Source organism: Misgurnus anguillicaudatus, chromosome 4 (assembly GCF_027580225.2).
Source record: "Misgurnus anguillicaudatus chromosome 4, ASM2758022v2, whole genome shotgun sequence".
NCBI classification, from domain to species: Eukaryota; Metazoa; Chordata; class Actinopteri; order Cypriniformes; family Cobitidae; genus Misgurnus; species Misgurnus anguillicaudatus.
In genome coordinates this window covers 11678856-11967213 of record NC_073340.2, presented here as the reverse complement: position 1 = coordinate 11967213, position 288358 = coordinate 11678856, and the positions used below count along the sequence as shown (strand labels likewise).

General features: G+C 37.1%; 5 protein-coding genes across 7 annotated transcripts; 4 read left to right on the top strand and 1 right to left on the bottom strand.

Moving 5' to 3' along the window:
- The first annotated feature begins 14999 nt into the window (after window positions 1-14999).
- rhobtb1 (Rho related BTB domain containing 1) lies at window positions 15000-48601 on the top strand. 2 transcript variants are annotated; one of them, XM_055176484.2, is made up of 10 exons: window positions 15000-15332; window positions 20664-20859; window positions 20993-21096; window positions 28122-28307; window positions 28471-29429; window positions 32190-32308; window positions 45809-45959; window positions 46533-46621; window positions 47685-47790; window positions 47871-48601. In XM_055176484.2, the coding sequence occupies exons 2-10, from the start codon at window positions 20680-20682 to the stop codon at window positions 48038-48040; spliced, it is 2064 nt and encodes a 687-aa protein (XP_055032459.1). In that variant the 5' UTR covers window positions 15000-15332; window positions 20664-20679; the 3' UTR covers window positions 48041-48601. The 2 variants fall into 2 exon arrangements, with proteins under 2 accessions (XP_055032459.1, XP_055032460.1); XM_055176485.2 differs by lacking the exon at window positions 15000-15332 and adding an exon at window positions 27476-27527 and having other exon boundaries at window positions 20843-20859.
- On the top strand, window positions 41006-43467 carry LOC141363634 (E3 SUMO-protein ligase ZBED1-like). Its single transcript, XM_073866487.1, has 2 exons — window positions 41006-42047; window positions 42575-43467. The coding sequence occupies exons 1-2, from the start codon at window positions 41064-41066 to the stop codon at window positions 42719-42721; spliced, it is 1131 nt and encodes a 376-aa protein (XP_073722588.1). The 5' UTR covers window positions 41006-41063; the 3' UTR covers window positions 42722-43467.
- Window positions 48602-60912: 12311 nt separating the features above from the next.
- On the bottom strand, window positions 60913-67395 carry tmem26b (transmembrane protein 26b). The gene is made up of 7 exons (XM_073866693.1): window positions 67054-67395; window positions 66792-66888; window positions 66403-66486; window positions 65655-65863; window position 64235; window positions 63974-64052; window positions 60913-63818 (listed from the first exon to the last, which is right to left on the bottom strand). The coding sequence occupies exons 1-7, from the start codon at window positions 67239-67241 to the stop codon at window positions 63574-63576; spliced, it is 903 nt and encodes a 300-aa protein (XP_073722794.1). The 5' UTR covers window positions 67242-67395; the 3' UTR covers window positions 60913-63573.
- A 7141-nt stretch (window positions 67396-74536) lies between these two features.
- cabcoco1 (ciliary associated calcium binding coiled-coil 1) lies at window positions 74537-89549 on the top strand. Of its 2 annotated transcripts, none has more exons than XM_055177052.2 (8): window positions 74537-74697; window positions 75147-75235; window positions 75565-75734; window positions 75860-76013; window positions 77470-77539; window positions 82416-82529; window positions 83415-83552; window positions 88987-89549. In XM_055177052.2, the coding sequence occupies exons 1-8, from the start codon at window positions 74626-74628 to the stop codon at window positions 89140-89142; spliced, it is 963 nt and encodes a 320-aa protein (XP_055033027.2). In that variant the 5' UTR covers window positions 74537-74625; the 3' UTR covers window positions 89143-89549. The 2 variants fall into 2 exon arrangements, with proteins under 2 accessions (XP_055033027.2, XP_055033028.2); XM_055177053.2 differs by having other exon boundaries at window positions 74558-74697; window positions 75171-75235.
- A 16990-nt stretch (window positions 89550-106539) lies between these two features.
- Window positions 106540-249735, top strand: arid5b (AT-rich interaction domain 5B). The gene is made up of 10 exons (XM_055175639.2): window positions 106540-106673; window positions 106944-107198; window positions 126990-127224; window positions 155656-155886; window positions 204233-204354; window positions 209140-209350; window positions 214327-214379; window positions 215870-215967; window positions 239074-239269; window positions 245488-249735. The coding sequence occupies exons 1-10, from the start codon at window positions 106653-106655 to the stop codon at window positions 247537-247539; spliced, it is 3474 nt and encodes a 1157-aa protein (XP_055031614.2). The 5' UTR covers window positions 106540-106652; the 3' UTR covers window positions 247540-249735.
- Window positions 249736-288358: the final 38623 nt, after the last annotated feature.

Genomic DNA, 288358 nt, shown 5'->3' with positions numbered 1-288358 from the left:
ATGATATTTTTCTTTGAACACTTTTTAGATATAAACCCAAAAGTCGCTGGTTCAGGTCTCACGGCCGCCAGGTTGCGACTGTGATGCCCTTGACCAAGGCTCACTGGGATGGGTTAAATGTAGGGATGTGCATCTATGCATCAGATACACATGAAGAAGCTACTGATGCAATTCACCACATTACCATGCAGTGCTGTCCGATTTTGATTCGTTTCAACGCGGTCATTCAATGTATTATGATGCAATGAAAAAATATGATGCTATGCAATTTAATATGGTAAAGTGTCCACACACTGTATTCGTACATGAGCGTCAGAACCATTATAAGACCACTTTTTACGACCTTTAAATGATAATAATATGGATATTGTACTTTTCTTTTTTTCTTTAATTTAGCGCATATGTCTGTTCACTTGTTAGAGCGCCATCAGTCAAATCCATTCCACTAGGAATGTTCTAATAAATTAACTCTTTCACCGCCAGCGTTTTAAAAAAAAAATTGCCAGCCAGCGCCTTTCATGATTTTCACAAAAGTTTAATGCCTTCCAGAAAATGTTCTTCTTCAAATATATAAACATACAATATATCAAATGAAAGAACAGACCCTCTGCTTTCAAACAAAAAAATCCTACCTTCAGTAGTTCTTTTGCAATCAGCTTTTGAATATGGGTAGGTTTGAATATGGGAGATTTGCATTTTTGATTAAAGATTATGAGCGCACACGAATTTTTAAAAAAATAATGAAGCTCACAGATAAGTCATTTGTTAATAATACCACAATATTAATATATCGTCGCTGTCCGATGAAACTCACGTATGTTCATTTTGCCGATTTTGAGATTTTTCGACAGATTGAATGTCCAGGTTCATTTCCATATACAGTATGCGTCACATACCTAAATAGCCAATGAAAAGTTGTGAAATCATGTCATCTGATTTTCACGTACCCGTTTGGTGTCAAAGCTGTCAATCACGCCGCATATCTTCCGCCTGTGAAGCATCTCGCCGGTCTCGTAAAGTTTCATCGAAGCTCAGCACTGGATATAGCCGAATAAACATGACAATGACTTTCCTTCGAGGTTAACGTTTCCCCCGGACGCCAGACTAACATCTAGGAGTTACTTAATTACGGTAGGACTGTGCAAACAAAGTATCTGTCTAGCATTGGTGATATTTACGCTGGGGATGTCCCCACCACTTTTTGAAAGCATTTGGTTAAAATGTTCTGAAAAATCAAGCGATGCTTAAGACTGGTTTTGTGGTCCAGGGTCACATATGTTGCGTTGTATGCTTATGATGTGTTTCCTTGTACATATGTAATGAAATTCATTGTAATCATTTATTAAACGCGCTACTGTTTTTTACGGTATGGTGCTTTGGCATTGTTCGGTTGAGCTGGTGTTGCAGGGACTGTTACATGTGTGATGTGTGCATTCGACATTGTTGAGGGTTTATAAATTTATGCTGAGTATTTTCTTGTTGTTGACTGGCCTATGCTATGCCCATTTTTGATGCGCGTTATTCAATATTTTTCCCGTCCTGCAGTATGTTTTTATCTGATCTTTTGTCCCCACCACTTTTCAACACAAACTGACGCCCCTGTTGTGTAGCATTACCATGTCAGTGTATTGATTCATTGTCCCTTAATGGTTTGCAAGAGACATTTAATACACTTATAATTAATATTAAATAAAGTAAGCGTATTTAACCAAGACGTAGGCTATTTAATAAACTGAGCGTATTCATCTGTCAATACGAAACGCGACTTGGCCATTCTAATTAATGATCGGAAGAACGCGTATCGATCAAAGTTACTGTAAAATATGCACGCATGTCCATTTAAACTCAATTTTGGTCAAATGTGGATTATATCATGACACTGGCAAGAATATGGTTACATGTAAATATGCCGTACCAAGTATGACAACGCTACATTCAACTGCTTTTGATATACGGTGTTTTTTTCACTTTCTGAAAAGTTAACGTTTTGGACATACGTGAGTTTCATCAGGCAGCGACGATATATATATATATATATAGTTTTTCATTTCAATTTCATTGCGACTTTAATCTTTGTACATCGCGTTGTGAATGTGTTAGCATTTAGCCTAGCACCATTCATTCCTTAGGATCCAAACAGGCATGAATTTAAAAGCCACCAAACACTTCCATGTTTTCCCTATTTAAACATAAGTAGTTAGATAAGTAGTTACACGAGTATGGTGGCAAAAAGTTAAACGTGGGCTAAATGCTAACACATTCATGACACGATGTACAAAGATTAAGTGCACACATTGAAAAAAGATATGAATCTATTAATTAATCTAAGTTGAGGTAAGAACATAGTAAAATATTGAAAACTGGTGGTGTTTTCATTTAAAATATTGGTCACTTTTAAATAATACAAGTATAGCGCATCTACTAATAATTATACATAAATAAATCTATTTTAACTGATGCAAAATATGTTCGAAACGATGTATCGCAATGCAAATGCTAATTTGGATTTAAACCGATACATCGCATTGTTAAGTTTTTATGCCGATGCACCGAGTGACATGGGGAATCTTTCCATCCCTAAATTTAGCCGTCATATTTCGTGTGTGGATTACATACTTGGCATGTCTCACTTTCACTAAATGATGACAGCATTGTCATTTTTGCATGAAATACTCCGTAGCCTCTTATGGAACAGCTGAAATTCCACAAGGAGGCGTATTTGTTTGCACAATAAACGTGACATCCGAATATATTCATTATAAATTGTGAATGAAATGTGAGATTCGAATTAATTCCCGTTAGTGAACTAATTGTATACACTATTTATATCGTAATTTGTTCAGAAACATGATCGTATATTTTGAAAATGTAATGCTTCAAAGTAACAATGACGTAATGCAGCCTCACGTGCAAGGGAGGGGATGGTGTACCGTGTACGGCACAGTGTTCTTTATCAGGTTAAAGATCTTGTGTATGTAAACATTTACATTAATACATTTCTTCATGCTCTCAGAGATCACAAGTGTTTTACAGTACAGTTACAGAAAGCAACATGGCTGCATAGCTATTGTGCAAACATCCACAGCCACTTACTGTAATAGCAGGAAGCATAAACAAACACACAGCAAACAGGATACAGAACAGACAGCTCACAATTCGGAAAGAAAGAAGTGATGAACATCAGCGCTTAAAGAATTTTAGGGCCAAACATCACTCAGACGGGCTGCCTTTTCTCTTTTACAATTTATAGCTGCTGCTGCTGCTTTTGGCTCATGTCATCTATGGCACAAAAGACATTTTTTAGCACTTCAAATGGTTGCATAGCAAAAGTCAAAGGAGCCGTAGTACTTTCTCTTTTCTCTTCTCTAAAAGCTCCAGGCGTTTATTTTTACTGACTTATATATCTTCCTCCCCAGAAATGTTGCCAGATCATTAAGCAATTTGTCGGTAAAATACTTGATTGTGCACAAACCTTCAGAATAGACTGACTGTCGAAATAAGCATTTATTAGACAATGAACATTAAGGGTTTAAATCCAAACAACTGTTCACTAAGTTAAGATATTCCTTCACATAATTGAAATCAAGATGAGTCGAAACTTGTCTAGTGGTTTCTACGTTGGCGATTATTGTGGCATCATTCACACTTTTAAATACTGACAACAGTAACTGAAAGTTAATGAAAGCGAAGGCAAGATGACAATATTACAGTAAGACATTATCATTGTGTCTTTCCAAAATATATTTTTACATTATTACTTGGCTCTCTAGCATACATGATTCTGATTCTTTGTCATCATAGGGCTCCTGAATGCGGCCACAATTGGAGACCATTTTTACACATTGCGAGCATTTTTATAACCCATTGCTCATGTGCGACCTGCAAATTTGGATTTCTCTCTCTGCCTTAACAGAGATATGTGTATTTTCTATGAGGATGCGGCCCATTTCAATAGCTTTGTGTGTGTACACAGATCTTATGTTTGAGGCTGTATCAGACGAAGACACAGAATTTGAGAAATAATCAATTATTCAGAGATTGTTAATGGATGTTTCTGAGTGGTAAGTTTGTGTTTTTTCAGTATAAATCTGCAAAACATAACTGTAACGTCAATAGTAGAACTTCAGCCTAAACGTTAGCATAGCATTAACTAGCTTATAGCGCTTACTCAACAGTCACAACTTTGTTTTTAGCATTGTAACAACATTGTACTTAATTTAATGTGTCATTTAATGTTGGTAGCGTACATTATGACTGTAACATCATAGTTGGTGTTATGTTGACATTTTTTTTTTGGATGCACATAAGAAGGAGGAAACAATCATGTTAAGGCTCATATGTCATTACCATGTACAGAACTCTTATAATTCATCTATGCCTGGGTAAATACAGGTTAAAAATTGTATAACTGAAATTAGCTTGTACTTACATATCTTAAAATATATCAGTGCCATTTTGTTTCAAGATGCACAACAGTATTGTTTTTGTAAGGTATGTTTGTAAAAACTACGTACATGTCCTTAAAATAACTAAGGCCTAGTCCTATATAAACCCTGTGTGGGAAACCGACCCTTGAGGTTTATTTCATCATCTTGTCACTTTAAGAATATTCCTTTGAAGATCTTCCTGAAAGAACCGAGGCTCCATAAACTTTAATGGATATTAGCAAAATGACGCAAGTTGGTGGACACAATAGATTACCTGAGTCCAAAGATTAACCTGTGTTGTAAAGTGACTTCTGCGCACTGGGGTGTTGTTTATACGTACATCATGTGGACGTATGCAAATGTAGTTTCACCCTAGGCTGTACTGTCTCATATTTCACAGGTATATAGTTTACCTTTCTTCATTCATTAGAACATAGAGCATTACCTGTTTGTAAAACACATGGTACGTACAGTATAACTACCATATACTGACATGCGTTGTGATTTAATATATCCCTTCTTAAGTGCATGAGGAAGTGACCAGGAGGTTGTTCATCTTGACAGATGAAGGTTTTAGAATATACTACCTAAAATACTCAGGGTTCCCACACCTTAGTTAACTTCAAATTTAAGGACTTTTCAAGGACTTTCCAGGTCCAATACCCTTAAATTCAAAGACTAAATGTGGGGATACATTTCAAGTGAGACCAAGGTTACATTGTGTTACCTTTAAAGATACAATGTTTCAGTTCCTTTTCGAGGGAACTTGCGCTGTGTCACTGCGGTGACACTTTGGGGACACCTGCAGTGGTAAGTGCGTCTGAATGTGTATATCAAACTCAACCAATGGTGAGGCTTAACGACAAAGACAGGGTGATGCGGGAGCCAGGAAGTATATCGCTATTTGAAATATTGCCAAAGACGGCGTTAAAGGGACACAGGAAGTATGGCAAGGGAGACGCAGCGTCTCGTTCCCTTCTCAGGGAACAACAGTTACATACGTAACCAGAGACTTTTTCATTTGTCAAACATAAAATAGATTCAAGCACTTTCAATGACCTGCATCTATGTATGTATATTTTTAAAAACTTCCCAGGGCCTTGAATTTTTCCCCCCAGATTCACAAACTTTCAAGGATTTCAAGGGCCCGTGCGAACCCTGTAATACTGCATCATCCCTTTAGTACAGTATGTATTAGTGTATTCTAAGTAAAAAAACTAAGAACTAAGTGTTTATTCTGTCCTCTCTGTTAAATTACCAGAGCTGTGTTGTATGGTATAGATACACAGGCTATTGCTAAAACTAATTGTGATATAGGATATGCCATACAATCAATGTTTTAAGTTTTTTAAATTATAATAAAATATATTTTAAAATTGAAAATGATATAACCAACATACCTGTTTCACATTCTTTATGGGAAAAGACAGAATCACTCTCTGTCTTGCCACTTTCTCTGCTGCATCCACCGAATTTTTACTACACAACTTTTTGAAGTAATAAAATTGTTCAGTTATTGCAAACCATTAAATATGTATATTACCTGTTATAGAATTTTTGTCTCATCCTATAGACGGTTTCATCGGACGCACATGACACACGTCTGGATCCGAACTTTACTTCCGGTTTCGTTTTTTTAATGGTCTGACTAGTTGCTAAACTGATCTCTTGAACAAATGCCTTGTCGAAAATAACAAATGTTTTGGTTTCCTAGATAATTCCTAGTTTTTTTGCTTGTTATATAAATAAACTATGTTTAAAGAACTTTGTTGTTATTTATTCTTAGCGGAGTTTACCGGAAGTTACGTGTGGACCGCGACAGCTGCTTGTCTATGTTGTTACTGCTGAAACGGTCTATATCCTGATGGGAAAATTACAGACATATTACTAAAACTTGATATCCCGCCCAGACCTAATTTAGCTTTCTTTGTGGTAGTGAAAAATCAGATCGGCCTATCAGAAAAGATAGGTATCGTTGGGCTCAATGCAATGATTAGGGCCCTATAAAATATGTTTTATTTTTTTCCCAAATTCCGTTTAATTAACTGTTAAATTCCGTGTTTTTCCGTTTTATTTTTCTCAAATTTCGTGTTTTTCATTTTATTATTCTCCAATTTCTCAAAAAATGATCCTCTAAGTTTGGATCCAGACAGTTAGCCAGTCATTTGACCAAGTTGCTAGAAGATCTCATAACCATATTCTGTGTTTTCCGTTTTGTTTTTCTCATATTCTGTGTTTTCCGTTTTATTTTTCTTAAATTCCGTGTTTTCCATTTTATTATTCTCAAATTCTGATGAATTTCTCAAAAAATGATCCTCTAAGTTTGGATCGAGACAGTTAGCCAGTCATTTGACCAAGTTGCTAGAAGATCTCATAACCAAATTCCGTGTTTTCCGTTTTATTTTTCTTAAATAAAACGGTTAGCCAGTCATTTGACCAAGTTGCTAGATCTCATAACCAAATTCCGTGTTTTCCATTTTATTATTCTCAAATTCCAATGAATTTCTCAAAATAATATCCTCTAAGTTTGGATCCAGACAGTTGGCCATTAATTTGACCAAGTTGCTAGAAGATCTTATAACCAAATTCTGTGTTTTGGGTTTTATTTTTCTCATATTCCGTGTTTTCCGGTTTATTTTTCTCAAATTCTGTGTTTTCCGTTTTATTATTCTCAAATTCTGTGTTTTCCGTTTTAATTTGTCTGGATTCTGGTTTTAATGGTTCAATTGAATTTCAGTAATAAAAAAGCATATCTTATCAACTGAAAACATTAAACGAATACAATTTAAAGCAACACTATGTAGATTTTTTACCTTTAATTAATGTTTCTAAAATTATTTCAGGGATAGAACAACTTTTAACTGGACAAATTGTACTGTTGCTGCAACCTGAGCAGCCTCCTAGCTGCTACAAGCACACTCTGAAAGTGGCGGTGGGGGGTAGGAAACACAGCCCCGCGCCTCCCCCTGCCTGCAGAAGAGTGTCTGATACCAGGCACTGTTGCACTTTTCAACCACATGGGGGAGCTGTAAGCCATTTTTACATGGAAACTACATAGTGTTGCTTTAACAACAATTTATAGAAAGTTGTAATTAAAAGTACATATAAGCCAAAGTACTTTGCTTTAATGAAACCTGATTGCGCTCTGATAAGGCAACGCTTGTCATTGTTTGTACTGCTTAACGAGAAACAGACGTACCTTTTTAATGTCCAACAGTACACAAAAGGAAAGTGCTCCTTAGTTTTTTTTGTAATTTGCTGATTAATGAAAAAAAGCATTTGAAAATGTGTTATAATGGGTTTTAAAAAATGACAATGCAGTCCGCGCTGTATAGAAAATTTCAATTTTTATGCTTGGATTCTGTGATTCCGTCCGCATTTTCATTTTTCCCTAAATGATCTGCTAAGTTTGGATCCAGACAGTTTGCCAGTCATTTGACTAAGTTGCTCGAAGATCTCATAACCAACTGCATGATGCAAATGCTAATGACTGCACAACTGGAGTTATCCGTACCTAAGACAAAGCAGTACATGTGGTCTTTTCAACCCTGTCGCTGGAGGTCACTGCTAATAGAGTCTCTCATTCAGCATCTCTGTGTCACTGCCAGCTCATAGTCATAGAGCCAGTGGACGCCTGTGTGTCATGGACCAACATATCTAACGTTTGCATCATCCACGCATCACTGGCTCATTTGTTTAACTTCTCCAGAAGAGGTCTAAGTGTAGACAACTTGAATGGCCATCATTCAGATTATCCACTGGAGCTCCGCTGAGGATCTCATAATAACCGCACATGCTGTGTCGCAAGAAATGTGAACAAGTACCATTTGTTCTCATAAAAGAGAAATGCATCCAAACTGATCATATTAAGAAACCCCTCAGAGAAGTACGGGACTGTGGAAAGCCAGACTCTTGACCAAGTAAAAGACACGCTCTCTTTCCTTTTCAGTTTACACAGATGAGATAATCTCCATACATGGGATGGAAACACAGCCGAACCTCTGTGTTAGTCGATGCATGTTGCTCAAGGACACAAGAAACAAACCCCTGTCAAACTTTACGGGCACAATTTCTTTGCACAACCAGCACTGGACATCTGAATCTCCATTTAGGCTACTTACAGTACGTTCTGCACAAACTGCACTTAAACAAACCAAGCATTTTAAACTACAGTACCAATAGAAACTGATATTTTATCTGCACAAACATCCAATGTCAACACATTAAGATGACTTCAATAAACTGCAGGTGAATTTAGATTTGGCTACATTAAATAACATAGAATAACGTAGCTTAATTTGGCACATGAGAAATTTGACTTGGTCAATTATAACAAATACAAACCTTTATATTAACTTTTACTAAATGCATTAAAGACATTTAAAAAATCTGGTAAACACTTTTCAATGTGCATTCATATACTTTGTTATTCTAGAAAGTGCGCAAACTGCTGATCTGTCAAACATTCCGCTGTCACTTACCGTAATAACGCATTCATGAACGTGAATAGAGTCAATACCATCAGGTGGACTGTATGACTAGCCTATATAAGATGTACAGTTTGCATTGCATATGTTGTGGTGATGTCATCTAAAAAAATCGTAACACTGCAGCTCTATTTTTAACACAATGCACATTCAAATTCAATTACACACCGAAATGCAAATCCGTCAGCGAAAGTATGCAGAAGCGCGCGAACATTAACGAGTTCCAGCAAAAGTCGCGATTGAAACTTTATAAATAAAAAATGCTTTGATCATTTATTCATCTCAACCAAACTTTACACGTCTATAAACCCATTTAAGAACATAAGTATAAACAAAAATACAATATGGAAGGTCAACCGTCGTTTCACAGTCTGTCGTGCAGTCTAACATATGTACTTATATAACATGTGCTATAATAAAATTCCTGTTTGAATGACAGTAAATGTCCAGGTGTGATGTCTCCTTACCTGTGCTGAATCGCTTTCACCTGTGTTCGCGGTGGCCATGTTGAAGTAAATCCCAAAGCAACTGTACACATTGCAATATCTGCCTCAAACTTCCTGTTCTGTGCGCGCTCACTCTGTTGCTCTGTGCCAGCATGCAACACCTTTAGTACGCATTCTTGTTTTCTGTTATAAGTAGTGTGTGTGTGCTTTCTTTTGACAGAAACAAAAAGAAAGTGTCTGGAATGAATAAAAACTATTTTTGTTGTGTTATGCTTGTGTTATACATGAAATGACCAGCTGGTTTATAAAGAGTGGTAGCTGAAGAGCTAAATATTTGAGAAAGCCAAGTACTTTAATGTTTACTGTACTATTATTCTCATTTAAGTATTTTAGTTTATAAAAAAAACAAAAAAATGTGATTGCATATAAAGATACATGCTTCCAGTATTTCCATAACGTTTATGATAGTCTGTTTCACCTTGCTCATGGAAATTGAAAGGATTGTGGTCTTACTGTATTACTTAGTTGCAGTGTTATAGTATTTCTTTAACAAAGCTTATAAAACTGATATTTTAACCTGTGCGTCTTGATTAAAGTTACATGATTTGAGTTAATATGTTTCTTTAACACTAGATGGCGCTATTGAATGTATTTTCATTAAGCTCTGTATAACATCTCTCATCTCCTCCAGACTACAATTTAAGGAGGAGATCAGATGAGAGATTAATTGTGTCATCATGTCTTTGTAATAACTCTTGTTTAAAGACATATAAAAACATATTGGTATTAAAAAGTGTCACATTTCACCCCAATCCAGCTTTATAAGTTGATAAACAGCTTAGCAGGTCTCATTGTTCTGACTTGTAATACTCTGCAAAAAAAAGCCATGTAAATGTTCAAAATCATTGTTGAAGCAAAGACTTTTATAAATATATAGCTATAACTGTCTTTATACAAATGAAAATGCTCTGGAAAAAGTCTGATAGCCTCATATCGCCTTTAAACAAGTTAAAGTGTAAATGTATGGCTTTCTGTTTATATAATATAATGGAGTGCTGTCAAAGAACTGTCAGCAGAGTAATACTACTTAAACTTACAGTAAATAAACAGATAAAGATAACATTGTTTGGCATGTGCTATGTAAATACTGAAACTTCTAAAACACTAAAAATGATCGAGTGCTATATGTGAATTGTCTGTAGGTCTGAGACATGTCTGAACAGTGCTAGACATTCCTGTCAACTATCTGTTTGCAAGGTGTTGAATTACATCACATTAATAACAATGAGCCCTTGTGTTCTGTGATGGTATTAACTTTGGTGTCTTATCAAAGTATAAAACAACGCAGGTACTGAAGAGAAACCGAAGATGTCATGGCTTATTCACTTTCGTGTGTTCCAAGTCAGTATTTCCTTTCTTCTGTGCCAAAGGTTAATTTTAAAGTAATTTTAAAGGGGCCATGTCACAGGACTTTTTTAAGATGTCAAATAAATCTTTGGTGTCCCCAGAGCACATATGTGAAGCTCAAAATACCATATAAATAATTTATTAAAGCATGTTAAAATTGCCACTTTGTATGTGTGTGCAAAATGTGGCGTTTTGGGTGTGTCCTTTAAAATGCAAATGAGCTGATGAAATGCAAACACTGATCACAATGATGGTGGTTTGTTGAAATTCAAACTCAATTGTTCTGTGAATTATTTTCTCTCTGCACTAAAAGGCAGTGCTGTGGTTGGATTAAGGGGTGATATTATTATAATAAGAGCTCCTTGTGACATCATAAGGAGAGCCAAATTTCAACGACCTATTTTTTCATGTGCTTGTAGAGAATGGTTTACCAAAACTAAGCTACTGGGTTGATCTTTTTCAAATTTTCTAGGTTGATAGCAGCACAAGGGACCCAATCATAGCACTTAAACATGGAAAAAGTCAGATTTTCATGCCATGGCCCCTTTAAATTACTAAATTACTAAAATGATCAAATTCTTTAAAGAAACCAGAAATCAATATACTGGCCCTTGGACAAGCATCAATACATCTATTTAGGAGTCTGTGATGTTCTGGTTGCAAGGGCATGTGGTTGATAAAGTTTACTGAGTGGATTTGTATGCATTTTTAGGGTGGTGGGTTCTAGGTGGCTGCTGGCTGGCTGACAGGAATTAGATTAATCCAGGGCTAAACCTAAATTACATTAGGAAATTTAAAGGCAGGGTATCTCATTTGAACCAGATTTTTTTTTAGTTATGCTGGTTAAAAGTCTCCTCACATTTTGATAGCAATCACTATGTTAAGTTGTTTAAAAGTATTTGTAGAAATGTATGTCATCTGTGAAGGGCATAGGACCAAAAAATGTTCAACCAATTATTGATCTCGGTCCGAACAGACGTTGCCTTTTTTGTCCCTCATCCGTAAGCGTAATTTAACAGTCCATTTCTCTATTGCAGGGATGATTGGATGGGCCGGAGTGGAGACCGATGCAGAAGAGTAAGGTGTCTCGCTGGTGGCAAGGAAAGGCCTCTGCGTCTAGGCATGTGCTGAGTAGAAGAAATTGGCCTTCCCTCCAAGATCTTGGTTCAACGGGGGAAACAGAAATGGAGGATTTGCTCCCAGAGCCGGCAGTTTGAGAAAGTGGTTCTGCAGAGATTAGAAATTCATTGTCAGATAGACAGAGATTTACTTCAGACATGGCTGCACTTTGGCCAGGCCCGTTGCTGCAAAAACTGTCAGGGGACAGAGGTGAGGGACAGCTATATAGACAGACCTTTTCGCACAGATGGGTTGGATTACATGACCATGTCCCTCCTGAACTCAGCTAAATAAACTTCATAGATAGATAGATACTGCTCCTCACTCTCTTACGAAATGAGACAGTGAGTGCTTTTGGTTGAAATAGATGTGATTCTTGTGAATACAGTCTGAGACAATACTATCTCACATTTGAAATATGGCAGACACTGGCTGTTTCTCAATATGCGTTCTTCAGCGATCTTACATCCTCGTGTTCTCCCTCTACATTATCATTATCCGTCGAAGTTCAATTCCTATTCTCAAGAACGCAAGTACAGAGAACGCATGAAAATACCCAGATGTGTTCTTGACATCGAGTATGCATCGAGTGCAGACTTGGGCCCTGTCCAAAATGGCACACTCCGGACTTGTGGTCCTCCTCAGAGTCCACACTTTGATGACATTATGTAGTGCAGACTTTAGGGACCCTTGATGCGAGTCCACGTGGGTGCACTGGAGTCATATTTTGGGACAAACTCGAGCGTCACGCCGAAAATAGGTAGAGTAGTTGCCCGTCAGTGTGAACTCCTTCCTTTCGTCGTCTGATTGCTTTTTCGCAAGGACTTCTGGGTTGGCAAAGTCTTTAATCTAATTTAAGGGCATGAGACCGAAAGTCCACATAAAGTGCGGCATTTGGGACAGGGCCTTGCGCGCTTTACGCCCTAGAAGTCAAAACAATGGCGGGGGGTCAGGTGACCAACCGGAACATCGCACACATCTCAATTCTCACAAGTGCACTCTGTGTTCTCACGACCTTCTGAGTTCGTTCTTTCAATTGAGAAACAGCCACTAAGTTTTGACACTGAGGGCGGAAACTATGGTAATGCAGGACTGTCAGTCAGTGGCCATGGGCGGGGCTTTATTAGCGTGACGTCACATTAACAAGAAAATCAAAACGTCATGTCTAAGACTGCTTTGGCTTAATGGGGATTTAAAAATAAGAAGAGGCTGTTTTTTTCATTGTAGGGTGGTTGTGTTAACACACTGCCAACACACATTTATATCCAAACACCTTGTAAAAAGGAAATTTTGCATAATTGGTCGTACACACCAAACGCGAAATCAACGATTTGTGCAAGTAGATTGTATACAAAGTCAATGCAAAGACGCAAATAGATGCAAACTCGTGTGGGGCAATGCGAATGACACGAATTGGATGGCGTAATTGCCATGAAAACACATACTATTCGCCTTAAATGCGTCTTCGGGCAAGTTGAAAATATTCAACTCCATCAAAAAATTTGCATGACATGAAGTTAAATCCCATGAGTAATCTAAAGCGAGGAACGCAATGTGTTGCGTTTGGTGTGTACGCATGATAATAGGTTCATCAATATTCATTTTATTGAATATTTGGTGCTGCTAGTTATATCCCTGCTGAAAAAACACAATAGACCAGCATAATTCCCATGCAGGTTCAGTGCTGGTTTGGTGCAGCATACCAGCACCAAAACACAATATATGCTGGTCTTGCTGGTAGGCTGTTTTTTTTCAGCAGGGATATCACAATTTCTGTGTATGCAGTCATAATGAGAGGCTCAGTTTCTAAAGAAATGTAAATTGCATTACAATAATCTTTTCACTGTTTCATAAGAACATAATGAATATTTTTCAATGAAAACTTTTTGTGTGAATAAAATATATATTTAGTGAATTAAAGGTATGCTCTGAATTCACAGTAAATGTGCATATATTTAGAATTAATTATTCCTCGCTGTTATGTCATAAGGCAGCATGTGATGCATTTGAGGGCTAGAGGACAAATAATCCTGTTTACAGGATGTGTCTTAACTTCATTCAGTAATTGCCTCCAGCAAACAAGGAAAAGTGGATCCTGCAGCCTTCCAGCAGTTTTAAATAGCCTATACCAACATCTCACACACCCTTCATGGATGATTTACAAACATCCTTAGGGATCATAAGCAAGAAAAGCACATCTCTTGATGTGGATCAGGCTCTGCTTTCCTGGCTTCTCTTTTCTATTGACAAACAAGTGAAGAGGGATAAAATAGCCAATGTTGGGACAGTCTGTCCATTTTCTAAATTCAAAGGTTTTTTGACACACTGACTATGCTGTTATGAAATAATCGGCAAGCCATTGGGGTTTTTCTGATCCAATATATGTACAAGATAATATCGGAAATGATGGGATGGTAATCTTCTTATATGGATTAAAATGATGTACTGTAGACCACATAGATGTGAGTCATTTAGCCTTTAATAATAAAGTGTAAATGCTGTGTATGTTTGTCTGTCTTTACAAAAAAACCAACTAAATCTGCATTACTAATAAGTGGTAAGTAACTATAATATAATGACATTATTACAATGCAGGCTGCGTCTTTAAAAATACACTCATGGAAGTGTAAGACTGAGTAATTGATACTTATAAATCAGCGTATAATGAATTATGAGCATGCACATTGAAAAAAAAAACAAATGCATCACTTATAAGCAATAATAAAAATATTATAAATGTAACTATAACTGTTCTTATAATGGTGTATAGGTGTTGTGGTGTCTTTATAAATAAATTTATAGAATGGAAATAATTACCTATAAACAATTATAAAGGGAGCTATAATTCATTATACAAATGGGCTTCAGAAAGTGTTATCGATATCTTCATATACAGTCACGTGAAGTGAGAAGACAGATTAAGATACTGTACTTGCTGCTTACAGTGCTTTACTCGTGTGTACATTTGCCATGCTTTTCCAAAATGACTTCTGTGTATTCGAATCCTCAACCTTTGCTCCGCTATCGCACTTCTCTACCCGCTGAGCCACAAGACCGAGGAGTTGAATGGGTTTTTGGGGAAAAGGGCGGCTGGCTGACTGCTCTGATCTGACGAGGCTTGTTTTCCTGAATGAAACCGTACGCGCGCGCTATAAATAGCAGCGGCTCACTGACGTCACAATGGAAGCTGACTCGCGACGGACGAATGATGATTCTCTCGCGATCAGCACACACACGCCGCACATCATCGATATATGCGCTCGGAGATCAATAGAAAAGAAGTTTCTGTCACAGCCGTGGACGTTATACGGATCAAGAGATGCTTTTGCAGCGCTATCCCAGCTAGCGACGAGCAATATTTACCATTAATAACATCGGCAGGCTGCAGTAACTCAACTGACTGATTTCTGCAACATAAACATACGCGCGCGCATCCTATAGGCACGGTAGGTGTGCTATGCATGTATACCAAACACCTTACATGACAGCTGTAGGCTACTTATTAAAAGCAGACAATGATGTTGTTGGTTTTCAGTCATGTTTGAATGTCATTGGTTATAAAACAATGTCTAGAATTACACAGCTGTATTAAATGCATTACATTTGGGGTAAAATGCGTCTTGCTGTTTGCATGTTTTGCACAACAATGTTTTGTCAGATATGCTAAAGCCTTATTTTATATAAATTAGCTACACGGTATCTCTCAGTGAGTATGAGTGTAGTTTTTTGTCCTCCTCATTCAGTGCTCATGTGCATTGTCATGTCTCTGTCTCTTGGGAGCTGTAGTTAGTTGCCTTTGCAAGTTCAGACTTGAGTGCTATAGACACTTCACTGGATTTGACGTCAGACTTTATGCTCTTTATGTATTTTCTGATAGGTTCCTATACACAGCTTAAGATCTGATTCCAGAAAACCCTATTGATTTTGATTGCAATGTATTAAACTTAAATTGTAAATCTATTATTCTATATAAAGAGATTACACTATTGCACGATGGATATAATTTTGTTGTACAAAGAGCATGTGCTTTTTAAAGATACAGCTGTGGTGTGTGAATGGAGGTACATGAATAAATGAATGAAGTGGTGTCATTATGTAGAAAGCGTGTGATTTACACCGGTATTTCATTCACACAAAGGATTTAAATGTTAGGAAACTGTCAGTATAAAAAGTCTTAATGTGTATAAAAAATTTTTACTGCAGTAAATGCTCTTTTTACACCCCACCTTGAAAATGATTTATTTTTAACTTTGAAAGAAAATAGTGTTTTAAAATATTGCATATTATTAAAATAAGAAATTATTTAAGCTTTTTCCTTCTTTTCTACAGACGCTTTATAAGGGTTTATGATGAAATAGATGATCGCATTTGCTAGATACTCACTTAATCTCATCAGTAGTGTTAAGTAAGTGTCTTGTGAGCGTCTCTTTTATCATTAACCCTTTCGACACGTATGCAGCAGGCACGTATTTTGTAATGACACGCAATGCACATTCCCATGACACCCCGAACACATATTTTCTTTGGCCGCCACTGTGTTTGATGGCTTATTTTAGTTTTATTCAAAGATAAAGACTTGTTAATGTTTAATGTTCATTTAACTTTGAACAAACTTTTGCCAGTAAATATCATAAATTTAAATTTACAGTAAGTTACTGGCAAAGAGCTGGCCAAAGTAAACGATGACGCGAGTTATTGTCTCCAACGCAAATCTCTTTTATTGGACTTCATCAAACACACGGATTGTAGGCAACAGTGTACTTCCTGGGCCTGTTGACGTGGACATGACCGACATTATCATAATTCCTCCCGCTTTGGTCTCACAGCCTGTAATTTAACTCCTGTTAGTATTGCATTGTGAGCGAATCTTTCAAACATGGTAAGGAGCGTCTCATTTCCTGCTGACGTCAGAGGTATTCAGGCCAATCACAACGTACAGATTAGTTGGTGTATCAGGGACACAGCGCTTTTCAAATCGATGAGTTTTGTACAAAATCCGTGCGTTTCAGGAAGGCATGATATCTGAAGCTACAAAAATGTACGGTTTGTGAATTTTTTTTTTTTTTTAATCAAAAACCACGCAAATACATTGTTTTATACTATATACACAAAATAACATTGTTTTTTAGCAATGAAATAGGTGCACTTTAACAATGAGATTGATTTTGAAAACTAAATCTAAATAAATAACCAGTAAATTACCTTAGTTTAAATCACGGCTAAAGCATATTAACCATTATACTTAGCTAATGTTACTGTGTAAAATGAATGTACAGTATACAACAGTGGCGGCTTGTGACTGCTCATCTGAGGGGCGCAAATTCAAAATAAGTGTTCGGAGTGTCATGTGTGTTGCTCGTGTTTTTAAAATATGTGTTTGTTGCGTCATGTGAGCCATGTTCATCACGTGTTTTGTCAAAATAAGTGCCTGCTGCACACGCGTCAAAACCGTTTATGATAAAGAGACGCTCACGTTCAACAAATACACGCAAGACACTCCCTTAACAGTAAACTCTGATTACGCATGAGATTATGTGAGTATCTGGCAAACGCGAGCGTCTCTTTTATCATAAACCCATACATGCATCTGCATCAGGCACTTATTTTGACAAAACACTTGATGCACATGGTTCACATGACGCAACAAACACATATTTTAATAACACGAGCAACACACATGACACTCCGAACACATATTTTGAAATGACGAATCACACACATGATGGGCTACATACATGTTGTGACGAACTTCGCATCGAGCGCCCTCGGAAAAAGAAGTCACCGGCCGCCGCTGGTATACAATGTTATCTACATATCCTTAAAATCTTGCCTGGCTGCCAACTCCACACACCGGTGATCCATTCTCTCTGTCATCCCACGTCTTGGTGAATGGAAGCCAAAACATTGTTCTTTTGCACAAGTATCTTGATCTATTCTTTTTACCCTACTGAAAAATCCAGCGAAGACCAGCATAAGCTGGTGAGCTGGTTTTTGCTGGTCTCCCAGCTTGGTTTTAGCTGGTAATGCTGGTGTAGCAAGCTGGTCTAGCTGTGTTTTGGTCACTTTTTAAGCTGGTCTAGCTGGACTTAGCTGGTCGGACTGAAAGACCAGCTTGACCAGCTTTGCCAGGCTGGGAGGATCAGCTAAGACCAGCTACTGCCACCTTAAACCATCTAAAACCAGCTACCAGCTTATGCTGGTCTTTGCTGGATTTTTCAGTAGGGTAGAGTAGTTTATTTCTAATAACAAGCTAAATAAATGACAAGTAAATTACCTTTGTTTAGATATCATACAGTATGTAATGCGTATCAACTACTAAACTGAGCAAATGACGTTGCTGTGTAAAATGAATGTATACAATGTTAGCTACAGATCCTTTAAGTTTTGCCTGGCTGCCAAACCTTTCTTCACAGCGGTGATCTATGCTCATCATCTCCACTCGTCTTTAGGAAACATAAACATTTTTTATTTTCGACAAGGTATTTGATTCACTTAGCCACTAGCCACACTGATTAACATGAGTTAACTTCGGGCCAGCCGCATAACGGCTGCAACGCACCTGCGTCCAATGAAATTGTTTATAGTGCAGAACCGATTTTGAATCTCGCCTCGAGGTCCTTTGCCGAATCCGTATCCCTTTCTCCATCTTGTACTTTCCTGTCCTCTCATTACATTCTCATTACATTAGTTACTAGTGTTGTAGTTCTCGAAACCACTTTTTAAAGGTCTTGGTCTCGTCTTGGAATCTACCGCATTTTTACTCGGTCTCGTCTCGGTCTCAGACAAAGAGGACTTGGAATTGTATTTCAAGACCGGTCAAGACAACAACTGATGGCACACATCACAAATTAATTTTTTATCATACATTTTATGCAGTTTATTTAGGTTTGGCATATGATGTTGGCATTGTTTAAGCATTGTTTAAGTTTTTCCAATGACAATTTTTGAATTTTATTACTAAAAACACCTGCATTGTGTTAAGTGGATGGCAAGCCATGGAAAGACAGTTCAGAATAAATGGATAAGTTTATTTCAGCTCTTTAGTGTTTGTTCACTTTTATTTGCTTATAGACAAAGATAAATTCCCACATATCTGCAGTGCCTTTGATTATCTTATCAACTTCTCTGATGGCGCACACACACACACACACACACACACACACACACACACACACACACACACACACACACACACACACACACACACACACACACACACACACACACACACAGATAAGAAGTGCCTAATCATATGCATATTCCCCATTTTATCATAAGTGTATTAATGCAGTGACTTGCACTGGTCTTGGTCTTGACTTGTTCTCGGTCTGTCTTGGTCTTGACTCGGTCTTGACCCTTTAAAGTCTTGGTCTTGTCTTGGTCTCGGCCTGTCTTGGTCTTGATCATGACTTGGTCTCGGTTTAGATGGTCTTGACTACAACACTATGGGCTCTATTTTAACGATCTAAGCGCATTGTCTAAAGCGCACAGCGCAACGTCTACAAGGGCGTGTCCGAATCCACTTTTGCAAAAAAAAAAATGAAAGACTAGCCACAGATGCCAGGTACAGTTTTCCTGTGGCTCACTTGGCAGAGCATTGTGTTAGCGGATGCAAAGGTCATGGGTTAATGGTGCAAAGGTCATTATTTTCTTAGGTCACTTTGCTCATCAAGAAAATACATCTTGATTTAAAGGGGCCATGGCACAAGATTTCAAATAAATCTGGGGACCCAATCATAGCACTTAAACATGGAAAATGTCAGAGTTTCATGCCATGGCCCCTTTAAGAATTTTTAGATATTTCTACTGAAAACAAGACAAAAATACTAAGTAAGAAAGTCATTATTTGCAGTGTAAGTGCTCTTACGCCATACAATATAGTTCTCATTTTTTATCTGCTTAAAAATATACAATGATTAAGTGCAGGCATTGAAAAAAGATTTCCTTTAATGTAAGCTTTCCATTGTTAAAAGTGTTTTATAATTCTTGTATTAAAAGTGTTTTGAACTTTTGTATCCGTTGCTGGTTTGGAAATGCTACAGTCGAACAAAAGTTTGCTGAGAAAAATCATACTAGATGCTTTAGTAAGGCTATGAAAGTTACATTTGATTATATGCACCCATTGCATGATGAGTATAAGATTTTTCTTTAGGTCAAAGATTTAGGATGCCAATGTTTCTTAAAGATAGGGCGGAAATCTAAGCAGTGAAATGCATACATGAGGTGTTTTTCTTCATTTTTTTTACTATTGCATTGTTTTATATGTGAAACGCATGTTGAAACACACTGAAACAAAATTTCCTCAAGGGGATAATAAAAAGTATTACTGCTACTTAGAACAGACTTTGAAATAGTATTCATATACTGTTTGTTCCACCACAGATTGTTATCCACTATGTTAGCGGCTATCTTGTAATATTTGATGTGCAAATAGACGAAAAGTCAAGCATACAGTAATATTAAGCAGAAGAACATGTCTTTACGTTTATGCAGGATCAGAAATGAAACTCATATGGGTTTGGTTTTGTCTAGCTCAGCAGGACCAGGATGCAGCTATAATATAGAGCAACTATTTAAGGAATGTGAAAAAAATGAATCGTCCTGTATTATATTGAGCTTTCACTGACCGATAGCAAGGTCACTTCTCTCTGTAGCTTCTGATTGAATAGACCTGTAATGAAACACCTCCTTTAGTCAGTGTGTCTGTGTGCTGCTTTATGAAAATCCTTTACAGTATACAGTAACCATTTTATCCTGACCAGACTTCTCTTGTGTAGGGTGCTCAAGTTTAGTATGGACTACGAAAGACCCAACGTAGAGACCATCAAGTGTGTTGTCGTTGGGGATAACGCTGTAGGAAAGACTCGTCTTATATGTGCCCGGGCCTGCAATACCACCCTTACCCAATACCAGCTGCTGGCCACTCATGTACCTACAGTTTGGGCAATCGACCAGTACAGAGTCTGTCAAGAGGTAAATCTTCTTTTTGTCAGGTTTATCTGACATTACTTCTGGCCAGATCCATTAAAATTTTAGCTAGCGGAGGAAATAGAGATAATAGACTCGTGTCACTTTAAAACAGAATAAATGCTTTGATTTCTCACAGGTTTTAGAACGTTCCAGAGATGTTGTGGATGAGGTAAGCGTGTCCCTACGGCTATGGGACACCTTTGGAGACCATCACAAAGACAGACGCTTCGCCTACGGGAGGTACGAATAGAAACTGTTTCATTTCCACTTCTTGTGTTGTAGTGAGGTAGGACTTAAAGGGACAGTTCTCCCAAAATTATGTAATACTCTGCCATGTCAAATGTAACCTGGAAGACTTTCATTATTCTCAAATGGAGAAGTTTAACATTTTCTCTAAGCTGCTGTTTTTAGACCGTGAAAGTAAATAGTGGTCAGATCCACATAAAATAAAGATAAATCTTGTATAGATAAAAAATAAGGTAATTTTTTTTCAATATTGCAAGTTTTGTAAAGCCATGTGGAGCTCGTAAAGGAATAGACTAATTATGAATATTTATTTGGAAAAAAATTCTCTCTACCATAGATTTCAAATCTTAAATTCACAGTTTTTAATGTGGTGCATAAAGACACCAGTCTGACATTAATAATGCCAAATCCATTAATTTCTGTGTGTGAACACATCATATTGGTATATGTGCATGACCAAAAAGATAAAGGACAAGAAAGTGCAATGTTAACATTCTGTATCTTGTATCTCAACAAAAAAATGTAAAAATAGTTTGGAACAATGCAGAGACTATATATGTATTTTATGTACACACTAAAAATGCTGAGGTCTTTTCAACTAAGCGTTGGGCCAAAAGTGAAAAACCCAACTCATTGGATTGTAATTTAACCCAGTGGTTCTCAAACGTTTTCGGCGTTTGCCCCCCCCCCCCCCCCTTGTGTAAGGTGCATCCCTTCATGGCCCCCTTAAAGAAAATTTGTGACATAATGCATTCCAAAACTTTAATAAATTAAACTTTGAAAAAAACAAAACATATTACATTTTACAATGTAGTGTTGTTGGTAAGTACTGTTATTTTTTAGGTTTAATGGCACAAACTTAAACTGGGGCCCCCTGGCACCATCTTAGGGGCCCCCAGTGAGAACCACTAAGCTATGCTAGGTTGTTTCTACCCAAAATGCTGGGTTTGTTGGGTTAAATCTGATTTTTTTTTGTGTTTGTCCCTTTTTGACCCAATACTGTGTTGAAAACAACCCAGCAGCCCCGGCTGGGTCAGGTGGCCTTTCTGTGTGGAGTTTGCATGTTCTCCCTTTGTCAGCGTGGGTCTCCTTCACCAGGCCAAAAACATGCAAGTTGAGATGCCAAATTGTCCCTCCCCCAACCTGTGTCTGGATTAACTTGTATAAATAAACTTGTGTATGGATTAACCAGTTCTCGCCATGAATATAGCCATAGATGCTGGAATGGCGTAAGGAATAAAGAAAGAAAGAAAGAAAACAACCCAGCTTTTTATAGTGTATTTACATAAAGTATGTACAGTATTTTGGGGGGAATATTTTCATTTTTTGGAAGATCTATCCCTTTAACTGTCATCATTTCCTCTGACATCAGACACTAAATGATTTGCATTTGAATGCTTGTAAACATGACGTCGAAGTGCTGTCATGTTAACTTATAGCCATTTTGTGTTAATGAGATCTTTATTTGCTTTCATCACACGATCACAGCTCGTTCTGTTCATCCTTATCCTTTTCTTTCTGTCATTTTCAAATTAGAAAAACAGCTTGTGAAGGATATTATAGCAATAACATAACTAAGATCAGTTATCATTTGTGTTTACAGTATTTACAGCTGGTTTGAATATGAATCTTAAGCCCGGAGTATTTTCTGCTTTTACGTGTATGCAAATGTCTGACGTTCAACGCATGCGTATTGCCGCAAAAATGCAATGCATCTCCTGGGCTACATACTACATTCTCCTGCAGGCGCGACTTACGCGTACATTACTCTTCTGATGACAAAAATTGCTTCATGCGAACTGTACGCATAAAAAAATGGACCACACTTCGGCCTTTAGCGCATTTTCCCTTAACTGTTAATAAATCTAAGAAATATAGGTCTTATTACTGGTTAGTGCAGTGGTTGCTAAAATGGCGGGCGGGCCCAGTTTTATGGCATTTTATGAACTACGTTAATTTATTATGAATTCTGTGTAATCATACATCAAATCAACAGCACTACATTTTGAGATTGCTTTTTGTCATGAGTTTTCTTTGGGGGGCGGGGCCATGCCACAAGTTCAAGAAACCACTGGGTTAGTGGTTGCAAAATAATCAATGTTTACTTTTTAATGCGCCTTCCTGGTATTATTGTACAAATGGAATTAGTTTTAGAGGCGGAGCTAGTGTAATGATTAAAGTAGCCCCACACCCATTTCCATGTGATATCTTATTTTGATAATATTTAATATTTAACATGTCGCCCGGCCCTATGTTGTAAAAAAGGGTTAATGTTTGTAAGTCACATAAACAACGTAAAACAGGTCTCATCACGTTCAAATATTAGTGAAAATGGTAAGGGGAGTATGAACTGATGCCTCTTTTTAAAATTTCTTTACATAAAAAAATTAAAATAAAAAACTTTTAAAGCTAGTGTTTTAAATGGCATGTGTCTGACCTGATTCCTGCCACCGAGAAACATCAAGAATAATTTTAAGATGTCTGCATATAAAGAGTTTGGTTCCAAAACGAGATAACTTGGTTTGTTTTGATTTAAGCCTTCACAACTAAACAAAATACAGTTAAGTAGCACAATAAAACACAATAAAAACATGATAACATAATAATGAACATGTTTTGAGAGACATTTTAAAAATGGAGTTATCTCCTTTTGGAACCAAACTCTTCATATGTAGATTAGAGAAGATTGAGTGATTGATTTGCGCTCCATCCAAACTCGGTAGACTGTTCCAATACGAGACACCTGACTTGTTATTGTGTCCTTAAAATAAATCAAAGGCACTGAGACCTGCAGCATAAAGCTCCTATAGTAACCTCTGAGTGTCTGCTGTTCTCTTTAAACCAGATCATTCGACAGTAATGCATTCTGATTCAGGTTCAATGGATTACGTGTGTCTGAAAGCTTTACAGGTTTATGTTCTGTTGATAAAAGATGTATCTTATACTATAAAAATAATTTTTAGCCTAGCATTGGGTCAAAAGTGACGAACTCTCAACCCAGCATGGTAGGTTGTAATTTTACCTATGCTTGTTTCAACCAATTGTTTGATCAAATAAACATTTAACCGGTTGTTTAAAAACATGGCAGATGATGCTCAAAACACTCTAAAAAATGCTGGTTTATTTTCAACCCAGCATTGCTTCAAAAAGTGTCGACCCCAGCCCATTGGGTTGTAATTTAACCCATGCTGGGTAGTTTTAATCCAAAATGCTGGGTTGTTTTAACCTATTGTTGGGTTAAATTTAAACATTCTCTGAGTTAATTTCAACCCAGCTGCTGGGCTTGTCCCTTTTTGACTCAAATGAAATTTTGTGATATAGTCACTTAAAGGAATAGTCTACTCATTTTCAATATTAAAATATGTTATTACCTTAACTAAGAACTGTTGATACATCCCTCTATCATCTGTGTGCGTGCACGTAAGCGCTGGAGCGCGCTGCGACGCTTCGATAGCATTTAGCTTAGCCCCATTCATTCAATAAAACGTAGCGCTTTTCTAAGCGGATTTAAAAGAGGAACTATATTTTATGGCGTAATAGCACTTTTGGGAGTACTTCGACTCGCCTGAAAAGTCCGCTCCCCTTCTCACTCTCATAATGGGAGAGGGAGGGTGTTACTGCGCCGAGTCGAAGTACTCCCAAAAGTGCTATTACGCCATAAAATATAGTTCCTCTTTTAAATCCGCTTAGAAAAGCGCTACGTTTTATTTTGTACCACCAAACTTGCTCGTATAACTACTCGTCTTAAATAGGAAAAACGTTGATGTGTTTGGTCACTTCTAACTTTATCTCTAAATGGTACCATTGAATGAATGGGGCTAAGCTAAATGCTATCGAAGCGTCGCAGCGCGCTCCAGCGCTTACGTGCACGCACACAGATGATAGAGGGATGTATCAACAATTCTTAGTTAAGGTAATAACATATTTTAATATTGAAAATGAGTAGACTATTCCTTTAACTTTTTTTATTCTTTTTTCATGATATTGTCACAAATTTCCGCGTTTTTTTGTGATCGTATCACGAATTTCTGTTTGGGTGGCATTTGTCACGTATTGGTTACTTAACTGTTTCGCCGCCATTGACGAGATATCTCGTCAATTAAGAGAAAACGCTTCCCCGCCAATGACGAGATTTTCCGTCTTTCCGCAATACCGCTATTATCACTTCCGCAACTTATACAACCCGGAAGTAGCACCTCACGTGAAAGAGAAAGAACTCTGTGTATGTTTTAAAGATTGCTCTGCATCTGATCTCTATCAAAAGTCTTTCGCAAAAATTGAATTATCTCAGCTTTTTGCTCAAAATTGGGTGTTTTTGAAGAAACCTACCCATGTCTGAGAGGTGATTACAAGAGAACTAATAAAGGTAGGATGAAACAGGTTTTTTGTTTGAAAGCAGAGGGTCTGTTCTTTCATCTGATATATTGTTTGTTTATATATTTAAAGAAGAACATTTTCTGGAAGGCATTAAACTTTTGTGAAAATCATGAAAAATGCTGGCGCTGGCTGGCAAATTTTTTTTAAAACGCTGGCGGGGAAAGAGTTAACTGCTTTTTCCTATTTTCAAACTATTGTCATTTTGGTTTAGGGTTAGATTTGGTGTTTGCGTTAGGATGTCACTTTAAGTATTGGTTTATACAATTTTTTCTGTTTTTTTATTTTTTCTGATTTTTAAACCATTGTCGCCTGCCGTTAGGGGTAGAGTTGGGTTTTGGTAAGGATTAGTGATGCGCGGGTAGTCTCGTTGGGTTGGGGCGGGTAAAGAAATTGTAACTTTAATGCGGGGCGGGTTGGGGCGGGTCATTAAAACAAAATAAAAAACAGGCATGTTGCGTCTAATTCCTTGTAGCATATTTGGGAATATATATTTTTATATTTTATTAGGTTCTTTGATAAGGGTAAATTACGTAGGCCTGCGTGGCAACGTAACTTGCGCAACGTAACTTGATATCCCCAAACCTTTGGCGTCACGTCAAGGAAGCGCCAAGTAGCTCCCACTGCCAGGCACAACAACAAAACAAACAGAGAAATAAAAGATGAAAGACGATCTGCAGAGAAATTAAGATAGGGAATTTGTGAATAGATAAAACAAACGCTGCTTTGTAAATGTTGAAAATATTTATCATTATCCTATCTCTGTTTTAATATGACCATGCTGGTTTCTATGGTTCATTTGCGTATGTTGTTGCCAGTTTACAGGGCGATGTAATCTAATGGCTGTTTCCAAGCATTTTTAGGGTGAAATAAAGCCTCTTTTTATTTACATTACAAATGCCTAGTATGTCTATTTTAATGGTCAAGGGTGCGGGGCGGTGCAGGTTGTAAAATTAGAGACAGTATTGCGGGGCATGTTTCATAAAAGCGGGACCCGCGGGTTGGAAAAAACGCTGACCCGTGCATCACTAGTAAGGATGTCATTTTATGTAAATCTAACCCTAAACCGAAGCAACAACGGTAAGAAAATAGGACAAAACAGTTGAGTAACCAATATATGACAATGACACGTAAACAGAAATTCGTGATACGATCACGAAAAAAGCGGAAATTTGTGACAATATCACGAAAAAAAAATAATCAAAAAGTTACGTGACCATATCACGAAATTTCGTGAGACTGGGCTGAAATAACCCAGCATTTTGTAGATAATTTCACCACCCAGCTTGAGCTGACAGTTATCGTCTCATTAAGTGATAAACAAAGAGAAACAATGTTGTGAAGCAGCAAGTCATAAATCTGCGTGACTACCTGACATTGTGAGAAAATACAACCTGCAATGAGAACATTGAAATGAACCTGTGTGATTTTTCTGAAGAAGGATGAAGAACCTTTGCATGCATGTAGCAGCTTTACCAATAACTGCTGTTAGTCTGTTAATTAATGACACGCTGAAGGTTTTAATCCCAGGTTAATAAAGTCAATTGCTGTTATAATATCGCACTTTGCTCTCATATCCAGGATCGGTTAATCACAGTTGTCAAGTTATCGGGAGGGTGAATTATTTCTGTGTTGCCCCCGAGACATTCTTAACCCAAAGTAAATACTGAATGTTTTACCAGAAGTGCATTGATTCTGGCTTTGGATCAAACAGGCTTGTGTATAGAGCTCAGGATTTGAATAATCTGCCAAAAGCCCCATTTTGACCAGAGATGTTTGGTTTCAGACATCGTCGTTCCATATCAAAGTGTTAAGATATCCTTGACCTCACATCCCACAAAAGCAGCGTGATATCAGACCTCTGTATTAGACTTATGTTTTCATTGTTAGAAGAGATATTGGTTGTAATGTTGTTCCCAAGACTGTTCCCAAGATGTTATTCTGACTAAAAAGGCAAATTATTATGTAGCTTTCTTTTTTTGCCTCTTTTTGTTTGTAGGGCGCCTACTGTATGATCTTTATGCAAGCCTGTCAATCATAAGAGAGACGCTGTAAGTTTTCAAGCATCTCCATTATTATCTGCACTGGTTGGTGTGGTAGCTGTGACCTTTGCTTGCCTGGTCAGCAAGTAATGCACGATTCCTTTTGTGGACGATGGCAAACGAGTGATGGTACATTATTAACTTTTCTTGTGTGGTGACGGGTGTTGACCCCTTCCCCTCCTCAGGACAGACTTTGTACTTACCAGGAAGGTATGCCAGAATGTCTGCATGCCATCTACTTCATGCTTTTGTTTTTTTTGTTTTGTTGATCATGTATGTTCTGGTTCTCAGAGAAGAAGCCAAAAAAAGCATTGCCAATGAAATGTTGGTAATAAGTCTGTCTAAGAGGGGCCTGTATGTAAACCGAAGGCAATCTGTTTGAGTGCTGTTAACTGGTCAATGTCAGGACGGCATTGAGATTGCAGGTTCTTCTTTTGCATGTCCCGCAACCAACCAATAAAGGTGTTGCTATGGATACCGCTTAGCACTGTACGACACTCTTGGCTTTGAATTCTGTTAGCATGGGTGTTACGTGGTGTCTTGTGTTGTGTTGGCCTTATTCGGTCCGTTATTTGATATACTTCTTACTTTTTACACCAGAAGGTCCGATGTTGTGGTCCTCTGCTTTTCCATCGCCAATCCAAACTCTCTACATCACGTTAAAACCATGTGGTACATGGAAATCAAGCACTTTTGTCCACGTACGCCTGTCATCTTGGTCGGTTGCCAGCTGGACTTGCGCTACGCTGACCTGGAGGCAGTCAATCGAGCCAGGCGACCATTATCAAGGTACTGATTTGAAACTCAAGGTACACATACTGATAAAAAGTCACTTTGGATTAAAGCGGATGTCAGATGCATGCCTCTACTAATATCTGTCCCATCGTCTTCAGATGCTGTGTTTGTACTAACCATGTTAGGGTACATTTTTAATTGATCTTTTTTCTTACAGGCCCATAAAACCTGGAGATATTTTGCCTCCGGAGAGTGGAAGAGAGGTAGCCAAAGAGCTTGGAATCCCGTATTACGAGACAAGCGTGTTTGATCAGTTTGGCATCAAGGATATCTTTGATAACGCCATCCGAGCAGCCCTCATCTCCCGACGTCACCTGCAATTTTGGAAGTCTCACCTGAGGAAGGTCCAGAAGCCACTGCTGCAGGCGCCGTTTCTGCCCCCCAAAGCCCCTCCACCGCTCATTAAGATCCCAGAGTGCTCAGCCAAAAACCGTGATGGCCCGAGACAGCTGCTGGAGACTCCTCTGTGTGCCGATGTTATGTTCGTCATTCAGGAACACATCCACTTATTTGCTCATAGGATCTACCTGTCAACCTCTTCTTCCAAATTCTTCGACCTATTTCAAATGGACTTCTCAGATGAGTCCCAGCGCTTGGTGGTAACTGAGTGTCACAGACGGGATCAGCTGATGCGCACCCTCAGTCTGGACACGGAAGAGGACGTGGCAGTTCTGCCCAACCTTTCGCCGTGCTCGCTCAGGACATCGAAAAGTGACGGTACCCTCAAGATGAGGAGTTTTAGTGGGATGCACCGATGCACCAGGGTGTCCTTGGCCTCCTGGTGCAAGGCTTTCTACAGCATCCACAAAGAGAGCGTGATCAATCCAGTCACGGGTTCACCGGCGCTTATGACCGTGGTGAAGATGGATCATTCTATCCAGCATGGACCCTTCAGTGCTGTCCTGCGCTTCCTCTACACCGGTGAGCTGGATGAGAAGGAGAAAGACCTGATGAAGATTGCCCAAATTGCAGAGATGCTGGAGGTCTTTGACCTTAGGATGATGGTGGAGAACATCATGAACAACGAAGGCTTCATGAATCAGGAGATCACAAAGGCGTTCCATGTGAGAAAGGCCAACCGAATCAAAGAGTGTCTCGCCAAGAATAATTTTACAGGTACTGGGCAAACCCCATTTTTTTCCTATATTAAATATATAAAATTATCCTTACATCTGCTAGCTTTTAGAAATGTGTTTGTGCTAGTTCATAGTGTTGACAGCTACTCATAGGCTGTGTCCCAAACGAAGGCTGCGACCTATGAGGCTGCAAGACCGATTGTATAACAGCAATGCAGCTGAAGGTCAAATGGTGCATTTACACCAGACGTGGAAGAGGCGGCAAGTGCGAGTGATTTACATGTTAAGTCAATGCAAAGATGCGAATAGGCATCATGAGGCGCAGTAAGTACGAATGGCGCGGAAGGCACGGCGCGTTACAGGCGAATTGAGTGTTGTCACGGGAAACGTGCAAGTTGAAAAATCTGAACTATGGCGGATATTCGCGCTGTGTTAACCAATCAGGAGCTTGGTCTAGTAGTGACATGATTACAGGAAGCTAGCAGAGTCGCAGGAGCCCCTCCTATGATGCAAATTTCTGTGTGAATGTCTCGAATGACTAGAATTTCACGCATGGCTTTCACGCGCAAATGAAGTGAGTAATCTCAACATGTTCAAGTGTCCAACTACGTGCGAATAGCACGTTTTTGCCGCTTCTACCACGTCTGGTGTGAACACACAGTTAGGCCGTCCCAATTCGAAGGCTGCTTACAATGCGACCTCAGAATGCGTCCTTCTTTCTCCGGGCTGCAGAGGATAGAACGAATGGCAGCCTAGGCTATTCCGAGATTCATTATGGGCCAGTAACGGCCGAATATAGCAGGTTGATATTTTAAAATAAACATTTAAAACCTTTACTAAATAAAAGTATGTTTTTAGCAGAAAAAGTTTTGTAAATGTTTTGTATTAATATTATTCTGTGTATGTTGCGTATGTTTCTAACAAGGCCCTGAACCAGAATTTTTTCCCAATTGGTTCGTTCCGAACAGAAACAGTATTTTAACGTTTCGGTTAAAACGGTTATAACGGTTTTCGGTTCAACCCTAAAATTTACGTTCATGAACCGGTTAGAACAAAAAATAAAGTTCCTGAACCGGTAAATAACGTTCCATGTCAGCTGTGGGACATACAAATAAGAAGGCTGATCATTAAGACATTAAACTTAAATTATTAGTCTACATCATTTTACTTAAGTCTCTGTCTTGTCATCAAACATTAAAAAGGCTACATTATGTAAGCGGCATAACTGTAATTCTGACATGCCTACATTTGTTGAGTGCACGTAAATACGTGCACACACATAGACGGAGGACGAATGCCAACCGGCGCTTCGGGAAGAAGATACAGCATAAACAGTCACTCCACATAAAGTGAAAATTACATTGTTTTTCAGTGCTTTATTCACCAAATCTATTTTAATGGACTACAGTAAGAGACACCGTAGCGCAACTCTCTCTCAAGTTTATACATCAAGAGTTCTGATATTTGAAGAGCGCAGTTGGACCAGACACATTCAACCGCATGTGCGTACAGAAAATTGCTGACTTTAGCATCTTTTAGCAGTTAAATTGTTTAAAATCACTTAAGTGTTAACATTTGCAAGCCTTTGAAACACGCAAATGATCAACTTTCACCCTATTTAAATTTGCTTATTAATCTGCGAATCGCATGCAAGCCGAACCGTGGGTTGTGATCTGTATGGATCACGGATCAACTGTGATCCGTTACACCACTAATTAGTAAAAAACAAACATCTGGAGATACTTAATATTAACCTCTTATGATTAAGCATTAGAGACATGGGCTTGAGTAGGTTACTTGCTGGTGGCAAGCTTCTCATTTCTCCCATGAGTCAACGACGACCGGAAGTGAACTTCGAGTATTGCACAGAAATCTTGTCAAAGAACGAAAAAAAAACACGGTATGAACCGGTTACCATTATTTTAAATAAACGTTTCTGTTCCAGAACATATATATTTTTTAAGTTTCTGGTTTCGTTTCTGTTTCTTGCAAAACATCAAAAGTTTCTGGTTTTCGTTCCGTGAACCGGTTCAAAGCCTTGGCTTCTAAGGTTGATTAGTTTGATATACTGTTGGTTAGTTTAATCTACATCAATGTGTCATATTTTCTAAAATAAAAATTATATTTTTCTTGTTCCATATTTATTCTAATAAGTCAAAAACGTCTCCGCTGTGTCCTGCTGACAGGCGCGTTAGGAGTGTACAGTAGTTTACGCAAATTATAGGACTAGACCGTCTCATTTCACTTCTCTTTGTGGACTGTGGAGGTTGTGACCTCCAAAGACTGAGTGCTTGCCTTCTGAGGTTGCGTCTTAAGAAGGTCACAGCCTTTGAATTGGGACACACCTATAGTTTAAAGTAATTCAAGTGGGGTTGAATAATGGATAGTTCACAATTTTTTTTTAATTCTGTCATCATTTGCTCACCCTTGTGTTGTTCTAAACCTGTATGAGTTTCTTTATTCTGTTGAACACAATTTGATAAATGATGGTAAGCACACAGTTGATGGAAAACATTGACTTGCATAGTATTTGTTTATTCTACTATGGAAGTCAATGGATTTCCTTATTCATTCCCATTCATTTCTTAGGATCCAAACAGGGATGAATTTAGAAGCCACCAAATACTTCCATGTTTTCCCTATTTAAAGACTGTTACATGAGTAGTTACACGAATAACTTAGATTTGGATCCTAAGGGAATGAATGGGGCTAGGCTAAATGCTAACACATTCACTACTCGCTGTACAAAGATGATGATGTTTGAGTCTGATACAAAGGTGATGTTTGACTATGTGTGCAGATGTGGTGTTCAGGTTAGATGATGGGACTATTAATGCCCATAAGCCTCTGCTCATCTGCAGCTGTGATTGGATGGCTGCGTTATTTGGAGGATCTTTCATGGAGAGCGCAAACAACGAGGTGAGCTCCAGTTAAATCTATGACAAGTTAACAGAGGATTTTTATTTTATCCTTAAGCATCAGTGCATAAAGTCAAACAGATGGCTCAAGGTCACTTTACACAGACATTGACATTCAGTTCAGTGTGCTTGAATACACTTTACAAACACACTCACTTTTCAACAAATTACATCAAGTTCTTGAAATGAAATTAATTGCTGTTGTTTCTACATGACATAAGGAAAATCCATTTCTGAATGAATGATCTATTTAAAGGAGTCATATTTTGGCTTTAAAAACAAACATTATTTGGGTGTAATAAAATGTGTTTGAAAAAAAAAATTTCACACACCGTACATTATTGTAGCTCCTTCCTGCTTTGTCTTTCTAAATGTGTCAAAGCTCATTGTTCTGAAAAGTGCATTGTGCTCTGATTGGCCAGATGACCCAGTGCATGTTGATTGGACGAATACCTCATACATGTGGTGAAAATGCAACGTCCCTTACCATAATCTGCTACCTCTAGTAATACCAATATTTTGCCATATATATCTATACATTAAATTTGGGCTGCATAACAATTAATCGTAACTAATCATTTGTAGAATAAAAGTTTTTGTTTACATCATATATGTGTGCATAATAAATATATATATATATATATATATATATATATATATATATATATATATATATATATATATATATATATATATATATATATATACATACATGCATGTGTGTTTATTTATAAGAAATATTTGCATGTGTACAGTATATACATTTTTATGTTTTTATATAATTTATATTATATATAAATATTAATAATACTTAAAATTATACATGCATGTGTGTGTCATAAATATTAATAAATAATTACTTATATATACACATCATTATTACACACAAATATATGATGTAAACAAAAACTTTTATTCTACAAACAATTAATTGCGATTTAATTATATGCACCCCTACATTAAATATAACATACTATATCCTTAAACAACAATTCGGCTAATGAGATTTAAGATGCACTTGACAAACAGGGAAGAGTTACAGGGTCTTTCTGCTGTGTTTATCGTACACAGTTAATCTTGTTTTCACTGTCTATATCTGAGTGTTTTATTGGTCTAATAGGTTCTTTCATCTTAAGATGTTTGGTTCATTAATTTCCTCACTAAAAGGTGGTAAAAGCAGACTGAGTTTCCTCCCCTAGGAGGAAAAGTGGACGTCATTCAGAGACACAGATCTGTTTATCTCTGCGGCTGATCTTTACACAAGAGACTCAAAGCATGATGGCCACTCTTTTTTCATTTGCCCATTTCATGCCCATGTAACTTTATTTTAGGAAAGATGACGTCCTACTTTCTGACTTGAGTACATATTTCTTTTCATATTTTCCATATTTCCAAGCAAGCTTCTTTTCTTTCATTGTTAGAAACCTCAGCGACACACATCTCCTGAAGTCGCCCTTAAAGAGCATTATGTAATGGGTTACGTAGCAGCGTGCACCTGTGTCTCCTGCCCAAATGTGCTTAGTAATGCTGGTCAGTGAGTGAGAGATTAACGATAGAAAGTCCCGCCTCCAGAGATCAGCTGTCCACATACTGTCAACAGACATTTACTAATGCTCTGAAAATGTGTCTTTTGTTTTTTAAAAAATGTGTTTTTTAGGGGCCTTTTACATTGGACTAAAACACAACACTTTTTATTTGTTTCATTTATATGATAACAACGTTTTGGGGGCCTGAAAATGAAATGGGGGGAAAGCAGGAGCTTCTATCAACCTAGAAAATATGAAAAGACCATTCTCTGTAAGCATGTGAAAAATATCGGTAATTAAAATTTGGCTCCCCTTGTGATGTCAGAAGGGGATAATATCACCCGTTAATCTTCACTATCCAACCAGGCATTGCCATTTAATGCAGAAATCAAATCATTTGCATTTTAAAGGACATACCCACATTTTTGCTCACACCTACAAAGTGGCAATTCTAACATGTTATACTAAATTTTCTGTGGGGTATTTTGAGCTAGAAATTCACATATGTACTCTGGACACCAAATATTTATAATATTTATATTAAAACATAAAAAACCCTCTACCGTGATACGTATCGTCATCATGATATAAAATGAATCCTATCGAAGTTTTTGGTCATATCGCCCACCCCTAATGCAACAGTATTAGCAGTGCGACAAAAGTAATAATGTTACTTTCATCCCGACAGGAACTCCTGACATTTAAACCCGATTTACTTTTATTTTGAAAAACACAGAGAACTCAAACTTCAGGATGTGTTAGAGCACTAAATATCCTGTAGATTGATCGGTATTGTAACACATGAAACCAGAAACACAACGCGTTACAAGAAAAAAAATGACCACTTTAGGAATTTACTTACCATGGTCGAAAACAGCTTTCTGGACCTACACGCGGGAAATGATAAGGAAATAACATAATATTTGTCAGCTCTGTCAAGGGTTGCGTGCTAATGATGCTGTCATAGTTTGGAATGCAATGGTAGTTCTCTGAGAAAATCATTTTGTTACTTTCATCCCGCGCTACCTTCGCCCCAGTTCTCCCCTACTTTTGAAAAAGGGTTTTGAGGTGCAAGTGATTGTTCGAAAAAAGATACCGTTATCGTCTCTGGGTAAACTACAGAAACTAGAATTTTTATAAACGGCGACATCATGCACATGTCTATTACGTGTTGTTGTCTATTAAACCTGTTTGAGTCGCGACTCACTCGGATCTTTAACCCGGATCTTTAAATTAACTCATGAGTCGCGAGTCTCTAGTGTCATTTACCCGGATCAGTTGAGTCCTACTACAATTCAATGTAAACCCATAAACAGCGCCACCACACACACAAACCTCTTTCAACATTATTGATGAGACTTCGCTCACACTACAGATCCACTCGTAACCGGCTGATCTGCGCGAGAACTGACCCAAGATTCTCACTCAGAGCCGGAAACATTGCAAACTCGAGAGACCTGCGGATCCACGCAAGCCGCGAACTGACCCGAGATTCTCACTCAGAGCCGGAAACATTGCAAACTCGAGAGACCTGCGGATCCGCGCGAGCCGCGAACTGACCCGAGATTCTCACTCAGAGCCGGAAACATTGCAAACTCGAGAGATCTGCTCTGACTCGAGAATCTTTCAACTCGTAACCGGCTGATCCGTAACCGGCTGATCAGCGCGAACTGTTTCTCCGCCTCTGGGGGCTGCATAAGCAGGACACAGTTTTTTCTATATTATTATGCTATTATTAGGCCTATTTTTTTTAAATGGTCGACCATACACACATTAAACCTAAAACCTATAAGCATGTTATCTCAGAAGTGAAAGGCTTTTGTTGTGGATTTGCTTTTGAGGAGACTTCAGTCGCTCTATAGATCCACTAACCGGCTCCGGCTGATCCACGCGAATCTGCCGGTTAGTGTGAATCTGTAGAGCGAGTCCCATGGTCTGCGAATCTGCAATGTTTCCAGCTCTGAGAATCTCGAGTCGCGTGGATCAGCCGGTTACAAGTGCGTCTGTACTGAGTTTCCTTGGCGATTTAGCAATACTGAGTCAAGTGATTCAAGTGACTCACACAAACCCGGATCACTTTAGTGAGTGACTCACAATAACCCAGATCCTTAAAAGGAGTCGAGTTTGCCAGGCCTATTGTCTATGCACAAGAACACAAAAAAAACTTTATTTTATTATTACATCGTCTTGTAACAATTAGAGCCCGACCGATATGTTTTTTTTTTGGGGGGGGGTGCAGATATTAGGGAGTTAAAAAAGGCAGATAACACTACATATAGGCCGATATTCTTCATGTGTATATTATAGTACAGTACACATACAGTGGCAAGAAAAAGTATGTGAACCCCTAGGAATAAACTGGTTCCCTTTCAGTCGGTCACTACGACGTCACGTCGTGACCGACGAATTGGGAACTCGCTTAGAGAGACCAATCTGCTTCGAGTACTACTAAAACGCCAATGAACTTGGCATTGAGATATTTGCATAATGCTGGCGCCGCCCCGCCAGGTGCCTATATAGCAGCCGGTGCAAATATGGAAATTAGCTTTTTCGCTTTGAAAGCCGGCAGTATCTGCTACTGAGAAGCTACTCTACTCTGTTGGGATCGATTGCTGAAGTTGGTTGGACTAGCAGTACCACAGCGGACGCTTCGCAGTATTCCATGACTCTGCATCTTTTTTGTTTTGAGTTTAGTGTGTGCGTTGCCTTTCCCTGTGCGCATCATCAACTGAGCATCTGAGTGAATTTCCCTAAAAGAGTGATACGGAGAGCTTTGTGCCTTGTTAAAGGCAGCCACTCTCTTGTATATCCGGAGATCAGCATCCTTTTCAAGATGGCTTTTCATCCGTGCGATCTTGGGTGCGGAAAGTATATGGTCCGAAGGACGGTCACGAGCGTTGTCTCTCGTGCTTGGGCATCGAGCACGCGGAGGCAGCGTTTGCTGAGGGTAAGTGTTCTCACTGCGAGAACATGTCCCTTGTGGATTTGCGGAGACGGTTGTCTTTCCTCCGAGAAAAACGCAACCCACGTCCTGCGAGTGCTGAGCATCGCCACGGTGCGGCTGTAAAGCTCTCTAAGGATGACCTCCGCATCACTGTGCTGAACCGATCGGGGGATTCGTCCTCCAGCTCTCAGCCTCCTCGTCCACAGCCGGTAGAAGTGCCAATGGAGACTTCAGCGTCGTGTTCTACGATGTCTGTAAAATCTGTTGTGCCTCCCTCCGGGTCCACGGAAACCGCAGCATCCGAGGGTGGGCCCCCTCCCTCTGAAGTGGATCCCGACGCCCTTCCTCCCTCTGGTCGGGTTGTGACGCCGAAGTTTGACCCGGAGACGGTGGCCGTGCTCGCTCGAGCGGCGGAGACAGTAGTGTTAGAGTGGGTTAACCCCCCTCAGCCCGAACCATCCCCCCTGGATGATTGGTTCTTTGGAGCCGCCCGGGTTTCACAACCCTCTCCGCCAGTGCCATTCTTCCCCAAGGTGCATGAGGAGCTGACTAGAACCTGGAAGTCACCGTTTTCAACCAGATTGCGGCCGTTTCAGCCCTCCCCCCTCACCTCCCTCACCAGCGGAGCCGCTAAGCGTTATACGGGGATCCCTCCCGTGAAGCGGGGGGTCGCGATGCAGCTGTGTCCGGCCACCGCTCCCTCCTGGAAGGCACCCACAAAACTGGCCGGCACCCACAAAACCACAAAGAGTGCATTCCTATTCCTTCTCCAGGTCTCCAGAGGATCGAGAGAGACGTGAGCGAGCATTCACATGCTCATCCTCCCTCTCCTCTATCGCCAGCGGGTGTCCTGAGGAGTCTGAGCTCTCCGCTGAGGAGACCGGACCACCAGCACCCTCATTGGAGTCTGCGCTCTCCGCTGAGGAGACCAGACGACCGTCACCCTCAGCGGGCTCAGGTCAGTGTCACACACACACATACTGTAGATGTTTATGCTGTCACAGCAGACGCACCGGCAGTCCCACCTGTCTCGCTTCGCTGCCCCACCGCGGGTACACCGGTAGTGCCGTTAATTTCTTTCGTGCGGTCTCTGGGGGCTATTTCTGCTCATCACTCACTTATCAACGGCAGATCAGTTATCCAGCATGATTTATTAGATTTCTAAGAGGCACTCGTAGGCTAAACCCCTCGCGCCCTCCTTCTATTCCTCCCTGGGACCTGTCCATGGTGCTGAAAGCCCTACAGGGACCCCTGTTCGAGCCTTTGCAGTCTGCGAGTTTGAAGTTTTTGTCAATGAAAACTCTGACCCTGCTAGCATTGGCCTCCGTGAAGAGAGTAGGGGATTTACATGCATTCTCTGTTGACAATTCGTGCCTTCAGTTTGGTCCTGCTGTCTCGAGCGTAACACTGAGACCCAGACCAGGCTACGTGCCCAAAGTTCCCACCACTCCCTTCAGAGATCAGGTGGTGAGCTTGCAAGCGCTGCCCCCGGAGGAGGCAGACCCAACCATGGCTTTGTTGTGCCCCGTACACGCACTGCGACTCTACGTGGATCGCACGCAAAGCCTCAGGATCTCAAACCAGCTCTTTGTTTGTTATGGTGGTCAGCAGAAAGGGAAAGCTGTCACTAAGCAGAGGATGTCTCATTGGATAGTTGATACTATCGCCCTGGCTTATAATCTGCAGGGTATTCCCTGCCCCTTTAATTTGAGAGCACACTCCACATGGAGTGTTGCCTCATCTTGGGCTCTTGCTCGTGGTTCCTCGCTAACAGACATCTGTAGAGCTGCTGGTTGGGCGACACCTTATACGTTCATTAGATTTTACAGTGTTTGTATCGAGCCTGTATCCTCTCGTGTTCTTTCCTCACCAGGGAGGGCACCGAGAGCAGACTCGCAAGTCGGCTTGCAGCCTCTGAACTGATGCTCCATAGCAGTGTCAGTATGGAAGGCCTTCAGAACAAAAATGCGTAATGGTTTGAATTGTTCTTCCTCCGCTGCCTTGGCAGCCTATGTTGCGGAGCATTGGCTGTCAGCCTTTCACTAGCTGTATCCTCGCGAAACTACGTGTTTGGCTCGGGCTCCACATTGTGTCCCACCGGGTTCCTTTGTGAGTATTTTTCCGTGGGGTTAATCCTACCAGCCCACGTTTCCCTTAGCAGAGCACTGCTTTGCTTACACAGCCACGGCTGTCCTTTATTACTATATTTTCGCCCACCATTATCCCTTAAGAGGGGCGGTGGCTTCCGCAGCATTCCTATCCTGCTCAGGTAGGGCGCTTCCCAGTCACTGGCACTTCTGTGGGGTTAAAGAAACATCTAGTGCCCGGCCTTCTGCCTTATCCTATTCTCCATTCCTTAAGTGGATTTGGAGGGCTTTTTGCAGACACTGGAATAGGTCAGCCCCTAGTGGAATTTTGGTAGGGATTCCCAATTCGTCGGTCACGATGTGACGTCGTAGTGACCGACTGAAAGGGAACGTCTCGGTAAGGATGTAACCCTCGTTCCCTGAAGGAGGGAACGGAGACGTCACGTCCCGTCGCCACAGGTGCTGCTCCCTGCTGTCGGCCGGTCACATTCTCCCGGCTTTCTCAGCCAAAAGAAGCTAATTTCCATATTTGCACCTGCTGCTTATATAGGCACCTGGCGGGGCCGCGCCAGCATTATGCAAATATCTCAATGCCAAGTTCATTGGCGTTTTAGTAGTACTCGAGGCAGATTGGTCTCTCTAAGCGAGTTCCCAATTCGTTGGTCACGACGTGACGTCTCTGTTCCCTCCTTCAGACGTTTTCTACTGTGATTTGCCATAAAATGTGATTTGATCCTCATCTAGGTCACAACAATAGACAAACACAATGTGCATAAGGTGACAACACACAAATAATTCTAGTTTCTTGTGTCTTTTTTTGGGAACCCCCATTGAACATTCATAGTGCTGGAGGAAAATGTAAGTGAACCCTTGGATTTAACAGCTTGTTGAGCCTCATTTGGCAGCAAATACTTCAAGCAAGCGCTTTCAGTAGTTCTGAATCAGACCTGCGCATCGTTCAGAAGCAATTTTTGCTCATTCCCCTTTACAAAACCGCTTTAACTCAGACACATTTGTAGGATGTCTGGTGTGAACCTCTCTCTTGAGGTCATTCCACAGGTTAAGGGCTGGGCTTTGACTAGGCCACTCCAAATGGTGCATTTTGTTTTTCTTAAGCCAGTCTGTAGTGGATTTACTACAATGCTTAAGGTCATTGTCCTGTTGCGTCAACTAAATTTTACTGAGCTTCTACTGGTGAACAACAGCCACCCTGACATTATCCTGTAGGATTTTTTTAACGTAATAATGCAATTTACCCTCGATGATGGCAAGTGGTCCATGCTATGAGGCAGCAAAGCAAGCCCAAATCATGATGTTCCCTTCACCATACTTCACTGTTGGGATGATGTTTTGATGTTGGTAAGCTGTGCCCATTTTGTGCCATAACATTTTTCCCAAAAAAATTCAACTTTTGTTTCATCAATCTATAAAATATTTTCCCAGTAGCACTGGGGTTTGCCAAGGTGCTCTTTTGCAAACTTCAGGCTCACAGCATCTTTTTCGGGAGAGCAGCGGCTTCCTCCGTGGTGCACTGTCATAGACACCATGCCTGTCCAAAGACTTGTGTATGGTAGACTCAGGAACAGAGCTGTGTGCCCATTCCAATGATGTCTTAAAGCCTTTAGCTGTTACTCGTGGGTTCTTCTTTACTTCATTGAGTATTCTGCATGGTGTCTTAGGAGTCATCTTGACTGTGCGCCCACTTCTAGAAAGGGTAGCTACAGTATTTAACTGTCTCCATTTATAGACAATTTGTCTAAGTGTAGACTGATGGATGTCTAAACATTTTGAGATTGTTTTGTATCCCTTTTCAGCCTTATGGAGTGCAACATCTCTTGATCAGATATCTTTATAAGAGCATGGTTCAGAAGAGCTGATGCTTCTTAAGGACAGCAATCTTAAAATGTGTGAGTGTCTTAATTAGGGTTGGGCGATGTCGACCAATTTGGCATCGTACGATGTTTAATGTGAAACATCGCGATGGATGATGGCATCGTCGTCGGTGGGCAGGGCGTAAATAATTAATTTATAACGAATTAATTAATTGTATCGTTTCCACTACCTGACCCGCATGATCTTTGTTTTAACCAAACCCATAACCATAAATAAAGATAAGTTACACACAAATTAAAACCTGTCAATCACTTTTCCGCGGGACTCTGGCATGAAGTAGGCAGCACAGTGATCTGCGTCGTTATAATGGCGTCGCCGTCGACAAACTTGGTCGTTAAAAAAGGTACAAATTCACCTATCTGGCAGTACTTTGGCTTTAGACCTAATGAAAGAGGACAGCCACGAGACACGTCTGAAGTGGTGTGCAGGATTTGCGGTCAAGTTATCCGCGCAAAAGATGCGCAGACGACAAATTTACATGACCATTTGCGTGTGCACCATCCCGCAGAATACAGTTCATTGCCAGTGTCATCATCACGCACAACTGAACTTCGCAGGAACCAACCAACCCTATCTGAGGCTTTCGCTAAAGTTACTAAGTACAAGCGTGACAGCGAAAGATGGAAGCAGTGTACTGATGCTGTGACCCGCTACCTAGCAAAAGAAATGGTTTCTTTTAATACGGTAGAGAAGAGCGCGTTTAAGGCCATGCTGCAAATATTTGACAAGCAGTATGAGCTGCCAGGTCGGAGATTCTTCTCGAAGACCGCAGTCCCAAAGTTGTACAACGACATCAGAGCAAATATTTTAGCAGAGCTGGATGATGTGGAATATTTGGCACTGACAACTGACATGTGGTCCAGCTGCAACATGATGCCTTACATGTCAGTGACCGCACATTATGTCAGCAAAGAGTGGACACTAAAATCGAAATGCCTACAAACAAGCTTCATGCCAGAAAGCCATACAGCCGACAACCTGGAAGAGGCATTGCAGGAAAGTGTACACGAATGGAAAATAGAAGAAAATAAAATTTCCTGCATAACTACTGATAATGGGGCAAACGTTGTTGCTGCCATCAGACAGTTAAAATGGCCTTGGTTAAGTTGCTTTGGCCACAATCTGAACATTGCTATAAACAACTCACTCAAGAAGCAGCAAGCCAGCACTGATCGGGCTTTCGGGGTTTGCCGGGCAGTCAACACTGCTTTTTCCCACAGCTGGTGGAGGAGACGAGAGCTAAGCAAAGCACAAGAGGAGCTAAAACTCCCTCATCACTCCTTGATCACGGTAATCTTTAAAAATCTTTAATAAGTTTTCAATTAAACCATAAATGTGCATACAAAAATGCAAGCATGCGATCAGACAGACGCACAATCCACGTATCATTCGTTCAATTAATGTATAATTAATAATTATCATAATTTCGTTACAAAACTAAAACAAAAAACAACGATTTGACATTGGTATTTTCGATTCTATGCATAAATTATTATCATATCAATATATTAGGACTACCAATATCAAACTCATTCCGTAACCATTATTCTTATTACCATTTTTAATTTGTGCATAGAAATGAAATTATGAATATCAAGTCGTTGTTTGTTTTTCGTTTGGGTTTCGTAAACAAGTTTCTTAATTGAAAATTAAGAAAACGAATGATGCACGGATTTTACATAGCCTATAACTTATATTTTAAGCTGATTTGATGTTGTGTGCTCACCACATTGAAGGCGATGTACCTTTTTTGTCAGCCTGGTTAGCAAAACGATCTTAAAAGCTGGACGAATAGCATATATATTTTTTTCGGACAGGACTGTGCAACACGATGGGGCTCCAAACAGCGAATGGTGGAGAGAATTCTGGAGCAGGTTCAAGCCATCAAACGAGTGTTTGCTCAGGATAAAAGCCGCCGCCCGCTCCCGCAACTTACATGGCAGGACATAAGTGTTCTGGAATAGTTAATAGTGGATTGAAGCCAGTGGCAGAGTTTACAGATATTCTTTCTGGAGAAAACTATGTCACGGTTTCCTCACTTTTGCCGATGTTGGCACACCTGGAAAGTGTGCTGGAGAGCTCGGAGCAAGATGCGAAACTTACAGCCGACCTGAAGCGTGTCATCTTGGAGCAGATGGAAGGCAAATATAGCAATGATGCCACCCTGAGTATGATGCGCAAAGCTGCCTTGCTTGACCCCAGATACAGAGGGGATCACATGAAACCACCTGAGCTAAGTGCCACAAAAACTGAACTGGTTGCAGAAATGGCGGCAGCAGCAGCAACACGCGCAAGCCCATCATCCGGCCCCGCACGAGAAAGAGAAGAGGCAGAGGAATCAGGTGCTGGCACCGCGCCTAAGAAGAAAAAGGGACTGGGCAGCCTTCTTGGTAAAAGAGCAGCTACAGCAGTGCTCACCGCTGATCAAAAGAGTGAAGCTGAGATGTCACTGTATCTACAGGAAATGGTTATTGACGGAGAAGAAGACCCACTAACTTGGTGGAAAGCTAACCAAGGACGGTGTCCTCTTATGGCCAACATCGCGCGTAAATATTTGTGCATATGTGCTACCAGTGCTCCATCTGAACGTGTGTTCAGCACAGCGGGTAATGTTGTTACTCCACTTCGCAGCTTATTAAAGCCAGAAAAGGTGAACATGTTAGTATTTCTGGCCAGAAACCTTGATATTTAAAGTTGTTGTTTTTTTTGTCCCAACCTCTGTTCGTCATGGTAAAACCATGAAAAAGCAGATTTTTTTTCGTTTGGCGTTTACTGTATAAAGTGTGTACTCTTTTGAATATAAGTTGACTGTGAACAACTTACTTGTTATTTCCTCATAAGTATACAAAAATAAAGATGTGGAAATTGAAAGCATGCATTAAGTGTGTGTTTTCGCGAGCGGGATGCTGCGAGAGGCTGCAGTGTTTTTATTTTGGGGGGGTGGGCGGGGTATCGCGATGCCGACTCTGCATCGTCATGTCTATCGGCCATCGGCGATGGACGATGCCATCGTCTATCGGCCCAACCCTAGTCTTAATATCAATCAAAGTTGCACTAAACCACACATTTAAACTCATTTTATTAATTGGACTCCAGTTTGCCAGCTTCTAACAAAAAAGCTTTAAATAAAGTAATTAGTCCAAGGGCTCACTTACATTTTCCTCCAGCACTGTGAATGTTTAATGGGTGTTTCCAAAAAAGACACAAGAACCTGGAATTATTTATATCTTGTGAGCTTATGCACATCATGTTTGTTTATTGTCGTGACCTAGATGAGGATCAGATAACATTTTATGGCAAATCACTGTAGAAAACCAGTTCATTCCTAGAGGTTCACATACTTTTTCTTGCCACTGTATACTACAGTATATTATACAAGAGTAATGTATTCTTTGTACAGTACATCTTCCTACGCGCATGGGAAGTGTGTCCAAACGTTTAAATGATACCAAAGAACTTATATTGACAAGAAATGAAAGTCAAAAGAACGTTCCATTGCAACAGCAGCAGCCCTACGAATCCGCCATTTTGTAATGAGAGCGACTCGGGAGTCAACTAGAAGTGATGGCAATATCAGCTACTTTGTACATTAAAAGATCAAATTCAAACTGAATGATGATAACACAGAATAACATACAATCAGACCAGTGATCATTAATCCTTTTTACAGCTTATTTTCAGATATTTAGACAGGTCTTCCACTTTTATATAGGCTACTGTAACTTTACATACATACATACCGACATAAACTCATCCACACATAATATTTTGGCTCCATATACATACACATATACACACATACACATCAGAATTGCTCAAAATGGATTAAGAAAAAAAACTGTCCAAAAAGTGGCAATTATACATAACAGACAGAGCAATGCATCATGTTCTATAAGATTATCATGTTTGTAGCGGGATCCAGGGGATTAATATGTACAAAATATATTTCATACCAAGTGGAGTTGGTAACTAATAATAATAGTAAATGTGTTAGGTAGCATAACATAGAATTACATAATAAAGCAAGAAAAAACTACCTCAAATGTGTATCTATTTAATGATTGGATTCCACAACTGACAACAACAACACATACATACAAGACAATACAGCGTTTCGTGTAGGTGTAGCAAGTGAACAAAATTTTAATTTAAGAAACGTACGATTGCGCTTCTGATCTGGCTGTGAAATTTACAGAGAATGAATTGGCTGTAAGAATTTTCATTCCAAAATGGCGGCCGCGCTACTGAAGCGCCACCTAGTGACTGTTGCCAAAAACGAATCAGAGTTTCCCCTCTTGTTCTTCTATACTCTTTGCTGATACTATATGTAGAATACAGTATGCATAAGCCATACATAAGTCACAACATACTGATCTAATGTGTAATGAACTGCACAGCGTTTTTATATCAGTCCTGACTTATAATGCAAACTCACAGTGTCTGTCTGGACGTTAGACTTTCAAAAAACCAAAGTGTCTGCTCTCGACCTCTTTCATTTTGTGAGTTTGTGAAAGTTGCACGAGTTTATTTTATCATTTGCTTTCCAAACTGTAGTTAAAGCCACAACATGTACGATAAATATCCTCAAAAAAAAAAACTAGCACAGTAATATATTTCATGCACTTGTGTAATAATGTTATCCTGAATGTTCCCAAGAATATGTCAATCCAAAGAAATTCCCTTTTTTTAAATAATGGCGTTAGGGTTAGGGCATGCTATCATTGGTAGTGGACAAATGCAGAAGTGGCTGTACACCATAGTATGCAGCTAATGACATAAAATAATGTCACAAAGAAAAATCAATAACTCCCAATGATTCACACTCCTTCATTACCTCATTAAGTTTCGCCTTTGTTATTGTTTTGCAAATGCGGCATCTATGGGTGAAATACTACATATTGGGCCTTTAAGCCAATGTCTTTTTAATCTGATAGATGCCTCTGCACATAAAAAATAAGAAACGTCGCACATCCCCTTTAAAAAACATCACAGTTTTCTCACATATATTTAATCTCTTCTGTTCTGTGTGCGTGTGTGTGTGTTGTTGCCAGGTCTCATTCCCCAACACCAGCAGGGTGTGTATGCAGGCTGTGTTGGAGTATCTCTACACCAATCAGCTGTCACCCATGTCAGACCTGGACCCAATGGAGCTAATCGCCCTGGCCAACAGACTGTGCCTTCCTTGCCTCATCGCCCTGACAGGTGAGGGGCACGCAAGCAAACGACACGGGGCAGAGTCGCGTGGCTGCTCCATTCAAAGAGCCTTTTGCCCTTCACTTCTGTGTTGCCTAGCAACCAGTGATGTCAAGTCTACAAATAAAAGCGACCGTCTCCGCAGAGCTCTCTGTGGCACGCGCTCCAATCTGTCCGAGGAACGTCATCAAATGACGTGCTGGTGACAGGCTGAAATTCATCTGCGACCTCACAGTTTGCATAGTCTCTGCCATGCTGGATATAACAACACATTCCTATTGTGTGTGTGTGTGTGTGTGCGTATTTGCAGTGTTTAATGAAATGTTATTAGGTTGTCAATCAATTAATCATTATAATCAAATTAATTTAACAAATTGGTGATTAATGAATTGATCAAAATTAATTGATATCAATATTTGCTCAGATGAAGATAATTCACAACAGATCCTGATATTTGTATTTGACTCAATACTACACATTGCATTGATAAAATAACGTGCAAAAAATGCAAAATATTTTATTAAACAGAGAATTATTGTGGAAAAATCTGAGTTAAATATCCATGGATGTTTCTCTCCTCAGAGCAATACGCCGTGAGCGACTTTATCAAAGCATCTAAAGAAGGACAAGATATTGATGGAGAGGTACTCACGTATCTGGAGCTCGCTCAGGTAAACTTAGCCTTCTTTTAAATTATATTTAAAAAAAAATACAATGCAAATAAAAATATTTACATGTATGCATTTGGCATTTTGACATTGTTGCATTCAGCTTAATGGGACTTGATTTACATTAATTTACTCTGCTCTTGTTTCGTGGCCTGATGATACATCAGTTAAATGATTAGTCCATTTTCTTAAACAAAAAAATCCAGATAATTTAATCATCACCATGTTGTCCAAAATGTTGATGTCTCTCTTTGTTCAGTCGAGAAGAAATTATGTTTTTTGTGGAAAACATTCCAGGATTTTTCTTATTTTAATGGACTGTAATGGACCCCAACAAGTAACAGTTTTAATGCAGTTTAAAAGGACTAAAAGGACGATCCCAAATGAGGCATAAGGGTCTTATCTAGTGAAACGATTGTCATTTTTGGCAAAAATATGCACTTTTAAAACCACAACTTCTCATCTTCCTCCGGTCCTGTGACGCGCCAGGGCGACCTCACGCAGTACGTCAAGAGGTCACGGATGACGATGCGAAGCTACGCCCCAGTGTTTACAAGTGTGGAGAAAGAGGACCGTTCCGACGTTGTTGTATGCTAAATGTTACTAATTAATGTCTTTGTGTCAGTTTATTGTTTAAAATGGTCCGCAAATGTGCATTTCATATATGTAACACGTGACCTTTCCACAGCATTACGCAATTACGTGAAGTCGCACAGGACCGGAGATAGATGAGAAGTTGTGGTTTAAAAGTGCATATTTTTTATTTTCTTGTCAAAAATGACAATCGTTTTGCTAGATAAGACCCTTATGCCCCTTTTGGGATTGTTAAAGTCCTTTGAAACTGCTATTTTAAACTGCATTAAAACTGTTACGTGTTGGGTTTCATTAAAGTCCATTAAAATGAGAAAAATCCTGGAATGTTTCCCTCAAAAAACATAATTTCTTCTCGACTAAACATAGAAAGACATCGACATTTTGGATGACATGGGGGTGAGTAAATTATCTGCATATTTTTTTAAGAAAATAGACTAATCCTTTAATTTCTTGTTGTCTGTTCTGAGAACAGTTTCATAACGCTAATCAGCTGGCAGCATGGTGCTTGCATCACATCTGCACCCATTACAACCGGATCTGTGCCAATTACCGCAAGGAGATCAAGTCCAAGTCATCCGGTAAACACATCAGTCCAAATGTTGAAATGAACGATCTGCATGAATCTGAAAGTCTGAGTGTGCCTTTGATCTCTGTGCAGAGAACCAGCTGTATTTCGAGAAGTGCCGCTGGCCTCCGGTCTGGTACCTGAAAGAGGAGGATCACTATCAGAGGGTGAAGAAAGAGAGAGAGAGAGAGGACGTGATGTTGAATAAACATCATTCACGACGTCACTGGTGCTTCTGGAGCTCATCTCCCGCTGTGGCTTGAATCCTTTATGAAGCTGGTCTGTCTGGTTGTCGGTTTGTTCGTCTGTCTTTCCTGTTAATATGAAATTGGCAGCACCAAATGAGCAACACTGAATCATTTTTAAGCACAATCTCAGTGTTCATTCAGTACTGACCAATAAATCACAGCTGTCCACTGAACATCTGGAGCTGATGGAATAAATCCTGTTATTAGTTTAATATTTAGTATTATTTTTGAGTGACACAGCAATTCTCAATCCGTTTCTATCCAGCCGTCAATTATAAAAAAAAATCTTAAACAAATGATCAAATCAATATTGTCCATAAAAATGTGACAGTTTCTGTCTAGCTGTGACGAGAAACTTGACTGCTTGTTGGGTAACAATTTTAAAAGGGACACTCCACTTTTTTTGAAAATATGCTAATTTTCCAGCTCCCGTAGGGTTGAACATTTGATTTTTGCTGTTTTGGAGTCCATTCGGCTGGTCTCGGGGTCTGGCGCTGGCACTTTTGGCATGGCTTGGCATGATCTGTTGAATCTGATTGGACCATTGGCATCGTGCTAAGAAATGACCAAAGAGTTTCAATATTTTTCCTATTTAAAACTTGACCCTTCTGTAGTTACATCGTGTATTAAGACCGACAGAAAATTAAAAGTTGTGATTTTCTAGGCAGATATGACTAGGAACTGGCGTACATTCTGGTGTAATAATCAAGGACTTTGCTGCTGTGGCATGGCTGCGGGGGGCGCAGTGATGTTGCGCAGCAGTCGAAAATAGTCCCCTAAGTACTAGTAAGTACTAAGTAGTAAGTTTCAATAGCAGAGGACTATTTTCGGGGAGTGTGTAATATCACTGCGCCTACTGCAGCCATGTTGCAGCAGCAGGGTTCTTGATTATTACGCCAGAATGAGAGTATAGTCCTGGCCATGTCGGCCTGGAGAATCGCAACTTTTGGTTTTCTGTCGGTCTTAGTACACGATGTAACTGCAGAAGGGTCAAGTTTTAAATAGGAAAAATATTGAAACTCTTTGGTTGTTTTTGGGGCGATGCTGATGGTCTGGTCGGGTTCGGTGGATTGTGCTGAGCTATGCTGAAGGTGCTGGCGCCGGACCCAGAAATCAGCTCTGGATGTATTGCAAAACTGTAGAAATCAAATTTTAACCCTACGGGAGCTGGAAAATGTGTGTCCCTTTAACCGCCGTAGTGATCAGAAGTGGTGGCCGGTGACCTCCGAGGGGCGGAAATTCAAAATATGTTCTGTGGGTCATGTGAACCTATCATGCGTCATGTCAAAATAAGTACCTGCTGCACACACACCAAAAGGGTTTAATATTAAAGAGACGCATTCACAAAATACTCACAAGACACTAACTTAGATAACACATGATTAAGCAAGTATCTGGCAAACGTGAGCATCTTTTTTTATCATACACGTCTACAGCAGACATGTATTTTGACATGACACGTGATGCACATAAGTTTACATGACGCACCGAACACATATTTTGACATGACGAGCCACGCACACGATTGGCTAAATACATGTTTTGACGAGCTTCGCATCGTGCTGCATCGAGAAAAGAAGTCACAGGCCGCCTGTCTTACTGGTGATCAGTAAGACACTAAAAGTAAAAATGTAGGCTTCTCGTCTATTTTTCACTTAGGTGCTATGTTTAAATACTTGTGTTAAAATGAATTTTAAACCGTTAAATTATCTAGGTGGACAACGATTATAATGGCACTAATTCTGATGCATTAAATTTGCATTGATTTACTGAAATCATTCAACTACAGTTCTGCATTCAGGCGAGTTTTGGAAACCGTGTTTGTAGAACTGACCAAAAACCAACAATACTCGAGGTTTGGGTTCAATGTAAATTGTAATTTAATGGATGTGGTTTGATTGTTGTGTTTGTAAGAGCCTATATAACTGTGTAAACATCAGGGACAGGTACACATCTGGGTCATTCGTGTTCTGCAGTAAAGTATTTCTACACCAGAATATAATCTGAGCAAATTCAGGGACTTACAATAAACTATTAATTTGATAATAATTAAATGGAATATTTAAGATTGAGACAAACCAACTAATACAAAAAATATCACACGTCCCACCAAAATAGATTCCTCACTCTTAATATACATATTCTACTTTTATAAAAACAATTCTGATCATTTACTCAGCCCCATGTCATCCGGGATGTTTATGTCTTTCTTTGTGCAGTCGGGAAGAAATATATATATATTTTTTGAAGAAAACATTCCAGGATTTTTGGACCTCAACAGTTTACAGTTTCAATGACGCTTCAAAGGGTTCTAAACGTGTTGGTGTCCATTAAAGTCCATTGAATTGAGAAAAATTCTGGAAGGTTTTCCTCAAAAATCATAATTTCTTCTCGACTGAACAGGGACAGGCATCAACATTTTGGATGACATGGTGGTGAGTAAATTATCTGGATTTTTTTTAAGAAAATGGACTAATATCTGAAACTGCTATTTTAAACTGCATTGAACATAAACATCTTGGATGAAATGACTTATAAGTGGAGTAATCTTTTAAAAAATAAGGTGCTTTATGAAGCCATAGAAAAAAACGTTTAACAACTGAAGCACCTTTCTGTTTCACTAAAATTCACTTAAAAATTGCAAGATTATAGTAAGAAAGAAATGGTTCTCCAAAGAACATTTCACAAGAGTTCAATAGTTCCTCTATTGCATCACTGTGAAAAACCTTTTAAGGACCTTTATTTTAAGGACTTTGCTTTGATTAGTTAGAGGAGACTTTTTTAATATGTAAAATAAATCTTTGGTGTCCCCAGAGTACATATGTAAAGTTCTAGCTCAAAATAGCATAAAGATAATTTATTATAACATGTTAAAATTGCCACTTTGTAGATGTGAGCAAAATTTTTGGGTGTGTCCTTTAAAACGCAAACAGGCTGATCTCTGCACTAAATAGCAGTGCCGTGGTTGGATCATGCATATTAAGGAGCGGTATTATCCCCTTCTGACATCACAAGGGGAGCCAAATTTACGAAGACCTATTTTTTCACATGTTACTGGGATGATCTTTTACACATTTTCTAGATTGATAGAAGCACTGGGGACCCAATCATAGCACTTAAACATGAAAAAAGTCAGATTTTCATGATATGTCCCCTTTAAAGGGATGTCACAAGAAAGAGTGATGGAAATGTTAATGACGTATTATTTAACAATTTAAATCTAACAAGTAAAAACAATCACAGTATCTGAAACCAAAGCAGGGAAATTATTTCAGATTTACCAAATTGTGATTTATGCGAAGGACAATAAAAAGGTGTTCCCCTTTACAAATCCTGAGCTTAATATTGTATTCAATATCTTTCAACATACAAGCAAGATGAAAATGTACTGCATAGCACGAATCACTCATTTCTGTTTAAATGGATTAAAGATCCAAGAGATTTCACAGGAACGAATAAACGATGACATCACGTTCCTCTCACTAGAGTCATCTACTGTACAAGCTCCACTTTATGTTTCTATAGACTCTATTGTGTGTTGTAGCGTTGTGTTAACCGTTACAAACATACAACACATTGACTATATTAGAAGGGCTTAACACCACGGCTTCATTAGTTCAGGGCAAACCTTAATAAAAAAAAGATATAAATATAAGCACTTTTCACGTAGATCATATAGTACATATAATACATTAGCTCCACCATTGTTGTGCTAGATGATACATATGTACTGTAGTGGATTGTAACTTTATTTACACATCAAAGATTGTCGTAAAAGAAGCGATGATTTCATCAGCTGTGTCCTAATGAAAACGTATATAGATGTTTTTAAGGTAGGATGAAGAATGTACTGCAGTCTCTGTGAATGTGAGGATGATGGAAAGTAATGCTGGGTTGGTGTCAATCAATGTATCGTATATGAGACCAGATGAACGGTTAACTGCCTATTAAAGGATAAATATACATACTTGAAGAAAAACAATAATGTTAAGTCATCAGTATAGCGTAGATTCTCTTTAGTTGACCAAAGCAATATGTAGATGATGGCACTCGTAAGATCTCACGATTGTTCTTCTTTAAGTGGTTTGGCGAAATTGTTGTTAACTATCGTGAGCTGCTAAAAACCAAATGGCTGGTTCATTTGGTTCCTGCTGTCTAAATGCCTTTGATCTTGCTGGTCATTATCTTTAATGTTGTCTGTTTGTTTATTTATGTAAGTCATTAATTTATTTTTTAAAAATGGAAGATTGTTGAATAAATTATTGATTGTATACTTTGCAGTGTGTTGTTGACTTTTATACTGCACCACATCCTCAAACATATAGGGGCGGTTTCCCCGGACAGGGTTTAGATTAAATCCAGGACAAGGATATTTTTAGGACATTTTTCCAAACAAATCTTACAAAAAATACTGGTGTGCAAAACAATGACATTAAAATATATCTTAAGATATGTCAGAGCAAGGTGTTTTGAAATTAAAGCAGCTCAAACATGCATTTTAGTCGGGACTAGAATAAGTCCTTTAGAGTATATTTGGGGAACGCGATGTTAAATGCGTTGCTCAATCACATGTAATAAAAATATTTTATTACATAAAGCTTCAATTATTCCTTATACAAAAATGTGACATCCTTGCGTCTGCGTGGCTCTTTGATCTCAACCTAATCCTTCAACAACACAGGCATCCGTCACAGCGAGATCTCTCCAGAGCTTCAGCTCAAATCTGATTATATAACTTGACTTGTACGCAAATGGCATGTGTGAAAGCTTTGTGTGTCAGTTTAGGATCCAGCTAATGCTGTTGCCTGACAGACGCGGGATTCGCTGGGTCACAGAGGACTGCTGCTGAGCGATTACAAACACATTAGAGATGTTTACTGGCTAAACACACACAAAACAAAAAAACATGTCGTTTTACTGTTTTTAATATAGACACACTGTAAAAAATTTGCTGAAGTTATGCAGCTGTTTGTCAGTAACTTACTGTAGATTTAAACTAGGTGAAAAATAATTATATTAAAAATATAATTTAAAAAAGTGTAAAAAATGAAAAAAAAAATTGTCACTGAAAAAAATGACTCATTCAATTTACTCATTTAAGGTAAGTGGTTGCAATCAATTTATTTAAGCTACATTTAAACAAAAGTTTTTTATTATATTTTTTGTTTAAATGTAGCATAAATAAATTGATTGCAACCACTTACCTTAAAAAAATTTAGTAAATTGAATGAGCCATTTTTTTCAGGGTATATTTTCTACATGTTGTACTATTTTCGTCAAATCCAAGTGTATTCAATTATGTATTAACTTCAATTATCTATTTGACTACACTTCAATTGTAAATGATATACTAAAATGGAACAACTATTTTTAAACTTTAAGTGCACTAAAATACTAAGATTCAAATCTAGAAATCTAGATTCATGAGCAATTAAGCACCTTTACAGTACAATTGCATTGTATTATAGTTGTCTTAAAGCAGTGGTTCTCAAACTGGGGTCCAGATTTATGACATTTTATAAAATACATTCATTTATCATGAATTCTGTGAAATTAAACCTAAAAAAATAAGGCTAATAATCAACAGCACTACTTTATATAATTTAATGTTTTGTTTAATTAAAATGTGAAGTTTTAGAACAGTTTTTGTCATACATTTCCTTGGGGGGGCGCAAAGGAATGCACCGTACACAAGGGGGGGCCGCACGCTGAAAAAGTTTGAGAACCACTGTGTTACAGTACATTTTGTGCATACACTTAAAATATACTTTTAAAAAGTACATATTAAATACTCTTTAAATAAAGCACAAGTAAAAGCTTACTTGTTTTATACTTCATGTACTTCAATCATATTTCTAATACACTACAGTATACTACTTTTTTACCTAGGAAATTGAATATGTTTACTGGCAACAGTTTGTTTAAAGTCAAATGAACATTAAACATTAACATGGTTAATAAAATATCAGGGGAAATAATTCACAATAATGATTTATTTTATCTTAATTGTGCAAAAAATCTATATTCATTGATGCATAATACATGGATGGTTAGGGGAAGGATCATGAATGGATAAATGTGTGGATATATATCTATTATAGGCAGATATATAAACAATATTCACCTTTAGTATAGAGATGGAATTTAATTGAATTATTTGTGTTTAAACAACATTTTCTAGAAGGTGTTACAACAAACCCTCTGTTTGTTACAATGAACCCCATCTATGGGGAAAGTTGTACACTGAAAAAATGATTCATTGAATTTACTCAATTTTTTAAGGTAAGTGGTTGCAATCAATTTATTTTAGCCTCATTTAAACAAAAAAGATTACTAAAGTAAAATAAAATATAAAACTTTTGTTTAAATATAGCTTAAATAAATTGATTGCAACCACTTACCTTAAAAAAATTGATTCAATTCAATAAATAATTTTTTTCAGTGTACCGTTTGCCCTCCTGTCACTTTTGGTGTAATTGTACGATACCGGTAGGTCCCACAAACAAACTTTAAGTGTTCATTTGTAGCAGAGATGTGTGTAAAAAAATATTCATCTAACTTAAATATTTTATGAATGATAGAACCAAAGGCAAAAAGTGTTACTGGGTATTTCTCGAATTAAGGGCCAAATTGGGTTGCTGCAATTTTGAAAATAAAAATTCCAAATTTTCTAATTGGTATACAATCAAATTATCAGTCTTTAAGTCAGAAGCGACGTTATGAGCTTGGTTGAGACCATAAGATAAGGGAATATATGATTTTTTTGCCATTTTCTTAACTATGTCAAGCAAATGTGTCTTTAGCATCACATCATCGAATATATGTAAAAAATAAAACTTAAATGAGAAATTAGTGCTTTTAAAACATTTTGTGGTTTCACATATCTAATTTATCTTGAACTTAATGAGATTTTTACATGCAAGATGAATTATAGTCATTTACATATCTACATTTCTGATTCATCAATCTACCCTGACTTGGAATATAAGCTTATTTTAAGTGAATGCCATATATCAAAACTTTTTAATACAGTGATCATTTAGACTGTCAACATTGTCAGAAATGTATAATTGTAAGTTGCTTTTGTAATTTGCACATAATTTATTGGCAAAAATATATGGTGCTACTGGTAATGACTGTGCTGGTAATGACAATTTCGTCAAAAAACTAGCCCTTCTAGCTAAGATGATGACTAAGCAAGTGTAGTTAGCTTTCTACATGTAATGTACACCATTTTAACTATTAAAGTGATAAAAATATTTCAAAAATATTACAGAAATACAACACATAGACGCATAATAAGTGTACATGCCCAACACAAAGAAGAAAGAGTATTTACTTACTTTTCTGGACATCAAGGCATCAGTCTTGCAGCTTGAAATCCATGTGCTCCGCTATGTCATTAGGTTTTCCAAAAAACAGTGGAAAAGTCCTTTTATGCAGAATGTGTTGGTAATGACAGCTAAACCATATGGGACAGGTAGAAATTAAGCAAAATAAAGTACAAAATGCATATATGCTTAATCTGTGCATGTAGTTTATTAGTTCAAGTAACATTTAATTCATATGCATATATTTGTGATAATATATCATATCATATGATATCATATATGCATATATTTGTGATAATTTGTGATAATGTTTGAGATATGGCACGACATGTGAAAACTCTGGTGAAGGACAACACCAAAACACAGATTTTGCACCACAAAACACCAATAAAATGTGATAAAATTATTAGATAGAGGAGCCATAAAAAAGTCTAGGCTTGTTTATGTTTATACTAATTAATGGTGATAAAATGTATTCGATTTTATTAGTTTTTAATAGAATTACACCCTGTGGACATAAATAGGCCCACTTCTGGGAATATGTGCCCCACTCTTCCCCATTTATTTTTATTTGAATTTATATTCATTGCATGTTTCATGGGAAACTCAAAAAAATGCTGGGATCTTGCAGAATGCTGCGGTGACAATAGAAAGAGATTTACAGAAGTCAGATTCTATTTATGCGAGCTGTGAGGATATTGTTATCCTGGAATATTTAGTTACTGTCACCCCATGCAGGACAATCAATAGATACTTACTGCTGCTATTCATAGACAAGCACAATGTCATATAAAAAACACTCACACATCTATTTTTAACTTTGCATTCGGTAGTGGATAGCTAAATAGTGCATAATATATCTGTGTTTAAAAAAATTAAGATCACAGATCATTTGTCTGTGTCTTTTATTTAAATCCAAATCAAGCAGCTATGCACTCTAAAAATGTCTGGGTTATTTTTGACCCATAATGGGTAAATGGACAGAACACACCGCTGGGTTAAAATTGACCTAATGCTGGGTTGTTTTAACCCAAGTTCTGGGTTATTATACCCCATGGTTACATAACATCATTGGGTCATTTTTTTAACCCAGTACGGGGTCATTTTTAACCCAGCATGTGTTCTGTCCAATAACCCAGTCATTTTAAAGGTGCAGTGTGTAAATTATAGCGGCATCTAGTGGTGAGTTTGCGAATTGCTACCAACGGCTCAGTCCACTGCTCACCTCTTGTTTTTGAAACACATGGAAGCCACGGTAGCCGCTACCGGACAAACATGTCATCGATGGAGACAACTTAATAAAAAAGTTTGTCCGTTAAGGGCTTCTGTAGAAACATGCCTGCACAAAATGGTGGCTTCCATGTAAGGGGACCCTCAGTGTATGTAGATAAAACGTCTCATTCTAAGGCAATACACACATAACGGTTCATTATGAAAGGTCTTTATACACCCCTGATAATTTAGTTATGTATAATATTTAGCATTTTTGTCAAAAGAGATCCTTCTAAAAACTACACACTGCACCTTTAAGTGTGTGCCATAGTGCAATCCTAAATCAATGCATTATTTCATATTTGCCTTATTATTTAAAAATGTGTTATTGTTCATTTTCCTACCAGATAATATAGGGCATGTTTTGTTTCTTTTTGATGAAAAATATTAGAAACACAAGAAAATCGTAATGAAAACTTTTTTTTACACTATCATGAATAAGCTAATTAAAAACTGCCAGGAGAAGTTGGAAAGCAGAAATTAAAATGTACGGTTATGCATTTGTCAGACGCTTTTATTCATAGCAATATACAGTAAACTGCAAATAATATTTTATTCTGTATGTGCTTTTCTTTGTGTTTTTAAACCCTTGACCCTTTGCACTGCTAACGCAAAGCTCTATCACTGCGTTTTACACATCCCACAGAAAAAGTAATTTTTTAAATATTTATTTCCCATGTCTTTAATCTTTTAATGTGTTTGAATAATAATTAGTTAGTTATTTATTAAGTAAATTCTTCTCTTTATTTCTTCTACTCTGGTCACCTGATGCCCTCTAGTGGAGATGTCATGTTTCCAAAACATTGTAGTTATTTACACTGTCAGCAAAATATACAACAGCTGTCACTGGAAAAGTACCCTTTAAAAAGTCCTTATATGTACTAGTGAGGTACAAATATGAATACATTTGATTTTGGAACTAATACTGTAGCATCCCTTTGAGGTACTAATGTGCACTTTTGGGTACAAAAGTGTACTTTTTTAAATGGGTACCACCCCCATGATAGCTTTTGTACAATTAGGCAACTAATATAGGCTACACAAAGCTACTTGTACAACATATATAAATATATATTTATATGTGTACACATATAAAAAAATGAATCTAATATAATCTAACATTCAAAGTAACGCTACATTGCATATATTAGTGAACTTATACATACATTTTATTATATATACCGTAGTAAGCTTGTGTGTTAGGTCAAAATAAAATACACATTTTGTGTAACATTTCCCTTTTATCTGATTAGATTCTTTCTCTGGCTGAAGTAGTTTCAGATAAGCATTAGGTTAAAGAGGAAGACAATAATTTCCAGCATCCGTTCATTTAAATTTACAGCCTTTAGTTCAGATGGGCTCAATATAAGTCCTCAATCTCTGTCCAACAGGCAAAGGAAACTTCTTTCATACACTATTAAGTTCTTTCATATTTGATAAACACTTTGCCTGTATAAACATGCTCTTCCCTTAAAGAGCACGAGTGCCAGTAAAGATATTTTGAAAGTGTGTTTCCCAACATTCCCAAGCAATCTTTGATTTTGTGTAACTGATTGTCAGGCGGTAGGGAACAGTGGGAATGAACACAGTAGAGAGTTATGCATATATGCATATATATATATATATATATATATATATATATATATATATATATATATATATATATATATATATATATATATATATATATATATATATATATATATATATACACACAGTGCACAGCATAAATGATACACCCCCTTTGAAAAATAAGATTTTTCTCCATTTGTTAGTAAATATGAGACAATTTCCTTTCTTTTTTACAAAATAGTTTTATTTAAAAAAAAATTCATTAACAAAAGGGTGAAACTCACTGACCATCTTTAGGATACAAAAAATAACTAATTTAAATCAAATGAGGTGATGCAAAAATGAGTACACCCCAATAAATATGTGAGCAAAAAAATTAAATAAAGTGTAAATAACAGGAATTCACTACGAAATGATGAATATAATGAATCATCACACAGGTGGCCACAGGATAGCTGGCAATTGAGAGTGGTATTTAAGAGAAAAAAATCCACTTTCATGTAACGGTGACAGAATAGCACCACATGGTAAAGAAATGTCTCAAGACATGAGAAATAAAGATAATTTCTTTGCACAAAATGGTCAAAGTTTCAAGATACTGTAATTAGTTAAGCATTGCTAATAAGTTTGAATACTGTCACGAAAAAGATACAAAAAGAATGGACTGGTGAAAAGCTCTCTGTGATGTCCAGGACATCCACTGAAGTTAACGCCTCGTCTAGAGCATTTTGTGATGAGAGATGTTGAAAAAAATCATCATGCAAGTTCAGCACAGTTGGCTGAATCATTAGAAAGTCAATCTGAGGTGTTTCCTGTGGCACCAAACAACGGACATACAGGGCAAAGGAGAGGCATGCATGGCTGTCATTCACAGAGAAATCCACTGGTAAAGCCAATGCACAAAAAGCCTTTTGCTAGAGCTCATATTGAGAAAGGTAAAGACTATTGGGTCTCTAGCTCTCTAGAGTAATGAGACAGAGATTAATCTTTGTGATTCTGAGGTGTTTCAAACTTTATGATGTGGCAAGGGTAAGGAATACAATAAAAATGCATTGTACCAAAAGTAAAACATGGTGGTGGCAGTGCTCTTCTGTGGGTTTGCATGAGTGCTGCAGGTGTCGGAGAGTTGAATTTACGGCATCATGAATACACAGATGTACTGTGAAATACTTTAAGAGAAGATGCTACCCAGTCTCCTGAGGATGCATGAATAGCACGAAGTGTAAAACTCGTGCAATACATACGCCAAATTCCACTTTGGCGTGCATATGATACGCAAGTCCTTCCCATTAACTTCAACGGGGCATCTTTTTTGTCATTTTATTTATTGGTTTCTCAATTTTTTTCCGTTTTTTAAACCATTTTCGCTTGGGTTTAGAGTTAGATTTTAGATTTGCTTAATAAAGTTATTTAATATACAGGTTTCTCCATGTTTTTGTCCATATTTAAGCCATGGTCGCTTGGAGTTGGGGTTAGAGTTGGGGTTTGGGTTACGATGTCATTTTTATATAACAAAAAGTTGTTCTAACCCTAAACCCAAGCGAAAATGGTAAAAAAATAGCAAAAAAATTGAGAAACCAATAAATAAAACGACAAAAAAAGATGCACCGTTTAAGTGAATGGGAAGGACTTGCGTAACGCGTATCATATGCACGCCAAAGTGGAATTTGCGTATGTATTGCACGAGTTTTACACTTCGTGCTATTTATACGCATCTCCAGGAGAGTGGGCTCGAAGATGCTACCATCACTCTGTGCCCTTGATCTTTTAACATGATTCTGACCCAAAACACACATCTAAGGTCACTAATTCATTTTAGAAGAAGCACAGGGTAAATGTTATTCAGACCTCAATCCAGGTTGAGGTATGGGGAGTTCTGAAGAGACAAGCAGAACGTCATTTTCCATCCAGCATCTGAAAGAGGTCATTGTTCAAGAATGGAGAATTAACTTCTTACACTCTGCGGCTATTTTGGGGTTTTCTGCCTGGATTTGGCCTATACCCAATTTCAAAAGCTTCCCATACCCACATGCAGAGGTGTACATACAAAAGTTTGGTATCATTTTACAGGAAAGCCTTTGAAATTTTTATAAAACATTGTTTAAAGTGTTAAACATGGTTGTATGTGTTGTCAGTCCTCTAATAAACACAAAAATAAATAGGCGCTTTTTGATTTTTTTTTTTCTAAAGTATGTATTTAAAAGTGTATAACTCTGGCCCTGAATGGTAATGAAACCTGCAAACACTTTTGTTTGATTCCAGCAATTGTCAGCTTACAGAGGAAAAAGGATTTTTCTCTATCATAATCTATGCAAAAGTTATTTTACTCCAACTGATGGGAGGAATAATACCCTTTTTGTATTTAATTTCCGCCTAAAAATATTTAAAGTGCTCCCATAACCACATACAGTGGAATAAATGCAATATCTTTATATCATTTTGCAGAAAACCCTTTGAAGTTACATAAAAAGCTGCTGTTTGTGACAAGTATTGTTATTTATGTTGCTTTTCATATGATGAAACACCAAATTTTATTTTTTTATGTTGTAAATACTGTCTTTGATAGTGTATAACTCTGGTTCTGGGTGCTCTAGCAGACTGCAGACAGTTCTGGTTGTTACCAGCAGCCGACAGTAAACACCCAAAAAAAGAATTAACTCTTTAGCATGTTGCATTCAAAAAGTTATTCTTATTTTACTGAAGGGTGTGAAAATAAATTTTTCATATAAATATTAATTTTTTGTTTTGCACATATAATAAATAGCAAGTGATTATTCATGTACACAACCAAAGAAAATCCTGTGAATGGACTCATTTTTTAGAGTAGGATCTAAGATAAAAGATGGTGTAGCATTTGTGGCTATCTGAGGCAGTTCACGCTCAAGTTTCCCATATGTTTACAAAAGACAATTTTTTACCTCATTATTCATTCGACGATTGTTAGATAGGTGATGATAATAGGACACAAAATAACACTGTAGCCTTATTTCTGAGAGTGAGAGCTTTCATTTGATATAAGACTTGCCCATGTTTGTCATACCTGAAAAATATGAAATATGTGAATATTAAATGATATTAAAAAATATGGGGGGGGGGTGATAGTGCAAAGTGATGCATATCTGCAGAAAGTAGAGAGTCTAAGCTTTCAAACAGTATCTCATATGTGGTACTGGGTCCATGACAGACCATTATAAATTAAAGTCAGAATAAGATAATTCTGGACCCGGTACAGAGTTAAAGAAGTTAAAGATGTAACTGTATGTTGTCAACTTGTTTATTCAATGTCTAGAAGAATTAGTGTTGTTTTAAAAAAAAAGAATGGAGGCCATACCAAAATTTTAGATTGCTTTTTTTAAGAATCTTCGTAGGGTGTACTCATTTTTGCATCACCTCATTTGATTTAAATGTGTTATTTTTCGTATCCTTAAGATGGTAAGTGACTTTTGCTCTTATGTTAAGAAACATAAATGTTTAATAAAACTGGTGTGTAAAAATATAGCAAATTGGTCTCTCATTTACTGACAAATGGAGAAAAATCTTAATTTTCAAAGGGGGTGTACTCATTTAAGCTGTGCACTGTATAGATAATAAGAGCTCTGTACATGGTATATCGTGAGCCTCAAACGCGTTTGTTTCCTCATTTTTATGTAAACTTTGTGCATGCAAAAGACCATATTTTCTTCATGAGCAAAATGACATGATAATGAAAATAAGTCTAGTTTTAAGACCAAAAATATAAAATTTAAGTACATTTGTGCTTAAAACAAGCAAGGAAAATTCAAGAAAAATGTTTTTATGTATAAAAACTAGACTTATTTTCTTAGGTCTTCTTGCTCATCAAGAAAATATATAAAGAGTTTGGTTCCAAAACGCAATAAATCCATTTTGACAAATTTCGGTAAAAACGTGTTTTCTATACCAAGAAAGTGACAAGATGAAAACAACTATTTTCTGTTACAAACTTTCACATAGCATCTTTAGGTTATAAAAACATAAAAAATTCAAATCCATAACTTGATTTTCAAAGATTTATTATAAAAACAAATTATTTTTTCCACAAAATGCAATAAATCCATGACAGTTTTTTATTTCAAAATGCTATAAATCTATTAAATCAATGTATAAATGTGCATTCATCTTTACCATTTTATATTTATTTAGTTGACTAGTGGTATACAATGATTAAAAAATAAACATTAATGTCATTAATCAAAACACTTACTTTGTTATATTAAGAACACTGTCATGCTGCGGTTATACTTGACGTCGTCTCTTTACATTTTCACAGCGATCAGCTGTAAAATGTTTTGGTCCCACTCGATTTTCGTTGACTTTGAGTAAAATAATGTAAAGTTTTTCATAAGATCCTCTGTGGTCAATGTTTTAGCATGAGAAGCTTGATGCTGTCGGGAGAACAAGGAACCGAGTGCCTCTCGCGGAAATTATTAGATGTTGATGGCTTACGTTTCTTTCCCGTCACAGAAAACCATCACAGGTTTATCAATGCCATTAAAGTATTATTTTGTTTTGTTTGTTGATCACAAAGTACAAAGTAGATGAGGAAAACTAGGACTCCGTGTACTCAGCGCGCCGCCATTGTTTGTTTACATTGCGTGACTGGTGGGCTGTAATATCAGGAATGGATTTATTGCGTTCTGTAAAAAAGGAGCAGTGGCGTTTGTCGCATTTTGGGAAAAAAGGGAGAAAAGATGACAGAATATCACGGCGGGTATTAAGAATTTACTTTTAACTACTGACCTGATATAATACTGATTTTGGCAGTAACTCATTTTTTTCAAAAATGGCATTTATCGCGTTTTGGAACCAAACTCTTCATATCTTGATTTAAGAATTTTTTTAGATATTTCTATTTTAAGAACCAGTACGATGCCAATTTTAAGCGTCCTATCACTGTTTATAAGTCCTGGATAACAGGTTTAAATGCATTCGAGGTAAAAAAAACTGTAATTTTTTATACATTTATAACTACCCCATTTCTCAGAGATCCCCAAATGATTTGTGTGAAGCCGTTCAACGACTCAGTCTGCCTAAACCCAATAACATACATTTAAATCTACAGTACGTTACTGGCAAACAACCGCATAACTACAGCAATTTTTTTACAGTGTACAGTAACCATGTTTCTTTTTTAACTGTAATAAAACCATGGTTAATTTTCCTAAGAGGGGATCCCTCCAAATTCTAACAATTGTATAATCTACAAATCCTGAAACTTCACAATGAGACCAAAGGTAAAAATTTGGCATATTACAGGATTGAGACAGGTACAGTTATTCTCACAATAACATCAATGACACAAACACTCACTGCATTGGCTGTTCCGCAAGGGACTCTGTTTTGACACGTCACACGTCAAGATCTGTAATCTATGCAAATGACCCACAGTCTGTAAATGTTAAGCATCACCACTAAAAAGTTCTTAATGGCAAAGAAAACCAGCATTTGATGAAAGACAGAAAAATGTATCATGACCGTCAGTCGAACAAAAAGGAAAGGGCCGTCTTGAAGAAAAAGACTCTCCACAATGTTCCATATATCTGTCCTGTGTTTGGAGAAGAGAGAGTCTCCAGAGAAGTCCTCTGTCCCACTGTTCACCACTGAAACATCCATACAGAGACAACATGACTGTTAAATACACACATCATCATAGATCATATCATTAATCTGTGACAGATTGACCGGAAATTGTCGTGCGTACAGTACTTGTGGAGTTTATTGTTGAGCATAAAACACACAAACAACAGATACGAACCTGAGATATGAAGAGGAAACTGAAGCATGCTCCATGTCCACACTGCGAGAATAACATACACAAACTGTGGGCTGTTCTCCTTGACAAAATATTACAGATTAAAATTAAACAATATACAATAGTAGGAGTATCTGGTCATGTTTGATTGTTTTTTAAGGGGTTGTAATTCATCAATTTCAATGTCTGTTGGTCACAAGAGTCGTTTATCCTTAATTTTTTCTGTTTATGACTTACATACTGTATGTAGAGATGCAAATATACACTCACCTAAAGGATTATTAGGAACACCATACTTATACTGTGTTTGACCCCCTTTTGCCTTCAGAACTGCCTTAATTCTACGTGGCATTGATTCAACAAGGTGCTGAAAGCATTCTTTAGAAATGTTGGTCCATATTGATAGGATAGCATCTTGCAGTTGATGGAGATTTGTGGGATGCACATCCAGGGCACGAAGCTCCCGTTCCACCACATCCCAAAGATGCTCTATTGGGTTGAGATCTGGTGACTGTGGGGGCCATTTTAGTACAGTGAACTCATTGTCATGTTCAAGAAACCAAATTGAAATGATTCAAACTTTGTGACATGGTGCATTATCCTGCTGGAAGTAGCCATCAGAGGATGTGTACATGGTGGTCATAAAGGGATGGACATGGTCAGAAACAATGCTCAGGTAGGCCTTGGCATTTAAACGATGCCCAATTGGCACTAAGGGGCCTTAAGTGTGCCAAGAAAACATCCCCCACACCATAATACCACCACCACCAGCCTGCACAGTGGTAACAAGGCATGATGGATCCATGTTCTCATTCTGTTTACGCCAAATTCTGACTCTGCCATCTGAATGTCTCAACAGAAATCGAGACTCATCCGACCAGGCAACATTTTTCTAGTCTTTAACTGTCCAATTTCCATGAGCTTGTGCAAATAGTAGCCTCTTTTTCCTATTTGTAGTGGAGATGAGTGGTACCCGGTGGGGTCTTCTGCTGTTGTAGCCCATCCGCCTTAAGGTTGTGCGTGTTGTGGCTTCACAAATGCTTTGCTGCATACCTCGAGTGGTTATTTCAGCCAAAGTTGCCCTTCTATCAGCTTGAATCAGTCGGCCCATTCTCCTCTGACCTCTAGCATCAACACCCTAGCATCTAGCCCACAGGACTGACGCATAGTGGATGTTTTTCCCTTTTCACACCATTCTTTGTAATCCCTAAAAATGTTGTGTGTGAAAATCCCAGTAACAACCATGCCCCAAATTGCTTAAATCACCTATCTGTCCCATTCTGACATTCAATTTGGAGTTCAGGAGATGATGTTGACCAGGACCACACCCCTAAATGCATTAAAGCAACTGCCATGTGATTGGTTGATAAGATAATTGCATTAATGAGAAATTGAACAGGTGTTCCTTATAATCCTTTAGGTGAGTGTATAAAACCACCTCTACTTTGCTGGTGTCTGAGTGATTGTTGGGGTGTTTGATAACCAGTCCCTTACCAGTCCCCTTATTTTCGTAAGGGGTGTTTTGTAGCATAATGGTTTGCAGCTAATCTTTTAAAATATAGTTTAAAATATAGTTGTCAATACACAAGCACATTGCAAACATGGGCTAATCGAACCCTTTTCCTTCCTTAAGAGACCACGGACAGGTTATACAACTTCAAATTAAAATACAAACATTACTCACTTGACATCAGACAGCGTCTCACTGATGAACTCGAGAATATCAGCAGCTATGCCCACAAAGATGAGCAATAACTGAGACATTTCATCTCTGGTGACTCCTCCAGCGATTGGCAGCAGCCACTTGCCCACTATCAGAAGGATCAGGAGGATCTGATGGAGCGCCAGGATCCAGTCATTGGCACAGACTGATGACAACAATTTTAGTGGATCCTAAAATGGCACGGAAAATGAGTTTTTGAATATGGGGGTCTGCTCATTGGAAGAGCTGAAGTACTGTCAACTGTTTTGAAACACTTACTACTAAACACTTTTTAACCAGATTTTAACATTTTTGTTTGTCTAATAATAATATAATTATTTCATGAATTTATACCTTCAAATTAAAAGATTTTAAAAATCATGAGAAAAAATTTAGTCAAGTGTTTCTAAACGTTTGAATGGTACTGTACATAAAGGGTGTCCTGTAAACTGCTTACAGTCTATGAAGGTGTGGTAGTTTATAAATAAATAAATAACGGTACAGTAGTTCTTTCAGAAAGTCTATAAGAACTGTGTGAGACCCAGAGAACACTGTTTGACTGTTTGTGTTAAGGGCTTGAGTTGCGTTTGTGTTTACACTTCAAGAGAGCCAGAAGTTGTTACTAAAGAGCAAACTCTGAAAGGATTGTAAGGGTCTTTCAGTATTTTCATTTAGACTTTCATGGAAAATGTCTGTAATGTCAAAGATGACGACAGTGTGATGGCAGAACCTGTGGTTTCATTGTTCCATTGGTCAGATTTCTCCATTCATCAAGAAACACTTGAATGCTGTCAGATGAATCCAGTTTGTTACACTGCAATATGATAAAAGACATTGATCATGACATACAGTAATGTGTCTGACATTACACAGATTATAAAATCATTATTCAGTCTATATTAAAGATATCAAGGTTATATTTTAACAGAATGTTTTTACATTATGTAGGATGAATTTATGTAGAAAATTATAAATCACAAAAAAATGACAAGCAGGGTCACAAATGTTTCTTACTAGACACAATGTAAAAAGCATTTTTGTAAAGCAAACTAAGACAGAAAAAGTGCTATACAGTAAAATATCTGCTCTTTTCTTTCCCCTTTCTTCTTGACATATTACCTTTGTATCATGTGAACTGTTTTGCTGATGGTGCAACTCAAGGATCCATATGGTCGGTATAATACTCATGAGGAAAAACAGAATTGCTGGAGAAAACCTATAAAATAAAAGAGTTACTCAATACATCACGGCGTCAAGTTCAAATAAGTGTTTAAACCAAAATCTACTGGTGATATTTCAGGATGTTGCCTCTTCATGAACCCAAAAATCCATATTTGGCTGTAGAAATTGTTATGCGTGCAAAAATTCTCATTGTACTTACCATTTGTAGTCCTTCCCTTTTCTCCTTTTCAGGGTTAAAATCATTTCAGCCACGAGGGGCAGATAAAGAATAGTCAGGAACCAGTACAAAGTGTTATTTTTCACCCAAGTCACCCTCCATACTCCGATAAGAGACACTAAAATGAATAATATCCTGGTGACTACAGCGCAGGTAAATTTGACAAGCATGATTTCTTTTAAGCTATTGTTTTTGAATGGTAGGTCATAATCTGATGAACGTAGCTCTCGCTCTGAACTGCTCTCTGTCTGAATCAATGAAACCCATTTAATGCTCTTTTTTCATTTCTAACACGAGTAAGGCGGGACTTTTTCTACTGTACAACAAAACTGCCCACTGACTGTGTTTTTTCAGGGGTAGGATATATGTAAAAGGGTAAAAAACAACATGAAAAGAAGATTTTTTTCTCCCCACAAGGTTTATAATAAAAAAAAAAGAATTTTGTTTATTTTCACACAAATATTTACAGTTATTTTACCAAATATTGATAAAAAAAATATTTTTTGCAAAACGAAAAATAGTAAAGGTTTTTAAAACGATTATTACAAATATTGTCAATTAACCGTTTACTGTACTCTATAAATTGGGGGTCAGTTCCTGATATGATTTTCGTCCAAGTCCAGATATTTGGTGATATACTGTAGGGGCAGTTTCCCGGACAGGACTTAAAGGGATAGTTCACCCAAAAATGAATTCTGTCATCATTTACTTACAAACATGTATAAATGTTTTTGTTTTAATGAACACAAAGGAAAGGAAAAAGAAATGTTTGTATATATACCAATCAAAGGCCCCACTGACTTTCATAGTAGGAAAAAATAATACTATGGAAGTCAATGGGGCCTCTGATCAGTTTGGTTACAAACTTTTCTCAAAATATCTTTCTTTGTGTTCATCAGAACAAAGAAATGTATACAAGTGGGTAACAACATGAGAGTGAGTACATGAAGACAGAATTTAAATTTTTGTGTGAACTATCGCTTTAATTGTAGTCTCATACTAAAATGCATGTCTGGGCAGTCTTAACTGAAAACAACTTGCGCTGGCATATCTTAAATCATATCACTGACATTGTTTTGTCTGAAGATGCACACCTGTGACTACGTGTGACACAAAACTACTTAAAGGAATATTCCATTTTCTTAAAAGAAAATCCAGATAATTTACTCACCACCATGTCATCCAAAATGTTGATGTCTTTCTTAGTTCAGTCGAGAAGAAATTATGTTTTTTGAGGAAAACATTGCAGGATTTTTCTAATTTTAATGGACTTTAATAGAGCCCAACATTTAATACTTAACTCAACACTTAACATTTTTTTTCAACAGAGTTTCAAATGACCACAAACGATCCCAAACGAGGCACAAGGGTCCCATCCAGCAAAACGACCGACACCCCCGACAAGAAAATTAAAAACTATCCACTTCCAAACCACAACTTCTCGTCTAGATCCAGTCGTGATGCGCCAGCGTGACCACACGCAATACTTCATGACGTCAAGAGGTCACAGAGGACAAACGCAAAAACTCCGCCCCAGTGTTTACAAATGTGTTGAAAGAGGACCGTTCCTACGTTGTTGTATGTCAACTGATACTAATTAAAGGGGACAGAGAATGAAAAACCATTTTTACATTGTCTTTGTTGAATAATGGTAGTCTACCCACATTCACAAACATACAAAAAGTGCTAAACATCTCAGTCTCATAGAAATTCCTCTTTTAGAAATGTCAGCCAGAAAACAGCCCAATCTGAAAAACTGATGCTTATGACATCACAGGCATCTTACTGCCCCTCCACTTTAAAATAATTGGCTACATTTTTTGAGTGGCAGCAAAGTCAGCCAATCAGTAATGAGATTGCAAGTTAAGCCAGTAGGGGGAGCCAAATAGGTGCAAAATCACTTGTTTGAAATCCCCCACCCTAATAGAGCTATCTAAGAGAGGTTTTTAGGAAGCTTCTAAGGCATTACAGACCCAAACAAAAAAAATGTTGTCTACATGTCACATCACAGAACAAGAATAAATACTCCGTTCAACCATTCTATGTCACCTTTAATGTCTTTGTGTCAGTTTATTGTTTACAATGGTCCGCAAATTTGCGTTTTATATATGTAACAAATGACCTCCCTACGTCACTACGCATTTATGTTAGGTTGCGCTGGACCGGACCTAGACGAAAAGTTGTGGTTTAAAAGAGCATATTTTTAATTTTTCTTGTCAAAAATGACGATCGTTTCGCTAGATGAGACCCTAATGCCTCGTTTGGGATCGTTTGTGGACCTTTGTGGCTCCGCTGAAAAAAACTGTTAAGTGTTGAGTTAGGTATTAAATGTTAGGCTCGATTAAAGTCCATTAAAATGAGAAAAATCCTGCAATGTTTTCCTCAAAAAACATAATTTCCTCTCGACTGAACAAAGAAAGACACCGACACCCTGGATGACGTGGTGGTGAGTAAATTATCTGGATTTTTCTTTTAAGAAAATGGAATAATGAAACAATGAGGTTACTCACATAACCCTGGTTGCCTAAGATAATGGGAATGAGCACTGGGTCAATAGCTGAGGCTATGGGGGAAACTTTTGTTTACATTGAAGCCTTTTGGTTAACGTCTGTGAAAATCACAGAGGCATTTGAGCCCGGCTGAATGAACGGGGACTAATACGTCCGCGTTGAACTTCACACAGTACCTTTTTTGACTGAAGCGCACAGGCAAAACATTCGCTGGGTGATGTTAAAGCACGGCCAGCTAAGCAATGCCTGTTCCTGTTATCTCAGGGAATGAGGATTATGTGAGAAGATGTATCGTTCCCTTTCAATACGGTTTACTTCTCACTGTGTCAGTAGCTGACGCTATGGGGAACATATCCCATCAAGCCGTGCTTATAATGGACTTTAAGTGGCTTTGCTGCAGAATAGCCCCAATTAAACCAGTCTGAGAAACCGAATCCGGAGCTCAGAAATGTAAAAGCACAAGACATATGGTTAAAGTTTAGATTGGTTGGCCAATGTGAATGCAGCCATTCTGTTATTATGCTAAAACGACCTGCGTTTGTAAGGCAAGAACATCCTGCTTGCCGTTAGCCGAAGGGAGAGCGAGCAGAGAAACCACTTGGACCCTGAATGGCGTCGAGAGGACTTTGGGGACGTACTCTGCCTAAGGACTGCTTTGCTGTCGTTAGGGCTGAATTCCAAACAGGAAGGGTCTATAGAGAAAGCATTGCAGTGCTTTCAGAACCGTGGACCGATCCCAAAACGGATCCGTGCGCGGCAGCGGAGGGTTCAGTTTCCTAGCACCTCTGAGAAATCTAATGACAAAGTTGAGTTTCCTAATAGACTGGCCAGCGACAGGAGCATGATTGACTGCTATAGCCACCACATAAACCTTAAGTATGGAGAACATGTGGCCATTCCACAGATCCAGCAGAAAGAAGAAGATGTGCGCCACTCCACAGCCTACGGGATCTAAGCTCTTCGCTGCACACCAGTTAGAGAAGTTGACCACTTTTGTGCATAAAGGCGCTTTGCGGAAGGGGCCCTAGCCTCAGTTATAGTGTAGAGTAGCTGTCCTACCAATAGGGGAAAATACATGCAGGCTTCACAGTTCCGGGATCGCCTAATAGAGAGCAGATCTTTCCTTAGCGGTATCTACCACGGCGCTGACTTCAGCTTCTGCGTTACACCTGGGAACCACAACTGGTTCTGCCATAGGGGAGTGATCTGCAGCACTGTGCATTTGTCCTCCCTGATCCTGCCGAGGATGTGTGGCAGCAGAGCTACAGGGGGAAAAGCACACAGAGGACGTGCTGGCCATGTCTGTGACAGGCGTTACATTGCTTCAAAAAATACCTTGGACCGCCTGAGGGTGCAGTCTCCACTATCCCGGTGGCGGGCCTTTGTAAGAGAGCATGTCCACGCCCATGTTGGCAATGCCCAGAATGTGCATCGCCCTGATACAGCATACGTACCGCTGAGCCAATAAAAGGAGGCATCTCAACAGTCTGTAAAGGGGACGAGATCGTAACCCTCCTTGGTAATTTATAAATGAAACAACCGTCATGCTCTCCGACCGAACCAGAACATAACGTGCAGGATTTCTGGCTGATCGGACAGATGCATGTCATTTTAAGCATTTGCCATTATCACGTCTGACCAGTGCATGCTCCGGCGTCAGCCAGGTTTGAGCCCGGTTGGAGTCGAGCGTTATGCCTAAAAACGCAATCCGCTGTGTCTGGGTAAGCAAGTTCTTTAAATTCTCTCCTAAATTCTCCAGGTACTGGTGCAGAATGGATCTGTGTGCACAAATTTTCTGCTCTAATTGAGCTAGAACAAGCCAATTGTTGAAGTAATTCAATATGCATTTGCACATTTGATAAACGTACGTGGGGCTAGAGATAATCCGAAGTGCAGGACCGTGTATTGGTATACTGTTCTGTCAACACGAATCTCAAGAGTGGTCTGTGTTGAGTGGCTATCAAGATAAACCGTAAAAGTAAGCGTCCACTGATATAAATTAATGTCATAATTTGCCTCCCTGTGAGCATTTTGAATGGCCATTTCAAGAGAGCACTGTTCCAACCTCATAGGTCCACGATCAGCCTGAGGCTGCCGTCTTTTTTTGGAATGAGAAAATAGCGACTGTAAAAATCGGACTTTCTTTGCGCTGTGGGGACCGTCTCTATTGTGTCCTTTTTTAACAGGGAGCACTTCGGTTCTGAGTGTGATCATCTGAAACCGAAGTGTGATGAGTGCCCTTGAACCAAGGGGTCTGCGAGCTGTAGTGAGTAACCATTTTAAATTCTATCTAGGATCCAACCCAGTATGCTGGGGATGGATCGCCAGATGTGAAGTTTGACGGCGAGAATCAACAATATCGTGGACAGCGGGCCGTGTGTGTAATGAGGAAGAAATTTGCTCTTTTTGTGAAGAGTTAAAAAGTGTTTGTTTCGCTATAACAGCGAGTTTGTGTCCAGCGCACTTGGGGGCGGAAACACACTGGATTTTCGAGAGCGGTCTGGCAGAAGTGAGCCCTTAGCCTCGTTTCTTCCTCGAACTATCTTCACGTAGGTCCCGGCGGTCCAGTGTTATCCTAGAACAGGGGACCCTGGCATCTTGCCGGGCTGGGATGTCTAGACATTTAACATCCAGCATAGCTCGGGGTTGTTGCTGAGGCTGCGCAGATGGTGCAGACTTCAAGCACGGCGGCGGTTTAGGACAGCCGACATCGGAAGCAAAGGCTGGTCTTTTAGGTAGGAAGTAGTGCATAATTTCTGTGCCTCAGTTAAGTGCCGAGTAAACCCCTCCACAGCGACGGCGAACAGACCGAATGAGAGATCAGGTCTCGAGGAGAGCCACGCAATTAGCATTCTTGATTTCTGTCAAATTAAGCCACAAGTGCTGTTTTCAGCCATGGCATGGGCAATGCCAAGGTGGCGATTTTGGTAGCGGACAGAGCCAGGTCTGTTGTGCTGTGAAGATTCTTAAAGGATGCATGATCAAGGCCCGCCTCCTCCATATCAGGGAGGAGCTTAGTCTGGTACACTTGCTGCACTGCCATAGTGTGTAGGTGAACCCATAGACTAATTACTTTGATGAAAGTTATTTGTGTCAGAAATAAAATGATGCATCAGCTCTTATGAACCACACCTCGCAAGAAGGAGCTCTCTAAAGATATCTGATCAAGAGTTGTTGCATGCCATAAGGCTGAAAAGAGATACAAAACAATCCCAAAATGTTTAGACATCCAGCAGTAGACAATTAGGCAAATTGAGTTATAAATGGAGACAGTTTAATACTGTAGCTACCTTTCCTAGAAGTGGGTGCACAGCCACGATGACTCCTAAGGCACAATGCAGAATACTCAATGAAGTAAAGAAGAAGCCACGAGTATCAGCTAAAGGCTTGAAGACATCATTTGAACTGGGAGACATGAGTCTACCATACATAAGTCTTTGAACAGGCACAGTGTCTATGGCAGAACGTTACATAGGAAGCCGCTGCTTTCTCCCCGTAAAACATTGCTGTGAGCCCGAAATTTGCAAATGAAAATCTTGGCAAACCCCAGTGGGAAAATATTTTATGGACTTATGAAATAAAAGTTTAATTGTTCATGAAGATTAATATGACAGCTCAAGCGAACAGCTTACCAACATCAAAACATCATCCCAATAGTGAAGTATGGTGGAGGGAACATCATGATTTGGGCATGCTTTGCTGCCTCAGGGCCTGGACCACTTGTCATCATCGAGGGGAAAATGAATTCCCAAGTTTAACTAAATATCCTACAAGATAATGTCGGGGTGGCTGTCCACCAGTTAAAGCTCAGTAGAAGTTGGTTGATGCAACAGGACAATGACCTTAAGCATTAAAGTAAATCCACTACAGACTGGCTTAAGTAAAACAAAATGCACCATTTTGAGTGGCCTAGTCAAACCCCAGACCTTAACCTGTTGAATGATCTCAAGAGAGCGGTTCACACCACACCAGACATCCTACAAATCTATCTGAGGTGAACTGGTTTTGTAAAGGGAATGGGTAAAATTTCCTTATTCAGAACTACTGAAAGAGCTTGCTTAAAGTATAATTGCTGCCAAATGAGGTTCAACAAGCTATAAAATCCAAGGGTTCACTTACATTTTTCTCCAGCACTTTGGGTGTTTTCAAAAAAGACACAAGAAACTAGAATTATTGGTATGTTAGGCCTATCAGCTTGTGCTAACAAGCTGTACACATTTTGTTTCTCTGCTGAAAAAAACAGCATCAAACCAGTATGATGCTGGTCTATGCTCGTTTAGCTGGTAGTCACCAGCATACCAGCACCAAAACACGTATGCTGGTCTTGCTGGTTTGGTTCTGGTTTAGCTGGTGCTAATGCTGGTTTGGTGGGGCTGGTTTAGCTGGTGTTTACTAGCAAACCAGCACCAAAACACAATATATTGGTCTTGCTGGTATGCTGTTTTTTTCAGCAGGGTTGTCTGTTGTTGTGACCAAAAGATCAGATCACATTTTATGGCAAACTAGGGGTTCACATACTTTTTCTTGCCACTGTACCTGGGAAATAAAGGGCCAGACGTTCTTTGTAGTCCTTGAAACATGAATTTTGTTAAAAAAAACATTGCTTGGCATTGAACTTTGAGCATTATAATTTTGAAGGTATATGTATGCTTTAACAGCAACATTAAACACTAAAGTTTGAAAAAATGGGATCATGAAACGGCATCTTTAAAACATTAATCACTTTTGCCATCCTATATATGACATAATTTGTGTATTTTTTACTGAATCCACTTCACATAGTTTCAAACAAATCTACTTGCTTTGCTTATTTTCACTTATAAGACAGGTAGAGGTAAACCCTGGTTAAACCACTAAATAAAACTACTTTACAACTGTTAATATTCTGAAATAAGACGTATGCAGCCTGCAAATGCGCCCTCCGGAGGCTGCAGCCTTATTTTGAATGAATCGTTCAGACAGACATGCGCAGTTGTGTCACACGACCACGCGCGAATGAACACATGCTCCACCTGCTGTTACCTGGGCAACAGCGTTAGACGACATGTCTGAGGGAGAGAAAGCACGAACGGAAAACTCAAAAAATAAGGACGATGAAGAAAATATGCAGCTCAATGTATGTAAACACGCAATTAGTCATTAACACATTGTTTGGATAAACCGGGGGTTGTTGTCACGCGGGCAATATCATGTGTTAAGCAGTTCAATTCGCGTTATTTTGTAAATTCTGTCTTCAAACGAAAATATTTTTGTATTAGCTGTCATCCTTCTGATTATTATAATATAGTTTATAGTACAGTATTTGCTCAGTTTCGTGTATTGTTTTGTACTTCGTAATTATTTGGTGGTGACGTCATATCCCAGTAACAGGACCTAAGTTAAAAAAGAAATAAGATAATTATTGTGTGCAGTAACGGTGTGACAACTTGCACCGGCTTTCACTTTACATACACTTTACACAGACGTGTTTGACATTACATATTGAATGTTATTATTATTATAAGTAAAACTGAGCTTAAATGACATTGCATCAGGTTGTGATAAATGTGTCGTGTCATATTTAAGAAAATGAAGATACCATTTCCTCAGTGGAAACTTCTAGACCACAACCAAATTAAGAAGTTGCTTGATCTACCTGTGGAAGAAGTGCAGTTGTAAGTTTATAACAATCATCACTTTCTTTTTTTTTGTCAAATGACTAAATCATGCATGTATAATTTTAAGAAAAATATGTCTATATATTATATAAATATAAAAATGTATATACATGTAAATATTTCTTAAATATATTCATGCATGTGTGTGTATTTATATACACATAATTATTTTACACAACACACACACACACACACATAGAAAAACTTTTATTCTGCAAACGATTAGTTGTGATTAGTGGTATGCAGCCCTATGTCATATATTCACATACAAATCTGTATATAATTTCCACAAATGTATTATACATTGCACTATCCATCTATTTCAGACAGTTTAAGGGTATACTCGATTTGAAAAACCACCAGACGTGTATGAAAGATGCTGCTCTGTTAGATTATTTTGTCAATGGATTTTGGTGGGCCAAGGAGATGAACTTCACCTATCCACAAATCTTATTTATCATGGCACTTTTACAGCAGTTACTGGACAACATATCAAGTGAGCTGAGCTTTGATTTATTTGCAGTTGCTTAAATTTTCCCCATGGTGACTGTTTTTATGTTTACCATATTGCTGACTATCCAGTGTGCTTGAGAAGACCGAGTCTGTTTCACTTTGTTTCAGATAAACAGACATCATTTGCTGATAATGTCAAGGTATTTACTCAGACAATGAATGTCACCGGACACCAGTCATCATCATCAGCAGCAGAGACTGATGCCAGTGTTTTATTTGATGCTGTCCAGATCAGATCCATCACAGATTACTTCAGGACTAGGTTTATCTCACATCTTTCCTCATGAATACACAGCAGTTGTGCATGTTTGTATGTTGAATATTGATTAGGTCATTCTCTGTCCTTGATACGTTATAAATAGATGCGAGACGCTTTGCTTTTGCCATTAGGAACAAGCAACAAGCTCGATCTCTTTTTATGGCCTTCATAATTAATGTTATGTATAATTCATAAAGCAGTGGATTGTGAAGCACACAGACTACAGTACACTGGTGCATAACAAGCTGTATGGAAATCATCTATCTTTTAGAAAGCAAAAGGAGAAAACACAGATGAAGACTGTAATCTGTTAAAATGACACATTGTGTGTTTATTGTAGTGTTCACTAGAGCTGAATTCAGGCCACTCATTATTGCTCAACTTTTATTTGTATTTACACACAATCCTTTCTCATTCAATTTCTAATAGTGTTGATAAATCATAAAAAATCACATATATATTTTTACCATTTTCCTTTTAAAAGAACATCATTTAAATTTTAATGAAGACTGCTTACAGATTTTTCTATTAGTTTTAAAGAAATACTCCACTTTCCTTAAAAAAGTCAGATAATTCACCAGAAGTTTATGTTTTTCTTTGTTCAGTCGAGGAGAAATTAACTTTTTTGAGAAAAACATTCCTGGATTTTTCTCCATATGGTGGTCTTTAGTGGACTTCAACAGTTTACAGTTTCAGTCAGTGCAGCTTCAGAGAGCTCTAAACAATCCAAACTGAGGCATAAGGGTCTTATCTAGCGAAACGATCATCATTTTTGCTAAAAAAATAAAAAATATGTACTTTCATACATACCACAACTTCTTGTCTTGCGGGACCTTACGTATTATGTAATCAAGTCGTAAGGTTACTCATGACGTATATGAAAAACTACCGCTCCAGTGTTTACAAGTGTGGAGAAAAAGGACCGTTCAGACATTGTTGTATGTGGAATGATACTAATTAATGTTGTGCCATTTAATTTTTTAAAATGGTCTGCAAGTGTGCGTTTCACATATGTAACGCGTGACCTTTTCGACGTGATTACGTAATACATAAGGTCGCGCTGACGCACCACACGGCTAGTGCAAGATACTGTAAGAAGTTGTGGTTTAAAAGTACTTATTTTGAATTTTTTTTGGTGAAAATAATGATCGTTTCACTAGACAAAACCCTTATGCCTTGGTTGGGATCATTTAGAGCCCTGCATTAAACTGCATTAAAACTGTAAACTGACTAAAGTCCACTATATGGAGAAAAATCTTGGAATGTTTTCCTAAAAAAAAATTAATTTGTTATTTACAAATTATAGGTGTTGGGATTACTGCCAGATACTTAAAGCATCGATCAATACTTCAACACTACAAACTGCATGCACAGGCACATGAAGTCTGTTTGAATATTATCAACAGTTGTGACAGATCTTCTCATTCATTTGTTCTGTATGTCTGTATCATATACACAGTGTTTTCCAGCATTACAGATTATATGAATCACTGTTTACTCAACGAAAACAGCAACTCGTGAGCATAGAGGTAAGATTTGGATTTAACATGATCACATGACTAGATTTCTGTAACTGACAGGATGCTATACGTCTGTGCATTACATGTTAATTATTTTGTATGTAAAAATGCAAAAAGGAATGCAGCCCGTGAAAACCTTTATTGTTTCTTTCATTTGATATGATGACTAGCTGTATCATGACAGAAGTTGTTATCAGAAGGCATCAATAAAGTAATTTCAAATAAACTTTCTGTAGCTCAATAGCATAGAGCAGGTTTCCCAAAGGTAGGTTGTTTGTGAGTTGATGAAAAACAGCTAATTATTTACAATGAAATCGTAAAATGTAAATAAATAATTTTAAACTAAAGAATCTAAATAAAACACGTACACAAAATTAATTTACACAACACTCATGCAAAATGGATAGATTTATGTACCAATAAAAGAAAAATACCAGATGAAGGTCCAGTAATAAAAACCATGTAACACACTGAAAAAAATGATTCATTGAATTTAATCAATTTTTTTAAGGTAAGTGGTTGCAATCAATTTATTTAAGCTACATTTAAACAAAAAAGATTATTAAAGTAAAATAAAATAAAAAACTTTTGTTTAAATGTAGCTTAAATAAATTGATTGCAACCACTTACCTTAAAAACATTTATTAAATTCAATGAATCATTTTTTTCGGTGCATATTATTGTAAAGAACTTTTAAATGTATGAAAAATAAATGTCTTAAAAATTAAACATGCAAATGTGCTGTTAAATTATTGAAATATTAACTTACTTACACAAGGAAATACACAAGGTTAAGGGAGTTCGACTGACAAAAAGTCTGAAAACCTCTGGCATAGAGCATTGCGTTAGGAGTGCACACATATTAATAAATATAATTATATATAACTTGAATGCACATTAAGTCGCTTTGAATTAAAGTGTCTGCCAAATGCATAAATGTTAGTTAACGTAATATGTGCAAATAATCTCGGCTGAATCAAACAGGTGATTCATTTTGTCAACGTTTTTGAGTGTTTAGTCTGAAACACAAAGCAGTCATTTTAATCAAAGCTTTGTACATAGTTTTCACATTCCACATTTAGTCACATTCAGTGAACTGTACATTGACTCACTGATCACAGATAATAGCTGCTCCGGGTTTCTCAATGGATTCCATTACCTCAGAAGTAAAGTACATAACCCACGGGTGTAGAATAATAATAACTGTAGCCACAGATTGACATTCATGTTACACTGGACCCCAAATGACGCCCCTCACTTTTTCCTCATCTGGGGTATTAAGTTCAAAGTTAAGAATTTTTTGTATTAAAAAAACATATAAAAACACCTCAGTTATCATAATTCTCAAAATGAATGATTTTTTTTCTAAGTGAATTTAATTGTTTTAAATCCAATCATGCAAATTGAGCTCTCCGAAAAACACTCTTCGCGTCCATATCTGTCGTGTGGATGCATGTGTGCCGGAGCCGTGCCCTAAGAGTGAAGTATAAACGGGCCCTGCTCGATTCGTATGACGGACCGATTGGGAGATTAGGGAATGAGGTTACTCACTGCCTTCAAACACTAGCTGGCCTCTTACAAGAGCGAATAACATATTCTATAGGCTTAAAGGAAAACACCACCGTTTTTCAATATTATACTATGTTCTTCCCTCAATCCTAATGAATGAATTGTGCTAGGCTTAAAGGGACATTATTTTTTTTAAATATGCTCATTTTCCAGCTCCCCTATAGTTAAACATTTGATTCTTACAGTTTTGGAATCCATTCAGCAGATCACCTGGTCCGCGCCAGCAACCTTAGAATAGCTTAGCATAATCCATTGAATCTGATTAGACCATTAGCATTACGCTAAAAAATAACCAGAGAGTTGGAATATTTTTCCTATTTAAAATCTGACTCTTCTGAAAATTAAAAGTTTTGATTTTTTATAGGCAGATATGGTTAGGACTATACTCTCAAACTGGCGTAATAATCAGTGACTTTGCTGATGTAACATGGCTGCAGCAGGCGTAGTGATATTACGCACTGCCCCAAAATAGTCCCCTTGGTTACTTTCAATAGCAGGGGACTATTTTCGATTAAGTGCGCGCATTGAGAAAAGAGAGGTGTATATATTAATTTGTCTATGTTGAGGGAAGAACATAGTAAAATATTGAAAAACGGTTGTGTTTTCCTTTAACGCATTACTCGTTTGTAGTATATATCGCGTTAATGATCGCAAGGTGGTAAAAAGATTGATGAATGCGTAATTGTATAGTTACCTCATTTAAAGTCGAATGAATTGAATGTAAACTTTAATTTGTTTTGTAATATTGTGGTATTTTTACAGATGACTTATCTATGAGCTTCATTAAAAAAAAAAACTTCATGTGCCTTCATAATCTTTAATCAAAACCGCAAATCTCCTCCTCCTCGAAATGATCTCTCTTCACTTCCGGTCATATGGTACGGTAGGTGGGCGGGGTCCGTGAAAAGATCGTAGCAATTAGCAATTATCAACATGATCTAGTTTGTTCTTGATGGATGAATTCAAGTTCAGCCGTACATTTTTCTTTTCATTTTAAAAGCCGTTTTACTCGGATATACATCAACACTGGGAAAGTAAGACAATCGCTACTTCCATTTCATGGAGCCTAAGAAATGTTGCACTTAGGAACATTCTTACGAACTTCTTATAATTTATCGTAAAGGTCTGGTTCTTTCTGTGTTTTTGAAGCTTTAATTGTGTTTACAGTGCGCAATATAACGTGTTCATGTTTCACGTGTTAAAAACCCGCTAATTTTCACACAATTTACTTATCTGTATAGCGCTGTTTTCACTGTCCTCAAAATGGTCTAATGGCTTCCTTGTTCTATGAAGTCCTTACTTTAGAAATACGTATCGAGTTCTGATTGTGTAGCTTGTTAAGTGTGTTGTGATTCGATAGCAGCTTAGCTTGCCATTAGCTTAGCTGGCGACTGACGTATTTCTGTGGGTGGAGTTACAGTAAGTAAAAAAAAAATGGCCTGGCTGTGAGCTTTATCATTTTACAGGTATTATTTATGCTATTATAGCAACATTACACACTAACTAGGGTTTAACAAATGGGATCAGAAAGAACGTGACCTTTAAGAACATTCTTATTTCTTGTCTTAAGAAAGTTTTCGTAAATACGGACCCTTTTTAGTTACTAAAGCATTCGGACCAGAACATCAGTTTTGTATAGAATGTAGATTTTGAGTAATGGGTTTAAATAAGATACATAAATTAGTATAACTGCTAACTGCCAGAAGCATAAATTAAAATTAGATAAAACATGCAATAAATTTAGACGTAGAGATGCTTTATGAAAGAGTATAGTGTTAAAAGGCTTAGTTTAATTCAGTAAACACATTGTTAAGACATTATTTTGTGATCTGGATAAAACAATTAATCCAAAAAAGATGAATGATTTGTTTATGAATCCACCATGCTAATCGTGTCCCTACACGTCTCTTACACCCTCTTACTGTAAATCCTTCATCGCTCTGATAAGAAAACAGTCATGCCGGTTGTCATTTTCTCTCTATTTCAGATCAAGCAGATTGAAATCTGCCTTCCAGCCGATGTGCTCATCTATAATTAACACGTAATGATCATACTGCAGAGAAGACTGAATATCAAACCAGAAGAATAAACCAATATTTCCATTCCAATTACATCCTCATTTCTGTAGGGCATATTTGCATATCTACATTTTCTCAAATGGGAAAAAGGTAATCAAATATCAAAAGGCAGGTTAGTTTAGGATTTAAATGATGCTTTATGCAGTAGTGTGACAGCTACTGTGGAGTCTTACTGTATCTGAATGATCAGAAACACAATCTAGGTCACAGATACAATGAGTAGCGCACATAATACATCAGAAGGGTTTTTATTGGTTTGAAAGGGACTTCAAAGCACCCTTCGAATATTAATGTACTTGTTTTTCCCCCAGCTATTGGAACCATTTTAGTGAATCAAGATGTTTTTACAAATAATTCAAAAACAAAGCAAAGGACAATGAATTGGCTTTCTATTTTTACTCTTATTAAAATGATACTGTTGGCATTAATTTGTTTATTGCTGGAGATGGAAAACACATGAATCATGTCGGTGGGAATAATGAGGAACAATGCAGTAATGAAAGAGAATTGTTCTTCTTGTCTGCCTCAATTTGGCTTTGTAATTACATTCGGTATATAAAGCAAAGAGCTTTTGTTTTGTTGTGCGCTCTTTTTGGATTGTGGTTGAAGGGTTTCCTGCCAAACAAATAGTAACATGTTCCAGTCAGATGAAGCGAAAAGTCAGCTGTTAATGCCAACCGTAATCTTTTCAGACACACCTAAGTGTTTTCAGACAAAATAATACGTAAGGGGACATTTCACAAGACTTTTTTTAGATAACAAATATGTGGTGTCCTCAGAGTACATATGTAAAGTTCCAGCTCAAAATACCATATACATGTTAAATGTTAAAATTGTTAAAACATGTTAAAATTGCCACTTTGTAGGTGTGAGCAACAATGTGCCGTTTTTGGGTGTGTCCTTTAAAATGCAAATGAACTGATAAAATGCAAACACTGATCGCCATAATGGTGGTTTGTTGAATTTTAATCTCAATTGTGCTGTCAATTATTCTCTCTCTCTTTAGTAAGGGGATTTCTAAGTGTGCTAATGACACAAAAATCCCACAAGATGTAGCCATCAAGCCAAATATTGAATTCGTACAAAGAAATCAGAACATTTAAGTATACAAGTTGAGTCATAATAAATAAAGTGAAATGACGATTAAGATTCCCTGATAAAATTCTCCCAGCAAACACATTCCTGACATATAAAGCATCATTATATTTGATTTAAGAATGTGAGCTGTTTTATTTCAGAAATGCATTGAAGTGGTCACTCCGGTTGATTTTGTCCCGCCGCTGGAGGAGGGCATGCCTGCTGATCTCTACTTCCAATACGTGGCTCCACCTCGCGTCCAAACGCCCGAGCAGGTAAAGCGTTCCCGATTTCTTCTGTATTAATCCAAAGTTATCTAGCAGTGTTTGGTTTGTATGAAACAGTCCCATTATTTGTGTGGTGCAAAGTTTTTGCTTGGAATTACCCTTTTAGCATGATGCGTTTCACATGTTATTCATTTCCAAAGGAAACACGAATCTGCTTCCAAGTATGAGTAACGCTTTTCCTGACACTGACACTTCTCTGTTTGAGCTACACAGACACAGACTGTACTAAACGGGGGAGATTACATCACATCTCTCAGCCCATTATATCTTACACAGAGGAAGACAATTTATTTATTAAGTACAGAAAAAATTACATTTTACGACGCATAAAAGTTTCCTCTCATACAAACGAGTCCCCAAAGCCACGCAAAACCTTGAAATATTAGTACATTTTTAAATTGTGATTTCAGTGCCTGGAAAACTTTTTTTTTAAGGATCATGGCAAAGTCATTAAAAATTCTGTTTGGTATAAATTGTCTGATTATGCCGAGCTTTGAACTCAACATAAACTTAAAACTGTACACACACAACTGTACTTTGTTTTTGAGATTGGTGCTATTCACAAAAAGGCCACATGTAGGCGCTGTGCAACAACTAATCCTTCCCACAAAGTTTTCATTCTACTTGAATGCTCTCTGCATTTTCTTATTATTCCTGCAGTGGTACATTAAATATTACCATAGATAAATCAATCACCGCACAGTTGGCATATATAACTAAAATTTGTTTCATCCTATAAAAATAAACTTGAAACCTAGTGATTTTTATTCTACTCATTAATTTTCTCCTGTAATAGTCAGCGTTTATTTGCAGATGTAACACCTGACAGCATTGCAAAACATCTGAAGAACATTTATCAAACTGTTCATGCAGGAATCTCTCGAGCAGAATGGAGACGATCCTGGAAAAGCTGAGCTGGAAGAAAACGATGAGGATCAGACAGACTTTAATATAGGAGACGTACGAGATGTGCTAGAGGAAATTACACAAGAGATGTTAGCACAACTACAGGTACAGTACTGTATATAGCTGTAAGCAAACAACAACCTCAGCGATACCCGAAAAATGCTTTTCATTCGCTTGAGCCAGTTTTGTTTGCACAGTAATATAATTCATGACCTGAGGGAAGGAGTATTGCAGAAAATATCAAAGGAATACTTCACCTAAAAAATGATTTTTTTTGTAGAACGATGGTTCATATTGATCAAATCTGTCAGTCTGTGCAATTCATAATTAAACATCACAAAATATCATAAAGGTAGTCAAAACAAACCATATACTGTAGTGCAGTGGTCTCCAACATGGTGCACATTCTATTAATAGCCTCAATTTTAATATTTATTCATTATATATATATTTTTATATAATAGCTTGTTGTATGTATGTACATTTTAAACAATGATAAAACGTTAAAAAAATATTTTTAGTCGACTATATATTAAAAAAGTATCCCTCCAGATTATTTTATTCATTTTGGTAGCCAAAAAGGTTGGAGACCCCTGCTGTAGTCTATTATTCAGAGACTTCTGAAGCCATACGATAACTTGTGTGAGGAAATGATCAAACTCTAAATCATTATTTAATCATCTTGACCTCCCCAGAAAGACGTAGGCAAGAACGTGTGAATCAGAGACTCCCCACACATAGCTATCATGTATACACACACATATTACTGTACATTGGGTGTTTTGGTCACTACGAACTGTTGTTGTGCGGCAAGAGTTGCGTAACAATCTTTAGTTTTGTGTTTAACAGAAAAAATAACAACTTGCAGGTTTGGAACGACATGAGCGCGAGTAAATAATGACAGAATTATTCCTTTAATAAAAATGACTAACAGGCTTTGCTTTGGAAAACGAATTCTGAGAATATCAATGTTTAGCTGATTCTCCCACAAGCCTCCACCCACAGCGTGTGATTATGCCAGGAAATATTAAACCTGGATAACGCTCCCCGTTTCATTTCATCTGTATTCTCGATGTAATGCAAAGTACATTAGACAGCTGCTGGCAGATATTCTGGCAGAATTTGACGCCAGACTTAAGGTGGAATCGAATTATTGTGACTGCCAGAAAACAATTTGCTTTTCGAATTGCTAAATTGTGTCATCTCTATTGCACGTTTTTACACGCCACGTGTTTCAAAGGTTTCGGGCGGCAAAGGTTGCCGTGCGACGAGACCTGAAGAGAAAGGGCTAGGAAGACATGAGTAATTTTTCACTTTGATGGGATTAATGATTATGGGGTTCATACAATTCATCTGCCATGTTCCATGAAGACCTTTGTCGTTTCTTTTACAAGCCTTTCTTTCAAATAGCAGCTCGGCTGTAATTTGAGAGCCCATTTGTAGTGGCTTGTGTGTGTGCATCTCACATCCGAGCGATACGCTGTTGAGCCGATGCTATTTCCATCAGTTCTCCTGGGCTTTTCCTCTCCGTTTAATGTCGAAGGAAGGTCAATTACATATATCACTTTGCTAAATATAACCTAGTGAAAAACGATTAGTGGAAAGCTTAAATCGGTTGTATCAAGATGTTTTTCTCTATGCTAATTGTAACCAATATGACTCTGGGGAATGGATAAAATCACGTTCAGTCTGAAGTGTTTGCTTTATCCATATTTATTTCCCTCTATTTCTCCCTTGAATATTATTTTAGTTTAAAAAGTTCCCAGGAATGTCAGGCTCTGTAGATCTCATCATACCTAATATGGTACAAAGACTGAAAATTACTGATGCTGGAATGAAACTTCCTTACCAATGTTGTTACCATTCCAGATGTGCAGAGGAGCCATACGATACGCCTGTGTAATGTAAGGAGCGTGTACTGCACACAACAGTTGTGTATTGTTGATTTAAAGCTATAACATTGTGTAAACGTATTCGCAAGTGTACAGTACATTGATCATGCTTAGTTCACTCACTGTCAAAGACTGTACTGTACATGTCCAGGTCACATTTCAACCCAAAGTTCAAAATGATATTTTGCATAAAGAAAATTAAACCTATTTTAGGACCACATGCAGTCATGTCACTTTGTTTAAATTAAAAATCCCACCCAATTAAAATACAGATTAATGAGCTGCTTATAGATTGGTTTCTATAAAATTTACTGTTTTGTACGAGCATTCACACCAGCCTGACTCAGCACTGACCCAACCAATAGTATAGGTTTGGGGCAGGACTCTGTTTGTCCAACCAATGAGTAGTGTGTTCAGAAAACAATTTGTTTTTCAGCTCATCATATTTCCCCAAAAAGTTTTTATGCTCGTTTAAGGTCGTTTTCGACTTGTGCGAAAAAAGTAAATGCGAACAATGGGAAATGAAAAGGCATTTGTAGAATAAATTCTGATATCTCGAACATTAAACCCACTGGGCTGACCGTGTAGCTGTTTGTAGTGATGGTCGTTTTCGAAGCACTGCTTCATGAGGCTTCGAAACATTTACGAATCTTTTGTTTCGAATCAGTGGCTCGGAGCTTGTTTCAAACTGGCCCAAGTCACGTGATTTTAGCAAACGAGGCTTCATTACGTCATAACTGTTTCGAAACGTTTCGAAAATCCGATGGTTCACCACTAGGGGGAGTTGATCACATGTCTAATATCTTTAGGTGAACTCGGGTCAGTTTTATTATGAAAGTTCATAAAACATTTATCCTTTTGACTAAAAACACTACCATTTTGTCTACTTTTTGTTTATAGACAGATTTGAAAAGGTGCATAATTAAAAGGGTAGTTAGTTTTAATGATTTGCTTGCCCTAAATAAAACTAAAAACACATACTAGACTTTTAACTATGTCTTAATTAAGTTAAATCATTTTTTAAACATATTTTAATACAAATCTTGCTATTATTTTGTTTAAAAAAGTGTAAAATGTTTGGACATATCTGCTTTTACACTATTTTGACCAGCAGGGGTCGCCAGCTTGTGTGGTGTTTCGAACTGCTTCGAAAAACTGAATCAATTTTCGAAGCAATTGGTTCAATTGATTCGAAGCTTCGAAAAGCTTCATTTCTCCCATCACTAGCTGTTTCCGCTTTCGTTGTATGTATATATGTTATATGGGGCTCGACATTGTACGTTATACGTTATATGGGGCTTGACATCGTCTTCATGCCCTTGCTGCTAGTGCCTGCATCAAAAATTCGGATTCCTTCTTTTGTGCACAGCATTTAGTTTGGCCATTACAAGCTGCACTGCTAATAAATTTATAACTATGTCTCCATTTTCTAAGTGTGCCTTGTCTTATTTACTGTTGGCTACTAGGTTACCAATACCACCGTCGTTCACTCAATCACTCAAACAACTTAATGCAAACGCACTTAATTGACATTTGTTTGTTTAGTGATTATGCAACTGTTTGCTATGTCTTCTTCAAAAAATGTGATTTTTTTTTTAGAAGTGGTCTTGCATGCACTTACTGTGGGTTCACACCAGATGCGAGTTCAACGAGATGCGCAAGTAGATTACATACAAAGTCAATGCATAGACGCGTCCTCGCGTGGGGCGATGCGAATGACGCGATATGGACGGTGCGATTGCCGCGAAAACACGCGCTATTCGCCGCAAAAGCGTCTTCGCCCAAGTTGAAAATATTCAACTCGAGCAAAAAATTTGCATGACATGAAGTTAAATCCCGCGAGTAATCTAGAGCGAGTAACACGATGCCCCAGGTTTGGTGTGTACGTAGCATTAAGAGGGATTTGCAGGAAAAGACTAAATATCAATGAAATGAAGTGACATTTGACTGACTAATAATCTTTTTATTGCTGTTAAAGTGAAACTACTAAAACTAAACATAAAAGCCTGATAAAAAAGCTCATTTACAAGAAAACATGTCAGACGTAACTTAACTACTGTACAATGATATTTTAATCAGCATCAATTAAATGCAGTACGCAATACGTCTTATTCAGCCTGCCGCCATGTTGATTCCAGAACGAGGCTGTGAAGGATGGACATCCAGAGCGTGCACTTTAAACCTATTGTTTTGTATCAGGATGCTGGTCATTCAGCCATCAAAACACAGAATGCATAATTTTACAAATTTTCACAGGACAAAGAACCTCAGAAATCATGGATTGTTAAAATGAGAAGGGACATATAACCTAATTTTAAGATAAGAGCAGCGCAATGTGTACATAAAATCAGATTTGTATTAGCCTGTTGGCTAATCATTCATTTCTAATGTTGTAAGCATGCTTACTTTTCTTTAAAACACTAATATAGTCCTATGATTATGTACATATTTCCAATTTGTACAAATTACAAAAAAGGCATGAATACATTAAAAACTTTTCTCCAGTAAGTTTTTTAAGCACATTGACCAGAATCAACAGAGATTAATTTCTACCTAAATAACATTTGTACACAACTTTGGGGGCTCATGTGGGGTTTTACCTTTAACAATACTTGCACAACGAACTAGCTTGGTATCATGTCAATCACACATTAAGTTCATGTTCATGTCTTAGAAAACATAATGGAAAAATACATGGGCATTATGATCTATACTAACTGGAGATGTATACTTAGTTGTTGTCATAAAATATTGTATTGTTGCACTATATTGTCATTTTAAAGGGGACATAGTATGAACATTTTAGTTTTTTCATGTTTAAGTGCTATAATTGAGTCCCTAGTGCTTCTATCAACCTAAAAAAATTAAAAAAGAACAACCCAGTAACCTAGTTTTGGTAAACCATTCTCTGCAAGCATGTGGAAAAATAGGATTATTTAAATTTGGTTCCCCTTGTGATGTCAGAAGGGGATAATACCGCCCCTTAATCTGCACTATCCAACCAAGGCACTGCCATTTAGTGCAGATATCAGGCCATTTGCATTTTAAAGGACACCCAAAACAGCACATTTTTGTTCATCCCTACAAAGTGGCAATTTAAACATGTTATAAAAAATTATCTGTAGGTATTTTGAGCTAAAACTTCACATATGTACTCTGGCGACACCAAAGGTTTATATTACATCTTTAAAAAGTCAGAAAAGTCCCCTTTAAAGAAAAATAAACAGGCTTACATCATGAGAAATAGTGATTAGCCAACAGGCTAATATCCAAAACAGATATTATGTATATAATGCGCTATTCTTATCTCAAATTAAGTCATATGTCCCATTTTAACAACCCACGTTTCCTGAGGTTCTTTGTTCTGTGGAAATTTGTAAAATTATGTATTTTCTGTGTTTTGATGGCTAAATGACCAGCAACCTAATACAAAACAATAGGTTTAAAGCGCACGCTCAGGACGTCCATCCCTCACAGCCTTGGTTTAACATCAACATGGACTGAATAATGTGTATACACCATTATGTTTAAAAATGGGGGCGATGGTTAATGTGAATTTCAAAAGGAGTTCAATGAAAAACAACTGTATCATCCAATATCTTTTACAGAATATATAATGGATAAACAAATTCTTGTGTGTTCAACAGGCGGATTTCACAGAGAAGATGCGAGCTCATGAGGAGATCTACACCTCGAGGTTAGAGCGACTTCAAGAAGTCCTGCTGAGAGGACCGGACAATTTCCCACCAGTACCCACTCATTCAGTCAGAGGAAAGGAAGTAAATCCAGTACAAGAGCATTGAATCACACAGTCAAAAACTTCCCCTAAGATTTGATTAAGGTCTATATCAAGGGAAATAGCTCAAACAGTTTCTGCAACAATGATAATAAACGAGTGTTAGGGCGACGCTCTCGATTTATTCAGCGAGATAAAATGATGAATACGAAATGCAGGTTAGTCATGGCAGTCAAGGAGAAAAGTGAATGTGTAATTAAGTTGTTTGTGAAATGTTTTTGTGCACCGTTCCCACAAGTCATTCGCTGTTTAAACGCAGCCCAGCACTATGGCAACACTGTGTAACTCAGACTAAAGAGCTGAGTTGCCATAAAAAGTGATGTATTATTAAAGCTGAATAGTTACTTTTCCAGCGCATTTGAGAAAGCCCACATAAAACTATAAATACACCCTGCAATATATACTATAAAAGAGTGCTGATCGTTTTTTTTTCCCCATTTCAAAGCACCATTACTTGCACAATGTTGAGTCTGCATATACGTTGCCAGAGATTATTAGTGTTATATCAAATCAGCTTCTTAGGAAAACTCACATAACACTTTTGATCTTTATGCTCAAACAGGTTATGATTAATGGTGAAAAACAGGTCCAATTGAATCAGCATAATATTAAATTACAGCAATTTTCCTTCATGTGCCTCTTGTTTTTACGCCCTGTTGATTTAGCTCTTCATTAGCTTGCCGCCCCCATGTTGACTTGTTGCGGTAAAGTTAGCAGCTCAGTCTGCGTGCCTTGAGAAACATGTTTAAACACTTTAAGTGCTCTTTATGTTCCCAAACTGATTGATAGAGTCAATTCTGTGCCAGGAGTCAGATGACCTTTGGTACACAAACAATAAACAGTGTGGTGCATTACAGATGACATTTATCTTCCTCAAACTAATCACAACTTTTTTTTACACATTTTTAGGAAATGTTGAGTTTCACTTTTATTAATGAAGCATTTCAGAACTTGCATAACTGCATTGATTCGTCCTTTAAAGGTTGCGTAATTTCTGTGCTAGCGTCAGCAAACCAAATAGGGAAAATAATTCTTATCCAGGAACACCACAAACTCGTAACACTAGTTGAGTCAATGTTTTGTGCAAAATATCCAGCACCAGCATTTTTATTATTTTCACAAAAGTGTAATGCCTTCCGGAAATTTTCCTTTTTTAAATATATAAACATACAATATATCAATTGAAAGAACAGACTTTCTGCTTAAAAAAAAACAAAAAAACTGTTTGTCCTATTTTAATTTGTTTTCTTTTTATCACCTTTCAAATATAGTTAGGTTTCTTCAAAAATACCAAGTTTTGCATTTTTGTAAAGGACTTGTGTTAAGCTGCGTTTACACCAGCCACGGTAGAGGCGTCAAGTGTGAGTGATTTCAATGTTAAGTCAATGTGAAGACGCGTTGACGCGCGTCTGGAGGTCTTGCAATTACCTGGAGGTAGACGCAATTTCGCCTCATTCGCGGGTGAAGTTCGCGCAAATGGCGTGAATTGAGCGTCTGCCGCGTCACGCGTGAATGGTGCTTTTTGTGCATTTTGCGTTTGACGCGAATTTGCGGCTGGCGCCCAAGTTGAAAATGTTTAACTTTGGCGGATTTTCGAGCAGCGTTAACCAATCAGGAGCCTGCTTGCTGCTGTGGCGGCAGCCCCGCCCTGATTCACTCATTCAACATGAAGGAACGCTTGATATTGTCCGTAAGCAGTCACCCAGAGCTATTTGACACAAGTTCTTATTTCTATAGAGACAGGAATAAAAAGGACCTCGCTTGGAAGAGTGTCAGTGAGGACATTAGGCAACCTGGTAAGTTGAAAATACACTTTTCACTTTTGAGTCACGTGACGTTTATCGACCCGCGCCGTTTATTTCCCCACTATAGTAAGGTGACCAAATACAAACCGATAAATTCACAATCACCATCAGTCATCTTGCAAACAGACAACCACATAGCACTTGCCCCTCCCACAAGAAGCGGATTTTGCCTCTGACGGGCGTCAAATGCTTGTTTTTTTTTAATGAATGCATTCAAACCGTTCAAGCGTCAAAGTAGGCGCGGTTTTTACTGTTTTTGAGTCCATGGATGCTTAGTGTTTTATAAGTTGTGTAAGAGCACCACCTAGTGGATAATAGCGAAAATATGGATTGCCGTAAAACTCGTTATTGCCAGGGAAGTGTTTTCTCTTAATTTGTCAATGGCAGGGAAAAAGTTAACATAACAATGAATCATGTCACTTTTTTGTCTGCGATACAAGATGTATTACTCTTTGAAATGTTAGCAGTGCGGTTGTCCCGCCTTCAGCGGATATCATCAGCAAACATGTTTTCAGTTGCAATCCGGACGAGATCTAAATACATGAAAACCTTTTGTTTTACAGTAACAAAGAGCTTACACTTCCTGCCAAAGTATTGCAGATCTGTGGCGAGTGATTAAAAACATTCCCACTCATTTGATGATGTGATGATTTATAGCTTTAATCGTCCCCAAAATAGCTGGAAGGCGTCTGGTATACTAGCAGCAGATTTTTCCATGGTACTTATTTCACAACAACCCCACTTGAAGCTGAAGAACACATCACAACCCGACCCATCGTGCTTTGCTCTTTATTGAGTTGAGCTGTACACAAATCGAGGACAATAACAAGGTCAGATGTGCTCTGGGCTTTCAGTTGTTCATCTTGTTTTGCTAGCTATTGAATTTGTCATGCCGTGGCAGAACTGAAAATACTTTTCCTGCATTTGCCGAAATCCAGCCCCCCCACCTTCTCTTTTCCAGGCTGATTTCATTGGGAATGCTATTAATTGAGATCAAATGCTGTTCGGAGAACGCTCTTGTTGCACATGGCTGCATATTTGTGGTGCCCTGTGAAACCTAATCGGCTTGTTTCTCAAGCGTTCAGTCAAGATGACAAGCTGAAGATATGAAGTGATAGGAATTACACACATCTGTTTGTAGATTATACAGGCCTTTTTTAAGCATTAACACAAATTCTTCAGTCAAAGTAAAAACTATAACACAGTATTCATGTTTTTTAAAGCATGGGTCTTCAACAGGGGGTCTGCGGGGACAAAAGAACAAAAAATGTTATTTTAAATATTTGTAACATAAGCATCACAACAAGGTGTCTGTTATAAATAATAATAAATATTTGATACATGTACTGGGGGTCCTTTCTTTTCTTCTCTATCTATTAAGGCAGGGTTTCCCAACTGGGGTTCGTGGGCCCCTGGTGGTTTGTGGGGGAATTGCAGCGGGTTTGTGAGTTAATGAAATAAATATTTATTAATAGTAATAGTTATAATTCAATCATAATAAATAAGTAAATAAATGATTGTAGATAAATGTCATTTGACCATTAAAAAATAAATAAATAAATCAGAAAACTGAGAACTCAAAATGGACAGATATGTTTTGTATACCAATAAAAGAAAAATAGCAGATAAAGGTCCAATAACAGGTACTGTAACAACAGCTATGTAAAATACGATTGATAAAAACGTTTAAATGAATAAAAAATAAATAATTTGTTAAACATACATATCTTCTTACCAAGCCCCTAAGGTAACATTGGAGTAAAAAAAATCTAAAGTTTAGTTTCATGTGCTCACGTGAAACGTTTATGTGCTCACGCGAAACCTTTATGTGCAGATTTTTTAGTTTAGTTTCGCGTGTTCACGTAAAACTTTCGCGCGCGCATGTGAAATATCACGTGTGCACGTGAAAGCGAATGTTTCACGTGCGCACGTGATAGTTTCATGTGCGCGCGCAAAAGTTTCACCTGGGCACTCGATAGTTTCACGTGAGCATGCGATAGTTTCACGTGCGCACGCGAAATTAAACTTTATTTAATTTTTGCTCCATGTCCCCTTAGGGGCTCTGTATGTTCTATTAAACTATGTAGTTTCCATGTAAAAATGACTTACAGCTCCCCCATGTGGTTGAAAAGCGCAACATTGCCTGCTATCAGACACTCTTCTGCAGCCAGGGGGAGGGGCGGGGCTGTGTGCTCTACCCTCCACCGCCACTTTCAGAGTGTGCTTGTAGCAGCTAGGAGGCTGCTCGGGTTGCAGCAACAGTACAATTTGTCCAGTTAAAAGTTGTTCTATCACTGAAATAATTTTAGAGACATTATTGAAAGGTAAAAAAACTACATAGTGTTGCTTTAAATTATTGAAATATTTATATAAAATCTTAGCGGGTACTTCAAGTAAATAATTTAGGTAAAGGGGGTTCAGCTGGCAAAAAAGTTTGAAAACCCCTGCATCATAAAGATTAAAGACCTCTCTTAAAGGGATAGTTCACCCAAAAATGTATTTTTTTCGTCATCATATCCAATAAGGCTGCATAACGGTTAATCTCGATTAATCATTTGTAGAATAAAAGTTTTTGTTTACATCATATATATTTGTGTACTGTATATAATAATTATGTATATATAAATACACACACGCACGCACGCATGCATGTATATATTTAAGAAATGTTTACATATGTATATACATTTGTACATTTATATTATGTATAAATACTTAAAGGACAAGTTCGGTATTTTACACTTAAAGTCCTGTTTTCAGATTGTTTATGATGAAATAGAACGGTTTTGACTGAAATGTCGACATATGCGGCTGCCCCGAGAATTTTAGGGTGTTTGTGTTTCACCTCCCACCTCTACAATGGGTTTAATGGTGCACTGGAACGATCCTTCCTAAAATGCATTAAACTTTCGTTTGCAGGGATGTGGGGCTCGCCGGGTGGTCGGGGGTGTTCACTGGTGTGCTCACACGGAAATCGCTGCAAATTACGCATTCCAACAGGTTTTATCGTAGTTTTTGCAACTTCATTGACTTGTATTAGATGTGCTGTGAGGTATGGTATTACTTCGCACCGGGAACTTTGTTTCTATTCTTGCAATTGGCATTGGCCGATTAGCGCCACCACCTGGGCTGGAGTGTCTATTATTCAAGCTCTAAGCGGAAGAATGTACACGTGTGAGGCGTTTGGAAAAATAGGTCCACAAGTTAACAACAAATGCTAAAACAGCTCTTGGAAAGCGTCTTTTGCAGCGACTTTTGTGTGAGCATATCAGTGAACACCCCTGACCACGCCGTGAGTTTCACGTCTTTGTAAACGAAAGTTTAATGCATTTTAGGAAGGATTGTTCCAGTGCACCATTAAACCCATTGTAGAGGTGTGAGGTGAAACACAAACACCCTAAAATTCTCGGGGCAGCCGCATATGTCGAAATTTCAGTCAAAACCGTTCTATTTCATCATAAACAATCTGAAAACAGGACTTTAAGTGTAAAATACCGAACTTGTCCTTTAATATATAAATATATATTTTCTTAAAGTTATACATGTATATGTGTGTATTTATATATACATAATTATTATACACCGTACACAAACATATATGATGTAAACAAAAGTTTTATTCTGCAAACGATTAATCACGATTAATCATTATGCGGCCCTAATATCCAACCCCCATTAAGTTATTTATGTTTGTGGAAAACAGAATAATTTTGACCCCGCATCTGTGGAGCCCCAGAAAAAAAGTTTAGGATTAGTATTGAGTTGTCACTCTTTTCAAAACGAATGTTACGTAAAAATATAACAGCATATAGTAGCGCTAGTCAACTGGCGGCCCGTGGGCCCAATGTGGCCCTCCAATCATCTTTATTTGGCCTGTCGGTCATCTCTGTCTGATTTAATATCGGCATGGTTATTTTAAAGCCACAATTCTACTGTACATGACAAATGATGCCCGATAAACCGGAAAAACTTGCGTTGGGTGCCAACCATCTTCGGTGCGTAATTATCGTATACAATTTGAAAAAAAAACTTGTGCGACTGCACTGCATGTGACACGTTGACGGGAAATTATGTATTTTAGTGCGTTCCAAGCAAAACAAGGTGAAAATTATTAATGCTTTTTTGTTAAACTTGATCAGTAACACTTTAATCCTTTAAAAACTATTGATTACTGATAAGTTATATTATTAACTAGAAATATATTAATAGATTAAAAAGGCTGGAATGAGCTTCTCTCCCATGTTGACAAGGATTTACGATTTAACTGAAATTACATTACGCCTGCCACTAGGGGGCGAACTCTGACAGTCGTGTCCAAATGTAATGTACAATGGAAAGGAGGTTTAGCCTATATATTTTTAAAATATTAAAAAAGAAAACATGAAGTGCAATTTTAATCATTAGGAGAAGACTATATGTTGTGAATACTTGAAATCTAACAATTTATGAATGTTAAAAAGTTATAATAAAAAGCCGTTTAAGAGCTCTGCATTACAGTTAGTGCTATACAAAAATACATGTGTTGATTATTTACACTTTCACTTTTTTGTGCAGTTGAACAATTAACATTTGTCTCTCTGCAATTGTTTTTGAAATATTAAAGTTTTCAGTATTAAAAGGCAAAATACTGGATACAAGATTTTTTTAAATAAATGACCTATAACAAAAAGTAATAAAAACTACATACGTTATAACATATAGAATAATATATGGGTTTAATGCAAGAGGTAAGTACATGATGTTTCTCTGAATGCTATAAAATAGGTGAAATACAACAGTAATTCCCATTATGAGGCTTTTATTTTTTATTTTGATGATTTCAATTATCTTAATGTAACACAGCCCAGAGCACTACATTGAATTTTTTCCCTCTACTATTGCCACAGAAATCATGTGAGATGTGAAAAAAGAAACAGCTGTGCGTTGAAGCCAGCTGTCATTATGCTTTTTCGCTTTGCTGTCAGGCCCGGCTAGTTTTGGCATAAAACTCCTCTGGCGATGTAATATGTATCAATTTTGCTGCATTACAGAGAAAAGAAAGACAAAGTAAAACATTTTTACAAGTTAAAAGGATAAATTAGGATGGAAATGATTTAAGAGTCAACATTTGGGCTCGGTCCTGGGACCAGATGTTCGATTTTCCTCCAGTGGAAGAACGTTACAGGGGTTATCCAGAATGCTCGACTGGTAGCCTTCTGGCTTTCCACACATTCCTAAATTGCCATGTAATTTAAGACCTTGTTTTCATTGCAAAATAGCGCGCTGCGTTCAATTCGGTGCGGTTACGGTCAACTTATAGGACGCAAAAATAATGTTTGCATTGTTGAAGGAAGCTGCAGCTTTGGGCGGGTAATAAATGTGTTGAATAGCTGTGTAAAAGTGAACAGGTTTAGTGTTTTTCCTGGATTTGTCAGCCATACACCCATGCAAATGTTTAAGAGCACCAAGGCTGGTTTGCATTAAAGCTCATGACATTTCAACCGCTTTTCCCTGTATCATTTACATAAGAATCGTTCCTCTTTAGAAACCTGAGACTTAAACATGAACAATGTGGTTCCTCTTTGTTTCAACAGAACTCAATAATAACAGCCCATTATCTTCAGCCATAGTTTATATTCATTTGGAGTCCTGGTGGGCGCCATTAGCGTTGCTTACATAATGAAATTCATTGAGTCTTTAGGGCTCGTCGTATAAATCATTAATTTCCTGTGGCACTGCAAGTAAAGTAAATCAGCCCCACCCTGTTGTTTCATTTAAAAAAAAAGCATTTTGTTGCTTTAGCGTCGATCTTATCGGTGTCGATGTGTGTTTAAAATGAAATAAGAAAAGGAAAGGGAAACATTGCAAAGGTCAGATTTTATTGATATAACGTTACCAAACGCTATCCAAAGATCATGACTGTATGAAACGTCATATCCTATCATTCCAGACTGTTGTTCTGAAATTTCCACTGTGGAAATGATTCAACTGAACTTACACAGTTTATTAAGATAAACTTATTTATGGGAAGAAAAAAAACGGTGTGTTTGAGTCATAGATGCAATACATTCATCTAAAGCAAAGTTGTACACCTCATACTTACATCAAAGTTTTGAACTGAAAGGTGTGATTGTATACGGTAGTGATTGTATACATTGCAGTGTCTCAGGCTTTCTTGCGTGTTGTGAAACCATTGACTTTACTATATGTGTATGTATGTGTGTGGGTGTTTGTTCATGTCACAACCAGAGATGATAATGAGAAATATTTGCCTTTATACAAACTGGTATTAGCTGCACCTCAAAGGGGCTCGCAGACGCTGTCATGCAACACGATAATTCCTGTATGTGCAATATAATTCAATCTGAAATTTGATAACCGTCCTACAGTAGTACTGCTGGTTTCTCTGCTTTTCTAAGGCTCCTACATTGTGTTTCATGCATTCTGGGCGTGATACTGTTAAGTTTCATATAATCCAAAGCATCGTTTTGTTTCTGTTACAGATGAAGCGTGTTGTATAACAGGCTGAATAATGTATTTTTAATATCGCTCCTTAAGGAGTATGAGCTCTATTGTAATGGCTTGCATTATTATAGGCAGTAGTGTAAATTATGCACAAGCCTCTGCATTATATGAACTGTATGGTAATAATTGTATCCAGTGGCCTTGACATTAGCGTATTCAACTAAATAACGTTCGATCATTCACTGTCGGATCCTAAAAAATAAAACAATGTTGCCAATTAGTTGCCTTTCAAAGCCCGACTCTTTATGCACTGATGTTGTAAAATCCATTAGGTGCTGCTGAAGGAACAGACATGGATATTGATCTCATATTTTCAGTCCAGTGTCGTATTCCCTAAGGCACAAATTGATGCTTGCCAGCAAGCAGATTTATCTGACGCATGCAGTGAAGCAAAGTAAACAGAGGGGGCGCTGCTCTGCTGAAACATTTGGCCGTTTTAAAACAAATAAGGTCTGGGCTGCTCATTGGAAAAGAGGGAAAGTCATTTGATACCACAATTAAGATGTTCAGTTGAATTTAAATGTGAATGAGATTTGAGAACTCTGGCGGAGTAAATATTTTCAGCGAATAATGACCTCTGTTCATAAAACAAGTCAATGTAAAGTGATATTAAATATGTGTTTTGAGTTTGTCACACCACAGAAAAATGTGTTACTAATAGGGTTGCAAAATTCTGGGAGTTTTCAAGGCTGGAAACTTTCCATGCGGGACTATATTAATGGGAATAAACTAGGAATTTGACAAAATTGCAAAGTTGCCTATATAACAGGGAAATCTTGCAGCATAATTTTGTTTAAAACAACAAGATTTTATGCGATTTCAGTTGAATTTCTACCCTGCAGATTCTTTAGTCACATGCACACAGCACACTGCATGGTCATTGCGGCCACATTCCCTGCATGTACTTGCATTCTTTTATAATATGCACAGATAATTTCTTGAATCCTGCACACAAAATAATGTCAAATGTCCATCTTTGCATGTATTCACGTAAATTAAATACATTTGTTTAAAACTTCCTTGTGCTGTGTGTAAGCTAGTGTGCAACAACATTAAACCATTGTAAAGACAAATACACAGATTGAGAAAAAATTTAGGTGAGATAATTTTAAAAAGAATGTGTCTAAAAATGATCCTCCCCCTCACACTTATTCCCCCTGAAATAAAAAAATCCTACATATATCACTTCACTTATATATTCTATTTTCCATTCTATTTTCTTGATTAACACAGAAGCAGGGCCGGATTATCCATAGACCGGATTGGGCGAGTGCCCTAGGGCACCAGGCAATGGGGGGCACCAAGGGCTCCAGACTGCGGCCAAAATGTTTTTTTTATAAGTTCTCGCGCGTGTGCGGCACCTGTGACAAAACTACGGAATGCGCGATCGGGTTTTAAACGCTCATTTGCATGACGCGTATATCGTTTTATGTTACCATGCGCTGGGTCAACGCAGCCCGGGTAAAGTTAACACATCTCACTCAGAACCGTGAGGAGACGAGCTGGCGTGGATTAAAAATTAAACATTGCAGAGATGAGAGACAAAGAGAGCGGGAGAACTTTTAGGCTTAACACCAACAACATTATAGATGAGAATAAAGGTCTCAGACATCAGTGCCCAGTTTAGGAAAAAAGATAAAAGATGAGAAACGTGTAAAGGACAAGTATGTAGATTGCCCTGCCGCTCATCTCATAACAGTATGCTGTAATCTGTATATAACTTATTGTATCTTATGCCTAGAATTAGTGAAGGGGGTTGTATGATTCTTTGGTTCATAACTGCCTATTCTAAAAGTGTCATCAAGTGTGCATAATGACATGTGCAGCAACTGTATAGTTAAGTCTATTTAGTATTTTTCAGTAATGTAGTTATTTTGGAAAAATGTGAATAATTGCATTGCAGGCTGATTTAAGGTGTGCCCTAAAATATTCAGTCAGGGGCTACAGTGCTCCTAATAAAAAAGTGAATGACTAGAGTTCAATATAATATATATATATATATATATATATATATATATATATATATATATATATATATATATATATATATATATATATATATATATATATATATATATATATATAATATAATGTATATTTTTTTTGGGGGGGGGGGCACTTGAAATTTCAGTGTGTTAATCCAGGCCTGCACAGAAGCCACACTTTTTGGTTTTGTGAGCCACACATTTTGCTTTTGTGTTGCTCAAAACAATCAATTTAATATCTACCTACAATTAAATCAGTCAAGACATCATTTTAAAAATTTGTATTACCTTGCATGCATGTCTATTCATGAACAAAGAAAATGTTTATCTATGTTTGTATATGATATTTTATATACATTTTCCTAAATTTCCAAATAATTCCCATAAATTCCCGTTACGTTTCTACGGAGCCCCTAATGGGACATGGAGCAAAATTAAATAAAGTATAGTTTCATGTGCGCACGTGAAACTATCGCGTGCGTACATGAAACTATCGCTTAGTTTCGTGTGTGCAAGTAAAACTTTCGCGTGCTCACATGAAACTATCGCATGCTCACGTAGAACTTTCATGTGCGCACGTGAAACTATTGCGTGCGTACATGAAACTATTGTTTAGTTTTGCGTGCGCACGTGAAACTATCGCGTGCGCACGTGAAACTTCCGTGAAAAATTTGGCACATGAAGGTCTTGCGTGAGCACATGAAAGTTTTTTATAATGCACATGAAAGTTTCACGTGAGCACATGAAACTAAACCTTAGATTTTTTTACTCCAATGTCACCTTAGGGGTTCGGTTTGTTAACAATTTTGAATATTTCCAAAATTTACAAGAAACTTTTTGCCCCTTTGCAACCGTAGTTACTAACCACGCAGCCAAATTTAAATTATAAAAAACACCAAGTAAACAAATCTGGGAAAAATGTCAGGCTGCTTTTAAACACTGGGGGCGTGTCCGCTGTCAGCGATGAAACCACGCCCACTCACAGGAAAGCTGGCACATCTCTCAAAACTTTCAAATACAGCTACAACCTGAATGTATGCTCATGATTGTGTTATGGGCTTAGTGCTTAGTGGCTCCAGTGCGTCATCAAGCCACCATTTTAGCCCCGCCCAAATATTCCTAAAACACAGAAATGTGGAAAAACTGTTCTAGGGGTAATTCACATATTGCGTCTTTTGCACGCTCAAGTTCGTTATTTCAAATGTATACACGCTTATAATGTAAGCAACATGGACGCAGTGTGACGCGCCTGGAAAAAACGGACCGAGTTAAAAACATTGCGCACCGCAGGGTCATGTGACAAGAACCTACGCACCTAGCGTTTTCAGGCGCAGCATGTGAACGGCCCTACGTGGTGAAAATTGTGGTGTAACTCCACAATTTATATGGTTCACTTATACGTGTTCCAGCAATTTCTAACATGTATATTGTGTTTAGAAACAATTTTCTGAATTTACTTTACATGGACTTTAATAGAAACACTTAGACTCATTTCATGCTTATTGTGTGGAAAAGAGTAACAGCAACATCTCATGTTGTGTCTCACTCCAGAAAAAAAGCCAAACAGGCTTTAGAATATGTAAATCACAAGAAAATTTCATTTTGAGTGGACTTTAACACTTTTAAGTAATATGTCTTGCGCCTGGCTGATATCTGTGCCATTAAACATTATATCATGTTGCACTGTAATCTTTCCAAGCAAAATGAGAAAGGTGACACCCTTAAAAACATGCAAGGTCTGTTTTTTAGAATATCCGTTGTTGATCCAAGCGGATCTCGGCCGCTATTGTACAATTCCCAATTTCCCAACCGAATGATTCAAATGACTCATATAGTAACTGTTGTAATTTGTTGTCATGGTGATATTCTCTCTAGACCACTACATACAATACCAATGGCATCACCAAGAGTGGAAAAGGATTTGGCAGTGACACAATTCAAATAACAGACATAAACATCTGAAAAATGAAAAGGCCACAGAGCTTTTCTGAGAATCCCCCATGTTGTTCTGCAAATTAAAGCCATTCATTCTTGTGTTAATGATAGCTCTCTGTCAAGCTGAGCCGATGACTGTTACTTTCCACGGCCTTGCACCATTAACAGGAAGATATTTATGCTGTACTTATGTATGTTTAGATTTGCCTGTTGGCTTCACACATTTTCTCTTTAACGAAGGTGTTATCCTACACAAGCACCGGTAAACAATGAAGCTTTCTGAAAAATGTGCCAATCAAATTATTTTCGAGTGAATACACAAATCTGTGTAGTAAAGTATGCAGCGTAAAGAGAGCATGTGTTTTTCATCGTTCAAGATATACAGCTCATTCATCTAGTGAAACATAATACACAATCTAGCAATAACTGAGATGTGAGCTATCGTGTGAAATTAGTCAAAGGTTTCCCATGATCAAGCATTTTAGTCCTACTGAAAGCCAAAAGCAATCAAATACAACCAATTAGTAGACATCTAAATGTCAGTTGGTAAAAAGGAGCATTTGCAAATATATTTAAATCATAAGTCAGACTCTATTTTCAAAACAAATCTATTTTTAAATACCATATGGAGATACACAACATTTCCTATTTTTAGTTGAGAATCATGTTTGCTTTGTCTGGCTCGTGTTGTCATTTGTGCCCGTTTCATATATCATCCTATTTACTGCTGTGTGTGTATGTATCCAAACAAGGGAACAGATGCACCTGTTAAAATGATTGATAAACACCGCCTCTAACAAAAAATTACATTGAGAGATTAGAAATATTCTGATGGAAAAAACATAAATAAATAAACAACATAAAGTTGTCTGATGATTATTTTAATTTGTACGTGTCACTCTGCACATGTGAGCATATGCTCATTTGTTTTTCATCCCGTCCGGTTTTAGCACACCTGACGGTTGTCTTTCTATTACACCATACAGCTGTCAGGACGACAAAATAAATTGGCATCTAAATCTTACTACTATTATTATCTCATTTATTGACTTCGAGATTGCAATTATTATAACTTAGAGGAGCACGCCCACATTTTGGGAATTTAGCTTATTCACCGTATCCCCCTGAGTTAGATAAGTCCATACATACCATTTTCATCTCTGTGCGTGCTGTAACTCTGTCTGACGCAGCCCCCGCTAGCTTAGCCTAGCACAAAGACTGGAAGTAAATGGCTCCAGCTAGCATACTGCTCTCAATAAGTGAAACATTTTCCTAATAACAAATAACAAGGTGATATGAGACACAGCGATCTTTAAACAGTATACATACTGGGAACTAGATTCTCAGAAGGCGAAGCACTGCTACTTGGGCGGAGTGATTTGCACAACTCTGACCGAACTCTCTGCTCATCACCAGGGGGCTTCTCGGGTGCTGTGAGCAAATCACTCTGCCCAAGTAGCAGTACTGCGCCTTCTGAGAATATAGTTCCTAGTATGTATACTGTTAAAAGATGGCTGTGTCTCATATGACCTTGTTATTTGTACACACTGTGACTATACAAATCACAATGCTAGCTGAAGCCATTCACTTCCAGTCTTTGTGCTAAGCTAAGCTAGCGGGGGCTGCGTCAGACAGAGTTACAGCACGCACGGAGATGAGAAAGGTATGTATGGACTTATCTAACTCTGGGGGATACACTGAAAAAAATGATTCATTGAATTTAATCAATTTTTTTAAGGTAAGTGGTTGCAATCAATTTATTTAAGCTACATTTAAACAAAAGTTTTATATTTGATTTTACTTTACTAATCTTTTTTGTTTAAATGTAGCTTAAATAAATTGATTGCAACAACTTACCTTAAAAAATTGATTAAATTCAATGAATCTTTTTTTCAGTGTACAGTGAATAAGCTAAATTCCCAAAATGTTTAATATTGGATTATTTTAAAGAAAGCTGTAAAATGTGATATTATTAAATAAGGCTCTACAGTTTTAAATGTGAAGAAACACTTGTAATGTATTTAATTCAACAATAGAGGAATATGGGGAAGGATGCACCCTGAGGTAAAATAACCCCACTTTCATTTTTCTCTAGACCACAGATGGCACTAAATCTCATTCCACATATTTATTATATGACTATGCACTTCATTTTTCATGTGTGCATCAATATTTGTGAGGTTTAATCCATCGTTTTGAAGTCCAGCTTTTTAGTCATTTTATAAAAAGGTCAACAGTAGTTGGACATAAAATGTCTGGTATTTAATAAAGGATTTGTGGAGATAAAAGCGTTATTTGGGTAATGATTCCCTGCATTTTCATACCTTTCATGAGTTCAGTCTGTTATATCATGACATATCTTTATGTCCTGTAAACAAGATTATAATGTTTGCTATTCATATAAATATATTACAATTTATCAGTATATTTATCAGTATATGCACTGGGTCTTAGCTCTATCCTGTTTGTTGAACTGTTTGTGTTAGAGGTTGCAGTGTGTGATTTCTGCCACTGGTGGCAGTGTGGAGTTAATATAGCAACTTGTCATTAATTTATGTGTTATCTCTAAAGAGAGAGAGAGAGAGAGAGAGAGAGAGAGAGAAAGAAAAAGTGCTGATGCCATTTTTACTACTCGCCTTGTAAATTACTGACAGTAAGGTGAACAGCATTTCAATGCCTCAGAGCAATACTCAGAAATTACTTCACTTCTAATACAAAATATCTTCTTAAAAGCAAAGAGGATAATATATAATTACAGGTATAATTACAGGTAAGAAGATCACTGGTGAACACTTTTCAGTGCATTTTCAGTAAATCAATGACGGGGCGTCTTAACTTGTCAGTTGTATTCAAATATAGCTTGGCTATAGAAAAGTACATTTTGTGTTGCATTGTACTGAAAACAAATATGGGGATTAATAGAGTGCTGAAGAGCGCATAGTCATGCAAAAAAAAAAAAAACAACATTGACAGGCAAAGCAACTCGTTCAGTCTCACGGTATGAGACAGAGAGAGAGATTTCATTTTTTTCCACATGCTTTCAAACTGCAAATGTTCCTTGCAGCTTTGAGAGTAAGATTAGACTATCAATCTGCTCTACTCATACTGTCAGCATGCACAAGGAATCTATGGTGCAGCAGATACCAAAACAGGCAAATTATTCTTAACATCCTCATCATCATTTATTATTACAGCTCTGAGCAATCAGGAACAGCAGTAAACCGCTTATAAAGATGGGGAAATCACTATCCTATCTAGGTAAAGATTTTGAGGCATGAAACTAAAATACAATAAAATACATATCTTATTACTAAAGGAACTTAAAAAAGCTTTAGAACTGAGATGTATTGAACATTTCCTAGTTTCAGTGTCCATGTTTATTCATTTGAGATCTCATGTCAATGTGTGTCACAGTGCACGAGGATGACTGATGGTGTGCTTGAATGCATTTGCTACATAGCGTTCACTGTCTCAAATAAAGAAGTTTAATCATAGGCTGACATGACGTCTACAGCTCCACCTTCCTCCAATCACAAGGACGGTCACATACTATCACACTGCGCTGAGATAACATCTGCAGTGTAAACTGACTTATATACTGTATTGGCTCACTACCAATATCCTGTTCATTTTAATCTATGATAAGATTTTATAACACCTTTATTATTCAAATATATATATATATTCAATTGCCTCACATTTTAAAGGTCATCTAATTTGTAGTGACATATGTTTGCATTTGATTTCAATATTGAGCATTGAGTTAATGATTAATTAAAGTTATTTTAATAGTGTAACAGGAATAACTTACATTAGTAACATTTTAACTATATCCTCTTTCAAAATAAGAGACCACAGTCATTTTGTATAAATTAGCCTTTGTTTTGATCTCATCCACATTCTTGTCACGCTGAAATGTGATTCTTATTTTATTTTGTCTCATCCCCTTTTTCTGAAAAATATAACCCCGCCTCCAAAACTAAATAATGTTTTATGATTCAAATGAACTAAAAATTACATATAAGTGTCTTCAGTTTATTTGGTTTGAGCTGTTACCAAATGTGATCATATCTATAATCACCAGCTACCCCTCGTGACTGGGGATAAAACATTGCATAAGACATAAAAATAGCTGACGTAAATGTTACATCCTGTAATTTAGGCCATATGCTACAACTTTTTTTTTTTTTTTTAGGGCACCGCCATACATTTTCAAACAAAGCAAATAACTACACGAGCGAAACCCTATCTGCATCAATAAGCTATGAAATATGCAGCACGCATAAATGTTTATAAATATTTATTACATTGCTCTCAGATCTATTTTTTATTCGTCTTCACTGTACAATCCCACCATATTTCTCAAAAAGCGCGACTTTAATTCTCGATAGGCTAAAACAATGTATTTTCACATGAACGCATCCATCAAAGATCGCCTCATATAGCTTTGATTTCTCTTCTTATCTAACAAATTCATTTCGTAAGCGACATTTATTCGCTTCTAGCGCGCGATAAGAGTGTATATTGCATTCGTACGGATCATAAACGAATCACAATACCCATAATGGCATCAATTCATAATGCGATATTACAATGTTTCCATTTGTCGCTATAGCCTAAGCTTGATATCTTTCATATCTTTTACCAGCGTTTGTCTTAATAAAGGCGATTATACGTCGTTACATTTCCCATATCCGTATCTTTGATACACGTTCGCTTTAATAACGACTATATTAAATAATTATTGTATTTAATGCATTCTCAAAATAAGAGGAAGAATCTCTGCAGGAAATGTTTTTTATTACAAACCTCCTTTCCACAGGACCTGGCAGATACATATAATCACTATTTCATATTTTATCACAATATAGCCCTTCGTTTTGTATTTAAAAATGGAGGTAATCTATCTATCAAACGTACAATGTAAGCAGTTTTAAAATGACTATCAAATTACGTGTTAAGAGACGCTTTGATTTTTTAATATGACTTCGAAAGGCTGACCGCTTAGAAATCCACGAGCCTCCATATAGATTTACGAATTTAATATGAATACCCCGCGTCGAAAATGTGATAAAACGATAGTATGTGAAAGAAAATAGTGTGTAAAAATATTAGACATCAATCGCCGACATTTTAGATGAGTTTATTTCGCACTGTGCCGATTTCATATTGAAGGTCGTGACGCGGGTGAGCGCGCTGATATTGTTCCCTTCCAGGACCTTGAGAGATCCATTCAAGCCAACAAGTTTGGAGAGAATGTTTGAGTTTAATCAATTCAGAGCGACGAGATGGAGCCCAACTCACTCCTGGTAATATCATCTACACCGCTTTCATTTCATACCATTTATTGTATTTATTATGCGCGTAAATCCGCTGATACGACGCGAAAGGGAATCAATGGAGGAAACTTTACAAGAAAAGTTCATATTGAACGATTGATATTACTAATGTAATTTATCATGTGATCAGTGGATGTACATCGGTAGCCTCTGATCCCATTATGTAAAATGTGTTTGTATGTAACAGCTCGGTTTATATGGCGCATATGACATGAATGCACTCTGTTTGTGTTTCCGCAGTGGGTAGGCTCACCTTGTGGTTTGCACGGACCTTATATTTTCTACAAGGCGTTTAGGTTTCACCTTGAAGGCAAAGCGAGAATTTTGTCTCTGGGAGATTTTTTCTTGGTCAGATGTAAACCCGAGGATCCCATCTGCATCGCAGAAGTGCAGCTCCTATGGGAGGAAAGGACGACCAAGCAACTTTTATCCAGCTCCAAACTTTATTTTCTCCCGGATGATACCCCTCAGGGCAGAAATGTCACGCACGGGGAGGTAATTGCACATTATTTCTTATTTCCTGCTTGCTGACGGGCTCCGTTCCTTGTGTTTATGAAAGTATGAATGTACGAGCCTCGTATGTGGCTTTGCATTTGCTATTCCGCTTTCTGTTCGCGATGCATTTTTCTTTCCACATCTAATGCATGCACTGAAGAGTGCATTGCGATTAATAATAGACGCGCACTCATAGCGCCTTGTTAATTTCGCCTCGGCTCATTTGCATATCGGCGTTTAGCGCATGCATTTCAAATAGCGCGTGAGGATGAGAATGATGCCATTGTGTGAAGTTGTCACATCAGTGTTTGCTTGTTTAATCTGATGTACAATAGTGCGGAAACTGAGAAAGGCAAGGGGGACTGAAGCGCCTCGTTGTGGCGTTGCGTTCTGCTGATTGTTGAAATAACATAGTGATGATGATGATGATGATGATGATGAGAAACACAGATCGGATCGAGACGAACGTGCATGCGCGAACAATATGCTTTTGATACGTTTGAAATGCGAGATATGTGAAGTACGCAGACATTTGGCGGGGAATCAATAGGAATTGATTAATAATAGCACGCTGATCAAACAGCTGGTGTGACATTTATGAAGGTTATTACAGTATGTCAAAGTCCTGCACCTTCTGTTCACATTACATATAGACTGTAAAGGGTTAAACCCATTTATGCAGTAAAGCATGACTATTTGTTCCTTTGTATTGTTTATGGCACTCTGTAATATTAATGAAGTAATTAATATGTAATCATATTCGGATTACACATTGATTATTCATTAAATCATCAAATAAAACAGCATAATATTTAGGAAAAAGTGACTTAGACTTGAACAAAATGACTTGTTTGTTCTTGCATAAAACATAGTTGTGCCAGCTATACCTTAACAAAACACAGTGTTGTCGACACTTGTGTACAGCGTTCATTGTGCTGCTCTGCCAATTGTGTTGCAATTGCTATTTTAACAGAGCAGCACAGCTGCGGTCTTACATGGGTAATGTAACAAGGTCTGTACCTGTTTTATCTTGCACTGCTCATGTAATCACCAATCTCGAATACAGAAAGACAATCGGTTGTGTGTGAAGGGCTACAGCATTGTCCCGCCCCCGTGGAGTGGCTTAAATAGCCTTTTCAAAATAATCAACAGGTTCTGCGTGAACCCCCGGTGGAAATGTCAAGGTTACTTTGCCGAATTATTATCAATATTGGGGGAAACACAAACCGTCGACCTTGAGAGCTCGGTGTTGTTTACACAGTGCAGCGAGGTGTTATCGAAGAGAAAACATTAGTCTTAATGCTCAGTGTGTTTAGTGGATGAGAGCCGAGCCTCCCTCCCCCTCTCGGGCAGGGATGACAATTATTTGCTTTTCAAATTTATTATGCATTCTGCTGATTTCTAAGATAGTGTTATGAGCGGAGAACAATGCCTCCAAGCTCTTACGTGGTTACAGTATTGAGAGAATATGGTGCGCTAGATTCTGACAGCTGTACTTTTTTGGGCCAAGTGCTATTTTAGGAGCAGTAGCATGCACTTACTAACATGCAAGCTTTATTGAGTAATAATAGTCGAATGTATTAGCAAGGCGGATTGACTGAATGTTTATTTTGAGAATTTTAGTTTTCGAATATATCTCTAAAGTATTTTGTGTAAATTAGGCCAATTCATGCATGCACTAGATCTAAACATTGACTATTACAAACTAATATTTCATATACGAGCATGAAGTACTTGTTTTACACGTGTCGTAACAGGTATTGTGCGAAAAGACTGTGAAGAATGTTTTGTGCATTCCCTGTGTAGATCTTAAATGAGACATGGCGAATTTAAATAACAATGTGATTATGTGTCAGCCAGAGCACCTGCAGTAATGTGAGATTCACAACTGCACAGCCTCGCATGCACTCAGCAGATTGGCCAATTAAATTACATTTGCATTTGCAGCGAATAACCTGAGCGGCCGCTGATAAAGTTAATCGACTATCAGAGAAACTGCCAGCATTTGCAGAGCTTGCACTGTTCTGCGTTAATGATAAAATAACAAACACGATGATTCTTTAAAGAGCTGACTCTGCATGATTTATAACAGAGGCACAGAATTGATTGACAGGTGTGTTATGATTATACATTTTATGATACATTTATCAAATCATAATATTGATCAATGATGAAACACATGGTTATAACATAACTAGTTTACGCAAGCCTATTATTAAGTTTTAAAGGGCGTATAAAATGCTTTCCATATTTTTGGTTTTGTCAATAAAGCCTGTGCGTTTTACTTAAACTCCACGACATTCATCATGTCCCTAAATTAGACATCCCAAACAGGTTGAGTGACATGAACAAAACTATGCAAGGTATAATGAAAATACAACCTAGATTATAAATGCATTAAATATGCCATAAATTTGTCACCCTGCCTGAATGTGAAAACCCAGCTGAGGTCATTTTTTGTGATTTACTGTTTTCTAGATAAAACTTTCCTACATAATTTAACCCTTAACTGGCGCAGTCTTTTTTTAGTGTGGGGTTGACACCTTTTTATTTATTTTATATGTTGAATTAATATAATATATAAAGCCTAATCTTGTTCTTGTTTTAAAAAAGACACTTTCAAGTTTTTCACGGAAGTGTCCGGAAGTGAAAATATTAAATAATTTTTTTTATAGCAGATTAAATAAAATATATATTTTTTGTACATAAAATTATCACAACTTTTAGTGGTTTTACCAACAACGGCCACTAGGTGTCAACGGTTTGCTGCATACTCTGGTAACAAATTAATAAATTACTGCATTGTTATTACTAGGGATGCACCGATACCACTTTTTTGGAATACGAGTATGAGTTCTTGCATTTCAGTACTATGCCGATACCGATACAGAGTACTTAATAAAAAAAAAACATGATTTAAATTTACATGTAACAGCTTTAGTCATATAATTTAACAAAAAAACAAGGGACTAGTTTGGAATTAAGAACATTTATTTAAAATGAAAAGCATGTTGTATGCAACATATTATTACAGAATAAATAATTATAAAAAAATTAAACGGTGATAGTGCAACTCAAGTATTTTTTTCAGTTTGTTGTAAACTCTGCCTCTTTGGACAACACAAGAGTCATTAACCCCTTACACACCGCTCAAACATAGACATTTCTCAGACTGTGGTATCGATCACAGGTATCGAGGGACCTTTAACGAGTACGAGTACTTTAGAAAATGTGGTATCGAGGCCGATACCAGTATCGGTATCAGTGCATCCCTAGTTATTACTGCTAAAATGTTTTGAAATATAAAAACTAGTGCTGCCTCACGATTAGTTGGACTAATCGTTTGCAGAATAAAAGTTTTTGTTTACATAATATATGTTTGTGTACTGTGTATAATAATTATGTTTATAAATACACACACATACATGTATAATTTTAAGAAAAAGTATATATATATATATATATATATATATATATATATATATATATATATATATATATATATATATATATATATACATTTAAATATCTATACACACATGCAAATATTTCTTAATTATATACATGCATGTGTGTAATTATTATACACAGTACACCCACATTTATTATATAAACAAAAACTTTTATTCTGCAATAATTTATAGTCGCGACTAATCGTGAGGCAGCACTAATAAAATCTACATTCTTAGACCTTTCAAACGCTATAAAGTTTTTTTCGTGATGGATGTCCTGCCCCTGGGGCAGTGCCATTTAAAAGAACATTCTGTGAAAATATAACCTTGATATCTTATAATGGAAATTAAAGTGAAATGAATAATTGAAATTAAACTTTGATGCTTCGTATCATTAGCTTATAAAACCTAAACTTCACAGACAGGGTCACAAATATTTACATTTTTTGTATATGTGTTTGATCATTGGTTTCTTCAGTTTTTCTATTTAATATTGTATTTGTATCACACATTAACATTGGACGCCGGCCTGTCTTATTAGGCTATTTGAACAAAGAGTCGAGATAATAAACTTTAACATAACACTAGAGGCAATGTGCTAATGTTTAGCTAGTGTGTGTATGCAAGCAGGAAGGTATGCAAGAATGATTGTGTGATAAAACAGGGCCACTCTGCGAATGCCTTTTTGTTTCTACACCCATGTGATGTAATTTCCCTTCTGGCTGGGGTTAGTCATTCATTAGAAGGAGAGCAGTGGGTAAAACGGCAAGGCCCGCAGTGATCTCTTCCTGGCAGCCAGCCGATAAAATTTAACACTTAGAGTTTGTGCCTAGAGAGGGCAACCTAACACTCTTCTGAAGACGTGCCGTTTATAACTTTTTAAAAAGTCTTTCTGACAAATCCTACAATCTTACAGTACCGTCTACAGTTGGCGTACGACTTCGATTCTGTATTTCCTAATTAAATTTTTATTTTGTAATCTGTCCCAAAGCATAAAACTGTTTTCCAGAAATATACGCCCCCCTACCACAGCTATGATTGTTTTTTCTGAGAAAATATGTGTCATTTTAAAGGGAGGAATTGTTTTGGCAAGAGTTTTAGCCCGCTCTCACAGTTTTTCAGGTTTTAATTGGACCCAGTTGTTCTTGAGTCCCATAGCTCATAATATCATTGTATTTGTGTGTGTGTGTGTGTGTGTGTGTGCGTGTGTGTGTGTGTGTGTGTGTGTGTGTAAGAGAGAGAGAGGAAGGGGGGGTGTCGACACTGGCAATACTCTTGAATAGCATTTTTAGAGCAGAACTAAATGGGGGTTGCTGCTTTATAAATAGATTCCATATCAGACTCCAGCAAGCACTGCGCACTTTGTTTAACAGGCATAGTTTGCATATACATATACGGTACATTTACAAACCCTGTGTATGGAAAGATAATGTCAGTGTGTGCAAATACGCTTGCAAATTTCCCCTTTCTGAACGGCAGCTACTTCAAAGGATCCCAGGAATGGCGCTAATGTCGCATTATTGCTGCTGTTTGGATTACAAACCTGAAAATTGGGAATTGGGATTGTTACGCAGAAAGCGCGTGGCTGTGATCCAGACACTTCTTTACTGCTTGGCATCTGTCCATGTTGTTTAACTTTGAATTTTGCATTTATAGTTCAAATGAAATCGGCACTCCTCTTGTAGATAACATCCATAACGTGTTTACTGTATAGTGGCGGGGATGTGCTAAAAGACATATTTTCATAATAAACCATTCAGTCTTAAAGGGATAATACTCAGATGATACTTAGTAAGTTAATTGTAACAGCGACTGTCACTTTTAGTTTTGGAGTGATTTAACAGGGTCAGTAGTAAATGAGTGCACTGTCCCTTTAAGTAAATCCTGTATAATTGGGCTTATTTTGGGTCACTTCCAGAATGCACCAATCAGACGGGATTAACACATGATGAGTTAATGAGTACATCAGAATAAAGTGCATGTATTTTAATGACATGCCATGCAATGTCTGCCTGCATATTAACAATAAAAAAAGAAATAAATATTCGACTAAATATAACTCTGTATTGCATGTTCGCAGTTCATCATTAGAAATCTTTTTGAACTTCTTAAACCTCAATGTGTGGTTGGCATTGATAGTTGATGTTTTTCTTTAACCTTCAACCAAGCATTCAAAAGAACAAACATTTGCATTGTCTCTCAAGCTCTCGCGTTTCATGACAAATGGCTTTAATTTTGCATAAGGCAGCGTCATCATATTTCACAGCGCTGTCCAATCAGTGCGCCGCTCGACGCGTTCACACAAACGTTGAAACTGCGTTTGATTCAGAAAAGGATGTCAGTCGCACATCTGTAAGTTATTTTTGAATCACTTCAAGCATCTTTAACTGAGATTCAGATAATAGCAGAAGGATTTAGCAACAGCTCTCCTCTTTAACCTGAATCATCTAAACACTATTACTGAGAGAAGACAATAAACTGGGACTGGTTTTTGTCTGATGTTGGGTGCTTTGTAAGTGTATTGTTTCTTGTTAAGTAGTTGTTAAGGATTAACCTTTGCCTCAGTGGCCTTGTTTGTGTAATTTTTGCTGATCTTTGCAGTAGATGAACAATGTGGTTGTGGTTCAGTGTAAATATGGATTATTTATTATGACGGGGTTTAGGCAGTATGACACGGTGTTAATCTGTAGAGATTTGCTGGGTTATTTTTTTATTAGCAGTGTTACGCGAATATTTGCCTTTAATAAATAATTTTTTGTTTACTGATATCACAGTTATTTACTTTTAAAGCGTGTGGTTTGTGTCAGTCAAAATCTAAAAATAAAAGTGAATATAAATAAATAACAAGAGTATTCAGATATTACAATACAATAACGCTTTTTATTTTTCATCTAAATTTGAAGAGTTTCGTTGCAGAACGAGATAACTCTGTTTTTAACATTTTTTTGTCAAAACATGTTTATTATTATGTTGTCATGTTATTATTTTGATTTATGGTGCTACTTAGTTGTATTTTTTAAAGGTGCAGTGTGTAATTTTTTAGAAGGATCTCTTGACGGAAATGCAAAATAATATACAAAACTATATTATTAGGGGTGTATAAAGACCTTTCATAATGAATCATTGTTTTTTTATTACCTTAGAATGAGACCTTTTTATCTAGTTGCCATTTTGTGCTGCCATTTTTCTACAGAAGCCCTTAACGGACAAATCTTATTACTAAGTTGTCTCTGATGATGACATGTTTGTCTGGTGGCGGCTACCGTAGCTTCTTTTGTGTTTCAAAAGCGAGGGGTGAGCAGTTAACTGAGCCATTGGTTGCAATTTGCAACCTCACCACTAGATGCCGCTAAAATTTACACACTGCACCTTTAAGTTATGAAGGTTTAAATCAAAACAAACCAACTGCAGTTGAATTTATATTAATTGAAATGCACAACCAAAAAACGAGATTTCTGAAAAATTTAAAAAACAGAGTTATCTCTTCATTTATACATTTTTATTTTAATATTTAAATTTTAAAGGGGACATATCATGAAAATCTGACTTTTTCCATGTTTAAGTGCTATAATTGGGTCCCCAGTGCTTGTATCAACCTAGAAAATGTGAAAAAGATCAACACAGTAACTTAGTTTTGGTAAACCATTCTCTAAAAGCTTGTGAAAGAATAGGTCATTGAAATTTGGCTCCCATTGTGATGTCAGAAGGGGATAATACCACCCCTTAATCTGCACTATCCAACCGCGGCACTGCCATTTCGTGCTGAGATCAGCTCATTTGCATTTTAAAGGATGCACCCAAAAACAGCACATTTTTGCTCACACCTACAAAGTTATAATAAATGATCTATATGATATTTTAAGCTAAAACTTCACATACGTACTCTGGGGAAACCAAAGATTTATTTTACATTGTTAAAAGTCTTGTGAAATCTCCCCTTTAATATAACACAATTATATACATGCACATTAAGTGTATACATATATGCATACACTACAGTACACAAGTGTTTGTACATGAAACAAACTAATATACTAGTTCATAATTAGTTGTCATCTTCTAAACTTGTTAACATACACAGTATTTAGGGACATCTAATATCAAGTGGTATTAGGAGGATCTCGGGATATTTTATGTAATCAGATAAACAGATTAAGATGAGAGGGCCTCCATATGATCAATTTTAATCCCTTAAACAGAGCTGTTATAATCTTTTCAGGTATGCATGAAAATATGTAACCCCACCTATAAAAATCCATCGAAAGTCATTTATTTGTGATTCAGTGTTTTTTAAAATGTAAAGTTGTAAAGAATATTATGTGGAAATATATCCTTGATATCTTTAATATTGAAGGCCATGTCAAAGATTGAAACAGGGTTCCCACGGGTCCTTGAAAGTTTGTGAATCTGCTGGAAAAAATTCAAGGCCCTGGGAAGTTTTTGAAAATATACATACATAGATACAGATCATTGAAAGTGCTTGAATCTATTTTATGCAAGAAGTTTTCTGGGAAAAAAATCCTTATTATTCTCTGTGTAGTGTAGGATAATATTATAAAAATTCTAGACTTTTAAACACACGTGCTAAACTGTTTGTTTTAAATGCTTATATCTTCTGTATGTGAATGTTGATTCATACCAAAATGCTTTTTTGCATAGTTGTGTTTGACACATAAAAAAGCTTCGGGTTACGTATGTAACTGTTGTTCCCTGAGAAGGGAATGAGACACTGCGTCTCCCTTGCCATACTTACTGCGTCCTTGTAACACCGTCTTTGGCAATATTTCAGATAGTGATATACTTCCTGGCTCCCAGTCACCCTGTCTATGTCGTGAAGCCTTACCATTGGTTGAATTTGATATACACATTCAGACGCACGTACCCCTGGACGCGTTCCCAAAGTGTTACCGCAGTGACGCAGCGCGAGTTCCCTCAAAAGGGAACTGTAACAATGTATCTTAAAAGGTAACACGATGTAACCTTGCTCTCACTTGAAATGTGTCCCCACAATTAGTCCTTGGATTTGAGGGTATTGGACCTGGAAAGTCCTTAAAAGGTTCTTGAATTTGAAGTTAACTAAGGTGTGGGAACCCTGTTGAAATCAATGAGTGAAATTAAACTGTAATGCTTCAAAACTCATCATTATATTATGAGACTTGAAAGGATTACTCCACTTTCATAAAAAAATCCTGATATTTTACTCACCCCCATGTCATCCAAGATGTTTATTTCTTTCTTTGTTCAGTCAAAAAGAAATTAAGTTTTATGAGGAAAACATTCCAGGATTTTCCCCCATATAGTGGAGTATAACAGTTGACCTTTTCAGTGCAGCTTTAAAGGGCTCTAAACGATCCCAACCGAAGCATAAGGATCTTATCTAGCCTAACTATCATCAGTTTTACAAAAAAAAGCTGCCAGCGTGACCTTACATATTATGTAATCATGTCTAAAGGTACACTGTAAAAAATAATACGCTGGATTAACTTAAAAATAAAGTGCATCATTTTTGCAGAAATTGCTTAAAATTCCATGTAAAACTTACTTAAAAAATGATGCACTATATTTTTAAGTTAATCCAGCCTTTATTTTTTTAGTGTAACCCGTTACATATGTGAAACGCACACTTGCGGACCATTTTAGACAATAAACTGATACAACCACATTTATTAATATCCTTCCACGTACAACAATGCCAGAACGCTCCTCTTTCACCACATTTGTAAACACTGGAGCAGTCGTTTTGCATATGCTGTGCTAGTGCAAGATGAGAAGTTGAGGTTAATAAAATACTTTTTTTTTTTTGGCGAAAATGTTGATGGTTTGCTAGATAAGACCCTTATGCCTCGGTTGGGATCGTTTAGAGCCTTCGAAACTGCATTGAAGCTGTAAACTGTTGAGGTTGACTAAACTCCACTATGGAGAAAAATCCTAAAATGTTAAAAAAAAGGAATTTATTTTCGACTATAGAGAAAAAAAGACATAAACATTTGATAAGTTTATGCCTTTAGTTGACATTTAGTGGTCTCTGATTTAAAAATCTATTTCAGAGGACTTTATGAACATGTTTTGTAGCTTTATTGCTTTCTATATCCAGGAGGAATACTTGTTTGACACTTGATTTACCTTTGAACTTGTGTTAAAAATAGTTTTTAAAGATCTGCCAGAGACTGTGTTCATGTTAGCAGGTCAATAATTGAATGGACATGCAAGCAGGTGTACAAATCTGTGTTGACCTGTAGAATTCTTGAGTTGACCCCCTGAATCATTGGGGTGAGACAGACCCAGCGTGACGCTGTCGAGGGCCTCTGCTTTCCTCTGCTCATATAATGCTGCTCCTTAAAGACCCTTAATGTCAAATAACAAGGAGGCGATTGTTAGGAACGGCTGAAACACAGAGAGCTTTTAAAGCATTTGATTGATCTTGTTCATAACATCGCTTAATGCATGGTAAATAAAACAAGCAGGAAGCTCTGTTCATTGTTTTATTTGTTTCCTCCTAAATGAATTTGCACAGTGAAGTATATTTCAATCAAAGCAATGGGGCAGCACACGTGATCTCGTAGTAAAGTTTGCTCTGCCGGCGTCAGGATTAAGAGTGTTTGAGCTTTATAGTGGTGTAAAAACAGATGCGTCTGTGCTTGCATGATCATTAGCGTTTCTGCTGAAATCATTTGAAGGGTCACGTGCAACCGTTTCTATTTAAACCCTGCTTCTCAAATGGCTTTGCTTGAGGACAAAGATTACCCAACACACTACTGTTTATCAAACAAAAATGCTATCAAACACTGATATAAACAATATCTGAAAACTGTCTTAATCGGATTCTTCTCCTTGTTACAAGTAAACCTGTAAAAACCCAGATAAAATAATTATTTTTTGATTTATAATTTTTTTAGGATTGCATAATGATTAATAAAACTAATTGTTTGCAGAATGAAAGTTTTTGTTGTGTGTAAAATAATTATGTATATATAAATGCACACATGCATGTATATATTTCTGAAATTTTCACATTTAAATTTTTATATTTATATATAATTTATATTATACTTAATATATATATATATATATATATATATATATATATATATATATATATATATATATATATATATATATATATATATATATATATATATATTTAAGCAATATCGCTCGAGTAGGAGTGTGATATAGCTCTATATCATCACGGCTGTGATTAGGCCAGAGGCACGAGGCCGCAGGCCGAGTGCCGGAGGCAATCACAGCCGTGATGATATAGAGCTATATCACACGACTCCGAGAGCGATATTGCTTTTATACAACAGTTCGACGGCACACGTTTGAAAAACGAAAACTAGAAAACAACAACGGAGTTATTTTAAAAGCCTCTTTGTTTGAGAACTACTTCTTCCGCCACGGATTTGAGGGCGGCCAGAATGACAGGTAAAACTTTCGGCTGCTTTGACGCTCATAACAACTCAATGGACGGAAAAGCCGTTACTTTATATTACCGTTTCTTGGTCACAAAGTGTAGTTTTAAGATTAGTTCAGTCGAGAATGTATCTGTATTATATTTAAATCTGCAGTCGATTAGTAAAGATAGCGCCTGTTTGAACGTTTGCTTAGTGAGATTCGGTACGAATGAGAACCAAAGCATGAGCGGACATCAGTGTTCACTCGCCCCGCTGACCACCGCCCTCTCTGGGCTACATTTCTGACAGAGATACCCCGGCTCTCATGTTGGCCTTGTTTGTTTATGATCGTCAAAATGAAATCAAATCAGCAGTATTTGGTGTCATGATCAAACTATTACTTGTTTTTTAATTCATATTTAGGGTCTTTTGTGTTGTTATTGTTTTGGCGCGAGGTAAAAGTTAATAAAACTATTTGTATAACGTTACTATTGCTTTCTCATTTATTCTTAACGCGATACGAGCACTCGATTACTATTATTAAACTTTGTTCTTGTCAGTACTATACAAAACTGTTTTTTATAAGTGTCAGAGAGATGTTTTTGCATGCTGCTTATAAATATACCAGTGGCGATATCTCATAACATGTTTTAATAGTCAGGTCACGATAAAGTAAATGATCAATGTCCACATTTAAAAGCTGCGGTGCTTACCTGCTGTTTCACGGTGTTTTCGCGTTCTGATAAGAAATATAGCTCCAGACGAGTGTTTATATTCCTCTTTCCAAGTGTTAATAATCCACACGATGTGACAAGACATTTCTCCCATTAACTGTAACGTAACATCCAAGAGCGCCGATCTTTGACTAATAACTTCTGATTGGGGATTCAGACTGATTTATGAGCTAGTAAACTAATGAGACACACACACACGGAGAGTGATTCAAACAGGGCGTCTGTGTTTTTCCATTCAGAGATGAGCCTGCTTAGGACCTCCATTCACTAGGTGGCGGAATAATACGAAAGGTGAAGCGGCTACAGTGCTGTTATCAGCACAATATCGTATGGCTCTTAGCCAATCAGATTCGAGAACCAGAAAGAACTGTTGTATAAATATATATATATATATATATATATATATATATATATATATATATATATATATATATATATATATATATATATATTAGGGCTGTCAAAATTAACGCGTTAATGCAAATTCATTTTAACGGCACTAATTTTATTAACGCACGATTAACGCAACACTTTATTTCTGTTTGTCCCACAGCTGGATGAATTGAGGCGCAGCAAGTGATGAGTCAGAGGTTTTCATAAGAACATAAGCTCTCGTCTAGCGAATCCAATGCTGTAAATGGTCATTAAATATCTTAAATTTTCTTCTGCACGTTTCCTGAGAGGTGTACCGTACCAAATCCTTAATCTAAAGCAAAGATACGTCATCATTCACTTTTTGGTTTGGTTTTTAAAGCATTCAGAAATGATAGAAAATAGACTGCAGGACTTGCTTGATGTTAAAATAATTATTAAGAGAGATAAAGTTCGGGACCTGTTTGATGTTAAAAGAGTTATTAAGAGTGACAAGACTCAAAAGCGATGTCTGACGCAGACGTCTGAAACACATGCATACAAACGCGCGAGTGCGCGACCCTGATATATATAGACTTCTAACACAAAATTACAGTTTTATATAGAAAACTATATGGTTGATGGTTCTGTTGTAAATGTAAACATACTGTTGTAGACATACATTTGCATATAGCATATATATTGACCAAATCCATGCTGATTTGAGCATTAAAAACTTGAAAAGTGTTACATTTAGGTAAATTTAGAACTGATAAAAATGCGCGATTAATTTGCAATTAATCGCGAGTTAACTCATGAAATCATGCGATTAATCTAGATCAAATTTTTTAATCTATTGACAGCCCTAATATATATATATATATATATATATATATATATATATATATATTAGGGCGGAACTAGATAAAAAAAAATCTAATTAATTGTAATTAATTAATTAAAATTAATCACATTTTAATCACAGATAAATATTTGACCTGAGAACATTGAGAAGTTATTTTTTCACATGGATTTTTAGTATACCATAAATAATGACTGAATACATAAGCTTAAGCAACAAAATATTGTTTATTTTTGTTCAACCAAGTCATTGTACTCAGAGTCGGGCTAACGTCCACGCTAGCTGCTCTATGTTTTGCATTGAAATGATACTTGAGGCTCGATGTGCTGCGGTGATATGTGAATTTCTTGTTGCATAGCTTACACACAACCATGCTCTTATCGACGCTTCCATCCGTTCGTTTTTTATAAAAAAAATTCCCATCCACGGGGCCAACCAAAGCGATCTCATCAGCTTCTTCGTTCATGTTCACTGTGGTTTGTTGTTGTCTGAAGTCATGCACTGCGTCCCAATTCGCCTACTTCCATACTATATAGTGGTCAAAGAGTATGAGAAGTAGTGCTTTTTGTCTACTATATAGTGTGAAAGTGTGTGGTTTGGGACGCAGCGATGATGAACGCTAATTGGTGCTCCAGTATATTCGGTCCGCCGAAACTCATCCAATGAGAAATGTTACGCGGTGCAAAAATAAGTGTGATTAAAATGCGTAAAAAATAAAAATATTTATATATATATATATATATCATCCTATATAATGTAAAGAACATTCTGTGAAAATATAACCTTAACATATTTAATATCGACTGGGAAAGATCATCTCAAATATTGAAACCAATGTAAAAAAATCTAACTTTGATGCTCCAGATAAAAAAAATTATATTATGAGTCTGGATTTCACAGATGGCTCACAGTTGGCTTTTACTATAAAAGAAGAATTTGCAAGCTTTTTATTTTTACTGTGAAAAAATTATAAGCCTATTATTTTCCTATAACTATGCACGATTATACGGTAAATTAAGTTTTATTGTTTGCATTTGGCATTTTTATTCCCTCCTGTATGTGACTGTGTTAGAAGAGAGACCTGCAACCAATTTTTGGGTCGTGACCCAGCACTTGTGAATTGTTGCTTTAGACTGCAGTGATACTCTGATGTTACTGTGTAAACTGTGAGGAATGCACACATGCACCACTGGAGGTTAGAGGAAAACTATCATTAGATGCTTTTATTAAGACTTAACCCTTGATTCTGTAAGTTTTACAGATGTAACGATTACCAGTTTAATAACCGCGATAAAAATGTCCAACGGTTAGTATTACCGTGTCATTTTTTTTTATTACCGTTTAACTGTGCCAGTGTCACGGCTCGAAACCCTTATCCAGCATCAACTAATTTAAGCAATAACATATGAACATATAAACACATTCATTCACGTCTGCTCCCATGTGTTTGTGATAACTGACTGAATTTAAATCCAAAACAATTTCAATTTAGGGAAACCTAGTTGTACTGATAATATTTCTTTAGACGGATGCATCTTTTCTATTTATTTTCCATTAAATTATGTAATCTGATGAGTTTAAAGCTCCTTTCTACTCTGTTTGTGTCTTCCGTGATTGCTGTAAGCACAGGTGTCATGCAGCTTACTCCTGGGTCCTAAAGTACACCAGAACTCTAACAGCATACGCAAACAGACTTGCTGTTTTTTCCTGTGTTTATATAAAAATCTGATTTACTCACTTGTGTCATCTGAACCAGATGAACATTTATCTCACGACCCTAATGTACCATGATTAATGGTATTTATTTGATGTTTATGCGAACAAAAGTGCACTCACATGTAAAATCTATTTTAACTCATTCCCTGCTAGCCTTTTTTTTTAAGTTGCTCACCAGCATTTTTTTTGTGAGTTTCACAAAATGCCTTCCAGGAAAATTTTCTTTTAAAAATATTTAAACATACAAATATATCAAATGAAAGAATCTCTGCTGTCAAACAAACAAAACAAGCAAAACGGGAAAAAAACGTTGAATCATATCTTAATTTTTTTTCTCTATTTATAAACTCTTAAAGTTGCAGTGTGTAACTTTTATTTGTGTATCTTTTGACAGAAATGCAATATAAAATACATAACTATATTATCAGTGGTGTATAAACACCTTTCGCAATGAACCGTTATGTTTTTATTACCTTAGAAGAGATGTTTTTATCTTCATACACTGAGGGTCCCCTTACATGGAAGTCGCAATTTTGTGCCACCATGTTTCTACAGAAGCCCTTAACGGACAAACTTTTTTTACCAAGTTGTCTCCGAAGGTGACATGTTTGTCTGGTGCCGTCTACCGTAGCTTCTCTATGCATTTCGGTAAACAGTGGACTGAAACGTTAGTTGAAATTCGTAACCTCACCACTAGATGCCGCTAAAATTTACCCACTGCACCTTTAAATATGGGTATTTTTCTATAAAAATAAAAAAATTTGAACAAATAGCTGAAATAATTGCACTTTTGTGAAGGAACTTTGTTAAAGATCAGATTCAGAATGATTATCAAAATCATTTTTTGCTTCAGTTTTTTTCTATAAATTGGGTAAGAGCGTAAAAACTGCAACACGTTTTTTTTTCAAGCAAATGTTTTCTCTTAATTGACAAGATAACTCGTCATTGAAGGGGAAAGAGTTACATTTGTTTTGCATCAGTACTTTTTTACATGTCTAGAAATTGTTCACAAAACCATGATAATGTTGATAACCGTGATGATTTGGTTACTACTAGGGATGCACTTATATGGAAATTTTGGCCGATACCGATAACCCTTTAAATTTGGGGGGTGATAACCGATATCTATAGGCCGATAAATATTCATATTATTTTCACAATGAAAAACTCGCAGAGAGCGGACATCTTGTCTTTGCGCTAGACTAGCATACTCTTCTTAAGCCCGCAACACATGTCATCTTCGTGCTATGTCACAGAAAGCACCAATCAAAACTCCATATGGACAGCAATGAGCAAGTGAAGTGGTTCAACAAACCAAAATAATCCATCATTTATCGGCTTTCATTTATCGGCCTAATTTTGCTATCAGACCCATAACCGATAATATTAAAAATAAGCAGTTATCGGCCGTTAACGATATGTCGGCCGATACTGTATATCGTGCATCCCTAGTCACTACAACCGTGATGTAAAATGTTCCTACTGTTTCATCTCTAGTAACCTAATAAAGCTTTTCATATAAAATAGTTAAGTACGTCGAAGTGAATTTCAGTTTTTGTCCCATTATTCTGTCTGTACAAGAGATAAATGATTTGCTTGACTGCATAACAAAGGAATCTGGTCTATGGAGTAAGAAAAACTAAGAAGATCTCTACTTAAAGAGAAAGTAATTAGACATGATGTGTTCAGCAGAGCATTGGTGCTGCATACAGATCCATTATAAGACTGTTTTAAACAAAAACTGTCCGGACTGTGATCTACGCATTATTTTTTGGAAACTGCAGCCCCTTGTCAATCAGGACGTTTGGTGTTCATGTATTCAGTGTGCTGTATATTGTAATACTATGGAGTCATTCTGCACAATACTAACTCATCTGTTCTCCAGACTCCTCTTGTAATCGGGAGCAGCGTGTTATCTTGCGCCAGGTCACAAGAAAAGCATTTGCTTTACTTTTATAAACGAATAAGTCCAGCAAGTCTGCAAGAGTCACTTGGCACAGGCATTATAATTCTACAGTGCTGTGACGCATTACAATGGAAGTGCACTCCAGATTACAACATTACAGGCTTGTGCAACATACAGTACTTACATTATAAAAGAGAGAAATATTCATAGCTGTTTCAAGTGTGTCATGAGTTTTTGTTGAGGTTGGTGTGTGTTGCTTACGGCATAGAGTTTGAGAAGTGATGTGTTTGATTTAGAGATGGCTCGCTACTAGTTGAGAACCACCATTATTGTGAGATACCCAAATGAACTGAAACTGTCTTAAAATTAAACGCTTTTGTAGTGACCTGATGTGCGATCTTTTATAATAGAAACAAGACACAGCAATTATTTTTGGACAGTATATAGGAGAGACATAAGCCGTTTCTCAATATGCGTTCTTGTCTGTACTTGCGTTCTTGTGGACTTGTGAAACGTCATCAGTCGCGGCCCAAGTACTGTTCCAATTCAAAGTTCGCATCAAGCCCAAGTTCACATGAAATCCCCGGATGTGTTCTTGATCCGCCCATTTTATCGAGGATGCATCAGAGGAGACTCGTGTTACAGCGAAGTTTCCCATAATGCATTTCGCGTCAGGAGTTCGTTCTTCCGAGTCTGAACTTGCAAGTTCGAACTACGAAGGACACAAGTCCGAGTTTGGCGTACTTGGTATTGAGAAACGGCTATATCTTTTTTATATTATGTACTAGGGGTGTAACAATACATCGATGTAGATCGATGCATCAATGACATTTCTATATCGATGTGCGGTACCTTTTTTACTCTCCGTATTCTCATTCCTTAACATGACGTCCATTTACGCATTTACGCCAAATCGCACATTTTCATTTATTTTCGTGTGCTAGTGTCAGCAAGTGACACTAAATACTTTGACTGTTGCCATCATAAGCTTGATTTTATTTCACATTTACCCCATTTTTTTATTTTTATTTCTTTTTTCTTAGTTTGTTGTTGTAAATGTCCCAATTGGTACAAAGATTGGGCCAAAGAGTTTAATTAAAGGTTGATGTTATATATTTGGTTGCATTCGTGAGAGATTAAAAATGTAACCATTTATAACTAGGCACATAATATTAAAGGGGATATTTCACAAGGGCCTGGTGGATAATAGCAGTATTGGGAAATACGGAAATACTCGTCATTGGCGGGGAAGCGTTTTCTCTTGATTGACGAGATATCTCGTCAATGGCGGCGAAAGAGTTAAGATGTCAAATAAAGCTTTGGTGTCCCCAAATGTGTATGTGAAGATTAGCACTAAATACCATATAGATAATTTATTATAGCATTTTAAAATTGCCACTTGTGTCCTTTAAAATGCAAATGAGCTGATTTCTGCACTAAATGGCAGTGCCATTAAGGAGCGGTATATCCCCTTCTGACATCACAAGGGGAGCCAAATTTCAATGACCTATTTTTTCACATGCTTGCAGAGAAGGGTTTACCAAAACTAAGTTACTGGGTTGATCTTTTTCACATTTTCTAGGTTGATTAAAGCAATGGGACCCAATTATAGCACTTAAAAATGGAAAAAGTCAGATGTTCACGAAATGTTCCTTTTAAAGTATCGATAATTTAATCTATTCGAATCGTAATTGCATAAAGAAATGTTTGATGTATAGACAAATACCGCATTGCTGGGGGAGATAATTAATGCAGTATCATATGGGCTCCAGATAGGGATGCATATCAATTAATCGCGATTAATCTATAGCAGAATAAAAGTTTATGTTTACATCATATATGTGTGTGAACTAAGTATAATAATTATGTATATATAAATATGCACACATGCATGTATAATTTTAAGAAAAAAATATATTTATATATTAAGTATTTATATTTATATATAATATAAATTATACATAAATATACAAATGTATATACACATGTAAACATTGCTTAAATATATACATGCATGTGTGTGCATTTAACTATACAAAGTTATTATACACAGTACACACACATATATGATGTAAACAAAAACTTTTATTCTGCTATAGATTAATCGCGATTAATTGATATGCATCCCTAGCTCCAGACTAACTTTTTTCACTAGGAGCACAGTGGCCCCAAACTGAAAATTTTAGGGGCGCAACCAGAAAATTTAGGGGCACATACCGTAAATCAACATGCTAACCAAATAATCACATTTCTACAAAGTAATACACTGTATTACTAATAAATACTTTGATGATAGATGCAGAAAGTACAATGTGCTGTTTTAAATTCAGTGTCATATCACAAAAAAAAAAGGTCAAATTTACTGGTCGCACATGTGCGACTGGATGTAAAATTCAGTGGCACACTCTCAAATTTTGGTGGCAGTCTGGAGCCCTGATATCGCAATGAACTGTCCTGAAACCCTTATTTTGTATCCTGATTGTGATATGATTCAATATCTAAAATTCAGGTTATTGAAACATAAGTAATGTAATTTTACCCATATCTTACATAGTTTTAAGGTGTATGTGTTTTATTAGTTCTGCAAACTTGTGCTAAGAATACTTTGGGTTTAAGTGACATCCCTGTCTTCCATTGGTGGGATATGCAGATAGTCCCGCCCTAAACACACAACATTGGTTGAGATAGAGATGCTGTGTTATGCTGCGTACACATTAAATTCATTTGCAAAATAAAAGTTTTTATTTACATAATTATTATACACAGTACATCAACAAATATTATGTGTATAAATACAAACACATGTATTTATAATTAGGAAAAAATATATTGATATAATAAATATTTATATATGTTATAAATTATATGTAAATATACAAATGTTTATACACATGCAAATATTTCTTAAATATATACATGCATGTGTGTGCATTTATATATACATAATTATTATACACATTATACACATATTTAACATGTAAACAAAACCTTTTATTCTACAATCAATTAGTCGTGACTAATCGTTAGGAAGGTCTAATCCTGTTTCCTCGCTCTAGATTATTCGCAGGATTTAACTTTGTGTCATGCAAATTTTTTGCTTGTTTTCACGACAATCGCACCACCCAATTCATATCATTCACATCGCCCCACCCAAGTTCGCATCTATTCGCGTCTTCACATTTACTTTGTATGTAATGTACTCATGTGTACGGCCCATTAGACTGGTCAGAAAACGGAAATGTTTTTAAAGTGAGACAGAACTTTACACTTTTTGTGGAAATCATTGGAAGTATTTAGCCAGATTCATCCCAACACACACTCTCAGTTTTACTCTACAGTACTTGTCCAGTCTCACATACTGTATTTCTCTTTACAGGATGAAGTTATCGCTGTTTCAGAGAAGGTCATAGTGAAGTTGGAAGATCTGGTAAAATGGACGGTGACCGACTGGTCGTGCTGGAAGAAGGGTCTGCGGGCCATACCCCTAAAACCCACCGTCCTGAAAGAGCTCGGGAAGAACGGCCAGAGAGAAGCGCTTCACAGATACAGAGAGTCTACGCTCAACAGTGGCCTCAACTTCAAAGACGTCCTGAAAGAGAAAGCTGAACTCGGTAGATTGCACGATTTCTCATTCCTATACTGTCTGTCAGGTGACGGTTTTGCATATTGATGCTGAGTCTGTGCAGTTTATAGTAATGCAAATATTATTCATGTTTAGTTTAAATATAAACCGTGTTCAGTTGTGTAAATGTACATTTGTTCTCAAACAGAAAATCTGCTCGTCTTCCTTTGCTTAGACAAACAGATAACCGCGCGGCCCCCGCCCCAAATTCATGTTATTGGTTGAGCTGGTCTGGATATGCAAACAAACCATGCAATATTTAGATAACTAAATTTACTAATTCAATAAGTTTAGTAAAGTAAAACAGTACTGGAGTAAAACTCAAAACTGCATGATGATTGGATTATGGCAGTATGTAAACTCACTTCCTCTGAATGTCACATGATAGTTTTATGAGAAAACTCTGCAGACAGACATCTTTGATGTGTGATTTGCTTCTGAAGACATCTAATATTAACATTTATTCATACTTATGCCAACAATTTATTTTGCATGTATGTTTAACTAATATGTAAAAAAAGCGTGTTGTTTATCATTGCTAACCACCTGCTGTCCGTGATAATAACACAGCATGCATGTTTCTTTTATCATCATCATCATCAGAACTATTTTTTATGGTAAGCAGAAACTAAATGTTTGTACAGGATACAACAAGAAAGAGTTTAAGTGTGACACTTGTTTAAACAGGCAGGGTGTCACTCACATTTATCTCCTCCTGTGATTCCTCTTTCATTGGCTGTTTCTGTCTCTCATTAACTGCTGTGTTAAAGATCATTAATCTAAGGACAGATCACACCCGCAGGGTTGCACAGTATTATCAAAATATTACATCTTTTTAGATTTCGCTGAAGATTTTGTTTTAAGAACATAAACAACATTTTATGCATTATATATACAGTAATAACAGTGGTTTTATTCTGTAAAACACAATAAATATTTCCGTAACACTATTTCCGGGGTCCAGAAAAAGCACTAATAACACATTAATTAAAGATTAATTAAGTATATAGTTATACTATATTAACAATAAATTACATATAATTAACTATGAAAAATTATTAATTGAAAATATAGTAAGACTATATTACCCATTAACTAAAAACTATGGGTAAGAAAATAATGAATTGTTGTTTGAATAAATAGACAGTATGACTATGTTAGCCAATATTTACTAAATAAACTTAATAACAAATGTTTTAATTATGTGTACTAAGTAAAGTACATAATGCAATATGAGATTCTAAGCAATACTGAGTGCAATTATGGCTTATTACTATTACAGCTGCCACCAATACATTACTAATATCTGCTAATAAAGACAATTTGACCCCATGTTTTGAAGTAAATCTTTAACCTTTCAAAATTACATATTTTGATCAATAATTAATGTCAATTAGCTGTATTTTATTGTTAATATAGTATAACTATATACTTAATGAATACTTAATTAATGCCTTATTAACGCATTATTATGGACCCCTAAAATAAAGTGTTACCAATATTTCCTTTAGCTACTGACACAGCTTAGGAAAAAGTTCAGTTCAAAATTTTAGTTTGTTGATGATGAAGAATGAAACAACACTGAATACCTCTAAAATATGAATGCATTTTTTATTTTTAAGTGAGCTAAAATAGTGTCGAATTTGACGTGTATTATGTTGATGATCATTGGTCGTGTGAGTATAGCATCTCTTATGTACAGTAAATAAGATTTTATCATATTTGCCTAAAAATTTTTACGCATTTGTTTACTTTAAGTAGGGCTGTCAGAAGATTAATCGCGATTAATCGCATACAAGCTAAAAGTTTGTTTTTGCGTAATATATGTGTGTGCACTGTGTGTAATTATTTTGTATATATAAATACATATAATATTTATTTATTTATTTAGATATATTTTATGTTATATATAAATTAATTTATATTATTTTGTATATATAAATACATACAATATTTATTTATTTATTTAGATAGATTTTATTTTATATATAAATTAATATATAACATGTTTCTCAAATTTCTTTGAGAGTGTGTGTGTTTATATATATACATAGTAATTACACACAATACACACGCAAATATATTATGCAAACACGTACATATATTATGCAAAACTTTTGACAGCCCTACTTTTAAGAGAACAATAGCATTATGGGTGACCTCTGAAGCCACAAAACTCCTGTTTTTATTTCATGTAGTTTAAAATAGTGATGCACCAAGAAATGTTTCCACTTATACCGATAGCCGATACCGATAGTTTGCATTAACTAAATTCTAAAGATTATTTTTTATAATTATCATTAATATTGAGCTTTAAACAAGTGATGTTTCTTTACATTTTCTATACACAGAGCTCAAATTCATTGCATTTTCCTGTTCTCTTTTGATTGACAGGATATATCGGCAATAGTCATCAGCTGTTTTTTATCTGTCTGCTGATAGTGTGAATAATTGCTTTAATAGACCAATACCGATTATTGGCCGATATATCGGTGCATCTTTAGTTTAAGCCATCAAGAATTAGATACATGTAAATTTGGGATTTTTACAATCCTTCATGTAATTTAGTAAAAAAGCATACCTTTATTTCTGCCATTTTACTGTATTTTATTGCTTGCCAAACATTTTCGGATGAAAATGGCCTTATCGGTTTATTATTTTATTGGATTATAGTTATTGTTTTTTAGACCAAATCAAATTAATGAAGTCTGATATTAATAAATTATACAAAAACGTTTACACAAATATCCAAATTTACACTGAATATGGTCAAAAGGCTCAAATATTGTGATTATATTTAATCTATTTTACTCTGCTGCTGGCCGGTAAAACAACGCCTCACAGGAACATGTACTATAAAAAGGCTTTATTGAAACAGAAACCAGTTTTGATTCCATAGTATTTGAATCAGGATCAGAAACCATTGAATGATTAAATATTCATATCACTTCCTTCAATTCAGCAGATTTAACAATTATGCAGTGAATCTTTCTATTTTGCCAGTAACTGGGATTTGCATATGGCTTTATATAAGCACAGAAGCAAACATACAGTGGAGTTTGCAGAGGTTTCCTATGAGATACAGAAGAATCAATAATGGATGCATTGTTACTGTGCAGGCTACAGCTGCGGATGACAATCAATAGCTAGCCAAAAAGATCTGTGATTTATTTCGCTGTCAGTCGTGTAACCCTATTATTTGTTTGTGTATTGCGAGTATACACTTTTGGAATGTTAATAAGTCGCTTTTAATGACTATATAAAAGTGTTTGTGTGTGTCAGGATGCTAAATGGATTTACTCAGAGTACCTTGAGATCCACTTGGTAAGCAAAATATTCTGGCAGTACTCCAGGAACCCTCTCTCTTTCTCTCTCTCTCTCTCTCTCTCTCTCTCTCTCTCTCTCTCTCTCTTACTCACTCACTCACTCCCTCACTGTTAGGATTATTCAGTATCTTTCAGTATTAGGTTTAAAAAGCAACTTCACTGATTGAAGTAAACCATTAGTTGAAACACTCATTTGAATTTAACATCACATAATCTTGGTGTCCAGCAGTGACCTTTGTGCATCTTCTCTGTGCTCCCATTTATCATTGAAAGGTGTAATAAATTATCATAAATTACTGGTCCACAGAGTAAACTAATTTGCCTTTTAATATGAGATCAGAGGCGGTTATGAAATGGATTTAAGCTCATGAGAAAGATTCCCTGACATGCTGTGCTTTCTGTCTTTGACCTGGGGAGCTTTGACGCACCCTTTCTCAGATTTAAAAGGAAACTGTCTGCAGGTGATATGAAAATGGGTTTAGTCGGTTATAAAAACAACACACAAGTGAAAAAAGACATTTGCTATAATTGATGCAGAATGAAAAGGTGAGTGTTCACCTGTACAAATAGGGAGTGTTTTAATAATTACAGTGTGACTTTTTTACCATCTGGTGTGTGGACAACAGCCAACAATAGACTTTACCTAAATTAAAAGCTAGGCTGGTTGGTTGTTGCAGGAACTACACTGCAAGAAATGACCCTCTTACTTAGTATTTTTGTCTCGTTTTCAGTAAAAACATCTAAAAATTCTTAAATTAAGATGATTTTTCTTGCTGAGCAAATGAAGAAAATAAGTCTAGTTTTTAGACCAAAAATATTACATTTAAATGATTTTGCGCATAAAACAAGCAAAAAAATCTGCCAATGGGGTAAGCAAATTTTTCATGAATTTTTCTTGAATTTAGTGAATTTTGCTTGTTTTATTCACAAAATCACTTAAATTTAATATTTTTGGTCTAGAACCTAGACTAATTTTCTTGGGTCGTTTTGCTTATCAAGAAAAAGCATCTTAATTTAAGAATTTTTAGATATTTTTACTGAAAACAAGACAAAAATACTAAGAAATTGTTTTCTTGAAAATCATTTTTTGCAGTGTTTAATATATAAAGGCTTTAACCACTTAACTGGGCAGCCCTTAAAATGGGGGGGGGGGGGGTGAAAAGGTGATGTACACCTTTAAATGAATATAATTCTGATTTATTTTTGATCTATAAGCCTAATCTTTGTCTTGTTTTAAAGAAGACACTTTAAAGTTTTTGACGGAAATGTCTGGAGGTGAAAATATTAAATAGAAATTTGTTATAGCAGTTAACATTGTAATAAATACAAATATTGCAATAAAGTATATATTTTATAAATAAAATTTATACATAAATACATAAAATGTTTTACCAACAACAAACACTAGGTGTAAACAGTTTGCTGCATACTCATACTCATGTCACAAATTAATTAATTACTGTCACTGCATTATTATTACTGCAAAAAGGTTTTGAAATATGAAAACTAAATTTTTAGACCCGTCCAAATATATAGGCGTGGTTTGCCGAACAGGGATTAGACTAGCCCTAGACTAAAATAAATAAATAAATGACAGGGTTCCCACGGGTCCTTGAAATCCTTGAAGTTTGTAAATCTGGGAAAAAAAATTCAAGGCCTGGGAAGTTTTTGAAAATATACATGGATAGATACAGGTCATTGAAAGTGCTTGAATCTATTTTATGCAAGAAGTTTTTTGGAAAAAATCCATATTATTCCCTGTGTAGTGTTGGATAATATCATAAAAAATTCTAGCCTTTTAAGAACACGTGCTAAACTGTTAGCTTCAAATGCTTATATCTTTTGTATGCGAATGTCGATTCATACCAAAATGCTTTTTTGCATAGTTGTGTTTGACAAATGAAAACCTTTCCTGTTACGTATGTAACTGTTGTTCCCTGAGAAGGGAACGAGACGCTGCGTCTTCCTTGCCATACTTCCTGCGTCCCTGTAATGTCGTCTTTGGCAATATTTGAGATAGCGATATACTTCCTGGCTCCTGCATTACCCTGTCTTTGTCATTAAGCCTCACCATTGGTTGAATTTGATATACACATTCAGATGCACTTACCCTGGAGGCGTCCCCAAAGTGTCACCACAGTGACGCAGCGCAAGTTCCCTCGAAAGGGAACTGTATCAATGTATCTTAAAAGGTATCGCGATGTAACCTTGGAAAGTCCATGAAAGGTCCGTAATTTGAAGTTAACTAGGCAACCCTATATCACGACATTGCGTGACTATTTCACGCATGGACCAGCGTGACAATGTCACGCTTTGCCGCGTTTGAGCGTGTGCATGTCACGCTTTCTGTTTGTGTCGCTGTCACGTATTGGTTACTCAACTTTTTTGTCCTATTTTCAAACCATTGTCGCTTCGGTTTAGGGTCAGATTTGGTGCTTGTGTTATATGTCACTTTAAGTATTTGTCACTTTAAGTATTGGTTTATAAAATAAAAAGATACAATACTTATTCTTTTATATTTTCTAAACTTTAACCAATTGTCACCTGACGTTGGGGTTAGAGTTTGTTTAGGTAAGGGTGTCATTTTATGTAAATCTAACCCTAAACCGAAGCGACAATGGTAAGAAATTAGGACAAAAAAGTTGAGTAACCAGTACGTGACAGCGACACAAACAGAAAGCGTGACATGCACACGCTCAAACGCGGCAAAGCGTGACATTGTCACGCTGGTCCATGCGTGAAATAGTCACGCAATTTCGTGATACTGGGTTGAACTAGGTGTGGGAACCCTGAAATGAATAAAAATAAAAACAAAAAAACGAGCTGTCCAAACTAAAAACAACTTGCATGGACATATCTTAAAATACATCAGTGCCCTTTGGTTTGCCTCAAAATGCACACAAGTAATTTTTTTAGTAAGGCATGTTTGTTTAAAATAGTTATATTTCCTAAGCACCAGTTAATGACTTAATGTCTTGAAATCTAACTAATAGCTTTATAGTCCTTTAAAGGTTTCGCTCTGCTGTTTTGTCAAAAAAATGACTGCAATAATTTTTGCCCCATTTTGAGGAAAACTATTAGGATTCTGCCATTTTAAGATCGTTTCCCTATTAATAATGCAGATCTTTGCCCTTGAAAGTCCCGTAGATTTAAAGATGTTTCATTTTGGTTCCGCCCCCTCTCAAAAAAAGCTCTTTTGTGGCTCTCAGAAATACAATTTTCACACTGTGATGAGGATGCCAGGTTCACAGCAATGTTTTTGGCAAATACTGAGAAAATCTAATAAAAGTCTAATACCTTTGAAATATATGTTTCTTATAGTAAGTGCATGTTTAGGTTGCAAAGCAAGTGTCAAGTAGCTGGCGCTGGTTATCAAGTCACATTTGATTTGCTTTTGCTGGCTCATACTCGGTGTCAGCTGCCAAATTGCACTTGAACAGTCTTGAACTGAAGTGAGAAAAAAATGAAAAGATAAACAACACTGGAAATTGACTCAATGTATTTTTGATCTCGTATTTAACGGATCTTCCCTCTGGGCTTGATTCTGTAGGAAGCATGGGATATATTTTCTCAAATTAATTCTTGATTTCCTGATTTGCCAACATGACAAAGCATCAGGTGACAGGAAGGAGGTGATGTGTATCTGTCTGTAAGAGTATAAGCTTAAAAATGTTGCAAGGTTTAGTGTAGCTTCAATATGATCTGTATATGTGAAATATGATAGTTAAGAGTGCAGAAGCGCGAGGTGTTGTTTTTGGACAATACATGTGTGTTATGAAATGCAAGGTGTATGAACACACCCTGTCTGTATTATGGAAGATAATGAGTATATGGCAACCGGACGCCGGATGAAAATGCTTAAGATGATCAGGTGTTGATTTGCACAGAGCGTGAGAAGTGAATGTCTTATATTTTTAAGTGTTTGAGAGATAAACCTTGAACACAGGTGTGATTGTCTATACCTGCACAACTGAACAATAGAGCTAAAAAAACGACCTTCAATCTATCTTTCGGATGTTATTTTAGTACACCACAGCATGAGCAATAAAACGAACTTGTGGTGTAATGTAACTATATTTGTCATGGACTTGCTGTATTTGGCTCTTTGCATGCTGGGAATATTGACAGACTGTGTTTGCTAAATGACATCCATGTCAGAATGCTACAGTACAGATGATTTGTGACCGTAATTCGTGTGATTTTCACGTTTGTGCTGACACCAAGAGAATGAACCAGATGAAATGTTGGCTTTCAGGCTAATATATTCCACATGAAACACAACATGGGAATTGTGGGCAGGAAATTGTGTCCTATATTTAGGAGTACATATCAAAGCGGATTATTATGTAGATAGGGCATTTTTCTTCATACATTATTATTATACAGTATCGCGGCTCGCTTTTTGCATTTGTCGTTAAATTCGGCAGATTTTATTCAGTCAAACTGAATGTAAAAGACGCTTTGATATTAAGTTTGCACCAATTTCATTTAGGTCTGTTTATTCTGCTGTCAGTCATAGTTGATTTTATTTTATTCTTTGTCTTTTTTCCAGCAATCATGTTTCTCATATTGTCATTGTGTACAGGGCTGATCGTCCAATTCTCTGATCTTTATATCTCATTGTTCTTTGACTGAATCCAGACCAGCGTTTCTAAATCTGTTTAACAGAAATTGAAATGGAAAACACCTGTTGGTTGGCTAATAAGGGAGTCGTTTATTAAACACAGAACAGGGAATGCTAATGGGAAGTGATTGCTGGGGGTGTCAACGTTTCTCAGTTAGTCCAAACGTATTTGTTTTTGTAAATCTGACCCGGTTTTGTCATCTCCAGAAGTAGGGCTGTCGCGGTGAAGGAATTCCCCTTGTGGTGATTTTGTGTGGCTCACTAGCATGGTATGCTGACATAGCTTCATGATTTTAACGTGAAAATCACGTTTTTTGCGGTTGCTTGTCATCCATGCGGTTGGCTTGTCAGTAGTGCGGTTATTCGGGTGATTCTCATGAAATCCAGACTTAGAAGGTGTCCAACATGACATTACTGCAACATGATATATTACATTAAATATATGGGTGATTCTCACGAAACCATTGAAACACCATGGCACTAATGATTTTAGCTTTAAAATGTGTAATATAGTAACATTAAAAAGCATCAGAATTAACACAATACTGTGTTGTACCTTGCAAAATGTGTGATTTCAACATAAGAATTTATCATTGTAAATTTTATCTAATTTTCTGCTGAAATTCTCATTACCGCAATGTGTCCGGCTGTGTTTGAACATGCGTTATGTTGTAATTTAATCAAATTAACACAAAAATATTAAGAAAAAAAATAAATGGATGTTTTGCTAGACTACTTTAGATGACAGAAAAATATTTACTGAATATTCATGTATAATAATAATGAAGAAAAATTAGGAAAATGATGTGTCCATGCCTGATGTTCTCATCCTCCGCAACACTTTTTGAGAACAGTTTAAGCACACATACAGAATTTTAATAAAGTTTGATTTTGAGTGACCAAGCACATGGACCAGTTACTTCAAGATGGCTAACAGGTAAGATCATTTTTTTACAGTTAATTTGAAATATTGTCTTGTCAGAATGCTTACACGACATTTTGATTATCATTACCGCAACAGATGCTTATTAAATGTTAATTTAATTAATAGAAGCATAATACTTTGATTTTAAATGCATGTGCAGAATCTCCAAATTATGTTCTTTCAGGTTTGTCATGTCATTTTGAAAATATGTCAGTGTTGATGTTTTCTGACTGTTGCGGTAATGAGATTTTTTAGGACAAATTTTTTTAAATTATGTTACAAAAAGTGTTAAATGATAAGTAAAAGTTTTTAAATTAATGTTCCCATTTATTCCAGACTTTGTTTTTCAATGTCTGGTGGGAAAAAAAGTAAATTTAAGCAATTTTTACATTTTCATGCTTGACATTTTTAAAACCAAGTTTTCGTGAGAATCACCCATATGCATTTACAAACTCATGTTTCGGTAATGAGAACTAAAAAGTTGTTTAGTTACTATGGAGAGAAAAAATAAGAACTGCTTACATGGTAGCCATCTTGAGTGTCACAGTCAATTATGTCCCTTTCAACATTTTTTGTTGTTGAAAATTTTAGTTCATTGAGGGCTTAAACAATGATTGAAAATTGTTGCGGAGGATGAGAACATTTCTTGGACACATTTATATTCCTTATTATTGTCTTATTTACATTTACCAGTGATCACCAAATACCACATGTTTCTTTACTGTAAATGTTTATAAAAGCAATAAGCCCCAAGAAGCAGTGGGTTACCAGTGCATTTTATAACAGCTAAGGGGCGTTGTTAGGCACGACGCGAAGCCTTAGCTGTTTTAAAATGCACTGTAACCCCACTGCTTTGCGGGGCTTATTGCTTTTATAAAAGGTTACTTCATATAGCAGGATTTCATAAAGTAAAACACAAATAAGTTATAATTATATTAGTACAAATATTACTCTTCCGCCAAACAAATTCCCAACCAACACAGACGCAGCAAAGACACAATGAAAATATGAATAAAGACTGTGGTGTTTATTTTTATAAATCAACATTAATTTGTCAGCATTTTTTTTTGCCACCCAGTTTTAGTTTAATGCCTTACAGAAAAATTATCTTCTTCAAATAAACATAAAATATCAAATTAAAGAACAGACCATCCGCTTTTAAACAACAACAACAAAAAAACCTTTTCATCCTACCTTCATTTGTTCTCTTATCACCTTTCAAATTCTCAGCTAAAAGATAATTAAATTTTTGTAAAAAAAACTTTTGTAAGAGATCAGATTCAGAGCACACAGTGTTTTTAGTGTTGAGTAAATGCGTCAGTGTTTAAGTTGGGTAAGATCGCCACCCAGCGGATAGCGGAAATATGAATTTGAGGTAGAAACTCCTCAGGGAAAGTTTATTATTTTCTTTATTGACGAGATGACTCAACAATATTTATAGACATTTCTCTGGATATCGCCATTAAATGTGCAATTGTAGACAAATTAAAAATATGAATAAAGACTGTGGTGTTTATTTTCATAAATCAGTACGCAGCAACAGTGGCGCAGTGATACTTATGTAATGCGGTCTGAACCGTGGGGTTACCGGGGTATTTTATCACGGCTTAGAACGCGTTTCAACCAATCAGAATGAAGAACCAGAACTGCCCTTTTATAAAGTATAACATGCACTGAAGCGTTTTATTTTTTAGATTTTTTAATTATAAATATTTCCATGTCAAAGAACCCAAATCTAGTCATGGACACGTTGCGGTAATGAAAATATTCCCCTTAAATGTGGAAAAAACAACAAAATTGGTTTGATGTAATCATGTGCAAATTAGTACATGACGAGATGTTTGTAACTGTGGGCTTATTTTGATACTCTTACTTTGCATTTACTTTTTTATCAAAATGTTTCATGACACCTCATAAGTCTAATTTCGCGAAAATCACCCATTCTGGATTGCGGATACCGCAACAGCCCCATCCAAAAGCAAGAATGTCTGAGCTGAAGTATGTGAGGTGAGATTGCGTCCGTGCCAGGACACACTTCAACAATGTCCACATCTTCCTTTGAGGAAATGAGTAGTTTTATTGTCTGTACATAACACAGCCTGAAACAACATTTCAAGTTATTAATGTGGTAAATCCCCCCTCCCTACAAACTGATGTTCACTGATACCAAAAAAAGTTACCAACAACAGATGGAAACTTAAGTGTTCATTTCAGAGGACTGAATGTTGTTTGTGTGTGTGTGTGTGTGTGAGTGTGTTCCCAAACAGCTGCATTTGTTTCGGAAGAAGGAAATTCAAATAAATGTTAATGCGGTGTGGTGATCTTTTATGAAGTTCATCCCTCCCTCCGGGCAGCCTTTGTGGAGTTTTATATTTTAAAGTGAAGGGGCCGACTGCATTTGTCAAGAAAGCACAATGTGCCTTATTGTGGTGTCTGGTGCCGAACCCCGGTCGTTCACGATGACTAATCTGTCATTATCATCAGCCAATCATTTCATGTTGAGTAAGCTTGGAGGAGTTGTGAAATTCAAGAAGGCTTCCTTAAATATTAAACGTCTGGGACTTTGTGAGGTTTACATCTCTCAAACTAATGAATGCCTTGTTTGGCTGCAGCGTCCTAATGCCTTTAAGGACGCTAATTCATTTTGCTTAGTCATATGGCTATGAATATTGTGTGCATGAGGGATTTAATTATTTGCTAATCAAATTTGTTGCGCTCGCAGTTTTATCTTAATATCCAGAACATGAGCCGGGGATATGTTGGAAAGTCGACGCCATTTAAAGGAACAGCACAAATTTCAGCATTATATACTCACCTATAGTTTATGCAATCGTATTTCATAGTCACCAAAAAATACTTTTTTGATTCCATACAATAACTTTGTGCCATGACCAGAGCAAAATTTCAGTCAAACAATCAAACAGGTCTGCCTAAAAGCGGAATAAAACTTATAATATTTTTATATTGAGCCTATATAGATATTGTGTAACACCCAGATATCTTTCTCATCTGCGCTGCATCGGCGGTTCGTGTAACAGCGCTCATCAGTGACATAAATGTCAAAATAGAGATGCATTCACACCACATCAGAATTACTGTAATTATGAGATTCTGAGTTATATAAAGTCTTAACATCCTCGTATAACTCATGATTACAGTTTGTTCTGAGTTGTACCATCTGTCCGCCGCAATGTCATGCAGATGCGCTCAAAATGGTGGTGTCTTTATGAGTAAAAATGTTAAGTAGTTATCTTGTTCAATGGTCGATAATTCCTGTAATTGACTATTAATAAGGTGGGCTCACACTGCGTGTTGGCAGTGTGTGAACACAACAAATGAAAAAGAAAATCCACCCACTCCTTCTTTTTTAATCCCCAATAAATCAAAGCAGTGTTTTGATTCTCTTGTTAATGTGATGTCACACTGATAAAGCCCCGCCTCTGGCCAGGTTGCTGCACATGGTATTAGGGTGAGGTACATTGTATTTTTGATGAGCATTTGATTGAATAAAATTGTGTTGTGCTGTATGTCGATTCGTTTCACCAAAGATCTATACGTTTAATACCAGCTTAAAGTGAATTATGTCATTATGTTTAAAAATTGACTATAGTAGCATAGCCGTAACAAAATTACTACAAGCACACTTGTATTTGAGTTGTTTGAGATCTTTAGGTGGGTCACATTTTTGTCTTTATTGATGTTTTGGTTTTTAAGTGGATGATGTATTGCTCTCGTGGGGAGTGGAGGAAGGGGGCTGCTCCCAAAATCCCAAATTGATTTGCATAAGCTTGCACAACAAAAGTAACACGTGTTCAAAGCAGAAAGAGCCATGTTCTCAAAAACTGATATTTTTCATTGGTTGATGAACTCTTTTTTTTCTGATTTATAAAATAAAGTCTTGTTTGCCGCTCACACCCCCTCTGCTGCAGGGCAGTTGTCAGTTTGACCTTTAACCCTCTAAGTATTGGGGTGGAATAATGACTGCCATTAGTGAACACCAGTGTTCCTTTCTTCTTTAAACATATTGTGAGTCTTTAAACACATATCGCACAGCAGTTTTCAGGTGTCTACAATAAGATAGACTCTTTTGAATTGAAGAATGTTGAGAATGATGAGATGTACTGTGAGTTAAAAGATTTAGGTGTTTAGTTTATTATACAGCTGTAGATATATCTGTGCATGTTTTCAAGAAAAATGCAATAATATAAAAGTACAGAGCGTGTTTTTAAGATTGCAATCTGAAGGACAAACATTTAGAAGTTGCGTAAAGGGTTTCTGGCCTCGGCCTTTCATTTTTAACACATAATAGTTTTACCTAATGTGAAGCTGTTTTGGAAAACAGATCAAATTGGTATATAGCCTATGCCATTACTATGATATAAAATTACATATCTTAAGATTTTGCTCATACTATGCACATTTAACTTTGTGACAGGGTAAAATAAATGTGACCAGTGCTGGCAAATTGAGTCGAAATGCGCGATTTTGAGCTAGAAGCAAAAGAAAGTATAAATGTAGAGTTTCGTTGAAAAACGAGATAAATCCGTTTTTAACATTTTTGTCAAAACATGTTTATTATTAATATGTTATTATTTTGTTTTATGGTGCTACTTAGCTGTATTTTTAATTATGAAGGTTTAAATCAAAATAAACCAACTGCAGTTGAGTTGATATTAATTGGAATGCACAACCAAAAAACGAGATTTCTGAAAAAAAATGAGTTATCTCGTTTTGCAACGAAACTCTTCAAAGTCAATTTTGGTCGAAATTGAGTTTTTTCACAAAAATAAGAACATTAAGCCCCCGTCTAGCGATTCCAATGCTCTAAATAGTCATTAAACATCTAAAATTATCTTTATTTGTATGTTTTCTGAGAGGTTTGCTGTCCTAAATGCTTAATCTAAAACATAGATTCGTCTCCATCCACATGCACGTCTGACATTTTAGTTCCGGTTTTAAAACATGCAGGAATTAGAAAAAAAAGTGCAGGACTGCTTGATATTAAAAAAATTATTAAGAGAGATAAAGTTCAAGACCTGATTGATGTTAAAAGAGTTTTGAAGAGTGATAATACATGAAAACGATCTTCCTTGTGCTGACTAACAGATGCAAATTGTATGTGCGAACGACCACGACCCCAATGTATAAAATACAAATAAAATATTTTAAATAATATAAAAAATAAAAGTCAATAAAAATATCTATTTTGACAAGAATTATGCTAATATAATCTGTTATGTCTTAAGTGAATGTTTGCTTAACTGTTGGGATAATTATCTGATGTGTAACATAATAGCAGATCCTTGCATTATAGTAGATCTTAAAGCTGTCTGTCTCAACGTCAATCAAACAATAAAAGTAAGAAACATATTTTGTCCCATAAATATATATATATATATATATATATATATATATATATATATATATATGGGACAAAATATGTTTCTTACTTTTATTATTATATTTATTTATTTATTAATTTATTAATTAATTTATTTATTTATTTATTTATTTACTTATTTACTTTGTGTGTGCCAAATCTATTATAGTTTTAAAGTTTGTTAAAAATATAAATAATATATTTTTGAAAATTTGCTCATTCTGACTCAATTTGCCAGCACGAGTCACAAATGATATCTACGCACTCAGAGTTTGTTGTTTACGTCTGTATTTCCCTGCAAAGGAATCTGCATCGTCGCAGAGCTCACGGTTGGAGATGGATGGAAATATGCGTTCCTGTGTGACAGCTCATAGTATTATGAATGATTAATTCTTTAGACAGTAATTGCAAAGGCGCTTGTCTGCCACTGAGTGCAGCAGATACAGAAATGAGCACAATGGTGCATTGATGGCAAACTATCTTCTTATCCTGTGTCATCTAATCCCTTCTTTTGTGTCAGACTCAAAATGCTTTTTAATTAGTTTCATTGGGTAATGCGCTGCTTTGCCTCTGTCTGCGGCTATAGTCGTCAGATTCGGTCACATGAGTAGCGCCATTGTTTCCATCGGGGCTCCCCAGAATAAACTTGCCATTTCCCATAAACGTGCACAAGTTAATCACCTTGACAAACGTGTCACCCGTCTGCGGTGTTTGACTGCTGTTTCTTAAATTGAGGTTCATTAAATGAAATCCGTTTGGCTTGTGATGTTGTGTTAGGTGGATGTTATGATCTTTACAGTGTTTACAGAGACCAATGAGTTGTGACCAATGAGTTATGCATAGGTATAAGTAAGGTGTTTTATCAAAACTAGCCACGGTTGGCTGTTTTGTATGTCGCATGAAAGATAGGCAATGTATTAATCTGTCGGAAAGCTCCTTTATTTCCATTGTATGAGTGCTTTGAGATGGACTCAACTGGATATGAATTTCGCTCAAAGGGAGCTTTTGTTAAATGTATGGAAATATGTTCAGTGATATCAGGTTCACAACAATTCATGCAGTTTTGCATTAGACCTTTGTTTGAACCAAATATAAAAAACAACTCTTCTTAAGTTACGAATCATGTTTTTAATAATGCAAAAAGCTCTCTTGCTCATGTTGTTTTGTCCTAGCGCAGACCTTTAGCTCTGAATCATGTGTAATAAGTGTTCAACAGCTGTAGAAACATTTGCTCTGCATCAGTCGCTCTCTGTATTAGCACTTCTCAAAGAAGCTGTTTATTTTCCTGCGTATGACAGTGGTGTTTTCTCAAAATTTGTTTTGATCTTCCACTTAAAACCAAATTTTTTTTACCGCATTAAATAATCAAACATTATTTGTAACAGAATTTCAGATTGATCTAGAAAGAATACATATAGATTTTGTGCATTAGACATGGACTGTACGTTTAAGTTTCAGCCTCACACTGTTATTATTTCAGCAGTTGTTTTAAATGGTGATGTCAGAGGAGCCATCATTTCAAGACGGCTTAAAATATGTAATGTTAGAACTTAAAGGCGGGGTGCATGATCTCTGAAAGCCAATGTTGACATTTGAAATCACCTAAACAAACACCTTTTACCCCAAAAGAATCTGGAACCCAGGGAACGATGTCGGTTAGTAGACACTCCCCTTATTGCTTATTGGCTACAAGTGTGTTTTGGTACTCGGCCCCTACTCCCTTTTCCAAAGTGTTTTTCAGATACCGTGCACACAAATTATGGCATTTTTTGTATACTTTTTAAAAAATACAGTACTGTGTAAAAGTCTTAAGGGGGTCGCACACTGGGCGCGCAGCTCAGCGCCCCGTCGAGTCGCGTCTACGACAACTCGGAGGTATCGTACACCAGAAGTGCACATTAAATAGCGCGAGCTTAGTCAGATAGCGTCTACTTCAAAATGCTAAATATACGTTAGCAGCCAATTTTAATCTTTAATGATTTGTGACAAATATGATGTTATTTAATGTTAAACTATGTGAGTGGCGCTCTGTTGCGCGACAGGGATTTGAGCAACTTCCTGAGTCGTAGCTGGGCGCCGCGGACAGATGCCACCTGTCGGCGCCGGTGTGCATATACTCGGCGCGGCGCTGAGCTGCGTGTATGGTGTGCGACCCCCTTTAGGCCACCACCACTAAACTTGTTGTTTTATAAGTTTTAATGTCCATCCATATTTATTCATATTTATTTCAATCTATTTTATTAAGATACAAACAGAAAATACAGGAAATATGTCCAAAAAGATACATATTCAGGGCTTAATGTCTTCTTTAGGCATCGTCAGTATTTAGTGTGACGTCTCTTGGCACTAAACACATTTTGAGCATATTACATTCGACTCGCCTGAAAAGTCCGCTCCCCTTCTCACTCTCATAATGGGAGAGGGAGGGTGTTACTGAGCCGAGTCGAAGAACTCCCAAAAGTGCTATTACGCCATAAAATATAGTTCCTCTTTTAAATCCGCTTAGAAAAGCGCTACGCTTTATTTTGTACCACCAAACTTGCTCGTATAACTACTGCTATCGAAGTGTCGGAGCGCGCTCCAGCGCTTACGTGCACGCACACAGATGATAGAGGGATGTATCAACTCTTCTTAGTTAAGGTAATAACATAGTTTAATATTGAAAATGAGTAGACTATTCATTTAAGTGTGAAATGACGGAGATTTAAACTTAGGGCGTTTTCACATTAGCACTTTTGGTGCGCACCCATGTTCGATTGACGTCAGAGTTCGGTACATTTGGATGATGTGAACGCTGTCTTCCGAACTCGGGTGCGCACCCGTGAAACGTACTCGAGTCCACTTAAAAAGAGTGGTCTGGGGTCCGGTTCATGTGAACAGAACGGTTTGGTGCTGATGTGAGCCCAATCGTACCAAATCGCGGAAGTGAACCGCTCTTAATTATGTATTATGTGTCCCACCAAAACAGATGTGTGTGTGTGTGTGTGTGTGTGTGTGTGTGTGTGTGTGTGTGCGTGCACTTACCTTGACAACATAATGCATATAATGCTTGCTTGACTTTTGTTCTTATTTTTTGGTTTTGTTTTCAAAGAAATAATACAGAAACGCACTTGCGTCTGTCTGCCCCAAACATACTAAAGTCGTTTCGACGACAACGGGCTGTCCACCGACGTCAATTTTTGCGGAGGCATTCAGAAATCATCTCTCTGCTTGCACTTTGTCAATCACGCTTGTCGTCTTCTCGTTTACAGCGGTTGCCAAGCAACATGAGTACGCGCCGGCTGCAGCTTGATGATGCAAGCGTACCGCGGTTCGGATGCAAAAATAATATTTGAACACAGTCCATGGGGGGCATGGGGAGGGGGGAGCAATCGAACTCGGGTTCGGACCAGGCAACCGCACCAAATGTGAAACCGCCCTTAAAGGAACACGCCCACATTTTGGGAATTTAGCTTATTCACCGTATCCCCCAGAGTTAGATAAGTCCATACATACCTCTCTCATCTCCGTGCGTGCTGTAACTCTGTCTGACGCAGCCCCCGCTAGCTTAGCTTAGCACAAAGACTGGAAATGCATGGCTCCAGCTAGTATATGAGAACTATATTCTCTGAAGACGAAGCACTGCCGCATGGGCGGAGTGATCTGCTCGCAGCACACGAGAAGCCCCTGGTGAGGAGCAGAGAGTTCGGTCAGAGTTGTGCAAATCACTCCGCCCATGCGGCAGTGCTTCGTCTTCAGAGAATATAGTTCTCAGTATGTATACTGTTAAAAGATCGCTGTGTCTTATATCACCTTGTTATTTGTACACGGTTTGACTATACAAATCACAACACATAAATAGGAAAATGATCGCGTTATTTTGTCACTTATTGGGAGCAGTATACTAGCTGGAGCCATGCATTTCCAGTCTTTGTGCTAAGCTAAGCTAGCGGGGGCTGCGTCAGACAGAGTTACAGCACGCACGGAGATGAGAGAGGTATGTATGGACTTATCTAACTCTGGGGGATACGGTGAATAAGCTAAATTCCCAAAATGTGGGCGTGTTCCTTTAAGCTGCGAGGGCGCAGGTGCACAATAAGCAATGTTGGCAGATCCCATTGTTAAAGAGCACCTATTTTGTTGCTAAAAACAACGTTATATAGTTGAAATGTTTTGTTTATTTGGTATAATACATGTGTTCGCATGGTTAATAGTTCAAAAACACATTATTTTCCACATATCGTACATTTTTGTTGCTCCAGATATTCCTGCCTTTCTCAAACGCTCTGATTTGTTACAAAACTCTTTGATCTGAAAAGTGTTTCCGATTGGCCAGCTTACCAATATGTTGTGATAAAAAATGAATAAAAAATGAACACATCCTTTTTAAAAAAGAAATCACGTATTTGCAACGTTATAATAAGTAAGGAATAATTGACGATGGGCCATTGAATTATAAGAAAATAATGCACACCCAAGGTGCAATGCTGCAGGACACGAAGCGGAGTGTCGTTACACCGCAGGTGTGCATTATTTTCAAATAATTCAAAGGACCGGAGTCAATTATTCCTCTTATACCACGGTTACCACAAACATTGCTCTAGCGCCTATTTTAAAGACATTTGACAAGTTAGGTGTGCGGTTATCAAAAAATAATGCATACCCACGGAACATTTCTCAACCAGTAAGAATTCAACAGACCCGTGGTATAACATAGGATAATAAACGGCATTATTAAACTTACATATACATTTATCAAAACATTTTCACTGACTGATGATCATTTAATCAGAATTTTAATTCATTTAAATATACAGAAAGAACTGTAAAACAGATGTTTTCCAAACACTCCCCATGTCTGCCAATGGTGGGCTAACAAATAATCCAGCTGCAGTCTGTTTTAGGCTGGTCAGTTATGCAGGTTTTTCCATATCCCACAATTGCACATATTTGGGAGGTTTTCTGTACAGGGCTTATCCTAGTCCCAGACTAAATGCATGTTTGATCTGCCTTAAAAAAAAAACTGACACATTTTAACATATAGCAGTACCATTGTTTTGTCTCTAGATGCACACCAGTAATGTTTTGTTTGTAAAAACTTCTTAAATGTCCTAATATAACCAATGCCTAGTCCTGTATTAATCTAAACCCTGTTCGGGAAACTGCTTTATTATCTTTAAATCAAGACATATAACTAGTTGTGGCATACAGCCCTGTGTATACTGTAAGATAAATAATTTGTAACCGTTTCCTATTTCTAGGCTTTGCAACAATGGTGCTCTTCCCTCTCCCTGTAACAATATCTGTGTCTTTTGTATGCGATGACACCTTGTTATTCAGTTCTCTATATAGAGGCATCATTAGAATAATAGGCCGGACGCGTCTCTTTTCAGAGGATAGACCGTTTTGACATAACCAAATTTGTTCTAGGCTGTCATGTTTTACAAGAGTCATTAAATGCAAAGTTTGCAGTCTGGTAATCAATAATACAGACAGTTATATTTGGAGCCGCTCCCTCTGTAGGAATATTACAGCTTAGGCTTGTTGCTAGGGAGCAACACAAAATGTGCTGAAACTGTAGCGAACGCATGCCCACCGCTGTAAAACATCGGCAGGTGCCATAAATCATCAACAAAAGCTTTCATGTTGACATCGGGGGATATCCTGGAAAAATGAGCTCAGGGTAATCGAAGCTCGGACACGCCGGAATCAAATAAAGACTAATATCATGGAAGTATGAGTGGAATTGTGCCGCCCACATCTGTATCGAGTGAATCGCAACATATTGAGTTTAATCATCAAGTGTTTCTTTTGGCAATTATACAAACTCACAAGAGAAACAGGAGTGTTTTTGTAACTGTGTGTGTGCAGGAACATTGTGTTGTTAGACGCCCACTAGGAACCGAAGGATTTCTTTTAATTTAGAGAAAATATGATGTGTACTGCAGTAGTGTTTATCACTGAATGAAGTAAAAGCTTGTTGTGGTATAATGTTGAAATCTAAGGGGGTCTCTGGCTTTTAAAACAGCCCTTGAACTGGTGGACAAAGCATTAAAGACATTCGACAATAAAAAGCTTTATGTATTAAAAGCCTGGCAGGTGATTGGTTGTCTGGGGAGCCCATGCATGTTATTTTACTGTTGTCCTCATATCTTTTGTAGAAAGAAAAACATTTTGAATGCTTACTGCGTCCCAGGACAAAATCATCGTCTATAGCTGTGTAGCAGGACCTGAAAATAGTATTTAAAATGCACCTATTATGCCCATTTTTAATATAATATAAGTCTCAGATGTGCCCAAAATGTTTTAACCATAGACTGTAAAAAAATGGACGACGCCCCTTCCCTCTCTTCTATTGGGTCTTGAGTCTGCGCAGTAGCGATTTTGGGACCAGTCCTGCGCAGTAGTGAGCAGGAAGTAAAGCCGCGAAATTAAGGGCCCGCCCCCCGCTCTCGCAGAATGCGCATATCACAGCTGTCAATCATGACGTGACACTACTGTTTTTATAGCATTAAATAACTAACTAAAAACACATTTATTTTATAAACAAACACTTGAATTTACATCAGCGTGATAAAAACAGTAAATGACAGAAACCAGCTTCGGAAAATAGAAAGATAGTTGAAGTGTAAATAAATTGTTTAGTTGGTCTCAAGTCCTGCACTGTTTTCGAGTCTGTACCTTTAAATGCAAATGAGCTATAGCTCTTCACTTCCTTTACCAAATTAAACAGCGAGCGCTTTCAGTTTTAATAGATCTGATACCTGTCAATACAGTCTGAGACTATATTGAAATATGGCGGACAGCGTACAACTTGCTGATGGCGGAAACTATGACAATGCAGGATTGTTAGTCAGTGGGTGTGGGCGGGGCCTTATCAGTGTGGCATCGCATTAACAAAAGAATGTCTAATGAGACTGCTTTGGTTTAATGGGGAATTTTAGTGGTTTAATTTTTTTTTTTTTTTAGGGTGGTTGTGTTCACACAATACCAAGACATTTATATCCACACTAGCTCGGGTGCGGGATGACGTCAGTTTTTTTTTTTACGCTGCTAACAATATTTATATAGCCTACTGTCTACAAACATTAATAATATTAACATTACTATACATCGTTTAAAAGGTCTACGGGTTTAGCATCAATGTATGCTCTCTGTTTTGAGATACAGATGCTCTAGCATCATAAATGTAGTATTTTGTTACAGAAGTCCAGATGACAACATGCAAAATATAAACGGGACTCCTTACCTTTGTGTTTATATAACAATCGCGAGTCGAATCCAGTCTGTTTCAGATGTGTGAATAACTCTTAAAACCGTCTTATAAAATACATCCAATGACCATTTTTGTCCACAAATGCGTATAATCCGTGAAATATAGATATATTGTCCATTGTTTACATCAGATTTCGCATGAACGTCTTGTTATAGAATATAATATACAATCTAGGATTATATACGTCGTAACATTGTATATGAGATTACACTTTAGGTTCTGCTAAACACATAAATCCGCGGTCAAACTTTGTTTCTAAAGGTAGGCGGGAGTTAATACATAATATCCAAACAGCGCTGTCAAACATCGTGATGTCATCTGACTCGCTCATTCCTTCAATGACTTCCTGGAAAATAATGATAGAATAAACGTGTAGTCAATTAGATAACAAATCCAACGATCTTTGTGTGACGTATTATTTCCTGGTGTGGAAACTGCATTTTATACGCTAACATAAGGATAAAAAATAATAAGAACGAACGTGTATGCATGTAAGCAAAGACTTTAATTTTGGGGCTGACTGGCACTTAGAAAAGGCACTAGTCTTACAAAAACTCTTGCAGGAACCTCATTTTTGGGCCTATTGACTTCAAAGGTGAAACATAACTTCTTCAGACTTGTGGCTTTGGCATCATTGCATTTCTAGGTTTCACATACATATTTATCATTAAGATTTTTAATATTAAAATAGATGTTATGCAAAAAAAAAATATTACAATGTATTTCAGCCTCTACAACTTTTTAAATTTTTATTTTAAAATAATTTTGAAACCTGAAAATGAAGCTCAAAGTGTCTTCTTTCTAATGGTTATGGTTATATTCTAAATGGTTTAGTAAAAACAACCCTTTTAGTGAAAGTAGGTCTTTTCATGGTTTGGGCCAGAGTAGATTTTGCATAATAGGTGCCCTTTAAAGCTTTAAATTTTGTTACCATCATAACACTGCATTCATATAGAAAGCAAAAAAAAAAAAAAAAAAACATTTGGTACTATACAAATAAAACTTGGTTTCCAACATATTTTTATGTTAATAGTAACTATAAATACATTATGCTTTCAAATAGGTACTGAAAATAAACATGTGAATGAAAAGTGTCTTAACACCTTATCAGATGTACAAAAAGAGATCTGAATGTAAAGTCCCAGTACAATGTGAACGAGAAGTGTGTCTTAAAATGAGAAGCGAGAGAAGTTTCTTAAATCAGATTATTTATACACCAAGACCAATTTTTTGAACAGTCTTCTACATATAGTTCAGATATATTATAAGTCTTTATTTGATTATTTGATCTTGTGTAACTGAGAGTGAACACCGGCAAATGTACAACGCATCCTGATTTACGCTGTAAATTGGTTTGGATAAAGTGTGAATGTAGATTTTTCTGTACATTGATATTCTGCATTTACAACGCTTTGATGGATATTGCTCAGGGTTGCGTTCGCTGTAATCTTTTCAGGCAGTCCCATCAGAGATATTGAGGCATCAGAACAGATTTAATGACCCAACAGTCGCTCAGAATTCCAGCAGCTCGCAACATTAATAGATGAATGTTATTTGACTCATTAAGAGGTCGCGGCTGTGAATAATAATTAGGGGAAGACAGATCAACGCTCAAGCCAATTGGAATAAGACATGCATTAAAAATTCTTCACAATCTCGGTTTTCACTCCAACGTGAAGCACAAACACACACACACACACACACAGGAAATTGATTTGTGGGTTTATGAGCGAAATGTAATCCATTAAAACAGTTGCCGTGGCGATGACACACATTTTCCTTTCATTATTGTGTTGTGCGGTGCAGAGAGCTCTAATAATAACTCACGCCAATAACTTCAGCATTAATGCACGCTTATTTTAATACAGTAACCAGGACAACAAATAAGCAGCTGCTGTCAGGATTCCTGGAGTCTGTTTTTACGGCTCGATCTTCATCCTCATGCTTGAATTGCATATTTTAAAGAGACAGGTAGCTATTAAAGCGTGTTTGTCGAGTCGCTGACGGGGAGATTATATTGGCTAGGGTTTGTTTGGGAAGGTGGAGCTGAACAGGAATGCATCTTAAGACCCATGTTTGACTTTCTGGGAATTCACCGGGCGAAACTCTTGAAGGTTTGACAAAATGTACATGTGCAGCGGTTGTTTTTATTGAAGATTAGTCAGTGCACCCTTGTGTCTGCTGAAGATGTTCGTCTGATAAGGAACAATGGCGTACAGAGAGCTCGACTTTCATTGTGATATAATCAAAGGGGCTTTTGATGTTGTAATCTGGGGTTATGGAGTTATTTGTAATTGTCGATTGGCAAATACGCACACGTAAAACCTGCTGACAAGCCATTTGAATAAGTATCCTTGTAAACTCCCATCACAAGCTCGGGCAGGTTCGAGAGTGAACTTTAAACATGCATTATGTTTATAGGATTTGTGTTTATTTGTCATGTTACGCTTTACAGAGACAATAGTTCTTGAACTGAAAAAACAGGCCAGGAAAAATGTCAAATTGTTTTCTAGACATGCACAAAATTTTGTCAATCAGAATGTATTTAATCTGATTGCAGGTTATGACAATACAGTTTACATGTACTCTAAACATTGCAATCCAAATGAAATGTTTGTTTACGTGAACATACTATATATTCCCAACCAAACAACTACGCAAGCACACAGCCAGGGTTGCCAGATTCCCGTATTAAAACCAACCCAGTGGACATTCAAAACTAGCCCAAAAGCATCCCAATGACTATTTAGAGCCCAAATGACTAACCAACAAAACCCTTCCTTTTTATAACACGCAGAAAAAAATCAGCCCAAATCTGAACTTTACCAAAAATCAGAGGACTTGGCAACGCAGTGCACAGGATCCCTCATCAAGTTCACGCTTTATCTCTGGATTAATGTACAAAGTCAAGGTTGAGTTGGAGAAAATTGTTTTTAAAAAGTATTCAGATATAGAGTTAACTCGCCAATTAAGAGAAAAAACGTCCCTGCCAATGACGAGTTTTTCCGGCAATCCGTATTTCCGCTATTATCCACCAGGTGGCGCTGTTACCCAACTTATAAAAAAGAAAGTATCCCCTTAGGGCAATCAGGTCAAACTCCGTGTATGGGTTGATAATCGCTCTGAATCTGATCTCTATCAAAAGTCCTCACAAAAACACAGTTTTTTTTCAACTTTTTGCTCAAAATTTGGAATTTTTGAAGAAACCTACCCATATTTGAGAGGTGATTAAAGAGAACAAATAAAGGTAGGATAAAACTTTTTTTTTTTTGAAAGCAGAGGGTCTATTTTTTTTGTAGTATTGTTTGTTTGTGTATATATTTAAAGACAAACATTTTCTGGAAGGCATTAAACTTTTGTGAAAGTCATAAAAAAATGCTGGCGCTAGTTGGTAACTTTTTTAAAAACGCTGGCGGGGAAAGCGCTAATAATGTGTATTTCTATTGCGTTGCGTATTGTGACGAGAATCATGTGTTACGTAAATAAGAGATTAATATAATATGTGAACTTAGCACAATTGTATTTTTGTATTCGATTGAGAAAATACTAGCCTACTTTTCCCGCGTTTACACAAGTACTTGATGATCGGATCAGAGATTGCACTACAGCACCCCTGTCAATACGATTAAAATTGGCATCCGATCAAACTCAATTGTATTGATTAAGGCGTTCACTTGAAGGCTTTTTAATCCGATTGAGCCATCAATACCATCACAAACGGATTATTCCATGTAAACGTACCTTTAACAACGTACCTATTGACTCATAAGAAAAATGAAACACTATATATATAGTATAATATATATATATATATATATATATATATAAATATATATATATATATATATATATATATATATATATATATATATATATATATATATATATATATATATATATATATATATATATATATATATATATATATATATATATATATATATATATATATATTAAGTGTTTTATTTTCCATTTTTTAAATATTAAAATATTATTTTATTTTTAATAGCTGATTTGTGTGGTTTTGTTATTTTGTAGCATGAAACATTAAATGAACAAACTTATGAATAAAAAAAAAAACATGCATACGGGATGGGTAACATGTCACTAAGCATTAGTTCATTAGGATCCAGGTGTATTTGTAAAGCTCAAATGAGACCTGCCATATGTTTAAGGAGCCCTTTAACTCCCATCACAAGCTCAGACAGGTCTGTGAGTGAACTTTCAACACATATTATGAGGTGTTTATCTGAGCTGCATTATTTTTTGTCATGTTACATGGTAATTACAGCGTAAAATATGCTACTGATTTTTGCTTTGGAAACAGCATGTATTGTAAGATGTAATTTTTTACACTTTTCCCTAAAAGTATCCGTCTGCTTTTTGATCTGTCTTGTATTCTGACATACTGTCCTGATGTAAAAATAACGAAGTTGAGAGTCAACATTTTCCATGTAATCAAAACTTAAAAAAGTTTAAATAACAGCTTGAATCTTTTGATTGATGTCACAGATCCTCACTTTTTTTTTTTTGAAGAAAAATAACATGAATTATTAAAACTCTGGGGCATTTTAGCGCATACATACGTCCCTGTTTTATGTTTAATTGGCTCTCTTTGCAGCAGAGGTGTTATGTAAATATATTCCACAGAGGACCGTTTGACATTTTGTGGAGCACTTGAGCCGTAAACCGAGTTTTGTCGCTCTGATCTGATGTGAGGACATGTGAGGATTATTCATGCCGATTTTAAACCATTCAGGATGTTGTCCTTCCCCATCTCAAAAGCTTTTTGTCAAGCGTATATAAAGAAATTTACAATGTGATTTTTCAGATTTATCATATTGTCATTCTAGCCAATTAAATAGCTAAAGATAAGAAACCTTTTCTTTGGAAAAGGTTAGATTTTATTAACAGTGTGTATGTAAAGCTCATCTTGACCTCTTCTGTAACCCAAAGCAAAATTGAATCAAGGAATTGTACATGAGACTCTGTGTGATTAATGTGAAGGATGTTTTAAAGTCAACTTTGAAAGAAGAATATAATGTGTATGTAATGTTTAAGAGAATTATTAAGTTGTTTTTCTCTTCAGCAATTGTTCTGTGAATAGAGATGCTTTACCTTAGGACAGTGCTTCTCAATTATTTTCTGTCACGCCCCCCCTAAGAAGTAGTAAACATTTCGCGCCCCCCCAACTCTCCGCCGCGACTGTAAATAGTATAATTTGTCTATAAAATTACACATCTGCAAAACATTGTATCCTTATTAACATTGAGAAAACACAAAAATAGAAATATCGATCAACTTACAACAAAGAATAACTTTATTAACATTGTTTTTTAGTCTGTAACAGAAAAGACTTAAAATGCATCAATTTGCCTGAAATAAAAAAAATCAATCCTTATATAAAGTATAATATTTTTTTACCATTTGATACTGAAAAATTAAATTAAATATATCAATAAATAATAATAAAAAATCAAGCGGCTAATCAGCGTGATTGGGGTGTAATGTCTTTAAGTGACGGTGCAAAAAAAAATCACTTCCTGAAAAAGTATTTTCCCCGGGGGCTCGCGCGCCCCCCCTGGTGTCGCTTCGAGCCCCCCCTGGGGGTCCCGCCCCACTATTTGAGAAGCACTGCCTTAGGAGGTCAAATTAAATAACATACAGCAAGATGTGAAATACACTGTGCATAATTTGTTTATACGATGTAGGATGTGTAGGATGTGTCTGCAGTTTTAAAGGGACACTCCACTTTTTTGAAAATATGCTAATTTTCCAGCTCCTCTAGAGTTAAACATTGTATTTTAACTGTTTTGGAATCCATTCAGCCAATCTCCAGGTCTGACGCTACCACTTTTAGCATAGCTTAGCATAATCCATTGAATCTGATTAGACCATTAGCATCAAGCTAAAATATAACCAAAGAGTTTCAATATTTTTCCTATTTAAAACTTGACTCTTCTGTAATGACATTGTGTACTATTATTTTGTTTTTGAACCTTAAAAATCTTGATTTTTCTCAAAATTGACTTTGCTGACTCTATCAACTTCAAACAAGTTTTTGTCAGATTTCAACAAACTATAGATCATTTTTTATAGAGAATGTCAAAATATCAATAACTCATTTTTGAAAATTTGCTCATTCCGACTCAATTTGTGAGCACGGGTCACATATAATATTGATTAATATAGTACAGCCTGTGTTAGTTTAGTGTTACAGTAATTGCCGTAATTTAGGTGACAAGGTTAAATTGTATTTACTGTACAAATCCTTTTAATGACGTAAGGGCTGCAGATATTCCACATTTTATCTCTATCAGGAGATTGTGTGTTTTATGGCTCCTGCCAGCTGAATGTTTGCGGTCATTGTGTCTGAATAAAGCAGAGTAGTTTCTTCTCTTTAGGAAACGTCTACCATTGGGCTTTGCGACTTACACGTCATGTAATATGAGCTCGTATTGCAGGTATTTGAGAATCTTTGATTTTTCAGGTTGGGATGGGAACAGACATACACAGCGTTACTCTGATCTCCAGGAACTGAATCACATGGCTTCTTGCCCAGAATCTTTTATACTGCCAATCCTAACACAACGCTGTCATGTTAAACCAGGAGTTCAGGCTGTAGTAAAACATAATAGCCCACAGATCTATATCCCAACCCCTGGGAGCAGCACTACTCCACAATCCTCCATTATACAATGAGATTAACCGTATGAACTCGCAGCACTTGCATTTGGATTGAATTATCATTATAGCAAATATAATATTGAAGACGGGCAGATTCATCAATGATCGTGCTGGTGCATCATGACTGATCAATAAATCAATGCTGGCAAACATTGTCTTTACAGTGAACAACGAAGCGAATTTGATCGTGTTAACGCGACAATTTTTTTTCTCTGGTGTTCAGGTGATGATGTGGAGGATAAAAGAGTTCTGGTGTTGAGTTACCCTCAGTATTGTCGGTATCGCTCCATCATCGTGAGACTTCGGGAGCGACCCACCACTCTGCTTACCGACCAGGTGGTGCTGGCACTGGGTGGCATCGCATCCTTGACCAACAACACCCAGATCCTGTACTGCAGGGACACATTCGATCATCCCACGCTGGTGGAGAACGAGAGCGTGTGTGATGAATTCGGTAAGTGCTCGTGTCTGTGACCTTACAAAGGCTGATTATGGCTTATTAGTTTGTTTAAATACTAATAACTTAATAACTTGCATAACCCGTCCTGCTCCCCTGTCTGTGTTATAAATGATAGCTTTATTATACTATAGTTGATGTCATGTGGCTGATTTTTTTTGCATATACATTTTTATGGATTTGACATTTTATCCAAAGTGACCTACAGTGTATTCAATGTATCTTGAGAGGACCCATATCTAGGAAACAAAATAATGTTGCACCGTGTGCACCAGTGATTGTGCGTTCACACCAGACATGAATAAAGCGTTAATCGCAAGTGACTTACATGTTAAGACGCGATAGACGTCCTGCAGCATATTTCGCGCAAATTGTGTCATTCGTGCCGTCTTATTTGCCCAAAACTTGCTGCAGGATGTCTATCGCGTCTTTGCATTGACTTAACATGTAAATCACTTGCGATTAACGTTTCGTTAGCGTACGCGATTGATGCAGCCCGAATCATGTTTGATGCGCGAGTTGAATAAATCGGAACTTTGCTGGATATTCACGGCCAGTGTTGGGGGTAACGCATTACAAGTAACGTGCATTACGTAATAATATTACTTTTCTGAAGTAACGAGTAAAGTAACACATTACTTTATAAATGTAGCCTACATATTAATATTTGAGTTACTTTTTAAAAAAAGTAGTTGCAAGTTACTTTTCAGTTTAATTAATTTGATGTACAAAAACAATGTACTGCATTAAACTAAACGTATTAACGTAGATTTACGTTCTCTATGCGTGCGTGCCTGAGCGGGAACCTATTCAGTCAGAAAGGAAGAGGGCAGGCCAGAGCTTGACATTTTTGCTACGGAAATATGCAATTTTCTCAGTCATAAAAGCCACCTGCAAGGCCTGAAAGCGATCAAGCCTCAGCCAAGTAAGAAAAAGTAACGCAAATGTAACTTAAAAGTAACTTAAGCATTACTTTCCATGAAAAGTAACTAAGTAATGCAATTAGTTACTTTTTTGGGGAGTAACTTAATATTGTAATGCATTACATTTAAAAGTAGCTTTCCCCAACACTGTTCGCGACACGTTAAACAATCAGGAGTTTGCTTTAATAGTGACGTAACGAGCGGAGACAGAAATACAAAACAACAATAGAGGATGAAATCATCAATGTCTACATTAACGTTTCATTCGTGTACGCGATTTTGCACGAATGACGTGGCACGAATTGAGCGTTTCTGCCGTTTGATGCGCGAGTTAAAAAATCTGAACGTTTGAGGATATTCGCGACACATTAACCAATCAGGAGCTTGCTTTAGTAGTAATGTAGTTACAATGTCGCAAGTGGAGGCAGAAATACAAAACAACAGTGAAGGACGAAATCATCTTTGCTATATGTGGACACCCGGAGCTGTAGGACACATCTTTGTACTTTTATAGAAACAGAAATAAAACGGATCTTGCTTGGAAGAAAGTGAATGTGGAGGTCGGACAATCTGATAAGTTGTAAAAAACGCTCTTTACTCAATTTTAGCTATATATATATATCCAATTTAGCCAATTCGCGTCTGAATTTCATGTGCAAATGACGCGTAAACTGAAAATGTTCAACTAAGCGTGAATAGCGTGACTTATTCGCTTCACTCGCATCTGGTGCGAACGCACAGTAAGCAATCCCATAGCAACCACCAGAACATCCCAGCACTGCATAGCAACACCCTGGCAACCACCAAGCCCTTTAGCACCATGTAAATGTAGTTATTAGCTATTAATTAATTTAAAGATCAATTGGTATAATTGAGTGAGAGATACAAATGAATAAAATGATTGATATGAATGATTTAGTTATTGAGTCAGTGCTATATCTTTATTAGTTAAGTGATGTAGGATTGTGTATGAGGACAGACAGGGTTATCATTGTTGTGTTGCCTTATAAACAGGAAGAAATGACTTGAGCCGATGATTGAAATGGACACTCTTAGTGTGCTGAGTCGGGCGCTCGCTTCATGATCTAAGCTGAACTGAGAGACTGTTTTTACACTGAGGTCTGAGTCCATCATCACCCGTCTACTCGTCGTGTCAGAAACATATTCCTTCAGAAGAGCTGCTGTGATATTAGAAACAGTAATGCCATGGTGAGCTGTATGCATTAGCTGGCTGTAAACTGCGTCAGTCACTGACTGAAATTGAAAGTTTAACTAATTTGCACGATTGTTTTGTATCTGCTGGTGTATATTTTATGCTAATGGTATCGATACTTCTACAATGAGGTTGTTGAATGCTTTTTTTCTGATTGGCTGAGAAAAGTTCCATGGTTATATGCATTATTTTTCGATAAACGCACACCTGACCTGGTATAATCAGAATAATTGAATTATTTATTTATTATTTGAAAATAATGCACACCTACGGTGCACCTCATGTCGCATTTTTACCTTGGGTGTGCATTATTTTCTAACCCACTGGTCCTTGAAATCCCTGAAAGTTTGTGAATCTGGGGAAAAAAACTCAAGGCCCTGGGAAGTTTTTAAAAATATACATACATAGATACAGGTCATTGAAAGTGATTAGATCTATTTTATGCAAAAAGTTTTCTGGAAAAAAAATAATTTAATTCCCTGTGTAGTGTAGGATAATATCATTCAAATTTTAGACTTTTTAAGCACACGTGCTAAACTGTTCTCTTTAAATGCTTATATCTTCTGTATGCGAATGTTGATTCATACAATTTGCTTTATTGCATAGTTGTGTTTGACACATGAAAACGTCTCGGGTTGCGTATGTAACTGTTGTTCCTTGAGAAGGGAACGGGACGCTGTGTCTCCCTTGCCATACTTCCTGCGTTCCTATAACGCCATCTTTGGCAATATTTCAGATAGCGATATACTTCCTGGCTCCCGTGGTCACCCTGTCTTTGTTGTTAAGCCTCCCATTGGTTGAATTTGATATACACATTCTGACGCATTTACCCCTGGAGGCGTCCCCAAAGTGTCACCGCGCGAGTTCCCTCAAACGGGAACTGTAACAATGTATCTTAAAAGGTAACACGATGTAACCTTGCTCTCACTTGAAATGTGTCCCCACATTTAGTCCTTGAATTTGAGGGTATTGGACCTGGAAAGTCCTTGAAAGGTCCTTGAATTTAAAGATAACTAAGGTGTGGGAAACTGTAAACATTATTACATGATGCACAATTAAACTTTTATCCAGATTTTAAAACAACCAATAGCAATGATATTAGAGTAATATTTCTAGATGATTTAATACTGGGCGGCTGCTCCATTTATTTTCATTTGTTATCTGATGACGACACCAATGTAACCACTAAAATGTGCATTCAAAATTGATTGACAGGTCTGGTTCAATGAAAATTAACCTACCGCCAGCCCCACGCTGTCACAAGTGCTCTTGGCAAACATAAGAGGCTTGTAAAAGACTTGATACACACGCGCGAGATAGTTTGGGGTCCATTTGGCAACAACACATTCATTTTAAATAACCCGCAGCCACTAATATTATACCCGACCCGTGTCTGAGGCACACGTGAAACTTTTAGACCCGAATCCGTTCGGGCACCAAGTTTTCGGATCTAAGGGAACCCGTGAAGACCTCTTGTACCATTACAATGGCAGCAGCTCTGAGGCGTGTCGTCGTTAATCTAAGGCCAAAATCGAAAACTTCAACACAGTTTTGTTTTGTAAGCACTAAAAATGTTCCTTTAGGAAAAGCAAATTGAGTTACATCGTCTTATGGGTTGTAAATCTTTGTATGACATACTCAGCTCTTCCAGATCTTGTTTTTGCATTCCAATAGTTTGAAGCTTTCAGCGTGTGAGATAAAAGTCTATACGATCACTCACACATCAACGTTTTCTTTTTAATTGTCTGATTGTGATTTAGCTTGAGGTCGTGCTTATGTATTAATTTTAAGCACTCTGCACTTCAATGTTTGCGTTTATTATTAGATCGGATTTGAAGGTTATTTCAAACAGTACAGTGGTTCATGTGTGATGCAGTTTACACTAAGGTCGAGTTACACGCTTTGGATATTGGATATTGAATGTAGTTTTGATAGAGATGCTTATGTAACGTCATTTGAAGATAGCAGTGAACAATCACACACAGTAATATTGCATAAATGTGCTCCAATGTCTTTAATGGATGTCCATAGGTTCATAAATATACAGAAGAGTTAAACACTGTACCCTTCTCAAAAGCATGTTTGAATGGGGGGCCTGCAGGGATTTTCGTACGCTGATTAAAATGTCTTTGTTCTCACCAGAGCTTTAAACAGAACACTGACATGCTGTATTACAACCCGAAGAAGTCATTTTGTTTAACTTAGTAGGGTGTGTTATTTATTAAGCTTTAACTCAACGTATGAAGTCATTGTTCAGAAACTCTGGAGGAATAGATCTGATTTGTAAAGCCGAGGCAGATGAGAAAATCCGCGAGAGAGAAAATAAAATATTTGAGTGCTTTTTCTGCTCGGAGTGACGGTTACTTGGCGGAAAATGTTCAGCGTTTAGCCTTGTCATTAACTTTTTGAAGCGAATAACAGTGTTTCCAAAGGCTTGGCAATGGAGAGGGGAGTTCTCCAGTATTGAGTTCCAATGCATTACAGAACAAAGATCAGAATGGAAAGCAATGCTATTTAAGGATGAATATGGCAGATGTGATGTTGAATATTTTTATTCATTTGTTCCTCTGCTAATGGAAACGACTGCAGGGTTTGGCTCACTCGTATGCCTCTTTAACAACAAGATGTTAAATTGACTCAAAACTCTCATCCTTTAGTAAGTCATTTCAACCAAGAAGGTCTATAATAACCGAAGATAAAGCACCTTTTAGTTTAAATGACACTTGGGAGAATGGCACAGTGACAGCAAAAATGCAACATGCTCATATTGAGATAGCGAAAGGAAGTTTCATTGAATGCTTGTTTTGGATAGTGTAGGATGTTTTAAGATGGAGTTACTAAAGTTACAGTATGTTTTCGTAGTACAGTGAACTCCTTTATCGCAAAACATCAAGGAAAATGTGTTTCTTTGTGGTATGACCACTTATTAGAAAAATACAGCTAAAACCTCCTAGAAGAAAACAAGGCTAGGAAAACAGACAGAAATAGGAGGGAAATACTTGAGGATATACAGTAACAGGGGTTTTGGAAAGGCAGATGTAGGGAGTTAATAGGAATGTGTTTAGAGGTTGATATCATGTAATGGCCACACTGTTATTTCTCTCTTGATTCATTTCCTGTCTCTCAGGTGGTTATTTTTAGGACGTTTGTATTATTATGTGAGCATATACTTATGATCTTAAAGCGTAATAGCTGCATGGAAGAAGTAAGAAAAAAAATTTAGTGTAATGCCAGAAAAGCATGGAGCAAATGTTTCATAAGTTGTTCAAGTCATTATGGAGATCTCATGTTATCTTGCTGTAGTGTCCATCTACAGTAGCTGCCCCAAGATTAAAATCTGATTCATTTAGCATTGTCACGTAGGCATTACATTATTAATGTTAACTATATTACGCTGCAGCAATATAACATATTACATATATTACATATTACTTATACCACAGGTCTTTTGAATGCTGTATTCTGATTGGAAGAAATGTTCCGTGGGTATGCATTAATTTCTGATAACTGCACACCTAACTTGTCAAATGTCTAAAAAATAGGCACCAGAGCAATGTTTGTGGTAACCGTGTTATAAGAGGAATAATTGGCTCTGGTCCTTTGAATTATTTGAAATGATTTGCATTGCACCTTGGGTGGGCATTATTTTCTTATAATTCAATGGCCTGTCGTCAATTATTTTTTACATATATTATATAATCGCAGAATTAAATAACCCAGCTAAATCAGCATATTTTTATCAGCATAATAATTTTTGAACAATTACTGTATTTATTGTTGTCTGGCAGTTCCAATAAAAGGTTTTACTGGATGGATGTGTGGATACATATGGTGCACGTGCACCACATCCATATTAAGCTCTGGTGTGTGGGTTATGGTCAAACCAAATGTTTTGTAGAGATTTACTGCTTTTGTAACAGCTATTATGGTAACCCCTAACTAGGGATACACCGAAATGAAAATTCTTGGCCGAAACCGAAAACCGAAAAAAGGAAACCAAGGCCAAAAAACCGAAACACCGAAATAAATTATTATGCCAGTTATTAGTACAATTGCATTTATGGCTATCACTGTGTACTAACTTTACTAGGGGTGTGTGACGAATAAAAAAAACTCACAGTTCGGATCACATTACAGTTTTTTAACTACTAAGTTACTAAAATCTTGATTTATAAACGAGACATCGCAGACAATTCGGCGCAAATTACAAAATTGCCATTACACAGAGTTACTACAGAAGGAATGTGCGGGCATAGGAGAGAGAGAGAGCTCGCGCACAAGCACATAGAGAACCAGTGTGTGTGGGAAAACACTGCTAACCTTTCATGATAAACTCGAATCAGTCGTCTTCTCTGTCAGTAACATCTGACGTTTACGTGAAAATGCAAGTACACAGAGGAATCCGCATGGAAAACACATCCAACTTTTAATTCTTTCACTCAGTGTCATGTATGAGAGGCGCTGTCTAGGGGCTTCACGCACAGAGAGAGAGAGAGAGAGAGAGAGAGAGAGAGAGAGAGCGTGCACAAGAGAGGCACCACTGAGCGCTCACAACAATAAATGAAGCCGTTTTAAATAAAAATGTAAATGTTGCGACCATTGTTGATTTTGTGGCGCACACAAACAAATAAATGTATGGATAACACTGCCAGGAGCAGAAGCCGCCATTACGCGAGATTAATGTAAACAGCGTGACGCGTCGCGTAGTCGGCGTAATCGATGACGTCGACGCGTCGTTGCAGCACTATTGAGCACGAAGGGGAGGGGTGGGAGACGACTGATCACCGTGAGTGAAACCCAAGCGCTAGCACACAGATGGGAGGGGCGCGGTTGACATTCATTTTCGGTTTACATTTTCGGCTGGATTTTTTTATTTCGGCCCGAAACCGATAATGCCATTTTCGGCCGAAATTTCCGGCGACTGAAATTTCGGTGCATCCCTACCCCTAACTGCACAAATTATGCCGATCTTTAACAAGCCAGTCAAAACGGCACACTCGACTCCCATTAGTTTTAGTGGCTCATCGGAAGTCTTAAGGGGGTCGCAAACCGGCCCCGCAGCTCAGGGTCGAGTCTCGTCTAGGACAACTCGAAGGTATCGTAAACCAGAAGTGCACATTAAATAGCTTCGTCAGATAGCATCTACTTTAAAATGCTAAATATACGTTAGCAGCCAATGTTAATCGTTGATGATTTGGGACAAATATGATGTTATTTAATGTTAAATTATGTGAGTGGCGCTCTGTGGCGCGATTTGAGCAACTTCCTGAGTCGTAGCTGGGCAGCGCCGGTGTGCGTATACTCATAGAAAACAATGTGTTAGATTTTTTTTAGAATAGCGCGGCGCTGAGCTGCGCGTCCTGTGTGCGACCCCCTTTACGGTTCATTCACATGGGGCGAAAGCGTTAACGCTTGACGGAAGGCTTGCCTAAAGCGTGGCCAACAACCAATCACAGTTGCCGCAACGGTCTTGCATAAATGTTATTGGCTCGCACTAGGTTAGTTGCACAAGGCGATCTGATTGGCTGGCGCACGCATTGGCACTTGAAAAGTTGAGAAATGTTCAACTTCTGCTGTGAGCAACAGCAGTGACCCGACGTTGACGGATCCACAATTTAGTTCTGCTAGGCATGACCTCACTCATTAAAAGTAAATGAGAAGCGTTAACGCTTTCGCCAAGCGACAATGGTAAAAAATTTGGAACAAAAATTGAGTAGTTACCGTCCAGAAGCGTCACCTTCCGGGATTCCCTTTCGTCTACATCCGACGCTGAGGGATTAGCATGAAAGCAACGGAGTTCCCATTTCGTCGATATAGTGACGCATAGGGGCACCCTTCGCGTCTTCATACTGACGCTGAAGGCGTTTGAACATGCTTCAGATTTTGACGCCTTGGGGAGTGAGAATGGGTTGGTATTAACAGTTAATGACATTTTAATGACAAATTCAATTTGTATCACTGGTAAAAAGTGGTCAGTTATGTTGTCTTGGTAATGTCAAGTTGTCATGACATGTTATGATGTACTGGTTAATGTCAAGTTGTCATAACAAAGATATCTCAAGCAATGTCATATTTGCATTAAAAATGACATAGTTGAACAAATGACACTTAATGACATAAATGTGCATAAAATCTCCTTTATGTTCATAGCACATGTCATGTCATGATTATAAAGGTGTCATGTCAGGTTTATAAACAACATCTTCAAGTAAAATGTTACCAATTATGGCTTAAATACTATTTGTGCTTACATGTGGTCTTTATAGATTAATGGCTCACTTTTAAGGATTTTTTAGTAGTTGCCAAAGGATAAAAAAGATCAGAAAATACAAAAAGCTCCACCACACACTTGTAGAATAATTTTTTGTGTCATTTTTCTGCTATTTTACTCCTTTTACTTTCTTTGTTTCCATACATTCATTTCCACCTTTAAGCTTGTAAAGAAGAAAGTACTTAACCATGAAAACATTAGAAATGAATTCCATCGAAAGTGTTCATGATTCCTGACCCAACGCATCTGTTTAAGGATAAACGAAATGAATAATTAAAGGAGCGACCTTTCTGCTTCTGTGCCAGTCTGAATGGATTTGATGGGCAGGCAGAGAGGATTGTGGGTAATCCAGCAGGGGCCGTGTTGTGATGGGAATGCTGCGCGTATGATTACAGTATGATTGATACCCACCGCTGCGGGGATTTTAATGATAGCTTGTTGTTTTGTAAAAGGATGGGAGCCATTTAAATTTCTCAGTTTAAGCGGTTGAGTGTTAATAATTTGCTCTTAAATAAAACGAATTACAGGCGCCTGCGTGTTTCCCCCCTGTATCGCGGTTTCGGCAGACGGTGCGTACTGGTTTCGTCCGCCGTTTCATTTAGATGCTGTGTTTACCACGTACGCCGCAATAAAAATGGGTCATTTATTTCGTTTCCCTGCAGATCTACGCAGTGCCATCGAAGAGGCACGAGGAGAAACCTTAAACAGACAGACGTAAGCGCGAATGCTCTTAATAAAACATTTGAAGTATTTTATAAGGATTGTGAAGTGGTGTTGAGGGATTGGTTGAGATGTTAGTATAATATTAGGAGCAGGAGCTTTTAGAGCATGAAGACTTTGGGGAAAAGCGAGCCATGGTTTCTGGTTTGTGAATGTGGCTTTTCAAAGCTTTAAATAATTGGATGCTGGGAAAGAATTCATCATTCTATAAGCAAGGAAGTGACCCTTTTTTTTAAACATTGAGAAACAACAGACACTCCCTTTTTATTCCCACCCATCGAGAGACAAAAAAAGCAAGCTGCAAGTGCAGAATAAATACCTATGACACAGTTCCTGCCTTCAGTCGTAGTGCTGAAATAAACAAAGCTGTCTTTATATTGATTCAGCATTTCCAGTGAATTCGTGTCACTTCTCTTTTTTTATTTATGGCAGCTGGTTCTGTTTAACATTATATGAGGTTCTCTCAACACTGCTCTTCTTCATTAGAGTCGAATATTTAGTGGTTTGTTTGTTTGACAGTGCACAGTTCACCAAAACATAAGCCTCCACTAAAGCAGGGACGTATCCCACGTTCTCTCTCTCTTTCTTTCTTGTATGTGCCTCCCACCAGATTTAATGCTAAAGTTATTAATGCCGTCCAGATGTACTTCCATGTGTATGCGAATGGAAAGCCACTTTCCACTGTTATTCTCCGAAGAGAGATTGTAAAAGGAGGTTTAAGTAAACAAAATGTTAAAGGATTATTGTTTTCCACACTTAATGGGATACGATAGTTTATCCAAAAATAAAGTTACTGTCATCATTTCAGATGCCTCATTTTCTTCCAAATTCATATTGGTTTTCTTCTAAAGGAACATTTATAAAGAATGAGCATACAGTACTGTTCTTCTCCATTTTATAGAAAGTCCCGAGCGTCACACTCCAAAAAAAGCAGTAAGAAAACATAATAAGATTTAAATATGATAGGATTTTCATTTATGTAACCCATACAGTCTCTCTTTCGCTCTCGATCATTCAATGGCTCTCATTGCAGCAGTCCTGCCATTGTTTAAAATGATGTATGAGATCATACTGTAAATTTGAAAATGTTTCTTTTCATCTGCTTTATTTGATTCCATTTCTTTCACTTGTTTCACAATCTGGGTTGGATTACTGAAGGTCATGCATTTTTAAAAGCCCATATGCCTCATCCATGTGTCTTATTAAGTATTCAAGGAGAAACTGAAGGGACTTTTTTCCACTTTTACAATTCATACTTTTTATCTGATCGCCTCTTGAATCAGAAAGTGTTTTACCTTCGAGGAGAATTTACATAACTGGTTGGTGAGGTCTAATATTTCTCATATTTCGTAATGAATAACATACAGGCTTACACCACATGCAGATTATTACCAGTAAGTGTGTGACGTGTACGCTGCCTTGAGAAATTCACTGCTTTAAATTGATTTTACCGTGGATCAGATTTTAGTATTTATTTGATGACTTATTTATATTTTACATACTTCTCCCAGTCCTGAAACACACTTGCATATCGTATGTGAATGCAAAAACATTTATGTAAGCTTGATTTGACTTGTCATGGTCATAACACATGCTGCATTGTCTTATTGTATATCGGTGCTTATTTCAGACATCAGCATAAAGTGTTTTCTTGTAATACTCATTCTGAGTTTGCATACAGTAATGTGGCATATTTCGTAACTCAGCAATGGTGAAATCACACATGCATTCCTGTAAGTCTGCTTGCTGAAGTTTACATATCATTAAAAAGAGGTGTGGTTGACATAAGCCCTTTTTTTAACAGATTATGAAAATACAACTAAAATGCGTCTGGGATTTGTCTGGGGATCGTTTGATTTTAGTTCATTCACACTGACAATGATTTTTTCTGAATCTGTGCTTGCATTGATACACATCCCATTAAAGCAACACTATGTAGTTTTTTACCTTTAAATAATGTCTCTAAAATTATTTCAGTGATAGAACAACTTTTAACCAGACAAACTGTACTGTTGCTGCAACCTGGGCAGCCTCCTAGCTGCTACAAGCATACTCTGAAAGTGGTGGTGGAGGGTAGAGCACACAGCCCGCCCCTCCCCCTGCCTGCAGAAGAGTGTCTGATACCAGGCACTGTTGCGCTTTTCAACCACATGGGGGAGCTGTAAGTCATTTTTACATGGAAACTACATAGTGTTGCTTTAAGATCTGCAGCGTCTAAAGTTTGGTTATTATATGTGATTTCTCTCTCGAGAAACCACACACAGGCATTTTTGTTTATGATAATATCATAAAGGAGCGCATGACGCGCTGTTGTTATGCTAGCAAACGATCTCAGTTTTAGCACGGACCTTATCTCTGCGTTGTTTTAGTGTGTAAACTTTTTTATCATGTGTCCCCCATGTCGAAGAGCTTAATGCTGCGTTTACACCAACCGGTAATTCAAAATCGCGTCTACCGCACCTAGTTTGCCGCTTGAACAGTTTGAATGCATTCAAGACGCGCGGAAAAGGCAAGAATTTGACGCGCGTCAGAGGCAAAATCTGCTTCTTGTGGGAGGGGCAAGTGCTGTGCGGTTATCTGTTTGCAAGATGGCAAATGTTGATTATGCATTTTACGAGAGAGTTACCGGTTTGTATTTGTTCACCTTACTATAGGAGGAAAATAAACGGCGCGGGTCGATAAACGTCACGTGACTCAAAAGTGAAATGTGTATTTACAACTTACCAGGTTGCCCAATGTCCTCACTGACACTCTTCCAAGCGAGGTCCTTTATATTCCTCTCTCTATAGAAATAAGAACTTGTTTCGAATAGTTCCAGGTGACGGCTCACGGACAATATCAAACGTTCATTCAGGTTCAATGAGTGACTCCGGGCGGGGCTGCCGCCACAGCAGCAAGCAGGCTTCTGATTGGTTAACATGGCGCGAAATTCCACCAAAGTTCAAATTTTTAAACTCGGGCGTCAGCCGCAAATTCGCGTCAAACGCAAAATGCACAAAAAAAAATCACCATTCGCGTGTACCACGCCAGACGCTCAGTTCACGCCATTTGCGCAAACTAGACGCGCGAATATGCAGAATTGCGTCTACCGCGCCAAACGCCTCATCCGCACCACAAGACCACCAGGCGCACGTCAACGGGTCTTTACATTGACTTAACTTTGAAGTCACTCGCGCTTGCCGCCTCTATCGCGGCTGGTATAAACGCAGCATAATGATAACTACAGCACATTTTGTGCGCCATTATTTCTGTTTTTTGTTCACACAGGATGCTTCCGTAAATGTTACGGCAAGGTCCCTTTTACAGGAATGATCTCAGAATCAATAAGGGACGTTTACGTTCACACAGAAGGCTCACTGGCAATTTTACGGGACTTTTCTGGGATTAAGGTGCTGCGTGAATGAAGTTATAAGGATCAAGGCTTATTTGTTAAAATTTCTCAGGTGTGTGTCATGTCAGGACCACCATGCCAGCCCACTCTGGTTTTTCCATGCAAGGCTTTTGAAATCAGTTTTCTTTTTGCGTCACATTGGGACCGGGTTCAAATTTAGCAGCTGTCCTGTATACATTCATGAATCGCACATAAAATTGTCCAGGAATTACTTAAGGTTGAAGCCAAGCGAGGAAAGAAAGGCAACAGTACGTAGTCTCCGAAAGAATTTTCCAGTAAGTGTTTTGTAACACATCACATTAAAGTAAAACCAAATTGCCATTATTTCCACCTAATGCTCCCGGGGGTGTTGGAGGTTTGGCATTCTGACAGATGAGAGTGGTACAAACTAATTTATTTAAGAGCTGAGATTTACACCCAACCAGCACACACACATTCCTCCGGTCTGTACATAGTGTCATACGTAAATCTTTAGTGAAAATATGATTTCATCAGCATAGGCCAACAATGCTCTGTTGTAGACCCAGCAGAGCGGCATATAGCCCACAAAAGATAGCCCAAAATAGGATTTATTAATTTGAAGGTAAATGGACCGATCACGTCGATGGGCTTACAATATCTTCACCCCATTCTTTAAGGACACTTTGAACATACAGTAGTGTCGCTGTATTTTTTCTCCCTCCTGAAAGACATAAAGGTTTTGGTCTGTTAGATGTGACATTTGAGGTTTCGTTGGTATTTTTAGCATCCTCCGTTGTGATTTGGACTAATTGCTCAGTTGGCTCCCTTTAGTTTTAAAAGCTCATTCTTGGCAATAAATCCTCCGGAGAAGAGTCGACACTTCTCGCTTAGACGAATCGCCTCTTTTCTTCTTCTTTCTGTGTTCTGGAAAAGAGCCGTGCGTGTCAACACTTGAATAGCTTTTGTACTGTTGTAGAGTATGTTGAGAAACACAGGCATGATGTGCATTGATTCAAAATGCTATGCTGGGAAAGTAAATATTAAGCTTGTTTATAGTTGCATGTATTCCCTGCAGATTACTTCACTTAATAATTCATGCCAAATAAAGAACTCAACCTTTCAGGGCCAGAGATTATTCATATGAAGTGACTGTTGTACCGGGTGAAAATGACTCTGACCTGTGGTTTACACATCAGCAGTCATGTGGAAGCTGGATGTTCCAGCCTGATCTCACGAGAATTTGTACATATTTTACGAGTTGGCTAATTCATATGAAGTATAAAAATATATGATTATAATAAAAATTAATAATGAAACCCCACCCCTAACCCCAGCATCACAGGGGCAAATCGTACAAAAATGTACAAATGTACAAATGTGGTTGTAGGAATAATACGAATTAGCCACCTCGCAAAATGTATACATTTCTATAAGATAGCGGTGGATGTTCAGATGTTTTTCAGGATGGGAACACATCCAGTGGAATTTAATACTGTTCGAAATAAGCTTTAGATATCATTATCCCATAATTTTTGGTCTCGTTTTATAATGTCTGTATTAGTGGCAAAAGCTGTCACAGATCAAGCCTCTAACATTTATTCATAATGAACTTAAGCACTGAAGTGATAATTTTTTTTTAATTGCGAGTCTGTTTAACTAATAGTGTGCATGATTCAGATGCATGTTATTTAAAAACTAGAGCAGTCAAAAGATTAATTGTGATTAATCGCATACAAAATAAAAGTTTGTTTTACATAATGTGTGTGTGTGTGTGTGTGTGTGTGTGTGTGTGTGTGTGTGTGTGTGTGTGTGTGTGTGTGTGTGTGTGTGTGTGTGTGTGTGTATACATATATACACACACACACACACAAAATAAAAGTGATTTTTTCCATAATATAATATATAATGCAAAAAAATCACTTTTATTTTGTATGCGATTAATCTGCACTAATATATGTGTGTGTACTGTGTGTAATTATTATGTATATCTAACCACACACATACATATATTACTTTTTTATTTATATATCTATTTTTATTTGTATAGAATATATAAAAATTAGGGCTGTCAAAAGATTAATCGCGATTAATCGCATCCAAAACAAAAGTCCGTGTCCACATAACATACGTGTGTGTACTGTGTGTAAACATTATGAATATATAAATACACACACATTCAGTTATATATTTAAGAAATATTTGCATTTAAATACTGTATATACATTTATATTATATATGAATATAAATATTTTATATATAAATATAACCATTTTTTCTTAAATATATAGGTAATTGGGTGTGTTTTTATATATAAATAATAATAATACACCGTACACACACATATGTTATGTTAACACAAACTTTTACTTTGGATACGATTAATCGCGATTAATGTTTTGACAGCCCTAATAAAAATATAAATAAATATTTATACACATGTAAATGTTTCTTAAATACATGCATGAATATACATAAACATTACACACAGCACACACTCATATAGTATGCCAAAAAGCACTTTTATTTTGGATGCGATTAATCTTTGCCCAGCACTATTATATATGTTATATATATAATTAAAAATAAACATAAATAACATTTTGTATACATGTATGTTTGTGGTTATGTATACATATAATTACACACAATACACACACAAATATATTATTTAAACACAAACTTTTATTTTGTATTCTATTAAAGGTACAATTTGTTAGATATTTGCAGTAAAATATCCAAAAACCTGGTGTTATATATTTTGTCCAGCTGATTACTAACAATATCTATAATGTTTTCAACTACTTGTAAATTATGAGAAAATTGCTGCCCTAAACAGTGACACGGGGCAGTGCAGTCGCCTGTAAATGACGTTAATATCTACGTTAGCCTTTGTTACTGCCTTTACTGACGTAAAAACCACATGACAACAGTGCCGTGGACAAAAGCGACTGTCGGGCCACTCGCTTTTTTATGGTAAGTTTGTTCATCTGAACACTTAATTCTGTGCTGTGTTAACAAACCATCGTATTGGACTAATACTGTAACATCTATGACTAACAATTGCGTTTTGAACATTACATGAAACCTTGCATAATGAAAAAAAACTATGTCATCAAACACAACATTTATAAAACTTGATTACTTTACCTCTTTACCGCTTAAGAGCATCATTAATCGACGTCATTGTTATTGATTTGATCTGGCGCCCTCTAGCAGCGCGTATTATACAAATTGCATCTTTAATTGTGATATTATGTATATATAAAGGAACAGTATGTAGGATTGTGGCCAAAACTGGTATTGCAATAACAAAACTTGTGGCTAAAACTGGTACTGCAATCACCCAACTGGTGGCCAATACACAACATGACAACATAAACATCAGTTGAGGGCTGCAACTCCACTTTTTAAATGACAATATCATGGCCAGACCACTGTTGTCACTGATATAAGTATTTGAAATGAAAATGATTTCTTAATGTCTAGTGACATATCAGGGACATTTTATGGTTAATTGATATAAATTTCTTACATACTGTTCCTTTAAGTATTTCTATGAGTTAACCCAAAAGCTAATAGATGAATGGCAAAAAAATAACTGTTACAACACTGCTTATTCAATGACCAATAAACAGATAATAATAATAATAATAATAATAATAATAATAATGTCACTAAATTCTGAACAAAAATGTAATTTAAAATAGTCTTGTATCGCAATGTGCATCGTATCGTGGCCTTGTATCCGGATACGTATTGCATCGGGAAATTGTTGGCGATACACAGCTCTAAAACTTACCTTACAAAAAATACTGGTGTGCAAAATAATGGCACTGATACATTAAGATATGTCAGTGCAAATTGTTTTTAAATTAATACATTTTAGTCTGTGACTAGGATAAGGTCTGTCTGGGAAACCTGCCCATGTTTCTAAACCATTAGCCTTGTCAATGTGTATTTTCTGCAAAGGAGATTTTGATTAAACGATTGTTCTTTACATTCAGCACTTATATCTGCTACAGTCACATACATCTCATTATCATTATTGATATAATATCAGCATTACGTTGCACTCCAGTAACTGCACTCTATAATATCCTGCATTAGCTGGTGGGACTTGCAACAACAAGGTCATTGGTTTAGTTCCAGGAACTAACACACATAAAATGCACTACAAGGCACTCTTAAAGCCAGATGCATAAAACTGAAATAAATTAAATAGTAAAACGTATGACATGAGCAACTGAAAACAATATTAATATTGATAAACCTCTATATATTTCTATAAATGTCATATTACATATATGTTTGTGTGTGTGTATAGTAAATGTTTTATTATACTACTTTAAAAATGGTATATGGCCTTATTTCTGACATGAAAATAGGCTCTCTAGACAGGTCAGATAGCACTTGGGAGTTTTATTCTCATTTTTCAACACTGCGTTATGTGGCCTGGATTTACAGGCGACGTTTAGATGCAGCTATTGCCCGTCGTATGATTTATTACCACGCTAACATCCTCAGTGCATTTCCCCTATAAACATTTAATGAGAGTAAATTCGTGGATGTGAAAGAAAGGCGCATGAAATGTTTCTGATAATAGCTTTAAAGTAAACAGAGCTTCAAGGACTATGTTGCAAGTCCATTGGGAAAACGCTGCTTCCTTGTTTGTGAAGCGCTCAATTGTATGGTTAGTATTTTAGAGCTACGTAGCCATTTGGTAATGTAAAGCTGTCCAATGTCCCATGACTGCGCTGTGCTTTATCTCAACTATCCTGAATAAAATGGTTATCTGTGGAATGAATGCACTCTTGGTTTTTCTCCCCAGTGACTGATGTTTCTCTCTATCATTTTTAGTCGGGCAATTAAAGGGCCGCTGCTCTTAAACAGAGTTTACTGGATGCAGATGAAAGCGGCATACCATTTCTCTGATTTGGGTATTTCAGAATGTTAACACATGTTTAAAGATGGATTTATAGGCTCTTTATGATATCGCAACAAAAATGTGTTGTTTTCCCACAGTATTGCCCCGTGACCGGTTGCACATTATTGTACTATAGATTTAAACTTCAATACATTACACTAAAGCTCTTTGTTTGTCCACCGATATTTCATTTCCTAAAAAATACATTATGAACGCTTGACTGTGCGTGTTATGTAACGTCACACGGCTTTCTATTTGCAGCAGCCTTGAGCTTTTTACATCAAATTAATCCTTAAAAGGCTTTTCCTCCTGTCTAAACAATGACCAATAAACACAGCAGCAGCTCACAGGGAAACTTCAATAACGCGCTCATTACTCAGATGGATATTTATAGTTTAACATACTGCTTAATATCTCTCTCTCTCTCTCTCTCTCTCTCTCTCTCTCTCTCTCTCTCATCTGAATGTTATCAGTAGGGTGCTTACTGTTCTTCACATATTAAAGTTTTATCAGATTCAAGCTCTTAGCATAGCCAGCAGCATTGACATATTCAAGATTCATATTTGACCATCTGTACACTTTTGTTATACGGTAAACCAGAAATCAGTCTGTTATGAGCAACAAACCCTATGGATTCTGAACTGATGCATATTTAAGTAGATTTATGGTATATATATTTAAGTGTTTATGGGAAAAACAGTACTGCTATCATAGTGAAGCAGGTTTAGGCATTGAAGTTGATGTAAGGGGTAGTGTTAAATGCGGGTTTAGTTATTTATTTGTTCAATGTACAGTACAATCCTAGTCATATGGTGAAGGACTCATCCGTACATATTACTCTGTCTTAAAAACTTTCTCCTTGATTGTACTTTTAGTTAGACTACATGACTTCATGTATTGACAAGTGGGGTTTTGCTTTTTTTGTTGATTTATTTCCTAGAAAATTTGGGTGCTACATAATAAAATGGCCGTCCTTTGGCATGTGCTACAATCTTATGTCGTATGTTATAGATTTTAGGGAAGCACCGATGTATTTGGTGCCTCATACTCATACTGTGTGATTATTTGAATTTGGGTCACATGATACTGTGGGAGTATTGCATTTTGGTCACGTACACACTGCATATTAATTTGGTTGTCAATTCACCTTTTAAAGGTGCTCTAAGCGAATTCACGCGTTTTAGCCCATAAAACATTTTTTGTTACATACAGCAAACATCTCCTCACTATCTTCTTGCTGCCTGTCCGCTGATCAAGCTGTAAAAAAACCTGATCTCTGTAGACAGCCTAGGCTACAAAAAAAACAAAGTGGCCAAACCTACCATCAGAAACGATGATAAAGTGTTCCAGCCAATAAACAACAAGAAGGATTTGGGGGTGGGGGTTAGGCGCATTCATGAAAGCACGGAAGGAAAGGGGAGGAGTTAGCTACGCTCCGTTTGTTTGAAAACAGTTCAAACATCAACAAAAAGTAACGTACAGATTCGCTTAGAGCGCCTTTAATGCTTAATTCTGTTCTGTACACACACAATTCAGTAATTATTGGGACTGACAACCACATTCTACAACCGAATTAACTCCTGCAAAATGCCGGTAGTGACAACCGCATTTACAAAACTCTGCATAGTATGTACATAACCATAACCGAACTGAACAACTAGTAGTTAATAAAGTGTTTAAACGTGCATCATGGACATGACTTGAAGGGGAAAAGGTCTTCTGTACGTGCGGTGCAGAAAATGACAGAGGCACGAGCGTTTGCTGACTAGTGTTGCCAGATCTTGCACTAAAAAAGCGAACAAGAAAAATCCAATAATTAGCCGAAATAAATCCAAATGCTTTACCTCAAAGATCAAAATATTGGGGCCGGCACCTTTACACTGTATTAACAGCAAAACTTGATCGCTTTATGAGCCAAAAGCCATAAACAGTTAACAATGGATTTCCACCAACTGCGGAGCGACTGCAGACTGGCTCCGCTGCGTGAAGGACTCCGCCGTCCGCCAATACCCACCAGTTCCATATTTTTTGCAGATCGGCTGCATGCTGAAGTGACGAGGATCCATGAGGTCTCGCAAATTCACGTGATGATCACGCGATATCAAGTTATGTCTCCACCCATTATGATGTTGAATTATGAAGTTTTTACAAACCAGCCCAGATCACAACACCAGATCTCGAGAATTCAGCTTTGATCACGCGATATAGTCATGGCTCCGCCTTGCGGAGCTGTCCGGCATACATCAAAAATAGAAGCTCTGCGTATTTGTGCCGGAGGGCTGCGGATGGCCGGAGCTGTGACGGATTCGGAACGGAGTCAGTGGAAATACAGACACCATACACAACGCCAAGACTGAGGTTTATTGGAAAACATGTATGCCCCAACATTAAATTACACATGAAATGAATTACATAATTAATTGTGACTGCTGAGTTAGCGCTATATGCTAGTTAATGCTATATGCTAATGTTTAGGCTGAAGTTCCACTATTGACATTATAGTTACGTTTTGCAGGTTTATACTGAAAAAAAAAAAACTTCCCACTCAGAAACGTCCACTAACACTCTCCAAACTATTGATTATTCCTCAAATGTTGTATCTTCGTCCCATACAGGCTCAAACATTAAGGTCTGTTATTTGCACACAGACAGAGCTACACACATAGCACCTTGAAATATTTTGATATATGTGTGTTTATAATTTGTTTCTCTCTTAAAAAAAGCTTATAAAACACCTTGAATAAAAACTGTCATGTTGAATATTTCATTTATTAGTCAGTGTAGCTCAGGATTTCGGTATAGTGACTTATACTCAGTGACTGGAGTCTGGACACATACAGGCATGTGATTGATTACGACTCTGTGAGGCTGACATCAAGTTTTGGAGGACTCTGGCTTTTCCGTTATGACCTCGTGTGAACAAATGGAGTGAAGTGATATCGCTGAGTGATTGATGATGCGCAAGTCCACTGAGATCAATCTGATTGGCTGAATAGGATCATGTGACTCGGCTCTGAGCCGATTTGAGTCATATTCAGCATGTTTGACTGGCATGGTTTTCTGTAGTCTTCAGAAGGATAGTTTTTTTTTGCATTTCTAATGCATGCTTATGTATGAGCAAGTGCATATTTAATAATTGCATTATGTTCTGCGACTCTGCATTGCCCGGCCGTGCTGAAAGTGAAACCCCTGCTGTGAGCTGTTCCAGGTAAAGAGCCAGATTCCCGGCAGGTGCTCTCTGAACACTGAGCCATCCATATTCATCTTGCTGCATGCAGAGGACGGCCGACTTTCTGCACTTTTTCTCTTTCATTTGACTTTTTCTATTCATTAAGGCATTAAACATCAATGACATCTTGAATAAAAGGCCAGCCATCAACACATTTGACTGCATACTGTAGCTATTATGAATTAAACATGAGATTATCTGGTTATTGCTACACTGTATATTTCAGCCAATTTAAGTGTACTTATAGTAACTAAACAACATATTTAACAGGAATTCAAATATGTAATATTATTTTTATGAATTAATATAAATCTCAATATTATATTAAATGAATATGTATTATTTTATGCATTAATAAAAATATATATATTTTTAAATGCATACAAATATAAATTAATAAAAATTTAATTAGTACAGAGTAGATCTCATTATGCAATAACAAGAAACATGGTGTAAAAATGATGGTGATTCTTGTTTGAATTGAATCAGACAGTGTATTAGTTCAAGAATTACCCATTACTTGTTTTAAATTGAAAATAAGCTTAATGACAGATTATCTGACTGATGTGTGAAACAAAACATGCTAAACGCTTTATATAATACTACTGCAAATAGTGCTGCACAGATCGATTGGTGTATGAAATGAAAGTATCATAAGAACGACTCAACAGTGCTACTTTTGAATTGTTCTTAAATGTGTGATGCTTTGATGTCACACGTCGATCGGTCTGCACAGTGCTACTTGAAATCAAACCCACCTATGGTTTCTTTGGTAGCTAAAGCTAAAACCGAGCATAACTTGGACATGACACTATTGACAAGCAACCCTTGCTTTTTAAAACGACAAATTTTCTGGATTCAAACATTGCTTGAACGTGTTATAATAAAGGTGCACATGAACAAAATATATAACACTGTGTAAGTGATTTTCGGATATTTTAATGCATGCATTTGTGCCTTTAAGTGAGATAAACAAAGGAATATTATTGCTCTGAAGTTGCTTTCATATCTTAAGATATTTGATGCACTTCTCAGTTGCTTTTCATTTAAGAATCAACTTTGTTTCAGATGATTCTCCTTGATATAACAGCATGATTAAATTGATCTGTATTTTATAGAAACAATGCTAAGATATTGTTTATTTATTTTTAATTGCACCATGAAAAAATAACTATTAGGGGGCGTGCACACCAAAGCTTTTACGTCCGCGGCCGGCGCATGTTTTCAATTGTTTACAATGGAAGCTCTGCGTTTTTCAAAAAGCCAGCAGCTCGCGTTTTTTTCCACAATGAAAATTGCCGCTCAACGTTTTTTCCGTGCTCAACGCTGAGCGTCGAGAGTTGAAAGAGATTCAACTTTTGGGTGAAAGCTCCGCTCGTCAATGTCAGTTCTCACACGGCCATCCAATCACAGTGTAAGAGGAGTGGGACAAGTATCACAACAACCAACCGGTATCACTGCTAGCAAAGCGGTACCAGACGCGGTAGAGGCGGCAAGCGTGAATGATTTACATGTTAAGTCAATGCAAAGACGCGATTAGGCATCCTGCGGAGCGGTAAGCTTGAATTGAGTGCTGCCGTGGGAAACGCGAGAATACAAAAATCGAAACTTCGGCAGATTTCCGTGCCGACTTAACCATTCAGGACCTTGCTGTAGTAGTGAAGTGATTACAGGAAGCGAGCGGCGTCTCAGTGGAGTCGCAGAAGCCCCTCCCATGAATGTCTCGAATGACTAGAATTTCACGCGTGAATGAAGCGAGTAAACTCAAAATGTTCAAGCGTCCAACTACGCGTGATTATTGACAAACCACAGTGTACAATTAAACTGTAGACATATCAAACACCGAACGCTCCCCTAATGTTCCCATATAGTTCCCATATTTTTATTGGGGAACCAAATAAGAACATTCTATGAATGTTACCTGTACTGTAGGTTCTTTTTTAATAACCTTAAGAGAATAATCCCAGAACATTAGTTTCTGGTTCAGGAAACGTTTCCTTAACGTTAGTTAACTATTCTGGGAACCAAAAACTAGCCTTAAAAATAACGTTCTGTGTACCAGAATTTGTGTTACAGTATTGGCCAGGACTGTGCTGTAGATCTTTTTACCAAATAAAATGATGTGTCAAACAATATACTGTAACAAATTCCATGTGGCAGCGCTGGAAGTTGTGCATAAGCACCGAGTCCTTTTGTTACACTTGTACACAAGTGAGCGTTAGCTCTGGAGTTATGAGGAGGAGCAATAATCAGGCCATATGGTATCTCCTCTGCTTTAAACTTCCAAGTAAAGATATGTTTGTCAAAGCCCTGTTCCTCTGAATTCAACCCCCTCCCACCCCTCCGGGGCTTTAGGGCACAAACATGCTTTGCATAATACACCAACATATCAATGACCCAGGGGACAAATTCGCCTCACATTGTATTTCACTGTAATTAACTGTCATTACACTGAGTGGTTTTGGGAAATAAAAAAGGCAGTTTCTTTACGAAACAAACGAGATAATACCTCCTGCGTTTGTTCTTAAAGAGCTTGCCGTTTATTTGATTATATACGGTCGGCGTTTGACACACATCTCTGAAGCAAACTGCAGGGCCCAGGATGGGATCACATAGCGCCGTATCATTCATGCAGAAATAATGAAGCACCATTGTGAAGAGGTTCTTTAATAGCCCTCCGCTATGCTTAAACAATTAGTTAGCGCAATGCGCCTCCCCTGCCATTTGGAGCACAGAATCGCTCGACGAATCATACATCATTCCGGGGATGTAAACGTGAGGAGAGAACATGCTGTTTCAACAAGGTCATTGGAAAGCATGCGAGGAATAATTACAACACAAGAAGCTCCTGTGAAAGAAAAAACGGCCACTGGCCTAAATTGGATGGTGTTGATGTGAAGGGTTAGTCTGAAATGTAAGTCATTCCAAGTAAGCTGCTTGTCTGGAGAGTATATTGAGCAGGAACAATCCATAGGGGTGGGAGGGGTGTGTCGCATTATAAACCTTTTTTAGCATGGATCATGAATATTAATTAGCTGTCCGTTGTTCCTTCAAAGGAAGGCAAGTGTCAGCTGTCATAGAAGATTATAAGTTCACTGCTGAAACAACCAGTTGACAGCGACTTCTGAAAGCTTGAATACAGGTTACTTTAAATACAGTATGTGCTTGTTAACTTAAAATGGCCTGATTTTGAGGTGTCATGGGCACGGTCTCAACACAATAGCTGTTGCGTGTGAGACAGCAGCATCATGCTGGTTCTGGACATTCCTCATTCAGGGCAGTTTTAAGGGAGCACTGCGCACGTCCCTCAGAAAAAAGAAGCTCTTTGTAAAAAATAATCGGTGGACATGTCGGGAGTCATCAACTGAAATGGGTTTTTCAATTGGTTAATAATGTCAATACCAATATAGTTCAAATGGATTTTTTAGCATATGTTTTTGGCTAGTGGAATGCTGATATCAAATTTCTATGTGCTAGTAATCGTACGTTGCAAGTTTTCTATGTAGAGCTAGGGCTGGACAATAATTCAATATAAATAGATTTCGTGGTGATATGGTTTTAAACACATATCCGATATTTCGATATACAGTACTGTGCAAAAGTCTCAGGCCACCACCACCAGACTTGTTGTTTTAGAAGTTTTAATGTCCATCCATATTTATTTTTAAATCTATTTTGTTAAGATACAAACAGAAAATACAGGAAATACAGTGAGGAAAATAAGTATTTGAACACCCTGCTATTTTGCAAGTTCTCCCTCTTAGAAATCATGGAGGGGTCTGAAATTGTCATCGTAGTTGCATGTCCACTGTGAGAGACATAATCATTAGAAAATGGAAGAAGCTAAACATGACTGTCAATCTCCCTCGGACTGGGGCTCCATACAAGATCTCACCTCGTGGGGTCGTAATGAATCTGAGAAAGAATCTAAGAGCTGGTCAATGACCTGAAAAGAGCTGGGACCACCGTTTCCAAGTTTACTGTTGGTAATACACTAAGACGTCATGGTTTGAAACCATGCATGGCACGGAAGGTTCCCCTGCTTAAACCAGCACATGTCTAGGCCCTTCTTAAGTTTCATGGCCGTTCACATCACGTCTAAAATGCATGTTAAACGCGTGTCAAGGCGATTCTTCCTTCCAAAGCGCGCTCCCGTGGCATCTTTCGTAGCTAAGCAACCTTCAGCCGCACTCTCTTGGACGGCGAAGAAAACATAATACGTTAATAATCTGTACCTCGCGACAAATCATATCATTGTCTCTATGCGATCAATTAATCTGGTTGGGACTTTTCATTTGACAATGAGTTTACATGTAATTTTGTAAGAAGGCTAAATACAAATTAAAGATCAACATCAATTTATTTAATATTTTTTTATGTTGTTTGTTTTATAGGAGGAGACTTTAAAGACAGTTTGTAGGTACAGACATTCATTGTGGGCATTCTTTGCAGTTTATCCCAACGCTTTTTTAACATTCATACCCTATGTAGAGCTTTCCAAATCAGTGATTTTGAGGTTTATTATTGTGCCATGCAAGGTTTTGGAGCACAACTATTTAGATATCACGTGGAATAGTTGAAAATATCACAGAGAGCATTGTTAAAATACTCAGGCATTCTTGCTAGCAATAAAACCTCAACTGTTAACCATAACAAGATGAAGATATAAAATGAATGTGTTTACAAGTGCTGCCTGTTTTTATTGACTGTAACAGAGGGGAAGTTTCCACTTTCCCCCTCAGGATAATTTCATTTAGCAGCGCTGTCGCTGTAGAGCTTCATTATTTAGCGGACGCAACAGAGACGCCCACATTACAAGCAGTTCTGCATAGAGATTTTAAATGTATGCATTGCAGTGAGCACATGCATCTTACAAACTTGTTTTGGCTTATTTTGGGTTCTGCTGAAGCACATTGTGACAGTGTGAAAGTACATTACAGAAGTAACTACATCACAAGGCGTGTACTGAATGCCAGCGGTCTCTCACCCGCCCTGCTGTTGTTAAATGCTTTATCTATTGAGAGTTTTCCTCTCAATTTCAACCCAGTTCCAGAAGACAGTTTGTGTATTGTGAAGCACTGCTGACCACGAAGGCTTACCGAATGAAATACGTTGCTAGTGTACAATGCGCTATTGTTACAGTACACTGTGCAGGAGTTTGTGACCCTCAGAGCACACAAAAAGACTTGATCTGTTACTGAACTCAACTGCAGGTTGTTGATGGTCTATGCTTCTCTGCAGCTGGGTTTCCTTACAATCTTTTAAAAATTTGCAAAAAATAAAAACAAACAAATGCGAATTAAGTGCGTTTCCATGAAGTTGTTTGGACTATGTTTAGTGTTTGTATATTTTTTCACACGAGTTGCACTTCACGTAGCCGATACTGCTGTATTTTTGAAAACTGGTCCCAAACATTAGATTTAGCAGCATGACCTTTTCTTTTAATTATGAAAATTCCAGACCTTCATTTCTCCCGCACATCGTCTTCCATCTTCACTTTTATTTGCTCCGTTTGTTTTTTGGTTGTGGCTGTTGCTTGTCGCTTTTGTGACGTGAGGCCAAAGGTTTGCGGACATCACACAAGGAGCGTTGCTACAACGGCCAACATATTGTAACCTTATCAAAGAACATAATAAAATATGTTACCAAGTATTTAATATAGCGTAAAGGGGATTGCATGCAACATGCGTGTTTTTTTATTTTGTTTTTAATGACCCATCCCGCAAAAAAAGTGACAATTTCTTTAACAGACCCGCGCATCACTAATCTGGACATTATAGAAGGTTTTTCTAAAATTACCAAATACATCCCACCAAATACATAATAACATGATTCAAGGTTTTAGACTTACTACATCATTACGATGTTCTCTATCTGTCAGAATGTAGTGTGTTTGTTGCAAACTTGTGGAAGCATTTTATTTTTTTGAGCAATTGAGCGGTCAGCAGACAATAGTACTTGTACTTGTTTCCTGAAAATACTTTTCCTCTCATTGCTAATAAAAGATATAGTTTCACTACATCTACACAATTACTTGTTCTATAGGGGTTAAGCACAACAAACTTCTGTATTCTCTAAAACAGGTTGCACTGCTTGTGGTTCATTTTCACTTTATGTTGATGGATTTGAACTTCCCTGAGATTGCACAATGAGGTACAGAAATCACTGTACCTTCTGATGCTGTTAAGGCATTTTCTTTTCAATTACATCCAAATTAAATCAAACCAGAATGGCAAAAATAAAATTAACTAGCTATGTTAGTGCAGAAATGGTGCCAGGGGCCCCCAGTTTTTGACATTTTATAAAATGCATTAACTCTTTCACCGCCAGCGTTTTTTAAAAAAGTTGCCACCAAGCGCCAGCTTTTTTCATGATTTTCACAAAAGTTTAATCCCTTCCATAAAATTTTTTTCTTTAAATAAAAAAAAATACAATATAAAAAATTAAAGACCATACCCCCTGCTTTAAAAAAAAAAAAATAAACGTTTCATCCTACCTTCAGTAGTTCTTTTGTAATCAGCTTTTGAATATGGGTAGGTTTCTGCAAAATCACCACATTTTGAGCAAAAAGCAGAGATAACTCCATTTTTGTGACGGACTTTTCATAGAGATCCCATTCAGAGCGATCTTTAAAACAGACACGGACATGCAGCAGCTTGCCATAGGGCAATACTAATAAAAAGTTGCGGTATAAGTTACATACTGTTCCTTTAAATATAACATATGATATGAAGTGATGACCATGAAGTCTGTTTTAAGGTTTTGACTCTCTTTACTTTCTATTAGACCTTAACTGTTGGGTCTCTTTCTCGTCTTTCTCGAGTTTTTTCTTAGCTTGTTTAAAGTTCAGAAAACTTTACAACTATTAGCATTATGTGTGAAAAGTGCTTTCTTTATTTGGCTTGAGAGACCTTTGCACAAGAGTGACCTGCTACATGAGCATAGAGAGAGAGAGGCCCATGGTGGAATCACTGGCACTTATTATGAAATTACATAAATTACTCATTTATTTGTTATGAGTGGATTATTTTATGTTTCTCTGTCACACTCAGTCTAACATGCCAGAGGCCCCTCGTTAGCCCCGCCCACTTATTTACATACCGCTATAGGCACAGAATAAAAAAATCGTTTGATTTCACAATAATGAAATATACAGCCATACCACCCAGCCCTACGTATAGTCTATAGTTGTTGACATGATTTCATACTACCCCCCTCCAGGCAAGTGTGATGTTGTGAGATCAGTTTGGTCATGTAACAATGACTGCATTTAAGTACTAAAGAATAGTTCATTCAAAAACGAAAAGTTTGTCATCATTTACTTATTAACAGAATTCCCAAACTGCTGTTTTCTGTAAAACTCACACTGAGCTATTGTAAGACTTCAGAAGGATTTTTAATATAACACATGATTTATATGTGCTGCTTTTATGATACGTTTATTGTGGGTTTTTGCCCTTTTGAGGCTTAGCCGTATAAATCACCCTCCGCATTCCTTTTTGGAATTTCTAAGGAAATTCTGCCCGAGTTCTCCATTTGTGTTCCACAGAAGAAAGAGAGTCATCTGGTTTGTAACAACTTTGCAGTGATGGCAACATCTTTATTTTGCGTGCACTGTTCCTTTAAGTGCTGAGAAAGCAGGCTGTCACTGTTTATTATTCCTTGACCGTAATTAATTCCCCTTTAAACAAAGTCATATCTTAAAGAGGAAGTCATGCATTGACCCGATGTCCTGCTTATTATTCACTGAGTGACATTTCAAATGTTTTATTTATAGATTTGCAAATGAATACAAAATTATGCAAATTCCGCCACTGGCCGTTGGAGCGAATCCATTCCTGAGCGGAGGTTTTGCCTGTGAGACAAACGGCGACTCTCAGCCGGTCTGTCAGGCAATGTGGACTTCCCCTGTCCAATGCAGGGAACTTGCTGATTCAGATTTTGACAGTGATATGTAAATGATCTTGAGATTGTGAGCAGTGATAGAGAGAAGGAGGGGTTTAGGACCTTGGGGGAGGAGCCGATGCTGTCTTATTATCAGATTGAGATGATGCTGGATTCAGTAGGGCAGCCCTGAATATAACACTTTGTCTTTGATTGAAAGGCTTCTGTAGATAAAACATGTTGTAAATAAGGACTCAACACTGTGTGGAGAGAGCTAGGGAGTGTTCACACGGGATCTTGCTCTGAAGCTAATATCATGGAATGTGATGTAAAAGAAATGTTTTCAACTGAACGAAATGGGAATTTCCAAGATAAATGTGACATGACACTTAAAATGTACAGCCTGTGTGTGTCTGAACATGCACGTGCTGGTTGTAGGTAATTGGATGTAGGATTTTCCAGTCACACACACTGGAGGTGTGCATTGATTTAATGACCGTAACTCCTACATGACATCATAAAACCACAGCTTAAAGCAAAAGTGTGTAATTCAATGCAGCTGTCATCACTGAATGGAGTTGTAAAAAGTTAGAAATTAGAAATCGGCTGTTTTTTTAACATTAAATGTGGCAGTCAAGGTGGTAAACCAGCAAGGTAATGGGATTGACATTAGGGCTGTCACGGTTATGAAATTTGGCTGACGGTTTGTGACGATCAATTGCCTGTTTAATGGCTTTGACATTTAATTCTCATAATTTTTTCTGTTTGTTTGTTCATAAATTAATTTTTACACATTGTTGCGATTATTTAAATTAAATATTTTGCAAGGTTTACCTGGCAGTAAATATTAATACACATATTTAACTCATTCCCCGCCATTGACGAGTTATCTCGTCATTTATGAGTTCATATTTAACTAACTGCCTTTTTGGACAAATTTCAAAGTGAAAGTGTAATACCGCTTTTATCCACCAGATGGCGCCAAATCGAATTTATCAAAAACGGAAGTTAAAAAGAGTTTATGTTTTATTTTAACTGCCTTTATGTTTGATAGTCATTGTGAGTCTGATCTCTAACATAAATTCCTTTACAAAAACGCAATTTTTTAAGCTTTTTGCTCAAAATGTTGTATTTTTGAAGAGAAATATCCATATTTCAGTGGTTAAATTAAGTAGAAAAAGTTAATATATAATGAAACGTTTTTTCCCCATTTTGTTTGTTTGTTTGTTTGTTTATTGTTTGTTTGAAAGCAGAGGGTGTGTTCTTTAATTTGATATAATTTGTATGTTTATATATTTATAGAAAATGATTTTTCCTGCAAGGAATTTTGTGAAAATTTTGTTAAAATCACAAAAATGCAGGTGGGCAACTTTTCTCAAAAAGGCTGGCGGTGAATGAGTTAAAAGTAATTATTTAATGAATATATCTTTCAAAAACTGAAAATTCTTCATAAATAATAACACAATAAAGTGTCTGAAAAATAACTGAAAATAAAAATGCAATCAAAATAAACTGACTTTACCAGAACAGGCTTAAATAGTAGCCAATCCTGCTAAGGTCATATTAGTACTGGACCACAAAAAAATACATTCCTGCAGCTCCCCCTTGTGTTTTTTAGAGAGATGTGCAATCATCAAGGTGATGTGAAATCATCGCGATGAGGTCAAACAATCGCGATGAGACGATTATTTAATCATTGTGAGAGCCCTAGTTGACATAAACTTTTATCTGGCACATACAGTATGCACATAGACTCCATTTCCCTTCTTAATTTATCTGTCTTGTACTCAACCAGACCTGATGTACATCTCTGTTTATAAGTATGCAGCTTTGTCCTTGATATTAAAATATGTAAAATACTAAATACAGGTGTAAATGGGTTGTGAAACGTTTGAGTTTGTCCATTTTCGACCACATTCAGAAAACGCATTCGACCGGATTGCTTTTGTGTTGTAGATGCTATTTCTGCCTATTGATCTAATGTGATGTACAGAGCACAATGTGTTTACATCGATCCTGACTTGTAGCGCGAACCCACAGTTTTGGCACGGTCTTTAGACTTTCATTTATCAAACGAAAGCGGTTGCTCTCGGCTTCTTTTATTTCATGTGTGAAAGTAGCGTGAGCTAATATTAGAGAAAGCCTGTACAAAACTTTGTGCAACATATTTATTAACAACACAAGCAGTGGACTCTGACCTAATATTAGTGCACATCAACTTCAACCCATCATTTCTCCCGCTCGTGTTTTAAAGACTTGCCCATAGACCAGGGTTCCCCAAATCTTACCCTGGAGGGCCGGACCACTGCAGAGTTTAGCTCCAACTCTGATCAAACACACCTGAGCAAGCTAATCAAGGTCTTCATGATCACTTGAAAAGGTGGGTAAGTTTGATTAGGGTTGGACCTAGACTCTGTAGTGCTCTGACCCTCCAGGGAAAGATTTGGGGAACCCTGCCATAGACCATCCCCTCAAAGTAATCAGGACAAAAGTGGTTGAAAGTAGACAAAAGAGACGGATTAAAATGCCAGGTGTGAATGAACATGTGTCTTTCTCGTCCAATTTTTATACGATTGACCAAAACGCATCTTAATATCAGGTGTGCTCAATGTTTCAGAGCAATATAATTTAATATTTAAAAAAAACAATTTAACCGAACAAATAGGGCTGCACATTTAATTGAAAAACTAATCGGGATTACAACTATGGGTGAAAAATGACATAATCGCCAAAAGCCTCAATTACAGCTTTCCATTTGTCCTCAATTCTGTTCGTTTTGAATTATCAGCCATTTGGATTTTTGTCAAAAAATGCTTGAAACCTGAAAACATTAACCAGCTGTTTTTGAAAACTCTCCGAATGATTGAAGAAATGCCTAAAAGATGAAATGAATGTCTTGGGTACACAGTGAACCTTGAACGAGAACAGATGACCATAACTCATCATTTCAAAAATCTCAAAGATGGCACTTTTGCGACCGGCTGGCACGTTGCTACTTTCGAAATGAGGCATTTTTATTTAATCGATACCATCAAGCCAATTCATATAGAGCAATTCACCTATAGCAGGGGGTGCTGACTTCAAAGTCGTATCAAAGGAAAACACCACCGTTTTTCAATATTTTACTATGTTCTTACCTCAACGTAGACAAATTAATTCATCACTATCTTTTTTCAATGCATGCACTTAATGTTTGTACAGCGCGTCGTGAATGTGCTAGCATTTAGCCTAGCCCCATTCATTTCTTAGGATCCAAACAGGGATAAATTTAGAAGCCACCAAACACTTCCATGTTTTCCCTATTTAAATGTACACTCCAATTTTTTAATAAAGTAAACTAATTTTCCAGCTTCCCTAGAGTTAAACATTTGATTCTTGCTGTTTTGGAATCCGTTCGGCTGGTCTCCGGGCTGGCGCTAGCACTTTTAGCATAGCTTAGCATAATCCATTGAATCTGATTAGACCATTAGCATTGCGCTAAAGAGTAGCCAAAGAGTTTCGATGTTTTTCCTATTTAAAACTTGACTCTTCTGTTATTACATCGTGCACTAAGACCGACAGAAAATTAAATGTTGTGATTTTCTACGCAGATATGGCTATGAACTATACTCTCATTCTAGCGTAATAATCAAGGACTTTGCTGCTGTAACATGGCTATAGCAGGCGTAGTGATATTACGCACTGCTCGAAAATAGTCCCCCGCCGTTGAAAGTTACTAAGGGGACTATTTTCGGCTGCTGTGTATTATCATTCCGCCTCCTGCAGCCATGTTACAGGAGAAAAGTCCTTGATTATTACACCAGAATGAGAGTATAGTTCCTAGACATACCTGCCTAGAAAATCGCAACTTAAAATTTTCTGTCGGTCTTAGTACACGATGTAACTACAGAAGAGTCAAGTTTTAAATAGGAAAAATATCAAAACTCTGGCTATTTTATTTGGTTATCGACCTCAGCGCAAAGTAATATTGACGTGAGGGGGAGTAGTCAGGAGTGATGATGTTACTGCGCACCAAGGTGTAAGTGCTGCAAACTAAGTGCTCTTTCGCTATACAATATAGTTCTCATTTTTTATCCGCTTTAAAAATCGCCAATTTTATTTTGTGCCACCATACTTACTTGTGTAACGGTTCATGTAACAGTCTTACAATAGGGAAAACGTGGAAGTGTTTGGTGGCTTCTAAATTCATTCCTGTTTGGATCCTAAGGAATGAATGAGGCTAGGCTAAATGCTAACACATTCACGACGCGCTGTACAAAGATTAAGTGCACACATTGATTAAAGATAGCGATGTATTAATTTTGTCTAAGTTGAGGTGAGAACATAGTAAAATATACAAAAAACTTTGGTGTTTTCCTTTAAATTTCTAGCAAATACATGCTCTGCCGCAAGCAAGGTTGTCATGGGAATGTTGTGGTACGGGATGTGTAATGATGATTAGCGGTCGGCTTTGGGCCAGAGTTCTTCAGTCGTATGTGCAGATAACAACATCTCTGTGCCAGGAAAGGTCTCCCTACATCTTCAACATTAAGTCTTTGAAGTTCCTAATATGTTTGGAGTTAAGTATTAATTACGAGCTTTTTTGCTGTTTATTTTAAAATAAAGGTCACGTGAAATCGCCGTATGTGACTTCTGAAGAACTGGATTGACCTCGCTTATGCGCCGATAAAAATCATTAATGCCGGAGACACGACGTGAGCTTATGAAATAACCCCCTTTTGTGTTGACTTTGACAAAAAGCACACGCTGTGCTGTGTAATTATATTGAGTGGAAATCAAAGTTTCTGAGGCTGGCAGAAGATCTTTTTCTATACCGCACTGTCTCCCTGGAAATCACAGTCAGCGTGGAATTCACATTATATCTGCAGCCATGAACAAACAGACAGACTTGGATTCATCGAGAGTCTGTCTCTCGCACGCTGTTGTTCTTTTTCAAGTGGAAATTCAAATTGGATGCACGCAAAGATATTAAACAACAGCTTGATGGACAGTACGATTGTTCAATTTAAAAACATAACTTTCTTTGAATCACCGCTGAATCTGTTTAAGACGCTTTTATGCCAGGGGTCACATCTGATCTCAGCTAGTGTTGTTATACAAAAGGCTTAAAGTGGTCAATGTAATATTTGAACGCTTCAATATGGCACCGTGAATATTAAGCATCTGGCAAACGTTGTAGCGTGGCTTTCATGCGTCTGGTCTGCAGTGCGAGAGAATTGATACCGCAACATATGAAGAGCCATCTGTAACGTGCCCTGATACAGTACTGTATCCCCCCACCCATCTCAGGACCACCGCAACAACCACGGCGACAAGCAAAATAAAGAGTTAGCCTTCATGCTTAAATAAGTGGACCGATGTGACAAACACACACACACAGACAGTGTAGGTGAAACACACAGTATATTGAGACTGTCTGTGGCACATGCTGCCCTTTTATTTTCTCCCCCGGGATTCATCTGTCAGTCGGCTGCACTCGCGCTGTGCTGCCGCTAATGTGGTTGCATCAGCAATTCTGATGCAAATTTGCACTGTGCGCTTTGCCCTCCCAATGGATCGTGCAATTTAGTTTGATGAATTTACTAGAGGATGCATGAATGCTTTTTTCTCCTCGCTTCTCACGTAGATTATTGCGTCTTTATCAAAACCAGAAGATTGTTTACTGTCTAGCTGTGAATAATATGAAATAATTACTCAAGACTCTGCCATCTATTGATTGAATATTTTAAAAATCTTTACCTAAATATAATTATTTGCATAATACATGTGCAAGTAAATTGCCCATGGGAAATGATCAGTTATTAAGATACTATTAATCAAAATGAGTTTTCTGGACCACACAGATTTATATTTGAGCCAAATTGCTCAGCTCACATAAATGTATTATCAGACCACATTACAACTGAAACATAAAGTGCTTAATATATTAAACATGGACACAGATGGTCAGTTCTCCGTCAGATCACAGGGCATCTTCATTAGACATTCCTGAGTCGTTGTGTGTGTGCCATGACTCTCTCCCTCCATTACTCGCTCCTGTACCGTGTGTCTAAATGAGGATTTAATCCTGCACATGTAAGATACACTAAGTAAACGCAAAAGGGGCCGGATCGGGTGACCGTGCATCTGTTGTTCAGCATCCACTGTTAATTCGAAAGTCTATAAATCCCACTTGTAGTGTCTCATTCCACACTCACCGGCCCCCGGGCCGTGCCAGGGCCGGACCCTGTATGGGCAGCCGTGCCAACAGATCTCAGGATGACCAGCTGGCTCTCGGGAGGCGTTTATTGGTTAACTAAAGCAGAGTGGATTAATAGACGATGGTTGCTTTTAGCTTCTTTAATATTTCTTTTCACACGTCAGGTCAGATGTGAACAGGTTGGGGTGACTCTGACCTCTGGTATTCATTTTAGTAAGTGCACGGGGTGGATATATTATTAAACAACCCCCTCGCTGCTCTTCAAATAGACACCCAGACACCTCCTTCACCTTTCACCCTAATTTGTTAACAGAATCATGTGTGTTTGTGGTATTCAGTGTGTACTGTGTAATGAAACAAATGTATTAACGGGATAGTTCATCAAAAAACCCATGTTATAAACCCACACTGCAAAAAATGCCTTTCTTACTTAGCATTTCTGTCTCGTTTCCAGCAAAAACATCCAAAAACTCCCAAATTAAGATGTACTCTCTTGATGAGCAAAATGACTTAGTTTTTAGACAAAAATATAAAATTTAAGCGAATTTGTGCTTAAAGCAACACTGAAGAGGTTTTTTTTTACCTTAAAATGTTTCCAAAAAAGTTTCAGTCATTCATCCACTCGAAACAGGGTGAACCGCGCTTTCACGTTCGCTTTTGCAGCCCTCTATCGGCCAAAACCGCACTAAAGAAGTTTCCAACCGTCGGGTTGCGGTCCTGTAGTTCGAGTGAAAACTACAAAAACTTGCTTTACGGCAGACCTACAATCCAATCAGAGCCAGCTTTGCTGCAGTAGGCTAAATTATTTACGACAGTGGTAATGGACAATTCCGCTTCCAACCTGTAGGGGGAGCAAAGAGCAAAAACTCTTTAGTGTTGTTTTAATACAAGCAAAAAATCTGCCAATTCTTGTATTAAGTATTTAGGAAAAAAGTAAACTTATTTCAAGAAAATTTTGCTTGTTTTAAGCACTAATTTACGTAAAGTTTGTATTTTTTGATCTATACACTAGACTTATTTTCCTAGGTCATTTTGCTCATCAAGAAATTACATCTTAATTTAAGAAATTTTAGGTATTTTTACTGAAAATAAGACAAAAATACTAAGTAAGAAAGTCATTTTTGCAGTGCAGTATGAATTTTTTTTTTTTTTATGAACACAAAAGAAGATATTTTGATAAATGATGGTAAGCACACAGTAAACTGTACCCATTGACTTCCATAGTAGGAAAAACAAATACGATGGAAGTAAATGGCTATCATCAACTGTGTGCATATCATCATTTATCAAAATATCTTCTTTTGTGTTTATCAGAACAAACTAAATTAATACAGGTTTAGAAACAACATGAGGATTAGAAAATGTTGACATAATTTTCATTTTTGGGTGAACTATCCCTTTAAATTTACTGCCAAAATCTGTCAAATGTACAGAAATTGTCAAAACCTTCATAGAGCTTATTTTATAAATATTATAATTATTTAAATCTCTTAAAAATCATAACACGAGTAGTAATTATTTTGTATTGCATCTAAACATTACATTAAAGAAAACATACAACATTACATAACATATATAACAGGGGGAGACGCATAACAGACCTTACTACATTAAGCTTACACAGAGAAAAATAAATAAATAAAAATAATAATAATAAAATAAAAAACACGAGTAGTAATATACATAGTATCTATATAAAATTTGTGATATAATTAGATTATATTATTAAGTACAAAAATGATAAATAGAAATATTATATTATACATTGTACAGTTAAATACACATGATAGTACTGTTTGCTCTACTAAATTTGTGATAAATTTAATTACAAAAATGTGTCTAGATATAAAATTGGAGTGTATCCATTGAATTGTAAGGTCATGACAGTGTGAGGTTAAAATGCTTCTTCTTGATTGGTTGTATTGACTGCTTGTGTAGTAGTGTGTGTGCGTGTGTACTGTAATTCCTGACAGTAACACTAGAGGGCAACTGACTTGACTCAGTGACTTGACTCTTCTAACACGATGGGTGTAAATAATTCAGTGCAAATCTCCAGCAATATTCTTCAGTCAAATCTCTGTAATAACACAGCATGTGCTCACAAAGGTCTGCTATGGGGGATTTTTTAAGCAAAGATCAAATAACAGTTTGTCAGAATAACAGAAGCTGAGTTTGCATATTAAGAGGAGCTGCTACTGAGGAAAAACCAGGACAAAAGAACCGTATTCAGTGATGTGTGTTTGATTTTATCACTCAAGTGACATTATTAGGTGACTATAAAATAAGACTTTTAAATAAAAAAAGTCATATGAAAAGAAATGAAGCAGTCATAGGCATGATTAGTGATGTAAACACGTGCATGTGATAAAAATCGATATGACTTTTATGTTGGCAGACAAACATATGACCCTATACTGTCATATTTACAGACCAGAAAATCATAGGAAGCTGAAGGTGGTTTCCATTGACATAACCAGTGTGTGGCAACCATGCAGACCATCATAGCAACGCACTTGCAAACATTTACAATTTACATTTATGCATTTGACAGATCTGAAGCGACACACATTGCATTACATTTATTACTATGTGTTCCCTGGGTTCGAACCCATGACGTTTTGCGCTGCTAACGCAATCCTCTACCACTGAGTCATCATAGCTACACCCTAGCAACTAACCAGCAATTATGCAAAAATGCCCTAGCAACCACCCAGTATACCCTGGCAACCACATAGAAACTAACCATCCTGAATACCTTAGCAACTGCATCATGATGCCCTGGCAACCACCCAAATCACACTTGCATACTCATCAGAAATTAAAATGTGCAGTTCATTGTAAAACTTTAAGACCTGTGTGTTGAATAACATGTGGTAGTGATGTGAGCAGGAGTGTGTGTTGATGCTGATGCGGCGTTTCCCACGTGCCCACATGACATAACTTCAAATACATAAATAAGAAACACTTGGAACGCTTCGGCCCAGTCGTCCTGCGGCATGCGACTGCGTGTGATTTGCTGTGACTGGACCACTTGCTCTCTCCTGAATTAGCATCTGACCTTGGTGCGCGCATCATCCACGTGCCGGCGTCGCATTCCCCCCCGAGAGCAGACGCGCTGTGACATTGACTCATTGTTTGCTTCAGTCTGTTTGCGGTGTAAAAGCGAAGCAGAAGTCTAATGCTGCTGATTCAGAGACGTTAGCGATTAAAAGACACAAGCGCTGCCGTTTCAGACGCAGCATTATTTAACGGGGGCGATATCATTTATTCATCGTGTATGTTTTGTTCCTTCTGTACCTCACAGTGCCATCTGCTGTGTAGTGCTGTATTAAATCATAGAGAGATGAGATAGAGAGAGAATTAATTCAGACCATCACAGAAGAAGAATAAAGGGATGTTTACAGACACTGAGACTTTTAGTGATATAAAGAGAGCAGAAGTCGTTTGTTTTTAAGGCGAGGATTAATATTTTATCTCACAATATTGAAAAAATGTACAGTACACTAACAGTAAGATATCACATCAGGATAAATAATGCAAACAGTCAATTAAATAATCAGGTATTATTTCCAGTAAGGAAACACTTATTGTACATTTTTCAAATAATCAGCCAAATTGATTAATGCTTTTTTGTCTTATATAATAATATAATTATATCATATTTTAGGGATTTTACAACTAATAATACAGTGACTAACTGTAAGTGTTCAGCAACATGAGAGTGCAAAAGAGAAAGTCGAGCTAAAAATCTGAAGTGACAGATCTTTTTCGCTTGTGGTTATTGACATTCGCTGGCATGTTCTGAATGAAGCTGCAGCTGGGCTGATGATGATAAAAAGATGGGCGGTACTGGGCTGGCGGAGGCAGGCATTCGGCTCCGCCCACTTCCTATTTATTTAAAGCCTGGAGCAGATGAGAGGTGGATGTGTGCCAGGACACAGGTCCTCTGATCAGTGTGACCTTTCGGCAAAGAAAGAGCCATTACGTGGGTTATTCAACAAGATTCAGACATTTCAAACTCAATGCATTTAGATGATTCTGTTAAAGTCCAGTTTTGAATACTTACTAGTTGTACAGTTGCTGATACTTAAGGTCAGTGGAACGGTCATATGGTTACGGATATTAAAACGGCCCATAGACTTTTTGATGAAGTGACTAAGCTATACGGTATCACTTAGTCTTTTGACCTGGACCAGTAAGCATCCTCCCTAGCAACACCATAGCAACTGTAAGCACTCTCATCATTTCACCTCCTGGGACAGAATTTGAACATTTGTAAATGCTTTCTTTTCTCACTGATCTTTGATGGTGTAGTTAGTATGACTCACTCATTGACTTGTATAATCGCTGTTGTGATGATTTACTTTCTTTGCTAAAGTTCTGGCACTATAATAAATTTGGTTTCATACAGTGTGACCATTGCTATACAATGAGCGATGTCAAATATCATTGTTTAAACTGGTTACAGTGTGTTTCATACCGTTGATGTCATACAGGATACAATGACTTTTAGTAAAGATCTCACTGTGGTATATATTTAACAGTTTAAAGTATAATACCATGTACGCACAGTTTTATTGTGCATAATTTGTTCATATTATCAGTTCAGTTAATTATTCAGTTCATATTATTTTCATAATCTTTGATCAAATATCTTAATGTATTTATTTATTTTTTTATATAAATAGAGAAATGTAATATAAAGTGTAAATTAGGGATGCTCCAATCAGGATTTTTGCAGCTGATACCAAGTACCGATTTGTTGTTTTTGTGATTGGCCGATACCAATGCCCAATACATATTCTTCAAGCTGATGCAAGCTCTTTGATAGCTGTTACTGTTAAAATATTTTCTAGATAAAGTAATACCATTAGGTATATTATTGTTTCAAAGGATTAGTCCATTTTCTAAAAAAAAATCATATATAAATAATAAATTGACACAAAGACATTAATTAGTATCATTCAACATACAACAACGTCGATACGGTCCTCTTTCTCCACACTTGTAAACACTAGGGCGTAGTTTCGCATACATCATCCGTGACCTCTTGACGTGATGACGTATTGCGTGAGGTCGCACTGGCGCATCACAGGACCGGAGATAGAAGAGAAGTTGTGGCTTAAAAGTGCATATTTTTTATATTTCTTGCAAAAATGACAATCGTTTCGCTAGATAAGACGCTTATGCCTCGTTTGAGATTGTTTAAAGTCCTTTGAAACTCCGTTGAAAAAACTGTTAATTGTTAAGTGTTGGGGTCCATTAAAGTCCATTAAAATGAGAAAAATCCTGGAATGTTTTCCTCAAAAAACATAATTTCTTCTCGACTGAACAAAGAAAGACATCAACATTTTGGATAACATGGTCTTGAGTAAATTATCTGGATTTTTTTGTAAGAAAATGGACTAATCCTTTAATAGAGAATCAAATAAATAAGCACAACAAATATTTCTTATGCAAAGTGAACATTAAAATGCCTTTAAAAATGCTTATTTCTGTTAAAAGTACTGAAAATAAAACACTTCACAGTCTTTACTATATGAATTAAATATACACGCATTCGTATAAAGTACAACAGTTCTTCAGTGAAGAGCAGAGAGTGATTTTATTAAGAGATGAATTAGGTTACTGTAGCTTTAAGACATGAGAGAGAGATCGCTCTGTTCACATGCACTGATGACAGGCAGCTGTGTGCACACGCGTCGGGTGTACGTGGACGAGAGCAGTTGTGAGGAAAATGAAAGTTTAAACGGTCAAAACTTTCAAATGCATGCAAATAATAAACTTTCGGCATGAAGGTGCAATGTCCGCGATAGTGTTGTATAAGCTGTTTGATGGGGATGTGAAGACATCTCGCGCTGTTAGGACCAGAGCTCTCATAAAAATACACATATCTCTGTTTGCAGAGCAACGGCTTGTAAAAATTCTCGCACTGCATAAAAATTGTCTCTAATTGCAGCCGCATTCAGGAGCCCTACGATGACAAAAGTGAACAGAAAGATCGGTTCATGAGATCGGCAAATTTAGCGAGTACTGATCAAGTAATTTAATGCCATTATCGGCCGATGCCGATCGATCGGAGCATCCCTAGTGTAAATTATATAAATGAAAAGACTGCATCTACATTATTCTCCAACAAATGTTCTGTTTTACTTTTAAATATATCACAATGTAACAAAACAAGTTAACTAAAGTGCATAGTGGGTGTAAATAGACACATGAATCAAGCCATGGAATGTTAGATGCGAGAATATTTTTCCCACATTGCACCGTGTGTGCGTGTGCGTGTGTGTGTGTGTGTGTGTGTGTGTGTGTGTGTGTGTGTGTGTGTGTGTGTGTGTGTGTGTGTGTGTGTGTGTGTGTGTGTGTGGAGGTGATGCTGAGAACTGCATGAGAGGCTTGGACAAACTTCATTTAATTTGGCTTCCTCTAAAACTTCCATCCACCACAAATGTTTTAGGCCTAAACTCCAAGAATTCACATATACACTTCAAACGTATTTGCTCAAAGGAAAAAATCAGGACCACAGGAATGCACAAGCAGATATTTGATCTGCGAGAGACCCCATAGTGCTCACTAATGACTTTTGAAGGAAGGTGGATCTGCTCAGCTTCAAAGCTCTGGCCACCCCTCAGACCTCAGCACCACAGTAAATGACCTGTTACAAGTGCTCTCGAAGCCCACAGATTACTGAAAAACAAGTAAATGTTAAATGAGATGCGGTGGTCGGAGAGCTGACTGTTTTAACTAGAGATTGTAAAGATTGTGTATTCGAGAGAGTTGTGATTTTGTAAAAGTAAGGGTTCAGTTAAAGGGATAGGGGAGAGCGGGGCACAACCTTAGTGCTTTTTGGTTTTGGCTCAATCATTAAAAAAATATTTGAGATTGAATAATTATATTTTTATACAAGCAACACACACACATCTCTGCTACAAATGAACATTTGAAGTTTGTTTCTATTACTTACCATTCTTGGACAATTTCACCAAACATAACAGAATTGCAAACGTTACAACTTACCCCAAAGATGGGGTTAGTTGTAACACTTGCTAAAAATTAAGTTTGCAGGCAAATATTTCAATAATATTTTGTCTATATACTTAAAGTGGATATTGTTTATATTTTCTGTCTCGGTATCTACACTATTCATCCCCCATTGTTCAATTATAAATGGATACAAATGTCTAAATGTGTGAGAAAAAGCAACACAATTATACCAAACAAACAAATGTGACACAGTCTGTAAAAACCATACTAAAGCCTTAAAATCTATTTCTAAGATAATGAAAATCCAATATTAAAGATATGAGCAAAAATAAATTTAAAACATGATTTTTGATAAGACAGGCACATTTATTTTGTTGGCAGACATCAATCATTAGTGTGTACCCTATTTAAAACAACGGCAAGAATTACGCTAACGTTAGCGGCTTTTATATCGTAAGTGCTGAGGGGTTAGTTGTAACACAGCGTTACACTTAACCCCGTTGGGTCAAACTATTTTCAAGCCCACCAAAAAAGTTGCTAAGAGCTGCAGGTATATTTCAAAATGATGCTATTTTTTAGTCAACAAGACATATAATGAAACATATGATGAAAAAATTTACTTGCATGCCACCAAAACACTCTTTCATCAATAACGCTATGGAAAAACATTATACCTTTCAATAAATTTGCATGAGATCGTCTTTTGGCAGCGTTAAAATAATATGGAAAAAACAAATCCCTCAACCCTATGCAACAATGTAAACGGTCTACGTAACAAGTAACCCTGCGTCAGTTTTTGCCCCGCACACCCCTACTCCAGCTAAATATCCAAATTGCACCATGATTTACTCACCCTTAAAGGTGCAGTGTGTCATTTTTAAAAGGATCTCTTGACAGAAATGCAAAATAATATGCAATACTGTATTATCAGGGGTGTATAAAGACATTTTTATTAAACCGGTATGTTTTTATAACCTTAGAATGAGATGTTTTTATCTACATACCGAGGGTGGGAAGTCGCCAGTTTAACGGACAAACTTTTTTACTAAGTTGTCTCTGTCGATTACATGCTTTTCCAGTGGCGGCTACCGTAGCTTCTCTATGCGTTTCAAAAGTGAGGGGTAAGCAGTGGACTGAGCCGTTAGTTGCAATTCACAACCTCACCTCTAGATGCCGCTAAAATTTACACACTGCACCTTTAAGCAATCTGAGATAGGATACATATATCCATAATTTTTCAGACAAAAACACATTTGGAGTTATTTTAATAAATGTCCTTGCCTTTTCAATCTTATAACAGTTGAAAACAGGGATCAGGGAACAACTTCTGACTTTGAAAAAAGTGCATCCTTCCTTCACAGAAGTAATACTCACGGATTCAGGGGGTGAATAAAGGTATTTTGCGGGTAATCGATGCGAAAAAAATATCCTTATTAAAAGGGGCCATGGCACAACACTTTTTTAAGATGTTAAATAAATCTTTGGTGTTCCAGAGCACATATATATTTTATTATAACATGTTAAAATTGACACTTTGTTGCCGTTTTGGGTGTGTTTTTTAAAATGCAAATGAGCTGATAAAGTGCAAACACTGATGATGGTGGTGGTTTGTTGTAATTGAAACTCAATTGTGCTGTGAATTATTTTTCTTCTCTCTCTTTTTCTCTGCACTAAATGGCAGTGCTGTGATTGGATAGTGCCGATTAAGGGGCAGTATTATTATAATAAGAGCCCTTTATGACATCATAAAGAGGGCCAAATTTCAACAACCTATTTTTGTATGTGCTTGTAGAGAATGGTTTACCAAAACCAAGTTACTGTGTTGATCTTTTTCACATTTTCTAAGTTGATAGAAGCACTGGGGAGCCAATTTTAGCACTTAAACATGGTAAAAGTCTCATTTTCATGCCATGGCCCCTTTAAAATGTTATAAACTATAAAAATTAGCTATAACGTCGCCATCTTGGTCTCACACAACTCACGAGAGTCACTGCGCAACATACCCATGGCTACCAACGCTCGCTAAAACTGTCACGTAAATCACGTCTAAAGATGGCGTCATGAAAATGCTGGCGGCCAACTGTTTTAAAGGGAATGGATTTGGACAGTAAACCTTTAGAAACGTAAATAAAAAGATAATTTTAGATGTTCAATGACTATTTAGAGCAGTGGTTCCCAAACTTTTTCAGCGTGCGGCCCCCCTTGTGTACGGTGCATTCCTTCGCGGCCCCCCCAAAGAAAATTTGTGACAAAAAAACTGTTCTAATTTTAATAAAAAACATTAAATTATACAAAAAAAAGTAGTGCTTTTGGTTAGTAGCCTTATTTTTATGTTTAATTAATGTATTTCGTAAAATGTCATAAAACTGGGGCCCCCCTGGCACCATCTTGCACCCCCCCCCCCTTGAAAACCACTGATTTAGAGCATTGGGATCGATAGAAGAGGGCTTAATTATTTTTATGAAAACCAAAAAATCGACATTTATACTTTCTTTGCCTCTAGCTCAAAATTACACTGTGCACATTTTGCCAGCACGGGTCACAAATGTTTTTTATTGACAGATAACAGATATCAATTCTCCTCTCCAGCTTTTTTTTACTACAATTATTTCTGTTTCTTATAACCGGAGTGAGGTTCACAGCTGTAACATTAGCATTGGTACAATAATAACTCTGAATGTCAATTATTACAAACACACCAGTAATATAACTAGTTATCAACTGCAGTGTTATTCATACAGTGCACATCAATCAAACTCACAGTCAAAAATCTGCTTTGTGACGGTTATAGAAAGCAGTTTTACAGATCTCCATTTATCATTGTATAACAAGATTCACATTCAATATGAAGCAGTAATACCTTAGATGTCAGTTGCAAGAATTATATATTTTACTTTTTTTATATTTATATTACAGCTTTGCTTTAAGATGGTGCTTTTTATATTATGGATGTCTTTAAAATGGAGCAGCTGTGCTCCTGTCAGACATCTCAGTGCTGGATAACAGGCATAAAGTAAAGGAGTTAATGTACTCTGGCATACATGAGTAATACATTACTCACAGAGGCGCAATTCAATTGATTGTGTGATTTTGTCGGGGGTGGAAGGGGGGCATATATGAGCCCTGTTTGAGTCAATCAGTCTTATGAACAAAAGAAAAGCAACATTTAGAGAAGCAGTTCATATCCTCAATAAACGTAAGCCGAGCCCACGGACGTCTGTACAAACGTGTTTGTCATAGGAACAGCGGCCAAGAAAACAACCTGCCTGTTGCCAAGGTGACAAAAAAGGCTTCTTACATAAATGTTTATTTATGAGCAAATGGACTAATTTGATGTGCTGTTTTTCTGACCCCGCTACCGCGAGCTCCGGATTCAATTATTAAAAAGTGTTGTAATGAGAAAAACACCTAAAAATAAAATCAAAAGCGCTCTCTCTAAGCTGATTAGATAATCGCTTTTTTCTTTTCCCAGAACAGATATCAGTTTGCCCGTCTCTAAGCTTTGTTTGAAGATCAAGTGTAGCATTGTAGCCACTGCCTTGGGCTCCGCGTAACCTTGACGATAATTTAATCTTCAGCGCATGGAATGCCGTGCCGGGTGACCTCATTGAACCCGCGCTCAGAATCGCATTGCCTGCACCTGTCCCACTCCTTGCTCTCTGTTTGAACTCCTGCATGTTTGTGTCGCTGTAAAGAGTGACGCTGGTGCTGGTTCGATGTCATCCATCAGGTGCACAACAAATTCCAGGAAACATGATTTTCTGACCCTTTAAAACTCGGCAGGGAGAGCACACTAGCTTAGCATACTAACATACAGTACCACTTATTATTATATCATTATTTACCTGTAGCATGTATGCTGTGCCAATTTGTATTTTGGCAGTATGATAACCTTAAATGGGACATTTCGCAAGACTTTTTAAAGATGTCAAATAAATCTTTGGTGTCCCCAGAGTCCATATGTAAAGTTTTAGCCCTAAATACTGCATAGATAATTTATTATAGTATGTTAAAATTGCTTTTTTTCGTTTTTGGGTGTGATCTCTGCACTAAATGGCAGTGCCGTGGTTGGATAGTGCAGATTAAGGGGCGGTGTTATCCCCTTCTGACATCACAAAGGGAGCCAAATTTCAATTAGCTATTTTTTCACATGCTTGCAGAGAATGGTTTACCAAAACTAAGTTACTGGGTTGTTCTTTATCATATTTTCTAGGTTGAGAGAAGCACTGGGGACCAAATGATAGCACTTAAACATGGAAAAAGTCTGATTTTCATGATATGTCCCCTTTAAGGTTTCAGAGTGTGTCGGTATTGCCATTGTAACACTAAAATGTGTTATTTTCAAATGTCTGCATATACAAATACATTTTCAACTGGACAATATATTTTTTGTAAAATGTATCAGATGTAAACATAAAATCAATTACATGACTTAATGATTTATTTATCACAGAAAATGTGAGTGGTTTTGAAACTTTGACTCTTTAAAACAGTGGTCTCCAACAGGCACAAGGTTGCCCGCACAGATTCCGTGAGTTGCCCACCAATGCACATTCTATTAGGGGCTCGATTTTAATATTTATTTATTACATATTTTTATATTAGCTTGGCTTGTATATTATATAATATTTTATGTATGTTAACATTTTAAACAAAGATAAAAACGTATCAAATACTAAAAAAATAAAAAATAACATAACATAAAATAAAAATAACATAAAATAACATAAAAATAACATAAAAAATACATAAAAAAATAATAACATATAATAAGAGTAAAACAAAAAAGTTTTGAGTAGACTATATCAAAAAAGTAGCCCTCCAGATTGTTTTGTGGTAGCACTTTGCTCACAAAAAGGTTGGAGACCCCTGATCTTAAAGGTCTCGTTCTTTCTGTGTTTTTGAAGCTTTGATTGTGTTTACAGTGCGCAATATAACATGCGTTCGTGTTTCACTTGTAAAAAAAACGTGCAGTGTTTCCCACAGGATTTTGAGAGACTGTGGTGGTGATTACATCACACGCTAATTAGCATATATGTGACATCATCGTGTCGTGTTTGCATTTGATCTAGTGTTGGCACCTGAAATATGTTTTACTTTTACTCTTTGATCTGTATCTGTATTTGATCTGTATCATATATCACATCATATTTTAAGCCGAATTAAGCTGTTTTAAATAGTGAAATAAAAATGTAAATGGGAATCATGAAAATTCTATTTGTGGGGGCCAGTGTTGATTCTGTGGTGGGCCACCACAAATAAATCAATGTATGGGAAACACTGACGTGGTATTTTTATCTGTGTACCGCTGTTTTCACTGTCCTAAAAACGGTCTGATATCTTCCTTGTTCTATGAAGTTCCTCCTTCAGAAATACGTAATGAGTTCTGATTGTGTAGTTTGTTTAGTGTGTTGTGATTCGATAGCAGCTTAGCTTACCAGAGCCGTTTGAGCCAAAGCTGGTGACTGACGTATTCCTGTGGGCGGAGTTTAGTCAGAAACTGTTTTATTGACATCATTCAATCGGGAAGTAGAGGGCTGAAGCCCAAACCGGCCGTTCGCTGTATATCGCCTAAATATGTCAATAGTGTAAAATATATCGCCTGGCAGTGAACTTTGAGCTTTATCATTTTACAGGTATTATTTATGCTATTATAGCAACATTACACACTAACAAAAGTTTGAAGAATGGGATCAGGAAGAACGTGACCTTTAAACCTCAGTATACATTCAAACCGGTAACAGGCCCATGCCTATTAGTATATAACAAGATGATGTTTGTATACACAGACTTTCGAAATAACACATTGTAGTGTTACAATGACAATAACCCAATACCACTTTATTTATACAGTATGTGTGGACTACCTAGATATCTACATTTGTAAAACAAACAAACAAACAAATATACTGCATACTTTTGTGTACCACAATGTTTGATTTCACCTTGAGTGTGAAAAAATCTATTTTTTTTTTGAGATCCATGAAGTCATGTGACAGTAATATAGGATATGCTATGGTTTATTTAAATAGTATTCAGTATGTAGTGTAGTATATACTGAGTAATAGTGTTAAGTATTAGGCTAATGTTTCATTCCAAACATAGCCAATGTGACCTTGTTATAGTTTTATAATGAAGCCACTGCATCTCTTTCACCCTCCGCTGTTATTCTGAGCCGTGATGATGATGTATTACAGATTTTTTTCACTTGCCCTTCAGTTTGTGTTTGAGGTCTGTGCTTGTTGACACATTCTGTCATACCTCCAACCGCTTTAACATTACCACAGGTTTACTCTTAACATTGTTGCTTGGGGACAGATCTAATCATTTATATCTGTATACTATATAATGACTTCGAACTGATGGTATATTGGACACATGTAACAGTGAGGGACAGGATTTTGACACAGTCTCAGGATAATAATGTCCCACTTATGTCCAAAGTAAAAATATCCATTTCATTGCAATGTAATTCTGTGAAATTGCTCCAGGGATCTCTTGTCACACAAGCTTGGCTTTAGTGTATTTGTGTCTTTGGCAGATACAGCGTGTTTCTGTATTTGTGCCCAAAATATATCGGTGCTCTTTATGGGTCTACTGGGTGTCAGTAGCACCTCTAACTGATGTCCTGATGTCCACAGCACCCAACCTGAAGGGTCGGCCCAGGAAGAAGAGGCTTTCTATCTGCCTGAGACGAGACTCACAAGGGCAGAGCGGCAGTGTTAAAGAGCCCAGCAACGTGGAGAACAAGTCCCCTGTAAAGGTAATGCACCCAATAGGCATTACACTATAGACATAGATGTAGACATTCTGCTCAATAGAGATTATAATATAAATGATTATTAAAATTTTGATAGGAAGTACTCGCACTGTACTTACCTGTACCGAACCGTACCTGACTGCGACTGTCCCTACTTCCAAAGCTGGTCTGCACTCCCACTAGATCTTGACCTGAGTACGCTTACATCATTGTGATGTGATTGTTTTGAAGAAGACCAAAATATATGCGCCTTCTTTCATCAGAGTTAGCACAATGGAGTTCATTGTAATTATAAGTTTGTGGTTTATAAGGTGCGTTTGACTTCGTGTAGCATTGCACAGACCAATTGGCATTACACTAAATTATTACAAGTGTGATTCAACAGCAGACTGCTCCTATTATGCTTTTAAATCTCTCTCTCACGGTTATTTATTGTTATAAACAGATCGGTCTGAATGGCGTTGCATGAAGTTGAGCGCAATTGCGCAATCTAATAAAATTGTTATATTAGAGCCGGGAGGGTTGTAATAACCACCGCACCACCACGGTGGTGCAGCGCCATCATGGTGGTAAAGTGCGACCTGCAATGGTGTGCACGTCACAAACAATGAAAAATATAAAGTACAATCTCACGAGATGTCTTATTGTGGGTTCACACCAGCCGTGTTTGAGGTGTCAAATTCACGTCTACCGCGTCTAGTTTGCCGCTTGAACATTATGAGTTTACTCGCTTCATTCGCGCGTGAAATTCTACTCATCGAGACATTCACGCGGAAATTCGCATCATGGGAGGGGGTTCTGCGACTCCGCTCACTTCCTGTAATCACTACTAGAGCAAACTCCTGATTGGTTAACGTGGCGCATTTTTCTACCAAAGTTCACATTTTTCAACTCGCGCGTTACCCATGGCAACGCTCAATTCACACAAACTAGACGCGCGAATGAGGCAGAATCGCGTCTACCGCGCTAAACGCCTCATTCGTGCCAGAGACCTCCAGACGCGCGTCAACGCATCTTCACATTGACTTACCATTGAAATCACTCGCGCTTGACGCCTCTACCGCGGTTGGTGTGAACGCAGCATTAAATTTCGTGTGAACGCAAACGGGCATCAGACTCAGAGTTATTGCGCTATTCGCAAGAGGAGGCAACTGATATCAAGCAAGATATTTTCTCTTGGTCACTCAAGGTTGCGAAAAAGTATTAATCTGCGCTACCAGTCAGAGGTCTTCTCAGGTCCAGAGAAATGTACCCGAACCAGACGTGCATGAATCATTTTTTTAAAAAGAAAGACACCACCAGTTAGATGGAAATAAACCCCGTGGCCTTGCAACCAATTTGGCCTGCTGCTCTATTTATTTTCATTGGTTAACTGACGACGACACCAAGGTAATCGCTAAAATGTGTGTTCAAAAAACAGCTTTTGGCAAACAGAGAAGGCGCTGGAAAAAGACTCAAAGCACACACGAGAGATAGTTTGGGTCTTCTCGGGTCCGTTCGGCAAAAATACATTTATTTTTATTTACTGGAGACCTGATGACGCTAAAGCCGAAAGTATACTAGGGACGTCCGCGTATACGCGCCATCCGCATGACGTCATTTTCGTCATCAGGAGGGTCCGCGGCCAGCCGCGCGGACCATCCGCGTGCAGCCCAAAATTTGAGACCGCGCAGACAAACAATTATACAAAGGAAATAGACAGCATTTACACATACATTTTTCTTCTTTAATTTTTATTTGTTCCAAGAACAGAAAGCTGTGGAGCATGTTTGTTACCATATTGTTTGATTCCTGTTCTTTGTTGTCTTGTTGTTTGTTCTAAACTGTGTTTGCAACGGTGGATCGGGTACTTTTCTTCACCTATCCTAATGTTTTAATGTACTGTAAATGTCTCCAAATCAGTGCTGCACTGACGGCCTGGTAGAGTAATAATTTGAATAAGAAATCATTTGTATTGCGTATAGTGTCGAACGCGGCCATCCGCGTCTAGCCGCGGGGAGTATACTTGGAAAGCTGCGCGGACGCGTGCGCGCGCGAGCCGGACGTGGACGCGGAAAAAAGGTATACCCCAGCCTTAATGTCATACACATCCCATGTCCGAGTCACACATGAAACTTTTAGACCAAAACCCTCTCATTTCTCGGGTCGGACCTCGGGTTTTCGGATCTAAGTGGACCTGTGAAGACCTCTACAACTAGTACACCATCAGAACACGTTTTCAGCATAGCCGGACATTATAACCCCAATAAGGTTCCTCATTGGAACCAAGTGTTGTTTTAAAGATGGAAGATCTACAATAAACACACACATATGTGCCAATCCGTGGGTGCTCCAGGGTTTGGCTTGAGCACCCCCATCTAAAACCATGTGAAAAATGTGACCGCGCCCCTTTCCTCCTTCTTTTCAAAGCGCTTGCAGGGCGCTCCATAGCGTCTGCCGTTGCTAAGTAACCTAAGCATTGTTTAATGTTGTGACGAGCACCCACCGGCGGAAAAAGAAACCGCCTCCTATGAACACGCACGTTTGTTAAGAAACCAATATCTGATCCTTGTTTACATTTTAATATTTCAAAATATATGTATGCATTATACATAAGCCTATATGCGCACACACACACACACACACACACACTATAACCACCGCACCACCGCAATTAATTGTTGGATTACCATTACGGTGGTACAATACTGCCACGTCATAGCCCTAATTGTTATTTGGGGTCAATTGTGATGCGGTATTGAACCATACTAGAGACCATCTGTTCATGTATACCAGGGTACACTTAAGCTTGCTGCAACCTGGTACAGTAATCACAGTAGTCAAACGAACCAGACTTTGGGGGTCAAACATACTCAGGAGGGTACTGTTTGGTAGGCATAGTTCAATTTTATTTTATTTATATAGCGCTTTTCACAATTGGTAATTGTTTGAAGGCAGATTACATTAATAGAAGCAGTGGAAAACACAGAAAAATTGACAGACAATATAAGTAGCAAAATACAGCGGCTTTGAATAAACTTTACTAGCTAGTGTATTAATAATGTCTCGTATACAAGAGGGGGCTAAGTTAAGCCAGTAGTGTGAGTACATCTATTACGTCTGATCCACTTTTCATCTTTTTCTGGCCCCTTAGACATCATGACATCATCTGACCGATAATTGACCAGGACTGAGTTCATTTTTAAATGCCATTTAAGGCAGGAATTTCTGAAATCTTACACTTACAATAACATGAAAAACCTGTTGACATAATTGCTATTGATGTTACAGTGAAGGTTACCATGATTTATTCATGTACTTATTTGTGTAGGCGTGATGTCACAAAATAATGCTAATGTGACATGTGACCTGCTTTAAATTAACATGATTGCCTTTAAACATGTTTAAATAATCTATTTAAAGTTATTATAAATTGAGAACAAAGGGGAATCTATTTCCCCACTCATATACTTGATGTTTTGTGTAACAGAATGCAGATATTTCAAGCAGAATTATTTAGTTTCAGTAATAAACAATAGGAATGAATGCAAAGGGTTATATTGTTCATTCTCAAATTCCTCGATGATTCAGAACATGCAGTCGCATATTTCAAAAACCATGTTAAACTGTTTCCAGGGGGTTGTGCTTAACTCATGTCAACATAAACTTATTTTTTTTTCATATTAGTTGACACATTCCATTGGCCTTGATAGCTTCTTTTGAAAAATAAGTGCGCTTGATTATCAGGAACAGATGGCCAAACAGACGTGTGTGGGCCAGCTATGACTGCAGTACATGACAGCATGTGGGCCCTGACACTGTAAGACTGACTCTGGAACAGTTCTGAGACACTCACGCCTGGGTCAGAACAGCTATTTTAGGTGTCTGAGCGCTCGTGGTGGTTTCGGGAAAATGCATAACAGCTATTTTTACGTCACATCATTTCTCACAGAACTGAAAACAATCAATGTTACCAGTGGTTCTCTACTGGTAGGTTGTGGGTCACAGGTCTCTTTTGATTGGGTCAGACAGCTAAGAAAATGCAAAGCTAAACTCAAATGATACTCAAAATGTGACATTTCATCCAAAATTCTAGTTTGCGTGCTAAACTGTTTGCTTTAAATGCTTATATCTTCGGGATGCGAATGTCGATTCATACCAAAATGCTTTTTTGCATAGTTGTATCTTACACATGAAAACGTCTCGGGTTACGTATGTAACTCTTGTTTCCAGAGAAGGGAACGAGACGCTGCGACTCCCTTGCCATACTTCCTGCGTCCCTGTAACGCTGTCTTTGGCAATATTTCAGATAGCGATATACTTCCTGGCTCCCACATCACCCTGTCTTTGTTGTTAAGCCTCGCCATTGGTTAAATTTGATATACACATTCAGACGCACTTACCCCTGGAGGCGTCCCCAAAGTGTCACCGCAGTGACGCAGCGCGAGTTCCCTCCAAAGTGAACTGTAACAATTTATCTTAAAAGGTAACACAATGTAACCTTGCTCTGACCTGAAATGTCCCCATATTTAGTCCTTGAATTTTAGGGTGTTGGACCTGGAAAGTCCGTGAAAGGTCCTTGAATATGAAGTTAACTAAGGTGTGGGAACCCTGTAGGTGAGCACGCACTATTATAGCGTGCTGTGTGCATGCTCCTTAACATGGGCGCTAAAAAAACGTGCCGCTAGCGCACTGCTCACACTTGTGGAGTGAAACCGGCGTAAGATCTAAGTGATGAAGCACAACTATTCAACCATTGATGCAGAAGATACTCGGCTGATTCTTATGTTCTTACTGTGTTGTGTTCAGGTGAAGGTGGAATCGAAAGCAGGGGTGTCCAAGACCAGGACAACAAGCAATGGCAACAGCTGTAAAAGGGTCACAGCAGAGGAGAAGCTTCAGGTGGAGACGGCTGAAGAGTGCCGCACAGATGAACAGGCCTTTCTGGTGGCGCTGTACAAGTACATGAAAGAAAGAAAAACGCCCATCGAGAGGATACCGTACTTGGGCTTCAAACAGAGTAAGTGTAGCCTATTTAGTCCTCCGGTTTGTTAGAACTCAGATATTTATATTTAAAATTTTGAAGGATTTTAAACTTTAAAGATCTAGAAAAAGAGCATTTCTTTGAAATAGCAAGTAGGGTTCAGTTACATCACAGCTGTAAACAAGGATTGCCTACTTCTAATTGGTTAGAGGTTGCTTAAGTGGGAGGGACATTTTTTATCTAGAGAACATTTTGCTGGATAAAAGTGTAGAGATATTTTTGTCTGATGTTTTATTTGCATGATACAGCTGCAAATAAGTATTTGAACACCTGAGAAAGTCAATGTTAATATTTGGTACAGTAGCCTTTGTTTGCAATTACAGAGGTCAAACGTTTCCTGTAGTTTTTCACCAGGTTTGCACACAATGCAGGAGGGATTTTGGCCCACTCCTCCACACAGATCTTCTCTAGATCAGTCAGGTTTTTGGCCTGTCGCTGAGAAACACTGAGTTTGAGCTCCCTCCAAAGATTCTCTATTGGGTTTAGGTCTGGAGACTGGCTAGTTTGGTCTCATCTGACCACATGACTTTCTCCCATGACTCCTCTGGATCATCCAAAGTTATTGGCAAACTTAAGACGGGCCTGGACATGTGCTGGTTTAAGCAGGGGAACCTTCCGTGCCATCATGATTTCAAACCATGATGTCTTACCAGCAGTAACCTTGGAAACGGTGGTCCCAGCTCTTTTCAGGTCATTGACCAGCTCCTCCCATTTAGTTCTGGGTTGATTTCTCACCTTTCTTAGGATCACTGAGACCCCACGACGTGAGATCTTGCATGGAGCACCAGTACGAGGGAGATTGACAGTCATGTTTAGCTTCTTCCATTTTCTAATGATTGCTCCAACAGTGGACCTTTTTTCACCAAGCTGCTTGGCAATTTCCCCGTAGCCCTTTCCAGCCTTGTGGAGGTGTACAATTTTGTCTCTAGTGTCTTTGGACAGCTCTTTGGTCTTGGCCATGTTAGTAGTTGGATTCTTACTGATTGTATGGGGTGGACAGGTGTCTTTATGCAGCTAACGACCTCAAACAGGTGCATCTAATTTAGGATAATAAATGGAGTGGAGGTGGACATTTAAAGGCAGACTTACAGGTCTTTGAGGGTCAGAATTCTAGCTGATAGACAGGTGTTCAAATACTTTTTTGCAGCTGTATCATACAAATAAATAGTTAAAAATCATATATTGTGATTTTTGGATTATTTTAGATTATGTCTCTTAAAGTGGACATGCACCTACGATGACAGTTTCAGACCTCTCCATGATTTCTAAGTGGGAGAACTTGCAAAATAGCAGGGTGTTCAAATACTTATTTTCCTCACTGTATATAAGATCTAATTTACAGATGAATAAATGTTTATCTTGTTTGGACTTGGTTTGTAGTCTTTGCTTACAGCCAATAAGAAAACAGGTTCCCCTTGCAGAAGGTCTACTTTTCTTAAAAATGAACTAATAAAAGATATCAAATAAAAAGTGTCACTTGTATAGCAAATAGCCATGTAATAGGTAGGATAATGTACAGCCAGTCAGGTTGTTATTGCAAATAAATCCCTCCAAGGTGCAGCTGTACCTGCTGTACATTATCCCTTACTTAACTGTGATCATTACTTACAGCTGTACACTAAATTATTAATCTCGACTATGTTATTAATCAAACATAAACTTAGAGCAAACGTTAGCAATCATGGGTTGCAACTTATTGCGGGCTGCAACATCACAAATATGCTGGTTCATCTTATGGAGTATATAAAGTGGGAGGAGTTGGATTCAACCTTCCCCCCTGGATGTGCATTGAGGACCATCTCCAAAATTTGAAGTAGTTTGTTTTTAACCTTTTAGGAGTGCACAAGCAAATGGATGGCCTGACCTCAATGCGCATGAATCATCAGGTCAATGCAAGTGCTGCATTTTTAGTAGTGGGACTTTATAATGTTAATTGTGTCACCATGATTGTGAAGAAACATAAAAAACATAAATTTGAGTTAAATTGAATATCTGTTATTTATGAGGATTCGAGGAGAGTTAGCATCCTGCTTTGGATTCATTCGATTAATTTACAAGATTAAGATGCACACACAGTGTAGGAGTCAGTGCATGAGCCATAGCACAAATGTGATGTAGTCACACAAGACACTTTATCATTTAAGCCTTTTTTACCTCATCCGATGCGACATGCGTTTCTTGTAGAGGCTGAATCACACTTCTGTGAAATCAGTATGGATGTGAATCAGTCAGTATTGACGTATCAGTCCAAAACAACTCTATGGCAACTGTTTCAATCATAATTATATAGGTCATTCTGGAAAATCTTTTCCAGTTTGATAAGGATTGCTAAAATGAAAAGGGACATATGACCTAGTTTTGAGATAAGAGCAGCGCAATGCGTCCATAATATCTGTTTTGTTATTAGCCTGTTGGCTATTCATTAATTTCTTGTTGTAAGCATGCTTGCTTTTCTTTATAACACTAATATAGTCCTATAACTTAGTACATTTCTCCAATACCAATTTTACGTTAAAAACTTTTCTCCAATACCAATTATTGGCCAATTATCGGTGCATCTCTAGTGTATACTGTATTATACAGTACTGTAAGTACAGTGTTAGTAAAGTGTGTGTCATTAGATAATAATAAAATCAGAGCAGCTCTCGACCGTAAGTCTAATGCAAATCATTACTATACAGACAAACAGGTCTGTAATAAATACAGCGGCTTTGCATGTATGGAGATCTCTCATTCATTTCTGCTGTCTTATTTATAAACATGCAGCAGCTCTGCTTCATTAATCTGACACTCATTTGTTTAGTTTCATTGTATTGTTTATTCATTATTATTCTGTATAAGGCCTCTGCGTAACATTAGCATTCATGTGGTGAGAATGAAACAGTGGGGGGTGTATCGCTGACAAGCATTTAAAGTCATTTTCAAATCTTATTTGATGTTTATTTGATTGGTAGATTGTGTTTCTGTGGCTATGTTCAGAATTATATAATATCTAGTATATTAAATCGAATTGAATCGAATACTGGTATTTATGATAACACTGTTTGTATGACTCTACTTACAGTATCTGTTTTCATGGTGCCCTAGTTTTCACAGTCTTTTGGTTATGCTGATTATAAGGCCGTCTGTCATAGTCAACACAACAACACTATTGCTTGTATATGTTATATATACAGTAAGCAGGATTCTTGCCAATATTCTTAAAAAGTAACAGTAAGAATAATTGATTTGTATAAGTATTGTTTGTTCAATTCAATGTACATTTTAGATGTGAAGAAATGAAATAGAAATGTTGGGATTTAATGTTATTGATTGCATAAAAAAGTCAAGTGCATTGCATTGTGGGTACACAGTATTCCATGCAGTTTAGAGTATGTGTGTGGATTGGAGCGGTAACAACCCCACCCCAAAGCATCTTATATTCACTCCAGCTCTGCTCCGGGGTTGCTTCTTTTTCCACTCCTTGCTCACTCTCCGCTGCTTATTTGCTCCTCGCTTCATGGCAAAAAATTACTTTAGTACTGTATCACTATGAGGCAAAATTAAATCAATTTCCACACAAAAACATTACATTTAAAAAACTTGAGCACGTGATGGAGCGGTAGTGGAGCGAGTTTTTAGATGTGAAGAAATGAAATCAAAATGTAGATTGAATTGGGCCTTAATATCATTGATTTCATTAAAAATGAAGTCAAGTGCATTGCATTGTGGGTACACAGTATTCCATACAGTCCAGAGAATGTGTGCGGATTGGAGCGGTAACAACCCCTCCCCAAGGCATCATATATTTACTCCAACTCTGCTCCAGGGTTTCTTTATTGTCCACTCCTTGCTTACTCCTCACTGCTTTTTTTGCTCCTCGCTCCATGGCAAAACAATTTACCTAAGTACCGTTTTACTTGAAGGCAAAAGTAAATCAATTTCCAAACAAAAACATTACATTTAAAAAAACTTGTGATGGAGCGGTGGTGGATCGAGTTTTTAGATGTGAAGAAATGAAATAGAAATGTAGATTGAATTGGGCCTTAATGTCATTGATTTAATTAAAAATGAAGTCAAGTGCATGGCATTGTGGGTACACAGTATTCCGTGGAGTTCAGAGTATGTGTGCGGATTGGAGCGGTAACAACCCCCCCAAAAGTATCATATATTCACTCCAGCTCTGCTCCGGGGTTTCTACATTTTCCACTCCTTGCTTACTCCCCGCTACTTATTTGCTCCTCGCTCCATGGCAAATTCGTTTACTTAAGTACTGTTTCACTTGAAGGCAAAATTAAATCAATTTACAAAGAAAAAAAATACATAAAAAAATTGAGTTTGTGATGGAGCGGTAGTGGAGCGAGTTTTTAGATGTGAAGAAATGAAATAGAAATGTAGATTGAATTGGGCATTAGTTTTATTGATTCCAATAAAATAAAGTCAAGTTGTGGGTACACAGTATTCCATGCAGTCCAGAGTATGTGTGCAGATTGGAGCGGTAACAAAATCCCCCCAAAGCATCATATATTCACTCCAGCTCTGCTCCGGGGTTTCTTTATTTTCCACTTCTTGCTTACTCCTTGCTTACCTAAGTGCCATTTCACTTGGAGGCAAAATTAAATCAATTTCCAAACAAAAATGTACATAAAAAAATTTGAGCTTGTGATGGAGCGGTAGTAGAGTGAGAGAAAACACTGACACTCCGACTTAAAATATCCGCTTCTTGCTCATGTCAAAATCACACCGCTCTGCTCTCATCACATACTCTTAAGCATGTTTTCTCTGTTATAAAATGCATATTTTGGCAAAGGTATTTGTGCATCAAAATATTGTAAGACATGTAGAAATTTAGCAGACTATGCACAGCATACAGTACTCATTTCATTCTAAAAATAGTACTGAAGTAGTCTATTCCTAGCATCTTCTTCTTCTCTCCGTTGGGCCTGATCTTTGTTTTTTGTTTTTTCCAACAGTAAATCTCTGGACAATGTTTCAAGCAGCCCAGAAACTGGGAGGATACGAGGTGGTGAGTATTTACTCAGTTTGTTTAAAATCCAGTGCCCTTGGCAGTGTGCATTTTCCTTTGGCTCTCGAAGATTCCTAAAAAACAAACCTTTCTTCAGCCTGCCGTGTAATGTGTGTTTACTAGACTCGGGCCTGGACGCGGAACTCTCTCAGATCCAAATTTGGCCCGGGCGCTCGCAGTTGTTGTAAAATCTACAATTGGAAAACACGTGTAACTCTTTTTGCGGTGGAGGAAATTGGCTGGGGTCTGTTCAGTGCCCATGTTAAGGCTCTTAAGGGACTATTATTGTGCAACAAGCAAACTGCGCAATAAAGGGAATTTGCTTGGCAGCTTATCTGACATCTGCTCTGCTCAAATATGCTGAAAACATTAAAGTTCCTTCTAAGCAACCGGTTTAGCGATGCCGTACACTAAAGATATTTGTCAGTGCTGAAGGGAGACAGCCAAGTGACTTCGGTAAGCACCGAACAGGAAGCCACTTGTTGCTTATTTTTCCTTCAGCATCTGGGGTATTGATACCGCTGCCCGCCTTTCTCAAGCGTACAGTTACGTTTATGTTCATGTGCCGCTACAAAACAAAGCTCTAGGCTTTAAATGTATCTGACATCTGTAATAAAAAACATTGTGCAGGCGGTACGCTGATGTCATTGGAAACATTTACATCGCTCAGAAAGATCAGATTAAACTCCTCTCCCGGGGTCGAACTCTGCTGCGACTGTAGTCCGGACGTGAAACCTACCTCGCACACAATAGCGATTTTTAAACAACCAGCAGTCGAGTGCTATTATGACCGAGGGAGTTTATAGAAAGCAGTGGCGGCCACTGGGGCGAAGTCTGTTCACATGCTGTCAAAACTGCAGGCGGCACATTAAACCCTGTAGGGGACGGCAGATGCCCCCCTTGCAATCAGAAGTAAAGCGCAACTCATGGTCAGCAATGTTTTAATTAAACTTAAATGCAAGGAGTTATAAGTGTACTGTGTGAACGCTTGGTCATTTAATGGAGCGCTGTGGGAATATTGTGCATATTTGTGTGGCAACCAGTGTATAGTGAACACAGTCTCTGCTGACTAAATTACACATGCATTCATTTCCAGCAATTGAAGCATGTGGTTTTCATATGGAATGAATTTTATTGAAAAAAGCTGCCATTAGCTGCGGGAAACAGCCATTAAAAATCTCTTAACCCTCGTACAATGAATGCACTGAAGGTCTCTCATGAATATTAAAGACTGGGTATATGAATTATGTTAATGGAGTATGTGTTTTCTGTTCGTGTACGAGTACATCAATGTCATTTCAAATCTCGGATCTAATGACCTCGCTTGGGACATCATGTGCTGCATGTAATATAATGCTTAAAGGATCTTTTTAATATGGATCAAGTAACCGTAACATTTTCATTACTCCACATAAAGAACGTATTTAAACAATGCGATGTTACTGTATAAGTCCATTTGCTCATTTTTTATATCACGGCTCTTGTTTCAGATCACGGCTCGCCGACAGTGGAAAAATGTATATGATGAACTGGGCGGCAACCCGGGAAGCACCAGCGCCGCCACATGCACGCGCCGGCATTACGAGAGGTTTGTCTTTAATTTCCTCAATAGTATATGTAGGGAGGTGTCCATGATGATTAAGTTCAGTAATGTAAACCATGATTATATTTTGATAAAAAATAATATAGAAATATCAATTTGGTCCATGTATCGCTGGTTCTGTCATCGGCAGGGTTTGAAGGAAAGAAGATAATGTTATTGTATTTGCCCCTAAAACTGTTAAATTTGGCCTTTTAAGGTTAATGTGAGGGATTTAACCAGGCAGGACTTGGCAGGGTTTGTATTCCTGGCAGTTCTCCTGGCAAACGTAGTGCTGAGTCAATAGCCACCAATGATGTATATGATGAATAATAGGTTGCCAAAACCCATTTTATCTTCTTGATCAGACAGGCTGGGATGTGCTGATGTGTTCACTAGGGCTGCAACTAATGATTATTTTCATAATTGATTATTCTGGTGATTTTTCTTTTTCTTTTTTTGATAAGTCGACGAATCGGATAAAAACATAAATATTTACTAGAATTTTCACTTATTGTAGCTAAATAAGGCACTAAATACGTATTCACGTAGAGAAGTGTATTTTTAAAAAAGTGCAAAAGCCACACACTAAATAAATAATAACATGTGCAGTTTTTAAATAGTAAAACATTTTTAAATGTCAAAATATACACAAACAAAACATATCGAGTTTACAGTAATGTGCTGAGGAAATTTTGCCACAGATTAATAAACTCATTGAAATCTGCAACTTTAGACCTTGATGAGTATTAGCATTATTAGTTATGAACAAAATAAATAATCCATATAATATGAAAGTGATATACATGCATTGTTACAGTAATGAAAACCTGAATTTCCCCGTTACTTTAAAACAGATTATTAGTTTGTGGTTTGCTACTATTTTTATGAAAACCCAACAACAATAAAACAAATACAAACGTTCATTTGCGCTTTTGCTTCCGTCATTGTCCTGTCAAGGGTTGCCAGATCCGCGTAACAAAACCATTCAAAATTAGTCCAAAAGCACCCCAATGATTATTCACAGCCCAAATACCAATAACTAATGAAACAAATCATTTCATCTCTAACCCGCAGAAAAACATCAACCTGCTGAAGCAGTTTAAAAGTAGCCCAATTCAAAACTCTGCCTAAGGGCTGAAGACCTGGCAACGCTGGCTTGCTTTTACACAAGCTGGTCGTGCCGTGAGAAGAAGCGCCTGATAAACGTGCAGCTCGTGTTGTATGAAGAAAAGTGCTTTACTTTAATTAAAAGTGCACAGCTTATGCTGTACAGTATGAAGCGGACATGTGTCCACGCTGTCTGACGGTGGTGCAGGAGCATGTGATGTCACAGACCAACTAATCGATTATAAAATTTATTAAAAACGTATTAAAGGTTAAAAACCTTTATATATTAGGCTGGGAATCGTTTAAATGCCACGGCCTACCTGAGCATTGTTTCTGACCATGTCCATCCCTTTATGACCGCCATGTACCCATCCTCTGATGGTTACCTCCAGCAGGATAATGCACCATGTCACAAAGCTCGAATCATTTCAAATTGGTTTCTTGAACATGACAATAAGTTCACAGTACTAATGGCCCACACAGCCATCAGATCTCAACCCAATAGAGCATATATATATATATATATATATTAGTGATGCACCGATGTATCGGCCACCGATATTTATCGGCCGATTTTGTATGAATTTGAAACCATCGGCATATCGGCAATAGCACGAGAAAGGCCGATACCGATTGTTTATTAATTAACTGCATAAAGAAATCCATTATATGTAAAAAAAAAAAAAGAGTTAATGATGTTAATAAAATAAATGCTGAATAGCAAAAACCACCTTTGAAGGTTGTCATGCTGTCTTATTATATTTGTTTTAGCTTAATTTGTGCCTCTCTTATTATATTAGTCAGTTGAATGTTAATTAGATCCAATCCATGTTCAGTAAAAATTATTTGATGCAGAAATAAACTAGCTAATAGACCAACTGTATAGTATTGTATACAAGTGTTTAATATCGGCATCGGTATCGGCCAGAAGTTGTCTATTTAAATCGGAATCGGCCCAAAAAAATCCTATCGGTGCATCCCTAATATATATATATATATATATATATATATATATATATATATATATATATATATATATATATATATATATATATATATATATATATATATATAAATATATAATCGATTATTATCGTTTTATCTCGTCTTCGATGTCGTGGCGCAGGATTGTTGTGCGACACGTTCTGCTCTTTAGATTCAACTCGAGTGACTTTTCATCGAAGTCCTCTAGCAGGTCTGCTGCCAAACTCAGGCCTGACCACAGATGGGAATAAAGATGTTGGATTTTTTTCTCTGTCCGCAAAACAAGCCGAACATGCCTTGATCTCAGTTTTTCTTTCCCTCGCTATTTAGGTTAAACCAAGTTCTTAAAAGATTTCTGTTAAGTACTTCCCGTCTCTTTGAAGGGAAACCAGCTGAACTGACTGTTCAATCTTTCTTGATCTGATAGAGATGACTAATCCCAAACAAAGACTTCGTCTGCGTTTTAACAAGATTTAAACATTTGATCTTTATATAGTTACTTCAGACGTGCTTTTTGAATTATTGCAGAAAACTAGACGATGAAAATAAACATTAAAGTTCACTTATTATGAAAGTGACTAATTTTATACATAATAACATGAGGAATGAGAAACCGAGACTCTTGTCTGTGAAATCCAGGGTGAAGTTTTATAATCTAACAATGAGATTCGTAGCATTTGTAGCAATTATATTACGTGGGATGATTTTAAATCACAAACAGGGTCAAAGTATTACTTTTATATCCATACAGTTCGTTCTTCTGTTGCTAATGATATTTATTTTATTATCCAAGTTGCTTTTGGCTACTATGTATGTTGCAGAGGAAACGAAACAAATGTAGATTACAAATTAGGTCATAAAATATGATATGATATATCAGTAACCTTGAAAAAGACTGCAGCACCGGCCCTCCCTCCTCTGGTTTTTAATTATGTAGGTCAGTGGCTCTGATCAATCTGGCCTTGGTTATTTATTTAATCTTCCTCAACCCCGAGAGATATCTTTGTTCCAAAAACAGCGAATGCCTTTGCAGATAACAGCGTTCCTTAAACCTCAGACACCATATGGCTTTGCATAATGTTTGAATAATATTTGCAAAAGCATATACAAATATTATCTTGCTTTTAAAACAGAAATAAATCATTTGATAGGTGCGTTTAAATGATAATACTCAATAAAGAAAAATAAACTGCTTTGCATGTGCAGTATGCTTTTTAGTTTTATGTGTTATATACATAATGCAACAATGCACATTTAATTCAATGAGCACTATGCAGTCATCATTACTACTGTATGTAGTCAAAACAGCAGTAACAATTTAGTGTTGTGTAAAAAAAATTTAGTTCAAGCTGCCCATATTGCCAAATGCATACAGACAATGTGCATATGACAATGTACAGTCTGTATACTTTATAAATAGTATGTTTGATATATTTATGCTATTCCCTCCATTTCTATTAATGCTTAACTGCATTGTGAGATTTCTAGCACAATGCGAGATCCTCACTTTACTGATTATTGATTTTTTTTATCCCCCTTAGAATTACTGTTAGCTCTAAAGTCACGCCTCACAGAATCCATCCTTGAACCTTTAGCCGCTATGACAGATTTTTAATGCGGCCCTTTAAGTGGAGTTTAATGATCTGTCTTTTGAAGGCAGGCTTTTTCCCAAAGAGCATTGCATCAGCTGTTTCTCTCCCCGGAGGGATCCGAGCCTCATTTGAGATTGCAGGTGCAGTAAAACAATAGCAATATGCATTTATTAGCCCTTACGATCATAAACAAGCGCATTGCGTTATTCTACAATATCATTAGAGAACAAGCTTTTGAATGTGAGACGATAACAACGGGCGTTCGTAGAAATGCCAGTCGTCTATTTCTGAGCTCTCTGTATTTACAGCGCTCGTGAAGTGTGCGGTGCGACATTGGGCTCGTGAAAGCTGACGAAACCTAATTAAATCCCTGATTGATCTAATTCGTTTATCATCGCAATTTGCATGTCGATTTGCAGGCTCATTTGCCCTTCGCCAACACTTTCATTCTTTAACAAGACAAAAGCGGCTGTTTCAAGTAACACCATCGTGAAGGTGATTAATTATCTGTCAGATACTTCTCAGTAAAGATGATATTCTTAGGGACTTCAGAAGCAAGTTAATACAAAATTAACTAATAAAATGAAACAATCAAGGTGTCTTTGACGGTTTAAGTAATCGGTAGTGAATACAGACTCTCTTCTTGGTACCAGAAGACTATAGATTGACAATAATGCATGTGTTCATGTGACAATATTGATGAGAAAATCATTCATCACTCTTTCATTTCTTTATTATGAAATATTGATTTGTATATCTGCTATTAACTAATATTAATTACTTGCAAAACCTTAGCAAAACATTTTTTGTGTGTTTTATAGTGTTGTATAGCAGTGGTTCCTAAACTTTTTCAGCGTGAGGCCCCCCTTGTAAACGGTGCATTCCTTCGCGGCCCCCCAAAGAAAATTTGTGACAAAAAGCTGTTCTAAAACTCAACATTTAAAAAAAACCCATTAAATTATACAAAAAAGTAGTGCTTTTGGTTAGTAGCCTTATTTTTTTAGGTTTAATTACACAGAATTCATGATAAATTAATGTACTTCATAAAATGTCATAAAATTGGGGCCCCCCGGGGGGCCCCGGCCCCCAGTTTGAAAACCACTGTTGTATAGTACAATGGTTTTCAAACTGGGGGCCCCGAGATTGTAAAAAAAGGATTTTATGAAATACATTACTTTATCATGAATTCTTTAATATTTCAATAAGTTTGGTTAAATACAAATTTTATGGAGGGCACAATTGGGGGACACCGTACACTGAAAAAGATTATTCATTCAATTTAGTGGTTGCAATCAATTTATTTAAGCTATATTTAAACAGAAGTTTTTTTATTTTACTTTACTAATCTTTTTTTGTTTAAATGTAGCTTAAATAAATTGAGTAAATTGAATGAATCATTTTTTTTCAGTGTACACAAGGGAGGTCGCATGCCGAAATTGTTTTTGAACCACTGGTTGTACTGGGCGATAAATCGATAACAATAATTTACCGATATAAATGTTCTCACTAAAACGGTAACGGCAGTTCGATAAGTGCCGATAATGTTTACGCACTGTGCGTAATGTTGCGCATGCACTTCCGGCCGCGCTCTTTGTTTACAATCACAGTGTCAGTTAGACTTGAAGGAGTGGAAGATGAGGTAAGTTTTTCATTTATTAGTACAGCCCTATGATTTTTTCGATGCGGATAACGCGGACAAAATCACGGAATCCAAATGCGCAGAAACATTTTGTTTTTGTGTAATGTTGGACGCACAAACAGGGTTGGTCAAAGCCCGGAACAAGGAGATCAGTGATTACATAACGGCTACCGTAGTTGCAACACGCATTTGGAAAAGCGAGGCGCTAGAGAGCATTATTTGTCTGAATGCAAAATACAATTTCACCACTAGATGGGGGTTAATCTTACTTATTGCCCCTTTAAAAGTATATTTACAGGACATTCAAAATTCAGGAAGCTGAGGAAAAACGGCAGATGTATGAGTGTGCGCTCCTACAGCAACGTGACATCCATTTATCAGCGTGTATAGCTCGTATATGTATAACACACATACAAGTTGGATGTTACTCAGTATAGAAACTTAAAGCAGTCTGTCTTGGGTCTTAAAGTGACAGTAGACTGCTGCTATCTTCGTCAGAAATGTGTTGATTTCATAACAAATATATTTACATTTAATACAGATGCCTGAGCATTAAAACAAGATTTTAGTATTTGTATTTGTCATGTTTTGAATAAAAACTAGTTTAAAACCATTATTAACTGTCTGGTTTTATCAATTTTCATTCAGGAGCAAAAATTTGACAGGAATAAAGATTTGTTATTAATCATGATAATTATCGATATCGACTGATATGAAAAACATTTTCTTGATAATTTTTTTGGCCAGATCGCCCAGCCCTGCCCCTAACCACTGGTATAGTAAATAGATTTACTGTATCAGTTAACTGTACCAAAGCCTCTTACGGTGACTAAGTCTGTAAAAAATTCCCCTAAACTGTCCCATGTTAGATATTTTTAGGTTAGTCGTGCTCATCCAGCGCTGTTTCGCGCTCTGTTTCTCCGTGTGTTTATAATGCGGAGATTAAAAGCTTTTTAAGGCTTTGTTATGGAGCAACCATAATATTGATGTAGTTTCATTTTCCACATTTGGCTTATTTATGCTCTATCAGTTCAGTTGTATGGGAGAAAAACTGGCGTGTTTATGTTGGGCTGAAGTGCGTTCAAAAGAGCTCAGGCCTCTAATTTCATGTCTTTAAATCACTGCCCAGGAATGTGCCTTTCATTTCGGCCTGCAGTGCCAACAATAAAATATTTTGTGGGGAGGACGCCTCGGTACGATCGACGTACTCTATGAAAACAGGCCGCTGGTCGTTGCATTAATTTAGTGTTTAATAATTAAAGCTGCCTGTTGAACGTTAATGGGTTTTAGCCTGAAGGGAGGTAATTTTGGGTCTTAAGGCCAGGAATGACAAAAAAAGTCTTAATTTGGCATCTCTCCACCCACCCACCACCCCTGTGTAGTTGTGTGAATCTGGATTAGTTCAAGGGTCGACTTCTTAACCAAAACCTTTAGGTCGTCATGCAAAGCTTAAGGGAACAATGTCTGTCTCCTACACACACACACACACACACACTCGCCCTCTCTCTCTCTCTCTCTCTCTCTCTCTCTCTCTCTCTCTCTCTCTCTCTCTCTCTCTCTCTCTCTCTCTCTCTCTCTCTCTCTCTCTCTCTCTCTCTCTCTCTCTCTCTCTCTCTCTCTCTCTCTCTCTGATTAATTCAACATTTCCCCCTGCGGAGAAAAGCAAAAGGAATACAGATTTTCCTCCAAGTACTTTAAATTGTTTCCCCCTTTTTAAAGGGCTGGATTTTGATCCCAGCTTGTACAGATGTGATGATGAAAGCTCTGGTTTGAGGTTTTCAGTGTCCTCGGGCCCTGCTGCTCTCTTCTAACCTCCATTATGTCCAATAACAAGCCTGTGGTTGTTTGTTTAACATTCATTAAGCATCAGAAACCTGCCGAACTGCCATCTAGCTGCGTGTTTGGTTCACTGCGGCCGTGATCTGAATATACAGTTTGTGGCATTTCGGTACTGTGGATGTAAAGTCGAGGCTCCATCAGCCGGCCTGTTTAGCATGCAGTAATGTGGGAACCCGGACACGTCTCTCCTGCACCAAAGCAGAGGAAAGGGATGAATGACAAAATGAAACCGTTAATGTCAACAACCATTTGTCTTAGTTATTATGGTATGTGGCCCGAGGGTTGTTGTGGGAAAACAGAGCGTCTCTTTACCGCTCAATGACAAACGTGCTAAAAATAGACTTGAAACAGTTGTGATGTTTCACTTCCTGTTTCAAGGTCTCTGATGGGGGCTGATTATAGCACCATCTTGTGACAAATACGCGGAAGTTCATCAGGAACGCTGTTGAGGATGTAATGTAGAAATAGTGATGTTGTCAAATAAATTATGAGTTGAAAGAGTTTTCTGGAAAAGTAATGCCTGGGAATTAGACAAAGGTATGGAGGACCACAAGAGTCATGCAAAATGTAATAAAAAACTTCAATATTTAATAACTACCTGGACAATTAAAATAGCAATTAATAGATTTGTTTATAAATTCATTAATTAATCTATAAATAAATAGAGAAAGCTACAAAAAAATCATTATGTAACATTTTATTAGGCAATAAAAAGTGAGATTATAAAAATAACGTAGAAATTAAATATTAATCCATTAATAAATAGTAATATAACAATTTACAAAACAACATAAAACACTCAATAAGTTCATCATTTTAAATTGCATTTATAAATTCTTAATTAAATAATGGAATTTCAAGATGTATTTTAAAAAGCGATTTAAAAAGAGAAATAAATAACTGGATTTATAAATTGAACTACAAATACAGGTTTAAATTAGGCATTTAAAAGGGCATTTCCGTTTTTCATTTCCCGATGGTTCTCCTTATTCTTTTCGCTATTCGTTTTAGCCTCTCTATTTAGCTTTTCCATGACTCTTTGGGTCCTTGCAAATGGTCAAATGAGAAATGGAAATTAGCTATGGCCAGGTGGATGTAACAAGCTCGCTGATTGGTTCTGATTGTACGTCATGCGCAGATTTATAGATCTCGGATGAGGACCCAAAGAGTCACGGAAAAGCTAAATAGAGAGTGGTCTTCCATACAAAGGCGTTTTATTATTTTTTTATTTAAGATTCTTCATAATTTCTATTCATTTACATTAACATTTACAGTACTGCAACACTGTAAGCCAACTATTTAAAAAAGTGAAATCATCATAATTAAAAGCTGTTTAACAATAGTGTCATAATGTTTAAACACGTCACCATAAAAATATATTTTGCATTACAGTTAGACGAATGAAAGTAGTTTGCAATGTGGTATAATGAGAAATTTGTGGAAAATGTGCTAAACAATGTCTTAATGGTCCTAAAATAGGCTTTATTTATAAACAACAACAACGTCATTTCTAATTTAATCCGTGAGATTCACACAACTGTTTGTGTCGTGTCTATATTAGTGTGGAATTTCCAGAAGTCCGATCACATTAAAATAGATCTTGTTTTTAACCTGAAGTCAAGCATCAGTTTACATAACACGATCCGTTGGTTTATTTGTACTTGCGCTGTATTCATGAAACATTTCGACTTGAATATTTTTCCGTTACTGTAGCAACACTGGAAATCGTGCAAATGTTATTCTTCAAATACACGTCTATGGGATTATGTAATGCTTATGTAAATCAACAGAGCTATTTGTGCATGAACTATTTCGGCAGACGGAGGAAACCTGAGTATGGTTTGTGCGATGTTGTTCTAATAGCAACACAGGAGTGTCCTGTTAAATATTAGTCATTTGGTGGCATAAAGCCCTACGTGTTGGACAGAGAAGAAAAAAATATCTCGCGCCTGAATGACTCACTCAGAAAATATATTTAATATTATGGTGATTATTGTTAATATAATATGAGATTACATGAAGAATTAATACAGCCTCTTGTAAAAAAACTTTTAAAACACCTAAAATGGGCGACCGGCTGGGAATACCAAGTGCCTTTCAGCTTCATATACTCGTCTTTCAAACTGTGATTTTGATTTAAAAGATAGGCTGGCTATATTTTGGTGGAGTTTGATGATTTTTGATATCTCTCATGCTATCTGGAAAAGACTGGAAAGTTCAATTGCTTGAACTGTTTAAATGTTTACATGCAACCAAATATTCTGTTTGTAAATGGAATGATGGCTCAATCGGATTGAAAAGCCGTCATGTAAACACCTTAATCAATATTGAGGTCGATCGGATGCAAATTTCGATCGTATTAAAAGGGGTTGTGTAGTCCGGTCTGTGATCCGATCATCAGGTGAAATGCGCAGAAGAATTGTGCTTATATTTACCCTTTTATTTATGTATCGCATGATTCACGTCACAGAAACATGCAATAACAAGTCAATGGTAACACACATTATTATTAAAACACTTTGGAAGAGGGTGTCGGGCTGAGTACCAAAACACACTTGTAGCCAATCAGCAGTAAGGGGCGTGTCTATCAAAAGAAGGTCCAGATTCTATTAGGGTAGGGCGTGTTTGTTTAGGTGATTTTAAATGTCAACATTGGCTTTCAGAGATCGTGCACCCCGCCTTTAAGGTAATGGGGTCACACGCTATACATTTTGCAGAGTTCATGACATTACATAAAAGCAATAAAATAGTGTTGTGCCTTTCAAAAGTGTGTTTTCTTTACCTATATCTAGAAACATCTTAAGAACAACTCAACTTTGACTTTGTACAATTATTTAGAGATAAAGCGTGAACTCAACAAGAACGTTGCCAAATCAACATAATTTTTCTGTTACTTTAACTCAACGAAATTAAGTTAAACAATTTCAACTTGATTTTATAAGTTATGTTAACTTTTCACATGTCAAAACTTAGTAAGTTAAATTGACTTGCAAAACTATGTTTTTTTGACTTCATGCTGCACATTTTACAGTGCGCGATTGTGTTAGGGGTGGGGCCAAACACTGTGGCTCCAATGCATCATCAAGCCACAGTTTTAGCCCCGCCCAAATAATCCTAAGCACAGAAATGTGAAAAAAACGTTTAATGGTGTATCTCCACAATTCAGTACTACAAAGTTTACAGTCTTTGTAATGTGTTTCAGCAATATATTTCAAACATTTATAATGTGTTTAGAAACAATTCTCTGAAATGACTTTACACTGACTTTAAGAGGGGTTTCCCGGAAAGGGATTAGACTAGCCCTATACTAAAATAAATGTAAGAGCTGTCCAAACTGAAAATAACTTGCGTCGACATATCTTTAAATACACCAGTGCCCTTTGTTTTGCCTCAAAATGCACAAAAGTAATGTTTTTACTAAGGCATGTTTGTAAAAAATAGTTATATTTCCTAATTAAACTAAGGCCTAGTTCTGGTTTAAGCTAATCCCTCACCGCAAAACCACTCCTATATGAAACATAAATGAGAGCTCAGACTCCAGAGAAATGAAAGAGCAACAATCTGATCTGACCAATAATATTTTCCTTTGGGCTGTTTCATGTTCAGAGCACCGCTAACATTTATATTTGCAGTTATTTGGCTGGTTGTTGTAATGAGGTCTGTTTATTCCATTATGAAAGGTGTCTGTTCTATATAATCTTTCTTTTTTCCTACATACAGCTGTGCACTTGCTTCAATAATAATTGGTGTCTAAAATCAAACCTCAAGTTTACTATGTCTGTCCACGGACGCAGGCTGGCGGAGTTTTCAGTTCCTCCCTGGTCCTGTGGTTGTGGTTACGGCTTCAGCAGATGAAGTTTGCTATGGTTCCTCATTACATCCAACAGTGTCTGTTCTCTATACAGAAAAGCCCCACTGACCTCAGAAAAGCTTCTTCCTCTATAATACTACAAATTATCAAGTCCATTGACATATCAGCTGTTCCTTTAAAGTTCTTGTATAGAAATAACAATGAAGGAATTCACCAAGTAATTTGCTGACGTACAGTCTGAATGTAAATGATGACGTCTGGGTTTGTTTGTATTTTACCTTATCAGGGGTAGAAACAAGACAGCATTTTGTATAGTATATGATTTGTTTTTAGGGAAACAGATCACTTAAGCAGAAGTCACCTGCTGCTTTCCATTTAAACTCATTGCTGTGTACGAGAAACAAGTGAAAAAAATCACAACTGACAATTCACTTTTTTTTAATTTTCCAGCTTCTCTAGAGTTAAACATTTGATTTTTACCATTTTGGAATCCATTCACACGATCTCCTGGTCTGGCACTAGCACTTTTAGCATAGCTTAGCATAATTCATCTGATTAGACCATTAGCATAACGCCTGAAAAAAAAACAAAGATCTAGGAACTATACTCTCATACTGGCGTAATAATCAAGAACTTTGATGCTGTAACATGGCTGGAGCAGGTGCAATAATATTACGCAGTGGCCGAAAATAGTCCCCTGCCATTAAAAGTTACTAAGGGGACTATTTTCGGGTTCTGTGTAATATCATTGCGCCTGCTGCAGCCATGTTATGGCAGCAAAGACCTTGATTATTATGCCGAAATGAGAGTATAGTTCCTAACCATATCAGCCTAGAAAATCGCAACTTTTAATTTTTTGTCGGTATTAGTACATGATGTAACTACAGAAGAGTCAAGTATTAAATAGGAAAAATATTGAAACTCTTTGGATATTTTTGAGGGCAATGCTAATGGTCCAATCAGATTCAATGGATTATGCTAAGCTATGCTAAAAGTGCTAGCGCCAGACCCGGAGATCAGCTGGATGGATTTCAAAACAGTTAAAAAATAAAATGTTTAACTCTAGGGGAGCTGGAAAATGAACATATTTTCAAAAAAGTGGAGTGTCCCTTTAAAGATTTTTAAAATACAGTAACTTTTTAATGCGGTGTTCGGTAATGTTTTCTTCTTGATATATTATATAAGCAGATCAAATGTTTGGGTTTACCACTTTGGGTCCACACAGCAGCACATAACATTTGATAAATATACAGTACCTAGTACGGTTGTCGGCGCACAGTCAGCTTGCTTGCTCTCAGGCTTGGCAGGGTTGCCAGATTTGGGTAAATATCAAATATCCCAATAACCTTTTCCCAAATACCAAATCTTTACTTATATAAATAAAATAATATTTCCTTAATTTTTACAGTAACAAAATCCTTTCAGATTCAATCCAGGAAAAAACATTCATGTCAACAGTTTTAAAGTAATCTTGGCAACACTGGGTTTCATACCACCTTGGATGGTTCCAATATGGTGGACGAATTACATGGCCCATAGAAACAGCTGCTAATGACGTATCTAGTTATACATAATAGTCATAAGTAGCAGTGATGCACGGGTTGATCCAAAATGAGTGGGTGCCTGTGGTCACCCACAGTTACGAGTCATCCAAAAATATTTGTAATGATATTCTGGTTGCGATTGGTCAGGTCATTTGAAATAAAGATACCAATTAATTATTTTGAATAATTACTACTTTGAAGCGGGTCGGGTACTATATATATATATATATATATATATATATATATATATATATATATATATATTTATTTATTTATTTATTTATTTTATTTTTTTGTGGCCCGAGTTGCGGTGACGGGTTAGTTGAAAACGTTGGCTTGTTTATACATTGACCCCGCGCATTACTGATAAGTAGCATGACTATATTTGTAGCAATCCCCAACAAAACATTGTATGGGTCATAATTATCGATTTTTTTTAATGCCTAGAATCAGGTATTCATATTAAAATCACAAATTCAAGTATTCATATTAAAGGCTATATAAAGTAGTTACTGCTGTAATGGTTGTTTTCCCAGGCATGCCTGTCTATATGATTCATTTGAACAGGTTTAAGGTGTCTCATAAACCATGATTCTGTTGAGGCACTTTTAATGGTAGGGATTCAGATCCGTTTGGCTAACAGTGAATTAATAAGTGGTGTTTGCCACAGCATCACTATTACTATGGACCATGCTTAGGGTTAGAGGTTTGTTCGCTTGCCAAACCATAAGCATTCAACTTTGGCACTTCATTCGTCTCGCACCATTTGTGCTCCAGACATGAATGATCCTTAAATCGTGCGGCAAGTTGTGAAGAGTTGTGCCGTTATTTTCCCAACTAATTGATTTATTACATGGTGAACGATAAGGGGGGCAAAATCACACAGACTTACATTAAAAGAGAGACTCCTGCCATATTTAGAGGCAGGGATATTATAGATGCGTGAATGAGGAGACTCTAAGGGCCGGCCCATTCACATTCCACATCTTTTCAATTTTAAAACGCATATGGTAGCTGCCACAGGATAAACATGTCATCATCTGGGACAACGTAGGGACGAAACACGCTCTATAGAGCAGTTTGTCCATTTAGGGCTACTGTAGAAACATGACCGATTTCCATGTAATGCAACCTCATACTAAGGTAATTAAACAATACAGTTTATTATGTAAGGTGTAGGGTGCTGATGGGGGTTTCTGTAGACACCAAGCCCTTATAAACAGACACTCTGCTCTGGCACAAAAGCGGGCCCCTCCAGAACCAGCTGGCTGATGCCGAAGCTTTCACAACACCTGAAGTGGACAACATGTAGAAATGAACTAAAAATGAAGCACTGCAGTGCACTGAAATAGAGGACTTATAATAACCTTAGTGAAGCTCGCGATTACAGACAGCCACTCGACTGTGACTCCATTCATTTTCTTGACTTTGCCACCGGGCTTTAAAATCCTGAACTTTTTCTACATTATGCATTTTTAGATGTTTTTTTAATCACGTTGCAGCAGGAGCTGTGTAGTTTCTTCAGTGGTTTTGGTTCCTAAAGTATTTTTTAACCAAACCAATCAGCTTTGAGATGAATCATAACATTTGAAGCCAAAAACTTGGAAAAATGGGTTATGTATCCCATGAGGCATTAATAATTGTAACATAGACAATAACGATACAATATAAAGCACTAACTATAACAATATTGACTTACAGTCATATTTAAAGTTTAAAACAATCTTTTTTAGGTTGATAAATGCGATCCTGTCAGTGAAATCCTGGTTAAAGTCTAATAATCTAATGATGAGGTCTGGAGCATCAAACTTTCACATTGATTTCAATCTTTGATATAATCTTACTCGGTCAATATTAAAGATATCAAGATTATATTTTCACAGAATGATCTTTACATTATTCAGGATGATTTTATGTAGAAAACAATAAATCACACTTGCAACTTTCATATGTCTCTATTAGGACAGTATTCAAAAAATAATAGACTCAATCATTGAATAATTTATATGTTATTGTAAAAAAATCAATTTTTGTATAGAGATAATAAAAAGTTACTTACGGGACCATAGCCTTTTTGAGGCTGATATTCGTTTTTTTATTTAGCAGAAATATCATTACACGATCACAGTTTGACACAGAACAAACATGATAAAAAGAGGAGTCCGATGTCTTCAGAAGCGTTCCATCATCACCGAAGCTTTAGAAATCTCAGCGTGATCCCCACGATATTTCTGGCAGCGGTTCTGTAGGTTAAACACGAGCTCACAGATGTCATCAGGTCTTGTGAAGATGTTTGGAAGAGGAATGGGGTTGAGATCTCACTTGTGTTTTTCAGCCGCATGAGGAGAAATATGCCTGTTAATGGAGTGAATGCACGTTCAGAGCATCATAAAGAGTCTTGCTTCATTTACCAGGGAAATGTTTTTCAACACAATGTTGGTGACAAAACGGTGCATTATACTTTTTTTGAAGCTGATGATGTCTTTTATTGCAGCACATACTCTGTCCTGTCCTTTGTTTTCCCCTTGATCACTTTTGTACCTGCATGAATAGGATGTAGATGATAGGGACACATTTAAGAGCTACTGATGATCCTCACCAAGATTTCTAGTGATAACTATTGAATGTAATTTAAATGTTGTGGGGAAATCAGCTAAACAACTACAACAGTGCAATGCAAGTAACCCTCTATTTTTTAGTATCTGCCCAAAATATAGACAAGTTTCTGGGCCCATTTTAAAGATCTAATCACGTCGTCTAAAAAGCACAGCTCATGTGCACTTAAAGGGACACTCCACTTTTTTGAAAAAAAAAATGCTCATTTTCCAGCTCCCCTAGAGTTAAACATTTGATTTTTACCGTTTTGGAATCCATTCAGCTGATCTGCGGGTCTGGCGCTAGCACTTTTAGCATAGCTTAGCACAATCCATTGAATCTGATTAGCATTGCGCTAAAATAACCAAAGAGTTTTGATATTTTTTCTATGTAAAACTTGACTCTTCTGTAGTTATGTCGTATACTAAGAACGACAGAAAATTAAAAGTTGTGATTTTCTAGGCAGATATGGCTAGGACTATACTCTCATTCTGGCATAATAGTCAAGGACTTTGCTGCCGTAACATGGCTGCAGGAGGCGCAATGATATTACGCAGTGCCCGAAAATAGTCCCCCGCTATTGAAAGTAACCAAGGTGTCCCTTTAAGGCAGTGCTTCTCAATTATTTTCTGTCACGCCCCCCCTAGGAACAAGTAAACATTTCGCGCCCCCCCAACTCTCCGCCGCGACTGTAAATAGTATAATTTATCTATAAAATGACACATCTGCAAAACATTGTATCCTTATTAACATTAAAGACAACACAAAAAAAGAAATATCGATCAACTTACAGCAAAGAATAACTTTATTAACATTGTTTTTTAGTCTGTAACAGAAAAGACTTAAAATGCATCAATTTGCCTGAAAAAAAAATCAATCCTTGTTAAAAGTATAATATTTTTTGACCGTTTGATACTGAAAAATTTAATTAAATATAATCAATAAATAATAATAAAAACTCAAGCGGCTTATCAGCGTGATTGGGGTGTAATGTCTTTAAGTGACAGTGCAAAAAAATCACTTCCTGAAAAAGTTTTTTTCCCCAGGGTCTCGCGCGCCCCCCCCCTGGTGTCACTTCGAGCCCCCCCTGGGGGTCCCGCCCCACTATTTGAGAAGCACTGCTTTAAGGTGTGCCCAAATCCAATTTTGCTAGTTTAACGATGGGAAAAATGGTGACGCGCTTGATGCATAGTCTAAAAGGGTTATTCTCAGAATGATAACGGGTGTGTTTTGGGTGTAACGTGCAATAAACCAATGAGAGTCTCTTTCTCATCCTCTTTAAAAGCCAGTTACACTCAGGCCATGGCGGTTTTCTTATTTACATGGCCACCAGTTTTAAGGTCCCGTTCTTTCTGTGTTTTTGAAGCTTTGATTGTGTTTATGGTGCGCAATATACTGTAACATGTTTCAGGTGTAAAAAAACACAGTATTTTTCACACAATTTACTTATCTGTATAGCGCTGTTTTCACTGTCCTAAAAACGGGTTGATGTCTTCTTTGTTCTATGAAGTCCCTCCTTCAGAAATACTTATCGAGTTCTGATTGTGTAGTTTGTTTAGTGTGTTGTGATTCAATAGCAGTTTAGCTTAGCAGAGCCGTTTGAGCCAAAGCTGGTGACTGACGAATTCCTGTGGGCGGAGTTTAATCAAAAACTGTGCTAGTGACATCATTAAAGCAGGAAGTAGAGGGTTGTAGTCCAAACCGGCCGTTCGCTGTAGGCTTTAAAAGGCGAATTCTGTTAAAGAAAATATATCGCCTCACAGTGAACTTTGAGCTTTATCATTTTAAAGGTATTATTCATGCTCTAACAGCAACAATACACACTAACTAGGATTTAAAAAATGGGATCAGAAAGAATGTGACCTTTAAGATTGATGTTAAAAAAATTATTAGTTTTTGTAGGTATTGAAAAGGTTATTTTTTTTTAATAAAAGCTATGGTTCTCTTTAAAAGTCGTTTATTTTCCAGTCATGGAAGTAAAATCAGCATGGTTTTAATTGCTGTAAATGTATGGACAGCCTACATGATGTGTAATCTCAAAGAATAATTTACAAATATGCAAGAAAAGGTTTGCACTCTTATTTGTAACAAACAACAAATAAGTGTTTTAAAAAGCATTACTTACAAAGAGGTACAAAGTCATCATATACAACAAATCCATGTGGTAGCATTTAAAAAACAATGCAAAATAAATGCAACTATTTGCACTTTTAAAAATCAGCTTAACAAGCTAGTCATGTAATATGTGCTCATTCATGTCCAAGAGACTCAATAATAATAATCTTTCACATGTTAATCCTTTAATTTTAAATTTTATTTAAAAATATTTGTTCTGCTGTGTGTGTGATATGTAAAGTGGACATGCGTTATCGTCCGTTTATAGGTGCATAACTAACGCACTCATTAAATAACAAAAACAATATTGTGCCATTTTCGTTGCCTCAAAATAGCAACGCGCCAACCATGCGCCTGAACACACCTCGTTTTCAGACCAGAATACCCATGGGCGCAAATGCATTTGCTATTTAAACAACGTGCCACTGGAAGTGAAAATGATAACTGCACTGGGCTGAAACTAGCAAAAAAACACTTGCATTTCACCGGGTGTATGACAGGGCCCTCTAAGTTTTCCTCCTTTTGCTATAATGACACATAAGCTGTATAGACACAAAACCTGAGGATCTATACAGGGAGTGCAGAATTATTAGGCAAGTTGTATTTTTGAGGATTACTTTTGTTATTGTACAACCACAGAGCTCCTGGTCAACTCAAAATGCCAACAAACCCTCAAACCTGAACATTTAAGTAGTAAAAGTGAAATTTTGGCTTTCTTAAGAGAATATTTCTATGTACATCATTATTAGGCAACTATTAGTGTGCAGAATTATTAGGCAACTAAATGAAAAACAAAGATTTTACCGTCTCACTTGTTTTTTTTCACCTGTTAAAGTGAGAATAATAAACAAACTCTACATCTACAAAAAAAAACCAATAAAACAATAAAAAATATATAAACTCAGTGTCCAATATAGCCACCCCTCCCCTCGACAACAGCCACAAGCCCTCCATTCACGGACCCAGCCAGCCTCCCGATCTGGTCCGAACCAACACCCTGCGCAGCCACAACCACAGCCCCCCAGACACTGATGCAAGTACTTTGATGCATGTTTTGAAGCGTTGTCTTGCATAAAAAAGTCTTATTGAAAGATGCAGATTTTTTCCTGTACCACTGCTTGAAGAAAGTGTCTTCTAAAAATTGGCAGTAGGTCTGAGAGTTGTTTTTTATTTCCATTTTCAACCCAAAAAGGTCCAACAAGCTCATATTTAATAATACCTGTCTGTGCCTGCCTGCCTGTAATGTAGAAGACACTTTCTTCAAGCAGTACAGGAAAAAGTTTGCATCTTTCATGAAGACTGATTATTTTGTAAGACAACGCTCCATCACATACATCACAAGTACTCCACTGCATGGCTGGCCAGTAAAGGCCTTAGAGATGAAATACTAATGCCATGGCCCCCTTCTTCACCTGACTTAAACCCTATTGAGAACTTTTGATCCCTTCTTAAGCAGGACATTTGCAGTGAAGGTAAACCGTACACCTCTCTGAACAGTGTCTGGGAGGCTGTGGTTGCGTCTGCACAAAATGTTGGTTCAGACCAGATCAAGAAACTGACTGAATTCGTGAATGGAAGGCTTGTGACTGTTATCGAAAAGAAGGGTGGCTATATTGGTCACTGAGTCTATATATATTTTTTTTATTATTGTTTTATTATTTTTTTTGTAAAGGTAGAGTTTGTTTGTTATTCTCACTTTAACAGGTGGAAAGGGAACACGTGGGATGGTGGAATCTTTGTTTTTCATTTGGTTGCCTGGTGGTTCTGCACACTGGTAGTTGCCTGGTGGTGATGTACATGGAAATATTCTCTTGGTGGGGCCAGGGTTTCACTTTTACTGCTTGGATGTTCGGGTTTGAGGGTTTGTTGGCATTTTGGGTTGACCAGGAGCACTGTAGTTGTACAGCAACAAAAGTGGTCCTCAGGGGTGCAAGTTGCCTAATAATTCTGCACTCCCTGTATTATTCAGCATAATTTAAAGACTGATACTTGGAGCAAATCTAACCTTTTAAATACAATTTTTTAACATAGGTGTCAATATTTGTTTTATTAAGCTGTAAAACATTTGGACCCTGCTGTATTTACAGGCAAGAAAAGTTGTCAATAAAGACTGCAAATGTTTGCATATTTGGATACTCTAAATCTTCAGTTCTCCCTACCAACATTAAAACCAAATCTATGACCTTGCTTTGCTCTCTCTCTCTCTCTCTCTCTCTCTCTCTCTCTCTCTCTCTCTCTCTCATAAAGAAACATTTAATTGCATATTTCCAGTTCTTGGCATCGCGCCTTTACCGGCTGTATGAAATGAGTTCTGCTGTCTATCTGCCAGCTGCTGAGCTCAATGAAAATAACAAAAATTTAAATCTCACAGACGCCCTCAACCTCTTAAAAACGTTTTTCCTCTGAGGAAAACTCCGCAGCTTAACTTGTTCTGAGTTATTCTGTTTTTCTTCTGTGAACTGAAACGGGAAGGAACAGTGACTTGTTATTCCCATAAATGGTCATGTGTAGAGAAAGAGCTGAGATTTATTTTCTGACTTCTCACCTCGCGATGGGATGGGGGGCTCGTTTTCATTCCTAATTAACACTCTCACACAAACAGATTCCCAAACCTAAATACGCAAAATGAGAGCAAAACATCTTATATTAATTATTCCTCACATGTAAAAGAGTTTACGATGGGGCGTCAGCTGAGTAAGAACTCTCTATGGGGATTTGAAAAACACCTTGTTCGTTCCAGACGAGAGAGATTTCTGAGGATTAGCCGTGAACAAGATAAGTCATTGTGTGCATTATTATGCCTGCGTTATGTAAACATGGATTGAAACATTACAGTGGGAATCAGGTATTTGGCAGCTGCCCGCTATTTTGATTCGACTGTGCGGACCGAGCCGTTTTCCACTTTTAGCAGCTGTAACATGTTTAAACTCTTGTGGTAATGGGATCTGAAGATGAATGTTCCCTCTGGGCTCCCGCTTAGCTTTACCACTGGCTGGCCGCCAGACCTCAACCGGCATAGTTTTCCAACACAGCCCCTGTCTGAGCGTGCTCAGTGCGGTCCGGCTATGAGCAACCCGGACATCGGCGTGTCAAAATAACGTACTGTAGGGGTAAGCGGGGGAAATGGCTTTTTTGTTTTGAGGCTTAGTTTTAAGACTGTGTTACTGTAACAATACTACTTTGTAAAAAGATGCTTTCAAGTCTAGCTATCAGTTACTAGGAGTTGACATATAGTATGTGATATGTTTTAGGGAACAAGTCGGTGATTAATATAACTCCGAAATCAATAAAAACATAAAAACACTCTTTGCCCAGTATCATAATAAAAACACATCAAAACTGGTCACAAATTCACAGGTGAGAAAAAAATAAAAGCACAGATTCCTGTGTAACTGATTAAAATAGCTGTGTTGAATTAACCCCGTGCTAATTTGTGACTTGCTCACCCATACAACTGCAAACTAGCTGACATGAATGCTGGCAGATCTTATTTAGTCAGAATTAAAAAGAAAGGGCTTGTAGAAATAATTGTGAATAGTGATAAATCAGGGGTTCATATGGATTTATCTGCTGCACATTTTTGCAATTGGGAGGTTGTGATTTGTAAGATTCTGGCAGATATTTATAATTCCTCATGCTCAGTTCCCAGTCGGACTCATTTATCACATGAGACGCATTATAAAAACTTCAGTCTATGAGGGCAGGGAGGCAGATGAGATTCCTGTGTATCCAATTACAAACCAAACTGTGATGTCCTCCAATAAATCATTATTTCAGACTGTATATATACAGTACAGTCTGAGTATACTGCCCTCATTTTGTAGCTAATTTCTAGGTACAATTTCATTAGGTTCTTGTTTTTCCCTACTTGTCCAAATATCACTTGCTTAAGTATATTTGTGTATGTTTTGAAGTGTTTTTAACTACTGTACAGACATTTTTATTTCCCTGGTGTTGATTGTTTAAAATTGTTTTTTATTGGTTATATGAAGCTCATATTAAAACTGTCTCAGAAACTCTGTGTTCATGATATTTGGTATGGTATTTATGATCATTTTTAATTATAAAAATAAACCCCATTTCTAAAAAGAAAATGAGTTATGGCCAAAATCAGTATTGTATTAGGTCAGTATTTAAAAGTAAATTCTTAATTTTATGCAAAGTCTGATATCCGCTGTGTTATTCTGTCATCTTTTTTCCCAATACGCAATAAACGCCAGTCCTCTTTCTCTGCAGAATGCAATAAATCCGCTCAACAAATCACAGCGCACCATTCTACACACTGTAAACAAACAATGGCGGCGCGTTGAATACACGGAATCCTAGTTTTCCTCATCTTGTTCTTCGTGATTAACAAACAAACAAAAACAAAATAATACTTTAATGGCATTGATAAACCTGTGGTGGTTTTCTGTGACGGGAAAGAAATGAAAGCCATCAACATCTAATAATTTACATGAGAGGCACTCGGGAGACGGTGTCGGTTCCTTGTTCCCCCGACAGCATCAAGCTTCTGTCATGCTAACACACTGACCCCAGGGTCATAACAACTTTTATTTTTCGCGAAGGCGCATCGTTATATATATATATATATATATATATATATATATATATATATATATATATATATATATATATATATATATATATATATATATATATATATATATATATATAGTCGCCAAAGGTTTTTTTATTGGCTTGTCCCACAGTCAGATTGTCCATTTTTGACTGTGCGTTACTACATTTTATAAAATAACACTGCTTTAAATAATCATATTTTTTGTATTTATTTTATGTATTGGTTTATTATTTATTATATGACTATTATTGATATAAATGTAACATTAACGGTACATTCACACGGGGCATCTGCGTTAACGCTTCTCATTTACTTTTAATTGGTGACGTTGTCGAACTGAATTGTGGACCCGTCAACGGTGCGTTACTGCCGTTGCTCGCGGCAGAGGTTAAACATTTCTTAACTTTAAGCACCAACGCGAGCGTCAGCCAATCAGATCGCCTTGTGCAAATAACCGTGTGCAGAGCCAGCTAATTACGTTTATGCAAGACCATGCGGCCACTGTGATTGGCTGTTGGCCACACTTCAGACAGGCCTTTTGTCAAGCATTAACACTTATGCCACGTGTGAATACCAGTTTTGTTGTGGCATCATTTAAACCGCAAACAACATTTCAAAATTAGCATGCTTTTACACCAGTAAAGACGTAATGTTATAAATGTCCATGATGTCACACATGTAAATATTGTTTGAAAAGTGTTTACAGCTTACTATAAGGGTGTGTACACCAAATCGTTTAAACGTGACTAAAAACGCTAAGCGCACACCAACTGTAGGCGCTTGCATGCTTTTTTCAGCTAAACGCATTGGTTGCTATGATACTTCGTTGGCGTCGTTGAACTTTGATTGTTGTGATATTTGTCCCGCCCCTCTTCCAATCACAATTGGACGGCCGAGTCAGAAGTGACATTGACTAGCTGAGCGTTTCACCCAAAGTTTAAAAATTTTCAAGTTTTGAGCGTGGAAAAACTGCAGAAAAACGGCGCGCAGCGCAGACAAAACCCGCCAGCCGCTGGTGTTTTTAAAAAGCATGGCACTTCCATTGGAAACAATTAAAAACATACGCCAGCGTACACGCCTTGTGCACGCCCCCTAAGAAGACAGATATCTTTTTTGTCTTTTATGACGTCATGCCTGATTCATTTACACAGTTTGTTTAAGATTAGACATAAGGTTGAGAGAAAACAATGCTATCAGTTATAATTATTATCAGTTGAGGAAGGAAGTCAGTGTGGTGTGAGGTTCAAACAGAGGATGACGCAGCCTCATTTCACTAACCTGTATCTCTTTCCTCTGTCCCTCAGACTTATTCTGCCCTATGAGAGATTTACTAAAGGAGAAGAGGACAAACCTCTGCCCCCCTCCAAACCCCGCAAACAGGAAGTTGGTGGCCCGGAGGGAGCTGTCAAAGCAAAGTTAACAACCTTGAAGCGGCCTAAGGACGAACAAAATCAGAAGTCATGGACTGAAAAAGACCCCACGGCTAAAGTCCCAGAGCAGGTCAGTATCATTCAGCACATCAGAAATGATGCTGATGCTCATCCATAGGTCCAAAAAAGGATCTGAAAACCCGAGGTCCAATAATCTTTGATTAATTGTCGATAAGAATTAAATCGATAAAACTTAACGATTGTCGAAAAAGCAAGCACGTGTATGCGGCGCCTGCGCGAAGCACATACACAACCGGTGAAAAAATTAAACAAGCGTGTAAAAGTTAAACTAGCCATGATCACAACGATGCTCGCTGCCAAACACACACCTGGACTTTTTAACCTCATTCGAGATGAGGCTGGCTGCTAACGCAATGAAATGGCATCCGCAGTGGATCTGAGAGGGTCCAAAGCTGAAAATGCAAATACGGTTAGGATACTGAAAGCAAAGACGCTCTTCAGGGAAGCCTGCAAGATTAGCAAAGCAACACTGCTAACGCTGCTATACACAGGGAAGGAGACCAGGGGCCCTATTTTAATGATCTAAGTGCATTGTCTAAAGCGCACAGCGCAACGTCTAAATGGGCGTGCCCGAATACACTTTTGCTAATTTAGCGACGGGAAAAATGGTTTGTGCGCCGAGCGCATGGTCGAAAAGGGTAGGTCCTTTTTTAATGAGTAATGGGAGTATTTTGGGCGTAAAGTGCAATAAACCAATGAGAGTCTCAGCTCGCATTCCCTTTAAAAGCCAATTGCGCTGGCGCTATGTCTAATCCCTATTTAGATGACGGACTTTGTAAACTGAAAAACTAAGCGGAGGAAGAAGATCACCAGTTTAAGATTGATGTTACATAATTGTGATGTTTTTCACTTGTATTGAAATTGTTATTTTTTTATTAAAACACGTTTTCTTTTATTCATGGAAGTAAAAAAGCAGGCTTTTAATTGCTTTAAATGTATGGCTATCCAATATCATCAAAAATTATTTACAAGTATGTAAGAAAAGGTTTGTACTCTAAAAATACTTTATTTATAACAAACAGGAGATAAAGAATTTACAAACGGCTCTCCGCACGTTTCAGCACTTGGACAGCATCAGTTTTTTAAAGCATTACTTAAAAATGTTTCTCATCCCACCATATCCACAGGTACAGAGTCATTATATAAAATAAATCCATGAGGTAGCATTTAAAAAAAACATTTAAAAACAGATTCATTTGTTTAAAGCAAAGCATTTATTTACTTACCAGGCTACAGGTGAAGCAGCTCTTTGCACTTTCTAACGTCTCATAATTGGTCCTCATTTATGTCCAGGAGACTCAATAATAATCTTTTACATTCAATCCTTTAAACTTTCATATTTAAAAGGGTTTTTGTGCTGCTGCACATTTATGTATGTGATAAGCAAACCCGCATTGTCCTCCCGTTTATAGGCCCATATTGCTAACACGCTGTTTAAATAACAAAAAACATATTGCGCCATTGACTTTAGACTTTAGAGCAGGTTTTTGTTGGTCAATGGCGTAGTCTATTTTAGTTGCCTCAAAATAGCAACGTGCCAACAATGCACCTGAACACACCTCGTTTTCAGACCAGAACGCCCATGGGCGCAAAAGGGGGCGCAAATGCATTTGCTATTTAAACAACGTGGCGCTAAACGTGAAAATGATAATTGCGCAGGGTGGAAACTAGCAAAAGACACTTGCGTCGCGCATTGCGCTGCATTGCGCCGGGTGTAAGATAGAGCCCCAGAAGCGTTTTAAATAAACAGATTAAAATGTAAAACTTAAATTCTGGCAAGAAACTAAAATGTTAACTGTAAATGAATGTCGTTACACTCTGAACGCCCGCAACATATATCATTGATCATCATTATTGACTGGCTGAGGCGCTACACGCTAAACACTGTTGCAGGTTTTCTAATGGAAGATTGAAATCTTCATAATGTAAGCGTCTTTGCTGAAAGTACGCCGGAGGTCTAAAGCTGAGGTGACAACGGGAAAAGTGCCCTTTGTGTGCTTCTTGGATATAATTACAACAAACGGTGTATCAACGACTCAGAAAACGAGGTGAACACATAGAAAAATAACACTTGATGATAAGGAAACTTTTATTTTGTCATGCACGCACAGACTTTCATCCCACAGTGCGGAGTACCCATATGAGGCGGAGTTATACTTTGTTTATTAGTCATTATATTTCATTACAAGATTAAATTGATGATTTTACATTGACTCGTTTTACAATCCCACTAGCATGTTATTAAGAAAAAATAAAATCTTTTAATTTGCGTGAGGAAGCTGGAACTCTTTCGCACACTTTTATGTCATTTGCTATATGTCACTGCTATAAAGGCTTATTGCACTATTACTGTTAACGATTATTCGCTTGATTGATCGTTAATTTAAACGATCATCGAATATAGGAAATTGCATAATTTGACATCCCTAGTTAAAACAAATTGTCACAGGGTTGGTTCGGACTCAGGTCTACTTTTCTTGAGTTTGTCTCGGGTATTTCTTTGTAAAAAAAAAATTGCACGTCGGGTAAAAAGTGATTCGGTCATTTCGTGTCAGGTACATTTCTTTGGATCCCAAAAGACCTCTACTGTGAACCGCTCTCATGTGCATTTTATCTTACTCAAGTTCACTTGTGATGAATTCACGTTTGCTGTCTACATTGTAAATAGCTTTTGGGACCTTATTGCCCCGCCCCATAACAGTTCCTGGCTCAAAAACCTCAAGTTTAGGAGCCTGTCAGAACACATTTTTCATCTCAGATAAATATTGGTACTTGATCTAGTACTAGCACCTGTCAATGTGTAAGGGGCAACACATTAAACTGGATGCCTTTCTTTAAAAAATAAGCTGTCACAAGCCTGTAAAGATTCTTCTGTTAGGAGCAGCTGGATGATTTGGCTGATTTTAAAGCTCTAACAACAGCATGGATATCAAACTGTGTTTCTTTGTCTGACCGACTTCTTTATACGCTGTGCCTGATTCAGTTATTTTCTGTAAATCTGGTGTTTTTCTCTCTCTCTCTGTTTCCATAAGCTTCCTCTGAGTTTTGTTCACAAATCAATCTGAAGAGGCTGAAATCACTGTTGGTTCTTTCTATCAACAAGACCTTTTGTGCTCACAGCATGTTTTCACATCATATCTGTAACCATAATGTAACGAGCCAATGGATTTCATGTTTCCATTCATTTTTGCAAGAACAGGGCTTATTTTTGTCCCTGAAAGCCAATAAATCCATGGTGATTTGCAAATGTCTCTCCAGTTAAGCATAAATATGAAAAAAGAAGAGCACAGCCAGGGAAAGGAATGTAAATTGAGTTATTATTTTCACATGAATAAGCAAATGATTGCCGAGAAGATGAAAGGAGTGTTTGAAAACGTCTGTCAAATTCAGACACATTTCAAAGCCGTTACGCGGCGCGTATTCATTTCTGCCACATATGAAACGCGTTAGAGATTGCGGTGGGGAAACACAAAGGGCTGTTGTAGGTTCTTGCCCACCTCATCTGTCTGGTATGTTGTGTCATTTAAAAGACCTCTCCGGATAATTGATTCTACATCGTACAAGACAGAAAATGAAAATCTGTGTTCAAGGCAGAGCTGATATGACAAGACTCGGGCACAGAACGGAGAAAAAACGCTTAAAGCGGAGCTATAGATCCGGAGAGATAAAAAGGACATTTGGAGAGATAGAAGTTGGGAGTTGTCTCGAGGGCCCGCATGTCATTGGAGAATAATCAGGCCATGCACAAATACAGACGGACTGCTCTGCTAAAAATCAGACGATTGTAAGCTCTGTTAAATCAGTCCCTTACCTTTTGTAGCCATGTAACCCTACATGTGACCCTAAAGACATAAATTGGGTTCAAAGGGCAGAAGACAGCGTGACCCCTCAGGTATACCAATACTTGATACCAATACCAGATTTATGGTTTTTAATACTAATACTAACACAGCATTAGGTAAAGTATTATTCACGTAAACAGTCATTACGGATGAAAACCCTTAAAAACTCTTGAAAGTTGTCAGATATTAGATCAAACCAATCATGCTGTTTTTAACAAGCTGTTTGTATCCGCAGCGTGTAATGCGATGTATGAACGTGATTATTCACAAGCGGTTGCACATTTATTCGGGTTGAATGGGGAAATAGAGTAAAATAGACGTGCCAGTCTTTTCTTTGACCCCAGCTGAAGTCAAACATCTGCAGATCTTATCTTCCAGTGCTGATGATGAATAGATGGGCGGGTTTGTACCAAAGCCATTGCTCTGAAGTTCCGGTGAGCATATGCTCATTAAAGTCATCTGGAGTTTACAACACTTGTGTGATGCTCTGGACTGACAGCAGGTGTCTGTTGCGCTCTCTTACAGCCAAACAAGCTGACTGAGTTTTGTGCTGTCATTCAATTAGAGTGCATTTGGAGATTCTGTTTAATGAAACAATGCTTTACAATCTCATCTTTTATTTATTTGTGTTTGAAAGAGGAGAGAAAGGATATTTTCTTTTTGGAAAATAGTGTGGGATACACTTTAAGAAGTTAGACACTTCAGCCCAATTTATTCTTCTGCGTCAAGTGTACGGCATAGCCTACATACCATAGACTGTAAAAAAAATATGGACGTAGTGTCCGTGACGTCACCCATTGGTTTGTAAAGATCATTTTTGAAGCTTAAAGTAGACGTTGCCTGCCGTCACCATCTTGGCCATGCGTCACCGCGAATCACTCGCGAAAATGGGTAAAGAGGTGGGACATGGGTGAAGCTGAGGTGGCTGGTTGCTGAAACCACGCCTAGCTCGATTCTTGTGACACCAGTGGCTGTTCAACCGTCACTCAAGCGGCCACGCCTTTAATTATGCAGAACTTTAAAGCTTAAAATAATTTTAACGGATGAGTAACAAACAAATTCACCCCCTCACAGTTGTCATGAAGGGCAAAATTAGCTATATAGACCAAAAACACGTTTTGTACCAGGCTGTAAACATATTATTTTCTACTGTAAAGTTGGGCATTTTTAACTTGGTGGTCTATGGGAATTGACTCCCTTTTGGAGCCAGCCTCAAGCGTCCAGTCGATGAATTGCAGTTTAAGTCACTTCCGTATTGGCTTCATCAGAAAGATCGGAAGGTTGCCCATCGCTACATACACATAGTTATGTACCCTACGCCATACCCTGACGCGCACCTCCCTAAAAATGTAACAATGTGTCAATTCTATGCAGACTGCAAGTGCTGTGATTGGTCTGCTATAACCCCTCCCTCAGGTCCCAAATAATCTGCAACATACAGCGTCGCATCTCGCCATATGCATTTCTGCTTGAAGTCCTCAGACTTTTCATAGTTCCCAATTTTATTTTATACACCTACCACACACCCCTTGCCCCTTGAAACAGAGTGGAAATATGTTCTACGTCAAAGTAGTCGTAAGTTTACTGGGTTAAAGTCTAAATAGTGGCCCAAAACCAGCACACCAGACACCCCTCTGTTGGCAATTCCAGGTGATCTTGCCCTCCGTCTGTTCACGTTCTGATTTCCCAGTCTATTCACAATCACTGTAGTAGACTGGCAATCTGAAGCTCTAAGAGTTTTCCCTGGTGCGCCACCTACCGAACAAGATCAGACCGTTGGAACCGGGATGCAATCAGACTGGGGAATCACCACATGATCGCGCCAGGGGGAACGGGATCGAGTTCCGGGGGTGACACAAGCTTTTGGGAGACAACATACTTTGTAGAAATTCTGTAAATTAAAACGCACAAACCTGAACCAATAAAACACAATAAATGGGACTACTCTTTAAAGAACAGTTAATATTTATATTATTTTAATTTTTGTTTGTGCATTTATGAGAAAAATGTATTAAAATATAGTTTGTTACAGTTCAGAGAGGTTTTTTTTAAGTTTTTTTGAAAGAAATTTTGAAGTGCCAGTGGAGTCAGATGAAGATACAACGTGATGACCTCACTGATATACTAATTACGTAATGATGTAATCTAGCCACTTTCCGTTGATAATAGTTGGCAACACTGAAAACAATTTTTTGTTATCAACGTGACAATTCAGAAATGCGCACATACTTAACTATAGAAAATATATTTTTAAATGCTTTGAAAACTTTCATAAAGACTTTGCATGGGTATTTAAACCACCAAATATTGAGATATCTGTACGGTTAAAAACTTAGGGTAAAACTGTATTTTTTATAATAAGGTTAACATTTGCATGGAATTGCCCAAATAACTCATTACTATTACTTTTATTGTGTGTCTACAGGAACTAGAGGAAAAGGAAAACGTCCAGGAAAAGGGTTTGGACAAGCAGGAGAGCCAGCAGTCACAGGGTCAAGGCCTGAAGGAGATAGAAGCAGAAAGTCCTCTTTCTGAAGATGAGGAAGTGCAGCCACTTGTCAAGGATGAAGAGGAAAAACCAATATTCTGTAGCATATATGAACAGGCAAACGGGAATCCCTCACTTCCCCAAGATGGTGCACCACTTAAATCAGAGGACTGTGATGTGTTTCCTGCTTCTACTGCTGCTATGCCACTACGGCATGCCCACTCCCTCCCCGTTTCACACACAGTGGACCAATGGAAGCATGGGATGGTGGAATTCAAGGTACCTCCTGGTGCCCTTGGAAACGTCGAACCAAAGGAAAGCCACAACCAAGTGGGATTGGTGCTCCCCACTCTAAAACAGAAACCGCTCACAATTCCTGAAGTCCCTGCTGAAAGTGGCGAACCCTGTAGAAAGGAAGAAGCTTGTTTCAGTTACAATCCTCTCCTCTACCCCAGGGGAAATCCTGGCATTATGTCACCCTTAGCCAAGAAGAAGATGTTGTCCCAAGTCAACGGCACAGGACCTTTTAATAATTACCCATATGGACCACCACCTCCATTAGTCAGCAGGAGATTATCCAGCAGTGGTACAGAAGGGACAACCACTGGACAACAGAGCTCTCAGGCTCCATCTACAACTGAAACTAACGTGGTGATCAAACGCCCATCGGTTATCCAGCATGCCCAGAGCTTCAAGCCCAGAAGTAATGAGGAAAGGCGGTCCTTAACAGAAGCCCACCAGAAAGAGGGATGTAGTGAGGGAGAACCTCTATCTCAGCCGCAGCCTACGCAGATAAGAGAACCATACCTAATGAAGGCTGACATTCACTCCAGTATGGAGAAATCTGCTGAGATGCCTCGTCCTGGCCAGGCTCCCAGCTTCCTGAGCGACTTTTATTCTTCACCGCACCTGCACGACCTCTGCCGACAAACCGAGCACCACCTGAGCAAGGAGCAGATAAGCAAGTATATCAGCAGAGAGTACCCTCTGGGTTGTAAGACCACGCAGGGCTTTCCTCCAAGCCAGCATCCCGATAATGTGGGTTTGAGTTACTCTGCCCGACTAAGTCAGAAAGATAAGAGCTCACCTGCAGAAAGGGTAACAGAGGAGCAACCGACTGACTTGAGCCTCCCCAAGCCCTCTCCTCACAAACCATCCCTTTCAACGTTCCCACATCCCACAATGCATCAGGACATTAAAAACTCTTCTTTATATCATTCAGGCAGTGGTCATAGCTCGAGCATAGATTATCATCCCAGGGCCTGTCGGGTTCCTCCCATGACCGTGTCCACACCTAAAAAGGTAGCTGAATCTCACTCAAGGGTTCTGGAGAAAGTTCACAATGGCAGAGCAGAAGATGCGTTAGGCTACAAGATTGACGAGCTGACTCGGCCCGCTCTGAGCACCAAAAGCAGCCCGCAGAATATCTGCACTACACGGCCACTGAAAAGGAACCTCGAAGAGCTGGAGAACGGACCACCTGAGAAAAAGATCCGGGCCGTGACACCCTTGCACTGCTCCACGCAAAGAGATGGCCCAGGGAAGGTTCGTACTCCGGAAGCCGACGGAGAGTCCGTGAAGCTGGCAGAATCTGCACGAATGGTGCATAGTTACACTACAGAGGGCCACAAGTTCCCCTTGCACTCCCACCTTTTCCAAGGACTGTATCCAGGGGCATTTGTCTCTCAAGTGCAGGACATGTGTGAAAGCCTGGGCTCCCACGTCCCCCCGAGTTACTCTCATCCTCTGCAGTACTTGAAGAACCAGACTGTGCTGTCACCGCTCATGCCCCCCTTCGCAATTCATTCCTTAATGATGCAGAGACAGTTCCTGGCTCCCAACCCTGCCCACATGTACAGGCACCAGGTGGGGACTTCATATGGGGACATTCTGCACCCCGGTCTCTACCCCATGTCGGCCCTCCACCCCCAGCCGGCTTTCAGCCCCCCTCAGCTCTCCTCGGTGCACCCCAGCACTAAACTATCCTAGGTGATGTGGTCGGATGTTCCCGGCCCACACCTAACTCTGACTCAATGCTCCCCGGAAAATCCCATCAAGCATGGTCACGCTATGTATCTAACAAAGTGTTTTATAAATGCTTTAATGCGGGAGCCGTTGTTTCCGTTTTCACCTTCTTGCCACTAAAGTTTATAATTTGCACATTTCATCGAACAGGGGCCAGCTGGGCCAATGGTGACTTACACGCCGCGCTGTTCGAAAGTGTCCGTTTTCTCGTTGGAAAACATGTTGCCTTGGCACAGGTGCTCAAGTGGAGATTGATGTAATTTCAGTGGCGGAGGTGTCCAAAAGAATGTCGAGTGACAAATCAGTGCAATGCAGCGGTGCTTTTTCTGTCCATTCTGAGCTCTTTTGTCTAAAACACTACGACAGGACAATTCAAGAGCTGCCTGGTTAGCTGTTGGACATTTTTACATTACTCTTGACTGTGTGTGTTGCTTCGTTGTTGTTATTTTTTTATTGTAACAGTGTGGTAGTTTCACATTTATTTTTCAATCCTACAAGGGTTAAGCAATGAGATATCACATTTGATAATGCAAAAAAGAGAGCAGAGTATTGCGGTTTGGCACGTTACACGGTTACATGTAAATAAAACGAACTTTCCTTGAAGGAATGGATAAGGTCAGTGAGGAAACGTAAGATGGCTTTACAAGCTTCTCTGACCACTGTCTGCAGCCGGCCAACCTTTCAGCTCCTCGCACACCCAGCCAAACCTGCTCCCGTTCGCCAGGGCAATGTGGAATGTGTTTGTCAAATGTAGGACTGAGGTGCTTGTACATATCCTACATAGTTCATAAACTCTACACGTTTTGTATCACACTCACTCGCTACTGTATTTTCTGATTGCTCTGAACTGTGGAGCTGGAGAGCGATTTTGGACTTTGCTCAGAAGAGGAAACAATGCAGTGTGTACAGAACTACCTAACTGTCAGAAAGCAAGTTTTGTATTTGCTGGTGTACACTTGCGATCGCTTACTCAGAGGACTTTTTTATCAGGAGAGATAAATGAAATTTAAAATTACAGTTGGGGAAAAACACTTTAGGAGCACTTAGTTAAGCACACACGCAGGCTTTTCCATCTGTTTCAGTTTATGGATAGCTAGTCCAAATTGGTTTCGATATAATGTTTAAGTTTAAGTCTGGCAGCGATTAAATTTGCGTATTAGGGGAATAGTCTACTCATTTTCAATGTTGAAATGTGTTATTGCCTTGACTGGGAACTGTTGATGCATCCCTCTGTCATCTGTGTGCGTGCACGTGGGCGCTGGAGCGCGCTGCGACGCTTCGATGGCATTTGGCTTGGCCCCATTCATTCAGTGGTGCCATTTGGAGATGGAGTTGGAGGTGACCAGACACATCAACGTTTTTCCTGTTTGGGACGAGTGGTTGTACGAGCAAGTTTGGTGGTACAAAATAAAACGTGGCGCTTTTCTAAGCGGATTTAAAAGAGGAACTATATTTTATGGCGTAATAGCACATTTGGGAGTACTTCGACTCGGCGCAGTAACACCCTCCCTCTCCCATTATGAGAGTGAGAAGGGGAGCGGACTTTTCAGGCGAGTCGAAGTACTCCCAAAAGTGCTATTACGCCATAAAATATAGTTCCTCTTTTAAATCCGCTTAGAAAAGCGCTACGTTTTATTTTGTACCACCAAACTTGCTCGTATAACTACTCGTCTTAAATAGGAAAAACGTTGATGTGTTTGGTCACTTCTGGCTTTGTCTCTAGATGGTGCCATTGAATCAATGGAGCTGGGCTGGATGCTGTCGGGGCGTCGCAGCGCGCTCCGGCGCTTGCGTGCGCGCACACAGATGGTGGAGGGATGTATCAACAATTCTTAGTTAAGGTAATAACATATTTTAATATTGAAAATGAGTAGACTATTCCTTTAAATGAAGTGTAACATTCGCTGGGAAATTTTGAATTGAAAACGGCATGATTTCTTTTGCACAAAAGATTTTGGGGAAAGAGTACCAAGTGACAATTTGAAAACAACACAATACTCCTAGGGGTAATCAATTGTATTTTTCTTTCTTTTTTTATTTGATGTACTGGTAGTAGAAACTAAACTTTAAGAAACGTATTTACTCCAACAGTGTTTGGAGTAACACTCAAGGTTGCTATGTAACATTTTGTAATAAGTAATAAACAGTTTTATAACTTAAGAGACTGCAGTTCATCCAGACAAGGTTTTGCAAAAATTTGTATTGTATTTACTTTTTGAAATGCAAATATTTAAAGGCGGAGTCCACGATGTTTGAAAAACGCTTTGGAAAATTAGACGGGCCGTCTACCAAAACACACTTATAGCCAATCAAATCAAATAAAATGCTGGATTGCGTATGTGTGGGGCGGGTCTATCAACAGAAGGTCCAGATTCTATTGGGGTAGGGGCGTGTTTGTTTAGGTGATTTCAAATATCAACATTGGCTTTCAAACATCATTTAAAGGACACTTTCTTCATTCACTCACCCTCATGTTGTTTCATACAAACTTTAAAAATATCAACAAACTACAATTGAAGGACTATTAAAGGTATAGTTCCCAAAAAAATGAAAATCTTGTCATCATTTACTCACCCACATGTTGTTGTAAACCTCTATGAGTTTCTTTATTCTGTTAAGGGCTGGGTATCGATTCAGATGTTCCAGATCGACTTCGATCACAAGCTATAAATCGATTCGATTTCGGTTCTCAATTCAATTTTCGATTCCGGTTCTCCGGTCGATTTTTATGCTCGATTCTCACATCAACTCAATGAATATAGATTTAATACAAATACTATATTAACTCATTCACCGCCATTGACGAGTTATCTCGTCATTTATGAGTTCATATTTAACTAATAAGTATGCCTTTCTGGACGAATTTCAAAGTGAATTTATCAAAAACGGAAGTTTAAAAAATATAACGTTTTATTTTAACTCTCTTTATGTTTGATAGTCATTCTGAGTCTGATCTCTAACATAAATTTCTTTACAAAAACGCAATTTTTTAAGCTTTTTGCTCAAAATGTTGTATTTTTGAAGAGAAATATCCATATTTCAGTGGTTAAATTAAGTAGAAAAAGTAATTATATAATGAAACGTTTTTTCCCCATTTTGTTTGTTTGTTTGTTTGTTTGTTTATTGCTTGTTTGAAAGCAGAGGGTGTGTTCTTTAATTTGATATAATTTGTATGTTTATATATTTATAGAAAATAATTTTTCCTGCAAGGAATTTTGTGAAAATTTTGTTAAAATCACAAAAATGCAGGTGGGCAACTTTTCTCAAAAAGGCTGGTGGTGAATGAGTTAATAAAAAATAACAGTGAACAGCAGTTTACAAGTGGTTAATTAATAAAAAAATTAAACGCCACAACGTCGTCGTCTTGCTTGCGAAACCTAAAATGCTTCCATACCTCTGACTTTTTATGTAAAGGTGGCATCAACGTCGATGAAGCACCTGAAACCGCCATTTTAAGCTCTGAATGAATGAATGACAGGCTCGGCTTTCGCTCCTTCGTAATATCGCGCAACGCAAAAAAGACTAGTTATTAGATTAACGTTAATCTTACGTTCAATGTCTGCTCTTTGAGAATCGATTTTGAATCGTCTACGTAAAAAAAACGATTAATAGAAAAATCTATTTTTTTTGCCCAGCCCTATTAAACACAAGAAGTTATTTTGATAAATGACGGTAACTGCAGAGTTGACGGTATCTATTGACTTCCATAGTAAGATAAACAAATACAAGTCCAATGGGTACCGTCAACTTGCCGTCATTTATCAAAATATATTCTTTTGTTCAACAGAATAAATAAACTCATACAGGTTTACAGCAACATGTGGGTAAGTAAATGATGACATAATTTTCATTTTTAGGTGCACTATCCCTTTAAAGGGACACTCCACTTTTTTTGAAAAATTTTTACAGCTCCCCTAGAGTAAACATTTGATTTTTAACGTTTTGGAATCCATTCAGCTGAACTCCGGGTCTGGTGGTATCACTTTTAGCATAGTGTAGCATAATCCATTGAATCTGATTAGACCATTAGCATCGCGCAAAAAAATAACAAAAAGGTTTCGATATTTTTCCTATTTAAAACTTGACTCTTCTGTAGTTACATCGTGCATTAAGACCGACAGAAACTTAAACGTTGCGATTTTCGAGGCAGATATGGATAGGAACTAAAACTCTTTAGTTGTTTTTTAGTGCGATGCTAATGGTCTAATCAGATTCAATGGATTGTGCTAAGCTAACATGGATTTTGCATAATATGTGCACTTTAACTGGATTTTCACAGACTGGGTCACATTTTACGGCATATGCACGAGTCATGTGGACATTTGTAGAAGTTTTTAGCATCGGATAGTTCCTGGTCACTGTTAGCTTTCATTGTATTAAAAAGAGCAGTTCAGAGATTCACAGAATATGGCACAGGAGTGACATGACATTGAGTACACGATTAAAAAGTTTTCATGTTGAACTAGGTTGAACTATTCCCTTAATTTATAACTATCACTGTTCCCCTGCCCTACTTACAGTATCATTCTTAATGTACGCCTTAGAAACAAAAGCATGCAAAGGTATGGATGTATGTTATAAATACAACGCTATTTATGAAAGAAAGACTATGACCTATTTGAGTTAGTTTATATTTATGGAGATTCAGCATGAAGCCCATCAGGCCTGCTTTAGGACATTGAGAAGACACTGTACCAGGACACATCTGCTCTAGTTTACTCTGTTCATTATAATCGTAATGAGTACTGGGAATTTCCAGGCCCCATAATTAGAGGGTTTGTCATGAGCACTTTCAGTGGAAGATTATCACAGCCAGCTGCTCATCTTCACACTTGACCATTCAAACCTGGCCTAAATCTGAGTCAAGTTTTTAAAAGACGTCTGACTGTGTCATCGTCTTCTAGTAAAACTGTCTATTTAAAGTCTGAGATGTATATATATGTACCATGCTGTGGTTAAAATAAGCAAATGATTCACTTTATAGTTTACAACTTTATGTTTTATGAAGCATTTTAAGAGATGGCAATATACAAGTTTATTTGATCCGCAGCTGGACTTTGCTTATGGAAGAATCACATGATTAAATAGTTCACGGTACAGCAAATACATGAACTACCACTTAAAACGCTCACTAATAAATATTTTAGAGAGAACAAGCTCACCATGAAACAACTGCACTTCATTAAGATATACTCCAAATGTTTCCCAAGCTTTCAATGCTCCCTCTGGTGGTTGAATTAAATACATGGTGACATAATTATAGAGCGCTGCATAAAAGCTTTGGTTTGTGGGATTTAGAAAAACTCTTATGTTGCACACGAGCAATCATCTCGCTGGTGACACGTGAAGTTATTTGATTACACAGCGACCAACTTCCTTCTGGAAATACGATTTAGGATTTGGTTTGGGATAAAAGTGTGTGATTATGAGAACAGTGATGATCTCCAAACCACCATGTGAGATGAACAAAGCTATTAAATGTTTCTCAGATTCACTCAGACACAATCGGCTTGATGTTTCCTGATTGAATGCTCTTCATGGGATTTAAATACACACTTGTGGATGTGCCACAAATTATTTCCACATTGGAATTTTTACACACACACAAACAGAGAGATCCTGAGCTGCAAATAACTTGATTTATAACGTTATTATAATAGTGTCTATTAATATTCAACCAAAATAAAAAAAATAATCATATTGATTTATTGGCAAAGTTCCCAATTAATGTTACAACATTTGCATTACAATGTGCAATAGCATTATTTAACAGAAAATGTCATGACATATAACAACTCAAAAAAAAAAAGCTAAACATGTCACATATCTTTTAAAGCTGAGATTCTTGTTATTTGAATAATGCAAACCCTTTTAAAATACAATCGACACAGCAGGTACAATTAGTGTTCTTTTTAGCCTTTTTTAAGAATGCTAAGGGGTTAAAATTGTCCCAAGGGGTTTTATAAAGTCTATAAAAGCTGTTGACTTGAAAATAAAATTGAAATGCTTGAATGAATCTAACCAGAGTTCGGATTTAAAACATCAGCAGGTTTCTGTCTGCGGGTTTGGACACAAGAGTTCTCATCAGCTGTATTATTGAAAATATTTTCTCAAATTGATGTAAGTCTGCATAGACCTCTGTGATCCTATTTTGACAAACAATTTGTGCAGGCTTAGACTCATAATAACCTCTCCATAAAACAGAGAATTTATGTATAATGTCATACAAGAATCCAATAAACAAAATAGCCTGCATATTTTCTCATCTGCCTCAGGCATTGACAATGCAACAACTCCGAGTCTGAGTATAGAGCCCCCTCTATCTGTCAAACAACAAGATTTACAAGCACTATCATGCAGATATAGATAAAACTTGGTCAACATTAAAAGACCGAATCCAAACCAGGGCTTTAATGCGACACTTAGATGCTTTGACATCAACAACACACTGCAAAAAATGATTTTCAAGAAAAAAATGTCTTAGTATTTTTGTCTTGTTTTCAGTAAAAATATTTTAAAAGATGCTTTTTTTGATGAGCAAAACGACCCAAGAAAATAAGTCTAGTTTTTAGACCAAACATATAAAATTAAAGTGATTTTGTGCATAAAACAAGCAACAACAAAAAATGCTAATGGGGTAAGCAAGAAAATTTTTCTTAAACACTAAATTCAAGAAAAATTAGCTTACCCCATTGGCAGATTTTTTTGCTTGTTTTATGCACAAAATCACTTAAATTTTATATTTTTGGTCTAAAAACTAGACTTATTTTCTTGGGTTGTTTTGCTCATCAAGCATCTTAATTTAAGAATTTTTAGATATTTTTACTAAAAACAAGACAAAAATACTAAGACATTTTTTCTTGAAAATCATTTTTGCAGTGCACTGGTCAACATTTGAAGTGGATCAAAAAACAAGACAAGAACACACTGAAAAAAAGGATACATTGAATTTAATAAATTTTTTAAGGTAAGTGGTTGCAATCAATTTATTTAAGCTACATTTAAACAAAAAGATTAGTAACGTAAAGTAAAATATAAAACTTTTGTTTAAATGTAGCTTAAATAAATTGATTGCAACCACCTTAAAAAAATTGATTAAATTCAATGAATCATTTTTTTTTCAGTGCAGGTATTGATTTTAAGAAAGCTTTTATGAAAGAGTTTGATCCACTTAAAATGTTGTCTACTGTAATTACTTCAATGTTACTGTGTTTGCACTGACACAAGGTTAACTTTCTGCTGTACTTTAATACTATTAATATTCATTTATTATAATTTATTATTACCTTGTGGGAGCTAGAGGCAGTTCATTGTCCTTTGTGATGGCACTGTGCTTTATGAAAGAAGCTGACTAAGCTATTTATCTTTTCTCCCCACTTCAGTTTCACCAGTTATTTTACCAGTCAAATGAACACCTATCATCTTAAAATGAAGCCCAGAGAGATATTATCATTTTGAACAGAACTTTTTAGGATGTCAAATAAATCGTTGGTGCCCCCAGAGTGCATATGTGAAGTTTCAGCTCAAAATATCATACAGATAATTTATTAAAGCATGTTAAAAACTACCCTACACTGTAAAACATTTGCTGTAATTTTGCAGCTGGTTGCCAGTAACTTACTGTAGAAGATAAAGTCTAAAAATGTTTCATGTTCATTTAACTTTGAACAAAATGTTGCCAGTAAAAAACATAAATGTAAAATCTACAGTAAGTTACTGGCAGCTAGTTGCCAGTAATACCCAGTAATACTGTAATTTCTACAGAAATTTTTTACAGTGTATGTCACGGCAAGTTGTGTCATTGTCACGAAAAATTTGATTAACATTATCGTGTAATTGACACAATTTTCCACTGTTTTATATGCCTCTGGAGTTATTTTTGTGCCACCCAGCACGAATTTCTATAAATGGTTTTTCGTGTCTATGCCACGACTTTCTTTATCGTGTCATTTTATATTTTTTCTCATAGTTTTTTCCTATTTTTAAATCATTGTCGCTTGGGGTTTTAAAACTATTCTCGCCTGGAGTTGGGGTTAGAGTTGGGGTTTGGCTTAGAAAGTCGCAGAAAGTGATTCTAACCCCAAGCGACAATGGTAAAAAATAGGGAAAAAACGATGAGAAAACTAAATAAAAAATGACACGATAAAGTTGTGGCACAGACACGAAAAACCATTTTAAGAAATTTGTGCTGGGTGGCACGAAACAGACAATTGTGCTCCAGAGACACGAAAACCAGCTGAAAATCATGTCAATAACACTAAAACATTAATCAAATTTTTCGTGACTATAACACGATCTTCCATGAGATTGGGTAAAATTGCCACTTTGTAGGTGTGAGCAAAAATGTGCCCTTTTTGTGTGTGTCGTTTTAAATGAAAATGACTTGATCTCTGCACTAAATGGCAGTGTCGTGGTTGGATAGTGCAGATTAAGGGGCGGTATTATCCCCTTCTGACACCACAAGGGGAGGCAAATTTCAACACTGAAAAAAATGATTCATTGAATTTAATCAATTTTTTAAGGTAAGTGGTTGCAATCAATTTATTTAAGCTACATTTAAACAAAAGTTTTATATTTTATTTTATGTTAATAATCTTTTTTGTTTAAATGTAGCTTAAATAAATTGATTGCAACCACTTACCTTAAAAAAATTTATTAAATTCAATGAATCATTTTTTTCAGTGTACCTATTTTGTCATATGGTTGCAAAGAATGGTTTACCAAAACTAAGTTAGTGGGTTGATCTTTTTCACATTTTCTAGGTTGATAGAAGCACTGGGGACCCAATTATAGCACTTAAACATGAAAAAGTCAGATTTTCATCATATGTCCCCTTTAAGAAGCTGTGGCAATGGCATAGCTACCAATACAAATATGTATACGATAGTAACACAATAAGGTTGTATTTGTTAGCATTAGTAAATGCATTAGCTAACATGAAGTAGCAATGAACAATACTACAGCATTTAAATTTCGGCATTTACTAATACATTTACTAAAACATTTGAACATTAGCAATTGTTTTGGCAAAAATGGTCCTTAGCTCCTAATTGTCTCTGTTTTTTTTTGGCATTTTTCTTTGTTCATCATGTTTATTAGTTAAAGGGGCAATATGTTGGATTTACCCCCATCTAGTGGTGAAATTGTATTTTGCATTCAAACGGACAGTGCTCTCTAGCGCCTCCCCTGGATATGGATGCCTCCTTGGGCTTACCCGTTCAATGTAAGTAAAGAGAAGAAATTCTAAGCTTACAAAGAAAAGTCAGATCACTGGCAGAGGTCATTTGACACCAACGAGGACATATTTATGAATAAAGACATTGATTTTGATTAATAAAACTACTTACAGTCCCTTTAATAATCTCGTTCAACCCCTCCCCTGTTTGCTACTCATTATGTTCACCTGTGTCTTTAGTTCTGTTTATTAACACCCCAGCCTTAGGTCAGTTCCTTTGTCAGTACTTAAGACTACGTTTAAACGTGGGCATCTATTTTCATAGACATATTAACCTCTCCGGTTTCAAAAATAACTTTGTGCACACATGTCAGTTTTCAGAAAAGTATTAATTGACATGTACCCGTGTATATATGCCGTCAAGAGCATGCCAAACCTCTAGGTGGCGGTGTAATGAGACGCTGAAGCCCACGTAAGCCAATCAGAATCCTGAAAACAGCAACGAATCACTTCCTGTTCCTCTTTTGAACAAGGTCGCACTTTTGACATAGTTGCGAGCTTTGGCGCAAACTGTGACGTTGACTGCCTAAACATCCGTTTGCAAACGTGCAACCGAAAAATTTTTAAATCTCCACTTTGGCCGGAGTTTTTAGAAAGAATCGGTTTTAGAGGCGAGATCTCCGTTTGCGTGTAAACGAAGGGAAATGTCTTTGTTTGTCAAAATAACCATGTACGTGTAAACAGGGCCTAAGTGTTGTGCTGGTTGCTTCCATCTATGTACTCCAGTTTAAGTTTCTAGCAAAAGTGAGTTTATTTTCATCATCGTTGTGCCTTGCCTGTCACCACACCACCATTACACTCATACCTGTATGTACCTCAGATATGTATACATTTGGTACCAATTTGTACCTTTTGAGGTATTTAATATGCCCTCTTTGGTCTTAATATAGCACTGAGGTACTAATATGAAGTGCAAGGGTACCACCGCATTGACAGCTGGGGACCATTTTTTAACATTTTTGTTTCTGACAGTGCTTGTGAAACTGTAATAGTAACTGTTTTTTGTTTAGCTTATGAAAGAGGTTACTGTACTTAATAATCCGTTCTCTAAGCCAACTACAAGAAAACCACCATCCAAATGTGACAGAGGAAAAAATAAATACATTGGAAAGAAAACCATTCTGAGTCTGAATCATTTCCATATACTGACTCTGAGATTTGAGTCATAATGTTAAGTGTTTATGAATAAATAAAGCCCTGGGTGGATTGTAATATTAAATCATAAAATCCCCTAAAGTCATTTCACACCATCCTTAATGATTTGTAGGGATTGTTTTGATATATGATATTCAGGGGTGCATTTCCCAAAAGTTAAGTTAGTATAAGAACAACCTGAACTAATGATGCTTTTGGGAAACATAATCCTGCTTATTGTTTTTATTCTTTCTTAAAGATGTGTAATATTAAATGCAGCCGTGTTCAATAACTTCTCTGCATCACAACATTATTGATGTCTTGAAGGTTGACTGCACTGAAAATTGATTATTTGCCCTCCAGCAAAATCACTCAAATTCATATTGCAAACCAGTATCAGAGAAAAGAGCGTCAGGGCAAAGTGAAGCGGTGTTCAAACTTTAACACGCTCCTTGGATCAAACCAAGGCTGTATGAGTGATACTGGTAAAAGATTTATCCCATAAAATAAATATTGGTGTTCAGCATAAGCGGGAGCCAGCGGTTTTAAACTTAAACTTGAAAACTTTCACTATACCCAGCTGTTAAAATCTGTTGGAGGGTTTATAAGTGGAGGAATCAGACCTTAACCTTTATCGATAACAGCAGAGCTACCACTGCACACTTTCTGTGTTAGTGAATATGTGAGCATCAAAATAAAAATGCATGATGTCTAAACTCCAAAAAAATCTTGTAAGCTTCTTTCTACCTATGGATAGTCGTAAAATGATGTGAAATATACAGTGCCCTCCACAATTATTGGCACCCCTGTTTAATATGGTCGTGGACTTCTAAAAATTCTCCTTTTTATTTAAACAACATAGAACCCAAATGCAAAAAAAGACAAAAATCCAACCTTTTTGATTTAAGTACATTACTTTGGTGGTAAAGAATTTACACATTTAGAAAAAAAAAACTTGAAATCATGCGTTCCACAATTATTGGCACCCCTGATATTAATACTTTGTACAAGCCCCTTTTGCCAACACGACAGCACTTAATCTCCTCCTATAACATTTCACAAGATTGGAGAACACAGAGAGAAGAATCTTTCACCGTTCTTCTTTGCACAATCTTTCTAGATCATCCAGTGTCCTGGGTCCTCTCTTCTTTAGCTCGCCCCACAGGTTTTCGATTGGGTTGAGGTCTGGGGACTGAGATGGCCATGGGAGGACCTTGAGTTTGTGACTGCTGAACCATTTTTGTGTAGATTTTGCCACATATTTTGGATCATTATCCTGCTGAAAGCCCCAATGACGACCCATCTTCAGCTTTCTGGCAGAGACCCTCGGGTTTTTATTTAATATGTCCTGATAGTTCAAAGCATTCATAATGCCATGCACCATTAAAAAGGTTCTGAGGGCCTTTGGAAGAGAAACAGGCCCACAGCATCACAGATCCTCCACCATACTTCACGGTGGGCATGGGGTGCTTTTCGGCATACTCATCTTTTGTTTTACGCCAGACCCACTTAGAGTGTTTGTTGCCAAAAAGCTCAATCTTAGTCTCATCTGACCAAAGCACATGATCCCAGTTGAAGTTTGTGAGAAAAGGCTTTTTCCTTGCATGCCTCCCAAACAGCTTGTTGGCATGTATAGAGGTTCTGGTAATTGTTATGGAGACTTTCTAACCCCAAGATGCCACTCTTTGTTGCAATACTGTGACAGTAAGCTTAGGAAAAATTTTTACTTCTCTAACCATCCTCCTCACTGTGCGTTGTGACAAGATAAACATGGGACCTCTTCCAACCTTGTTTGTCACTGTTTCAGTTGTTTTAAACTTCTTAATGATTCCTCTGACTGTAAATACGGGCAAGTTAATTCTTGTAGCCATTGCCTTACTTATGAAGGTCGACACACATCTGCCTTACTTGAATGGTGTGTTCTATTGTCTTTGCCATGATGACAAATGGGTAAGAGAATTAGACCTCTTTGTCACGTCATATTTATACTCCAGCACTGAAAAAAATTATTCATTGAATTTAATCAATTTTTTAAGGTAAGTGGTTGCAATCAATTTATTTAAGCTACATTTAAACAAAAGTTTTATATTTCATTTTACGTTACTAATCTTTTTTGCTTAAATGTAGCTTAAATAAATTGATTGCAACCACTTACCTTAAAAAAATTGATTAAATTCAATGAGTCAAAAAGTCATGAATTACTAATTAAAACTTCCTAGATACCCTGACCAACTTTAGCAACTACAGAAAAATATATATTTAAAACTTTTTTATTATTATTTTTCATAGGAATTGTTACGGGTGCCAATAATTGTGGAAAAGGTGATTTTATAATATATTTTTTCCTAATTCGTGGACTTTTTAAAAATAATTATTAACTTGTGCTAAAGGGTATATTTTTCAAAAAATTTCTGTTAGAGATTATGCTTCTGCAAAAAAAAGAAAGAATTAATTTGATCGCTTTTAACACATCTTAAACAGGGGTGCCAATAATTGTGGAGGACACTGTATATAGCAGATCTGTGTATAATAGAGATAACATCATCATAGGTTAAACAAATGAATAGATTTCATGTTCAGAAAAATGGTCAACATATTTCTACCACTGGGACTGTACCCTTTCAAAAAGTACAGCTTTGCCCGTAAAGAGTTCATATTAGTACCTCAAAGGTACATATTGGTACCAAATGTATAGATATCTAAACCTAATGGACCTTTTTAAAGGGTACTGTCCCAGTAACAGCTGGGTACATATTTTGACAATTTTTTCTAAAAGTGTAATAAAGATTGTTGTCTGGAATTGAGGAAGCCTGGTTTGCAGAACTCAAAAATATACAATGCTATCAAATGGGTGATTCTCACGAAATCCAGATTTAGAAGGTGTCCAGCATCAGAATTTTTAAAAAGCCCTTGAAGCCAATTGTTTTGCACATATAAGATTAAGGTTTGAACTTACTATAACCATTATTTTTAGAGGATTTAAAAGATAATTGCTAGAATTATTTACATTTTTTAGATTATCATTATCAAAAATTATCATTACCGCAACATAATATTACATTAAATATATGCATTTACAAACTCATGTTTCGGTAATGAGAACTAAAAAATTGTCTATGTACTTTGACAAAAAAATTCAACTTTTATCATGAGAGAAAAAATAAGAACTGCTAACCTGGTAGCCATCTTGAGCGTCACAGTCAATTATGTCCCTTCCAACAATTTTTTTTTTTTTAAATGTTAGTTCCTTGAGGGCTTAAACAATGATTGAAAATTGTTGCGAAGGATGAGAAAAAATTTTCTTGGACACATTTATATTTCTTATTATTGTCTCTACATTTACCAAATAGCACATGTTTCTTTACTGTAAATGTTTATAGTATAACATGCAATAAAGCTTTTTATTTTTTAGATTTTTTAATGATAAATATTTCCATGTCAAAGAACCCAAATCCAGTCATGGACACGTTGCGGTAATGAAACGTTTCCCCTTAAATGTGGAAAAAACAACAAAATTGGTTTGTAAGATGTCATTTGAAATCATGTGCAAAATAGTATGAAGAGATGTTTGTAACTGTATGCTGCTTATTTTGATACTCTTACTTTGCAGTTACTTTTTTCATCAAAATGTTTCATGACACCTCTAGTCTAATTTCATGAGAATCACCCAAATATACCAGCGGTGGTCCTTATATGGACATTGATGTAACTCTACTTGCTGATGCAACTTTTGGTTATATTTCTATCACTGGCAAAAACAATGTTTTTATAGATTTGTCTAGAAAGCTCTGGCTGCTTTATTAGAATTTAATATAGGGAAGTTGACTATGAACTGGAAAACAGACTGACTGAAGAACTGAGTCAGTGAATGCAGGTGTTTAATAAACAAACCATGAGCTCAGAGAACCGAAGAATTGTATTCGTGTGTATACCAGGAGCTAAATACATCAATAAACCTCCTGATTTAGGATCAGTCTTATCCAGACCTACCATGAGCCTGGTGACATCACATAACCTCCTGTCAATCTGGCTGCTTGAGCAGAAAGCTCAGTGATGTAATTACATAAAAGAAACAATCCAAAGCTATTTTTTTTGTAAATATCACATGCTTATATAGATTTGGAAAAATCAAATCACATTACATTCTATAATCTGCAAATGTAATGATTTAATTATTTATCTTTTTTTTTTTTTTTTTTTTTTTTTTTTTTTATATTTATTAATCACTTGACAGTAATAAAAATATTACATCAATGTATTCAAATATAAATTGTATGAAAATGAACAAAAATAACACAAAATTAAATAATTTAAAATTAAAATAAAGACATTGTTGCTAGGGGGGAAACAAAATATTATATAAAAATATGAAAATAATTACATGCCTTAAGAATCTGAGAGGCTTTCTGGTTTTTTGAGGGTAATATTAGATCAACATAGTGTACAATTTCTTCTTTAAATACTTTAAAGCATGGTTTTCGCCCAGAAAATTTACATTTATGTATATGGAATTTTGCCATTAAGATGATAAAATTAATCATGTATGTGTGAATTTGTTTGTCCTTCTGATTTACAAATAGCCCTAATAATACATTTTTCCAAAGTAAAGCAAAATTTTTGTCAATATTTTTAACAATGAAGTCAAGTATATGTTGCCAGAAAACTGCAACTACATTACAATACCAAAACAAATGAATGGCTGTCTCTTTAGAAGAATCGCAAAAGCTACAATTGACATCTATATTCCTCTTATATCTGACAAGAAAACATTTGACAGGGTATATTCTATGGATAAGTTTAAAGGTCACCTCTTTAATCTTGTTTGTGACAAAGAAACGATTAGGCAAAAGCCAAACTTTTTTCCAATTAACATCATTCACAAAACGATTCCAGTAAGAAATTACCTTTGGTTGTGTAACAATATCCTTTTGGAACAGTGCTCTGATTGGTTTATTATTATTGCGATAATGAGAAGAGAAGCATATTTCACCAACAAAAGTGTGTATAGGTGTAAAAGGAGGAAGATGATTATAGTCCAGTCTTCTCTGTTGTTTAAATAGCATGCAAACTCCATCAGAGATTGCACCAAAAACTTTAGCAAATTCTCCAGGTGGTATAGGTATGTTATAATGTCTCATAAATTTGTCATATGTAAAAAGAAAACCATCTGCATCAAACAACTGGTCCACTAAAACAATGTTATTTTGAAACCAATTTTCAAAAAAAAGTGTTTTTTGTTTATATAAAATGTCCTGGTTGTTCCATATAAAATATCTATGAGGTGAAAAATTATGTTTGTAAATCAGTTTCCATGCCAAAAGAGCCTGGCGGTGAAAATTAGAAAGATTAATAGGGATTTTGTTGATACCATAGTTACAAGCTAGAAAAAATTCTATGCCACCTAGTTTAGAAAAGATGTGGAAGGGGATAACATTCCAGATGGAGTTAGGGCTTCTGATAAATTGTGCCATCCAGTTAATTTTGAATGTATTATTCAAAGAATCAAAGTCTAAAACATTAAGGCCACCATTTTCATATGAGTTCATTATAACCGTTTTTTTTATATAGTGTATTTTGCATCTCCAGATGAAATTAAACAGCATTTTATCAACCTCCTTAGTTACTTTATTATCCACATGAAGAGCCAGAGCTGCATACGTTAATCTGGATATTCCCTCTGCTTTGGTGAGTAAGACTCTTCCCCTTAAGGATAAATCTCTCACGAGCCACTGATTTAATTTCTTCTGGGTTCTCTGCATAATTGGATTAAAGTTCAAAGAACATCTATTTTGTTGATTTTTATGTAACAAAATTCCCAAGTAATTAATTTCAGATTTCACAGGAATGTCACAATAAGAATTTTCTGAGCAATCTTTGATAGCCAATAGTTCACACTTGTATAAATTTAGATAAACACCAGAGGCCTTTGAAAATTCTTCAATAACTCTAATTGCAGTAGGAATCTGCTTATCATTTTGAAGAAAAAGCGTAGTGTCATCTGCCAATTGAGTTATAATTAGCTTTTTCTCAATAATGGAAATGCCTTCAATTGTACTGGCCTTAATGTGGCTTGCAAGAAGTTGACTTACTACCAGAAAGAGATAAGGGGAGACAGGACAACCTTGTCTTATCCCTCTAGATATGGGAAACCTAGAACTGGAACCTCCCATTAACTTGATTGAGCTGTTATTATTCTTATAGATTGTTTTAATTGCATTAGAGAAGTAGTCCCCAAAACCAAACTTTTTCAGTGAATCAAAGATAAACTCGTGTTCCACAGAATCAAATGCCTTATAGAAATCTACAAATAAAATAAAACTATCATCTTTAACAAGTTCTGGGTAATCCAAAATGTCTAAAACTAATCTAATGTTATTTGTTATGTGCCTATTTCTCATAAAGCCAGATTGTGTCTCATCAATAATTGTGTCCAATACAGTTTTTAATCTTTTAGCTAAAATGAGAGCAAATATTTTATAATCATTATTTAGTAAACTGATTGGGCGCCAATTGTCAAGGAGGAGAATGTCTTTATTTGGTTTTGGAAGTAATGTAATTAATCCTTGAGTTAGGGTGGGTGGGAGGCATTGATTTTCCATACTTTCCTTAAAGACCTCAAATAAAAATGGGCTAAGTTCTTTAGAAAATTGTTTGTAAAATTCTGTACTCAGGCCATCAGTTCCTGGTGATTTATTATTTTTGAGGTGTGAAATTGCATGAATAACTTCTTCAATGGAAAATGGTGCTTCACAAAATGTTTTATCACTGTCATTAATACTTTTAACTTCTAAGTTGTTCATGAAAGTATCTGAATCAGCTTTAGAATATTGAGAAGTGTATAACTTCTTATAAAATTCACTGCAGTAGTTGGAAATTAATTTATGATCATTTGTTAACACTCCATTAATATTCAGATTAAAAATGCTATTATTCTTAAAATGGCATCTCTCTAAATTAAAGAAATATTGTGAATTTTGCTCTCCCTCTTCCAGCCATCTCCTCCTTGAACGGACAAACGCTCCTTTGGCCTTTCTTTCATATATCTCGTCAAGTTTTATTTGAAGGTCGGCTAAATTAATTTTTTCTTCCTCTGATAGATCATCTGGGCTTTTTTCTGACAAATTAGTTATGCCTCTAATGATATTTATTTCCTCATTTTTTCTAGACTTTGCCAATTGGCTGCTAAACATCCTAAAGAATTTTGCAGCTTCAAATTTTAGAAGTTCCCAATTTAGACCATATTTACAGTCTTTGTTGGCCTTTTCCCAAAACTTATTTATCAATTTTGTCATTTCTTTTTGGACTTCATTATACAACAATAATGAGTTATTCAATTTCCAATATGTCCTATTAACAGCGCAATTTGTATTAGATAGTTTGACATTGATGCATATAGCTTTATGATCTGTAAGTGGCGTTGATACTATATCCACTTCTACATAGTCTCTATTAAAATTTTCTGACAATAGCCAGAAGTCTATTCTAGATTGGCTGGAACCAGATTTATTACTCCAGGTAAAGGACTTTTGAAATGGGAATTTGTCTCTCCAGATGTCTATGAGATTAAATTTTTCCATAAAGGATTTTAGGTTGTTGTTATTAATATTAGGTCGACCTGGAGGCCATTTATCCAAAACTCCATCTAAGACAATGTTAAAATCCCCTCCTACCAACAGGGTGGCACTTGGAAATTTTTTTAGCCATTCCTGAAATATACTTTCTATAGTTTCAAAAAGATATGAGTTTCCCAAATTGTTATTGTACCCATATATATTGCAAATAATAAAGATATTTTCATGATATTTAATTAATTGGCAAATGAAATGACCATTTGAATCACACTTTGTTTTTAATATATCCCCATTAAATCTATTCTTTAAGGTAACCACTCCAGCTGATCGTTCAGATCCATGCGAAAACCATATTGAATTACCCCATTGTGAACTCCAAAAATTTAGATCCTCTTTAACAGAGTGAGCCTCTTGTAAAAAACAAAAATCTGACATAAATTGTTTAGCAAACAAAAACAGTGCTTTCCTTTTAATATTTTTCCTTAACCCCCTAGCATTAAAAGAAACAAAAGATAACTTGGACATAGCGCTTCCAACAAAAACACACAGGTGTTATTTGAATTTAAAGAAGGTAATGAACAGATTGCAATCAAGATCGGTACTTAAATAATGCCGTATATAACGGGAATATAATATAATTAACATAACAGGTTGTCTTAGTATAGAACTAGCAGCATTTAGAAAGCAGTAAACTTCGCATAAACATATTTCCAACATATATTAAAGCCCTTTTGAACGTTGGCTTAATAGAAAGTCTTTAAATACAGTGTGGATACAGTTATTACCTTTGTAACAACATAACAGGATCCATTTAAGTAAGCGTGTTTCAAAGTTTAGGGGAGGAAAACCCCCGATGATGACCATCATCAGAACCAGACATTTTAACCGGGTCTTATCCTTCAGAAATTTCTTTCCCTTCGATAAAAGCACGACCCCCAACAAAGTATGCTGGTTTACCTTCTTCGCGAGCTTTCTTAATCAAAGGCCATAGCTTTTGTCTATTATCTCTGTCCTCCTTTGTGAGATCTTCCTTAAACTGCAAGCCCTGTTTTTTGAGGAACTCGTTACTCTTAGCAGCTTTCCACAGAGCATCTCTAAGTCGTCTGGCAATGAAGCGAATGATGATTGCTCGAGGTCTTGAGTCGTTGGAATGTTTGAATCCCGTTCGGTGTGCAACATCAATAGCATCTGGTATTGTCGCCTCATGTGGTAACACTTTTTGGCACACACGTATGACTTCTTCTCGTACATTTTCCTTTGCCGTTTCTTGTAATCCGTGGAGCCTTAGATTCCAGCGTCTACCGTAACTTTCCAGATTCGACACACGAGTCATGCAAATCTTGGTAGATTGCTCACTTCTCTCCACCCGTTTTTCAACATAAGTCATTTTGCTTTTCAACTCTTTTATTTCGGCGCAAGCGCCTTTTATCATGGACTCGAGCGCATCACTCCTGGTGTTTATTAGATTAGCAAGCGTAGCTACAATCTCGTCAGGTTTAGAGATATTTGCAGCTTGGATTCCGGAGATTGTAGGTTTTTTCGCTATTGGAGGCTTACTCGGTGTTACAGGTAGAGCAGGAAATTCTTCTTCCGACTCCAGTTCCAGGTTATTTGTCAGGTTTTTTTCATATTCATGGTCACCAGTAGCGGTAAGTGAAGTATCTCCTCTTCCCGCCTCACTTGATCTTTTTTGGGCGACTCTAGGCATGGCTGATGTCACCAATGTGCATAAAATGTGAAACTATCTAAGTTGTGCTATTAATTTTATATTCCTTAACGTCTTACAAAGTTTCGGTACCGAGAGCTTGTAACTTTCAACTGTTCACGCCGCCATCTTGCCCGGCTCCCAATTATTTATCTTTTCCACTCACTTTTTGTGATGTCTGTCTCAGGGTCTTTTAGCTTCTGTCATGTCCAGATTCACCCCTGGTCACATTTCCCCCATCTGCCATTGAGTCTCGTCCAACAGAAGCAATAACCTGTCTCTGTCGGGCAATGACTAAATTAATACATATCACATTTAATATTTAAACAATTATAAAAAAAGATAATTTTCACACTGCAAAAAATGAATGTCTTGCTTATAGTGTTTTTGTATTGTTTTCTGATATAAATATCTAAAAATTCTTAAATTGAGAAATTTACTTGGTTAGAAAGTGGCTTAAGATATTAAGGGCACTATCTTACACCCGGCGCAATGCAGCGCAATGCGCGACGCAAGTGTCTTTCGCTAGTTTCCACTCTAATTTTCACGTTTAACGCCGCGTTGTTTAAATAGCAAATGCATTTGCGCCCCCTTTGCGCCCATGGGCGTTCTGGTCTGAAAAACGAGGTGTGTTCAGGCGCATTGTTGGCGCGTTGCTATTTTGAGGCAACTAAAATAGACTACGCAATTGACCAACAAAAACCTGGTCTAAAGTCTAAAGTCAATGGCGCAATATGTTTTATGTTATTTAAAGAGCGCATTAGTAATATGCACCTATAAACGGGAGGACAACGCGGGTTTGCTTATCACAAAATACATAAATGCGCAGCAGCACAAAAATGCTTTTAATTTTAAATATGAAAGATTAAAGGATTGAATTTAAGAGATTATTATTGAGTCTCTTGGACATATTTATAAATGAGGACTAATTATGAGACGTTAGAAGGCGCAAAGAGCTGCTTTACCTGCAGCCTGATAAGTAAATAAATGCTTTGCTTTAAACAAATGCATCTGTTTTTAAATGTTTTTTTTTAATGCTACCTCACGGATTTATTGTATATGATGTACCTGTGGATATGGCGAGATGAGAAACATTTGTAAGTAATGCTTAAAAAACTCTTTGCTAAAAAAACCGCTGTCCAAAGTGCTGAAACGTGAGGAGAGCCGTTTGTAAATTCTTTATCTCCTGTTTGTTACAAATAAAGTATTTTTAGAGTACAAACCTTATCTTACATACTTGTAAATTATTTTTTGATGATATTGGATAGCTACACATTTAAAGCAATTGCAAGCCTGCTTTTTACTTCCATGACTAAAAGAAAACGGGTTTTAAAGGTTTTAATAAAAAAATAACAATTTCAATATAAGGGAAAAACAACATAATTATTTAACATTAATCTTAAACTGGGGATCTTCTACCTCCGTTTAGTTTTTCAGTTTACAAAGTCCGCAACTTGCTTTTAAAGGGAATGAGAGCTGTGACTCTCATTGGTTTACTGCACGTTACGCCCAAAATACTCCCCTTACCATAGGACCTACCCTTTTCGACCCTGCGCTCGGCGCAAAAACGATTTTTCCCGTCGTTAAATTAGCAAAAGTGGATTCGGACACGCCCATTTAGACGTTGCGCTGTGCGCTTTAGACAATGCGCTTAGATCGTTAAAATAGGGCCCTAAGTCTTGTTTATTGAAATAAATTATGAAAATCAAGAGGTTTCTTACATAAAATAAGTAAAAATATCTACCAGTGCAGTAAGAAAAATAAACTGGAATTAAGTTTATTTTTCTTACTGCACTTCCGTCATTTATTTCAAAAACAAGACTTAAAGGAACAGTATGTAAGAAATGTATATCAATTAATCATAAAATGGCCCTGATATGTCACTAGACATTAAGAAATCATTTTCATTTCAAATACTTATATCACTCACAACAGTTGTCTGGCCAGGATATTGTCATTTAAAAAGTGGAGTTGCAGCCCTCAACTGATTTTTATGTTGTCATGTTTTGTATTGGCTACCAGTTGGGTGATTGCAGTACCAGTTTTAGCCACAAGTTTTGTTATTGCAATACCAGTTTTGGCCACACATTCTGTTCCTTTAATATCTTAAGCCACTTGCTTTCCAAGTAAATGCCTCAATATAAGAATTTTCAGATATTTATATTAAAAAACAAGCCAAAAATATTAAGTATTTTTTGTGTATATTTAATTTACGAGATATATATTTAAAGTAGTCTTTCTTATTTATTTATTTTTTTCAAATTGCAGTTTCAATGCAGCTTTATACACTGCAAAAAAATATTTTCAAGAAAAAATTTCTTAGTATTTTTGTCTTGTTGTCAGTAAAAATATCTAAAAATTCTCTTTTTCTTGATACTGTAAGCAAAACGACCCAAGAAAATAAGTCTAATTTTTAGCCCAAAAGTGATTTTGTGCATAAAACAAGCAAAAAAAATCTGCCAATAGGGTAAGCAAAAAAATCTTGAAAATTTTTCTTAAACACTAAATTCAAGAAAATTTCAAGAAAATTTTGCTTACCCCATTGGCAGATTTTTTTTGCTTGTTTTATGCACAAAATCACTTAAATGTGATATTTTTGGTCAAAAAACTAGACTTATTTTCTTGGGCCGTTTTACTCATCAAGAAAAAGCATCTTAATTTAAGAATTTTTAGATATTTTTACTGAAAACAAGACAAACATACTAAGAATTTTTTCTTGAAAATAATTTTTTGCAGTGTGTATGTGAAACTACCTCACCAGTCTTTACAAGTGTGGATAAAGAGGTGTGTTCAGGCGTTATACGTGGAATTATTCTGATTAATGTCTTTCTTTGTTTCAATTTATTGTTTAAAATGGTCCGCAAGTGTGCGTTTCACATATGTAATGTGTGGCTTTACAATGTGATTACGTGATTACGTGAGGTCGCGCTGGCACGTCACACGGCTAGAACAAGAAGAGAAGTTGTGGTTTAAAAGTCCACTATATGGAGAAAAATCTTGAAATGTTTTCCCTTACTTTCTTCTTGGCTCAACAAAGAAAGACATAAACATCTTAGATGACATGGGGATGAGTAAAGTAAATGAGTAAATTTTATTTTTATGAAAGTGGAGTAAAAGTGTTGATTCCTCTCCAGGTTTGTAGAGAATTTTATAGATTTTATATATATGACAATAATGGATAACATTAAAGACATTATAACAATAGTATTAACTAATTTAGTGGAAACTATAGTGACCATGACTTTTTTTTCAAATTTTCAGAAATGTCTACATATTCTAAGGAACATCAGAATCTGCCCAATATTCAGATGACTCTTATCTAAAATAATAATTTTAATACAGAACAACAGAAGATGCTGTCTTTATTCCCATCACTGTAACCTGTTCATTCAACTTAAAAATATTAGTCGACTCAAAAAAGTAAAATATTGTGGCCAGGTAACTTACTTTAAGTTGAACCAACTTTTTTACATTGTATAACCTGAAGCGTTAATGCACAGATCAAAAGACATGACATGACCAAAGTCTGATGTTGCCATTAATGTGATACAGTGTTGTATTGTCTGCTCAAACTCAAAGACATGAATGCTGATCATGATTTATTTCTGTTAAACCTGTGTTTCCTCAAATATAAAGTCCAGCTTACAATATGGTTGTGTATAATGGTATGTGCTCTTTATAGTTTACGTGCTGCTGTTTTGCACATTAATTTACCCATGGAGACCAATAGAGCGTGTTTATGCTTGTTAGCTGTCTTGGCTGTCAGCTGTTGTTTTTAGTAAATCATCCCTTGATGGCTGAATACCAAAAATGACAATGAAAACCAACACCTTTATTTGTATCTGATGAATTTTGCAGCTGTTGAATCGAGTTCATACAAAATGTGTGCAGACTTAAAGTCTCTTATATCACCTTTCAAGTCTCTTCTGTTCTCGTAATATCATTTAGCCTTTCAAAATGCAATAACATTTTTTGATTACATTATCTCCAGCTTAATCCACATGACACCTTCAGACACAGTGTGGTCAGCAGGGCCTATTTTGTTTACTTTTGTTAGCACAAAAGCTAAAGCAGGATCAAATGTTTGTTTATGAGAGTGATGTAAAGAGTGCAACATTGTAGAATCATTAGATATGTGCTTGTTTTAAACATTTTTACAGTAGGCTACACAGACCTGTTTACTGTAAGTGTTGCATTGTTTTAATGCAGCTTTACATGAAAGATGGAGATTATTAAATGTAAGTTTATAGAATAGAATATATACACTGTAAAAAATGACTTTCTTACTTAATATCTTTGCATTTATGTTTTTAGTAAATATCTAAAAAAAAATATATTAAATCAAGATGTATTTTTTATTTAAGTAAATTTGTGCTTAAAACAAGTCAAAAAACATGTCAAGCGTTTTTTTCTTTTATGTTTAAGAAAAAAGTTTACCCCATTGGCAGATTATTTTGCTTGTTTTTTAAAAAATAATCTTGAACTTATTTCTTAAACACTTAATTCAAGAAAAAATCAAGAAAAACTGTTTACCCCATTGGCAGATTTTTGGTGGTTTTTAAGCCCAAATTAACTTATTTTTTATCTAAGGTTATTTTTAGGTTATTTAATCAAAATTGTATTAATTTAAGATGTTTAAGATTACGTTTTCAGATGTTAGATGACAAAAAATATTGCTTGTTAAATTGTCCTCATGAATAACTTTTTCTAATTAAACGGTATATACTTCTTTGACTATCAAACATTGTCAATTCATAGTCAATTAAAGCAATAAACCCCAAGAAGCTTTGGGTTACCAGTGCATTTTATAACAGTTAAGGGGCGAAGCGGAGTGCCTAAACCCCCCTTAGCTGTTATAAAATGCACTGGTAACCCAAAGCTTCGAGGGGTTTATTGCGTTTATAAAACGGTTACATCATATGCATAGCAGGGTTTCACAAAATAAAACACAAATAAGCTGTAATTATATTAGTACAAATATTACTCTTCCGCCAAACAAAGTATTTCCTCAGAATCAAGTGTGACTGAAACAGAGCGCAGTTCCCAACCAACACAGACGCAGCAAAGACACAAATGAAAATATGATTTAAGACTGTGGTATTTGTTTTTATAAATCAACATTCATCTAATTTATACATTAACATTTATATCGTGCAAGTGTTGAAGTGATGATCAAATATGCTTGGAAGCATGCTTAACTTCTTCCCCGTCAGCGTTTTTTTTTTTAAGTTGCCACCCAGTTTTAGTTTAATGCTTTGCAGAAAAATTATCTTCTTTAAATAAACATAAAATATCAAATGAAAAAACAGACCATCCGCTTTCAAACAAAAACAAAAACCCTTTCATCCTACCTTCATTTGTTCTCTTATCACCTCTCAAATTTTTCAGCTAAAAGATAATTCCATTTTTGTGAAGAACTTTTTGTAAGAGATCAGATTCAGAGCCTGATGAAAACACGCTGTTTTTAGTGTTGAGTGAATGCGTCAGTGTTTAAATTGGGTAAGATCGCCATCTAGTGCATAATAGCGGACGTATGAACTTGAGTTATAAACTCCTCGTACAACGTTTTCTCTTTATCGACGAGATGACTCAACAATATTTATTGAATTTCATCTGGATATCGCCATTAATTGTGCAATTGTAGACAAATTAAAAATATGATTAAAGACTGTGGTGTTTATTTTCATAAATCGGTACGCAGCAACAGTGGCGCAGTGATACTTATGTAATGTGGTCTGAACCGTGAGGTTATCAGTGTATTTTATCATGCTTAGAACGCGTTTCAACCAATCAGAATGAAGAACCAGAACTGCCCGTTTTGTAATAATGTGATAAATAACATACCTTTATGTAAGAGCATGGGTTTTGCATTACATAAAGAATTTGCATTAATAACTTTTAAGTTTATATTACTGTAGTGTTTTTTTTTACAATTGTTGAAAAACATTGTTGTAAGGCAGCTGTAAATGAAAAGAAAAAAAAAGCACAGATAATGAGATGATTATTAATATATAGTATATAGAATACACTGTAAAAATGCAGCATAAAGTGCTAATAAGTGTTAAATTGACATGACTTGTTGACATGAAGTTGTTTAACTTAATTTATTAAGTTAAAGTAACATAAAAATATGTGTAAATTAGACAAAAATTTAGCATTTTTTACAGTGTAGAATATATGTGACTCTGGCCCACAAAACCAGTGTTAAGTATATTTGTAGCAAAACCCAAAATAGTCAAAATTGATTTTTATTTTATGCAAAAAATTATTAGGATATTATGTAAAGATATTATGTGATCATGTTCAATTATTATTATTATTATTATTATTTTTGTATAAGTCCTACTGCAACTATATCAAAACTTTATGTTTGAAAATGAATAAAGCTAAGGACTTTATTTGGACAATTGTAAAGGAGATTTTCTCCAAATTTAGAATTTTTTGCACCCTTAGATTCCAGATTTTATGAATAGTAGTGTCTTGACCAAATATTGTCTTACCATAACAAACCTTACATCAATGGAAAACTTATTAATTCAGCTTACAGGTGATATATATACATTTTAATTTCTAAAACTCTATCCTTATGGTTTGTGGTCCAGGATCACATATAATATTCCTGCAAATTTTATAAAACATCGCACACCAAAATTTAAAAAATGAGATTCAGTGATATCTTTAGGATTGTAGCCAGACAATTAAAGGTGCCATAGAATTTAAAACAACATTTACCTAGGTGAATAATAAGAGTTCTGTACATGGTAATGATATATCGTGAGCCTCAAAAACAGACCAATCTCAACATAACACCAACTGTGACATTACAGTCCTGATGTACACCCCCAACATTAAATTACACATTAAATTAATTACAATGCTTAAAACAGCGCTATATGCTAGGTTTTTGGGGTGAAGTTGACGTTACAGTTATGTTTTGCAGGTTCATGCTGAAAAAACGTACCACTCAAAATCTGTATCTTTGTCTGATACAGGTTCAAACATAATGTATGTTTACACACACTGCTCTGTGAAACAGCCAATCAGAGCAGAGCTCAACATTATAATTCATGACCCTTTCAAATAAGGTAATAATAGAACCTTTTCGTTCTAAAGGCAAATCCTAGGATTGTAAATGGACACGTTTATGGATAATTTTTGCACTTAATAAAGTCACATACCTAGATGTCTATTTAACATATAGCTCAATGCATTCTTTGGCACCTTTAATATAAAAGCTCATAGTGTATTATCTTTATTATTGTAAATTCATCCAGTTTTGAGATATATTTAAGTACAAATAAATAGAGATGATTAATCTGCCCCAAACAACCTAAAGCCAAAAAATATAATGATTTGTGTTGGTAGAATTTCCCTCTGACTGCACTGCATGTGTAAGATCCTGCAGAGTCATGTCAGATAATCTCGTCCAGTATTATTACCAAACTCATAAACATCTTCATTCCAACTGTGCTGTCTGCCGTCTGTTGTAAATCAAACCCTGGATTTAGTTTAATCATTACAAACAGCCGACAGGAAATACCAATGCTTGGGATGTACACATACATTACTAACAGTCTACAGATTTTTATATGTTGTGTATGACATTTCTCACTCACATTCATTCGAACATTCATAAAGATTAATGGCAAATAAAAGAGTTATAGGCCATCCTAAGTGTCAAGGCTTGCAATTTTGCTCATAAAAATTAAATAATATGAAAATATAAAAGGAGTGTGTGAAACATTTTGTTTTTACAGATCATGCCACCAATCAGTAATGAAAAGAATGTTTCCCTTAGAAGCTACACAGATTTAATACAGCGTATCAGATGATCTGTAAAGGAAAAATGTCCTGTTGTTGTAAATTTTTCCATGCACAGATTATGCAGCATGCACACAGAGGGGTAACGTGGGAAGACATATGGATACAATCAGGATAGAGGTCCCACGAGGGCCGCGCATGCTCGGAATCACTTCAACAAAAACACCGGCCCACATGTTTGAAAGTGAACGTCGGAAATCCTAGACTGTGAAATGTGTAGGATTGGACTGAGCTACTCTCGGGGTATAAATATTGTCACGCTCCACCCGAAATACCCACAATCCTCAAATGCAGGTTTTTATCATTTGGTCATTGGAGAGTCGCATGGGAGTTGTCCATGGCACTGTTACAGCTACAAGCTCTATTTTTTCCAGCTTCAGTGGTGGAGAACGTACAGCTTTTATGTCACTTCAGTCTCCTAAAATGCCAAAGGTTTAGCTTTCACCACTAGGTGGCATTATTCACCATTTAAAATCTGAGCAAACACAAACCATACAGAGATCCTGTACAATAATGCAGAATTCCTCTGCACATCTCACATGCTGGCCAGCAACATACATGACTCAAACCCAGTCATATTTAAGCAAAAACACAGAACTAGTAACTGGAACCTGTTAGGAAAAATAAAAGCGTGTAATTACAGTTATTTTTGTAATTGCCCTGCATGCTTTGGGATTTGGAGTCTTGGATCTCACGCACGTGTTTTGGAAAGCCTGCTTTGTTCATTCATTTGGACTCATGGAATATTTAAGACGGCCAAAAACATTTATTCTTCATCATTACCCTCCCTTCCATCCGGCCTCTTTCTGGCTGTAAACTTCACTCTTTATATTAATAACTGTGGGTTCACAAGAGATTTTGCTGCTTATAGATTTATTGTCATTTATTAGTTATATAAGATATAATTTGGTGAGGATTATTTATTTGTTTAGGACTAAATATGATAATATTGTTTGCCATTTGTTTTTGTTGTGCTGTTGGATCATTAAAAATTAATCAAAGGCGGGGTGCATGATTTCTGAAAAACGCTTTGGAAAAGACGGTCAAACTGAATACCAAAACACACTTGTAGCCAATCAGCAGTAAGGGGCGTGTCTACAAACCGACATCGTTGCCTGAGTTGCGTATGTGTGGGGCGGGTCTATCAAAAGAAGGTCCAGATTCTATTGGGGTCAACATTGGCTTTCAGAGATCATGCACCCCGCCTTTAAAGTGAATTATCAAAATAAAACGTGCTCTAAACAAAACAGTTTAAAGTGAACACATCTGTCATACACATCAAAATGAGTCCATTGAAGCACCATGTGGCCATGTTTTCTGAAGAAATACAACAAACAAAGATCCAGAAATCTTAGAAAATTTATATTTACTGAAATCTTATCTTTCACTGTGCTTCAAAATAAAAGTCAAGTCAGATCACATTTATGTGTAACGTTTTTACAATGTTTCAATATTTCAAAGCAGCTTTATAAAAAAGGCGAAGACTAAACAGAAAACATGGAAAATTATTAAATAAATATGATATTTATAGGTTATATTTAGTATATGGTATACAGTGTTGGGTAAGTAATTAGTTACTGTAATTTAATTACTTCCCCTTGAAAAAGTAAAGTAAGAGATTACTCCTATATTTTTGTCAGTAATTTATTTAATTATAGTTACTTCTGATTTAATTGAACTAATACTGTATAGACTGTAGAACAATTATATATAATACAATAGTGAATTTAACATCAAAATTTAAAGTCTACGGTTAAAATGCATGTTTTTATGCAGACGGATCTCATGGAAAGTCGTGTTATAGTCACAAAAAAATAGATTAATTTATTCGTGTCCATGGCACAAATTTTTTTTCGTGTCACTCACACAAATTTCTATTTTTTGTATTATGTTATGTATTGTTTTCTCGTTGTTGTTTTTTTCTATTTTCTTACCATTGTCAGTTGGTGTTGGGGTAAGAATCACTTTCTGTGACATTTTTAGACATCCTTACCCAAACCCCAACTTCAGGCGAGCTGAAGAAAAACATGTAGAAACCCATACATAAAAGTACATCCTAACCCAAACCCCAAATCTAACCCCAATGATTTAAAAATAGGGGGAAAAATTACACGAAAAAGAAAGTCGTGCCACGGACACAACAAACTATTTATAGAAATTCGTGCTGAGTGACACCAAAAAGACATTTGTCCGCAAGGCATGAAAAAAAGCTGAATTTCATGCCAATAAATTAATCGCATTTTTTGTGACTTCAACACGACTTGCCGTGAGATTATGTTGTTTTTATGTATCTTTCTCACTTTTAATACTTTGGAAAGTTAATAAGAATAAAAGTATCTCTCTAGTGTAGTTTACAATTGTCACTCTTAACTGGTTTGTTATTAGCATTAATATTACTGAGATATTGACTGTTTATTAATACATAAAAAGCACATTTTAATGCCTGATTGTGTAAAAACCTTCATCTTCATCCTTAATTCATATTACTTAAATTATAAGCAGTAATAAGGCAGTGACAATTGGATCTTAAAAAGTGTGACAAGAATAATTTATGTACATTTATTTGAGCTGTTTCAAACCTATCTTTGTATCATTTACTAAATAGGATTTAGAAAATAATTAGTAATCAGTAATCAAATACTTTATGGAGAGAGTTAGTCAAACTAAGTTACTGGGTTGATCTTTTTCACATTTTCTAAGTTGGTAGAAGCACTGGGGACCCAATCATAGCACTTAAAGGTGCAGAGGGTCCCCTTACATGGAAGCCGCCATTTTGTTCAGCCATGTTTCTACAGAAGCCCTTAATGGACAAACTTTTTACTAAGTTGTCTCCAACGATGACATGTTTGTCCATTGGCGGCTACCGTAGCTTCTCTATGCGTTTCAAAAGCAAGAGGTGAGCAGTGGACTGAGCCGTTGGTTTCAATTCGCAACCTCACCACTAGATGCTGTTAAAATTTACACACTGCACCTTTAAACGTGGAAAAAGTCAGATAGCCTATTCATGCCATGGCCCCTTTAATTGATCTAAAAAAGACAAAAAAATTATTTTGCACTACCACACTTGACAGTGTGTTTCTTTAATTATAAAAGACTAAAATGTCATTGTATTACTATCTTTGGCCTTCTTTTATTTTAGGTTTTAAATGCAGAAAGTCCTCATTTTTGTTACTTTTAGTCATTTTTTGGCAAAAAAAAAACAAACATTTAATTTCCTGTGTTAAAACTTCCACACCAGGAAAAAGGCATTTGAAAAAAAATTTGTTTGCATTTCTTATCTCCTTATGTCACTTGTAACACATCCCATCATTTTTTTAAAATCGGCCTCTACCAAATGGTTGATAATGATGTCACTTAAAGGAATTCAAACACATATGGAAATTAGAAAATATGAACTATAATACACAATCAAAATAAAATAGTTTTGTATATTAAATCTTCTTTATTTATTTAAGTATAAAATATATATTTCAGGTTTTCAATGTTTTATTCTGAATGAATAATGGCTCATAAATTATATCTCAGCACTTTATCAGTAAATGTGTTGCATGAATTAGATCTAGTTCCAATTTGACCAAAGTGGTCTCTATAAAGTTATAAAGTCTTTTATGAATCTCTGATTGTTGTTTTATTTGGTTTTGTTATACAGTATATTGACTGTGTGTGTCCAGGTGGGTTCAGATGTGCAGGCCTCACCACACTTTTACTGCTGTCTGTTTCTCTCACACAGTACATGACATAAAGTGATTTCCCACACTGTACACTACAATGTCTGCCTTTATCACATCTGCCTTTGATTGGACATCTAAGAGACGCAGCATCTGCAGATGTTAAGGTACATTGCTGTCTGTCCCTAAAGGTTTTGTACCTCTCACAAAGGGTCACTCTCAAAAATGCGATTTTCCGAACCCCGGCCACAAAGAGTCTGTCACATCCACGGCTGTGTCTCAGCGGAGAGTTTTAAAGAATTAATGTGAAGTACTTAACAGAAATGGCATTGAGATCGACTGCTTCACAATGAAATATGTGTGTTTGTTATTTGTGGTCTTTCATACAGGCTTGGCAGAACATCAGAGGGAATTCTGGAAAACAGCTCGATCTAAGCGTCTCGTACAATTCTCCATGCTGTAATGGCCTCTCTTTAGTGTCGGGTCAGGCTCTTTATATCCCAAAATCCCTGTCGTTGTTCATTGTTTCCACAAACAATATCAGAAAACATGTAAGGTTGCCTGACAGCACTGCTTGGCATTTCAAAAGTGCATGCACTTGATTGCTCTTTTATATGCAGTCTTCATATTTATGTTGGTAAAATGGCTGTGGCCAGAAAATACGTGATTTATCAGCCACAATCACATCCTTGCCTTGGGCTTATACAGTAGATGGTGTAGGAGCATTTTTGTGAAGTAGCATTTGCTCATAGTAAATAATAAATAAAGATAAATAATGATTTTATGAAGTCTATCTGCTCTTTCACTATTAACACATTCAATGGCATTTTAAAGGGATCGTTCACCCCAAAAAATTCTGTCATCAATTACCCTTATGTTATTCTAAACCTGCATGAGTTTTTTATTTTCATGAATACAAAAGAAGATATTTTGATAAATGATGGTAACCACACAGCTGATTGTAACCATTGACTTCCATAGTAGGAAAACAAAGCAACTTTGACTGAAATAAGCACTCGTTACAACCGAGGTATGCAGCAAAGCATTTGTGAAGCCACAACACGCACAACCTTGAGGTGAATGGGCTACAACAGCGGAAGACCCCACCTGGTACCATCTCATCTCCACGACAAACAGGAAATAGAGGCTACAATTTGCACAAGCTCACCAAAATTGGACAGTTGAAGACTGGAAAAATGTTGCCTGGTCTGATGAGTCTCGATTTCTGTTCAGATGGTACATTCAGATGGTAGAGTCAGAATTTGGCATAAACAGAATGAGAACATGAATACATCATGCCTTGTTACCACTGTGCAGGCTGGTGGTGGTGGTGTAATGGTGTGGGGGATGTTTCCTTAGCACACTTTAGGCCCCTTAGTGCTAATTGTGCATTGTTCAAATGCCACGGCCTACCTGAGCATTGTTTCTGACCATGCGCATCCCTTTATGACCACTAGACTTCCAGCAGGATAATGCACCATGTCACAAAGCTTGAATCATTTCAAATTGGTTTCTTGGACATGACAATGAGTTCACTGTACTAAAATGGCCCCCACAGTCCCCAGATCTCAACCCAATAGAGCATCTTTGGGATGTGGTGGAACGGGAACTTCGTGCCCTGGATGTGCATCCAACAAATCTTCATCAACTGCAAGATGCTATCCTATCAATATGGGCCAACATTTCTAAAGAATGCTTTCAGCACCTTGTTAAATCAATGCTACGTAGAATTAAGGCAGTTCTGAAGGCAAAAGGGGGTCAAACACAGTATTAGTAAGGTGTTCCTAATAATCTTTTAGGTGAGTGTAATGTGTCATTTGTGTTGATTTTGTGTGAAAATAAATAAGTGATTGCGTTAAAAGTAACACAAAATGGGTTGTCCCAATAATAACACAGAGATGTGTCTCTAAAATAACAAATAATATGTTGTTTTTAACCCAGATTTTTTTAGAGTTCAGTGTTATTTAGGAAAGCATTAATATTCATGTAGCTTTTATTCACACTCAGGGCTGCTTAAAGTTCACCCATAAAATAAAAATTTATAATTATCATATAATTTATTCTGTGGGAAAAAAGAAGACATTTGAGAAAAGTGTCAGGGGTTTTAAATTGTGTCTATACTGTTGGGGCCAAAATTGTTTCGTTACAGACTACAAAATATGATCTTTATTATCTTTTGTGCAGATGAAAATTATAAAATCTAGCCAAGGAAATTCTATGGAAAAATGAATAATGAAGGAGGGACCTGAGCCTTATCCAGCTATCAAAATATTACAGAGCGAAAGGAAGTGGAGTTATAAACAACCATCTGGCAACCACACAGAACACCTTAGTAACCTTAAGGCCAAATCACACTAATCCAACAAACTCCAAACAACAGCTACATTTTAAGTTATAATGAATTAGTTTGCTGGTGCTGTTTGGTGTTTGTTGGATTCGTGTGAATCAGTCTGTACTAGTAAACTTAGTAACCCTGTTGTAATATGCAATGACAATTTAAACATACAAGCACAACTGACATTTCGCTCCAGAAAATGATAAAATACATTTTTGTATTATATTTATATTTAAAGCAATTATGTCTTCTCTGTGTGTCTGTCTGACATCAGATCGAGTATTCACTGACTGTATGTACACATTTGCCTGTGCAACATGTGAAGTTAGCTTTGTTTTATATTTTTAACTTTAATGCCCTTTTGACTTTAATACGCAGATGTATTTTGTGTGGTTTAAATTTTGAGTGTGATGATGTGGTAGGCCTATACATCATTGTAATTCCATCATATAATGTCATTTTGATAATTTCCAGTGATGTCAAAGGCCACAATGAGTATTAGGATATCATGTATAATGACCTCACTGACCACGAACAGACAGACAGACTGGATATATAAACTATGACACTTGTTTATAGATAGATACACACACATTTCCTGCATTTCCTCATAAGGCTTTGATAAACATTACCAGTATGTGTATATGACCCTAAACAGCCACTAGGTGTCATCCTATAAACACAGATTCTATATAAAGAAATCTTCAAGATGCGCAGTTTGTTTGTCCTTTCACAGTTTCTTTTAAAAATTATATTTTAATATTAAATTAACGAGTTTGTCCATTATAAGACTGCATTTTATTTTGTTTACAGCGCCGATGTGTGTCAGAAAAAAGTACAAAACTGTAAGCGTTCTGTCACTGGGGTGGTACCCTACTGTTTTGTACCTCAATGTTATACCTTTTTGGGTACATTACTCTGTACCTATGGGGACCTTTAAAAGTATTGTATGTTTTGTACCCCTAACATTTAACTTGTACACAATGGGGCAATTTCCCGGACAGGGATTTGCTTAAGCCAGGACCAGGCCTTGGTTTAATTATGAAATATAACTAGTTTCAACAAACATGCCTTACTAAAAACATTACCAGCACTGTCAAAATAAAGGTATAAAAGCTGTCACTGGGGCAGTACCCTTTGAAAAAGGTCCTAATATATACTATTTAGGTACAAATATGTATCTTTGAACTACCAATATGCACCTTTGAAATACTAATATGCACTCTTTGGGTACAAAAGTGAACCTTTATGAAAGGGTACTGTCCCAGTGATAACTTGTGTACCTTTATTTCTGAAAGTGTGTATGCATTTTGAGGCAAAACAAAGGTTACTGATGTATTTTAAGATATGTCAAGTTGTTTTCAGCTTGGACAGCTCTTAGTTTTTTTTTTTAAGTCTAATCCCTGTCCATGAAATTGCCCCAAAATGTCTTTAAAGGTACACAATAGGACATATAATAATGTTCCCAAAAAGTTATAACATTTTAATGTGTTTTATATCCGTAAAGGTACAAAAAGGAAACTTTTGAGGGTACCACCCCTGTGACAGAAAGTCACCCCTATAGGTACCCCTTTTTTCTGACAGTGTGATCTCACTAGTCATAAAATTTGGTTAAAGGTGCATTGTGTAATTTTTAGAAGGATCTCTTGAAAGAAATGCAAAATAATATATAAAACTATATGATCAGTGGTGTATAAAGACCTTTTAAAATGAACCGTTATGTTTTTATAACCTTAGAGTGAGACGTTTTTATCTACATACACCGAGGGTCCCCTTACATGGAAGTCGCCATTTTGTGCCGCCATGCTTCTACAGAAGCCCTTAACGAACAAACGTTTTTACTAAGTTGTCTCTGACGATGAAATGTTTGTCCGGTGGTGGCTACCATAGCTTCTTCATGCATTCAAAAGCAAGGGTTGGGCAGTGGACTGAGCCGTTGGTTGCAATTCGCAACCTCACCACTAGATGCCACTAAAATGTACACACTGCACCTTTAATGATTTATTTGACAATAATATAAATGTGAAAAATTTATAAATGTGAAAACACACACACACACACACACACACACACACACACACAGAAAAAAAATATTATTTGAAAAAATACATCAGAGAAAAAAAATATTTTATAAACCATTTCCTTCTTCATTACAGGTTTAAAGGAAAACACCACCGTTTTGTAATATTTTACTATGTTCTTACCTCAACTTGGACAAATTAATACATACCTCTCTTTTTTCAATGCGTACACTTAATCTTTGTACAGCACATCATGAATGTTTTAGCATTTAGCCTAGCCCCATTCATTCCTTAGGATCCAAACGATGATGAATTTAGAAGCCACCAAACACTTCCATGTATCTCTATTTAAAGACTGTTACATGATAGTTACACGAGTAAGTATGGTGACACAAAATAAAACTTTTGTTTGGAGCCATGTTTTCTCAAGACATCTGCTTTAGTGATCTCTGCTAGTTTATTCAAGCTAAATCATTAAAAGGTGTACCTGTTTTACTGTATTTGGTTTTATGTTGTTCTGAATCCCATTAAGATGTCCTGTCAAAGATGCTTTAAGCAGTTTCAACTACTGTACATTTAGGCCCTGCCCCAAATGGTACCCTTGTGGTCTTTCTCCAGACCCCCTGTAGAGCTCATCTCATGACAGGACCACTACAAGTGAAACGCCAAGCAGTCTCATCATTTTCATGTCAGTCTGAATGCACACAAACTACAGGCAGAGAGCATTTCCGATTGGCTACATTTTTAGGCCTCGTTTATTGACAGTGCGTACCCACAGATGTTTATAGGTAGGAATGTGTGTAAATATAAACACATCTATGAGCATGCTTATACAGACAATCTAGTGGTAGAATGGTGATGCTACAAAAAGAAAATGCAGCCGCATGTGGTTGGCCATGGGTTGGGTCGCGTTTGTCTTCCTCCAGTAGCAGATATTTCCATTTGTAAGACCCCTTTTTGGCAACAATTTTAATTTTTTATTTCTGGCGGTGTTCTTTCCTCTGACCTAACAGAATTAACACCACCTGCTATTTTCTCCCATGTACAATTTTTTGCTTTTGTTAGTTAGACCTAAAATGAGTGAACCAAATAACATCATTCACATGATTTATCAAGACAGATGTCACCATATTTAGTTCACACTAGACTTTTCAACACATTGACTTCCATTCACAGGCATGCGAATGAGTCAGACCGGAAACACAAGCTCACATACGGACAGCCTTTCATAGGCAGCGTATGTAATTTTGTTTGAAATATAAACAGAAAGCGCTTTTGTGATAACTAATCCCATATTTGAAAACAACGATATTAGTTTCTGATTAGAAATGGAATCAAAAGGTGTAAAAAGTAAAACTTTATTTACAGTAAATTTGTGCTCCAGCCACTTTCTTGGCCGCCATTTTATTTTTTACCGTGCACGCCCATTTTTATTTTGCACGCCCACGCACAAAATTGTGGGACAAGATGATGGAGGTTTCTCGGAAATCAGAAAGTAAGGCAAACATTGAATTCAGACGTGCCTTGATGCCTACAGTGTACCTGCCTTGGAATGTTCCTATTTTAGAGATTTCGGACGCAGCTGATATTTCGCAGGTCGCTGTGTAGCAAAGTTCAAGTTTGGTGCCCACCTGCGTATTCAACATGATCTCATGGAAAGTCATGTTATAGTCATGCAAAATTTGATTCATTTATTTGTGTCCATGGCATGAAATTCAGCATTTTTTTTCGTGCCTTATGCACGAATGTCTTTTTCGTGTCATGTTATGTATTGTTTTCTCATTGTTTTTCCTATTTTTAAATCATTGTTGCTTGGGGTTGGGGTTAAATTTGGGGTTTGGTTTAGGATGTATTGGTTTTACATGTTTTTCCTTCCGCTTTTAAAAACTATTCTCGCCTGGAGTTGGGGTTTGGATGTCTAAAAATATAACAGAAGTGAATCTAACCCCAACCCCAAGCAACAATGGTATGAAAATAGGAAGAAAACAATACATAAAATTAAACGAAAAAGAAAGTCGTGCCAGGGACACGAGAAACTATTTATAGAAATTTGTGCAAGAAAAAATAAAATAAATTTGTGCGAGTTACAAGAAAAAGACATTTGTGCTCAAGGCATGAAAAAAGCTGAATTTTGTGCCATGGACACAAAGAAAATTAAAAAATTTCCCGTGACTATAACACAACTTTCCGTGAGATCAGTCTGGTGTATTTGCATCATGTGGAGTGTTGTGACCAGTACAAAACCAGTATGCACTTCTCTTTAGTGAAAATCACAAATGGACAAAGCCAAAGATCATATTGATGAGCTATTCACCGCAGCAACATCCGACAAACACTTGCAAAGTCTAGTGTGACCGCGTCTAAAAGGGGCAATAAGTAGGATTTACCACCATCTAGTGGTGGAATTGTATTTTGCATTCAAACGAACAGTGCTTTCTAGCACCTCCCCTTTCCAAATGCGTGTTGCAACTACGGTATCTCCGGCTGTTTCTCAATATGCGTTCTTCAGCGATCTTGCGTCCTCGTGTCCTCGCTCTACGTCATCATTAACGGTCGAAGTTCATTCCAATTCTCAAGAACGCAAGGACAGAGGACGCATGAAAATACCCGGATGTGTTCTTGATATCGAGGATGCATCGAGTGCAGACTTGCTGAAATCGCTTTACGCCCCAGAAGTCATTGCGGCAAAACTTCCGAGTTCGTTCTTCCAAGGTCGCCTGGAAAGACCGATCTCCACGAGGACGCAAGTCCGTTCTTTGCGTTCTTGGAATTGAGAAACAGCCTCCTTGTCTGTTGCAGCTGGTTCATAGCCGTTTCTCAATACCAAGTACGCCAAACTCGGACTTGTGTCCTTCGTAGTTCGAACTTGCAAGTTCAGACTCGGAAGAACGAACTCCTGACGCGAAATGCATTCTGGGAAACTTCGCTGTCATAAGTCCACACAAGTCTCCTCTGATGCATCCTCGATAAAATGGGCGGATCAAGAACACATCCGGGGATTTTATGTGAACTTGGGCTTGATGCGAACTTTGAATTGGAACAGTACTTGGGCCGCGACTGATGACGTTTCACAAGTCCACAAGAACGCAAGTACAGACAAGAACGCATATTGAGAAACGGCTCATGTGTTCTGAATGAAAACGCGTTGGTAGGCTAGTGCTTTTTGTCCCTCTCTGCTATTATAGTTTATCAGACATGGAAGCCTCCTTGGACTTACCCGTTCAATGTAAGTAAAGAGAAGAAATTCTAAGCTTACAAAGAAACATCAGATAACTGGCAGAGGTCATTTGACACCAACGAGGACATATTTATGAATAAAGACATTGATTTTGATTAATAAAACACTTAAAATCCTACTAACAGTCCCCTTAAGAACAACGTGCACCGATTTTTTTTTTTAGACGTATGCATATGCAAACAAAATATATGATAAAGGAAGCCTCGGGGTATATTGATATATTCCAGTTAGTTGTGTAAATAGTATTGTACTATTGGGCATTTTATTGGTATTCTACAGTAGGTATTGTTTAGGAAAACAGATGTGGTCAGCACTGTTACACATACATGACCAAAAGGTTTTCTTCATCAGGTACCTCAACAAAATCTTCTCATGAGCATGTGAGCTGTGTGAAGAGGCGACAAGCGGGTGGTTTTTCCTCTGAAGATCTTGCACCCTTCTCACAATCTCCTTACCACATGCCAAGTGGACACTGCGATTATGTATCCTGAAATGTTTTTTCAGGACATGAAGAGAGTCGATCTCATCTCTGAAGAGGACATTAGATTATTAGCATTAGTGTGGCTAATTGGAACTGAACCAGTGCACAAAGGCCCATGTGCGTCATATAGCTGCTGCTAAAAACTACAAGAAAAGTGGACTACATTATTGACACATACATGATAACACATTTATGCAGCAAAAAAATCACATTTGTTGACACTACTCTACATCTCCTTCTGATCTGTAAATAATTTTTTTATGAATGTAGACTGCAGTATTTCTGCTTATGTTGTGCCAGTTTGTAAATCAGGGCAATTAGACAAAAATGTGTTACACTAAATGAAAAGAAATACAATGTTTTATTAATATGGCATATTTTATGATATATTCTATTAAAGTAATAATTGTAAACTGTATTATATTTATTTATATATTGACAAAACAGTGTTATGTATCTTTACATTGACAAAGACAAATTCTGCATTTATTTAAAACACACACAGTACATTGACAGAGAGAAAAACTACAATTAATGAAAGTATAATGCACAAAATAGTTGACTATATACTATATAATATATATATGAGTCACTTTTTACAGAAATGTAGTAGACAGTGACATCTGTGTCTATAGTGTAGTGTAAAAAGAATGGACACACAAAAAACTCAATTAAAAAGTTTTTGTTTATTCCAAATTTTACCCTTTTTGAGTTTTCATCAGTTAACAGCCAAACAATGTCATAAAGATGACAGATGACAGAGAATGAGACCACAGATGAGATCATTCACACTGTGTTATGATTTAATCATTTATTCATGTGTATTTGTATATATATATATATATATATATATATATATATATAGTTAACATCATCAGGCCTGCTGTTGATTCGCTGATGTCACATGACCTCACAGTGAATGATGTCAATCTTACATCAGTACAGGATGCAAGTGCAGTGTGAGAGACACATAGGCTGTGTCCGAAATAACTCTCTATACCCTTAAATAGTGTTTGAGGGAACATCGTTTTTAATGGTGTCTGAAATTATAGGGAATATTATTGAGTGCACTCATTCAACCCCACAATGCACTGCAATGAGCTCAATGAGTGCTACCGGCGAGCTAAAGTGTCCGAATTCACTCACTTGTATTGATTCACTTGATCGAGTGAACTATATTAGTGAACTAATTGAGGGAATAGTGAACGAGGGTATATGGGGCTATTTTGAACACATGCACAGCCATAAACACATTTTTTTCCTAGACATGAATGAGATAAAACAAAGAGCAAATAGAAAGTTTTGCTTATGTCTCCCGGTCTCATTTTCCTGAAAAGACAGAAATTTCACAAATGTCTCAGTGAGAATTTTAGATGAGATCTTATCAGGGTTATAGTCTGTGCCATTTCTGGGTAGTAACTTTTTTTTTGCATGATTTTTTAATTTCAGCTGAAAGAGGGTTTATTAAAGGTCCTGTTCTTTCTGTGTTTTTGAAGCTTTGATTGTGTTTACAGTGCACAATATAACACGTGTCCATGTTTCACGTGTAAAAAAAGCGTGTGTTTTTTTTTACA

Excerpts from the sequence above, each read along its gene's own strand:
- rhobtb1 (XM_055176484.2), top strand. The coding sequence starts at position 20,680 with ATGGACTACGAAAGACCCAACGTAGAGACCATCAAGTGTGTTGTCGTT. Across the intron at positions 28,308-28,470 it reads GCCAGGCGACCATTATCAAG|GCCCATAAAACCTGGAGATA; the intron begins GTACTGATTTGA and ends TTTTTCTTACAG. Across the intron at positions 47,791-47,870 it reads GATCAAGTCCAAGTCATCCG|AGAACCAGCTGTATTTCGAG; the intron begins GTAAACACATCA and ends ATCTCTGTGCAG.
- LOC141363634 (XM_073866487.1), top strand. The coding sequence starts at position 41,064 with ATGGCGTCGCCGTCGACAAACTTGGTCGTTAAAAAAGGTACAAATTCA. Across the intron at positions 42,048-42,574 it reads CTCATCACTCCTTGATCACG|GACTGTGCAACACGATGGGG; the intron begins GTAATCTTTAAA and ends TTTTTCGGACAG.
- tmem26b (XM_073866693.1), bottom strand. The coding sequence starts at position 67,241 with ATGCTTGTCAAATTTACCTGCGCTGTAGTCACCAGGATATTATTCATT. Across the intron at positions 66,487-66,791 it reads ACAGTTCACATGATACAAAG|TGTAACAAACTGGATTCATC; the intron begins GTAATATGTCAA and ends ATCATATTGCAG. Across the intron at positions 63,819-63,973 it reads GTTTCCTCTTCATATCTCAG|TGGTGAACAGTGGGACAGAG; the intron begins GTTCGTATCTGT and ends TGGATGTTTCAG.
- cabcoco1 (XM_055177052.2), top strand. The coding sequence starts at position 74,626 with ATGTCTGAGGGAGAGAAAGCACGAACGGAAAACTCAAAAAATAAGGAC. Across the intron at positions 74,698-75,146 it reads AAGAAAATATGCAGCTCAAT|AAAATGAAGATACCATTTCC; the intron begins GTATGTAAACAC and ends GTCATATTTAAG. Across the intron at positions 77,540-82,415 it reads AGCAACTCGTGAGCATAGAG|AAATGCATTGAAGTGGTCAC; the intron begins GTAAGATTTGGA and ends GTTTTATTTCAG.
- arid5b (XM_055175639.2), top strand. The coding sequence starts at position 106,653 with ATGGAGCCCAACTCACTCCTG. Across the intron at positions 127,225-155,655 it reads GAAAGAGAAAGCTGAACTCG|GTGATGATGTGGAGGATAAA; the intron begins GTAGATTGCACG and ends TCTGGTGTTCAG. Across the intron at positions 209,351-214,326 it reads GTACTTGGGCTTCAAACAGA|TAAATCTCTGGACAATGTTT; the intron begins GTAAGTGTAGCC and ends TTTTTCCAACAG.